Below are 245,802 nucleotides of genomic sequence, written 5' to 3'. Positions count from 1 at the left end.
ATACCTTGGTTTTCGAACAGAATGCGTTCCTGAAGTCCGTTCAACTTCTGAAACATTCAGAAACCAAGGCCTGACTTCTGTGGCTTCCAATTGGAAGCCGCAGAAGCCGCGCTGGACATTCAGCTTCCGAGGCAAAGTTCACAAACCGGAATACCTACTTCTGGGTTTGTGGCATTCAAGTTCCAAGTTGTTCATGAACTAAGCTGTTCGAAAACCAAGGTACGACTGTACAAATTCTACGAACACCCTCCATATCTCCTCAAAATCATTTTTCCTGCATATTCCCCGTCTTACTTTTATGGCACATGTTAATTTATCATTAATAGCTAAATCCCACACCTCTTTATACAATTCTTCCATTTTATATTCTGCTTGCCCCTTCTACTTCCTAGCTATAATAATTTGTGGAGCTGTCAATAAATTTGTGAGCAAGTTCTTCATAGCCCGCGAACCTTCCACCCCTTCATAAATAATGCTACCTCTGGACTTTTGGTCAGCTTTAACCAAGTGATTTCTGTTATCTCCTTAAACACATTTTGCCAGAAAAATTGTACATATTTACACTCCCACCACATGTGAACATAATTCCCGGTTTCCTGGTATCCCCTCCAACATAACACTGAATATTCCTTGTTTATTTGATTTAATCTGACTGGTGTTAAATACCACCTCCAAACTAATTTATAATAATTTTATTTTATTCTTATAGACAACATTTTCAACGTACAATTCTCCCATATTTCCCCCCAGTGTTGACTATCTATATGCCCTGCCAGAGTACTTTCTTAAAGGTAACTCATTATTATTATTATTATTATTATTAAAAATTTCAATGTGAAATTATAATAAAAATTACAAACATTGAATCCAAAATAATACTATATAAACAAGAAAGAAAAACAGAACACAAAAAAGAAACAAAAAACAAAAGAAAAAGCACACACCTACAGATAAAACCATATCTTCATTCAAATCTAGTCATTACATACATATACACATATTGACTTCCTTCCTTTGTTCTAAGACCTCAAAAATTTTACTCTTTTTAAATTGTTGTGTCTAATGTAGATTACTTCTATCTTTATACTTTTTTACACCATTTTTCTTTTTCTTTAACCCTGAAAAACATCATTCATTACATACCGATATGTTTACTCCAGAACAATGTTTTTTCATATACTCTTTAGCACATCCCCATTCTTTTAATAATTTCTGGTCCTATTGTCCCCTTATGAATGCTGTGAGTCTTGCCAGATTTATATATTCACAAAATTTAATTTGCCATTCTTTCATTGATGGAATTTTTCTCCCTTTCCAATTTTTTGCTATAAGCATCCTGGCAGCTGTTGTTGCATAAAGGAATACTTTCCTTTGATTGTCAGGAATAACGTTTGTGATTACAGTGGTGCCCCGCAAGACGAATGCCTCGCAAGACGGAAAACCCGCTAGACGAAATGGTTTTCCGTTTTTGAGCTGCTTCGCAAGACGATTTCCCCTATGGGCTTGCTTTGCAAGACGAAAACGTCTTGCAAGTGTTCCGATTTTTTTTCGCTTTCCCCCCCTTTTTCTAAGCCGCTAAGCCGCTAATAGGGTTGCTTCACAAGACGAAAAAACCGCTAGACGAAGAGACTCACGGAATGGATTAATTTCGTCTTGCGAGGCACCACTGTATACCTAAAAGGAATGCCTCCGTTTTTTTACTGAAAGATATTTTAAACTACTTTTTGATTCCTTCATATATTTCATTCCAAAATTGTTAAAGGTAACTCTTATCACCCACAGAAGGTAGTAACGCCTACCAATCTCTCCCACCCCACCCTGGCTCTTTCCTTTCTTGCCCATCTTCCAGCTATGGATATCAACCAAACTTTAAGGTGCAACCAGCATGTTAATTTGCGTTCTTCCTGTGGCTGGCTGGTGCAACAGCTGTGACAGGATGCCACCCGCTTCTTTCTGATCCTCCTCTCAACATGGATGGTCCTGCGCATGTTGCAGGATGGCTTTCAGTGCCAGCAAGTTCTCTTGCACTGTTGAGATGATCTGGCTGGCCAGCAAGAGGAATCCATAGTGGCTGGTTTCTCTTAGTTTGAGGTCCTGCCTTGGTCTTAAGTCAGGGGTGTGTGGTGTGTTAGGGTAGGGGTAGTACATTGTGGGTGGAACACATGGTGTTCCTTCTGCAGTAGTTTGTCCACCCCACCTTTGGTCCCCACCCTGCACTCAGCTCTCACCTCTGGCTCCTAGAAGCTGTCAGCATGCAACAGCAGCCACACCCTGGGAATGGCTTCTACTGGCTGGCTAAACCTGGTGAGGGTAGCTGATGGCTTTTAAACTCTTAGTGAGTTAGGAACTTCCCTTGCATGTGAAGAGTGGCTATGATCAATAGGCTGGCACTGTTTTGGTTTCTATGAATAGTTAACTTCACTGACACCATGTTTTTTATTGCCGACTTGCCCCTGACTCCAGATCCTGACAGCCAAGGAGGAGATAGTCCAAACAGAACAGGCCCTGATGTTGTTTCGCATCCTGGTTCTGACCCTCATTGGTGGATGGAGTACTCAAACACCCAACTTGGTTTTTGCCAAAGGTTGAAGCGATACATAATCCAGGCAGGGGGGTACCTATGGATTGGTTAGGTTGGCCCCTGCCAAGGGTGCAGGCCCATGGGGGCACAAAAATCGCACCTCTCCACTCTGGCTAGGAGTGGCTAGGAGCTTCCAAAAGGTAACAAAATGCAAACTCCTTGTGTTTCTTGTCCATGGTCTCTCCTGGCTTTGATACAGCTCCTTGCCAAGAGGGAAAGGGGGCACTCATACACCTCCTTGCCATGTATGCCTGGTGATAAGCATTCAAGTTAGCAGGTGTACCAGCAGTCTAAGTTCAGGGCTAGGCACAAGCTAAGACATTGTCCCAATACTTGCCATCCTCTACTGTCATACCCTTTGAGAACCACTGAGCTAAGACATTGTCCCAACACTTGACACCTTCCAAAGTTCTGCTCTTGAAAAGTAGGGCAGGCACAGTTATCCACAAGATTAGTGTCCCAAGCCACAGGGTTGGGCAAGCAGACAGGCACTCCTCTGAATCACCTGGGTGTGCTGAGTCTGTTCATGTAGGTGCAGTCAGCTCCATGTTCTTGGAAACAGGTGGAGTCAACAGGGCCAGCTCACTGTCCAATCAATTCCTATGCACCTCCTGGGGTGGTAAAGGGAGGCTCTTTGCTGTGGGGAGTTGTGTCTGTCTGCTATAATATGGCACTCAGGGTGTCCAGTGGCACAGAGGTGGGCTTCTAACCTTATAATCCACTCAGCCTCTCCCCTGGATCTGGATTGGCCCCCCTCACATGTGCTGCCCCCCAAAGATCCAGTTTCCCCAGTTCTATGTTACCATCCCACGCCTCTATGTTACCATACCACCCCTCTGACCAATCTTACCAAGATGTCTCCACAGGACTCATGACACTGCCCTCTCTCCCTCCCTTCTTCCTTCCCACAAAGCTGATGGTCTCATTCTCCCCACAGGCCCCAATGCTATCTTTGCCTCCTTTCTCACAATCCTTGCACACTGTAGGTTGGTCATTCTAAGTCCAAATAAATCCCAAAGTTGCCAGTGTTGCAGATAGCTCTAGAGGGGTCAGTCAGCTTAACCAAATCATATGAGAAACTGTTGGGTATGTTTACCTCAAAGAAGAGAATATGAAAGGGAGAGATGATAGCCATCTTCAAATATCTGAAGTACTGTCATTGTGTGTGTGTGTGTGTGTGTGTGCGCGCGCGCACACACACACACACACACACACACAGTGGTACCTCGGGTTACAGATGCTTCAGATTACAGACGCTTCAGGTTACAGACTCCGCTAACCCAGAAATAGTACCTCGAGTTAAGAACTTTGCTTCAGGATGAGAACAGAAATCGCGGTGCGGCAGCAGCGGGAGGCCCCATTAGCTAAAGTGGTACCTCAGGTTAAGAACAGTTTCAGGTTAAGAACGGACCTCTGGAACGAATTAAGTTCTTAACCCGAGGCACCACTGTGTGTGAGAACACCCTCCTCTAGGGCAACTGAGGGCAGCAATCTAGTTTAAGGAGAGCTTGACAGAACTGAGGCGCACATAACTGTGATCTCTTATGGAAAACAATGGTTGAGAGCTTCTGGGGGAACAGCTGAAGTACTGCATCTTCAGGCCCACCTCTTGAATTGGCTGCGTGAGGTATTCCTTTGCAGTAGTGAGAGGGGAAGAGTCAGAGAGGCTTCTTGGGTCCCCTTTAGCTGTAGACAAGAGCCGCCTGCACCCCTCGTCTCAGCCACTCAGAGCGAAAACATTCATCACTTCCTGTCTCGGCAACAACAGTGTCAAGAAAAAAACCAAGGCTGGATATCATTCCATGGCGCCAAGAATCGGAGGAAGAAGAAGAGGGAGGAGAAAGGGAGGCTTCCTCTCGGCCAGCCAGCCGCCATCCTGTGACATTGGACGGCCTTGGACTTCTGAAGCACACAGGGTGGGTTCCCACACCTTCCCACGCCCCCCACATCTTTTGCTCCATGTTGTTTGCCAGTGGCCAGTGTGTGTGCGAGAGCGCATAGTGTTATCTTTTCTTCCCTCTTCCTTTATTTCCCCTTCACAGACATTCCCCTTTGCTCCAGCCATGCGGAAGGATACGGCACAATAATTAAAGTACAGCCCTCACATGCATCATGATTTGGATCAAACGGTTGTTGGAGGGTATGCACCTGGAGGCATTATTCCCGCTTCCAGATAAGCCATTGTTTAGAACAGGAATGAGAAGCCTGTGGTTACAACTCCCATTTCCCTTGTCCTGACCATTGCCCATGTTGGCTGGGACTGAAAGGGCATTGGAGTCCAACAATGTATGGAGGGCTACAAGTTTCCCAGGCTTAGAGTCTGAATGGGAAACAAGATATGCAAAGTTAATAACCTAATAAGAGACATGTTGGATCAGAGCAAAGTGGGGCCCTCTAGTCCATCATCCTGTCCCCCCACTATGATGCCCATGGGAAACATACAAGCATGACCTTAATGCAACAGTGTTCTCCACACTTGGGAATCCCAGTGATTGTTATTTAGTGGCAATCCACCTCCAGCATTGCAAGCAGTAGGCAGGCATCATGGCTAGTTGCCCATGATAACCTTATCCTCCATTGATTTGTCTATATCTCCTTTAAAGACATACACATTGCAGGCCATCATCACCTCTTGTGGGAGCAAATACCACAGAATAACTATGCACTATGAAGAAGTACTTCTCTTTTTTCCATCCTGAAGCTTCCAACATTTAGCTTCACTGGATGGCCTTGTAGGCTTCTAGTTTTATGAGAGAGGAAGAAAAATATATCTCTGTATACTTTCTTCAAGCTACACATAATTTTGTACATTTCTATCATGCTCTGCCCCTTAACTCACCCTTATTCTAAACTATAAAGTCCCCAGCATTGTAACCATTTCTCACAGGGTCATTGTTCTAGCCCCTTGGTCATTTTTCTGCCTTTTCTGCACCTTCTGCAGTTCTGCAATACCCAAGTTGCTGAGTGGTAAGATGTATTGGGGTTTCAGCATGTCCCTTGGGTTTGATTTCCTTGGAATTAAGATAATTGGAAGGAGCATGAGATGGACGGCTCACAGCATTTAACACTTCAGTAGACCTAGATCCTCCAGTGGGTTTCTCCAACACTTCAGTGGGTTTCTCCAACTCAGAGATAACAAGTCAGGACTCTGGGTCTCTTTCATGCCCAGTTACAAAACTGACTTTTTGTTCTCTTGCACATAGAGACACTTTGATGACATCACCTTCAGCAAGGGCGGGGGAAGACATCTTCCTTCCACAAGAACTTTAGCTCCATACTTTCTGTGGCAACACATAACCTGTCCTTGGCTACCTTTATTTTAGTTTTGCAACACCTGGAGTCAGCCAGACTACGTTTGTCCACAGGTGAAGGACAAAGGATGCCCCACTTTTCTTGCCTATTCATAAAGGTAGCGACTGAGCCAATAACCATCACTTAACACAGGACATGACCTGGCAAGATTTTACTAAATTAGTTTCTATGCTCTTGCAAATTGTGGGTCAAAGGTCACATCCAAACCATATATTTAAAGCATTTGCTCCACCCCCACCCCCGGAATCCTGGTAACTGTGGTTTGTTAAGGATGAAGTTGTAGCTCTGTGAAGAGTAAACTACAGTTCCCAGGATTCTTTGGGAGAAAGCCATGTGCTTTAAATGTGTGCTAAGTGTGGTTTAAATGTATGGCACAGGTGTGAGAGCTCATTCAGACTCACCCCAAACTTCACCTGTCAAATCCTGTATTAGTATTCTGGGCTGTTCTGTAATGCTGTGTTGCAATTCATTCCTAGCTGCTCTCGGGGAAAAGACACTTGCTTAGAATGCAACATTCATCTGACTCAGCAAGGATGCTGTAATTATGTTTTAATTCAGCTGCCCTTTGTCCTTGCAATGAGTACCACTCAGGTTCTGATGACAAGCGTGCGACCAAAGCAGACTTTCCAATGTTCTTAACTCACTCTTCGCAGGGCCTTCACCTTTCTGAAACACACAAACACAGCATTCTGGCTCCTCTGCTACCACTAGAGAATGACTGGGAGATTGAAGATGCCTGCTTACTCAATTGCACTGGGAATACACCCCGTATTGTCAGCCTAGCTGAGTGGCAGAGATTTTAAAACATGACATGCATGTTCTTTTTGATTCCTAGAATGCTGCAAGGTAGTGGTGGGGTTTCATAGAACTGCCTTATATTTCTGGAAGTCAGTCACTTTCTCCATTAGATCTTAAAAGAAAAGAAAATATGTGGAGGCAGGCAGTTCACTTAGCAGTGAAGAGACAAAAGGGCCTGCCAAAATTCTCCTTCATTTTCATTCCTCCCCCCCTCCACACTGGTAAGCTGGAGAATATTTAGTCTGTAGGAGGAAATGGAGTTGTGGGTGTCAGAGACAGCTGGAACATGTATCGTGTGTGCTGTTCTTCCCTCTCCTCCCCCCTTCCCAAATATAGCACACTGTTGTTTTCCTTGCTGTGAGAATATTGCAGAAGCATGTTAGCATTTTGCTGAATAAATGTGGCACGTGGCCACTGCAGGAGCATGAAATCCCTGCTTTCCCATGGCTTGTCATCTTTTGCAGCTCCCTCGGCCTGTATCAAAGGATTCTATATATTTTTCCTTTGCTCCCTTTTTCTTTACTTTGCTTTTATTATTGTTGCATCACCCACAAAAAAACACACACTGTTGATGACAAAAATAGTCATTTTTTTTTATTTGTTTACTTTTGCTGATCGGCATTGAAAATTGTTTGAACCTACATGGCTTGCCTGAGTCATTTTTCCTGCCAAGAGGAAAGATTCAGATAGCATCACCCATTATAAGGCTGCCTGCACACCATACAGTGGAAACACATTTCTGTTCCCCAAATAATCATGGAAACCAGTTTGTTCATGTTATTGGGAACTGTGGCTCTGTGGGGAGGGTAAACTACAGTTCCCAGGATTCTTTTTGGGGGTATGCATGTGTACTTTAAATGTGCTTTAAGTTTATGATGCATACACAGTTTTATTTCAATACTGGTGGTGAGGCAGAATCCTTCACCATTCCTGAAAGCAGCAGAGCAGAACAGCGCAGAGCAGAACAGCATAGGGCAGTGGTTCTTCGAGGGTGTGATGCGCCACACTGATGTGGCAGGAGAGAATGGCAAGTGTGGCAGGAAGATTCTAGGACAATCAAATAAACATTTAAACATTTCAGTGTAGCATAGTATAGTACAGCACAGTACAGTATCAAAATATGTTTTTATTTTTGGAAAATGGATAGATAGCTTTTCAAAATGAGAAAAAGAACATCAACAGATAGTGAGGACAATCCTAGTTGTATTCCAGAATTCCCTTTCGAACGGAGTACTGGAGAAGACTCGTCTAACTCTACACTAGTAGCAGGCCCAAGCAAACCTTCCAAAAAGAAAAAGAAAATTTGGTGTGGCAAGATCAAGTTTTTATTCTGAGAGAAAAATGTTTGAGAACCACTGGATGAGGGAATTCAAGGGGAGTGGTAGAGCGGGGAAATGCTGCTACCCTCTGGCACCTGCCACCTGAGGCAGATGCCTTACTCTGATTAATGGTAGGGCTGGCCATGAAAATGTACTTTTATTGCATGTGTACACCTCAGCCGTGGACACCCCCATTCCAGTCAAATTCCTGGAGGAGGGCCAGTCACCCAGGATATCAGGCTTCCTTAGCCTCTCTTTCAAACTCTGAAATGCAAACCCTTGTGAGTTTCCCTGCACTTGTTAGTTCCAGATTACCCAGCAGCCCCAGTAAGAGGCTGCTGATAGGCTGGTCAATAGCTTATATCTGAAACATAGGAAGCTGTTTTATCCTGAGTCAAACCATTGGTCCATCTTGCTCAGTATTGTCTGCACTGACTGATAGATGCTCTCCGGTGCTTCAGGCAGGGGACCTTCCCAGTTCTACCTGTAGATGTCAGAGGTGGAACCCAGGACTTTCGCCTTGCAAAACAGGTGCTCTACCACTGAGCTATGGCTCCTTTCCCCAAACCATTTGGCTGCCCCTGTTTCTCAGAACAATTTTGTGTTTTCTTCCTTTGTTTCTACTTCTCACCACCTTGCCCCGTTTCCTTATCCTGGCCAGTCCTGCCTGTTTGTCTGCTTGCCTGTCCTGGATTCCCCTGGTTCTGAGCCTGCCCAAACCAACCTCCAACCTCTTAGGCTCCTGATCATGCTGTACTGTTCACAACCTAGCAAGCCCATGACACATAGGTCAACCTGCTTTAAAAAGCCAGGGGCAAGGGATGTGCCATTTTAAGGCAGGGCTGTCAAACACTAATGAGTTCAAGGATCACACTCCCTGCTGTCTGGGCTGGGCCATGGGCAGAGGTCCAAAGTGAGCCAGTAATCAGTACCTGAGTGTCAGAGCCACAGGACAGCTGAGGAAGCAGGGTCAAGAAGATGCTAGTTGGATATTAGGGCTGAAGAGAGCAAATCAAGACCTGTGGTTAATCCAGGAGGCAGGACTGAGGAGTGATCCAGACGTTAAGATGAAAGGTTAACCAAAGATACAGGGACATAGCAGAGCTCAGCAAGACTCTGCTACTCATGCAAGACTTAACTGGAACATAAATCCCTTTGTACTCCTTCCTTTCAAGGAGGATGAAGTAACCTGCCTAGATAGTTAGAGTACCGTAGTGGTGGTTGAGGCTGGTAGGGTGGATTTCAGGGAGACCAACAGTAGGTGGAGCCAGAGTCACTGATACACAGAACAGACTAACTCTAGTGCAAATGGCCCCTTGAAATTTACCACCCTGTTTGTGTGCAGAGATATTGTGGAGGCTATCTATTAGCAGTGGCTGTTTGGATAGCCTTCACAATATCTCTGCACACAAACGGGGTGGTGAATTTCAAGGGGCCATTTGTACACTAGATTTTGACTCCCCCACCAGCAATTGTTTGGTTTGGGTTGGCCGCTGTCATGACTGTGGAGGTGAATTTTCCTTTGTAAGGGGATGAGGCCAAGGACTTGCTCAGAAGAAGAATTCTACCCAAGGACTAACCTCAGAACCACTTTCACAAGACAAGCCCATGATGCAAGGGTACCTCTGGCCTGTGGATGTTAGACAGCTGTCCTCTGACTCAGAAAAACCTATTTTCAGAAGAATCAGTCTCCCCCAGTATTATCATCCCTGCTCAGGCTTTTTCTATGACAATGTCAGGTCGTTGTTGTGGGAGATCAGCAGCCAAACCTAACAAATGCATATTATTGCTAATTAGTGTGAGAAGGGGTTAACACTGCAGAGCTGTATTGCTGATAGGCAGATACTAAGACCATAGATGTTCAAGGCTCTTTGTTATATCATTTCCCCTTGTCTCCTGGAGAGTACTTCTGGTCCCTCCACTTCCTTTGACCATCATTGGATGTGGACAGGCCTCTACTTGCTCCAGCTTTAGGCACATATCTGAAGCTGGTAATACTGTAATAAGGATTTTGGGCAGGAATTAGAACACGATTGCCTAGGGTTGAACCACTGGTTTTGTTTAGTATCCTTCTAGAGAATTTAAATCAGGCATAGGCAGTCGGCCCTTCAGATGTTTTGGGACGACAACTCCCATCATCCCTGAGCACTGGTCCTATTCGCTAGTGATGATGAGAGTTGTAGTCCCAAAATATCTGGAGGGCCAAGTTTGCCGATACCTGATTTAGATGCTTGCTCACTGTTTTGTGACATTTTGGTCAGTCCTAATAAATGTACTGCCTCTCTTGTGATGTTTGGCTTCCCCACTCTTCTACCGCCCCATGATGAACATGGCTATCTACTATTTTTCTATTCTTGTGAGGGGTTTTTCAGGGTGTGTGTATATGTGTTGCTGGAGTCTAATGGAAGATCCCATTGTTGAATTAGCCAGGCAAGAGCCACTATGGCCCTAGGTATGAGTTGTTATTATAAGAAAGGAAGTTGTTCTGTGCCAGAGGGCAAATGGGTGGGCTTCCACCATACCTGGCTAGTAGTGAGAAGGACAACAGCCCGGGCAAGTGCTGAGAGTTTGTGTGTGTAAGCTGGGCTAGAAGCAGGCAGTTGGCAGAAGCCTGAGAGTGACAGCCATGCTTGATGTCTGCTTGAATCCAAGGCTGTGACTGTGGGAGAAGCAATACCTTCTGGGGTGTTAATGCTGTGAGTCTCTCCATCTTTGGCTTAGGTTGTATACATATTTGTAAATAAAACATCTATCATTTGATAAATGAGGAGTACATCAGCTCCTGGTCAAAAACTGTGGTGTATAAGGCCTCTTCAATAGGTCTTTCACCATATTTTCTTACCCACCTGGGGTATGATACTGCCCTCAAAACCGTGAAACAGAGGTTATGGGATATTGCCTTAGTGATTTAATCTCGCTCACATGTGACCTGTGGCCGATCTGTGTCAGGAATCCAAAACCTCATTCCAAGGAAACCAAACCCTGGGTAAACTCCTGGATCCCTTGGAAAATCATTCTGCTTGGAGATTGGGGTGGAGTACAACACAATGTTGCCCATTTCCAGTACCCTGTGCCAGAAGCAGGCAGGAGACAGATGGCATTTTGGGGGTCAGGTTTTGGTGGCTCACGCTTTTCCTGCTTGCAGAGATAATGGGACTAAGTGAATCTCAGTCTTACCAGTGTGCTACATTTTATAATCTTCAGCAAAAGGATTTCTTTAGGCAGATTTGCATAGATACGTTACAGACGATACCTGTCACATTTCAAGTCGGGGCCTTTGAAGCCACTGTAAAGTTTTCTAAATATGCACTTGGCAATTGAAGGTAGCAGTTCATGCATATAAAGGAGTGATTCTGCAATAAATTGGCTAGCCTTTAGGGCAGGGGTAGGCAACCTAAGGCCTGGGAGCCAGATGCGGCCCAATCGCCTAGACAATCTGGCCCGCAGACGGTCCGGGAATCAGCATGTTTTTACATAAGTAGAATGTGTCCTTTTATTCAAAATGCATCTCTGAGTTATTTGTGGGGCATAGGAATTCATTCATTTCTTTTTTCAAAATATAGCCTGGCCCACCACATGCTCTGAGGGACGGTGGACTGGCCCACAGCTGAAAAAGGTTGCTGACCCCTGCTTTAGGGTGCCATCAGCCTCTTTCTGTGTGTGCATGCAATGGCACAATTTGTTTTACCCTAACAGATAAAGAGACCTCCACAGTCCAATGCTAAGCAACACTGGTGACTGGTCCTCATTGCGACTGGTATGGTGGAAGGCAGGGAGCCCAACAGGAGGTGCAGCAGGAGCCAACAATGGAAGAGCCAACTATTTTAGCTTTGTTCCCTCTTATCTCTGTTGAGTTCTACAAGGGCAACACTGGCACCAAGGAGAAGGAAGCTGATAGCCAGTGCCACATTTGGACTGATTTTAGGTAGGAAAGTGGGCAGCTGGGGGTTAGCTGAGGGAAGACCAAAGTGAGTGGGGGCAGGGCCCCATTGGCCCTGATGAATCAGCCTCCAAAGTTAGCCATCACAACTCAATAAGATTTCAAAGGGGCTTACTCCCATGTAAACATGTTCCAGAGGGACAGTTCACCTCTGCTTCCTTAGGAGTAATGTCTGGCTGTTTGCGAACCCTGTGTTGTGAACGGTGGTCATTGTGACTATTTTCCATGCATTTTAAGCTTGAAAACAGTGATACCAGTGTTTCCCAAACTTGGGTCTTCAGCTGTTTTTGGACTACAGTTCCCATCATCACTGACCCCTGGTCCTGCTAGTTAGGAATGAAGAAACAACAGTTTGGGAAACCCCCACATCCCTCAGAGTACAGTACAACCGTGTAATATGCACCTGCCAACCTAAAACAACACTTAATGCATCTGAGAAAGTGCTGGATTCTAGTCCATGAAAGGTCACGCCAGAATATACCTGTTCATCTTGGAATAGTGTGGAATTCTAGACGTGTTTCCTTAGAAGTAAGTTGCCTCTAATGCAATGGGACAAACTCACAGGTGCTGGCAATATATTTTTGATTACAACTCCCATCAGTGGGAGCCAGTGTGGTGTAGTCTCCGCTCCTCCACATGCAGCTGCTGGGTGACCTTGGGATGGTCACACTTCTCTGAAGTCTCTCAGCCCCCTTCACTTCACAGAGTGTTTGTTGTGGGGGAGGAAGGGAAAGGAGAATGGTAGCTGCTTTGAGACTCCTTTGGGTAGTGATAAAGCGGCATAACAGATCCAAACTCCCCTTCTTCATCACCATCAGCCCCAGCCAGCACATCTGTATGATGCAGAGGCTGGTGGGAGTTGTAGTCTTAAACATCTGGAGGGCACCAGACTGGGGAAGGCATGGGTATACTATAAATTCCTATTATATTTTTATTACTACTGTATTTAAAAAGCCAAAGAGTAAAGATTTCAGGCTGCACATTTACATAGGCTTACAAAGGGGGTTTTTATCTATATTTTGATAATTTTATCTAAAGCTCGTCTAATACTCACCGCAGACCTGCTGAAATTAATGGGCCTACAGCTGTCTTCTGCCCTCAAAAGAACGCTGCATGCTGTAGATTACCCATCATAAGTGGTACTGATCCCAGCAACTATTAACAAATTACAGTGCCTATAATTTTTAGGGAGGGATGGAAGTGCTTCCAATGTGCATTAAAGACATAGTCTGTTTGCAGCTATTTGTTAATTTCAGTGGGTCTCCTCTGAGTAGGACTAGCATTGGATCCAACCCATTATGCCTCCACATTTTTAATTCTATTGATTTTATTGGTATTTTATGTATTGATTTTATTAAATTTGTGAAAAAATAAATTAGCATTTGATGCATATTTTATGTAAAAGGCTTAGAGTTTGTTCTTTAAGTTGGCAGTGGGGACAGATAAAGTGGCACAGAAATTTTGTTAAACAACCAGTACACTGTCCTTGCTTGGAGGTTTTTATGCAGAAATTGGATGGCCATCTGCTATAGAGGCTTTAGTTGAGATTCCTGCAGTGGACTAGATGACTCTTAAGGGTCCTTCGAATTTTATGATTTTATGAAATGATTTGCAGTGAGGATTTCTCACTCTCAGCTGTTTAACAAAATTCTAGCCCACCCACTCAACCCTAAATTATAATATTACAATGAAGAAAAGCTGTGGTTGGGATAATTTGGTATCTTTGGGGATAAATTGATATAGCTTTTGAAACTGATTTATTTTACTTTCCTGTGTAGTGGAAGGACAGTAAGCCCCCTTCTGCTCTGGTGTTCAAAAGGCAAATCCCCTGGCTCCGGATTTTCTTATGCGAAGCACTATCTTCTTTTGCAGTCGGACGCGGTTGGCGGACCCCGGGGTTCTAGAAACAGAAGTGGGTGGTGGGGAGGAGGGGCACAAAGTAGACCCTTTCCACGCTGCCGCAACTGCCTGCCCGCACGTGTGCTCCAAATTTATGCGAGCAAAGCAGAAGCTTGGGGGAATGAGGCAGGCAGACCCTTCTCTGGAGTGACAGAGAGGGAGCGATAAAGAAAGAAAATTAAGAGCCTGCAAAGCGGCTCCACTGGCTGGACTTGTCAGTTTGCACGGAAAAGCCAGGCAGTGCATTGCGGCGGAGAGCCAGAGAGAGGGAGCGAAGGCGGGGTGGGGGTTTGTAGCGGCCTCTTGCCCACCCTTTTTTGCACGTGCTTGTTTTTGTTGATGGGGCTCAGCCCGGCCCCGGCATCACGTGCCTCCTCGACGGCCCTCATTGTGTCGGGATCCGCCTGTGTGTATGTGTGTGTGTGTGTGTGTCACTGATCAATGTCATGACTTCCTCCTTGGGCTGAGCAAGCGGCTGCGTCGGGGAGGACCCGGTGGAAGGAAGCCGACTGCGTTGATCTCGTCGCCCCCAACTCCTCCACCTCCACATATACACGCTCTCTCGCTCCCTCTCTCTCTCATACACACACACAACTTGCCCGGCTGCACCAGCTTCCTCGGCATTCCTCTGCAGCCTCGCGTCGCCGCCGCCGCCACCACCCTCGTTGCTCCGCGCATCGCACCAAGCCTCCTGGGCTCCCCCCGGCGGGACGGCGGGGGGCGAAGAAGATGAGCGCAGGGCACGTCGTGTGCACGGGCTGGCTCATCAAATCGCCCCCTGAGAAGAAGCTCAAGAGATACGTGAGTAACAATAACAATAATAATGAAAATAAGCCCTGTTTCTGCACGCCCGCCCGCGCGTCCCCTGCTGCTCCTTTCCTTGCAAGGTTTTCTCTTTTGCTTTAACAGCGGAAAGCTAGGGTGGGCTCATCGTTCCTTTGCCGTGCAACTCCTGCCTGCTCGCTTTCCAACTGCGGCGAGCTGGTGCGGGGTGTAAACTCCTACGACTGGGGGGGGCAGCCCGATCCTAAAGCTGTGTCTGCTAGGAAGCAAGCCCTGCTTGAATTGAGCGGGGCTTGCTGCCAAGGTGAGTTAGGGTTAGGATTGCAGCCTTCAAGTGACAACGCCGAAATGCGCATCGGCGAAGCCGGGCTCTCGTTTAGGCTCCCATCGGCATTATGTTGCATGGGCTGATGGTGCTATTCGTAGACGTGTGTGTGTTTCTGTGTGTTTGATACAAATACAACTGTCGGCCCCCACCCCCTTCAGTGCTTGGGTGATGGTGGTTGTTATGCAACCTGTAGTTTGTTTTCAAACCCCAAAAACCTAACAAACCACATTTTCTGTTTCAGTTAATGTGTGTGCCTGTTTTGCAACCGACATTCAGATGCATCTTGTTTGACTTTGGGTGACTTGCAAATAACTTCTTGCTCTCCCTATTGGGGGACACGCACACATAGTTGCATCCCAAGAAGTGGCGTAAAGATGCGGCAGTCTTGCAGCTGCTTCGTGTGTGTGTGTGTGATCAGATCCTGATCGCAGCTGGACCGAATTCATTTGCATGAACCCTTAGTGTCTTTCGTAGTTGGTGTTACGAGGGCAGGGTGGAGGCGGCGGGGAGAAGGATGAAGGAGTTGCCTGCTTCGGCTAGAAAGTTCAGAAGGTTCCGGGGCTCAGGACCAACTCCGTGTGTTGCAAGGAACCGTTATTTTGCAACCCACCCAGAAACTTGCTCTCGCGGGGCCCCCCTCTGACAGTGTGCGTTGTTTTTAAAAGCCCATTGCAAGCTCTCAGCTCAGGATTTGAAAGAACGCCGTAACAGTTAAATAACATCATCAATTTTCAAATGTTTGTGTGTTGGCCTGCCTAAAACAGCTGCAGCCGTTTTGGTGGTCCGTGGACTCACCTCGCAGCCTCGGCCGCTTAGAATCCTCTCCCTTAACTACCCAGCCCAGCCGGTCTCGCTTTCCCTTCGTCTCAGCCCTGCCGCCTCCCTCCTCCTCCTCCCGGTTAGTCCGGTCTGTCTTCATTGACGCTATAAATCTGCTGGGCGGAGAGATCCCTCACACCCGCGCGGCTTCTTTTCCTTCTTAGTTTATACAGTGCCCTGCAAGTGCCCGGCGAGAGTACTTAGCAGACTTGGGACTGGAGGCACAGTGACTCCGGAATGCAACCAGCAAAACACATTTCCTGATCCTGTGCGTCCCCTTTGTTGCTGTCCGGTTTGTTGACTGATCGGGAATGAATGCACTTAAGCGCCCCATGCCTCCCGAGGAGGGAGAGATGCCACCTCTTAATGCAGTTCTGGCAGGCTGGCATCACTTCTTCTCTATTTCCTTACGTTTTCCTAAACTGCTGGTCCTCCTCGCCCTTGAAAGGCATCAGATCTCCCCTCCCTCTGCCCAAACCTGGAAAATGAAAGCAAAAATCATTGCATGGGTGGACTCTTAAAAGGTTTCTTTCTTTCTAAGCATCCTTTCCCCCCCACATGCACTGGGCTCTATTCTTTTTCTTTGCTAAATTCCCTTCCCCCCCTCCCATAACTTTAAATAACCATTGCAGCCAGTCTCCAGGGTGCTGCATATAAATAGCAAATTTGTAGTATCTTTGGATTTTATTTCATTGCTGACATTGACATCTGTGGGCCTGTTTTGGGATATGAAAAGCACAGACAGCTCTTATACAGCAGCATACAGATCTATATAGATATAGATAAGCATACCTATAATACATATAAATTTCCTAGCTGCTGTTGTTAGTAGCTCTTGAGAGCGGAACAGCCTGGGTCACTTGCACGCCTATGTAAGTTTGCAGTTAGGTTCCACTGGTTGCAACTACTGTACACCATACATTTAAAGCACCCTTAGGATTTCCCTCAGGGAATCCTAAGGAACTGCAGTTTACTCTTCACAGAGCAACAGTTCCCAGAACCCTTAAGGAACCATAGTTCTCACGGTTCTTTGAAGGAAGCCATGTGCTTGAAATGCGTTTTTAAATGTACTTAAAATGTATGGTATGAATATGGGCCTTACTGCCTGTACATCCAGATCTATCTTCTGCACCACACCACACAAGCTGCATCAAAAGTACAGCAGGTTTGTTGCCTTATCACACAATCTTACCCTTTGTGTATTCAATTCATGTGTCCCTAAACAGTCTGTAGGAGCATGTTGAACTGATTCATCAAGCTGATGGGAGTTGCCTGAAACATCTGCAGAGCTGCTTCTTCTTCTTTGGCGCTCACTCGTAGCCGAGTAAGATTGCCTTCCATAAACACGGTTTTAACAATGAGTCCCTAAGTGACTGTGGAGGACAATTCTGGATCCACACGTCCTTCCACAGTGGGGACATTGGATTCTGGGCGGTAGTTGATCACGGTATGGATTTGCCACACGTGCCTTCCTCTTAGCACGTTTCTACCTTGCGTCCTGAGTTTGAGTGTCTTCAAAGCCCATGACACCTTTGATAAAGGCTGTTATCCAACTGGAGCGCTCACAGGCCAGCGTTTCCCAGTTGTCAGTGTTTATACTACATTGGGGAACTCATAATTAATCTGTCCCTTTTGTGGGGAACTCATAATTAATCTGTCCCTTTTGTGTGGTTCAGGGGGATAGTTCACCTGAATACTGTAGTGCTCTGCCAAAATATTGCATGCCATTTCCCCACAACCTTTTCTTTTTTTTTTAGGTGTGGGGGGGGGAGGGAAAGTGAAGATGCCTCCGAAAAAGGGAAGGGAATTTCTAAGGATTTGTTGAGGTCGGTGGGTTGCAATTATCTTACAAGCTTAGGGCAGTGGCGAAGGGGATCTTGCCTTCTCTTCAGACAAACACTTTATAAATCACTGTTTTTTGCAGGTGGGTCTAAGCTTTGAAAGTTTGGCTGCACTTTGGGAACATTTCAGGTGCTCAAAAGGCATTCTCACTTCTCGCAGTGAGAGAACTGCCAGGAGGCCCTCAGAGCTGGACCTCAGTGTCTGGGCAGAACGATGCGGGTGGAGACTTCAGGCCTGAGGCTTTAAAGCTCAGCACCAACACAATTGACTCTGCCTGTTATTGGTTCTGGCATCACCTACTATTGACCACTCTGCCTTCTCCCCTACCATTCCTTATGGGCACCAGCCCCTACTGGTTAAGAGGCTAGTCTTTAAACAGGGGAATCTGATTCCTCCTCAGCCAGCGTGGAAACACGCAGTACTAGCCTCTTAGCAGACCAGTTTTTTTATTAAAAAAACCTTGTATCATGCAGGCTAGTGGAGGAGTGGCAGAACAATCCATCCTGCCAGTGTTCTGCATTTCTCCTTCGGTCATGGAAGTGGGGGAGCCTCTTACTCTACAGCCAACACGAGCCACAGGATGGTAGGGGAAGGATGGTGCAATCCCTCTTCTGACATCCTGCTTGTTCACCTGTATGAAATTCCTTGTCATTTATGGTGACCAGGCAAGCTACCTAAATTCAAGGCTCTTGGGTGGTATTATTTTCCAATGGTCTTTAGTTAGATTTCTCTAGGGCAAACAGAAGCTAGTCTAGGAATTGTGTATTTATTTCTTACGCATTTTTCATTGCATTTGTATCTCACATTTTTCACCAAGGACCTCAAGGTGGCACACATGGTTCTCCCCCTCCTCGTTTAATCCCTGCAACAGCCCTGTGAGGTAGGTTAGGTGGAGAGGGGTGACTGGTCAAAGGTCACCCAGTGAGCTTCATAGCCAAGAAGGGATTTGGCCTCTCAGGTCCTAGTCCACCACACAAACCACTACACCATGCGTATCCTCAATAAGTGATTGGTTGGCTATTTTGATACCTATTCCTGCATATATTTCATCTCATTCCTATGACTTTGAGCTTATACTTGTGGAATACATTTGACTCGAGCAGCATTTCTCCCAGCTCACTTTAGAATGTAAAAAGGGGCATATGGTTCATGTGCTGATGTATATGCACTTGTGGCTACCTTCTAGCAACAGTCATTGGAGGACATTCTCAGTGGCTTCCGTGAAAGCAGAAATGTTTCTGAGATAAGAGGATTACTAAATTATTACTCTGTAGCGAAAGTGAAGTCACTGCCTCGGACAGTACTTCTAGTCTGCAAGTTACAAACAGAAGCAGAATTTAGGTTCACATCCACGGTTATATCCAGCTAAGTACAACTTGGAGTAGACCCACTGAAATTAATGGGGCTAGGTGTGTCTTGCCCATTAATTTCCAGTGGGCCTTCTCAGACTAAGCTGGATACAACATCTATGCAAACAAGAATTTTGGTGCTAGAACATTTATTATTTCACTGAGGTTAAGGTTGTCAACAACTACCAGCCATGATGGCTATGCACTGCCTCCAAGACAGGAGACACCAGTGTTTCTGAATACTAGTTGCTGCAAACCAGAGGAGGGGAGAGTGATCTTGTGCCCAGGTCCTGCTTGTGCGTTTCCCACGGATATCTGTTTGGCCACAGTGAGATCAGGATGCTGGGCTAGAAAGGCCATCGGTCTGATCCATCAGGCCTTTACTTAGGTTCTTATTTTCAGTCGCTGCACATCCAAACAGGCTGATGGTTGTAGCAATTCGTTTCTAAGAATCTTTGCACAAAGACAGCTAGCTTGGAAAATGAAGGATGCACACACAGGATTGCTCACGTGTAACTCTTGATGAAACAGATCCTAGTCCAGCAGGCCAGTGTAGCTGGAGTGTCCCAGTGCTGATGTGAGTTGTGGTGATGACTGAAATGATGATTCACACATATCTTTTGGATGCAAAATTACTAGTAAGACAGTTGAGCTCGGTACAGGCTGGTTCACTTCTGTGCTATTAATATGTTAATGGTATTGCAGGTTTTGCTGATAATGAATGTGAAGGGCTTTGAACACTTAGGTAAAGTAATGTCACTCCTCCTAATAGTGAACTTGCTCAGTGTTTCTGTGCAGACAGGATTAGAGCCAAAACGGGGCTGTTGACAAACAGTATTCTCAAGGTATGCATGAATACAATACAAAAGAAAATAATTAAAAGGAGGCCAAACAAAGCCTCCAAACAAGTAATATGTACCGTATATACTCGTGTATAAGCCAACCCGAATATAAGCCAAGGCACCTAATTTTACCACAAAAAACTGGGAAAACTTATTGACACGAGTATAAGCCGGTTCACCACACCACAAACCTCCTGGTGGGCCAGAGTACGTGTGTGTGTGCGCATGTGCGCACACGGCAGAGAGGGGTTCTCTCTCCCCCCAGCAGAAAGGGCTGTTTTGGGCTGCTCGTTCCCTGATGACAGTGGCAGAGGTGGAGGAGGAAGGAGCAGCCCAAAAGGGCTTTTTTCAGGCTGCTTGTTCCTGCTCTTTTGACAGCGGCAAAGGCGGAGGAGGAGGAAGGAGCAGCCCGAAAAGGCTGCTTTCGGGCTGCTCGTTCCTCCTCGGCCGCCGGCAACAGCCTCTGCCGCTGGAAATGCGCTTGGGTGGGACCCTCACTCGAGCATAAGCCGAGGGGGCTTTTTCAGCATTAAAAATGTGCTGAAAAAGTCGGCTTATACATGAGTATATGCAGTACATAGTTTTCAGGAGCTATGAGATGTTGAGCGCTGGTTGAAAAAAAACCAAAAACTAGGAAATTGGCGAGGTGTATGCGGGGGAGAATGAATTGAGCCGCTACCAACAGGAGTATGGACCTGTGCCCTTCTAGATGTTGTTTGACTCCAATTCCCTTCAGCCTAGCAGGGCTGATGGTTGTTGTAGTCCAACAACATCTGGAGGGCTTCAAGTTTCACACTGCTTCTCTACAGCTGTATAGAGACCCGGAGGAAGGCATGGTGGCATGAACAGGAGCGCACATCCCTGTTAAGAGGTAAGACTATATTGTAATATGTTGGAGATCCCCCTTACTGTATTTTTCCGTGTATAAGACTAGGTTTTTTTCCTAAAAAATGATGTCAAAAATTAGGGGGCGTCTTATACACTGATACATCTCCCCCCCATTTTCTTAAATCTGAATCCCCCCAAATAGGGAGCGTCTTATACATGGGAGCGTCTTATAGACGGAAAAATACAGTATATAAATAAGCCTGTTAATGTTATTTACGTTGATGATGAAACAGTTCTTTCCCCTGCTTTTCTTGGAACTGAACTTAAGCGAGCCGAACTCTAGCTATTAGAAAAATAGAAAACACCTGAGAGAAATCTATGAATTTTGATTTCAGTGTGGGGTATTACTGATTCATATATGGGGTATCTAAGGATCAATTCCTCGCTGCAATAATACTATCAGATTCTTTACATGTATGTTGTTGTTTATTTCTTTCAATGGATTTGTAACCCGCCGTTCCTCCCAGGGCAGTTAACATACATATTATTTATGTGTCTTTGGTACTTGGTACACAAGAGTAGCATAATTTATTAACTGGACACACATGTACCAAATCGCGGCTATATGAAGGGTAAGTATTAGGCCCTGACCCGAAAATATTTTCCCCTCCCAGCAATATATGCCATTCATAAATCATACAGTTTTATAGCAATTCCCAAGTACAAAATGGAAGTCTACGAAGAGGTTTTATTGTGAAAGTTGTGATCTTTTCACTTCATTCATGGAGCTCTTTTGAGCGTTTGTGAAATCTTGTAAAATACTTTTTAAGTCATGCAAAATTGTTTATGCTTAAAAGGATGTTCCAGACATGAATTTATCTTTTGCTTGATTGAAGGAATTGGCCCATACTAGTTTTTCAGTTCTGGGGTGAGTGAAGTCTTATCTACTCCATTCAGGACTTTCCAGTCTTACAGTTACAAGACTTCCCCCACCCCTTCAAAAAGGCATGTATACACATTAAGCACACGGCGACACAACAATACTTCAGTTATAAAACAAATTGGCATGGCACTCATGAAACTGGACAAGATTTGTCTACTACCTTGTCAGTTTCATTGAGCAGTGATTCCCTAGTGAAAGAAAATAAATGAAACTTTTAAACAGTCAATGTTGCTTGTTTGTTCTCCACAAAAGCAACATATTCTTACTTGTCCATTGTGTATCTCTCAGGGAGTTTCTCTAATTCTGGGGGCTTGTGCTTGTAAACATACAACAGAGTAGCTGGCATCTCTCTGTACTGTCTTGATGACAGGCTCCTGTCACACCTTCAGATATAACAGCATTCACTGGGAGACAACAATAATGAATTGGTGGCAGGGCAGACTTTTCTTTGTAAAAGATGGTTGAATGAATCTGCTTCTCCGTACAGGAAGACCTGCGATCTGAAGTGCTGCTGTTGTCCATGCAACTTTCTCATCCCAGAATGCAAATGGGAGGTTGCCAGTTTGAAAGCACTCCCATTAAAATCTCCCTGAACATGTTAAAATTCCCATGCTCATAGAAAACTATCAGGTCACACTTTTGTATGCATGGGGGGGGAAATGAAATCAGGGAACTTTTTGACAAGCTGTCCCCACATGATTCTGAGGTGGTACTGAGAGTAGTATAGGAGGACTGTTCTATGTGCCAACATGCATATTTGAATCCACTGGAGTCCGCTGTATAGGTTACAGCAGCAGTTGCAAAAGCAGAAGTTCAGGTCACTTGATCCTCTTCTGCTTTCTGTGCTTCTGTAATGTGCTAATCGGTTCTCATTTCTAACTGGCCGCTAGAGAACATCTAGTCCTAAAAGTAAACAAGGAGGTCAGGAAAACACCCTCAAAACCTGCACCGGCTTGTGCTCTTCATGAGGAGGCTGGAGTACCATGAGCATTTAGGGAAATCAGGCCTGAAATCACCTTGAGGAATCTTCTCTTGTCTCAGTTTATGTGTATCGCCACATTCACAACTTAACTCTTCATTTGCTTTAAATGTCATGTCTCCCCTTTCAGCTAGTATAGGAGAAGACGTTTTCTCCTCCTAATTAGGAACATACAAAGGGACTATAGAAGCTGCCTCACGTGTGGGCCGGCCATTGGTCCATCTCACTCAGCATTGTCTACACTGATTGGATTTCAGTCGGAGTCTCTCCTAGCCCGGCCTGGAAATGCCAGTGATAGAACCTGGGACCTTCTGTATGGAAAGCAGATGCTTTCCATTAACAGCTTGAAACTCCCCTCAGCCCTAGCCAGTGGGAGCTATAGTACAGCAACATTCAGGCACCAGGTTGACTGTCTCTACGCTACCGTTTCCCTCACTAGTCTGCCTCTGTTCTCCAATGAAACTGATAAGCTGTTTGGGAAAAGCTTTGTCAGTTTTATTGATTCCCTTATCAGCTTTCTTGCTTACCGGTAGTTAAAAGTATTACCGCAGCTCCCCGTATTTAAGCTCTTACTTGGTAGGCATTGGCAATAAGGAATTCATTGCAGGAGAGTGGATGGTCTGGTGAAAGAGGGATGGGGGGGCTCTGCCCCTCCTCTACACCCATCTTAGAAATTAAGAGGGTTGACGAAGCCTTTTGGGACCCACAGAGAGCCCAAACAGTAGGTGGTTCTGGTTCTAGTGAGATGCAGAGCAAACTAATTCTGGTTTGTCTCCATTCTCTTCTCTGCTGAGTTATGCAAGGGGCACCACTGAGACCGAGGAGGAAACTGATAAGCAATGTTACCTGCCTGGACTGGTTGTAAGTAAGAAGGCAGGCCAGGTAGGAAGGCTCAGGGCAGACTGCGGTTGGTGGGGCAGTGCCCTGCCCCAAGTACCCTAACAGATCAGCCTCTACTGGCTGACAGAGGGAAGCCCCCTCCTCCTTGAGATCCAGCATACGTTGGGCGGCTGGAAGAAGGATGGTGCTCTCCTTCCTCTGCTTGTAATATTTATTTCCAGCCTAGTAACTCTTATGTACTTATTCACAAGGCTGCATTACTGTTTGCACAGGGGCTAAGTGTGCATACAAGCCTCCTTCTGAATGAGGAACAACAACAAAGGACCATCAGCTGAGCAGCAGTGGCGGGCAGCAGAGATAAGGGGTGGCTGGATCAAGTTTTACAGGGTTGGTGAAATATCCTTCATCCTAATGCTGAAGCTTAGATGTTATGGGAGAACCACACTTTCTTTGTGATGCTAGTGCTGGGGCAGAAGGAGTGTGTGTAAATGTGCTTAACCCTTCTCCTTTCCACAATTTCTTCCTTTCAAATGAAACCCAGGCAGTTAAAACCAAAAGAAACTGGTTTAAATCAAAATTATTTTAAATATTGTTTACCCAGAAAAAACTCTTCGCACTTTGCGCATATTTACATGCAGGAAAATACTGATGAGATCAAACTTTAAAAACAAGCAGTCATACAATATATATATATGTATGTATAAATATAAAATAAAATCAGGAGTTTTTAAACAAATATACATAATTGAAAATGAGCCTCTTAAGGGAAAATGGGTGTTGGGTCACTTTACAGGGGGAAATTAGCACCAAGAAGGGAAAACATACCTGCACCTGCACATTCCCCATCATCTCTGTATCTGCAGGGTTGGAACCATGCATTTTCCAACATAATGTCTCGTTCAGCCCTTCGGATGAGAGGAACTGTGGATTAGGCTCTCCTTTTGGCTACGTGCTGGCTCAGGCTAGTTGGAGAGTTAGTTGGGTTGAATGACCCAGATGCTACCTTTAGTTATTTTACATCTCAAGACGGTTCTGTAGTGTTTATTCATCTGAGATGACATTTCTTTCTTTTTTTAATGGGAAAAATATTTGTGTAAAGAACATTGCTGTTCTTGGCATCTTGAGTGCAAAAATGTTCAGCAAAGTCATTTCCCTTGGACAATTAATTTGGGTGGTGCTGCAACAGACCTGAAGCCCCTGTTTAATCTTTCACAATATGTTTTCTGCTTTCAGGAATACCAGATTAGTGGTCCCTGTTCGGGGGGTGGGGGTGGCTACTGGCTTTGAATATCTGACACCTTAGGAAGAACTATAGCTGCTACAGCCACTATACATAGAAGCTGAAACAAAGGGAGTGCATGTTGGCATATTAATAATCAGTCTAATAATGCTATCAAATATTAAAAGGAAAACTGTTGATGGGCTGCCAAAATGAAACTGATGGAAGAGTGTAATGCCACTTTAAATAGTTATTGCGGTCCACCTAAAATTAGGCACCTTCTGCTTGGGAACTTCAGATCTTGTAAAGTGATTTGTAAAAAGCAGACTAGCACTTGTTATATGATTACACAGCTAAGGTTAGGATTAAGTGTGGAGTGAGGAATCGCCTCTAGCCTCATCCCCTCTCAGGAAGCCCTGGAAATGCTCTGTTGTTTAGTTGTTCTGATGAAACGGGGTTCAAATCCTGACATGCTGAAACTCCAGCTTCCCATCTGTAGAAATAGGGTGGAAATAACTGACCACACAAGATTGTTAATGAGGAAAACTGTACAGTCCTTTGCTTATAAAAAGCGCCTTGAGAATCTCTGCTGTAAGGAAATTGCCTTTCATATCTTGTGATTCCTAAAGTAAACTCTATATGTGGCAAACAATATAAATTGTGTGAATGACCCATATTTCATTGCTCATGTCTTACATAAACTCCTCTGGATTAGATGAGGTTATAAACAAACCCAGTCTAGAATCACAATTAGTGTAAACTGTGGACTCTACGCTGCTCATAAGGCAGCTGTTTGGGCATTTGAAAGAAACTGTTGCAAATTCTAGAGTTTACAGATGGAGGAGTTTACAACTCTGAAAATCTGTTACCAGGATGACAGCAATGGTAAATGCTAATCAACAGTTCATGGGGTTGCAACCTCTTTTTCCCACAGTCACAAAATCTGCTGACAAATCTGATAAATAACCCTACTTCATCATCAGAAAAGCTCCTAAGAGCTTGGGACATCTCCAGGGTCCTTTGATAGTTCCTTCTAGGACTTAGAGCTGCCTCTCATCCAGGTGGTGGTGGAGGTGACTATTCCCAAGGATCTCTAGAAGACAGGTGATGATGATTAAATCAGTTTAAAGCTATAGTGAGGCATGGAGATGGAGAAGATGTGGCCCTCTAGATGTTGGTCAGCAACTCCCATTGTCCTTGAGCAATGGCCAGGAGTCCAACAACACCTGGAGGGCCACAGGTTCCACTTCCCTGGTGTAGTGGACTGTGCATTGTTTCCATGGAAATTAATGGTTTAAACCCTACAGCAAGGTTGTAAAGGATAGCTTTTATTTATCTATTTAAGAATTTATAAACCGCTTTACATTGGAACAACCAAGCGATGTATAAATATTTTGTATTTCCTTTAAATGGCATGACTCAGAACAGTTTTTATTTGAGTTTAGCAAAACCAGCACACACTCTTCACCATTTTGAACTGAAAGAGGATCCAGGACAAATTTGTCTTGCTTTGAAGGGGATTAATTTTACCCTTGACTTACAAAGGCACTTAAGGGAACAGCTGCTATTTCTCTTTCTTCTTTGAGAGAACTAGGTTATCACACCACACGTTCTGCACAACACCTCCCTCCAAATAATTGGCCACTTCCACATCCAACTTCTTTGAAATTCATTTATTATGAATTCCGAGCTGTAAATAGATAAAAGTGAACCAGCAGGGAGTTGTGGTTTTCTTTGCTTCTGGTTATGAATCCCCCCTTTTTTGCATTCAGTTGCATCCTAAATCTCCAAGATGAATTAGACAACCAGATAAGGTCTTTGCCAGATATAAGGAATATGAACTAATGACATCCTGCTTTTTGTTTACTCATCTCAGAGCACCAAAGTTAGTAGGACTGCACCAAGACAGCATCCTGAGTTGCATGGCTGTGTATCAGCTTCTGAACGTACCTAGGCCAGGACTGCATTCAGAAAGCACTCTCTTCTGCTTTCCTGACGTTTACTCTCCTGATATTTTTATTTTATTTTATGTGACCTTTCACATGACATAAAAAACCGCTTATGAAAAAAACTTGCAGAATCTAAAGGAAACTTAATACTGATTTCTGTGTTAATTGTTTCCAGAAAATAAATCTGTTTGCACGCCTATTCCGGAATATTGGGCAAAATTTGGGGCAGTGTCCTTGCATATACTTCCCCCCCTGCAGTTTTCATTGGTGAATCATGGGGGAACAGACACACACATTCTCATAGAGGGTGGGAGGGTATGGTGCATGTCCAATTATGTCTGCTGTTGTAACACACCACAGCCACTGGCATGTATGCAATTTAGTGCAACGTGACAGTAAAGCAATCAGGTAATGCAGTGTAAAAAGAACGTCAGAAACTGGGAACAGAAACACAAGCATTGTAACTATTTCTTTACTTACTTACTGCCCTTCATCATAAGATCTCAGCGAGGTTTTTCCTAAAATGGGTATTTTTGGATGTGGGGTGTCAAATCCTGCCCAACACTATCCATTGACCCTGAAAGCTGAGAAGATACTGTCAGTTCTACTTGGAGGGGATTTGTACAAATCCAGGGTTTCCTCAGGCCTATTGATACCTTCCTGTTGTGCATGGGTGATGCAGCTTCAGCTGCATTAGTATAATAGTGGAAAATAATACATGATTATTTTAAAATAAAAATGCTGCTTTGAAAAGCAGCAAGTGAACTGGTGTATCTTGAACGGGAAAGGGGTTGTTGTTGGGTTTTGTTTTGTTTTTTTGGTCCAGAGGGTAAGAATGCTGATTGAGGCATTGTACTTTCAGCTTCTGAGAACATATGATTGAGCGCTCCACTAATTAGTCAGCGAATACCAGAGATGAAATTTAGGGAATTTCTTCCAAAGTATGTTCACTGACCTGCCGGTTAATGATGGAGTTATTCAAGCCCAGTTGCTTAACTTTTCAGAGGAGAACTGTTGTGTCATCACAATGCTCTGGTTCCATTCTTTCCCCCCTTTTCCTTTTCAGGAATCAAAACTTGAGGATAGAGCAATAGGTGAATTAAAACAACAAACAACCGTGCATACAGTTTGATGGCACCTTTCAGCATCCTTGCTGGGTTTTCTGGAAACTCTTGTCACACAAATGGGAATAATGACTAAATACTGGGCTTGATCTAAGTTAGTTGAATTTGGGTACCATGGGACAAGTTAGTCATGATTTAAGTCCCATTGATTTCATGACTTAAGTCATGAAGAGCTTGTTTCAATGATTTCAGCGGGAACCACCTGAAACCGGTTTAGTCTGGATCCAGCTCCAGGATGGCCAATTGTGTATTTCCAAAATAAGAGAAAATGTGCCCCCACCACCTAAAACAAAGAGTACAACTTTGCATAAAATTTGTATGTACATATGCAAATTTAGAAATAGTTACTGCAGTTTGAACTGAAATACAATACCAGAGTAGGAAAGATTATGACAAGGGGATCTGTTTGCCTACTCCATCTGCTATCCAGATACTGTGCATTGCTAGTTTCAAGACTCCTGCTCTCCCTTGTTACAGTTCTTTTAACTTTAGACTACACAGGTCTTCACACAAGAGGACCTCTTCACATAGAGAACTGTCCTCTGTAAAGCAGGGCCCATGGCCACCCTATCTAACTCACAGAGACTTTCTGAACCCCACATTGTGATGGGGCTGTTTATTCCCATCTGTTTCCCTTATGCAGTAGCTATGCATGTAAACTGGGTCTTCGGCTGTGAGTTCAGATCTTACCTCAACCCATATCCTTGATGCCTTTCTATAGAATGGTGCCAATCAAAACAGCATTTGCAAGAGGTACCTACTTAGGGAGGAAAGGTGAGGTGAGGATTGTAAAGCACATTACACATTTATTTTTTTAGAGATGCTTGTTCAAAGATCAAAACAGAAGTCTCCAAAGTAAGTAGTTTCTATTCATGTTGTTTATCCTTCCCTCAAAACATAGTCTTAAGTTTAAGTGTAGATGCTTGGATTAAAACTTTAAATTCTTGTTTGGGCATTTGGACCTTTGTCATGACAACTGGAGTGCTGTTGTTTAGGATGCTAGCCATCTGTGCCCTATTACAAGTTACCATTCCAGTATTCCTCTCATTGTTTTTGTCCTGCAACAGTCAGCCAGAATGCTGAATCATTGTTGAACTGTTTTGCCCACTCCAGGTTTCCCCCGTTTCCCCCCTACTTATGCAGTATTTGGGGGTTTTATTGGCCCCGACTACTTTCCTCTGGAAGGTTGACCATGTCCAAATCTTGCCCTTGGGTTTTAGGATGTTTCTCATGCCTGACATACATATAGAAACCTGAAGACTGAACTAGAAAAATCTTGGATGAAATTAAGACATTCCTGTCCTCTTTTTCCTCAGGTCTGATCACGAAACTCTAGATTTTAGGAGCAGCATATTTAGCAACTGTAGTTTTAAAGATGCTTTCTTATAAAGTTACTATTTCATTCATGGATAATAAACAAATGCTGAATAATATTGCTGGAGCTATCCTTTGGTCCTGCAGTATGCTTATTGTTATTGTTACAAGGATTTAAATCTCTTATCTGAAAGTAAAATTATTTTGAAAATAGAAAGCACTTCATGTATAATGCAAGTATATTGACATGTGCATTATACACCCACTTTTGATATTTACTAGTTCATTTCTTTGTTTTGGCTATTAAGGCATGGATATTACTGGGAAATAAATCAATATGGTTTCTTTGTTTAGATGGCGGCAGAAAAGAAGTCATGCTGTTAATACGCACAGGTTGCCAGTTTATTTCTCTGTTGGATTTGTTCTCTGCATTAGTTCCCCAGGATTTGAGAAGGAAAAAGACTGTAGCTCAGAGGCAGGGCACCCTCTTTGCAAGCAGAAGGGACCAGGTTCAATCCGCTCCATCTACCGTTGGTGTGTGGGTATGTGGGTGTGTGCTAGTAAAATCTCTTGTCTGAAACCCTGGAGAACTACTGCTTGTATTTGTTGAGTAGCTGTGGAGAACCTTGAAGTTAAAAGGTCATTTCCCTGCTTTTATGGTAACGTTTTCAGGGTAGGATGAGTTATGGACTGGGCACTGCTTCCCATCTCTCCTCCTTGTTGTAAGTGAAGGAAAGAAGGTCTAACAAAGCATATTTGGAGAGAAAAAAAAATTCCCTGGCATACATCCACACTATACATTTAAAGCATTATGCCACTTTAAAGAGTCATGGCTTTCTCTAAAGAAGGGTGTAGTTAGTTAAGGGTGCTCAGAGTTGTTAGGAGACCCCCTCCCCAATACACAGAGCCACAGTCACCCAAATGGTTAACAATCAATTCTTCTTCCCAGAGAACCCCAGGCATTGCAGTTCTGTGAGGGGAATAGGGGTCTTCTAATAACTCGCAGCACTTTTTACAGTTCCCAGCATTCTTTGGGGCTGACCTGGCTCTTAAACCGTAGTTTAAGTAGTTATTTATGTGTATAGTGCGTATGTGGCCTATGTAAGGGTGTAAATACTTTACCTTCCGCTGTATAAATTTATATGTGTATATATGTACATATAATCTCATGCAACCCCCACCCCCCGGGGCGGGAAGCACTTGGATCAAAGTATCAGTAAGGCCAGACACTCTGAAAGCAGTCAAGTGAATAATAATCTCTAAACTATCTTGTGGCTTTTTATTTTCTAGTAAATCAGATAGAACGGGTGGAAACATTTCCAAGTATTTTGTGTTTGTGAGTTGTCTATCATGTCAGTCTATTAGCTGGCTAAAAAGTGAGGGACAAAAAACGGTCAAATCCCCATTTTGAAAGATGTGAGTGCCTCAGACTTTGAAATTAATGACTCACAAGTAGCTTTCCCTGTTTAACTTCCTATTTTTGAAAGAAACAACACAGCCACACACACAACCACAGTCTTTTAATATACCCTGACTATATTGTCACCAAAACTGGATGATGATCAAAGTGAAAACCTTTTATGTGGTAAAATTCAAAGCAGAAGACTGCGGTAGTGATTATTCCAGCGTGAAGCTTTATACTGTAAAACATTCTCAAAGTAGAATCACGAGGAATGCAGGAACGTAGTGCATCGTGTGGAGAAAGAGGTTAGAGATATTTTCTCTCTCTCTCCCTTTTTCTCATAACACTAGCACTTCTGGACCTTTAATGAAGCTGAATACTGAAAGGTTCAGTCCAGACAAAACCAAGTATTTCTTTATGCAGTACATAGCTAGATGTGTGGTATTAGCTGTCGCTGGATGGCCATCAGCTGTAAAAGACAATTACAATCCATTGAGGGATCAGACTTTTGACGGCTCCTATCCACTATAAGTTTGCTCTTCCTCCACTGTTTAAGGTAATGTGTCTCTGAATATCAGTTGCTGGGAGGAGTCAGAAGTGGGGACAATTGCTGTTGTACTCAGGCCTGCTTGCAGGATTCCCAGAGGCATTTGGGTCAGCCTTGTGGAAATCAAGATTCTGGACCAAATGAGCCTTTGACCTGATTCCACAGGGCTCTTCCTATGTCCCTAACAAGAGTTTGTTTCTGCCCAGTTCAGCTGTGATTGTCAATTTAAAGAGCAAGCTGGTTACAAAGTGTGGGGGGTGGGGGAGAATCTCAGGGGCTGATGCAGTTTTGGGGGTCCCTTAGGCTTGGGGGACGCTTAGGCATTTCCCTGCATAGGCTCACCTCCTGTCACTGCAGTCTGTTCACTTGTCCAATCTGTATTAGCTCTTGAATGTTCAGAGAGGACTGGTAAGCTAGTAGTAATGGTGCAAAGGAGAAGAGCAGGACCAGGGGGCTCTGGGGGTTGCAGTGCTCCCCCATGGGGGCCTCAACAGCTGCCCAACAATGCCTGCCCTGACATCAGCCCTGGGAATGCTCTCAATCAATACATTTAAAATAGATTTTTACCATATCCGGGTCATAAAAGTCTCTCATTCTGTTCCGTGCCACTGTACAGATCAGCTCTGTCATCTCTGACAATATTGATCATCCACTCAGAAAGTGAGTAGTTCAGCTTCCCTCCTCCAGTCCTCCCTCAGCCTGACATGATCAGCACTGTCAGAGAGCTGCTGTTATTGATCAGTGATCTGTGCATATTGCAGGTGCCCTACAGCTGAGACCCATCCCTCGGTGATTCAAGATACAAGGGGCCTTCCCTCAATTGCAGGCTGCTTGGAAAAATCATTGTGCAAATCCTTGTTTCTGTGCATGGATCCCTGTTCCTGGACCAGGGCCAAATAATAGTAGGCAACAATTACTTTACACTATGGGAGGCTCCAAAAGCATCTCAACCTTTGCTTAATCTTCTCTCAGGAGGAGCTAGAGTCATTTAAGATACTTACATTCAGATTTACTAAAAATATAACTAAATGAGTTGTTTCACTTTCTTATAACAGGTGAAATCTAGCCACATATTAAAACTGCTTTGAAAATGCTTTTTTGAAAAATGTTTTAAAAAATGCTTTGAATTTTCCATAAGACTCACCATCACTATCTAGTGTCACATTGTATATTGTACTTAAGACACACATAAAACATTTTATTTGCAGCTGTATAGCCGAGTCTGCTGTCTTTCCCCCAAGTTAATCTTCAAAACCATCCAAGTTAGGCTACAAGCTTCATTCATGGCCCTTGGTGTGTCTTTGGATCTGTGGCTGAACACAGGAAATGGCTCATCCATTATTAAGTATTCATATTGATTTTAACTGTATTTGTGTTGATTCATTTATTTCTTGTGTTGTTTGTGTTGTATTGCAATTTGAATTCCATAAGAAATTAAAGAAATAACAAAATACATTTAAAAATAATGCAGCATCAAGCACAGCACGTTACAATTGCTACAACAGGCACAAAAATCATTAAGTGGTCTGTCAAGACCCCCAGCAATTTTCAATTTTGCGGGGGAATCTCTGCTTTAAGAGAAATCTATAAGCACCATTAAAACAACTACAGGTTGTCTCCCCAAATCTGTTCACTTTTAAAACCCTTTTCTCCTATTGCCAGCTGGTCATTTTGTTTTCCAACCACAGGTGTTGAAAACTGCAGCCCATTTCCTTTTGATGGTTGTGGTTAGTTGCACACAACAAGTATCTTATTGTGGGTTTGGTGTATTTTTTTTAAACAAAGACCTGCTCTATTGCCATTCACTTTACAAAAGCAAAAATAAAATTGTAGAACAAGAAAGCCGTGTGTGTATGTGTATAAATTTTTTTAAGAGAACTTCATTGTTCTTATCTGAATTCATATCCTGTTTAGGATGCTGTGTGTGTGTGTGTGTGTGTGTGTGTGTGTGTGTGTGTGTGAGAAACCCAACAAAATAATTACTGGAGCATTGGGTGATATCCAGCTGAGTCATAGGTAGAACAGACCCATTGGGTATATTCTGAGCATGACTAATGTTGGATATCATCCATTGTTTCTCTCCCTCCACCCCCTTTGATAGTATCCAGAAACAAAGATTCTTGGATGGAAACTTCAATAACAGAAGTAACTGTTCACGGCCAAAGTGATGTCCACAGTAAAATTAGCTTCAGACATCCATTTTGAGAGTGTGTGGTTGCCCTCTCTTTTGCTGCTTGTTCTTTATTCTTTATTTCTAGGAACATTAAGAAACTACTCCATACCAAGTCACACCATTGGCCCATCTAGCCCAGTATTGTCAGCACTTCCTGGCAGTGGCTGTCCAGAGTTTGAGACAGGAATCTTTCCCAGCTGTGGCTGGAGAGATCTTCCTACGACCTATGCTTGAGTTGACACCCTTCTCCAGTGTTCAGTTCTGATAAGTACAAAATCCAGTAATGCTTTGTGCTTGGTTTGTTTAAACAAATAGGCTATGATGTCATTCATATATATATATATATGAATATATATATATTCCATTTTCTGCAGTCATCATTGTGTCCAGAAGGGAACTCTTTTAAGAGTTTCTGTAGCAACGTAATGCAGCCTATGCAGATGTAGAGAAAGAAGAAAAGTTCAGAGGGAGCTGAGTGAGACAGCAATTTTAAGAGTAAATTATTTGGAAGTATTGGCTTCTGAAGGAGGAGTTCCGAGGAAGCAACAACACCCCCCACCCCTTTCAGCATCATTTTATCAATTGTTACAGCAAAAGCACTTCCATGGAAGTCTGTACTAACGGTTCCAAGAAGTGCTTGTTGACGTGCCTGCATCCTGAGGCAAGGGCTGTTGGGAGGGTCCAAGGCAACGGGCCTATCACATCTCAGCTGGAGTCACTTTGAACAGAGTTCAAAGAATTTCAATTTCTTTCCCTTCAATCCTTTGCGTGTAAGACAAATTCAAGAGGCAAAGGTCTTTCTCAGATGTGGAAGTGTGAAAGAAAGCTTTTCCTATTGAATTTCTGCCTCCCTCAAATAAAGCCTATCAGATATAACAGTGGCAAATTTAGGGAGGAGCTGAGAACTGATATATACAGTATTGTATTACACAACCCTGTGAAAAACTAAAAAGAACACCCACAAAACCTAGGTAAATATACTTTAAAATATTCTGCAGTAAGCTTCAGAATAGCAAGTTTCTTAGCAGAAAGCTATTACATACCAAAACTCTCCACAGACCTGTGTATCTTTTTTTGCTTTAAAAAAGAAACAGCTTATTGGGGCTTTATTCCAGATACTTATGCTCTGTAATTAATGAGAGGGTTTGTTTTAACTCTTACCATTCTGTTCTGTTCTATTCTATACTTTATTTATTTATGCTGGGTAGCAAATTTACAGAAAGCAACAGGAGGTATTTTTCAAAGTAGCTGAATGTTGTTTCTATGTATGAATGTGTGGATAAATGTTCTCTTGGCAAGTCCTTGTGTGAGTAAGCAGAAATAAATATTTCTTTTTTTATTTCTATATCGCATTTGATACTGAAAGGCTCTAAACATGGGATGAGGAACCGTTGGTCTGCCAGATGTTGTTAAACCCCAATATCTATCAGCCCCGGCCAGCGTGGTCATTGGCCAAAGACTATGGGAGTTGTATTCCAGAAAGATCTGGAGGGCAAAAGATTTCCCATCTGTAGTCAAAATAATTGACTATACGTTTAAAACATGTTCAGTAATGCTTAGGTCTCGCTCAGTGTCCAGGCTATGAAAATTGTTACAGCATTTCCACAACAGATAGAACATTGAAATCACATCATTTTCCATATTTGAAAATGATGTGATTAATACAAATTTTGAAAATGGGACATTTTTGCCGCTCACCACAGTGTTTTGTTTTAATTGTTTCATTAAGAAAGGTTATAAACCACTTACTCAAATAATCCCTAAGTACATAGAATAATCCTAACAATTAATACTATATAAGTAAGGGCTTATATCTGAAGTAGCACCATGTTTCTTGTTAATACAAGGATTTAGCCTCGGGTTAGAATAATAGCACATGCAGAGCATATTAGTCTTCTTTTGTTTTTTAAAGCAGGTTACAAACATTGGTGCCTCTTGCATATTATTAACTCCAATTTGGTCCAAGAGGAGCAGGATGAAAGGAAAAATATTCCTGGTTATGGAATCTGAGGCTTGGGGGGGGCAGGGGGGTGTTGATTATTGACCAGATACACTGACCACACTTATTGCATGTTTTACATAGTACAGCCATGTTCCTTGTACCTGATATTATTGTGGGATTTTTCTCTTCCTCGTATCATTAATGCAATGAGGGGTATTTTCTTTTCTTTTTTTAAACAACTAGCTATTTCAAGCTTGTTATTTCCTTGACCCTCAAGACCAGCTTGCTGTTGTTTGTTGATGTGATTTCTATAGTTACACTGGCAGAAATATGCTGCCTTTCTCATTTGGGCCCCTCAATTCCAGAAATAGCTAGATAGAGCAAAGTGTTAATAGCTGGCGACTCTAGACATGAGTCATAACCATGGTGGCTGTGATAGCAGTGGAAAGATGGCATTGATAAGGTTCCAGAGTGTATCTTTAATCTTTAGATGTCAGTTACCTAACCTCCTTGTTAGGTACTGGGAGATCTGTGTCTTGGAGGAGACAGAGGCACAGGTATGGTAAGACAAGGACTCACATGACACCAGTAGGAGGATCAGGTAAGCTGAGGTGGGTGGGAGAAAGCAGAATCTAAACCAGAGGTGGAGGTATGAAGATAAGCCTCTGACCTGCTCTGAAAATATGCTAGCCTGCTTTCTCCAGATTTTTACCTCTTAAGTCATTTTACACTTGAATGTGTCTACAATTGCTAAATGTATGGCTGGTTTTGCAGAAAAGCCAGGGGGCCATATGCACTATACATTTAAAGCACAATTATATGACTTGAAACAGTCGTGACTTGCCCAGAGAGTTCTAGGAACCATAGTTTGTTGAGGGTGATTAGAGTTGTTTTAGAGACCACCCCTCACAGAGCTACAATTTCCAGAATGGTTTAGCAGTGAGTCTTGTCTTCCCAGAGAGCTGTGGGAATTGTAGCTCTGTGAGGGGAATAGGGGTCTTTCAAAATCCTTAACAAACTACAGCCCAGGACTCTTAAATCTTAGATTAACACCATGGCCATTTAAAGTGGTATAATGCTGCTTTAGGTATATAATGCATATGGGGCTCAGATTTGAACCGCAATAAAATGGCTGTGGATAAACAACAGCTCTGCGGACGTTCCCTCAACTATAAGTGGCCTTCTGGACCAATTTCAAAATGGCAACAGCTTATGAAGGAGCTAGGAGGTCACTGTGGACCTGTGATTAATATGCATACAATTTGACTTTACCTCAAATATCCTTTTTTTGCCAATCGTTCAGTGAAATAAGTACACACACCCCCAGCAAGCCGCCGTCTGAAAGTGGATGACAGATTTCAGTCTGCCTCACCTGCCTATTTGGAAAGCATGCTGGCCTTGGGCAGAGGAAATTTTTTTGTGAGGATTAGGCTTTGAAGCTTTTCTTTTAAGAAGCAAATTGTTGCTCAGAAATCTGAGGTTTTAATCCAGGAGACTTGTATGCATCTTTTGTTGTGGAATGTCTGCAGGTAGAGAGGGTCTAGATTAGAATGCTGTGAGAATTGTCTATGATAGGACAAATGATTGTGCGAACTCCAAAACGATGATTGCATTCTGTTTTGAAGAGGATAGCACACGTGTGAGACCAAAAGACACTGTGTGTTTCTCGCTGGTTGCAGCTAGACTTGCGACACATAATTGCAAAAGGTCGTGTTGTCCATAGATTGCTGGTAGATAGCAATTGCAGAGAAGCTTAGTCATCATCACATTAGTGTCATCAAAGGCCAACTAAATCAGAATCGTTCACCACTGTTTGGAGTAACTTGGTTTCTTATATAATGGTGAATAATACAATGAAACCCCTCACAAAGTACATTTCAGTTAGAAAGAAAATATTAATAGCAGGTAAGGTCGCAAATAGAAATTATGAAGATCAGGGTTAATGTATGGTCTTGTGGGCAGCAGCATTGTAATTTGCAAATCTTGGTTCACAAAAGGGGACTGAAAAAAGGCCTGTTAACTGAAACAAGAGAGAGAGAAAATTAAAGAGAAATATGATGATATTTTGTTGCGGAGCTGTTTCTTCATGGTTCCTGATTATTAGAATTTCTAAACAATTTTTTGGGGGGAATAAAATATTGGTGTTTATTTATTCATTTTAGTTGTTTACTAAAATACTTTAAAGTACTTTACCACCATATCTGAAAGTACCAGGGCAGTGCACACTGCTAAAACATAACTAAAAAAAAAAAGGGTTTGCAAATGCTACAAACAAAATATCCAACTTAAAATACTCAAACAGACAAGAGGAGAAGAAACCAAGATAATAAAATAACCATATTATTTTTTAAGGGTTTAAAAAGAATGAATAGCGTAAAATATATTCCATGGTGTACAAAACATATCAAGTAATCACAGATGTTGCCAAATAAAATCATACTTAGTAGGAATGTGCCAACCATGTGATTGGTTTGGTCATATAAATCACAAACAACCCCCAAACTCAGGCAAAGTCAGAGGGGTCTGCATTGCCCTTGGCCCCTGGTATCAGTTTTCAAAAATGGCAAAAAAATGACTTTTTAAAACAATAAATCCACAGAATAACAAGATACATCATTCTATCCTTGAGAGATCACTAAATAAGAGGCCAGCTAGAAGATAGAGAATTAATTGTTGGCAATTAATAATAAGAAGAAGAGAAGAAGAAGAGTTTGGATTTGATATCCCGCCTTTCACTCCCCTTCAGGAGTCTCAAAGCGGCTAACATTCTCCTTTCCCTTCCTCCCCCACAACAAACACTCTGTGAGGTGAGTGGGGCTGAGAGACTTCACAGAAGTGTGACTGGCCCAAGGTCACCCAGCAGCTGCATGTGGAGGAGCGGAGACACGAACCCGGTTTCCCAGATTACGTGACTACCGCTCTTAACCACTACACCACACTGGCTTGCCTCTGACTGGACCCACTTCTCCACACCCCCTTCATTACTGCCCATTTGTTTGATTTCTTTCTCTAGGCCAAACTGGTGCCCTTCAAATATTTTGGACTACAGTTTCCATCAGTATAGCCAATTGTCAAGGATGCTGGGAGTTGTACTCTAACAAAATTGGGGGACCCCAGGTTGGAGAAGACAGATATAAACCATACTGAACATAGATGGGCCTAAGATATATGGCCTGTGACTGTGAGTTGTCATCAGTATGAGTTAATCTGAATCAGGATGTTGGGAATTTGTAGTACGGCTCAAATAATAATTAAAAAAAAGCCTGCCCAAACACTTTAGTAAAAAAGTCACCTTGATCCTGAAGGAGAATTTCTTTTGTTGAAATGGAGCAGCTTCAATCTAGAGTTGTAGGTGGGCATTTAGCTGCATAATTTGTAATGTTCTTTTTAAAGAACTGAAACCTGCGCTAGCAGGCTCTGTTAAATGCCACTAACTGCTTTAAAGGTTAATGATCCAAATACTCTCTTGAGTTGTGCTCTTTACTCAGAATACCTCTTTGTTTACTTCCTTTTTTCTGTTGATTTAGTTATACGTACAAAACCAGCACTTGATTTGCTATTGCTTGTTTATAAAGTCTGTTCCTCTCTGAGGGCGGCTGCTGTGCCAGTTGCGTTGGTGTTGCTGTTTACCTCTGATGTTACAAAGAACACTAGTGTAGCACCCTGTATTATTCAGTGAAGGAATCCTCTGTTTTATGGGTGGCACTGAAAATGGGACTGCTGCATTGATATGGTGGTGTTGTGGTGAAATCACCATGAGTTGGCTGTTTGGGTGTGGTGTTCCGTCTTGTGAGGACTTCTGCCTGTTTCTGACACATGTCAAGTTCAGGGTTAAAAACCTCCTGGAAAATCTTTTTGAGCTGTGAGCTGAGACTACACAGGGTTGTGAGTCATTATTTAACCTTCATGGGATCAATCATCATGTACAGTCACCCGTTATTTAGCACCCAGGGCCTTGAGCTCTGTGGGGAAGCCCCGCTGGTGGTTCTGACATTTACAGAATGCTGTGGGGAACATGAGGCCCAGGGCACCCCTGAACCTTCCCCAGGCTACACCCTTTACTGGCCCTGCTTTGCACAGCAAGCCAATGGCAAAACGTGGTTTCATTTCATTTATAGAGGGTTCTGAAAGGGTGCAGAAGTGCCCTATGGCAGATAAACTTGGAATACCTCAAGCCACAGTGTGTGACTGTGCGTAAGTAAAAGTGACTTTGGGGAGAGGTAAGAAAGGATAATACAGAACAGTCCTTTTGGTTCATTCATAGAATTCTAATATGTCATAATAACAAACTCTTTTGAAAATAGCCTTCTCAGCTAGATTGGATATGCAAAAACTTAAAAGTGGTGAAAAATAAAAACATGTAAGCAATAGGATGTAAAGGAAGCATCTCTGCTTCTTTTTGTGTCCTGCAAATCATTCCTCGTGTTCACCTTTTTGTAATTTTGTTTCTTACTAAAATTCTTCCTTTCAAAAATTAGTGTGCATATATGTGATTGTTCTTCTGAAGTATTGAAGATAGTGATGCAACTTAGAGGACCATCTACCATGAGGAGGCCACTTTCACACTCACCACAATGTATCTCCAGTCACTGGAAGAGATATTATCATGGGCATTCTTCAGCTGCATAGAACAGTGACTTTTACCATGTCTCAAGAGGAACTGGAAATTGTGGCGTTAGCATGGTTGGGATAAAATATGCCCTACCACATAGCCATACAGGGGCTGTAACAGGGGCTCCCAACCTTCTGGGGTCTGTGGGTACATTTGGAATTCCGAAAAAGTGATGTGGGCACCGCCACAAAATGGCTGCCATTGGGAGCAGCCTTTCATAAAGTTGCTGCCTTGTCTTCTTTCTCAGAATCAAAATATTTCTCAGGATCACCTCCAAAACAATTCCCCCCCCCCCTCTCTCTGCAAGGATCAACCCCAAACTCTCTCTCTTTCAGAATCACCCTCTCCTAAACTCTTTGTCTGGATCACACACAGACCGCCCCCCCCCCGGCACATAGGGCCTATCTCCTCAGATAATGTAGCGTGGGCACTCAAACTACAGCATTTACAAAACACCCATCATGTACTAAAGTGGTGTCCGTATCCACTGTCCAGTAGAGTTGTTTTTAAAATGACAGTGATGGTGCTCTTGGGAAGAAATCATTCTCATGATTTGTTCTCTTGTATTCTCTTTTACCCTATGTTTTTAAAAGAACAATCTCTTTTAGGTCTGCTAGGAAACAGCCAAAAAAGAATCCAAGAAAAATGATTTACAGTCTCTAAATTCAGAACTTCAGTGTCAGACTGTGTACACACAGCCAAGGTTTCCCCCTCCCATATCTTGGGTGAATTACAAAAGTGGGCTGTAGTGGAGACCACCCCTTCCTTGCACAACTTTTATCAGCAGGCTTCTCTTTTATACATTTTGCCCTCCTGCGGGCCACCTAATGTTTCTTTCCAATTAGTCACCCAACAAGTAGTTTCTCCTCTCAAAAGCAGGCCTAACAGACACAGCTATCTATCAAGTCAGACCAGCCCTTGCTAACACAATTGCAGGAAGTTATTCCACGTCTCAGACAATTCCCATTTCTATCTCTAGAAGAGCAAAAGGTCAGAAAACAGCAGGCAGTTGCTTTGCCAGCAATAGCAACATGGGCAGTTACACAGAACTCAACAGGGAGAGTATGTGGTAAGCGACTCTCTGCCCTCCCTCTCCCTGTGCCCCCTCCCATCAACTTTCTCTTGCATCAACATGCCTTGAGTTCCAGCTTCCGTGTGCAGCAAAAGCACAATTCACACTAGGTTTTAGAATTGGATTATTTCAAGGGGTTTCAAAGTTAGGGGTGGGTGGCCCAGGCAGTTGCCCAGAGTACTGAGCTGGGAGAGGGTTTCAGAACATAAAAATGACCAGTCAGTTAATAGTCCTGTTTTCCATTCAGATATCTCTGGAAAGACTGCATGCAATCATGACCTCTTCCATCTTTGCTTCTCAGAAAATGGCATTCAGTGACTTATTGCCTCTAAGAAATCACCATCCATGATGAGCATAGGTAGGGAATCCTCACTCAGTGAGCCATAAAACTCAGATTCACCAGCTTTCCTTTCCTTTCCTTTTTTAAAGAGTATTTTAAATATTTCTAGCATTTGTAGAACCTGAGATATGAGGCAAAATTCACAGGCACTATTTATTTCAATTTTTGTGTGTGAGAAGCTACCCTGGTCCCCTCCTCTCAGTGGTTTACTGTGCCTGCCCACCCAGAAAAATTCCTGCAGACTCTTGTGCTCTGGGCTTCCGCATAATCATTGTTGCTTATAGCTGTTGATAGTCTTATCCTCAGTGAATTTAGAGTGTCTGCCTTAGGCTATCTACTAATCAGCTAAAGTAAATATACAAACAATTGATTTTCTCTTATAATGCTGGCACCACTGACCAGCATGACCCATGTTGCGTTGACATTCACTGTCATTATTTCCAGGAAAAATTACAACATAAGTGTCTGCTCAACAAACGGTACACATCTGAGTGGTTTGGGCCAGCTCTGCATCTGAAGATATTTTTTGCCTTGTAGGATACATCCGTCAATCAGCATGACAAAACTAGGAAGGTGATCACACCACCAGTTGCTCAGTTTATCTTTGATACCAGTCTTTGCCAATCTGATATGCACCAGATGTTTTCGACTGCACCTGCAGCCAGCTCCAACCACAGCAGTTCAGTGTGACTTACTTCTGAGTGGTCATGTACACAGTTGTTCTGTAAATCTGTTAATGATTCAAGTTGCCACAAGATTATCTGATGGTTTTGGCCCAAAGAGACTAGTATATCTAAAGAGACTATCATGACCTCTCTAGAATGAATGAGAGAACTGTTTTGGGACATTATCAAGCAAATAGAAAAATAGGTTGACATGCCTTTGGAGACATAGCTAGGCTTATGCTCATTGAGGTTATTGTTTAATGATTAATTATGGAATTCACTGTTGATGATGATAAAAGTTGGCTGCGTCGTCACCCCCAATGTCATTGAAATCCAGATGGGCATGTGGGATGCGCATTATTGTCTTGTCAAAATGCTTTAAACATCTTCCCCCTGCTGGATAGCTCTGCATTCTGCTTAGGTTAGAGGAAAAATTTAGAGGTCAGTGGTGAGAATAACAACCCTTTTTCATGTCCAGACTTTGCTGAAAGGTATGGTATGATCATTTTTAATATGGTGATTTTATACTTGCCTGGTGGTAGGGAGTGGAAGGATTTGTTTTTCTTCCTGTAAGTTTTTGTTTAATTTGTACTTTCCTCTAAACAATATCAGAGATAGCCATAACAAGACAACAAAATATTCACCTTTGTGCTGAAACTGAGGCATCAACTCCCACTGATTTACTTAACTCTCACTACCGCTGAAACTAAATGGGATTCCAGAGTGCTTAATTTTGCTTTGTCCCATACATTATTTATTTATTTATTTTATTTCTACCTTGCCTTTCTAGGATAGCTTTTAGGACAAGCCATTGAGGAGAACATTTTGTTGACTGCAATATAGAGGAGTAATTTTATTTGTAGGGGCAATTATGTTGTTCTCTTGTGGATGCATTTGTGGCATTCATGCTATTGTTGCAGCGACCATTGAAAACAAAGTAGATCTTGACTTGAAGAGGCACTTTGGAGAGTTTTTTGGTTTCGTAATGTTCAGAATCTGATTGCCATTTTAAACACTAAGAAGAAATTTGAGAATTATAGGTCAGGTTGACTTTTAAGGCATCCAGCATTTCTATTTCAGTGGAAGTATGGGCAGCTCTCTCCCCAAAACAAGAACAGGATGTGATGGGGGTGCCCCACACCAAGACAGGTCTGGGAGGGTAGGACAGGAGGAACCTATGCCTCCTAAGCTAGCTTAATGCCCTCAGGTGTAGAGGGCTTTGTCTCATTACCATTGTGGAATCTTGCTTGTGCTCACCATACATTCAAAGCTCTGTGATACCACTTCAGATAATCATGGTCTGGCTTCCCTCAAAGAATTCTGGGAGCTCTAGCTCAGTGAGGTGTATAGGGGTCTTCTAACAACCCTTTGTACTCTTAATGAAATACAGCTCACATAAATCTTTTGGGGGAAGCTACGGCTGTTTAAAGTGGAATCAAAGTTCTTTAAGTGCATGGTACAGTATTAATGTGGCCCAAGCCAGCTTAAGTTTTCTCCATGGAGTAGGGGAAGCTGGCACCATATTGTCTTGCACCTGGGCCGGTCCAGCAACCAGATGCGTTCACAAGGGCAGCTGTGGTCATTTCTTTGGTGGATGATTCAGTGTGGGAAAGGGCAGTTGGAAATAGTTACTTCCATCAGCTCCCACCAAAGTTCTTCCATGCTTTTCTGCATCTCAGTTCATTATTGTGTGGCGAAGATAAACTGCTAAAGTAAGTCAGCTCTTTGTACATTATCCATTAACAGATTTTGAGGGTTCATTCAAATAACTATCCAGTCCAACTGCATGCTATTTCATCTCTCTTACTCTGCAGCTCAGTAATGAAATTCTCACTTGCGTATCAGTTTATATTTTGCTGGTGCTGGAGCCTCAGTGGCAGAGGTTCTTCAGTAGTGCTCAACAATAGGTACCACTTAATGAAGCAGCCCAAAGAAACTGAATGCTGATGTGCTGCTTCTCATGCAAAACAGCAAGACTTTGCGGGGCACCCCAGTGAAACAAAGAACACTCACATCTATGGAATTCCACACGTGGCATATATTTTTCACAAAAGAGTAAGATATTTCACACAGACATTTTGTCTGAGCGTGCTCACACACACACATGTGTGTTGGTGAGTGCAATGGGTGGGGAGAGAGATTCCCATATTGGAAAAAAAATTAAAATGCCTGTCACAGATGGACAATCACATTGTATGTAGGGAGTTGGGCAGTGTATGTACAGTGGTACCCTGGGTTACAAACGCTTTGAGTTACAAACTCCGCTAACCTGGAAGTAGTACCTTGGGTTGAGGACTTTGACCCAGGATGAGAACGGAAATCGCACGGTGGCAACAGGAGGCCCCATTAGCAAAAGTGTGCCTCAGGTTAAGAATGGTTTCGGGTTAAGAACGGACCTCCAGAACAAATTAAATTCATAATCCAAAGTACCACTGTATATCCGTTGAATTCTGTTTTTATCGATTTAGGGTTGCATCCAACTCAGAGTAGACTCATTGAAATTAGCGGATGTAAGCAAGTTAAGTTCCTTGATATCACAGCGGTATACCCTGAGTATGGCGAGTGGTGGATATCATATCACCCTAAGTAATTTAGATTGTAACTCATAATGAGCACAGAATCATTTTTAAAAAATGAATATACAGCACAATAAACCATTTACACAGATGGTTTGTGGCCCAGATATGTTTTTGTTTTTTTAATGTTCTGGCTGCTCTGTTATAGACCTATTTGTTTTAGCATTACAGTGGTGCCGCAGGTTAAGTACTTAATTTGTTCCGGAGGTCCGTTCTTAACCTGAAACTGTTCTTAACCTGAAGCACCACTTTAGCTAATGGGGCCTTCTGCTGCTGCCGTGCTGCCGGAGCACGATTTCTGTTCTCATCCTGAAGCAAAGTTCTTAACCTGAAGCACTATTTCTGGGTTAGCGGAGTCAGTAACCTGAAGCGTATGTACCACTGTACTTGATTTAAAGCATTTGTTGGCATTACATGTATGGATCTACAAGGGCTGCTTTGCCCTGAAATAATAGTTATTAGTGTCCAGGTAATAATAATACACCTGTATCTCAGAGGCACACCCACCAGTGCAGGAGGTATAAATGCAGATGAAACAATAGAAGGGTGATCCCTTTAGAGACAAGTCAGAATGTACTTCACAGTTTATTGAAAGTGAGAGTGAGACAGAGAGAGAAAGAGATCCAGCGTCGCTAATTGATGACCAAACACATCAAAGTGACAGAATCCTTCAGGCGTTATAAAAAAGACCATCCAGTTATTTCCAACTCAAACACAGTAATAAAGGGGGTGGTCTCTTTTGCATTGTTTAAAATAGTAGAAATGCATGAATGTCCCCCTCCCCAGGAGGATACTTGGTTGCATAAAATTTGTGTGTTTGTTTCTGAATTTGCATTTTTACATATACATTGTTATTATAATTTAAGTAGAAATGTAATATATCTCACTATAGTGGGGAAACTGACCTTTGTGCTCATTCAGTCTGCTGTCCCGGTGCAAACTGTTGATGGGTAAATTTAAGGCCCCACCTGCTGTCTGCCTTTGTGGTTCTTGGTCTTTAAACTACTTTGTCCATCAAATACAAAACTGCTTTAAATATCCTCTTACTACAACCCTTAAAATTAGAGGATTGGCCTCTGAAAAGTAGACTATTATCAAAGCAGTTTACAGCAATAAAACATACAACTGTACAACAATACCATATTAAAAAGTTAAAAACAGACAACAATTAACCATTGAGGTAGGATGTATTCTTGATTGCCTGCATAGGCCTGGTGGAATAGAAAAGCTTTCAACAGGCATTCAAAAGTTTGCACAGAAGGTGCTTGCTGAATCTCTGTTGGCAGAGTATTCCGCAGGACTGGGCCAATGGCACTAAAGTTTCTCATTGTTGTCAAATGAGCCTCACCAACTCAGGAAACAACCAGTGGAAGCCCCTGCAGATGATCTTGGTGATTGAGCTGAAATGGTACTATGAACCTGAGTTGTTCAGGGCTTTGTAAATTCATACAAGAACCTTGAGTCTTGCTTGGTAGTATTGGACTTCCAACTTGCAGTTTCCCTGACCAATTGGATTTTCTGATGGGGCTGATGGGAGTTGGGAGTCTGTCAGACTTGAAGGGCTGTAAGTTCCCTATTCCTGTCATCACAGAAATGTTCAGATGGATTTGTTTACAGGCAGCCACTCCATAGGAGGCGAAAAGGTGACTTGTGCCAATCACACATTCTCTAATTAGCACCCATAGAGCAGAATTTAGAGGATCCTGGGAGGAAGGAGATGGCATGGAAAACCCATTTAGTGTTTGAGGAGGAGTTCCTTGAGCTTCATTAAGATAACAGTTCTACCGTTATTCTTTTTTAAGAACAGTATTTTGGGGGGGACTCTTGCAGACAGCCTCTTTGCCCAATTTCCTGTTTATGTTCCTTTTAGATCCGTGCTTTACCCTCATGTGAGATTAGACAGTTTAAGATGGGCTGTATAACTGTTGGCTGTTTTCCCCTGACAGTATGCTCAGTTAAGAAGACAAAACAGCAAATAAAGAGAGACTTGCAGGTATAGAGCGGCATACAAATTTAATAAATAATAATAGAAAAAGTACCCTGTTTGCTTAGAATGTAGCAAAGAGATAGCCAGAATGAAGTAAAGCCAGTTAACCAAAGGGATATGCCACCTGCATTGCTTCTCAAACTCTTAGTATCAATGCAACCAACATCTGTGTTTATGATCACACATAAACTGCAAGAAAAGGGATTAGTTGACATAAACTGTTTTGTTTTTGCAAAAGTATGTGTGGGGGTTCCGTTTGGAATCTTTCCATAAAAGCTATTAGTTTAATAAACCTTCTCAATACTTTTCAAAAAATTAACTGAAGCTGCAGTTATTTTGGTGTTGGTCATGTGCATTTGTACATAGCACACCTGGGATGAGATACATGTTTAGCCAGTCCGATATAGTAGTTAAGCCCAGTAATGTGGAAGATTTTGAACTGGGAACTTTTCATAGGGTAATTTTCTTGGGAAATAGCTTGATGCCCTAGAACATGATTTGATTTAGCGTGTTATTTTACTTGGATCTGGTAAAACTAAAAACTGTGAAACTGGCATCTTTGCCTAATACTGTATTTGCAATTGCAATTCATTTATTGTTTCTAGAGAACTTGCAAAACAGAAACATTTCTGTGGAACAATTAAGCTCCCATATTTTTTTACATGAATATTACTCCCAACCCTCTGGAGCAGATTTGGAGGGAACATTAAATTAATTTATTAAACAATAAATTAAAAGTGCTCATTCTAATCCTTAAAGCCAACAGCCTAGAACCAATATAGCTCTTTAGAGCAGAGGTGTTGAGCCTGTGCCCTCCTTATGTTACTAGTCTCCTATTCCCATGATCTCCAGATAACATGGCCACTGGTCAAGAATTATCAGAGCTGTAGTCCAGCAACAACTGGAGGGCCACAGGATCCCTTCCTCTTTCTTAGAGCAGTGGCTCCCAATTAGCTAAGTACTGCAGCAAGGAGGGGCAGAATTATGTGCCCTGGTCTCAACCCGCTGCTGAACTCACTTGCATGTTTAACTCGAGGCTGTGTCCATTAGGGCTCCCTATAGCTTGTGAATGCAGGTGGCGCTGTGGTCTAAACTACAGAGCCTAGGGCTTGCCGATCAGAAGGTCGGTGGTTCGAATCCCTGCAACGGGGTGAGCTCCCTTTGCTCAGTCCCTGCTCCTGCCAACCTAGCAGTTCGAAAGCACGTCAAAGTGCAAGTAGATAAATAGGTACTGCTCTGGCGGGAAGGTAAACAGTGTTTCCGTGCGCTGCTCTGGTTCGCCAGAAGCGACTTAGTCATGCTGGCCACATGACCCAGAAGCTGTATGCCGGCTCCCTTGGTCAGTAAAACAAGATGAGCACCGCAACCCCAGAGTCATTCGCAACTGGACCTAACGGCCAGGGGTCCCTTTACCCTTTACCTTTATAGCTTGTGGAAGGGGTTCCCTTTCCTAGGTTGTTCTAAATTTATATGCTTGGCTGGCTGCTCCCAGACATTGTTTAAGCCAATGAGGTCAGGGGCTGTGGCTCAAAACACCTGATAGCAGGAATTTGAAAAGGAGGAAGGAGCTATGTCAGTTAGCACCCTGGGAATAAGAAGTGAACAATGCTGATAAAGTTTCAAAGCCATTCCAGATGATGGTGGTTTATTTAGTTATTCTCACTGTTCAAAAGACTTCAAATCAGATTATTTTGTTGTAATCTTTTATTTACTTATTTATTCACTCACTCACTCACTCACTCAAAAGTGTTCCTTGGCTGCTCTTCAACGAAAATTATTCCAAGGAGCTGGTGTGCGAAGGTGTGAATAATACTATTCACGCAACATATAAACATGATATAGAAAACAACAGGTAAGCTTCACAACATCCAGACTAAAACCGGGGGGGGGGGGGGGGACAACAACAGAGGAGCAAAATACCAACCCAAGTATCATCTAAAATACAGTGGGCAAGCAGGAAGACTTTAACTTGGGTCCAAAAAGGGTTGCATTGTGCTCCATATGCCTCTTTCGGGGGACCCACATTGGGCAAAAGTTTCCTGCATTGCAGGGGGCTGGACAAGATGATCCTTGTGGTCCCTTCCAACTCTAAAGTTGCAGCAGCCTTCCAGGGTTTCAGGAAGGGGACATTGTCAGGCCTACATGGAGATACTGATGATAGAACCTGGGACCTATCGGTATCGGCAGTAGTGATTAAGATGGAACAGTGGAGTGATCCTTTATGTGTATGTTCCTATGTAATTTAGTTATTATTGCCCCCATATTGCAAACAGGGATAGGAAGGCACTGCTGAGCCAGGACTCCCAGTGGGTTCATAGCAGTGTGTCCTTTAGCTACTACAAGCGTGAGGTAAGGTGGATCCATGAGCCCACGAGATGCACAGAAGACTCTGGATGCAGTTATTTGGATCCTGACATTGTTAATCCCCTTTCCACAGAAGCTAAACTATCCTGCTTCACAATTGTGCTTCAATATTTCTTTTCTCATGTACAACAGCAAGTGAGACCACATTTTTCTAGGTTGTATAACTGAAATAAATTTATCAGTTCTTGATCAATATGGGAGACCATATTTATTTAGGGGAACGCAAAGATTTGTTACAAACACCGAGAGATAAAACAGGGTGGGAATTGTGATCTGGATAAAGACAATGGTTTAAAAAGGGTAGGGAACTCTTTCAAGACCATACATGGGTTTCCAGGATCAGGCAAACCTTCCAGTGGTGCATGTGGCCAAAGCAAAAGTGGGCAGAGCAACAGGTGTAAATGTTACCTTTGTACGGTAGGCTAGTTTCTACACACATCCATCCAGAGTTATTGTCAGAGTTCACAGACATTCCAGCTAGACCAAAATACTCAAGGCAGTTATAAAGCAGGAGCAATAAGGGGTACGACCTGTGGAAATTGCTGAGGGCCAGTCAGAGAGACCTGATGGGCCACATTAAGGTCCCAGGTGCAAGGCTTCCTGGTTTAAGAAATAACCTTGTTCTCATGCTATTTTCTGTATAAGTCATATTTACAGGCTCAAAAAATACGCCTTTTGTTATTTGATCATTCCAGCACCCTATTTTCCCCAGTAATAAACCATATCTATTTATCTAACCAATAGATTAACTGCTTCATATAAAGATAAACCTCTGAGTGGTTTACACAGTAAAATCCATGGCATCCACAAAACTAAAATACAAATAAGATGAAATACATACCGGTAACTGTCACTATCATAGTAGACAGCAGAATCAAAATACTGAAACAGAATACTAAGCAGCACAGTCTAAAAATTAACAGCCAGGAAATGCCTGAATAAACAAGCAAAAAGGCACCTAAAATAGGCTGATGCTTCTCAGACAGTGCAGGGGGAGGGTGTACCAGAGGGTTGGTGCCAGTGCGAAAAAGGACTACATCCACATTGTACCTAGATGGGTGGTGGGTACCACTCTTAGACTTCCTAGCTGTTTTCTGCTGCACCTGGAGAACAGCAGCCTGTTGGAACCAGAAGATTTGGCCAGCTAGCCCCACCCATGAAGAGCAAGAACTCTGCCATCGCTGTAACTGTTTTCCAAGGAGAAGCCTATTTATTTGGAGGCTGTTGTTGACTGTTGTTTTCTGACAGCTCTAGTGTGGAGATGGGGCGATATCTTGAGGGCAGGGGCACTCACCTTAGGCAATTGTCTGTGGGTGGGCTTGCTCTTAGGTCAGAGAATGGAGAAGCTGGGAATCAGGAGGTGGTAGATGTGAGTTAACTTGTCTTCCACGTGAGAGGTGGAGTGCTGAGGATCTATATCTATGTTGAAACCATTTGTGCAACAATGTGTATCCAGTGTCATTGATTTTCCCATTTAATATAATTTTGATTGAGCTATCACACTTTCCTTGCATCTTTTATCTGTATGAATATGCTGTTCTCCTTCAGCGTTAGAAATTTGCCAGGTGCATTTTGCTTCTGGCTACCAGCCACTTGCAATCAAATGAAGATGCCTAGGTGCCAGGATGGCATCTCCACCATCTGGACGTGCATGCATGGGGCTCCTTCGATCTTGACTATTTTCACACATTAGCAATACATCTTGTAGAATTCTATCCATAATATTTTATCTGCACAATCAGAATGAATTTCAGGAACCAAAAGGTCTTATTGAAAAATACAACTTTCAAGCTGTCTGGCCCCTAAATGGCAACTAGACATTGCGTTTTGGCGACTGTTACTCTGGTTAAAGGAGCCATTTGGCACATAGCACTGTTCACTACTATGGGTACCTTTGAACAAAAAAGCCATAAATCACTAAGCCATACATTGTTTTATGTAACAATCTGTCAGCCGCTGCATGCCCAACAGGACACCCTCCAATTATTGTAAAGGTAGACTGGGTCTGTACAGATGAAGGTGGTCTATCCGGTATGGTTGTTCAGGGCTTTACACGTTAATAATGGAACCTTGAATATGGCTCAGTAGCTCATAGGCAAGAGATGCAGTGCTTTTGGAAAGCTTTCATGTAGGGCATGAAGGCAATAGCCTTTTCCCATTAATGGTATTCACATGTTACATTCAATGGGTGTTAAGTCTGTGTATCTCTGCACACAAATTGTTGAGCTGTACAAATCAACAAAGGGCCACTCTTTCACAGAAACACTCGTACCTGTGTAGAGATGATTTGCTCAGAAAGCTTATCATTAGTCCCCAGCCCAGAGGTTGCATTCAACCATAGTGACTAGAAGCTGTTGATAAACTTATCTAAGAATCTGTCTGAATAGCAGCAAATTCCTTAAATGAACTGCATGATATATGTAAAAGTCATTCCTGTTGTTTGCCTTGAATCCCCTGCCAATCAGGAAGAGTGAAAGGAAGGCCTTTCCTCACACATTGTCCTAGCTCCAAGGCATTGGTGCTACTTGTGAATTGACCTATTGCAGCAGTGGCTAACCCTTTCGGGCTGAGTGCCACACTAATCCCTGGCAAACCCTCTGGCAGCCACATGTCAAAATGGCTGTGGAGTAAAAGTGGATGCGGTCCTTTTTTCTTTTTAAGGGACACATTTTCAGGTTCTGCAGGGGGTGACGGGTGACAGGCAGCAATCACAACTCCATCCCTGCCCCAGTGAGGACTACATATGCTCACTGGGTGCAGAATGACTGGCAAAGTGGGGAATGGGAAGAGAATGGAATGGAATGGAGGAAGCAAAGCTGACTGTCTTGGAACAGCAAAGAGGAGTAGGCGACTTCAACGATTTGTTGCCAGTCCCACTAGTATGTTAAAATCATAATCAGTTCATTAAGCAAATCTATCAGTGTTTTGAATATGTGTGGTTATGCGTATGTACACACACACACACACACACACACACACGTGTTTCCTTAACTGTCGCAGCCTGAAGTGTTGTTTTTCTCTTTCTTGCAAATAGTCCTTTCAAAAAACAAAAACTCCACAGCTTTCAAACCTATTTGACTTAGATATGCTCAAAGGAATCCATTCGCCTGACAGCAAATTTGCAAGTTTATTAAATAGCAGCAATGACTCATCCACTTGCAGCTGTTCCTGGGAGCGTAAATATACATAGACACTATAGATTAGGGTGTGCAATTTGGGATGGGAGCGTGGTTTGGGGGAAACAGATTTCTTTCGGCTCTGATTTTATTCTGAGCATGTGGCATTTTCACTTCTTCTCCCCACCCACAGATGAATGCTATCTTTCCCTTTTGTGTGTGTGCAAGGAGAAATGGGAGCTTCCCTGCTGTTTTTGAAAATTTCGGCCTCTGTATGCTTTTCTATAAAACATTCATCATACAACTAGAATAAGACAGTTTCAGGCCAATGCTCTTTGCTAGTAATGGATGGGTGTCAGTTGAGTGGGAAAGAGGGAGGTGTTTTCCCCAGTGATACTTTTTAATGCCAGAGAAAGGGAAGATTTTTATACCTCATGAAAAATAAATTGATGAAGGTTGGATCCAGCCATGCTTACAATAGACCCATCAAAACATGACTAACTTCATGATCCCAGGATGTGGTCTGGAGGCACATGAGGTTGCCACCTTGATGAAGGTCAGCAGGCCTTGATCTGGTCAATACCTGGATGGATGACCACCTGGGAAACACATGTACGCCAAGTGATCAGAGCAGTGAATGTTTTGCTTTCATATACAGTAGAGTGGTTTCTACATACACCCCTCTCAATCCTCCATTTAGGCATGCAAGAGTCATTATAAGAGTGCAATGACAATTTTCAGCCAGGCAAAAATATTCTAGGAGGGTATGACCCAAGGAGAGTCCCAACGGCCAGGTAGAGAGGCCTAGTGGGCAAGGTTTCCCACCCCAGCTATAGAACTTGAACTCTGGGGTTTTCTGTGCCCTTTAGCAAAATCCTGTTCCTTGTGGGCATCTTCATCCCAAAAGTTTTGTGCTTTAGAATCTTAAAACTTGGGGTAAGGTGAGTGACTTCTAATTATTATTATTTTAATAGGCCAGCACATCTGTTACTTTTAAATATGATGTAATTTTCAGCCTCGTTCTTTTTCAATCATTTGTCTGAAATGTTAAGAAGCCCCAACTCTACCCCAAGTACCCCACATCCTGTCAACAATAAGCCTTTCAGAAAAACAAAATGAAACAAACTACTCATGCCTTTTCTAGGCATTTTAAAATAGGCATCCTCGGATGCTGAAGCTGTCAGAGGTTAGACTGCGTTTCCAAGGCCAGGCATGAATGTGTTGAAAGACCATTCAAAATGCAACATGTACAAGATTCCTTGTGAAAGTCAGTTGCTGCTTGAGATTCCTGCATTGCAGGAGGTTGGACTAGATGCCCCTATGATAATATGATAACACAGGGTTGCTGTTTATCCTGGTTTGCTGTGTTGTCTGATTGCTTCTCCACAGCACAAAGAGCAGAATAAACATGCTCACTTTTCATTGGATACCAGGATTTGATACCCATGCTTCCTTCCACTGTAAACAGAGGAGATGGGCAAGGAGCTTCTCTTTGTGAACAAGTGTGGCAGTGGCTAATGTAGGCTCCTTTCCCCCATTGATTTGCGGCCAGGGTGCCTGACCATCTTGTGAACCTATCTCACTTTCTGCTTCTTTAGCTTTAATAGCCATTGTGAGTTATACCTTGCCCTCCAATGGCAGTCATTTTGTGACTGGTGTGCTCCCATTGCACCTTTTCCAAATTTGAAATGTGCCCAATGGCCCCAAAAGGTTGGCAGCCCCATCCTCACAACTGATCCTTATTCAGTGGATGCAGAGACTGCAAGCTGTTTGTGGGAGCATTTGGTGGTTTTAGTCAGAACTCTGTTGTTTGGCTAATAGTAGATGTCCCCATAAATGAAAAATGTGGGGATGATAAGCATAAAAAAGATATCTGGTTACACCCTGGGCATTGGACCAGGAATAAAATCACTGGTGCTTTTGCAATGGATTTCTTCATTTATGAAGGATGAATGCAAATTAATATAGATTTATGGAGACTCTTCAGCCAGGGTGCAATCATTTTGTGGAAGGCTACTCTCTCAAGCTAATAAAAGCAAGCGTCAGAAAGCATATAAACATAAAGTGTATATCAGAGCCTCTAAGCAATTAGGAGCTTGTTTCCAGGAATCCAAAAATAAATGTGATGCTTCTCCTCCCAGACAGCTAAAGAAAGCTTAGATTGATATGCCTATTTGGGCTGCTTTGACAATAATTCACCCTTATTTTTTGGAAAGAAAGAAGACATTTAGGACAAAACAGTCTAGGTCTCTCCCCCTACTTGCACTGAAGATAAAATTTGAAATTTTCCATTTGCCCAGTGGATTCCATTGTGCTGATGCCAATCAGATTAATCAAATCTCTCCCAATTCCTCTTTGTTATTCACATCTCTTACTTGTCAAGGACTCCTGAAGGGTTACATATAGTGGCTTCATTCTGTTGTTCAAAACACTGGTCAGTTGCTAACCATGTTTTCATGAAGGGTAAGGCTATCAGTTACTAGTTTTTCTCCCTTTCTCATAATGTGAGAACTTTGGGCCATCCAGTGAAGCTGAATGTTGGAAGATTCAGAACAGACAATAGGGCTTCTTCACATAACACGTAGTTAAACTGGAATTCACTAGTGATTGCCACCAACTTGTTTGGCTTTAAAAAGAGAAGTAGACAAATTCATGGAGGATAGGGCATGCATGGCTACTAGCCACAATGGCTATGTTCTGTCTTCACTGTCAGAGGCAGTATACCTCTAAAGACCAGTTGTTGGGTAGCACAAGATGCAAGACTGCAGTTGTATTCAGGTTTTGCTTGCAGGCTTCCCATAGACATCTGGTTGGCACTGAACATGACTATGAATTTGAGGGACCATCAGGGCTATCCTTAATGTTCGTATTAAACTGAACATTATTTAAAAAGAAAAAAATAATTTTGCAATAACTTAGATTTATTCATATTTTTACCTGCCCTTTACCACTAAATTGGAATCAGCTGTTGTAGCAGATAGTTGGCAGTAATAGAAGACAAACAGTTGTACTGGAGTAGATCTTTTCTCATTTTTTTAATTTCATGGAGGGTTGGTTTTTCCCCTTTTTTCTAATGTGGAAGAATATCAAAAGTGGCATAGGCTGCCCCTCAGTGTGAAGTGGTATAGTCTGTGCAACCACCTCCTCAATCAAGCAATTCATTTCTGCTGCGCATGTGTAGGCCTAGTCCAAGATGGCGATACATATAAGACGAAACATATAAACATAACAGACACAGGTCTGCTGTTGGTGCTTTTAATGGCAGTAGCTGGCATTAGGCCCTGAAACGGCATTGTTGGGGGGGGGGAGAGAGAAGGTGATATTCATCCCACTAAATTCAATACCCCTTCATGGTGTGGCAGTGGGAGAGCTGCCCCCTCACCTAGAGTCTGACGTTTCACAGCCCATTTTGATGCCTCATTCTGGAAGTAGAGACTTTGAAAAGGGAGGAGGGTGAACTAAATTTCACTTGACCTTCCCACTTCAAAATGTGCCTTGAAAGATTTGATGGTAGGAATAATATAACTGTATCTGCTTGCGTGTGTACCTCATAAATTACATTTATTCACCAGCTGGATCTATGGGACTTCTTACTAAGACAAAACGATTACAGAAGAAAATCCATTTTGAGGTGGTAATAGCAGGCTTCTGCTCCCGTCATTTACTGCAAAAGCACCATTAGAGCACATTATGAATTTAGTAATCTCTTTGACTGACAGGGTGGGGAGTAGCAGGAATTTGAAGCCTGATCATTACTTTGCTTAGTTTCACACCTACCCCTTTTCGCTTTCTTTCTCTCCCCCCCTTTTAGATACAATTTATTTTATGATAACAAAAAACCAAAAACATACACATTACAATCAAAAATTTAAACCATAAATCTTAATTGACTTCCCTCCACTCCCCCTTCTGGTTCCATTATTTTATACTTATTCATGCACGTCCATAAAATAGTATATTCTTAACAGTCCAGTTTTAAAACCTTATTCATCTTGTTACAAGTGCCTTTTAGAAGTTCAACTAATGTAGAAGCCTATACACAAAGCTTGCAAAGTATGCATTTCCCCTTTTAAAAAAATCAATGTCCTTTTTCTTTCTTGGGTTTCAAATTATCTAATATGTCCTGCATAGTTCACTAATTTGTTTTGCCAATCTTCTTTATCTTCTTTAGCGGTGGCTTCTTCCTTCTATAGGGATGGGCTGGTCTTGGTCTGACATCCACTCTCAGATGCAGGGACAAAGTCTTTCACTCAATAAATCCATTAAGTCCTGTACCTTTCAAAATCATAGCATCTGTTGTTGTTTTTAACAAAAATCATTTTCAACATTCTCTTCAAATCTTTATATGTCACTTCCCAGGCCTTCTTAATACAGTGGTGCCTCGCAAGACGAAATTAATTCGTTCCGCAAGTTCTTTCTTCTTGCGAGTTTTTCGTCTTGCGAAGCAAGGTTTCCCATAGGAATGCATTGAAAATCAATTAATGCGTTCCTAGGGAAACCGCTTGCCAGGCTGGCGGTGCGGAGAAGGGCTTTTCTCCGCACCGCAAGCCTTCAGGACAGGTACGGGAACAGAGGGGAAGGCGCGCAGCGCTTCTCCTCTGTTCCCGGGGCTTGCGTGGGAGGAGGGTTTTTCCTCCCCACCGCCAACATTCAGAACAGCATTCTGAATGTTGGCGGTGGGAAGGAAAACCCTCCTCCCACCCCAAGTCTTCAGGACAGCCATCCAATGCTGGGCTGCGGGAGGAGGCGTTCCCCCCCCCCGCCCGGCATTGGAGCTTCGTTCCGATGTCCGTTGGAGGGAGGAGACGTCCCCCCCCCCGCCGGACATCGGAGCTTCGTTCCGATGTCCCGCGGCGGGAGGAGACGTTCCCCCCCCCGCCGGACATCGGAGCTTCGTTCCGATGTCCCGCGGCGGGAGGAGACGTTCCCCCCCCCCCGCCGGACATCGGAGCTTCGTTCCGATGTCCCGCGGCGGGAGGAGACGTTCCCCCCCCCCCGCCGGACATCGGAGCTTCGATCCGATGTCCGGCGGCGGGAGGAGACGTTCCCCCCCCCCGCCGGAGCTTCGTTCCAATGTCCGGCGGCGGGAGGAGATGTTCCCCCCCCCCCGCCGGACATCGGAGCTTCGTTCCGATGTCCCGCGGCGGGAGGAGACGTTCCCCCCCCGCCGGACATCGGAGCTTCGTTCCGATGTCCGGCGGCGGGAGGAGGTCCGAGGACAGTGGGGAAGATGCGCTGCGCTTCCCCGCTGTCCCGGAGATTTCCCTATGGGCTGTCGTCTTGCGAAGCAAGCCCATAGGGAAATTCGTTTTGCGAAGCGCCTCCAAAACGGAAAACCCTTTCGTCTAGCGGGTTTTCCGTCTTGCGAGGCGTTCGTCTTGCAGGGTACCACTGTAACTTTACATTGCCACCACATATAGTAGCCTCTCATACCTTTTGCCCTCCCTTCCTGTTTTGTCTCCATCACAGTCAAAGCCTCCCAAATCAATTCACATGAGGTGCCATTTTTGTCGTGGACCACCCTTATTTTCCATTGCATTTTCCTTGAACCTCCCACCTCAACCTTTCCCACCTCGGTGGCTTGTACATTCACCTCTTTAAATTGTCCCATAGCCTCTGAAAGTAAATTAGTATTATCAACATTTTCCTTTATCTGATCGAACAGTTCTCTTTTAAATTCTAAAAACAAATCGTATAATTCATATTTTATGTTCTCTTGTCTTACAGCCCTGCTGGTTTGTTTCAACATTGAGATTTTTTCTTCTGCCATTTCTAATTTGGGATGAAGGGGGGCCAATTCTCTCCCCGTTTCCCAGCTTCCTCTCTAAGATTTAATTCCAAAACAAAAAGTCCTTTCCCACCAAGGAAGGTGTTATTTTGGCTTTATCAGTACTTTATTAGGCCATTTCACTAGACTCAGTAGAGAAAACCATTACTTCCAGCCTCTTTCCTACCCCCCTTCCACTTTACTCACAAAACCAGATTTTAACGGTTATATATTCCCATCAAAATGATTTTTAATTACCAATATGAATAAAACTATAATATTAATGTTATTTTAAAGTCTGATTTAGTTCAATATTAGCAATGAATATTATAGTCCTCTTTTTTTAATCATGATTTTAAACCAGCTGATACCTTTTAATAAAACAAGTCCACAATTATAATTCCATTAGGTTAGATGTCTTCAACACTCTGAAAGATCAAAAAATTCTTTCCTAAAAGTAGCGTAGATTCAGAGAGTCAGTCCAATCTTCCTTCCAGAGAGGAAATTTGTAGTATTCTTCCATTAAATAACATTGCAATCCTTCTCCTGTTTGACCTCCATTTTCAGTCAAGTTCAATCACAACATAGGATAGATTCAGGTACAAATTGAATTCAAGTCAATTTTGATGCTTTAAAAATTCTTGAGATTAGTATAAACAAAAGCTGTGTGGAATCTTTTAATCCTTATTGTTCATTAGTTAACTTATCTCCCAAAGTAAACTTCATCAACACTTCACTTGTATATATTTCGTGCTCGTGGCACCAGGAACGGGAGCGGACTTCCTTTTAACACTCCCGGTTTTTTGCCGAATTGATCAAATTAAACAGTCCTCACCTTTGCAGTCGGCTTCAATATGCTGGAATGGTAACCGCTTGTGGCTGGATCAGAGGCTTTGCCTCACAGAGCTTCGGTGGTGCCTAGTTCACCAGCACTTTCTTTCTTTTCCCCCCTTTTCTTTTTCTTTTCTTTCCTTTCCTTTTCCTTTTTCTTTTTTTTCAAATACTTTATTGAAATTCGTATATAACATAGATAATGTACACATGCTTGAATGAACAAAAATATAAACAGAACCGTATAAACAAAAACCATATACAAATAATCTTCTATATGTTTACAGAAATTAAACTTAACTTAGATTTATGCTGTTTCTCTCCCCTCCCCTTTTTCTTATCTTTTTACTAACATAAAATAAATGAGACTAGACTTCCTATCATTTCCTGGTGCGTCATCTTTCTGATGATGAATGCACCTATCATTATTAGCTTACTCATTCTATATTCTCTAATATTCTTACAACAATTTGTCTTATTTCTTATGGGCTACTTTAGACGAGGGTCAATCGAATGCTTCCATAGACATTATACCACTGTTATAATTTTGTAGATGCCTCTTATATTTATTCCATTTTTGAACAAACACTTGTCTTTTATTTCCGCTCAAACTGTTGGGCAATTGCGTCATTTCTGCAATTCCTGTAATTCCTGTAATTTACATTGCCAATCCGATAATGTTAGAACATTTTCCCCTTTCCAGTTAATTGCTACAAGTGTTCGAGCTGTGGCCGTGGCATATAGGAAAATTTACCTTAATTTTTTTAGGAATGTCATTGCTTAAAATGCCCAAAATGCCCCTGGCTTTTTAAAGAAATGTTAGCCCAAAGATTTTTGCCTCACAGAGCTGCGATGGTGCCTAGTTCACCGTCGCTTTCACTCGGCTCCCTCCCCCTCTCCGCACCTCTCTGGGACGGAGAGCAGAGACCAACAATGCCAAGGTGCCCTCTGTGAACAGCAGGACCCCGAGACACCCTAGTACTCCTCTTGGAGTTTTTTGGGGAAGTGCTCTTCCCAGAGGCTCCGTGAGGCCGAATCTGACAGAGCTGTCATATGCGTGGTCGGTCTGCCATGTCGCAGGAACCCGGAAGTGCCCTTTTTCACTTTCACCCTTTTCTTCACCAGACCCCTGAAAAGTGATCTGAAGGCAAGCACCAAGATTTTGGCAGGTTCTTCAACCCACCCAAGGATGAAATGGGGCTGTGTGCACAATGGCTGCATTCACATCACAGTTTATTCTGTTTTGATTACTTTTCCCAAACTGTTAAATTCCACGTTATATTTTAGCCTTCAAATGATGTAAAAGCCACTTCCGGGCATTTTGCACAGGTTTTGCATTCATTTCCGTATTTTCTTGCAAACAAATTTTTTTCTGGATGCAGATAACCCAGTAATTCCTGTACAGTATAGGGAAGTTTTTAATGTGTGATGTTTTACTGTGGTTTTATAATTTACCAGAAGTCGCCCAGAGTGGCTGAGGCACCCCATTCAGATTGGCTGCATATAAGTTGTTGTTGTTGTCGTCGTCATCACAAAGCTTGCAGTATATTCTACTGTAGTTCCAGAAGTGACTTGCTGCATAAATGCTGCCTGCTGCAAGGTAGCCAACATAGGACCAAGGCCACTGATATTGGGGGGGGGGCGCAAATTAGAGGGAGCTTTTGCTGAGAGCTTCATCAAACCTGGAGTTGGCTCTGTTCTGGGTTGTCCATAGTCCACCCTCTCCTGTGGTGAAGTTGAAGCACCCTTTCCAAATGTTTGGCCCATCACAGAGAACTTTGGGTTGATGAGAGAGATGATGCTCATTTGGGCTGGGCACAGCCCACAAAAGACATATCTCTCCCCTCTCTCTGAAAATCATGGTTCTCTTTGCTTGATGATCCCATACTAACCTCTGGACCATGGCACATAACAGCCATTTCCCGAAATCCTGTGACCTGAAGAGACTATTCAGCTGCCCAGACTTTGTTAGCTCAGAGATTGAAAGAAAACATTCTACCAAGGAAGAATGGTAGATAAAACTGATGGACTGTGCTGAAATGGCAAAACTGACTGGAAGAATTAGGAATCAGTGAGAAAATATTGGCATAAGGATCCACAAAAGAGGAGGAAGGAAGTCAAAGGGGATTTATTGATTATATCCTAATTGTTTTCTTTGTTATTGTTTGTAAACCTGGAAATCCAAAAATAAAATTAAACAAAACAAATCAGGCCTTTTCATTTGTTAGAATATGCTATATGTGATAGGAACCTGCATATTTACAGTTTGCACACATTTCTGAGGTAGGGTTACCAGACATCCCTGGTTCCTGGGGACTGTCCCTGGACAAATTCCTTCCCCAGAATGTCCCCAGATTTGCACATCTATCCCTCGGAAACGTGGCAGCGGCAGCCTCAGCAACCCGGAGCCAGCCTGGTAGCGCAGTTGGCTCTGGCTGGCTTCAGGAGCTGCTCGCTGCCATGACGCCCGCCATTTTTCCTCTCCAGAAGTCCCCATATGATGTGTCTTGTGCGGAGAGGAAAAATCAGTTCTGTGTGGATACCTATTTTGACATCTGGAGGTCTTATATTAACTTAAGATGGACAATACTGGTGGTTAGTGTGTCATTAATGCGAGTTAATAGGAGTATTATCATTATTATTCACATGTTCCTTTTTTCTTTCATTCCATCTTTGTTTTTATTTATAACTAAAAAGAAATTTCTGATGCAGCCTGAATCTTTTCTGATGTAAATGATGCAAATTATGCTCATCTGTATAGGGGGGAAATTCCAGAATATGTTCCTATTTAAATTATTTTGGCAGACACACATTGCCACCAACAATCCTTCTCGCTATTTTTTTCACAGGCTTGGCGAAAGCGCTGGTTCGTGTTGCGCCAGGGCCGAATGAGCGGAAACCCTGATGTCCTAGAGTATTACCGAAACAGCCATTCCAAGAAACCCATCCGGGTGATCGACCTGAATGAATGTGAGGTGGTGAAGCACTCGGGCTCGAGCTTCATCAAGAAAGAATTCCAAAACAACTTTGTCTTCATTGTGAAAACGACTTACCGCACCTTCTACCTGGTGGCCAAATCGGAGGAGGAGATGCAGGCTTGGGTGCACCACATCACCCAAATCTGCAACTTCGGACATTTGGAAGATGGAACAGGTAGGACTGGGAAGATGGATAAAACTCATGCAAAAGTGGTTCATTCACTGTTAATATCTTAAATGGATCACAGCTTGGTTGGAGAAAGTCTCTGACCATGTGGAAGCATTTTGCATACCTATGAAGGGGGCATTCCTCCCCGCCTCTCAAGTTTTTTGAATCTTGTATTTTGGAACATGTTTGTAAAAGTTTCCCTGACCAAAACCACTTTTAAATATATCTGCTTTTGTCTGAAATTTAGAGAAGCAAGCACCAAAATCTTGAAAGAGGCTTTCGCAACCTGGGGTCCTCCAAATATTTTGAACTACAAATCCCATCAGCCCCAGTTCAAAACCTCTGGAAGGCACCAGTTTTGGGGGAGAACTCCCTTTAAAGAGGCAGGTTTTCCAGTCACAATTCTCCAAGAGATTTGCAGCGTGCACTTTCATTTTTATGCCATATGCCCGGGAATGAATCATCTTGCAGATGGCTTGTTGATTACGAGAAATGTTTCAGTGTCCCTTAAAAGAAAAAAAGGGGAAACTAAAAGCCAGTTTTCTGATGTTATCACTGGAACATACCAAATCTATATAGCACTTTAATTTGCTTTTAGACTTGGAGGACGCAGCTTAACGTCAGATGCATTTAGCCCAGTGTATTTATTGATTGAGGGGATGGGTTGCTAGAATCCTCAGCTTATATTATCAGCCAACATAGCTGAAGCTCAGTATATTTGCAAGGCAAAAGAATTGCTGAGTAGCAGGCAAGCCACAGGGCAGAGATGGGGAACCCTCTGAATATTTTGCAGGACTACAATTCCCATCAGGCTTGACCATTGGCAGTGCTGGCTAAGCTGATGGGAGCTGAAGTCTAACAACCTTTTTGGAGGATCACAGTATCCCCATCTTTGCCTTAAGAAGCACTGGAACATATGAAACTGCCTCATACTATGTCGGACCAATGGTCCATGTGGCTCAGTATTGTCTACATTGATAATCAGTGGTTCAGGATTTCTGACAGGGACTCTCCCAGCCCTACCTGGAGATGCTGAGAATTGAACCAGGGACTTTATACATGCAAAGCAGAGTTACAGCCATTCCCACTGTGGTTGCAGGTATAACTGGCTGATATTGGGGAAGGGGCTCCCTTAAGTACTTTAGTCCCAAGCCATGCAGGACCTTGTGTGCTAGTGCTAATACCTTGAATTAGTTTATTGGCAGCCAGTGCAGTGCTCTGAGTGACACATGGTTCCATTGGGCTGTCCCACTTACCAACCTGGCAGCCATATTTTACACTAGCTGCAGTCTCTGGATGGTATTAAAGGGCAGCTTCACGTACAGTTCATTACAATAGTCCAGGCAGGATGGACCAGAGGTTTATGTACTCTCCTATCTTGCTCTGTAGTCATATGTGCAAGCTTCAGTGATTTTTCTTTTCCCAATTACTGCTTCAGCTTATCAAATAAAGCTTTATTCTGATGGTGAAAGCAGACTGCTGCCTTGATTGCAGAGCAGGGAGCAGGAGGAAGAGAAGGAGGAGGGGGGAGAATGAGAACAAACATAGAATCTCTTTGCTCCCTCCATAGAAAATGGACATACATAATTTATGGTCCGCAGATGCTGCCATGTGCCTTTAATGGACCTCAATTTTATTACTAGGCTCTTAGGAAAATGTGCAGAAGGCCACCGGCTTCTGTCCTTGGAGCCTGGCTTCAGATGTCGGCACAGCCCAAAGGGACACTTTCGTATTCTCACTTGCTCTCCCTGCAAAGAGCATTTGCTAATGGGCTGGAGAGAGTACTCAGAGGAATTAGTGCTTGCCAGTTCTGAGCCTTGGAGATCAACTTTCTGCCCCTTTACTCTGTGTGACTTTTGCTGTCTGTTTCTCAGAGACATTGTGCATTTGCTGTGGATTAGCTGCATGTAAGCTAGCCATGTTCATTAATTTCAGTGGGACTACTCTTGAATAGGGCTAACATTGGCTGAAGCCCATGGCTGCCAAGGAATGAACTGGAGCCCCTAAAAATGGCCTGTAGAGGGTCGGGGAGATCAGAATCCAATCTGCTGACAAGATCCTGATCCTTTTCCCTTGGGTATAATATTTGTTGGGAGGGGGAACTTTCAGACTCTAATTACTCTATGTGCTGCTTTCCTGCACCTTAGCGGCCCTCAAAGCAGCTTATAGTCAACAAAATACAAAACTGGAAACTGGAAAACATCAAATATCCATAAACAAACCCAGCAACCAGAGTACAAAAAGCAAACACGGTCATTAAAGTATTCGGAGGAGAAACGTGTAAAATAATTGGAAAAGGTGTTGTCTTAATATTTAGTAATCTTGTGTGGCACCAGAGAACTAGTTTGTTATCAAAAGCAAGGAAGTGAAGGAGACAGAGGACAGAAAGTGTTTGTGAGCCCACATTGCTCAGATCATGGTTTCAAGGTTGTGATTTCTGAACAAGGTACTTCTTCCTTGGGTATGTCCATGTTGACAGTTCAACTTCCTGCAAGACTTGGCTTCACCTCTGTCTCCAAAGTATCTAGCACTTACTCCACCAGCAAGTCATAGGCTCTCAAAGAGGAACTCCTTTGCCACTCATTTGAAAAGTGGGTTTGCTTGCACGTCATTATGCAGTGCAGCCCCTTAAGCCTTGGATACCCAACGTGATGCCTCAATACTTTATGGGACTACAACTCCTGTTATTTCTGACCATCAGCAATGCTGGCTGGGGCTGATGCAAGTTGGAAGTCCAACAGCATCTGGAGGGCTGTGTGTTGCCTTAAATTGTTCATGTCAAAATTTATTTACTGACAGGTGTAAGAATCTTTGAGATTCCTAATGAAATCACTGTAAACTCACCTCAGGGATGGATGATCAATGGTAGAGCATCTGCTTCACATGCAGAAGGTCCCAGTTTCTTTCCCCTTCCCCAGAATGTTGACCTTAGAGACTGAATGCATTTGCTAGTAGAAGCTTTTAAAAAGCAAGCAAGCAAACAAACAAACAAACCCAACTCTCTCATAATTTGAGTGCTCATTTGCATATAATACCCCTTCCAGAATACATTCAAAACACTTGCCCCAGATGTACATAAAGCCAAGACCAGACTTCCAGCCCATTAGCCGACCCTTGCTAGATGGGCTTGCTCGTTTCTTCAGACGGCCTCCCTCCCTTTACAGCCAACACTGATTTTCCTTCCCTGCTTCTGGTGGGTTGTCTGCCTTTTTTGTCTGTTTAAATATCTATGTTCACAATCGTATGGGTGCTGTTTTTATCTTCCTATATACATAAAATTTTAAGGCTGTCATCACGCAGCCACCATTGGAGGATTTGGAGTGCCACATCACAGCGTAGGGGATGTAGGGGGCGGGAGAGAGCCAGCTTTCAAAGTGGCAATTTTAAACAACAGCATCTTGTATGAAGGGAGGATGGAGGCACACAGAGGAGTTGCAAGGGGATGGGAAGTTCGAAAGAGCTGTGAGGGTTTTGGGTGAGGTGTAAAGGGACAGGGTGGGGAATTGACAAGAGGGTTGGGGGGTTGGTGAGCAATGTAAGTTGGGGGGCAGCCCCTGTTGATTATATACTTGAAGAATCATATATCATCGGTTTTAATTTTCATTTATTTGTTTATTCCAAGAACAACAGCAGATTGTGCAGGTGTTTAGGGATAGGGAGAACATCCTGAATGAGGACGTGCCACATTGGGGAAGGTGGACTTTGGCATGTTAAGGCAAGGGGTTTGTTGAAGGGAGGTGAAAGAGGGGAGGTGGGTGGAGAGGATTTGCTGGCTGGGAATGGTTTGGGAAGATAACTACTTCTCATTGCATTAATCCCAGACTCCAGTTTGCTGTGATTTTGTATACATTGGTCCTCAGATAAGCATAGTCATTTTCAGTGTCAGCTTCCGCAAATGTGCTCAGAGCATTTGCAGAAAATTGAATGGTCTGAATACAAGTATTGTAAAAAAACTCTCTCTCTCTCTCTCTCTCTCTCTCTCTCTCTCTCTCACACACACACACACACACACACACACACACACCCCCTCTCTGCTCAGCACGATACTGTCCAGGTGTTTTGGACTACAACTCCCATCATCACAGCTGATGGGAGTCGTAGTCCAAAACACCCGAAGGGTGCCAGGGTGGGAAAGGATGTTTTCTACCTGTTTCCCTGGGAGATGCAAAATGGCTTACAATAAATTATGCAAATCGAGGGATTCTTGTTTCTTCCCTTCAGTGGGCAGCTTCATTTGCCTGAGTCTGAGTTCTCTCCAGAGATTTGGATTCTAGCCTTGCCAGTTTTATCTGAATGTCACTGAGGTTTATCTTCAAGGATCACACAGCCCATTAGAAACCCTATCACTATTAACAAGGGCTCCAGGACAGTTGGAGCAGATGGATGAAATCCATCTTACCTCCGGCACTCCCCAAACGGGCCAGCGCCTGAAGAGAGAGCACAGTTTGGAGAGATTTTTAATTGATGTGCTGCCCCCTCCCTCCAGTAATTGCAAAAAGAGCTCACAATGCACAAAATGCCCAGCAATGATATGTCATTCAGAAGACATATTGCATCGTCCTCCCTGCTTCCCTGAGCAGTGTGATTTTCCAAGGGTGGTGCTTTGGGTTTCCTTTCAATGAAAGATCATTGGAGATTTAATGATTTTTGTTTTGCTTTGTTGTTACTATTTTGGTTTACTTACTAATTCCCATGTTGGAGCTTGGGAGGGCAGTGACAGGCAGCATTGCACTCTGAAAAGCAGCAGATCCACTCCCCCCACACCAGACCTCCCCCCCTCCACAGAAAGGTAGCTTAAACTCCCTTTTCCCTTCACTTTACCCTCTCTGCCCCCAGTAATCAGATAACAACCTTGATCCCCTTGAAGATGCTATTCTATCAGCCGGTTGGGAAGCACAATGAGCCTATTTATTTATATATAAACATATGTATACATTTTGCAATCAAGCAGTGCATCAATTCCATGAAATAAAATAAATAAATCCCCCCCCCCCCGGTTACCAATTTAGAGAATGCCTGTCCCCTCGCTGCTTTGGTATCCTTATTGGGTCCATCCCCCCACCCCCAAAATATGGTGTCTGATTGGCTGAGCCTGCTGTCACTCTCACCCTGGGGTGGAAATGATTCAGTTTAAAATGGTGAACAGTTGCAGCCTTGAGAACAGTGAGCAGCACTTCACTTCCTGGCATGGGCATAGCCAAAGGGGGGCAGTGGGGGCAGCTGCCCCCCCCCCTAGACCAAGTAAAACCATAGAAATACTTAACTAACTGACCAATGACATCACTTCTCCCCCCCCCCAAACAAAAGTCCTGGCTACGCCCATGCTTCCTGGTGCAGGACCATTTGGTGCTGCCAGCTCCCTAGCCTCTGGCTGCTTGGGGAGAAGGGCACCCAGGCTCTTTGGGTAAGGTGGGTACCTAGGCCTTCTAGTCTGGCTCTAACTGCACCGGTTTCTGGGTTCTTGTCCCAGAATATTTGACCTTTTATGCCAGATTTGGCCTGGGACATGTGCAGGAAGATTGATTTTGCAAAATAGAGGCCATTTTATCCAGTGGGTTATTAATTACACCGTAGTATAGTCTGCAAATTCTTTTACATACTTGTTCAAATGCCACTTTAAGGTGCAGCGAGGACTTCCAACACTTTCTAGTTAAGCTGATTCTGCTAGAATGGCAGTGCCATTGCCAGACAAGAAGGCACTTCCGGAGGACACAACACCCATCTCCCTTTAGCAGTAACCCCGATAGTTTAGAATATTGATCTTGCAGCCTTTTTGGAAGTATCATTGCTGGCAGCAGCACTGCCCATTTCTGTGCATCAGATGAACTCTGTATCTGAAAAGCTGTTTGTGTTCCAAATTGGTCCATGACTCATTTAACAGTAAGATTTAAGTGGCTTTTCTAAAATGTGTAGGCTTTCATTGTAGACATAATGTAAATGCATGCATGAGTTTTCCTTTGCTTTAATCAATAAGCGTGCACTTGAGTGTGTGGCTGTTTATAGAAATAGATGTAGATCTTGCAAAGGCTTTAGAATGACACCTTGCCGGGTAGTAAATACACAAAAGTGGTATCCTAAGAACAGATCAATCTTGATGGAACTGCTTGGCTCTAGAACAAAAATGCTGCCATCTGCTGGTCTTATGGAGAAAGGCAACCTGATTTTGCAACCTGAACAAATATTTTGTTCCCCTGCCCCTTTTATGGAAGATAGGAAGATGCCTTATAATGAGTCAGACCATTGATCCATCTAGCTTAGTATTGTCTACACTGATTGGCAGCAGCTCTCCAGGGTTTCAGTCAGGGAGTCTTTCCCAGCCCTTCCTGGAGATGCTGGCGATTGAAGCTGGAATCTTCTGCATGCAAAACAGGTGTTCTGTCACTGAGTAGTGGTCCCTCCCCATGAGTTGATACCAGTCCAGTCTGGCTCCACATTTTTTGTTTTCTGTACCCCTCCATCCTGCCCCATCCCTCTTTTAACTTGCAAATTCCACTTATCCACACAGAGGCTGGGAGGGGCTGGCTTGTCTTACCGCCTCTGTGTTTCTCAGGTGGTTTGAAAAGGACCATGCAGAACACCTGTCTGTGGGAAGTGTTTGGCTGTACATTTTGTAGACTACAGTTTGTCTTCCCGCAGTATAAACACTTTGCTTCTTGGAAATGTTGCGTTAGATAATATCTTGGCCTCGTTTCCCAGATACTGTTTATGGGTTAGGGAAGCTGAGCTTCTCTTTAATGTAAACACTTGGTGGCTATCCATAATGGAAAAATGTGACTTTAAATATCAATAATTGTTGTTATTGTTGTTGTTGTCGTCATCAAGATTGGGTTGCATACTGCTATTTAAGCAGTGGCGGTGGTATGGCCATATGAGGTGCTTGGAGGGGGCTGTCTCAAATATTCTTACCACCCTCCGCACAGGTTGGGGAAGCAGCCTTTTTGTAACTTTTTTTTAATTGTTAGAATACTACATAGTGCAAAAAAATACACAGTGTGAAATATTACTTTATTTATGAATTGCCTTTTACATATATGTCCAGGCAATTTACATGCATCTTGAAATTATTTAGAAATTAAATAATCAGTCAATCAGAATAATAAGAAAGCAGAAATAGTTTTTCAAGCAGTGCTTAAACAACCACCCCCCCAAAAAAAACACCTCTGAAGCTAAGTTTAAATACCATACAAAAAGACACCCAGCATTTTCATCCAGCTGGAAAAGCCTGTCAAAACCAAAATGTCTCCAGTTGTTTCAGAAAAATACAGATAATGGCTGTCTGTTGTATCTCAAAAGGGATGCTGTTCCACAGAATAGAGGCAACCACATTGAAAGCCCTTCCTTAAGTAGGCTTCTGATATTTGGGGGACTTTAAGGAGTCCTGCAGAATGCTACCCAAGTGGATAGCCAGGTTATCCTTTAACACCAGCCTAAAATAGTATAGCTGGCTTATCTTCCTTTTTTTTTTTTTTTTGCTGTAGTATCTTTTTGGCATTAATAAAATCCCCATCAACTCAAAGTTCATTTCATTAACACAATCCTTCAGGAAACATAATAGAGCTCTCAGTGATAATAACGAACACCCCAAACCTAGTATTCTCCAAGGCCCATCTCTCTCTCCCACCCCACTCCACCAAAATGTGTTGAAATTCTGCATGGGTTTCCAAATGTTGCAACTGTATGAGTCCACTGGTTGATTATAAATACAGCTGTGTGATACACACACACACACACACACACACTGCTTGATTGTAAAAGAAAAACCCTTTAAAAACTCAAAATGATTTACGTAAAGAAGAAAAGAATAACATTATCAGTAAAAAACTGTTTTAAAAAGCTATTGAAAACATTCCATTTTACCTATGTTGTGAACACGTCTCTTAAATTAAGTTTTCTTTTAAGTCGAGATTATTTATAACCTCCTTTTAAATGTTGGCCCTGAAGAAAACAGAAACCCAGGTATACACCAGTACTGATTGTTTCAGTCCAATTTGGCCACAGCACATAGGCTTTCTTCCAGTGCTGACCTCATCTTCCTCAGTACTGTAGATTTACTCTTTGTTCCAACAACCCTGGACGGACAGAAGGTAAACAATGAAGAAATTAGTATAGGCCACAAATCCTTCACTGCACTCCTTGGAAAGAATCAAGCCCCTTACAGGATCAAGGCCAAACTGACTTCCTGACAAGCACCGTCAACTTATAACCTTTTCTTTCCTTTGTCACAGATTCCGGAGACAGCCTCTCCCACACCACCACTTCCCCGCAACCTTCACCAGCCGCCTCTGCCCACGCCTTGAGGGTTGCAGACCCTTCCCTTTTGGCTGACCAGGCTGCTGCGGATGCTTCTGCTGCAGAGGAGACAGCAAGCGAGTCAGAGTCTGTCTTCCTTCCTGACTATCTGTTCTTATCGAATTGTGAGACCGGAAAACTCAGTCATGTCAGGTATCACCATAACTCTCTCTGATACAACCTTCCTCCAACCTTGTGGCCTTCCAGATGTTGCTCAAGTACAACTCCCATTAGCAACCGTGTCCTGGCTGGGGCTGCTGTGAGTTGTGGTCCAGAACATCTGGAGGCCAGTGGGGAAGGTTGAATGCCTTTCAGTTTTTGGGGGCAAAACAGGGTTATTCCCAAAGTAAGTTTGGAATCAAGGGAACTTAGCACATAGATGTAAGTTCATAAATTGTGGTCATATGTACACCTTATATTTAAAGCTCTATGGTGCCACTTTAAATAGTCACAACCTCCCCCAAAGAATTCTGGGAGCTGTACTTCATTAAGAGAGCTGAGTTCCCTATTCCCCTCACAGAGCTACAGCTCCCAAAATTCTTTGAGGCAAGCCATGGTTGTGTTATCATAGTGCTTTGATTGTATGATGAGAATGCCACCTAGCTTGGTGGCTGAAGTAAGATTCAACCATGGCAATGACACAGAGCCCTCCACACCTGAGGACATAAAGCTAGCTTAGGAGGCACAGGGTAAGCTATGTGGCACAAAGCTCTGACTGCTCTCTGCCTCTCAGCATCTGAGGCCTTAGGTAGCTGCCTCCCTTTGCATCGTAGGGCCAGCTCTGTCAAGTTGATGTTAATATTTCTCTACATGGTTGCATTGCTTAGTATTTTTCAGAATGTTTTTCATAGGCCGATGGACCAGACCCATTGTACGTGCAGTTCTTTCTACATTTTAGTAAGGGTGCGGGAAGTCCAGGGCTGCATACACACCATGCACTTCAAGCTCATTCTGCTTCTCTAGAAAAGATTCATAGGAAGCGTAGTTTACTCCTCCCAGGGCTACAATTCCCAGCACCTTTAACAAACTACAGGTACCAGGATTTTGTGGTGGGGGGAGTAATGTGATTTAAATGCATGGATATACACAGCCTAGATAGCCTCTTCTGCTTCTATAATTCTAGGAAATGGTCTTATACCAAGTCAGACCATTGGACCATGTAACTCAATACTTTCAACATGGCTGGCAACGGCTCTTAAGGTTTGCAGTCAGTCTTGCCCAATCCCTACTTGGGTATGCCAGTGGTGGGCATGGCCAGAGGCAAAAGTGGGAGTGGCCAACACTGAAGCAAGCAATAGATGTGACTTTGTACAACACACGCACAACATACACATCTCTCCATCCAGGCATGGGAAAGACATCTCAGAGGACATATTTCAACCAGTAAAAGTGCTCAAGAAGTGTGTAGGGGGGTGTGAGAATCCTAGGAACCAGCTAAAAGTGCCTGTAATGCCCCATTTCTTCTCTTACTTGTCTCCTAGGTTAGTGGTTGAAGTAAAATTCCACAATGGCAATGAGACAGAGCCCTCTACACCTGTGGGCATTAAGCTAGTTTAGGAGGCACAGGTTCCTTATTCCAGTTGTAAATTTTCCCAAAAGAAAGAACAGTCCTACCCTTTCAGCTCCCCCATCACATTCTGTTCTTGTTTTGGTGGGGGGAGAGCTACCCGTGTTTCCACTGAAAGAAAAATGCAGGAAGCCTTAAAAGTCAACCTGACCTATAATCCCCAAATTTCTTCTTTGCGCTTAAAACGGCAATCAGATGCTGAATATTTTGAAACCGTAAAAACCTTCCAGAGTGCCTCTTGAAGTCAATATCTATTTTGTTTTCAGCGATGGCTATAACAAAACATGAGTACCACAAATGCATCCACAAGAGAACAACATAATTGCCCCTACAAATAAAATTACTCCTCTATATTGTAGTCAACAAAATGTTCTCCTCGATGGCTTGTCCTAAAAGCTTTCCTGGAAAGGCAAGGTAGAAATGAATAGAACGGGGGGGGGGGGGGGAATAATTTAGGACACAAAGCAAAATTAAGCACTCTGGAATCACAATTATTTCAATGGTAGTGAGAGTTAAGTAAATCAATGAGAGTTGATGCCTCAGTTTTAGCACAAAGGCTAAAACAAAACTAAGTATTTTGTTGTCCTTTAACTCTGATACTGTTTAGAGGAAAGTAAAAATTAAACAAAAACTTGTGGGATGAAAAGCAATCCTTCCACTCCCCACCAGGCAAGTATGAAATCACCATATTAAAAATGTTCGTACCATGTTTTCCAGCAAATTCTGGAAATGAAATAGGGTTGTTATTCTCACAATTGACCTCATATTCCACCAATCACCTCAAACTAAGCAGAATGCAGAGCTATCCAGCAGTGGGAACGGGATGTTTAAAGCAGTATTTGGACATTTTGACAAGATAAGAATGTGCATCCCTCATGTCCATCTAGATTGCAATGACATTTGGGGTGGGGGTGGAGCAGAACCAACAAGGTCAACTATGCAACTTATTTTTTTTTATCAACATCAACAGTGAATTCCATAATCATTCATCAGACAAGAACCACAATTAGCATATATATCCAAAGGCATGTCAGAACCATAAATTTCAGATTGCTTGATGAAGTTCCAAAGCAGTTTTTCCCATTCATTCCCAAGAGAGGCTATTCTCTTTGGAGCAAAACCGCAATATGTGGTTTAACAATCAAATCCCTCTTCCCAGGGAACTCTTGAGAATTTTTGCTCTGAATAGGGGTCTCCTAAGAACTCTCAGCACCCTTAACATATGTCAGTTTCCATTAATCTTTGAGGGAATCAAGAATTGTTAAAGTGGTATCGCAGCACTTTCAATGTATGCTGTGAATATGGACTAAAATAGAATATTTAAAAAAACACAAAAAATGCACACTAACCAAAATAATTTAACCATAATTTGAAGTATTGGTTGGAAAAAAGAGGGAAGAGTGGAATGAAGATGTGCACAAGAAGATCAAATTGGGCTGCTCAAGCCCCATTTTACACTAAATATCCCGGGAAGAGTTAGGGCATGTGTCCTCTTTACATTTTTTGTATTTAAAAAACCCTCATCCTCCCTGCACAATTCAGGAAGAAGGAAAGCAAAAGCACATTTCCCCCCTTTCTCATATTCACTGATTTGCTTAGTTAAGGGATTTCTTACCTGCGCTTCACCACAAGGTCCCTGGGTGGGTTACAACCTGAAGGAGCATCTCCACTCCCATTATTCAGCCTGGACACTGAGGTCCAGCTCCAAGGGCCTTCTGGCGGTTCCCTCACTACGAGAAGTGAGGTTACAGGGAACCAGGCAGAGAGCCTTCTCAGTATTGGCACCTGCCCTGTGGAATGCCTTCTCATCAGATGTCAAGGAGACATAAGTGTATGACTTTTAGAAGCCATCTGAAGGCAGCCCTATATAGAGAAGTTTTAAATGTTTGATATCTTATTGTGTTTTTATATTTTTCTGGAAGCTGCCTAGAGTGGCTGGGCAACCCATGCAGATGGGTGGCATATAAATAATAAAAATAGTATTAGTATTCATATTAGTATCCTATAAAATCCAGTAAAACATTCAAACCAAACCAGATAAATGTACATCCAACAATACAAGCAGTCTCACAAACATCACACAAATTTAAAGGTATGTCTGCAGCAAACGATGGAAACTATATAATGAGGCAGTGTGGTGTAGTGGTTAAGAGCAGTAGTCTCGTAATCTGGGGAACCAGGTTCGCGTCTCCGCTCCTCCACATGCAGCTGCTGGGTGACCTTGGGCCAGTCACACTTCTCTGAAGTCTCTCAGCCCCACTCACCTCACAGAGTGTTTGTTGTGGGGGAGGAAGGGAAAGGAGAATGTTAGCCGCTTTGAGACTCCTTAAAGGGAGTGAAAAGCGGGATATCAAATCCAAACTCTTCTTCTTCTTCTTCATCTAGGTAAGGCAATTTCCTATCCCATGGTAGGGAAAATAGGGCACTGCCTCACCAATCTCAGTTTACCGTCACCCAACCTACACCCAGCTTACTTTCAACCAGTCATGGAGTGGCTTTGCTTTTTGTTGACTGTTGCTGCTCTTCCTTCCTTCCCCCTTACCAGTGGCCAATGGGCACTGGCCACCACTGTTCCTATGTTCTGCAACATAAGTAACACCTATACTAGTTTTGTTTTCTTTTCTTTTCCTTTCAGGTGCCACAGCTGGTCCAATTCTGACCGATCCCTGGAGCAGACTTCATCAGACGATGTCTTTGTTGACTTTGTGGCATCTCAGCCCTCACTTTATCTACAGCCTTCTGGCATCCTGCTGCAAGAGATGCCCCAGGCAATGGGTCATGGGGCTCTTCTCAAGAATGCAGATTCAAGCGGTCCCCCTTCTAGCGATTTCTCCTCTTCCTCACCGCTTTCAGGACCTCCCTTGACACCAACCTTATTGGTTGATAAAAGCCCGAGTGCTCTTTCCTATGGCATTACTGAACTTGATGTTCTGGGCAATACCCCACCACCAAGGCCTCCTAAGCCAACCCACTTCGCAGACAAACGGGTTGAAGAGCCATCCAGTGGGGCCCTTCAGAATGGACATGTTGGGATCTCGTGTGCTCAAGGGGCATTGGTGCCAAGGAGAATCTCCTTGTCTGGATTGGACAGCATGAGAAGTTGGAGAGGTAAGGATGTGAATGGTCTTGTCTGTTAAGAGTTTGCCTTCCTGAGCTCATTTGACCACCCCTGGTTTGTATAATTTCAGAGTTTGTTCCACCCTTACTCCATAGCTGGGAATGGAAGGAATTGTCAATTTGAGTTCTCTAGGTTTCTTGCTTTTCCCATCTTAAATTCAGTTCTCCACGTTTCTGTAGCAACTCATGAATTTTTGTTGTTGTTGCTGTCAAAAAAATCCTCCTGAAAATTCTTCAACGTTTAGGTACATATTTATCCTAAAAAACACATTTTTGTCTGCAATTTTGACTGATGTGCACATTTTTGGAAGTAATTTCTCTTTTGACTGATGTGCACATTTTTGGAAACAATTTCTCTTATCCTAATGCATTTTTGTATGTTATTTTGATGAATACTATCATTTTTACACACAGTTGCCCTTAACGTTGTTTGGTTGGAGAACTGCATCACATTGCAAACATGGGAGAAGTTCAGATTTTGAAGGGTGGCTTAGTTTTGGTTCTCCTATTGCTCTGGAAACTCTGAATTTGATAAATTCAGCTTTAAATGCAGATTGAACTAAATCCTCCCCACCCCAATCCCTATCCATAGCACTGGTCTTCAACTAGTGAGTTAGGACCTACTGCTGCTATAGTGCTTAGTGAAGGAAGACTTCTTAATTTTTCTGGTGCTGATTATTGTTTTGATGTCTTTCATCTTTGCTGGTTTTGAAGGGAGGGTTGTGTGTTTGTATTTTATGCTGCTCTTGGTGATGTTACTATTCTTTTTTTTAAATGATATTTATTAAAAGTTTAACAATTACAAAAAAGCGAAGAAAAAAAGAGACAATAAAGAGTTACAATACATCAAAAAAATAAAAAAACAGAATAACAAAAAAGGAATTCAACAATACAAGTCAATAAAAAGAAAAAAGGGAGAAAACAAAACACACAATACAACAAAACCAAAAACAAAAGCAGACAAAAAAATTAAAAACCAAATCCGATATTCCCAAATCTTTATCTTTCATTAACTTGTTTCATCGACCTCCTCATGCCTCCCTTTTTTGTATTCTAGTTATTAATTATCTCAGCAAATCCTTTCCATCTTTCACTATATTCTGTCATTAATTTACCTTAATTTATTTTAACCTTATCTTACCATAAAAAACTTAAAACTTATTTATACATAATTATTTAAAGCATTTCTACTAAAGCCAAATAATTTCATCCCAACGTTTTTCTAACACTCATTAATCTTACAAAAATTCTCTAAATGAATTTTTAAACTTTCTTCTAATCTTCATCCATCGTCTCTTCTTCCTGGTCTCGGGTTTTGTCAGTCCTTTCTATCCCTTCCATCTAGTCCATCAACCTGGTGACCTTCTATCCGAGGCTCTTAAGTCTTTTCCATGTCCCTTCTGCAGGTCTTCTTCATATTTATACCTGCACTTTACTTTGTCTTCTGCTGATCTTATTCTTAACTTCCTTCCTTTCTCACTGAGGTGTAGATCTCGGGGAGACTCCAACTTGACAGTATCTTTATCCCTTCTCGACAGGTCAGCCCATTCTCCAAAGTCAGCACTGAAATCCAAAAGATATTTGAAGGCATATTTCAAAGTCCCTCCAAGGTTAAGGGCCCCCACAACTCCAAACTCCCCTTGGCCCAAAACTAGATCCCAAAAGTCAAAACATCCCTGCATAGGCAGATCTATCCAGCTTCCCATCTCCAAACCAAACAGTACTCCATCTCTCCAAATCTGACCTTCTCCAGGTTCAGTCGTCAGAGACAACAACTTATGTTCCTGCAAGACCGCGACTCTCTCCATTTCTGTTACTTGAGCTTCAGCCACAACCTCCTCCTTTGTCTTCTGCACAACTTGCTCCATTTCTATTACTTGAGGTTCAACAACAACCTCCTCCTTTGTCTCCTGCACAACTTGCCCTGTCAAAGCAGATTCCTGGATTGGTTCCTGCGTGGTTTCTATATAGGTATTCACTGTTTGTCCAAAATTGCTAACTGCAACAGTCATCAAATCCATCTTCTCATGTAGCTGTTCCAGTAAAGCACTTGTCTTGCAAAAAGCAAGCACTAAAGCTTCTTCTGGGCACATTCTTATTCAAGGACAAATGTCTGGTTCTCACGATCTTAATCTCCACAACTGTAGAATTCCCCAGATCGACTCCAGCAACAGTTTCACAAGCTCCCTCTAGAGGAAATAATTTCTGTTTGTATCCGTCTTTTAAAAGCAGATCCGGCAACAAAATTCCTTTCGTTTTTCAGATATTTTGTTCCTTTTAAGTGCAAAAGGAAACATTGGAATCAATATGTTTCTCTTTTTTAACTATCTGTCAAAAAAGCGTTTCCTTCACAGTCGATGAACTTCCCCAAAGCGTCTGTCTCTGACACCCCGTTCCCAGGTTCAAGACGGTGGAAATTTATCCTTCTTTACTCTCTCTCCTGCAGGTTTAAACAGTCTAAGATTTCCCCCCTCTTCTCATTATTCCAAGGGGGGTTTGGTAGTTTTAACTGATGGAAATTTAGTCCTTTACAAGCGACTTTCCAGACTTTAGCTTGCAATGTCTTTGCTTCAATCTATTTACAAAAGCGGAAGGGGGACTTCCTGTTTAGACCTTCCCGCTTCGGTCCCAAATTAAGATGATTCATAATCCAATTTTCCGTTCTACTCACGGGTAGTTGTTTAAAGTCCAATTGTCCACAGGAAAAAGTCAGTGCTCTCCGGCAACAGCAATGCGGCTTCACTCCGTGAAAAGAGCAGTCGATTCGAAGCACTGCGCCGCTCACCCCACGTCGCTCCGGATCCCTGAAACCGGGTTCCCCCGCGAGTAGGGGAGGCGCTAAAGGTGCCAGCCGAATCCCACGTCCACAGGCTTCTCCCGCCAGTGGTTTTTAGTGGGTCTCCACCTCGCCGTGGCGGTCCAGACCCTAGTTTCACAAAGCGGATTCCTCCCGGTCAGAGGAAATCCGCCATTGCCGGAGGTCCCCAGAGGCGCTAACCTGGAAGTCCGGTGATGTTACTATTCTTATTCTGGTTGTTGTTGTTTTACATTGTTTGTACCTTTTCAAACTGCATTTACATTTCATAAGCTAACCTTGGAATTTTATTGAAGTGGTTGGGGGTACAAATGTCTCAGATAAATGAAATAAGCTTGTAGCTGTAACTGACCGTAAGCCATATTGATTGGTTTGCTCCCTGTGATGTCTGTTACAGGGCCACTCCAGAACAGTTTTTCAACTTAGGAAAAACTGGGATTGTGTGAGTGTTTTATTTTAAATAAGTGAGGAAATGAACATTCTGTTGAATGAACACACTCCTCGTGCTTAAGTTAAGAAGACTGATAACCAAGTTGAAACGGGCAGAATAAGGAGGCTGTGCTGGTTGCTATGAGTTATAATCTGAAACATCTGGAAAATATCAGGGAGGCAAAAACTGGACAAGACAATTGACCATAGGAACATTTTAATTAGTATGGCCATTCACATTTTGAAAGGAAGTCCTCCTCGTCCTCCTCCTCCTTGTCCTGTCCTTCACCAGCAGATCCAAGTGAGGGTTATAACAATTTAAAAATCAGTGTTGTTTGTTGTTTAGTCGTTTAGTCGTGTCCGACTCTTTGTGACCCCATGGACCAGAGCACGCCAGGCACTCCTGTCTTCCACTGCCTCCCGCAGCTTGGTCAAACGCATGCTGGTAGCTTTGAGAACACTATCCAAGCATCTCGTCCTCTGTCATCCCCTTCTCCTTGTGCCCTCCATCTTTCCCAGCATCAGGGTTTTTTCCAGGGAGTTTTCTCTTCTCATGAGGTGAGGTGGCCAAAGTATTGGAGCCTCAGTTTCAGGATCTGTCCTTCCAGTGAGCACTCAGAGCTGATCTCCTTCAGAATGGATGGGTTTGATCTTCTTGCAGTCCATGGGACTCTCAAGAGTCTCCTCCAGCACCATAATTCAAAAGCATCAATTATTCGGCGATCAGCCTTCTTTATGGTCCAGCTTTCACTTCCATACATCACTACTGGGAAAACCATAGCTTTAACTATACGGACCTTTGTTGGCAAGGTGATGTCTCTGCTTTTTAAGATGCTGTCTAGCTTTGTCATTGCTTTTCTCCCAAGAAGCAGGCGTCTTTTAATTTCGTGGCTGCTGTCAGTGTTAAAAGCTGTTAAAACAAATGACAGTCACAGGAATAGTCACAGGAATAGGGTGGCTCTTGAAAACATTCTTTTCTGGTGTCAAAGGCCAGGGTAAAGACGTGCGGCTTCTGCATTCGCCAACAGCTGTATAGTGAAGGTGCCAGAAACACCTATTTAAGGAGGGAATGCCACAAATTAGGGGCAGTCACAGACAATTTGCTCTCCTAAGCTGCTACCACCCTGAACTTCTGAGAATGGCACAACTACCCAGAGGGCCCCCTGGGCTGATCTCAACATCCTACAATGGCCTGTAGGAGAAGGAGGGGGTCTCTCAGATGTTTGGGGCCTAAGTTGTTTAGGGCTTTAAATACTAGTGTGAGGATCTTGAATTGGGCCCACAAACAAACTGGCAGCCACAAACTGCTGCTACTACTCCTGTTGCTTTTTAATATGCACATTGCATTGTATGGAACCTATTTTGTTTTAATTTATTAACAACTGTGTATCTCGTCTTTCTGCCTTGAAGAGAGGCCCTCTGCACACCTTCAGATAATTCTGAAGAATGTTTTTACCAGCTCATTTTATCAGTGTCCTGTGCAGTTCTTGGAAGCTTTTGAGAGAAACACCCATCACTGGAAGTGTTATTCTCACTAACAACCTTGAGTTGCTGGGGAAGCAGACTTTCTAAAAGCATGTGTGCTACTTTACACGTAAACACACAGACATTGCACACACAGAGCATATTCTTAAAGAGCTTTTCCAGATGGGAAACCCACAATTTTATTCTTTGTCTATTAGTTTACTTATTAATTGACTTGCAGTTTAACTCATTAGCTGAATACATTGCAGCTCTGATCTATGTTGGCTCCAGGATTTTGGCCACCCTAACCTGGAAGAGCTGGACATGCAATTCGAGAATTCTCTTTGGCTGATCTTCTTGGATACTTTGTGCAAAGTAGAATGGGTAACACTGTGTGGGCAGTGCGGCCCCATTTTGCTCTAGGGGGCCCTGGCAAATGCCTAACCTTGCCCCCCCTCTGGCCCCAGTTACTGCTGTTAATTTCTATACATCCACCAATGTCCAGGGCATATATTGTGTGTGGCATCAATGTCCCACCTCACAATGGAGAACCCACTATGCTCTCACTAGTATGCAAGTGGAACTCCTTCTGACGTAGTCTGAGTGCTAGAGACTGTGGCATGGAGCAGGGCCTGCCCATACAGCCTCACAGGCCCTTCCATATCACCTTTCAGCACAGAGAGGGGGCTGTGTGACACACTCCCCTCCAGAATAAGCCAAGAAAAAAAGGGATCTCTGCCCAGAGATGCTTTCGATCTGACTTTGTAAAAGACAGAACATCAGGAGAGAGTGGAAGTCAATGGATTTGTTCAATCTCTCCTCCTCTTTGATTTGTCTCATCTCGCTTTCTCCCTCCCTGCATGGTTTCTGCCTGGAAAAGGCTGTCACCAACCAGCTTAGCACAAACAGGTAATGAAATGGACAAACTCTGGATGTTTGGATATCTGAATCTGGTGTGTATAGTGAGGTTTGGGCACAATTCTTTATGTTTGGTTAAGTAAATTTTCACATAGCGAGCAGGTGAAAGCAGAACCTTCAAACTGCACACAACAGGCTAGGATTGTATCCTCCAAGACCTACCTTTTGTTGAACAGCTAATTAAATTGCTATGGGTTTTCTTTTTTCTTTTTTTGATTTGCAGCTGACTTGGAAGGAAATTCCCTAAGACGCAGGGATAAGAGGCTTAGCTTGAATCTGGTAAGTGCAGTACTGTCTTACACACATACACCCTTATTCAGCATGGTTTTAGAAGTGAACATTAACAAGAAATTAACTAGCCTATGCTGTCTGATCAATATATAATAAATCGTTACCCAATCCAATGTAATAAAATAACAGTTAGCATTTTTTCATATGTTTAGGCCAAGGTTTCCCAAACTTTGGTCTCCCAACTGTTTTTGGACTACAATTCTATGGTTGCCATATTTCTAAAAGTGAACATCTGGACACAAAAGTTGAGCTCCAAAAAAAGAATTAAGTTCTCCCTCCCTATTTTGGGGGGAAATCGCCAAAAAATCAACACTTCCTAGATAGGCTGCCATAATGCCTGGGTTTCCCCAGACATTTCAGCTGCTTTTCATAAATTTCACCCGAACACTATTTTCAATGGACAAATCTCGGCTATCTCGGCTATGTCCAGGAAATTCCAAACGTATGGCAGCCCTATAGAATTCCCATCATCCTTGACCAATGGTCTTGCTAGCTATGGATGATGGGAGTTGTAGACCAAAAGCTGGAGAACCAAGTTTGGGAAACACTGGTTTAGGCTGCAGCTCTGTGCCCACTTACCTGGGAGTAAGCCCCATTGGATCAAATGGGCCTTATTTCTCAGTATAGTGGCAGTGGCTCTCCAGGGTTTCATACAGAGGACTTTCTCAGTGATGTCTGGAGACCGAACCTGCTGCCTTTTGCATGCAAAGCAAGTGCTCTTCCACTGAGAATTTAATTAATTAATTAATTGATTAATTATCCCTTCATCTAAGGATCAGAGGGTGGTTTACAATTGAAAAATATGAAATAATGCTGAGGATATATCAAGGGCTCTGTCCTCCTTCCACTGTCTGTTTCTGCCAAGGATGGTGCAGTCAGAATGTTGCAAATTCAAATCAAAGATAATGAGAGAAAGAGAGAGAGAGAGAGAAGAAATTGCTCCATTACATACATACATATTGACATGGTAAAAGCTAAACCAAGGTTCTTCAGCCTTCGGACCCCAGATGTGGTTGGACTACAAGTCCCATCATGCCTGGCCATTAGCTAAACTGTCAGGATTATGGGAGTTGTAGTTCAACAAAAACATATGGTGGTGATGATTGATTGATTGATTGATTGATTGATTGACAGACATAGCCCCAATCTGAATTGGACTCACACAATGAGAGGACAGGAATGGAGTGTCCTGAAAGAAGGACTAGGCATAGAACACTAAACAAGAGCACTCCACGTTGCAACATTTTGTTGGAAGCCCCAACTGTCCATAATATTTATGTGTTAATTCATTTTCCGTTCCACGTTTCAAAAGAGGTCTTTGGGCAGTTTACAAATTCCAACAAAAAGGAATCGATGTAAGATATACAATGCCAATTCCACATTCAGAATGAAACAGTATTAATACCAAGTTTACTGTAATAATGATCACAATAATTCCACATTTTAAGTATGAACAGAAGGGATGTAGCTCGGTGCTTAAGCATCTGCTTTGCATGCAGGTTCAATCCCCGGCATCTGCAGGTGGAGTTGAGAGAGATCCTCGTCTGAAACCTTGGAGAGCTTCTGCCAGTCAGTGTAGAGGATACCAAGCAAGATGGACCAATAAGGCAGCTTCCTCTGTATGTTGTTCTAAAGTAACGTAATAAATTAAATATATTTAAACAATGTACCATATTTAATTGAATGTAATATACACCTTTTTTGGCCAAATTCCTTTGTGAAAATTAGATTTGATGGGGCCAGCAAATACTTTTCTGGTTTCAAGGTTTTGAAAACTGAGGTGCACATTAGATGCAATGGCATTTGCATAAATATGGTACATTAGTAAGGCAGCTAAAAACCACAAAAGCATATTATATACATGATTCAGGTAGGTAGCTGTGTTGGACTGACGCAGTCAAAAAAAAATTTAAAATAATTGTCCAGTAGCACCTTAGCGACCAACTAAGTTTGTTCTGGGTATAAGAAGTGTGCATGCAGACGAAAGCTTATACCCAGAACATACTTAGTTGGTCTCTAAGGTGCTATTGGACAATTTTTTTAATTATATACAAAACAACAAAAGACATCACAATAATAATACTAATACAGTTATTAGTGAGTCGTCTTCCTCCTGGTTAGCCCAAGAAATCCAAACTTCCAGTATGCCATTTTTCAGACTTGAAAAATTATTAGGGTGGAATTTAGCCCAGAGCTAAATGGGGTGTGGCACACAGGAAATGGGGTCTGTTCATGAGGGCCATACAAGAGAGGCATGGAAGGTTGCATTTAGCTCCCATGCTTCTCACTCCTGATGCAGGACTCCAAGCTAGTCAGGAGGCTGAACCTGAGAGAATCCTGGGGAGAGCGGATGGATAGGTCCAAGGTTTGGCCCTGATTTCTGATTTGGAACCCTTTTCTTAACCAACTTTCCCTTTCCCTTTCCCTGTGCTTATTTCTGAAGCCAAGTCGTTTTAGCCCTCTCTACTCCAGCACATCAAATAGTTCTGAGGACAGTTATGTGCCAATGCACCCCAGCATCTCCCCACCGATCCCAGGATCTGACTGCACACCTGACGGCTACATTCCCATGAGTCCAGGCTCAGCTACGTTTATCCGCTCTGCAGCCAGCATAGAAAAAATCTCCAGCCCTCTGCCTGAGCTCCCCACAGACCTGGAACCACCTCCGGTGAACCGGGATCTCAAGCCTCGTCGAAAATGTAAGCTTGTCTTTCTACAAGCTGTTTTTCGAGCACCTCTATGTGTTTATCTTGGGAGTTTCGGGAGTTGATTTGATGGGTCCAGCAAGTGGATATCGAGGACAGTGAACAAGTCCAGGACAAATTCAGCCTAGGGCCATGTCCTGAATACAGTGGCTAGGTCTGCAAGCTCCCATTTTAGTTTTCCACAGTGCCTTCACGGGCACTCTGCTTCCAGTTCTGCCATCAAGTAAGCCAGCGGTGGGCAACCTCTGGCCCACAGGCTGAATTAGGCCTGCCGGATCTTCCCATTGGTTTGTGAGACTTTTTCAGTCAAACCACACCCCCATTCCCTTCGTATGAGTGGTGTGAAGCAAGTAAAAGTTGGACTGGGCTGAATGGGGGTTTGCTTGTGCTGCCAATCAGATTTGATGACACCTGCAAACCCTTGTGGGGATTGATGAAGCTTTCCGGATTGTGGCTGTGCCCTCTTGGCTTGATTTCAAACTATCCACGTGAAAATGGGCTACCTGCTGTCATGGTGATGACAGGAGATTGGCAGGTGACTGGCCCACAGAGGAGTGGGGACGTGATCTGCTGCCCAGATCCAGTTTCACAACCCTGAGGTAAGCCCAGGGCTGAGGACCCACTAGTATATGAGGGACCCCCACCAGAGGCCCCTATGATTAATTTGATTTGCTCAAACTTGGAGCTGGCCTTGCAAAGGACAGAACAAACAGCTGACGTTTGAGCAAATACAACATTCATTGGGTGGGTCACTTGTTAACTACAGGCTTGAGGTGTGTTTTTTTCTATTCTTAGAAGTCACTCAAGAAGTAGGTGTCTTTGGGACTGCAGTCTTAGTAGTGGAGTTGGAAAGCCAGGAGGTTGGTCTGGCTTTCCAGAGGAACTAAACTGGTATCTGAACTGTACAAAATCTGGCCTGCGGGAGTGCAGGCCAGAGCAATGTTAAAAAAAATATGCAGAGGTAGATGAGATGGTTGAGGAAAAGGACTTAGAGGCAGGAGATGTGGTTGTGGGTGGGCTGTTGTCAGGTTGCAGACGGGAAGAGATGGAGGGGCTTCATTGCTATTTGGTGAACAAGATGCTCAGACCAAGCCTGGAGCAACAGTTATTTAGAGCCAGCCAGGTCCCCATTGGTCGCCTCAAATCACCAGACCTGGCTTGTGTTGATGAGATTGCAGTACCTTCCCTGGTCGTTAAAAAGGTGGTGCTGTTACCCTGGAAAGATCAGACCAGAAACTCCTGCAGCCTATGAGCTACTTTGGAGTAGCAAGAATATTTATTTTATTGCATTTATATCCCACCTTTTCTTTGAAGGAGAACATAGTTCTCACCCTCCTCAATCCCTACAACAATCATGTGGGGTAGGTTAGTCTTAGTGGCAGTGATTGGTCACCCAGTGAGCTTCATGGCAAGTGGAGATTTGAACCCTGGCCTCCAAGGTCCTGGTCCAACACTCTAACCACTACACCACTGTGGCTCTCTAAAGAAATTAAGGAAGCTCTGCTACCTGAGTCCACAGTACGAGCCCCCTGATGTCATAAACTTCCTTTCTTGGATCTGCTTCCATCCTGTTAAGTAACCAGCTACCCACACAGCAAGTTTACAACTGGATCTGCCCCTGTCTTTGGCCAGCTCTGTGGCAGTAAGAAGTCTTCTCTCTTTAAATCTTCAGTCCGACCACCTCCGCTGGACCTGCGAAACCTTTCCACCATCCGAGAACATGCTGCCTTAACCAGGACGTGGACTGTGCCTTAGTAAGTGGGTGTGAAACCTGTTCCAAAATTTTTTTTAGGAGATTGGCCTTGGCAGATGGTTGGAGGAACTATTAAAATAGTATCCCTGGATCTCAGTATGGGGGGCATTTACCTAGTATCTTGCTGAGCTGTATGGTTCATGAATGAACAACTTACTGCTCTTTCACCAACGAGGCCTCACACATACACTCATGCGTAATACGGACATCACAAAGCAGAGGTAAGTGTCAAAATAAGTACACTCAGAATACATTTTTTAATTATAATGTTATAATACATTTGGAGAGGCATACCAAATCAAAAGGCATATAGGGTTTTTTACACTTAACTTTTTTTCTGGTGGCATAGTTGTTCCCTTTGGTTTTCTGTTTTGTTTTGTTGCATACTGCCATATGACATTGTTATTATTCAGCTACTATTTCAGAATAATGTACTAAAAAAGAAAAGATTTTTTTTCCCTTCTTCTGCCACATCAAATCTGACATTCATTAAGTTTTGGCCTTGAGGCCAGAAAGGACATCACCACACCTGATTTATACCCAAACAACGTTAATATAATTCACTTAAGTTATGGTTTTACTTGCAGAGAAGGAGAGCAAGTTTAAACTGCCAATGTTGAATCTCCTTATACATACTGCCTCCACAAGCTTCCACAATATAACAAACACAGCAAGTATTACTTGCAACTAATTAGAGCCAGTATACAATCCTGGAGCATAAATTCCACCTAGGCTGGATCTAGACGCATCAAAGAAGCGTTTCAGTTAAACGAATTGCAAATTTTGTGAGAAATTGGGTTGGTAAAAATGGATCTCCACAGCGCCATCTGGTGTCACAGTGTTAGAATGCATAAACCACACCTAAAGCACTTCTTTGCCAATGTAGCCGAGTCCCTAGTCTGTGTGACTGGTTCACATATCTGCTTAGGGAAGCAACTGAAACAATCATTTCTGTTTCTAAACCCGTGTAAGGCATAGGTGTAAGATAATTCACTTGAAGATAAACTTTCTAGAAGGAAAGGATAGTGGTAGAGTTGGGAAGAAAGGTGTTTCCCTGTGACATGGAAAGTAATTTGCATGCTGTTTAATGGACAAACTCCAAATATTCATGATGTACACAGCAACATGCAATATATGGCCTATTGTGTCATTATAATGCTCAGTCTCAAGTCAAAAACTACATATTTTTGCTCTTGGTTCATAGAATGTTGTCTGAATTTTGAATACAGCATTTTTTGCATAGAAAAGCAGACTATGTTTGATGAAGGACCATCATGTGTGTAAATTTAATATGTTTGTATTATATTCAAATAACATTTTAAACCAGGTTTGTTTAAGTCTTAGTGGAACTTGATATTTAAAATCCTATACAGTGGTCCCCCGCAAGACGAATGCCTCGCAAGACGGAAAACTCGCTAGACGAAAGAGTTTTCCGTTTTGGAGGTGCTTCACAAAACGAATCTCCTATGGGCTTGCTTCGCAAAATGAAAATGTCTTGCGAGTTCCTGCGGGTTTTTTCCCCTCCCCCCCTTTTTCTAAGCCGCTAAGCCGCTTTTCAGCTGATCCGATAAGCCACTAAAAACCGCTAATAGCACTAGTCCGCTAATCCGTCAATGGGCTTGCTTCGCAAGACCAAAAAACCGCTAGACGAAGAGAATCACAGAACGGATTCTTTTCGTCTTGCGAGGCACTACTGTATAGATTCTTAAAATCTATTTTATAATTTCAGTTTTTTAGAAAAATCAATCCTTGCTCTGAAAATCTGCACTTTTTGCATTTTATGCTATAAGGATAGCGAAATAAAAAATAAATAGGAAGATGACTTGACTATTGCTTGAAGATGACAGTTCTAAGATCAAGTGTAGTGTAGCTGTGAATGTTGAACAAACATCAGCCCAAAGCAAACATCATTTGATACACTGATTCGGTTGCACTGTTTCTGTGAGTTATGGGCAAATAAATTGTGCTTCACATGTAGTGTTGATTCAACCTTGTTTAGTTTTAATGACGTTTCTTTTAAACATTAGCATTCCTTACAGGAAAATTATTTATATATTGTCTCATTCCACAGGGAGACTGTAAGCAAAGTTTCTAAACAAACTTTCAATACAAATTCTGTGGATCTCATCCTTGCTTTTTAAGAAGACAAGAAAATGTTTTTCTTTCCTCCCAAAATTAAATTGGCTTTAATTAAACAGAGAGATTTGCATCATTCTTGCTTTAAGACAGCACATGTCTCTGCTAACTCAATGGTGATCTTTGGAGCAGGGATAACCAACACAGTGCCCTCCAGATATTGTTGCACTGCAGCTCCCATCACCCTGGACCTTTGCCCATGCTGACTTGGACTAATGGGAGTTTGAATACAATAAAATCGGGGAAGGGCCATAGCTCAGTTTTAGAGCATCTGCTTTGCATGCAGAAGGTCTAAGTTCCAAAACCTGGAAGCTCCAGGTAGGACTAGGGCAGAATCCTGTCAGTCATTGTAAACAGTATTGAACTAGATGGACCAACAGTCAAATTTGGTATAAGGTAGTTTCCTATATTCCTAATATCTGGTGATCACTACATTGGCTATCCCTACCTTGAGGGGTTCCTGCCTTTCTCCTGGCACCCCAGGGAGTTTCCTTAGTAAACCAGATTACAGTGGTGCCCCGCAAGACGAATGCCTCGCAAGATGGAAAACCCGCTAGACGAAAGGGTTTTCCGTTTTTGAGCTGCTTCGCAAGACGATTTTCCCTATAGGCTTGCTTTGCAAGACAAAAACGTCTTGCGAGTGTTCCGATTTTTTTCTGCCCCCCCCCTTTCTAAGCCGCTAATAGCCTTTTAGCCGCTAAGCCTTTAATAGCCGCTAAACCGCTAATAGCCGCTAAACCGCTAATAGCGCTAAGCCGCTAATAGGGTTGCTTCGCAAGACGAAAAAAACGCTAGACAAAGAGACTCGCGGAACGGATTAATTTCGTCTTGCGAGGCACCACTGTAGGTGGATATGTAGTTATTCTGTCTTCACAACTGTTCTGCTCCAACTGATGACTCCAATGGAAAGAGCATTCTGGCTAAAGTAGGGGGTTTGTGGAAAAAGAGGTCAGGTTCCTGCAAGCAGGGTTAGTTGAGGCAATGCAAGATTGGAATGGATGGCTCCATGTGAAACTCCAGCTAGAGCAAATTGTATTACAGCGTACAAAGAGGTCAGGCCAGAGTTCAACATCCTGTTCTTACAGGATGTTATGGGAAGCCCATAAGCAGGACCTGAATGCAACAGCAGTAACCGGCATCCGTTGTGAATGTTGCTTCAGCAACAGATAACTCATAACTGAGTATTTAAGCAGAGGTTTATCTCAGCCAGGGTGGTTAGCTCTGCCCACAATGGGAGAAGCCTATTTAGTTAAAGAGGGCTTGCTTGTTTCAGCAGCCATTTGAGAATCTTGGTTGCAGCTACAGAGTTAATTCAGTATATTTCATTATTGTTGTAAGAAGCAGTAAGCTTGTTACCTGTTCCTTCCACTTCTTCTCCCCAGCCTATTTTCTTCATTCTCGCACATACATACATATACATAAATATATATGTGTGTGTTTATGTGTAAAACACAGGAATATATATTTCTATCAGTATTAACTGAGCCTAAATTTCTCAGATATTAGCTTTCTGAGAAATGTTCTGCTTTCATACCATGGAGCAAAACACTGGGGAGAGAAGTAATATCAGGAACATAATTCTAGATGGACAGAAGGTGAGAGGGGAAAGGGTTAAGAATCCCTTCCCCTCCGCCATACCTGTGCTCCAGCTGATTCTTCATGGCACCTGCTTTTCAGTTAAAAAAATCAAGTCCTCCATAGACTTTTCACCATCTCCTTTTGGGATGTTCAGCCTTCCCCAACCTGTTACCCTCCAGAAATGTTGGGCTACAGTTCTCATCATCTTTGACCATTGGCTGTTTGTGCAAGCGCTGATGGAAGTTGTAGTCTAGAATGTCTGGAGGGCTGGTCTTGTTTACCCTGAGATGACTTGTGCTCCAGTTCTGCTTGTGAGTATGCACTCTATCTCTCTTCACCCATTCTTTCTTGGCCATTTAGTAGCTAGCTGTAGATGATGGCAAATCATACTGATACTGTAACATCCTATCCACTGTGTTGATCTGTTCCTCAGTACAGTGATACCTCGAATTAAGTACTTAACCCGAGGTACCACTGTACCTACTACTGGTCTACCACAGTTCTATTAGCCTGTCCTCTTAAAGGAGGGGTAACCGGTGTGGTGCCTTTCAGATGTTGTAATACAATGTCCATCACCTCCAGCCACCATGGTCAGTTGTTAGGGATGACGGGAGTTGTAGTTCAGCAGCATCACATGTCCTAGAGATTTCAGAGAGGACCAGGCTGTTGGTTATGTGTGAATGTTGTAGTCCAAACTAGGAAAGTGTTGTTGTTGTTTCTATACAGTGGTACCTCGGGTTAAGAACTTAATTCGTTCTGGAAGTCTGTTCTTAACCTGAAACTGTCCTTAAACTGAAGCACCACTTTAGTTAATGGGGCCTCCTGCTGCCGCTGTACAATTTCTGTTCTCATCCTGAAGCAAATTTCTTAATCTGAGGTAATATTTCTGGGTTAGCGGAGTATGTAACCTGAAGCGTATGTAACCTGAGGATATCACTACTGTTATTTCTATCTGAGGATGAGAGGGCAGTTTGTAATATAAAAACACAAAAATACATACCATAGTAATAAACAATAATAATACCCCACCCACCCAGTTTAAAAGGCCATAGTTTGTTTAATGAAAGGCATGGGAGAAGATGTTTTTCTTGGATGCCTTAAGATACGTAACAAAGCACTACTTTTGCACACTTGAAGATCTGTGCTAGAGCCCTGAACCAGCTTTGTAAGATGCTTCCATTTGCATTTACCTGATAAAACCAGGGGGTGCTTGCCCCTGAAGTTGGTAAAAAGATGGGACAGTGAATAAAAGGATAAAGTTCATTGATGAACACTGGAAATATCTAGCTTGCCAGCTTTCCTCTTAAGATGATGTCTTGAGAACTTGTGGTTGGTTTGAAAAACATTACACAGACATATCTGGCAATGGATTTGGCAGCATTTTTTACTTTGTAAGAGGACTGAGTAGCAGACATTTCCCATGTGCAAATAACATATCTTTTTGCAGATGATTCACGGTGGTTGCAGTTCCTCTGCATATAGTTGCAGTAGCTAATTAATTTGTTTCTGTCTCCAAAACTGTTGCTAGCCATACAGCAAGACAAGTGCTTAGGCCCCTGATGTGATAGATATTTGCCTCTGTTTATGCTCCTTCCTTGACCATTCTTTGATGTCTGCAGCTTTCCCATAATGCCATGGCGGCCATTTTTACTGTCAGATTGGTTTGCAGAAATGACTAATTTCCCAAGAGGACACTGATGAGATTGTAACCTCCTTTGTTAGCTAACTTAACCTCTGTAGTGTTGCTGGGTTTTGGGCGGGCTTATTCCCCACACTGGGCAACGTCAGGTTTTGGCTTGGTTTCAGAGCATCTGTGAAAACTCTTCTTTGACTTCTCTTTTGTTTGTGTTTTGGGTTTCCCCCACCCTCCTCCTCCTCCTGCACTAGCAATCGAACAAGCTTTATCTCTCCAGAAAGAGACTGCATTAATTCAGCGAGAGTATTTGCCAGTTCAGTTTCCGGAGAGGAAGAAGAAAGTTACATTCAAATGGTAATCATTTTCATGCAACTCTCCTTTGACAAATCATGTGAGCGGAAAGGCTCAGAGAAGTCAAATTTTTCAGCCAAACATGTGGCAGGGGCTCCCCTTTGCCCTACTGAAGAAATTTAGTGCAGGCACACAAGGGCCAATTGACGCAGTGATAAGGGAAGCCTTTTTCCCATTCCTACAGATCTCCGTTGTTCCCACAAGTGTTGGTGGCACATCTCCAAGCAATCTCAAACATATACATGGTGATTTGCTGGAGGCAAAGAGAGACCCTCAAAATTTTCCCTACCATTTTTAGACAAGAGCCTTTATGGAACCCCTTAAGAGCGCACAAAACTCCAGGGAGATATGTTGGGGAAAGATTGTAGCTTGATGGTTGAGCTAGCGTTTTATGTACAAAAGACCCCATGTCTTATTCCTGTATTTCCAGCTAGGGCTGGAAAGGAGACGCTGCCTGAAACCCTGGAAAGTCATTGCCAGTAAGTGTAGTAGATAACCTTTCCCCAACCTGGTGCCACCCAGATGATTTGGACTATGGCTCCTGCATGGCCAATCATAAAGTATGTTGGGAGCTGTAGTATGACAAGCGGACCAGGTTGGGGAATAGTGGTTCAGACGTACTAAACTAGATAGACCAGTGGTCTGTCTCTGTATATGGTATGTTCCGAGCCCAAACACTACAAGGAAGGATTGTAGCACAGTAATAAAAGTAACTGCTTTACATGCTGTGGGGCTACATTCAGTCCTTAACATCTCCAAGCACTGTTGGGAAAGACTACCAGAAACCCTGGATAGCCACTGCCAGTGAGGGCAAAACAGGGGGAGCCAATGTAATGCCCTTCAGATGTTGCTGGACTACAACTCCCATTATCCCTGGCAATTGACCATGCTGGCTGTGGCTGATTGGAGTTGCATCCTGACAGTATCTGGAGGACAGCACATTGGCTACCCTTAATGTAGGAAACACTGAGCTACAAGGGCCAGTGATCTGACTCGGTATAAGGCAGCTTCCTATGTTCCTAACATTTTGTTGTCTTTTTGCATTGTACAAGGTTAGCCTTCCCCAGCCTGGCACCCTCCAGATCATTTGCAGGGGGCATACCTCCTAGCAGAACCCCATAGTCCAGAACTTCTGGGGAGCACCAGGTTGGCCAAGACTGCAGTCTATGCAAATGTTTCCCTTGAACAACAGAGGTGCCTTAAATGGCCTGGTGAGAGCCGGGACGAGAAGGATTGGGAGCCGTAGAGATGTTGAAATAATATGGAAATATGGAAATAATATGGAAGCTGCCTCTCTTGCTAAAGCATGATCATGTGCAGGGGTGGAGAACCTTTTTCGTCCAATGGGCCAGTTCTTTAACAAGATACCTGTGACAAGTGGATGGAACAACCCACCTGTCAAAGTTGGCCACTGGGGGTGGCGGGAGGTAGAGGCTAAGCAGGACTGAACAACTTGTGCATCAGCTGATGGGTTGAGGGTTCAGTCCTTTCTTCAGTGATCAACCCTTCAAGGAATTTGGCATGGACAGCCAAACTGAGCAAGCTTGAATCCCCTCCTCACCCATCAGTTAGTGGGTAATCGACTTTCTGCAGCAATCAAGCCTGCCCATCAGCCCTAGTAAACCAAATTGGAAAACCTGGTGAGCCAATATGATTTGTGGGCTGAAGGCTTCCTGCCTCTGCTGTAGAACATGAGGGAAAGGAGGAGAGTCTATAGGCAACACACACACACACACACACACACACACACACCCCAACAACAACAACAACAACAACCTTTTAAATTTGTTTTGAACATGCCTATTTCTTCATTTTCTTATGGTCATGGTTCATTCTCAACAGGAGCAAGCAACATCTCCATGCAATGGAGCATTCCAATGGCCAAAGAACTTCAGCCTTGATTATTTAGCACTGGATTTTAATTCCGCTTCTCCGTCTCCTGTACAAAAGGTAGGCCTTGCTCACAACAACTTCTGCTGCCGCTCCCTGACATCAGTAATAAAAATTAAATGGTGGCATGTAATATCCAATACCTGCTTCCTTTTTTTCACAAGTGAGCAGAGTATTGTTAGTGCTTCTTCAAATCAAGGGTGGGGAATCTTGGGCCCAGGAGCTGAGTGTGGCCCTCCAGGCCTTTGTATCTAGCCCTTGGAACTCTCCCCAGAACATACTCCTCACTGGCTCTGTTTCACACCCTAAATGTTTTTGCCTGGCTGCCTCTTGCTTGCCTCCATGGAAGTTGAAGAGGGGTGCGAATATGAAGATAAAATTCACATCCCTTGCTCTACCAACTTTTGCCTCTGACCCTGCTTGCCACTGGCATGTGGTCCCCAGAAAGTCACCAATAGGGTATGCTCCCCTTGAGCTGAAAAACATTCCCCACTCTTACATCAGAGGCAATTCTCTGGGTTCGAAACCCACTCCAGTCTTGCCTGATCAAGAGCTTTAACTCAGAGGAAAACCATTTTCCCTTCATCTCAAGGTGAACATATCACTGTACTGCACTTTCCTGTGTCTGCCAGGCCTGTTCTGGGCTGTGTGACAAGGTAGCAGATGGGGAATTATGTCTGAAACCAGTAGCAAGACAACAGGCATGCTTGCTTGCTGATGTCACCCCTGGCTTCAAGGTGAAAGAAGAAATGCCAGCTAAGGTTGGAGAGGAGGGGGGAATTGACAGAAGCCCAGCTGTAGCTGTGTTCATGTTTTGCACGTCCTCACATATGTTTGTTTGTTTGTTTGTTTGTTTCATTTCCTTCACCTTGGCAGAAACCTTTCCTCTCTGAAGAACAAAGAGTGGATTATGTCCAAGTAGATGAGCAAAGAACTCAAGCTCTCCAGAACACTAAGCAGGAATGGACAGATGAAAGGCAATCCAAAGTTTGAAGAGAGAAGCGTTGACTAGCTTGAATTTGCACATTAAAATCCAGGAAGTTTGGATGATTCAGCAGTGGCAGTGCAAAGCAGAAGTCTCTGGCATTGTGAAATAGAGTGATGGTCAGCCTCTTTCTTTAGAAGCCACATCTTTTGGGGGTGGAAGGAGCACATCAGTGAGAGAGGATTGAGTTGTACTATGTCCAGATCACATAGTCACTGTCATCTTCTCGATCCCTCCTTCCAGTAAGGACCTGTGGTACCATTTTAACACCTGAATTTGGTCCTCTCTAAACACTTAATGGGAACAAAAGTCTTGCAATGTCACATGAAACACTGCAGTTACTTATTTCTGTTTTAGATATATGTATATAAATGTATATATTCCTGCCTATTTAACAGATGCTGCATCTACTGTAGTGTCTGGTACTGACAGGTGTTTGAGAATAAGGGCTAAACATTGGAAACAATTTAAAAACAAACTTTTTTTTTTTTGCAGGGGTGGGGGGAGTGGGAGTTGAGGATTTCCCTTAGTATAATATGTTTAACTGTCATTCATTTATTGAAGAATGTAAATAGAACTTTGCACTGTTGACAATGGAAATAATTGTTCCCCTCTTGTGCTCATCATGCATCATGGAAAACTCACATCCACCACAGTTAATCTTGCCCTACTTTCGTGGCCACCTTTCCATCTGATGAGCTCACAATACATTTGGGGTTTTCCTTTTCCTTCTGTTATGACCTGTGCTGCAAGGTGTTGCTTCCAACGTAGCACAAGCCCTACTGTGCATCCTCTCACTTAACTGAACCTTTCCGAAAGAAATCGATGGAAGCAGCAAAGCTATTTCTTCTTTCATTAAAACAAAGCCTTGACACAGTCGGTCAAGCACCAGAAAGCATTATCTACACAGTAAAGGAAGAAAATGGCATTGAGATACACAGGGATAGTCATCTGGCTTATGGATCTCAACCAGGGCATTCGTCCCAGATGGCAGAGCAAGGATTTTGCTCCCACCGTTGATGCTAGGAAATGTCTGGAACAGACTTGCTAAAGCCTTTTAGCAGTAATATATTTCACTTCACATTTAGCCTTCTTTTAATAAAAATAAATGAGGATATAGCAACTCCGGTCTTCTGTTGGGGGCAGTGGTTTGCTAAATTGGGACTGTTTTAATGTTTCAAAGGGCTTCCACTCCCCCAGTTACCACCTCTCCCTCCCCATCCCTGCTGACAGGGCTCCTTTGTTTATAACAGCTTAGTAGCAGGCTGAAATTGAACCAATGAAGCTTTCACTAATCACTGCTCCTACATACACTGCTGGTTGGATATCTCTTGGGGCCAGCTACAACACTGCTGCCTGTACAGACACTGCCAGTAAAGAAAAAGGGTAACTGCCAATAATTAGGTCTTGCAAACAGGTTCATTTCAATGAGTTGCTTGGTAGGGGTGGGCAACATGTCACCCTCTAGATAGTCATGAACCAGAACTCCCAGCATTCTTGACCATTGACCATGCTGGTTGAGGTGGATGGGAGCTGGGGGTCCAGCAACATCTGGATGGTCCCAGATTCCCCATCTCTGATTTTAGCACTGTGCAAGCTCCCTGTCCCTCTTTCAGTTCAAGACACAATTCAGTTTGGATCAATTCACACCCAACATCCAAATCAAAATTTGGAGATCCGAATCTTCAGTCCTCAGAGAGGCATGCATTGGGAAGCCAAAATGACCACAATCCTCCCCCTAGATGCATGACATTTGAATACATGGTAGCTCCTCCAGAGAGGGTTTCAGATAGGTAGATCCAGGGGTTTATGTGCTAGCCACTTTTAAAGCTTGTCCCCCCTCCACACACAAATAAAGTGTTTCAAAAGTAAAATGGCTGTAACTTGTTTGTTTTTGCATATAACTGCCTTCAGCTTGAAGACACCTGGTATGAGGTTGCCTTGTTAATAATTGGATTTGAACGTTACTTTCCCCTTGTTCATTGCCCATCTGCAGCAATGGCAGAGAGCAGTGGCGGGATCCAGCCCCACGTCAGAATAGTACCACAGATTGCCTTCAGTCTGAAGGTGTCAACACCAGCACAGGAACAGTGAGGGCGTCAGAGGAAGCATTTCCTGATGGCACTGGAGAGCATACCTGTTGCTGCTCCCCACCCTCATCATTCCAAACGGAAGAACTCTTCCTCAATCCACCTGAGAACCTCAGACACAGACACCGCCTCAGAGATGCTGATGTCTACCAGTGGGCTGGACTCAGTCCCTTCTGTTACCAAAGGGGAAGCCCCTGCCAGGCTGTTGCTGTCAGTGCCTACTCCATCCTCAAATGATTGCATGGCTATGGGACCAGGCTTGCACCTGCTACCAAAAACCCCCCTCAAGACAGGCAAGAAACCACACAGGCTGCTGCTACTGCCCACCACCCCAGCAAGCAGTCCTAGGATGGACCAGGCTGACTGGTGGCAAACTAATCTAGCCAGTGGTGGTGCTGTTGCTGCCAGCATCTCTGGCCCCTCTGTCTCTGGCGGCACCACAGCTGCCCTGTGGAAGTGTGCTGCTTTTTTACTGTAGGTGTATGGTGTATTCAGAAGACGGACACCTACAAATGCAGAAAACAACACATCTGTAATGCAAACCCAACTAAAAAACTAGGGTCATTTTGGGGGAGGGCATAAGGGAAGTGACACTGCCTAAGCAACAAACACTAAAGATACAGACAGTAAACAGGGTTTTCATTTTTTTAGAATAAGATTAGGATTGGGAAAGCATTGTAAAACAAACAGGTATGTAAGAAAGAATGCTGGTATCAACTAAAGGTTAACAAAAGACAAGCTGAACAAAACCCACCAAATTTGTGCTGACATTCAAGAGAACTTGCAAAACAGTAAATGTCTCCGAGAGAGACGCCTGTAACAGTTCACCACCCTCCAACACTGTGATTGGCTATTAATGAGCAAAGTTCAAATTCCCCTTTCCCCACCCTGGTAGTCCCCTTACATGGCATTGATTTGCAACACTTTGAAGACAAGCTGTCTGTTTAGGGAGTGTTTTGCTGTGACTGGCTTGAGAGATGTCTTGACATGTTTCAGGCCTGCTTCAGGTTGGTATCTGTCCAGAGCAGTCACACAGCCCTACATGACATAGGTGGTTGACAAGTTTTGTCATTTCAAGCCATGAAATTATTATATACATGAGTGTTGGAATGTTGATCAACATAATATCCAGCTGATCAACTGGATATTTCTGTACCGTTAGGTAGAATATGTTGCAGAGCTGCAATTGTAGGGACATAGGAAGCTGCCTTATACTGAGACTATTTAGTTCAGTATTATTGACACAGATTTAGCAGCAGCTCTACAGGATTTCAGACAGGACATATGCCCAAACCTACATAGAAATTCTGAGGGTTGAACCTGGGACCTTTCGCATGCCAAGCAACTGCTTCCCTACTGAGCTCTGGTCCTTCTAATGCATTGACCAACTAGATCAGGGAAGGAAAACTGTGTCCCTCCATATTTTGTTGGATTCAACTCCCACTGGACCTGACAGTTGGCCATAGTCTCGGGCTGACGGGAACTGAAGTCTCAAAAATACCTGAGTGCAAAAGTTTTCCCATACCTGGACTAGATGGATCATTTATTCCAGCAAGAGTTGTATGTTCCGTTTCTTTCTATATAGACCACCTAGTTCAGATGCAGCATGTCACTTAGTGGTGGCTGGTGCTCATTGGGACTGGCAGGGTGGAAAGCAGTGAGTCCAACTGTAGATGGAGCCAGAGCCAATGACAAACAGAGTCAACTAATTCCAGTTTCTTCTTCATCCTCCATGCTTCTGACTACAATGGTTATGTTTTACCTCCAATTTCAGAGGCAGCATGCCTCTTCATACCAATTGCTGGGAATCGCAGGTGAGCAGAGTGCTGTTGTGCTTCTGTCCTGTTTGCTGGCTCCGCACAGGCATCTGGTCACCTAGTATGAGAACAGGATGCTGGAGTAGATAAGGCACTGGCCTGATCCAGTAGGCTGTTCTTAATGTTCTTGCATCCTGCCAAGTTCTACAAAGGCAGAACAGAAACTAATGAGGCGGAGGCAGCTGATCACCAGGGTCACCACCTGGACTGGTGCTAAGTTTGAGGGAAGGCAGGTAGGGACTGATTGGGGAAAAATGGTGGGAAAAGGCTGTCGTCTTCATGTCTTGTCTGTGGACTTCCAAGAGGCATCTGTCAAACTGTCCACTGCTGGACAAGGTGGAGCCTTGGTCTAGTCCAGCAGGGTTGCTCTTGTGTTCTTACAAGTGGGGCATATGAACAAAAATTGCAGTGTGGGGTGCTCCTGTCCAGAGTTCCAGCCAGCCAACCAACCAACAAACAAACTGTGTCTTCTTTCAGTGGACTCCATTACATTTTCCTCCCTGTGGGTTGATGCACATGCACCCAAAAGAGCAAGAGACAACTTTTTGGGACCAAAACCATACATTTTGATCAATAAGCCCAGACAAAACATTTCAATAAATATTTACTGTAACATTTTCTAACTGAAAGCCTTATATAGATATTTAGCCTTATAAGTGGGACTTGTGGTGGAATGGTGCAGTGTGGAGAGCTCCAGTACAGTGTGCCAGCCATCTAGTCATAACCATTTCCCAGGACACTCCATTACATTTCCCCTCCACTAGTTTCCAATCCCAAGCAGACATTTAAGTTCCAATCCCAAGCAGACATTTTGTAGGTGCTAAAGCATGCACAGTCCTCGTTGGGCTGCATGGGAGATTTCCATGCCCCCTTAAATCCCCACCCCCAAGTAATTGTTTCTATTTCTGCAAACCTTGTAGTTCCTGCTAGCATGCCAATTCCTCTTTTGTTTCTCAGGATCCCTGAGATGTAGCCATGATGTTTGTGCATATACAGTAACACACACATCCACAAAATGAACTGCTAACTCAGTTATATTCATCATTATTAGTATATATTCTGATGGCTTTGGTGATACATATGCTACAATCAGAAGGATGCAAATCAGTGGTGGAGATTGGCATGAATGATGCCTACCCTGCTCTTCAGCTATGAAGGGTCTCATAATCACTTAGTGACTGACATACAATCAATTTAAACAAGACAGTCCCTTTAAAAAAAATGACACACAAGGGGACCGGGAGGGAAATGGGGAGTAGAAGCAAACTCAGGCACCTTTTCTCAAATGGTACTTCTTATAGCTTTCTAGCTGGTATAGAAACAGTTCAGGTGAAGGAGGCTCCTGATGGAGCTCGTCTTCCAGCAAAGTTAAGGAAATAACTCTAATGAAGTTGTCACAAGGTGCAGAAAGTCAATGATCTCTCTGAAGATAAGAGGAGAAAGTGCTGATAAAAGGAAGTGAGGAAATGCTACGGGGGCTAGTGTGGAAATGTGGAGAACTTCAGACTGAAAAAATTAAAACCAGAGAAACTGAAATTGACAGATTCGCCCATCTCTAATCTTCAGGTCAACTGGCTTTGTGCTCTGTTTTGTTGCGTGGGCAGGGAAAATAGGACATTTTAAGAACTTAATTTCCCTGTACATTACAAAACAAAGCCTGTTTGACTTCATTCCTAAAGATGTTTCTGCTGTGAGCAAATATACAGTGGAGCTGTTTCTAACAAAATCAGGCTGGTCTAAGCCAGGAGATAATCACAAATGACTTTACAACTCCTCTGGTCTTTCTGCCCACAATGCCTGATTAACAAATCAGATCCCAGAACAGGTAAACTGAACATAATAGCATCATTTTTTTCCCCTATTTACAATGCTCAGGTTGTGAGTGCCTTCATTTACATTACCATGGGACCATCCACGGACAAGAAGACTGCTATTAGTAGTATTCATTTTGTTTCTATTCCACTTTGTATTTTTAAGAAAAAATCTCAAAGCGGTTTACAACACATTAAAAAACCAAATAATCCAGAATAAAACATTACTGAAGAAAGTCCAATATAAACTATGCATTCAAAGCAACATAATTAGTAAAATATTATCTTAAAGATTTCAAAAGGAAACATTATGAAGGAGGTCAGTTCCAGAATGCACATTTAGCACAGTAAAGTAAACAAAAATAACACATTTCAAAAGAAAACATTTAATAAAGGGAGTCAAATATAAAATGCACATTTAAAACAACATAATTAACAAGAGAATGAAGTATTATCATAAGCATAGAAGATACCTGCTGCTGTTCCTGCCAATGGTGGTTCATGTTGGGTGATGGCTGTGGAAGCTCAGGGCTTCAGTCCTATACCTCCTGTGCTATAACAAGTCTGTGCATGTGACTGTTAACCAGAAGGCTGGTGGTTTGTGCCCACCAAGGGATTGGCTGAGGGCAGGATTCCTGCATTCCAGGAGCTTGGACGAGATGACCCTCTTTCAACTATACAATTCTATGAGTCTATGTGGAAGCCTTATTGAGCTCAGTGGAACTTTCTTCGGGCTAGAAATGTATGTGCTTATGCCATAAGTCATATAAATCTAGGCTAAGGAATTTATGTGCTTGCCCTTTCAGAAGCGTTTTGCTATGCTCTCCAAGTTTAACTCTCACGGACATGCCAAATAGTTAAGCTGCTTTGTTTTTTGTTTTGTTTTTTATGTAGCAGGAAAAAGGAAGTGAATATCAGATCAGGAAGTGGTGGAGCAATTGTATTACTAAATGTGTAACTGGAGCAGAAGTCAGCTGAAAACATCTTGGTTTGGCTGATGTATTGGCTCCTGTCCTGAAACACTGTTTGCATGAACCGGTTTTGCTTTGCTTTTTTGTCCCAAGCTGAGACATATTTTGCTGCTAACCTGCCTCTCTGGGCTTTGATAGCAGCAAATGCAGATATAAATGAGTTCCAAAACCCTCTATTCTGAGTTCAAAAGCTCGTCACATTTACATCATACATTTGAAGCACCTGTCATCCCCCAGAGAATCCTGGGAACTGTAGTCTATCCCTCACAAAGCTACAATTCCCAGCACCATTCTTCATACTTGGGTGTAGGAATATGCATTGATTTTCAAAGAAAGCTTTACAGCAGCCTTCACTAACCTCTGACTGGGGCTGATGGGAGTACTAGTCTGAAACATCTGAAAGGCACCAGGTTGTCAAAGGCTGCCTTACAGCAATGTGATTTTCATTTCTTTCTTTCTTTCTTAGTGCTGCTGGCTGTCCATATAAACTGCTGATTTATTTCCTGTTTTCTTTTTCCATATGCTGCGTCTGCAGAAGCTGGAGAGAGAGAGAAAGCGTTTTAAGTGTAGCATTTCAATGTAAAATGTAGAGTGGAGATGGGGATATTTCACACCTGCTTATGAGAAAAGAAATGCATTTTGCTTTGTGGGTGCTAATTAGGTACAGCAAAAGGATGAGGAATCCCACCTGCAAATGACTTGAACTGCTCACAGGGGACAAAAAGAACTCTTGCAGCCATTTTTGGTAGCTGATGTTTAGGCAAAAAGATCTTAAGCAACCTCCAAAGAGCTCAAAACAGTACATATAGCTCAATGGCAGAGCATTTGCTCTGCATACAGAGGATCCCAGGTTCAATCCCTGGCATCTCCAAGTGCAGCTGGGAGACACTCCTTCCTAGATCCCTGAAGAGCCGCTGTCAGTCAGTGTTGACAGTTCTAAGCTAGATGCACTAATGGTCTGACTCAGTATAAGTCAGCTTTTTTCAGATGTGTTGGGCTGTAGCTTCGTGCTTTGCACACAAAACATCCCAGGTTCAATCTGCAGCACTTCTACCTAGGGCTGGGAATATCCCCTTCCTACAACCATAGAGCACCACTGCCAATCAGTGTAGACATCACTGAGCTGGAGAGACCGGTGTTCTGACTTGGTATATAAGACAAGGAACTTGGCACCTCCAGACCTGCTTTGCTTTAGCAGCTGCTGCATCATGTGCCTTAAGACAATTGCTTTTAAACCTGTTATATGCTAGGCAACACATTGCTTAAGGGGTTTGCAGAACTTTTGTACTATCGCCTTTTAATGTGTTGCTGTGGCAGCAAACTTCAGGGTCTGCTTTGTAGTGGTGGTGTTTTTTGTGTTGTTTTTTTTTTACTAGAACTCCAAGATCCACCATCCAGAACCAGGTGCAAAAGACATTCATGTAGAATGCAAATATTCTTCGACTAGATATGTGTGTCATTCAATATTATGCAATTGGCATCAGGGGACATCCTGAAGCTAAATATTGTGTGTCTCTATCTGTGCATGAGAGAGAGAGCTTTCTTTATTTTAGCAGCATCATTCACAAGAAGAGGGGAAGGAGAGTGGTTTTGTTGCTGCCATTCCTAAAACAACTGGGAGACAGAAACCTTTGCCAATCTACCTTCTGCGCATGCTGTACCGTAACCTTCAACAAGAGTGTTATGTACTGAGTTGAATAGGCTCCAAACTGAAGCAGCCTGATTGGTCCTAGAACAATAGGATCCAAATTGCAGCAGTCTGATTAGTCCTAGAACAATAGGATTCAGAATGCAGCAGTCTGATTGGTCCTAGAACAATGCAGCAGTATGATTGGTTGGCAGGAACCACCCAATCCTGCTCCAGATAGAAGTGAATCCACAACCTGATTGGCTTACAGTAGAATTCTGGAATTAGCCAATCATGTGCAGCCCATTGTGTAAATATTGTATATAAGCAGATACTGTGAGGGGACTTTCATTCATTCCTCCTCACCACTATGAGCTGAATAAAGAGCATGAAATCACTTTGCGACTCTGAGTATATTTCACTGGCGACGAAGGTGGGATCCCACTGAGCTGACTGCCACACACAGCACCGCAGCACCGCCACCTGCCGCACCGCTGCCTCGCACCGTGTATCCAGGCTTCAGCTCCGGGACACAAGGAACTCAGAATGGCAGCCAACAGCAGCTTCTCGCCATTCAACCCAGCATCTGGAGACTGGGAAGCGTACGCCTCCCGTTTCACCTTCCTCCTAGAAGCCAAAGGGGTCACCGACGAAGAAGACGCCAAGAAGAGGGCGATATTCTTCAGCGTCTGCGGAGAGGAGACGTTTGAAATCGCCCGGGCTCTCCTTGCGCCTGAAGACGTCGCTACTGTTCCATACAAAACAATAATGGAACAGCTAAAGGGGCACTTTTCGCCGCAGCCCTCAGTGGTGGCTCGTCGAAATGCCTTCTATGCAAAGCGACAAGCCCCTGGGGAAACCATAACTGGGTTTGTGACCTCTCTCCGCCAAGCCGCCCGGTTCTGCAACTTCTCAGAGCTGGAGAACATGCTTCGTGACCGCCTCGTCGGTGGCCTGAAGGATGAGAAGCTGCAACGACGCCTCTACGCTAAGAAGGACCTAACGTTCCAGGTCGCTCTAGAGGAGGCCCTGGCAACGGAAGCTGCCGAGAGGTCGACGCAAGAGGCTCGGCCGAGCCTGCCATCCCAACCGAGGGTCCACCACAAAGACCTCACTGACGACTCAGGATCCGACAGGGAGGAGGTGCACCGAGTACAGCAGCGCACTCAAGCAGCGCACAGACCACAGCTGCCTCGACGAGAAGGAGGAAACTGCGCAAGCTGCGGGGAAAGTCACGAGAGGAGGACCTGCCGTTTCCGCAACGCAGAGTGCAGGCAGTGCAGAAAATCGGGACACATCGCCCAGGTGTGTCGGGCTCGGCCCACCCGACACCAGGCATCAAATGACCAACCCAAGAGCCCCAGGTCCCGGGGCCCAACGCACCAAGGCAACTCGACGGAGCTCACGGACTGCCAGGTATACCAGTTGCCCCACCCCAACGTAGAGAAAATTTATGTAGAGGTACAGATAGAGGGGGCCCCATGCCGCATGGAGCTTGACACGGGTTCAACTCTATCCATAATCTCGGCAAAGACCTTAAGGAAACTGTGTCCTACTGGGGGTCCCAAACTCAGGCCGGCCCCATTCACCCTACGGGACTTCCAGAAACGTAAGGTCCCCACAATGGGGGTGGGGACCTTCAGGGTGCAATACCGAGGGCGGACGCGGCAACTGGACTTGCTTGTGGTCAAGGGCCCCTACATTAGCTTACTGGGATTGGCATGGTTTGGACCACTGGGGCTAGCTGTCACCGGGGTGAACCACACTAGCTTACAAGTGGACGTGGACGCCATATGCAAGGAATTTCCAGGGGTTTTCGACGGGAAATTGGGACAGTATACGGGCCCCCCCATTGCGCTACAGCTTGACCCCGCAGTACGACCGGTCAGGCTCAAGGCCCGCCGGGTCCCGTTCGCCTTGAAACCCCGTATAGACGAGGAATTGGACCGACTCGTGGAGCAAGGAGTGCTGGAGCCAGTGCCTAATGCCCCCTGGGAAACTCCAATCGTCACACCCGTCAAGCCTAATGGTTCGGTCCGCATCTGCGCAGACTACAAATGTACCATAAACAAGGCCCTCACGGCCCACGCATACCCAGTGCCAGTGGTCAGCCATGTCCTTGCCACCCTGGCTGGGTCGAAAATTTTTGGCAAGCTGGACCTGGCCCAAGCATATCAACAGCTGCCAGTAGATGAGGCCACAGCAGAGGCACAGACGATTGTGACGCACAGAGGAGCGTTCAGGGTAAAGCGGCTGCAATTCGGGGTCAGCGTGGCACCAGGCATATTCCAGAATCTAATGGACTCTCTCCTTAAAGGGATTCCTGGTGTCACCCCCTTCTTCGATGATGTGTTGATTGCCGGGCCCACACCAGAGGAGTTTGAGGACCGCCTCCGCACCGTTCTGCACCGTTTCCAGACGGCGGGTCTCAAGGTGAAGCGGGAAAAATGTCTACTAGGAGTGCCTCAGGTGGACTTTCTGGGATTTATGGTGGACGCAGAAGGGGTCCACCCAACTGGGGACAAGGTACGGGCCATTTGTGATGCCCCAGCGCCCAAGAGCAAGACTGAACTTCAGGCCTTCTTGGGACTATTGAACTTTTACCATTCCTTCCTTCCCCACAAGGCGGCAGTAGCGGAGCCCCTACACAGACTCCTGGACAAGCGGGCCCCTTGGGTGTGGGGCCAGCGCCAGGAGGCCGCATTCCAGGCAGTCAAGGACTTGCTTGTCTCAAACTCTGTCTTGGCACACTTCGACGAGAGGCTGCCGGTGGTGCTAGCATGCGACGCCTCACCCTATGGCATTGGCGCTGTCCTGGGGCACCAACTCCCAGATGGAAGAGAGGTACCGGTGGCGTACTTTTCCCAGACACTCAACGCAACCGAGCGGAACTACTCGCAAATTGACAAGGAGGGTCTGGCAATCGTGAAAGGAGTAAAAAAATTCCATGATTTCTTGTACGGGCGGCCCTTCACCGTGGTGACTGACCACAAGCCGTTGCTTGGCTTGTTTGCCCCCGAAAAGCAGACCCCCCAAGTGCTGTCTCCTCGCGTCCTCAGGTGGTCAATTTTCCTTGCCAGCTACCAGTATGCACTGATTCACCGACCTGGGAAGGCGATGGGCCATGCGGACGCCCTCAGCAGGCTACCACTACCAGAAACAGGCCCTGACCCAGCACCTGCACAAGAGGTTATGAGCCTGGAGCTGCTTCCCGACCGCCCCATTCAGGCACAAGAAGTTGCACACCATTCCAAGAAAGATAGGGTCATCTCCCGGGTCCTGGACTGGGTGTGGAGGGGATGGCCCAGCAGCAGCCCCGGGCCAGAATTCGCCGGCTACACAACCCGCAAACATGAACTGTCGGCCCACAAGGGGTGCCTGTTATGGGGAAGCAGAGTCGTTGTTCCCCAGCCCCTCCGCAAAAGGGTCCTCACAGCCCTACATGAGACACATCCAGGGGTAGTAAGAATGAAGGCCCTTGCCAGGAGTTATGTGTGGTGGCCGGGGATCGATGGCGAGATAGAGGCCTGGGTCAAACACTGCCAGGCCTGCCAAGAATCCCGCCCAGATCCCCCAAGGGCCCCAGTCCAGTCCTGGGAGTCCGCCCGAGCACCATGGTCACGCCTGCATGTGGATTTCGCTGGCCCCTTTCAGGGGAAAACATTCTTCATAGTGGTGGACTCCTACACCAAATGGCTGGAAGTCGCACTGGTACCATCCACTTCCACGTCCGCAGCCATCCGAGTACTACGCAGGCTGTTTGCAACCCACGGGCTCCCTGACACTCTCGTCTCAGACAACGGGACTGCATTTACGTCAGGAGAATTCCAAACCTTCACAGCACAGAACGCCATCCGCCACATCCGTTCGGCGCCGTTCCACCCTGCCACCAATGGCCAAGCAGAACGCATGGTGCGGACCACCAAGGACACCCTTCGCCGCATGACGCAAGGGGACTGGGAGTACCGCCTTGCCACATTCCTTCTAGCACAGCACAGCACCCCCAGCTCAACGACTGGCCGGAGCCCCGCTGAACTACTAATGGGTCGGCGCCTTGCAATCAGATTGGACCGCCTTCACCCCGATAGAGCTCAGGATGAGGTAGTGGTGGGGGAAGGCAGGAACCCCCGGACCTTCAAGGCCCAGGACCCAGTGTACGCAAAGAATTTTGGGGCAGGCCCAGCATGGGTACCCGCCACAGTCACCAGGGTCACTGGCCCAATGTCGTATGAGGTGCTAACGGATGGGGGGCAATGCTGGCGCCGCCACTGCGACCAGATACGGCGACGATTCCCGGGAGAAACCCAGGAGGAGGACAGGTCAGAGGAGTCCCAAGGGAACAGCGGGGCAGTGAGGCCCATAGAGCAGGAGGGGCCAGCAGGAGAGGCAGAATCAGTAAATACAGAGAGGACCCGCGAGGCCGAAAGGACACCGGAACCAGAACCACGACTGAGCGAGCCGGTTGCGCCAGACCAAACAGCCCCATCACAGCCAGCATCCTTGGAACACGAGCCAGAACCTGGAGCCCGGACCAGGGAACACCCCAGGCCGCAACGCACACGTAGGCCGCCGGCATACCTTGAGGACTATGAATGCGACCTCCCGGGCAGGACTGGAACTTAGAGGGGAGGGGTGTTATGTACTGAGTTGAATAGGCTCCAAACTGAAGCAGCCTGATTGGTCCTAGAACAATAGGATCCAAATTGCAGCAGTCTGATTAGTCCTAGAACAATAGGATTCAGAATGCAGCAGTCTGATTGGTCCTAGAACAATGCAGCAGTATGATTGGTTGGCAGGAACCACCCAATCCTGCTCCAGATAGAAGTGAATCCACAACCTGATTGGCTTACAGTAGAATTCTGGAATTAGCCAATCATGTGCAGCCCATTGTGTAAATATTGTATATAAGCAGATACTGTGAGGGGACTTTCATTCATTCCTCCTCACCACTATGAGCTGAATAAAGAGCATGAAATCACTTTGCGACTCTGAGTATATTTCAAAGAGGCACTTTGAACTGCTTTTTACTATTGGGCCTGTAATGCTTTGGACTCAGAAGGAAAGGAATAACAAATGTTCCTTCCTGAGAGATACCATAGAGCATAATCAGAAGAATCTGGGGTGGCTGGACCAGTTTGAATGAAATAACTCCAGCTGAGAGCAACATTAACACACGTTTCAGTTTTGCAAATTTGGAAAAGGCAATAAGCCCAAGGAAGGAAGCATTATACACCTATTTACTGTAACTTGGCCTTTGACACCTGAGATCTGCATACACACCATACATTTAAGGCACATGATTTCCTCCAATGACTCCTGGAAACTTTCCCCAAAGACTCCTGATAAACATGCAGAGAATTGTAGTTGCGTGGCGAGTTCCCGCCCCCCCACCATGATAAATAAACACACAAGACACCATAATTAAGGTTAACTGGGCGAATTAGGCCACAACTTTATTGAATTAAGGAATGAGAGGCATTGGCTTAGGCATTGGTCCTATCGACTATCCGGCTCCAGCCCATTTGCTGGAGACACGGTGAAGGGTTAACACTAATCGGGGGAGTCTCCCGCCGAGGCACGTCGACTAGGAGCTCCCCCGGGTCACCGCTCTGGGGCGTGCCTTTGGCCCACACCTCCATAGGCTTCGGCCAGGGCATGCCCCCCGGAGTCCTTTAACGGACCACCCTTCGTTCACTGGGGGAGGTGATGGCGTTCCTCCCCCCCACATCCTCTTAACCCCTTCTTACCAATGCCTACCGCCAATGCCGAAGAGTTGTGACGAGTTGCTATGAGGTAGGCGAAAAACCAAAAGGCTGTAAATTGCCAATTGCGAAAAATTCCTACCATGCCCCTTGCGGCGACAGACCGAAGCCCATAGCAAAGTCAGACCTACCTAAAGCCCAACTAAAGGGAGGGAGGGTGGGGAAACGTGGGGCTAGCCGGAGAAGAGAGGGCGGGCCCCCTCCGCTCCAGACCTAAATAGGGTAAGCCACGCCCCCTCCAGCCAGCCGATTGGCTGGCCGGGAGGCGTGGCCGGACGGGGTTCCCCTGTTCGCGCGGGGGCTGAGACCAGCCCCCCGCTCACATGGGGAAGGGCGTGATGCCCGCAACCCCACCTCCTGGGGCAGGCCCGGAAGTGTCTTTCTATGAGGGATAAACTACAGTACCCAGGATTCTTGTAAAGGGGGAACTGCTTTAAACGTATGGTATGTATGCATATCTATATTATTATTATTAATTTCATTTCTATATCACTTTATACTTTTAAGAAAAATCTCAAAGTGGTTTACAGCATATTAAACATCAATAAAGCAATCCAGAATCAAACATTTCTGAAGAAAGTCAAATATAAAGTATACAGTCAAAGCAACATAATTAACAGGAAACTAAAATATTATCTTAAAGATTTCAAAACAAAACATTACAAAGGAGGGTAAATACATATTTAACACAAAGTAAACAAACAAATTTAAACATTTCAAAAGAAAACATTGCTAAACTAAACTTCTGGTTGTAATTTTTAAAAACTGGTTTTAATATTGTATTTTTATATAGTTGCAACCCACCTTGGGACCTTATGTCAAAGGGCAGGTAAGAATGAGTGCAGATTTCAGAATCTATATCTATCTATCAAGAACCAGTGTGGTGTAGTGACTGCCTCTCAGCCTAACCTACCTCACAGGGTTGTTAAGGGGATTAAATGAGAAAGGGGAGAACCATGTACAGCACTTTGAGCTCCTATGAGAAAAAGGTGGGATATAAATGCATTGAATAAATAAATATTTTATTTTCAACTCAAATGAGGCTGCTTCCCAGCATTCCATAATAATTTTGAGTCTGTAACAGATGAAATAAGTGCAGACTTTTTTCTTCAGAGCTGTCACTACCAATGAGATTTTTAAAGAAGAAAATAAATGGGAGCCAGACTCTACTAGCTTCTGTGTAGATCTCTAAATGGAAATAGGCTGGCATCCATCCATCATATGAGCAGTACATTTAGATTTGCAATGATGCTTTTGCTTCTAAATCTATGGTTTAATTACATGCTCCCTGCTGTAAAGATCTGTATTTCAAGCAGTGCATTTTTATTTATTTATTTTGTGTAACATGGCCGTTGGATTATCTCCAGCATTTGGGGCTGTGTTCTTTCTTTCTTTGTTTTAATGCTAAGGAGCCTAATGAGCCCAACAAGGAGAAAGATCCTGTTTTCACTGTAATGATGCTCTGCCAAGCAACCCATTCCAGATGCAATGTGACTTTGGAAACCTTTTCAAAGCCTCCATTGTCATCTCAATACAAGTGTGTGTGTGTGTGTGTGTGTGTGTGTGTGTGTGTGTGTTTACAGCTGTCACCAATTGCACATCTTTGGAAACAGAGTCAAAGCAACTGGGTAGTGAATTGCACTGGTTTCCCTGCAGTGAAACACACCCCACCCCTGCAATTACTACTACAAGATATAGTGATGGCCCCCAACTTGGACAACTTTAAAGGGGGTTTAGATAAATTTGTGGATAGGGTTATCAGTTGCTACTAGTCAGGACCTACTGTATAAATTGCCTCTGGTATGACAGGCAACATGCACCTGAAGACTAGTTGCTGGAAATCATGAGTGAGCCAGTGGCGTGCAGCAAAATTTTTAACAGGGGAACAGTTAGGGCCAGAGGCGCCAACTTGCAAGAAGGATGGGGGGATGTCATGCATGTGACATTGCAATGTCCTGACATCGCGCACATGAGCATCACACCTCCCTAAGCCAGCCAGAAGCTTCCTGGGCTTTGCAAAGGAAGTGCCAGGGCTCTGACAGGATGCTGGAGTACTTCTGCTTCCTTCCAAAAGCTGGGTGGTCTTTGGGAAGATGGCAGGACAGATCTTGGACCCATCAAAGCCTCACGCCTACCTCCCTAATCTGGGCAGAAGATTCCTGGGCTTTGGGGAGGAGGCACCAGCAGAAAATTTAGGGGACTAGCCTATTCCCCTTATGACAAAACGCCACTGGAGTGAGCAGAGTGCTGTTGCGCTCAGGTCCTTCTTGTGGGCTTCCCATGGGCATCTGGTTGGTCACTCTAAGAACAGGATTAAGGACTAGATGAGTCTGAACCAGCTAGTCTTGCCGTGTGCTCTTATCCATGTCACAAATGAGGATACTCCTGAGAAGTGGAGGCTGGTCCATCAGGATAACTGAGAATACCCCACCAACCTTAGCCAGCCCTACACCTGCCTACCTCCTTATTTACATGCATCCCAGGGGGTGGCACTGGCTGTCAAGGTCTTCCTCCTTAGTTGCAGTGTTGCCTCTGTTGAACTGCAGAAGGATGGGAACAAAACTAGGATAAGCTGTCTCTGCTCCACCAGCCATTTGTTCTGGCTCTATATATTGTTGGTCTCCCTGCCTTTTGATCTTCCAGTTCCAAAGGGTACCAACCTTCTCTGCTCCTGAGCATATGTGAGAGAGGCGAAGGGGCAGAACCTAGGAGTCCAACAGAGTGGCACAGCAGACAGTGGAAAAGTCAGCAGAATCAGATGTGCTACAAGCAGGAAGTGGAAGCTGGAGCTGATGGGAGTTGTAGTTGAAAACATCTGGAGGGCAGCAGATTGGTAGAGCATCTGCTTAGCTTCAGAAGTTCCTGGCATCTCCAGGCAGAGCTGTGAGAGGCTCCAGTGTGAAAACCTGGAGAGCTATTCCTCAGCTAGATGGACCAAAGGTTTGACTCAATATGAATCAATTTTCTGTACATCTTTCTAGGTTCCCAAAGCCTGAAGTAAACAAAATGGGATGCCTCTGGTTGATGAACTCAGTGTCAGTAAAGGGTGGAGGTTAAAACTTGCTAGAACACCCATGGTAGAGTTTGAGTGTTTAAAGGAGATAACAGTTGGGAGTGGCTTCTCGTTCAGAAGAATGCCTCTTAGTTGTACTGGCATTCCAGCTCTACAATTCTACGATTCTTTGATTCTATGATAAAGTCTTGGTGTCCCACAAGAGCAGCCTCACAATGATACACAACGGTGGAGCTGAAAGCACAGCACCTAGGAATAAGCTGCATCAAATAGCGTGCCACGTACTTCTGGCTAAATATGCATAGGCTCACACTGCACAAAATGTTATCTTTTTCATTATTGAATAGCATCAGGTTTGACTTTGAGATGCAGTGATGGACTTTGTGCAAAGTGAATCTTGAGTTGTGAACAACATCGGATTCCTCCACATCCATATGCTGAATTGTAAGATACTAAGCACTGAGATACACTTTAAAGGATTCATTCAGGACCTTAACATCGCTGAACTGAATGGAGGGGCTAATAGCATTAATACCCCAAAACAGTATTGCTTCTGTTGTAAAGGGAACTTGGATGTAATGGTTCTATACTTAGGGCAAACAATGTCAATGTGGTGCTCTCCAGATGTCATTGGAATCCAGCTCCTATTAGCCCCAGGCAATATGGCCTGTGGTCCAATCAGATCTGCAGAGCACTGTACTGTATTGGCTATCTCTGACTTAAGGAAAGGTGGGCTAAGAGAAGGATGAGAAAAAGGGGGGAAGGGGGATGAAAAAGATGCCATTTGCAAGTTGCATTCTTCACATTCCCAATGAATTGCAGTAGGAAGGATATAATTTTATATGTTGCTATGCAGGCTATTATGTCTACAATAGAAACTGATAATGTGTGACAGCAGCTTATTTCTAGACCAATCATGCACTGGAGAGCTTATCATTTCTAGACAGACTGCTAAGATCCAGTTTTGTTGCCGCCAAATATCGTTTCCATCTGATTTGTAATTGTTTGATGGCCTGTTGTTGGTCACAGTCCAGGTGCTAATGGACAGATGTCCCTATCACAAGACCACCATCACGCTTGATTGCAGCTGTTCCTTCTCTCAGGGCAACTCAGCATTTATTTATTTAGCTACTGAATGTATTACGTGCATTCAACTGCTTTCTTTCCATAGTGAATTACAGAACTGGTTATCTTCATATCAAAGCTATACTCATAGTGAAGAATGGCAGAACAGTGCTAGAAGACCTAAAGGTGTGATATCACATTAGCAAACTAAATTATTGTGGCCATGCCCCTTGGTTCAGCAGGACTCTTCTTCACCTGCCTCTGACAATCACTTTCTTCTCAACTTTAAGATTGCCACCCATGTGGCCACTTTTGGCCATGTCCAGAGTGCATTAGATAATAGTTCAGGACCAGGTCACAAGGCCACACCAGATGAGTCAGGGCAAAGCTGTCACCACATGACTTGCCACAGCCTCTTCCTCACTCCCTGTTGGCCTTGAAAGAGACTATCCATCTGATTTCAGCAGCCCCCCTGCTATCTATCTATCTATCTATCTATCTATCTATCTATCTATCTATCTATTTATTATACTAAAACCAAACTCATTATCCAAGAACAGAACCTTATATAGCTCAAATGGCACCAGACATGTTCATGGAAGTTCAAAGGAACCCCCCTGCAGAAATCATTTCCAAAACTACCCAATAAGGACTGAGGGATCCTCCAGATGACCTATTTATTGAGCATTCATCCTGATTAGCTTGCATAAAGCTTACATGGAATGTGGATGATATCCATTATTTATTGAGCATTGGTACTGGTTTGTTAAAGGGGTATCTATAAGACATTGAGCATTTGTTCTACACTCATTCCAATTTGTCTGTGGGGCACTTAGATGTTTTCCTGTTAATCATTTGTTAATTCCACATTTTCCATTGCATTTTTCTGCCACTTTCTGGACCGCAAAAAGTCCAGTTCTTTTTTTAAAGTGGATTTCTGGTGCTTTAATCCATTTTAATTGCATAAACCAGGGGTCTGCAACCCGCGGCTCCGGAGCCGCATGTGGCTCTTTTACACCTTTGCCGCGGCTCCGGGGCGGATACTAGTGAGGGGAGGAGGCGCATTGTGCGCCCCGAGACTCCCCACTGTGGCGGGCGCTGTACTGGCTGTGACGTCGCATGGGGGCGGTGCATGCGTTAGTCACGCACCGTCCCGACGTCACCTTCCCGCCCGCTGTCAGATCGCGGCTCCGGAGACATATTTGTTTTAAATGTCACAATGGTTTTGCGGCTCCCAGGTTTTTTTTCCTTCGGAAATGGGTCCAAGTGGCTCTTTTTGTCTTAAAGGTTGCAGACCCCTGACCTGGGACATGTGCAGGGAGGAAAAGTCATTGATAAGCTACCGGTAACCAAGGAGGGGGGTTTAAAATACATTATCAAGTAACCACACCCACCTTTGCAGACTCAATCTAGATTGAAGGCAGCATGTCGAGGATGAGCATGGATAATTCTGGATTGAGAAAAACTGTGCTTTTGCTCTGCAAATGGATTAGTGTGTACAGTCTCTGAACAGGAACAATACAATATTTTGTTGCGGGTCCTTTTACTTTATTTATTTACAACATTTCATTCATTAGAGTAGTAACAATGGAAACCACTAGGGTTTTCAATTTTTCATGTTTTAACATACAAATTTTCATTTTCATAGTGTACTGTTGTTATAGGGTATGTGCTATGAGCTATGATTTTAACACTCTCAGAGAAGTGCAGTTGCTAAATTTATGCCACTCCTCTAGTTGAGAAGAATTCTGAATTCAGCATGCTTACATTTACATTAGCTAGTAATTACAACAAACATGGTTAAATGGGAGCAAAACCCGTCTTTGGCAACAGTCTCAATTTCAAGGCTATGTTTTGTGAAAATTACAAAATTTCCTGTCAAAAAGGGAACTGAAGTGTGCAAATGGTTGCTCTGAATGAATGTCATGCAGATGAACTCCTATAGGAGAATTGCATAATTTGGCACTTTAATGCTTCTTTTGTGCCTCTCAGTCCTCCTCCTCCAATATTTTATCTGCTAGTAACGCAGTTAGGGACTGAATTAAACCTTCTGCCCAGTTACCCATGAGACCTCAAACAGGGTACAGAATTTTACAGCGACCGAGGACACCTGTAGATTCACAACCCGATTTCATGATTGAACATATCCTACCCCTTTCCCAGTGACTTTTCAACCCATGTGGGATTTAGTCTTTTTTTAAACAACAACAACAACAACAACAACAACAACAACAACGCACTTTCAGCTTCTGGGGGCACTGCTTTGGAGAAGGGCATACTGAAGGTAGTGTCACTTTGTACATTGAAAATGATCAAGGAGCCCTCCAGAACAGTGGGAGGATTTCCGCAGGTGTATTCTTCAACATGCCATTGATGCAATAATAGCTTATTAATAGTGGATTTGTACTGGACCATTCAAACATCACTCTGCTTTATTAGTTGTTCTGCAATGCTTCTCCAGTGCTGCTGCATTACTGCCATCTGAAGGGACACTCTTGCCAGAAGCTGAGTTGGAATATACCCCAGTTCAGCAAAGGTACCACCAAGGCCAAGAAGCTGCCAGCATGGTTAACACACATAGTTAATTTATTGGAGGCAAAAAAGCATATTGCCCCCCCCAAAAAAAACAATTTAAAATCATCATAATCAATGACTTATTAAAATAGATTATAAGCAGGAAACAGGCTAGGGTAGTGGTAGGACCTTTGGAGGAAAGGGAGGCTGCATACAGGAGGAAAAGGAGATTTCAGACACGCTGAATGAATTATTTGCATCTATATTTACTACAGAAGACATAGGTTAGATCTTTGTGCCTAAACTTTCTAAAGAAAGGAGTCAGAGGAATGAAGACAAATAATGGTAATACCTCTAGGACATATGGGCAAATAAAATGAAATCAAGCCACTGGATCTAGAAAATATCCAGTTAAGAATTCTTAAAGAACTCAAATAGGAAATTGTTGATCTTCTAACAAAATTATGTAACATCCCCAAGAATGGCTTCTGTACCCAAGAACTGGAAAGTGGCCCATGTAATGACAATTTTTTTAACACTTTCTGAAGAGATCCAGGAAACTACAGGCTGGTTAGCTTAATGTTTGTTCAGTCAAATCCTCCATGTTTAGAGGTATTATGAATAGCAGTTGCTTGGTTGGGGAGAGGAAAAAAATTACTATTGCCCTCATGAGTCCCAATGAGAGGGGAAGCAATATATCAGTAATTATGATGATGTGCTTGTGAGCTTCTCAGAGACATCTGGCTTGCCACTGTGGGAAACAGGATTCTGAAGTATGCTAGGCACAGGATCTTTGGCCTGACCCATCAGGGATATGTGTATGTGTGTGAGATGGAGGGTTGGAGTGTGAGAGAGATGGATAAAATGAGTATGTGAGACAGAGAGATGTAATGACTGTATGTCTGTTAGAGAGACGGTATGTGCACATGTCTACGTGTGTGAGAGAGAAACAGTATGTATGTGAGCATGAATGAGATACGGAGGGCATGCATGTGAGAGAGATGGGAGTGTTTGTGTTTGTTTGTGTGCGAGAGAGAGGTGGGCGGACAGTGAGAGATGTATAGAGAATGTTTTCGTGTGTGAGATAGAGTGAGCAGGGAGCCTGTGTGAGAGAGAGATGCAAGTGTGTGTGTGGGAGATAGTGATGGGGTGTGTGTATTAAGAGAGATCAATAGAATGATGATGATGATTTATTAAATTTGTAGACTGCCCTTCATCCAACTATCACAGGGAAGTTCACAGCATAAAATGCAAAATGAGAACACAAAATGCATAATAAAACAAAGAGACCAATAACTCTACCCCCAACACATTGAAAAGGCCATAGAATGTTAATCAGCCAAATGCCTGGTTGAAGAGAAACCTTTTCGCATGGTAAAAAAGAAGAAGTGTATAACAAAGGCACCAAGACAGCCTACCTGGGGAGAGCATTCCACAAATGGAGCCACTGCGGAAAAGGCCCGTTTTCATGTTGTCACCCTCCAGACCTCTCATGGAGGAAGCACACAATGATGGGTCTCACATGACGATGGCAGGATCCAGGTTGGTTCATATGGGATGAGGTGATCCTTGAGGTATTGCAGTCCTGAGCTGTTTAAGGCTTTATAGGTTGAAGCCAGCACTTCAAATTGGGTCTGGAAACTAATTGGCAGCCAGTGTAATTGGGCCAGGATCGGTGTAATATGCTCAAACTCTTGCCCCAGTGTACAACCAGCTAGCCAAATCCTGCACCAGCTGAAGTTTCTGAACTATCTTCACAGGCAGCCCCACCTACAACATATTGCAGTAATTGACCTGGAGGTTACCAGAGCATAAGATGACAGAAGTCCAAATAGGTGTACAACTGGGCCACCAGCCAAAGTGGATGGGAGGCACTCAGGGCTGCTGAGGCCACCTGAGCCTCAAGAAAGGATCTAGAAGAAACCCCAAGTGACATACCTGTTCCTTCAGAGGGAATGTAACCCAATCGAGAGCAGGCAACCTCCCATCCATCCAGTCTAGGGAATGTGTGCTATATGTGTTATGTGTGTGAGAGAAATGAGCTTGGGTGAGAGTTGGAGTGAATGTGTGTGAGAGAGAGTGATGGAGCCAATGTGTACGAGAGAGACAGAAAAAGAGGGCTGGAGTGAGCTTCTGTTAGGAGGGAGAAATGGACCGAATGTGTGCAGGTGTGTGTGAGAGAGATGCAGCGACAGTGAGGGATGGGACGAGTGAGTGTGTATGACAGGGTGAGGCATGGATGGTGAACCGAGCCTGGCGCGTGTGTGCACTTGCGAGTGTACGTGCTTGTGCTTGTAAGACAAGGAGCGTGTGTGTGCACCACCAGCTCGCCTGCCCGCCCGCCGGCACACATTCTGGCGGGCGGAATCCCCCCAGGGCCAGCGAGAGGGCTGAGGCGTGGAGGGAATCGCGACAGGCGGGCGAACCATGGTGGCCGTCACCTGACGCCGCCGCAGCTCCGCCGCCATTTTGTCTGGGAGTGGGAACGCGAAAGGGGGAAAGAGATCGGCGAGGAGGAGGAGGAGGAGGGAGGCGTGGTGTAGGAGGAGAAGGTAGAAAGGGGACGGGGTCCCAGCTGAGAGGGCGGACAAGCAGGCAGGAAGGCAGGCGGAAGGAAGGGCGAGAAGGAGAGGATCTGTCTGAGGCAGAGGCGCCCGCCAGAGCGAGCCGGAGTCCTCTGAGGGAAGGAAGGAGCCTCCGTCCGCCTGGCCTCGGTTGAACCCCTCAGCGGCAGCAGGAGGAGGAGGCTCCAACAAGGCCGGTGCACTGGGCTGGGCTTCTCCTTGGTGGGGCGGTGGCCGGCCCTCCTCCTCCTCCTCCCTGCCGCCCCGTTGCCCTCTCGGCCCTCCTCCTTCTGCCGCCGCTGCTGCTGAGGGGATTTGGGCGCCGGGGAATTCCTCGCCCTGTCGCCGCCGCCGCTTTATTTTGGGGTCCACAGGGGAGCTGGAAGAAAAGAGCCTCAAGGCCGCGCGACCACCACCACCTTCCTCCTCCTCCTCCTTGTCGTCGACATGTCGGGCCAGTCGATCACGGACCGGATCACGGCGGCGCAGCACAGTGTCACCGGCTCGGCTGTCGCCAAAGCCGTCTGCAAGGCCACGACCCACGAAGTCATGGGCCCCAAGAAGAAGCACCTCGACTGTGAGTAGCGCAGCCGTCGCGGGCCCGCCAGGAGAAGGGCTTGACGGAGCCTTGGTGGGTGGGCTGGTCGTGATGGTGGCGGCTAGTCCCAGCTGGGGAACCCCTCGGATGGGGCTCTCCCTGCCGGCCTTTCCAGCCCCCGGGGGAATGACCTGCCGAGGAGGGAAGGGTCGCCGCCGCCGCGGGGATTGACAGCGCAGCCCTGAGCATGGCTGTTCAGATGTCAAGCCCCGCTACGCGTTCAAAGGGGAAACGCTCTCTGCTAGTTGGGGTGTGTGTATATGTGTGTGCGTGTGTTTTAGGATTTCAATGCAAAAATCACACGAGGAGTGAGTGGGGCTGGCTGACTTTCCAACCTCGCCCCGTTTGCGGGTCAGAGCGAAACCGTCAGACTTGGTGGGTATAGGTTTAGTTTTGAAAGGGCTGAGCGCAATGCCACTCCTGGCAAGGAAAGCAAGCAAAGCAGTTGGGCGGGGGGGGGGGGAGGAGGTTGCAGCACGACTAACAAACTAGGTTTGATAGGGTTTGTTTCTGGAGGTTAAGGTTGCAGTTTTGTGCTTGCATACCTGGAAGGAAACCCCGTTTAACTTTATTTTTGAGGAGGTGGGGTTTTAGGATTGGGCTGTTCAAACACAAATGGCTTGCTGAGTGCAATGTATGTTTAACTTTCGGTGTTAAAACATAACTCTCAAATTGGCCGTGATGGGTGTGTTAAAATACTAGTACTAGTTCAGGGTTGTCAAGACAGACAGGAGAAATTCATTTAGGAGGCTTGACAGAGACATTACCAGCTGGGCAGAATAGGGTTGTTTTGTGGTTGAAATTGGACAAAATAGATTCTTGGCAGGGTGCAGGGGAAGGATATTAAAGCAGGAAAGTTTTGTTTTTTCTTAGTTTTATTTCCCCCTCTCCCTTAATCCCAGGACTTGATAATGATGGCAGTTCATTTCCAGTGACACATTGACTCCTTGATTGTTGAGCTAGTTACCAATTGTATTCTTGGGGGTATGTGGTCTTCTCCATTACTCCATCACTTGATATTACAGTACCAGACTTTCTGGTTGTGCTTACTTTGATAGTTGGTCGTGTATGCAACATTTGCAGTAGGAATGAGATCCTGCCAGTATTGCAACAGTTGTCAAAAATTAGTGGGGGTGGGGACTCGGAGTGAAATGTTGACAGCCCCTTTCTTTTGCAGACTGAAGACTTGCTTTTTCAGAGCCTCTTACTAGACCGAAGACCCACTTTTTAATTTCAGCCTGTACCCAGGTCTTGTATATATGTCTGTGACTTGGGCTTGGGGAGAGATCCAAAGTTCAGTAGTATTTGCTCATAGAAGGTCCTAGGTTCAATTACCAGCATTTCTTGTTAAAATAGAAAGGTGGTGCTGGGTGGAATCAGTTATCAATTCGACCCTAAAAGATCATTGCTAGCCAGAGTAGAAATTATGTGGTATAAGTCAGCTTCTAGTGCTTTGATTTTTTCCTTTCTAGGAAGAGCAGGTGCAGAGGATGACAGCGGGGCTTCTTACAGTTGGGTAGAAGAGAGAATTTCAGGTGATGTGGGGTAATTGAAGCTGGGCCTGCAGAAACCACCTTTGGTGTAAAACGTGAGAGTCCTGTCCTTTTCTGCACTTTTTCTCTCCTGCTGATCAAACAAAGTCAGGTTTTCACCCACTTGTGAGTCCTGGCAAAGTGGGAAGTTTAAAGCAGACGTTTTAAAATGGGCTAAAAGGAAAGGTGGTGTGGATGTAAAATGCTTTTATCAAACAGTATCAGTATACCTGGCTATCCTTGAATAGGATTTACCTGTTGCTGTGCCCACCTGCCCCCCAAAAGCAAAGTAATGCTGTTGCTTTCATTAGTAAGGTCATTAGCTTTTAGATTCCCCCCCCCCCAATCTTGTGAATTTACATTGCAACTTCCAAATAACTGAAATTAAAATATCTGTTCCCTAAGAGGTCAGTGAATGAATATTGTCAAATGACTCTCATCATAATGGAATCTGCCTCCAAATAAAGAACATTCTTAACCTGATGCCTCAAAGGTCTGAAGTCTTCTGTTAACACTTTGACCAGATAAGATATTGTACTCTGCTTACTTGGAGTTTAGCAGTCTTGTTTTACATGTATGGTTAAAAACTGCAGTCCTGGAAGATGAAAGTTTTCATCCTGAAGTTAGAGTAGCAAGCCAGTTGAGAAATTGCCCAGTTTGTCTCACCTCAGTCATAAGTTTGCTGGGAAAAGTCACTATCTCTTGGCCTCAATCTTTATCTGCAGTATGGGACTAATACTAGGCTATCTTATGTGGATGTTGCAAGGATTTCTGAGATAATGTATCTGAAGTACTTTGAACACTCTAAAGTGTTTTATACATGTTCAGTAATGCTGTTTCATTAGTGCTGTATGTTTCATAATGTATTCAACAGCATGCATAAAACACTGTCTACCTAGAAATCTACTTGTTACCCTTTGATGTGGAGAAACTGTGTTGACATGAAATGTAGTTACTCTGCTGCATATTGCAAAACATATATTGAATCTGATTGTTGCTTGGTGTGAGTGTGTTTCCTATTACTTTCAGGGACAACTCCCTCTGACTTACCGGGGCTCCAGCTACTATGTGGTGCAGTAACAATGTGCATTTCCCATGTCTTACTCTGTGATTAAATATTTCTTTGTGAATACTGATTTGTTTATGATGTACTCTTCGATCCTGTTTCTGCAAATATATAAACTGTTTTGCAGGGCAAAAGCCACCCCCTTTTGAGCCCTTCTTGTATTTTCATTTTTTATTTTTTTTAAAAAGCCAGTATCTAGACACTCTTTACAAAGCAATACATAAGAGGCAGGCACTATTTTACTTAGTTCAATAAGAAACATTAGTTGCTTACAGTGTTCTGACTAGTGATTGCAAAGGCACTGTGGTGACTGATAAGAATTTAAGCGTTTATTTTAATGTTTAACTTGACTTGTGATAGCCCCCATCAGGTATCTTTGGTGTCGTCCACCTCCTGCAGCAGTATTTCTGGCTACAAGCCCATTGTGTGTTTAATTCCAAAAGATTATTGGGACTTCTTGTGCTCAAAAGCTGAATCTTTCAAAAGCAATCATATTCTGAAGTCTGAATAATTATGTAGTCCCTGTTGTCATCATTGGTATGCTAGCATCTTAGAGTCTTTTAAGTATAACACAACATTTTGTTGTCTGGATCATTTCTCTACTGCGGTTGTGAAGTCACCCAAGGCCTAGGTCATAATGTAACCTTCATATGTGCTTTTGAAGAATGATAGTCTTCAGAATGAAAGGAAGTATAAATTAATTGTAACATCCGAAGTTCTTGATCCCAGAAGGTTAGTATGTGCAGCTGTTGCAGCAAACAACAAAGAGTGCTTTGGCACTTTAAGGACTAAACTTATTTATTGATGCTTGTGTATTTAAGAGTAGTTTACAAAGAGTGTTTTGGCAGTTTAAACTTACTTATTGATGCTTGTGTATTTAAGCATCAAATCTTAGTAACCATAGCTCCAATATACTGTCTATAAAATCAGAAGAATATTTTCTTGTGGTTTCTGTTTCCTGTGAAAGGTTGAAGTTCAGATGCAAAGTTGAAATCAATAATTGAGGAATAATTGATATTGATTTATATATATTAGTAACATTGTATTAATGTAATATTTTATTTTTATATGTAACTATGTATTTTTGTACTATTTTGCATCAGGAAATTAAGAGGTGTTGACATTATGTTATTGAAGAGTTTTAAAAGCAATATCTATCTATCTATCTATATCTGTACTTTTTGCCCATTTGTTAAAATGAGTCTATAATGCGAATCTCACTCCACTGGAATAATTAAGTGCTAATAATTCTTTATACAACATGCCATTATCATGAAGTTCAAGAAGAGCTGTGAAGTGCTTATGTGATTTCTTGTACATGAAGCATTGTTTTTTTAGGTTGTGGAAAAAATGGTTCTGCTTAATCCACTAGTTTCCTTTGTTTGAAAAATGGCTTTTATTTAATGCTGACTGTGTAAGGAAAGGTTGGTGGTTTGGAATTATCTGAAGCTGGGAGCCATTGGGGTGTTTGTATTGAAGAGGTTATCAAGCACTGCTGTGCTGGTTTTCTTTATAGAAGCGGAATAATCTTGTTTTTTAGGATTGTTAATACAGGGTGGATGTGGGTAAGAAAAGATATGTAAGGTAGATAAATGGTATGCACTTACTCAAAGCTTTCCTCTTGTCTTCCTTCTTCACATAGCACTTACAAGAATGTATGATCATCTCTTTAACACTTTCAAAGAAGAAGTATACCAGTTGCAGTAAAAATGAAACTAGAACGGTATCTTAGGCAATAAGTGAAAATTTGGGTCCAGAGAGAGGGTTGATCAGAAGCCCAGCAAAACTGATGTGGTCTTTCACAAACTGTGAATGCTCTCCAGCTTAGACTGCCATTTGGCATATCATAAAACTTTCACACCATGCATCATAATTGATACTTCAAACATGCCAAGATTCCTGCACTTCATGTTTTTAAAGGATTGTTTTTGTAAGTTACTCTACACAGAAGGAGAGATGATCCATTGACAATCATAGCCTCTGGTTACAAAATTTGTACATCAGAACAGATCACCTGCGTATCAAATAATATAAAATATGCTTTTGTTTGTTTATTCATGAATCCCCTTTTTGTGGCAGCTTGGTATACTTTGTTTCCCAACTGTTTATCCCTTCATAGTTGAATGGATATTTGTTTTGGTTTTGAAAACTTTGAAATATGGATGGGAAGCCTATGGCCCTCCAGATATTGTTGGAATCCATCCTACATCAGTCCTAGCTAGCATGGCCAGTAGTCAGGGATAATGTAGTCCAACAGCATCCCTATCCCTGCTTTAGGATAACTATAGTAATCTTTCTCTCAGTCTGCCCTCTGTCCAAACATGGTATCTGATAGCAATCTGGTTTCTGATTGTGAGTGGGTTATCCTGGCACTGTGGTTTATTTATTTTTCCAACTGCTGGACACACTTGAGAGAATAATTCATTCTGATACAATCTTGTATTTGTATCTTGCTGAGCAAAGAGCACTGGCAGTGGTGGTACTTTGCAGATGTAGTAGAGAGATAGTAAGGACACCAAGGTATTGTTTGCCAATGCAATGGATAGAACATTGAACCTGAATTAAAGGCAATTTTGGGAGTTTGGGCCCAGTCACTGAGCTGGTTTGCACACTTAATCTTAACTATGGTTTAAAGGTGAAAGTGCATTGTGCTGATGCATGGGACCAACAAACCTTGGTTATTGTTTGTGATTTGTTTGGAGCCAGGTTTAGTTGTAACTCTAAAACAAATCATAGCTTAGATCTTGCTGGCATGGCAGAGAAGAAGCAAAGCAGCCGTGATTTAGCCCTGTTTACCAGCACAAATCATAGTTAACCTTAATTGTGGCTTAAAGTGGCAGGCAAATGAGGCCACTTTGTCTCAGCCTAAGGTTGTTATAAGAATTAAATAATAGCATGCATGCTGCCTTGAGTGTTTTGGAGGAACCAGTCGAGGGATGCAGATGTAGTTTAAAAACGTGTGCCCTTATAATAGGCATTTCAGTGTGAAGATAAGGAGAATTAACTTAAAACTGGGTGATCTGAGGGGCCCTACTAGCCATATGTCTGCAAGAAATTATATCCTGCAAAGATATAATAGTGTATTTAACACTTATAAAGTGCATAACATGTTCTAAGCGCTGCACAGATATTAAAGGTAAGGCAGTTTGTATACATTCACATTTATACACTTTACACCTGAATCTTTAGCTTGTTTATGTGTTTTCATCTTCATTGTCCAGAGATGGCCACTGTACTGATATTAGAGAAACTTCTTTTTTGTTATCTTTTGAGGAGGGAGGTTTTTATGCATTGACTTGTACTGCCATTTTAGTGTATCCTTTCATGATAATTCTACTAGGAGAGCTCCAGTTTTTCTACTGACTTAGCTAAAGGAAGCTATAAATGGCAACCAACAACGAAATATTGCAATGTTGCCTCAGAACCTAAATTCTGGAAAATTATTGTAAATATGTTAGCACACTATCAGGTTTGGAGTAAATCAGCACTAAAAGTTACTTTGAGAATAAAGCTGAGGAAAAGAGGTATAGATTAGTTACAGTATGCAGCAGCAAAAGATAATCGTGAGAAAACCATGGAAGAGTGGGAGGGAAGTCAACTTTTTAAGTGAATGTATACTGGAAAATGTTTGATCAATTGTATTTTATTTGTGAAAATTTATAAATAAAAATAAAACCAACCTAAATTCTAGGCTCCACCCAGCATGGAACTGGAGCCTTGGATTGCTGCTTGGGGCTCATAGAAAACACCTCTTTTCTTTCCCATTATTTTGTATACCAGTGATTCCCAACTGGTGGTCAGAATTTTCAGAAGTAGAGGGCTTGGCTTTTGAAAAACAGGGGTTCCATAGTACTTAGCTATGGAAACCACTGGTATATACCAAGGGTTCAGAACTGGAACTAGCTGTCAGCCTGAACCAGTTTTATTACTGCAGGGAGGTGGGGATGAGGTGGAGTGTTGCTTAGGGATAACGGTTTGTGGTTTTCTTCAACTTTATGGCATAAATATTCTTTCTCTCCCCTCCTCCTAATGCTTATTTCCAGATTACTATAAACTGTTAAGGGCTCAACAGGTCACTTCCTGTCTCTTGCTTTCTTAAGTTAACACATTCAATATTTCATTGCTCAGCTGCCCATAACCATGGACTTCAGGGTTGTTCACAATTCCACTTGTCCTGTGCCTAGAAAACACGGGCCTGAGAGGTTTTCCACTTGCCCCGTGTTTTCTAGACATGGATCCAAGCGGTATTTCATTTATCCCACCCATTTCCCCAGGAAAACCCACTGTTTACCACTGAATCGGAACAAATGTCAATCCACAGAAAAACTGATAGAGGTTGATGTTTGCTCCAATTTAGGGGTTTCTGAGAGAAAACGGGGGGCGGGCGGGGCGGGCGGACTATCAAATCCCAGGCAAACCAGGGGTTGGGGATGACATAGGCAGTCAGCTGTAGAACACCCATCAGACTTCTGCAGCTAGTTGGCACAGCTGCAGCACTTCCCAGCCATTGTGGATCGGGCTCAGGGGAGTTGTAGCTTCTTAGTAGGTACTGTTCTGAGGATTAGTTACAATAACACCTCTTTGGCTGCTGCACAGCAGCTGAACCATGCAGTCTGAACACAAGATATGCCTGGGGTTTGCCAGGGTAAAGAATGCCAGGGATTTAGAATACAGTAGCCTACAGCACTGCATGGCACAACAGAGTTCTGAATTGGATCCTTGTATGGTAATGGAGGAAATCAGAACTTGTTAGTCTCAGAGGCATGCTGTGACAAGAAACACCCTAAGGAGCTCCTTTTTTTTGGAAATGCAGAAAACAGTTGTAAGTTTATGATGATCTCTAGCAGATACTGTAATACAAAGTTCTTTTGTAAGGAAGATGTAGGCTAGAAGAAGTACAGTACTCCTTGTAGTAATTATGCAGAATTATTATGGAGAATAATTATGCAGAGCTCATGAGTGCAATACAATAGAAACCAAATTGGGTTAGCTTCCAGTGGTTTCATGTAAATGTTAAAAAGACTGGGGGCCTCTATAACCATGAGTCCTCATGTTTGCTTCTTGTTACCTGCACCTTTCCCTTTTCTCCTCTGTGTTGGTCTCCCAACTGTGGAAATTTATAGACCATAAGATCTTCAAGGCAGGGATCTGTACTTTGGTTAAGTTACTCTTAAAACCCCATGCACAGTGATGATGGTATTGTTGTAGTAGTAATAATTATAATAGAACTCAGATGAATAAAATTTCCAAAACAAGCATATGAACTAGCAGCTTTTCAGATAATCATTTGCTGGCATTAGTGGGGATGGATCTGGTTTTTTGTACCTCATCCTGTGAGCCATCACCTATAGTCTCCATTTATTTCTAGTGTAATGTAAAGGCTTATTCCTCTTCAGAGCAGCCCTGCCCCATTTCTGAGGATCGAGGCCACTTAGCTTCAATGATCTTCAATCTTCAATGAGCTTCAGTCTTCCTTGATCCACAGAAATGGAACAGGGCTGCTATTTCCATCCTTTTTCTCCTGGTCATTTCTGTGAAGCAGCAACAGCAGAGCTTTTTAAACAGCTGCAAGTGAAAGAGGGAAGCATCAAGGAAGAGTTGAATGTTGCCTCCATAGTTGCCGTTGGGTATAAATGTTGGTAAACAATTCCTGTGCTGCTTTCTGTGCACATGGTCTTCATATATGCAAAGAGAAGAGTAGGAACATGTCAGGAGAAGAAAAGGCAGTATTCAGTATCATAATGCTTTCTCCCCATGGAAGATGTGTGTCACTGAAATTCTGAAGTTTTGTTATAAAAGACCAATACACAACTCTATCTTGGTCATTGTTTCAGAATTCTCAGAATCGGTAAATTAACCTTCATTAAGCCAGATGTTCATATGTGTAGTGAATTGTTATCTTGGATTTTGTTACTATTGAATTTTAATGAGATTTCATCATAATGTGTGATATTGAAACACAAATTTTCCTTCACTTCATTCACTAAAACTCTGTGTTGTGTTAATGTCCACTAGCTTCAGTCTATGTGGTCTCATGTAGATCTGAAGGTTTGATCAGATCATCCATCTACACAGTTTATAGCAATAATTTCTATGTAGTAGAGGTGGTAGACATTTTTGTTTACCTGGGTTCCACCATAACCAACAACCTTTCCATTGATGCTGAGCTGGACAAGTGTATTGGCAAAACATCTATGGCAATGGCTTGCCTCTCCAAAAGGATATGGGAGAATGTGATGCTAACGTCCAATACCAAGATGAGCACACTGCTTTGTGATAGTGAGACATGGGCAACTTGCACCTGCCAGGAGCTTGGTCATGCCCACACAATGGAAGATAACAGGACCCCCAAGGACATGCTCTGTGAGGAGCCTGGCTTCAGGCACTAGGCCTGTTGGCAGACTAATTCTGGTTTGCAAAGATGTCTGCGAACATAAAGGCTGGCAACATTAACCCTGCCATGTGGAAAACCCTTGCAGACAACCACAGTGCCTAGAGACGGACAGTCAGGTTGTGTATCCACAGCAGTTACCAGAGGAGGAATGACCACCGGGAAGAGCACAGAAAGAAGAAACGCCTTGGTACATCTGTAGTAGCACAATTGGATGCTTTAATCTGACCCAGCTGTAACAAAACATCTCTCTAATATTGGTCAAACTTCCAGCAGTTTGGCTTCACCCCCAAGTGTGCACTCCTCCATTGTCTCTTGAGGCAGATGAATTTCAACAACAATATGTAGTTAACCAGCACTGATGGGGAAATGATGCATTTGAAATTGCGAATGTTACAGGTGCCCATTGTGGTTTTAGTAGTTCATAATCTTTATTTCTGTTGGCTTATAACACCTTGCTTTCAGGATTTGCACTGACTGCCAGTTTGCTACTGGGCGAAATTCAAAGTGTTATTAAAAAGGTAAAGGTAAAGGACTCCTGACAGTTAAGTCCAGTTGCAGCGCTCATCTCTCTTTCCAGGCCGAGAGAGCCGGTGTTTGTCCACAGACAGTTTTTCCGGGTCATGTGGCCAGCATGGCGAAACCAAAGCAGCGCATGGAAACACCGTTTACCTTCCCACCGAAGCAGTACCTAATTATCTACTTGCACTTTCTGGTGTGCTTTCGAACTGCTAGGCTGGCAGCTGGGACCGAGCAACGGGACCTCACTCCGTTGCGGGGATTCGAACTGCCGAGCCCAAGAGGCTCAGTGGTTTAGACCACAGCGCTACCCGCACCCCCAAAATGTTATTACTGACATATAAATCTCTATGAAGCTTAGGACCAAGTTATAAGAGACTGCCTTACCCTTTATACACCCAGTAGATTGTTGCAGTCTGTGGGAGAGTTTCTGATGCAAGTTACAAAGATCTCAGAAGCCCACTCTGTGGAAAAGCATTCCTGTTGAGATGTGACAGGTGCCCACTATCTGCACTTTTCGAAAACAATTTAATATACTTTTGATCTGACAGATTTTCCCCAGCTGGATAATGGGTCTTCACCTGCTTCATACATGCACCTTCCTTGGTGCTTTTCTCCACATAATTGCTCTTGGGTATTCTCTTGTGCATATGATCGTATGGAGAAACACAACCTCTGAATAAGCAAGCAGTGGTGGGGGCGCCATAAGGTACTGCCACAATCATTTAAATTGCTTGCTGAAGGGATTGATGCACATCTCATATTGCATTTTATACCCAGGGGTGTTTGGAAATGGCCAGGAAGAGAAAATCTTTATCTGAACTGGCCCAAGAGGTGGCTTATGTGATCTATTAGTGGAAGGGATGCTGACATTAACTTCTGATACAGATTTATATATACACCATATTGCAATTATATTAATGTCACTGCCCAGCAATAGGTCTATGTATGCATTTGTTTGTTCAAGAGATTTATAACCTACCCTTCCAGTACATTTGCATTCCTCAGAGCAGCTTGTCAGAGTAATGAAATGTGAAAATATATTTGTTCATTTTTATTGAGAGTCATCCAGCAAGCACATTTACAGATCACAATACACAGATCTCATTCTTCACTAAACATGCACTGTTGCATCTTGCCTTAGCTAGTAGTAAAGAAGGTTGCTTTCATTTTAGTCCAAAATGTGGATTCTTTTTATTGTGAGCCTTCCCAAGACTAGAGATTATGTGGTTGCAGGAGGTTTGTGTGTGGGAAGCATGCAGGGAAACCAAACTAGAAATTAAGGCATACTCCTCACAAGCAGCAGTAGTCTGCTTTCTAAGAAAACTTGGGGTTCCTTTTCAGTGTGTTTAAAACTGTTAGCAATAGACATTTCTTGGAGAATAATGTTTTTATGCAACTTGCATGAGGCTGGATATGATCATTGTGATCCTGGGAAAAAACTATGATGATTAGAATCTGAGGCAAACACACTGAATTGTTCTGGTCAGTATTACAATAGAAACACTATATTTTCTTCTGAACTGCAACTTGCACTGTTTATATCTCTTGATAAATTCAAGAAGCTTGTGTACAAATCAATGTGATTTACTAGGAAATCCATAAATAGGTAAAGGGACCCCTGACCATTAGGTCCAGTCGTGACCGACTCTGGGGTTGCGGCGCTCATCTCACTTTATCGGCCGAGGGAGCCGGCGTACAGCTTCCGGGTCATGTGGCCAGCATGACTAAGCCGCTTCTGGCGAACCAGAGCAGCTCACGGAAACGCCATTTACCTTCCTGCCGGAGCGGTAGCTATTTATCTACTTGCACTTTGATGCGCTTTCGAAATGCTAGGTTGGCAGGAGCAGGGACCGAGCAACAGGAGTTCACTCCGTCGTGGGGATTCGAACCTCCAACCTTCTGATCGGCAAGTCCTAGGCTCTGTGGTTTAACCCACAGCGCCACCCACGTCCCTGATAGGAAATCCATAGATACCTTTAAATAACTGGATCTTTCGCATATTCATATAGTGGATGGTTGGTTCCATAATTCAAGGGAAAATTTGAAGAAAAATAGGACTGTAAGTCTTCATAACATTTAACCTATTTTTCCTTGTCCCCCCCGCCCCCCACCCACTGCTTAATGTAACAAGTTTCCTGATTAAGAGTTCTGAAAAACTTTAAAGTTTGCCACAATTTTGTTACATTTTGGGTTGGTTCCAGTTATTTGCTCAACTCTGGATTTGGAAGTATTTTTCTTACAGGCCAGCATTACTATCTTTGGTTTTCATAAATTGAAAAAGTATTTGCAGTTAAGGTTGTATAGCTTTGTCCTCCAATTTGGGGTGTCCATTTTAAATAAATCCTTAGTTCTCAAGCTATGGGGCAGCTCTTCCGCCTTTGGGGGGGCACCTGGTGGAGGGCTCAGAATTCTCGGAAATGACAAGCAATAGATGCCTTTTTCATCCCCCTCACCAGGAGCTGGTTCTTTCTTTCTTTCTTTCTTTCTTTCTTTCTTTCTTTCTTTCTTTCTTTCTTTCTTTCTCCTTATATTATTTACATTCATTTCTCTCCTTTCCCTCCAATATTGTTCAAGGCTACTAACAATAATAATCCTACTACATTTTTTGAAAAGAATATGTAGAATATAGCAATCGGGTTTACACCTGGTACAAAATGCAATTGTAGCAGTACAAACAGACCTCAGATGTGGATCATTATGTGCGCACAATTGGAATAATGGGTGTGGCAGAAAGCATTTCCCTGACAACAGAGATCCAGTAGTTGTGAGAAACAAGGTATTGGTGGAGTAAATTAGATATTATTCCCTGAGGTTGGTTCTTAGTCTTCCAGGTCTAATGCTTTTCTTCTAATTGTCAAGACGAGCAGCAGTTAATTGATCTTGTGTATCCCCTCATTAAAGGCTCAGCTCTTCTAGACAGCAGCACCTGCCACACAGTGGTGGAAAGCTAATGCACAGCATCTTCAGTTTTTTATGGAAATAGTCATATCTCAGTAGGAATGTTGTTCCATGAAATAGGAGCATCCACACTGAAAGCCCAGTTGCTGTGAACAGGCGTCTGATATTTTAGGGGCTTCTGTCTGTAGCTACTAACCTTTATCCTTTACCTTTAGTAGTGGTAGTAACTGCATACCACTGCATGCGAAGATCACTGCAGATTCACAGACTATTTGTGCTGGGCTAGAGGCCCCAGAAGGGTAAAATAGGTTTTTAAAAGGGGCCTGAGTTCAAAAAAATGCGAAGAACACTGGGCGGGGGAGCATTGCAGGATTTTTTGGCACATGTTCACATTTATAAATTGATCCCTGCTGTTTGGAATGCATGAGTTAAAAGAAGGCAAGCAAAAGGAGAGCCTGATACTGTGGCAAGCTGTAGCAGTCCTTGGGGAATTGCCCTTTGCCCTTCTAAGTCCATAGTTGCCTTGCAAGTTCTGAAGATAGTTCAGTACTTTGTGTGAGCTGTGGCCAGGATGACGGTCATCTTTGGGGACTTAGCCCTTTTGAAAAACTACTCTAAAAGAGCAAGAATACTGTAGTTGTAAGAAGTTTCCTTCCACCTACCCGTGGAGGTTTACTCACATTTCGTAACTCTTAACGTAATCACGTATTTCATGATTACAGTTTTACTTGTGCTGCTAGCTGCTCTGGGACTAAGTAGAAAACAGGCTAGATATACAGTAGTAGCTATTTACCATTATTGCCACCCTGCTACAAGTTCCCTTCCTTGCTTTGTTGGTTGATATTTGCAGGGTGGGGATCCCTGTAGTGCAGCACCAGTGTAGCCTGGCCCTGGGAATTGCCCTTAACTCATTTTCTATGGTTTTTCTCAGTTGGCCACCCGGTGCTTGCAGAGACTCTTTCCCCTACTTGTTCTCTGTTGGAGGACTTAAACCAGCCGTCTCCTGTTTTGCTGTAAGGTACTCTACTGAAGGAAGTTTGGATTACTCCAGAGTAAATGATTAATTGCATCATAAATGGAGATGTGGAGCCCCCCCCCCAATGGGGGGCTTCAGTTTTTCCCAGGCCTTCACATTTCTAAGCATAAATGTTCCATTGTAAAGTGAAAATAATCTCAGTGAATATAGACAGTTTAGCTTTGCTTATTGCCAAAGCATTGGGGTAGTGCCATTTCACTGTACAATTCTTTCCAGCCTGTGCAAATGCTTCCCACATCTGACCCTCCCCTTGCCCACTGTGTGTGGTAAGGTCTCCAGAGAAACTATAAAGCTTTTATCCTTGCTTTGAAATGTTGGAAGGGGCAAACCTCTTTTGCACTGGCTCTTTGCCAGATGTATTGGTCTTAGATTCCTGCTTTGGTTTAGATGGCTTCTTCTAATAGAAATGTAATAAATAATAATAATAATACAGTGGTACCTGGGTTTTCAAATGTAATCCGTTCCAGAAGACTGTTCGAGTTCTGAAATGTTCAAAAACCGAAAACTCAAAACAGAAGCCTCAGTATGGAAAACTCAGTACGGAAGCCGCGTGGCATGTTCAATTTCCAAGGCTTGTCCGAAAACCAAACCATTTACTTCTGGGTTTACGGTGTTTGAAAACCGAAATGTTCATCAATGGAGACGTTCAAAAACCAAGGTACCACTGTAATGTGGGGAGCTACTATTTTTGTTTGTTGCAATGTTGTGTATTTTTGTATTTTTATATTGTAAACTACCCTGTAGAATGGGAGTGGGTGGCGCTGTGGTCTAAATCACCGAGGCTCTTGGGCTCGCTGATCGGAAGGTCGTGGTTTGAATCCACGCGATGGGGTGTGCGCCCATTCCTCTGTCCCAGCTTCTGCCAACCTAGCAGTTCGAAAGCACATCAGTGCAAGTACATTGGTACTTCTGGTTACGATCTTAATTCGTTCCGGAGGTCCGTTCCTAACCTGAGGTACCACTTTAGTTAATGTGGCCTACCACTGCCGCTGTGCCACTAGCACACGATTTCTGTTCTCATCCTGGGGCAGGCACAGTTCTGAACCTGAGGTACTACTTCCGGGTTAGCAGAGTCTGTAACCCGAAGTGTTTGTAACCTGAGATGTTTGTAACCCAAGGTACCACTGTAGATAAATAGGTACCGCTGTGGAGGGAAGGTAAACAGCGTTTCTGTGAACTCTGGCTTCTGTCACGGTGCTTTGTTGCACCAGAAGCAGTTTAGTCACGCTGGGCACATGACCCAGAAAGCTGTCCGTGGACAAACAGCTGATCCCTCGGCCTGAAGCAAAATGAGCACCGTACCCCATAGTTACCTTTGACTGGACTTAACCATCCAGGGGTCATTTGCCATTTTCCTAAAATACCCTGTGATCTTCAGATGAATGATAGTATAGAAATTTAATAATAATAATAATAATAATAATAATAATAATATAATTGCCTATAGTCAATGCTCACATCTCTTATTCCTCCTCTTGGGAAGAGAGAACACTTATTTATTTCAAGATAATACACTTTATTTTTCTTTATTGAGTTGGTAGCACACTCTTTTCAGCACCTGCTTGCATGCTGTGGCTCTGTGAGACTATTTTTAACCAAAGGTTGGGTGTCAGAAAGGCACAGAGCTTAATTTAGAGACTGGTTTTGGAAAGCTTGAAGTATTGTCTTTACCAGTGCAAGGAATTAATGAAAAAGAGAAAAGAGAGCAACTTGATACTGAAAGATATGCAAAAGGAAAGCAGCATTTGGGATTTGTTTAAGGCTGTTTCTCCCCCCCCCCCCTGTACCCCTGGAGTGCATAGTTATTGTTAAAGAAGAAATGGCAGAAACCTGGAGAATGTGAGGTTAGGGAATGAGGAAAGAATGGACTGGCAACCAGATTGCTTGCAGGCCAGATTCCTAATGTGAGGCTTCATAAGCGTACAGTGGTGCCTCGCAAGACGAAATTAATTCATTCCGCCAGTTTTTTCGTCTAGCGAATTTTTCGTCTTGCGAAGCACGCTGTCGGGAAAGTTTTGGAAAAGCTTCAAAAATCACCAAAGTCTTCAAAAACCTCAAAAAAGGCTACCACACCGCGTTCTATGAGTTGCTCCTCGAAGTCAAGTTGCAACTGTATTAACGGTGTTAAGAAAAATGAAACAAACTTGCAAGACGTTTTTGTCTTGCGAAGCAAGCCATTAGGGAAATTCGTCTTGCGAAGCAGCTCAAAAAACGGAAAACCCTTTCGTCTAGCGAGTTTTTCGTCTTGCGAGGCATTCGTCTTGCGGGGCACCACTGTATTTCCCACTTACGTATAACACCTGCAAAATATTTAAGGCACTAAATAAAAACATTTGCCCTGCTGTTTTTGTCACATTTTCCTATATTTGTTTTAAGTAAATTATCTTGTTTTCTTATATTTTAGATCTTATTCAGTGCACAAATGAGATGAATGTGAATATTCCACAGCTGGCAGACACACTTTTTGAGAGGACAGCAAACAGTAGCTGGGTAGTAGTGTTCAAAGCTCTAATTACAACACACCACCTCATGATGTATGGAAATGAGGTAAGACAGTAGTCAATTTGCCATAGAACATTGTGTTTAATGGTAGGAAAACATTCAGATGTGAAGTGCTGGTGATCTCTGAAATGATGGTGAGAGAGAACAATTAAAAAATACCAGTCTGAATTGTCTATCCTGTTGCCTCACCTATTAGTAAGCAAGTACGAAAGCCTGAGCTTAGCAATACCCCCCCCCCCCGCCGCCTTTAAAATACTCAGATTGCTAAATTAGTGATTGTATTAAATGAATGAATTGTCAGCATTGCACTGCTGGTATAGCTTTTCATTTCTGTAGGAGAAATTTATACATATACTGAAAGGTGCAGGAACTCTGTTCTGTATCTAGCAGTTGTGGAAACTATGTCAGGTTGCATTTGGCTAGATTAGAAATATTCCTACGGAAGTCTGAATCGGAAATGAATTTAATACACATCTCATTATAACACATATATACCTACACACATTGGGGTGAATTTGAACAATAAGCTTTTCTACAACCATCTCACTCTTCACAGAATTGTATAGGAACTGTTTTTGGAGAATAAGCTTGGAGCTTTTTCATTCATTACTTAGCCCTTGAAATTCTATTCATGGTGGAATCAGGAGCAGGCCTTGGTCTCATTTGCCCCAATCAACTCCCCTAAATTTCTTCTCACAATAAAATAAGAAGTGCTTGAGTAGATCCCACTTCAATTTGAAAAACTGAATTTCCTTGAAATTACAGGGTATAACTTGCTTTCTAGTGGATTCAGTCTCATGGGATTGGGGAGATGCAGCAATCAAATAAGCACAGACCTCCCAAGTATGGTTGATAACTCCTGTCAGTGGTAAGAGGGAGCAGGGTGCATTCTCTATCTCACGGCTGGAACAATCCCAAGGGACAATGAGTGAATGAGTGAATAGTTCCTTAGTCATGCCATCTTGCTGTAAATGTGATGAGCGTTGAAGGTGTTGGCAATGGGGGAGGAGGAGAATGTATTTGTCTGTAGTTTATACTAGCTTCATTTCCCTATCCCATGTAGATGGAGAGTTTGCATGTGCGTCACTAAAGAATAGCCTCGGAACCATGTTTGTATCTTTTCATAACCCTGCTGTGATGTGGGCCACATATAAATGAATTTTATGCAAAGGTGTAATGTGTAACAAGTTCTGCTGCCGTTATCCTTTCTTCACATCAGAGTTTGCACAACATGGTGGCTGTCAATTGTGTTACACATTGGCCCTTGTTGCATAACTCAGTTCCAATTCTGGCTCTCCTGAGCAGTGATTGAAAAAATCAGGCTTGATAGTAGATCTAATTTGCTTGTCTTAGTATTAGATTCCCCTCCTGCTTTTAGATATGCCTTATACAGCTGCGTAGAAACTAGTTTCTCTTAACACGGTTATGTCTATGGGGAAAAAATAAATGAAGTAATCTGGAATCTAATTCTTTCTCAAACAGCGTTTTATCCAATACTTGGCATCTCGAAATACCCTGTTTAATCTCAACAACTATCTGGATAAAAGTGCCATGCAGGGTAAGAATTTTTTACTTTTCTATTCTGAGGCAGATTGCAATTTTCAGAATAACTTCTATGGGCTAAAGGAATGTTAGAAATTCAGTCATCTTAAATAAACCCATTAATGTATCCAAATTGTATTGGAGAGGCATGCTCTTTTATTTATTGAAGTTTGCATCCAGGTGTATTCTGCAGTTTCATTCATTGGCTCTAGTAGACCAGTAGTCCAGTCCAGGATTTGTAAGTATGGAAGTCCCACTGACTTTAGTAAACTTCACAACAAAGTAAGTATCTAGGAGTGTAGCCTTAGAATATTTGTGATATGTTTTGTATTGGGAAACAAATAAATCAAGTTAATATGAGCATTTATACTAGCTATAATTGCATAAAATTTCATAATGAACCTGACATTCACCTCAGAATTATATCTGCTTAGGGATAAGATGCATATTTCTGACTGGCTCTCTGTACATCTTCATGGTTCCTAAGTAAGATAACTTACCTGAAGGCTGAGGCTATTATCCAAGTATATTTATTTATCTGTAAGTCTTGTTAGAGGAAAGTTGGACTTACTTCCAAGTAAACATGGATAGGATCAGTTTTGTAAGCATCCAGGATTTTCCAGAAAGCAAGGGTTGATACTTACTTACTGGGTAAAATATTGGCCTTGTTTGCATGTACCACTAAACCATGGTTTGTTGCATTAGCCAGGATTTGTATTGCAGCCAACACAGCTTGATATCCCACATGACTCTATGGTGCTATAAAGTGTTACAGCCTCACTATATCACTAACCAACATCAGCAGCAGGACAGAGGAACTCTCCTCTGAGTTCTTTGATTGCTCTCAGTGCACCATGAAGTTTACCTCCCTTCCACAATGCATTCAGTGCTTGCCTGGATTGGATCTTTTCTTAACCCTGCAAGCCCTCTCCTTTATTATTATTTTATTAAGCTCCAGGAAATGTGCCTTATGAGAGAAGGGACATGTGAATACTTATCCCATGGCCCAATGAACTGCTCTAGGGAATTTATCCTCAAACACCTTTTACTCTTGTCTCCATGAATTTCCAAACCTTTATGGAAGAAAGGAGGCAGAAGGAGACATTCACCATTGATGTGTGTTAGCTGCCAATTCTAAGCTGTGTTTTTAACACGTGCTCAAGGAGAAGGATGTGAAATTGAAATTACTTCAAAGCAAAATAGGCAGGCATGAAAGGGGGAACTTGTTGGGAAGGAATAGGACAGGGAGGAAACCTCCTGCCATTGCAAAGTGTTTGGATAGAGGGTAAGATTCGGAAAGTGGCAGCTGAGAGTTGCTTAATCTTGGAAGCAGTTTCTTTTTACAGCCACCCTTGCCTTGCACCTCTGTTGCCAAGTAAGTGACCAGAATTCAACACTAAAACAAACTGGGAGTTAGTCAGGATGCCAGGTTTTGAAACAACAAGAAACTAAAGTTAGCACACATTGGCATTCAAACCCTAGTTTGTCAGAAACAAGCAAAACATCATTAGTTCTCAGGATGGGTTTGAATATTCAAACAGACCACAATTAGTTAAACACCTGTAGCTCTCCAGGTGTTGTTGGATTGCACATCCAATTACCCCTGACTATTGGTCATATTGCTTGGGGCTTTTGGGACATGGAAACTAAGCACACATGGATGGTCATAGCTGAAATAGTCATGGTTTAGTGTTGCATGCAGATATCACTGTTCTTTCTCCATTAAATGTAAATCTACAATCTTTTTGGTTGCTTAGTAGAGTTCTAAATATTCAAAACCTGAGAAATACACACTGCAGAACTTGTGTTGTTTGTTGTTTGACTCCGGGGTTACTTATGGGGGATTCTGTAATCCTTATGATACATAGAATTGTCCACTCCCGGATCATGGCGGCTCTGATGACTTGTTTGTCCCAGGGGCAGAATACCCACTGGGATATAGCAACCTGGTCTAGACAGTTGAGGCTTCATAAACCATGGCTTATGATCTCAACTTTGTTTTCAAACCAACATGTGGCCAGAATTCCCTAGTTTGAATGTAATGGGACTTGATGCAAGCCCAGCAGATCCTTTGCATCTTGACCCTGGCACCCACTTCTGGCACCATACCCATGAATTTTGAAGCTTCTAAACTGAATCAGGGCAGTATGTGATTTATGTGTCTCTGGAAGAGAGAGCCAAAGGAAAATAATGGTTACCCCCAGATGCTAGATAACATTCCCCCCGGTTCTCTTACATGAATTATGTTTCTATTTGATAGATGTTCATTCTATTTTGAAGAGATAAGTGTAGACTTTAACATGTATATAATTTAGATTTCCTTTTAAACCGGTTTGTTGTTGTTGTTGTTTCAATTATAGTGTACCTCAGAAATAAAGAATCTAAATTTAAAAATCATTTTTATCAACCCTGGTAAAATGGCTTTCTGATGGTGCAGATTGTTAAAATATTAGTTTATTGGTGAAATACAAAACTTTTATAAAATCTTGTGTGAACCACATAAACATGTGTTAACCACACATAAACTTATTTTTCAATTAAGACTGTTAGAGAGTCTCACTGGTTCAAAAAGTGTTGGTTTTTATTAATTTCATGAGGCAACATTCAGAGAAACTATACCAACTTATCAGTGCTTGAAGCATGATCATTATACTACTAGTTTCAAATGTGTTTAATAATGGCAAAGGTGTGGAGAAGGTGCCCAAGGAACTTTTGGAGCATAAGTCACACTGAGTAAAAAGTGATAAGAATACTAGAAGAATGAAAAGTCTAATTGAATAGCATTTCATTTCCAGGCTATGATATGTCTACTTTCATCAGACGATACAGCAGATACTTGAATGAAAAAGCACTTTCTTACAGACTTGTAGCAGTTGATTTCACCAAAATGAAAAGAGGGTAAGAATTCCATTTATTTTTATGCTCTTCTAGTGACTGGATGGGCATCAAAGTGTTTGAGAAAACAAAATTGTCAAAACAGAGTTTGGAAATTTGTGCAAAAAAACATGTTCTGATGTGAAATTTGAAGTATGCAGTGATAGAAAAATGCAACTTTTGGAGCATTGAATCTGACAGTACATAAAATGTTCAGTGGCACTGTTGCAACAGCTTGCATAAACTTTTAGGTATAAGTTTGAACCTTTTGGGAGATCAGAATATTCTTTAAAGTATTTTATATGGAATAATTTGATGCAGAACTTTGGAAAATACTATTCTATATATGTTATTCAAAAGTCCCACTGATTTCAATGGGCAGCAGTAGAGTCCTCTTTGTTTGATATAATCTGTAGTGCTGACATCAGATACCATAATAGTGTGTTCAATGATTGTATTTGTTTGGTTTATTTTCTATTTTATTTTGAAGGATTGATGGTGTGATGAGAACAATGAATACTGAAAAACTTCTGAAAACACTCCCAATTATTCAGAATCAACTAGATGCACTTCTCGATTTTGATGTAAGCACTGTAGCTGTTATTTATTACTACAATCCATGATAAGCTTTATGGAGGGTGAAAAATGTGTTGTGATTTCACTTTCTAGTGATTTGACTTAAAAAATCTCTTTGCTTTTTACGCAGGCAAACCCAAATGAACTAACGAATGGTGTAATAAATGCTGCTTTCATGCTCCTCTTTAAAGATTCCATTAGACTTTTTGCAGCCTATAATGAGGGGATCATTAACTTGTTAGGTATGTGAAACAAAACACAACAATTGTTTAAACATTTACCAGTGGAGACCTGTATAAATATGCAGATGTGGTTTTGTTTGTAATATCTTCCATGTTCATTTCTCCCTTCACTCCCTTGTGTTCTTTCCCATGTGTTTCTCTCTCCCTTTTCTCCCTCTTTCCTTCCCCCTTCATTGAACTTGCACATAATAATCCTAAATTTTGCTGATTCACACATCATAGTAAGCCAAGTCTCCTCGTTTGTTTCTCCTGGCTCCAGGCAGGGCAGAGTGAAGTGGGAGCAGTTGAGCAATGTTGCTCATTTGCAACAATCCACGGTTATTTTCTTGCTTTGGCTTACCAAGACATGCAAGCCAGCCCATTCACTACTTTTATACTTACACCATGTTCAAATAGTTTCTCTTAAATATGTGCACATAGCTAACGGATGGCCAACACCTTAATAGTCCTGCCTATTATCTCTTCTGTTGCACTCCTTCTCATAACAGTACACATAATTCTAGTGTGCCAGAAATTTATTTTATATTTAAACTACTAGGCAGCTGAAGTGTTCATAGACATAGCTTAACACTTCAGTGCTAAGCCAATGTCTAGGGAAGACTCATTTCACCCTGCAGAATTCAATAGCTGGTTTCTATTGTCTTTTCTTTTGTTGTGTTTATCTGATTTTAAAGGGTAGTGGTGGCTGGAGTAACTTGGCAAAAACACTTAAAGCTTTTGTGTGTGTGTGCTCTCATTTTATGCTCCAGTGATGGCCATGGTAATATGTAAAAGTTCTTGGGTGTGATGACAGCAAGAGTGCATGCTTATGCTCAGAAAGTGCTTTATATATATATATATTATTATTTTCAGTGTAGTTAAGGCTTTGATTGATGTTCTGATTGTTTGGAAGATATGGAAGCTTGTTTGTCAGTGTTTGAATATGATTGGCTTACTAATTAAGTTCCTACAGTATTCTAAACTCAAACAAATTTAATGTGTGTGCAGTAAACCAGAAGATTGTAGGCCCCTTCTGAGACTCACACTAGCAATAGCAATAGATTTTGATCAGTGTATTCATCCTCAGCTGCAGATATATCTTTTCAGCTGACCTTCAGTTCTTCTTCAGGCTTTGCAATCCCTGCTTCTGTCAGTGAAGTTCCTGTGAAGGGCACTTGTTGAATAAACTTAACTGTTATTGGTGGATTTATTTTATGGTCTTGGCTAAAACTGCTGTTAAATAAAGTTGAAATCAGTTAGTGAAATCTTCAAATAGTAAAGCATCAAACCTAGCCTTTTTAAGTTTAACATACCACTTTATTATTAATAATAATAATATTATGTTACTGTTCTTTTATTTACACACAATTTTTTCTTTGAATTTCATGCTTCAGAAAAGTATTTTGATATGAAGAAGAACCAGTGCAAAGAAGGTCTGGATATTTACAAAAAGTTCTTAGCCAGAATGACCAAATTGTCAGAATTCCTCAAAGTGGCAGAGGTAAATAAATCCAGTAGCATTAGTAGTATTTCATTTAGCTCTCTGGACTGGTACAGTAATAAGTGCTTATGATCACAATTTCATGCAAGTTATGTATGTTGCTGAATGTAAACATCACTTAAACTATGTACATTTAAGGGTATATTTTGAAAGCTCTGTTTCTATTCATTTTTATCAACTAAGAAATGCCTGTTGAACAAAGGTTGTGGTTTTTTAAAAACTTATCTATTGAATATTTTTTTTCTCCAAAGTTCTGACAAGCTATTTATTACTATTTCTTGTAACTGAAATACATAAAATCTTAAGAAATACCTTTCAGGATCTCCATATGAAATTTAGCTTAGAAGTTGCATTTAGAGTTGTACCAGTTCAGAAAGCTCTCCATGTCCTCCCTGTTCCCTTAGCTTTTATGTAGACATTCAGATCCACAGTTCTTTCTTTTCATTGCCACTGCATGTAGTAATGTACATTTTTTTCCCTTTTTTGTGATCCCAGCAAGTTGGAATTGATCAGGGTGACATTCCAGATCTTACTCAGGTCAGTGTACATTTCATATTAATTTAACCCCCAAGTCCTGTGTCCTTTTGTGATTTTAATAGTTAGTGTTCCATTCTATACATTCTGAGAAATCATTTTCTTCCATATATACTATATATGGAAATACATGCCATTTTCCTGTAACCTGTTTTGCTTCATATAGGTAATGTGCTCAGTAACAATTAATGCTTTTGTTTTTCCTGTGCTGTTTTGGAGAATATTATTACTAGAAATTTTTGGTGTTTATTTAAAACCAACACCAACACCCTTAAAACACATGGGGTAGGATACCTAAACCTGGTGCTTTGTTTTAATCAGCAATTTACACAAACTGAGCAAGCGGGGCAGTACAACTACTTCACTTGCTGAACAGCTTTCCCCTCCCCTTGCTCAGGAGGGGACCATAGCACAATGGAAGAGCATATGCTTGGCTCAACATCCTTTAAAAAAATAAATCAGTAAAATCTCTCTGCCTGGGAACCTGGAGAGCCTGTGCTCATCAGAGTAGACATTATTGGGCAAATAGTCTGACTTGGTATAAAGCAGCTTCCAATGTTCCTGTGTGTTTCAGAGATTAAAAAAAAAAATGTAATTGAAAGCCAGGGAGGGAGTTGGCTGCTCAAATAAAAAAAGTAGAAAATGGAGGCCTCTAAAGTTGTCCTTTGGGTGCTGACATAGGTATAAACTCCTGGTTATGGAAACTATATAGTTTCTTCTATGAGGTTTGCTGGTGAATAATACACCAGGCATATTATTCAGAAGTTGCAGCCACAGCTACAAAGACTTGATGAGGCCTATAGCTCAGTGGCAGAGCAAACTTTATCTGAAAATGGCCCAAGATTCAATCTCCAGGATCTCTAGTTATAGGATACAGTTAGCAAAGCTAGGCAAGAATTTAACTTAAAGCGTTTAGAGAGCTAAACACTGGGCTAAACAAAACAACAGTCTGATTCAATGTAAAATAGCCCCACGTGTTCACACAATGGGGGATGTACAGAATTAATTCCTGTAGGACAGCTCTACAAAGTGAAAAATTCTTGCTAGCCAGCTCAGAATCTTGATACAGTAGTTCACATGCTGCCGATGTTACAACATTGCATCAAATGGTTCCCTAGATCCCTCTTAATCTTCGTGGATCTTTCCATTTGCTGGCACCATGCCATGCTCTTCTGTTTCTTTTCTTGTCCCAAATAGGCATTGCCTTTTGTACCTACTTGCGCATGTCATCCCTCTGTCCCCCTTTTTTTATTGTTGCCTCTACAGTTGCTTAACTCCTGTCTGTTTCTGTCTTACCAATCCAATGAGACAGCCCCCACAATGTGTCAATTGCTTTGTCAGCCCTTCTGGCTTCTTGACTGTTCTTATGACTTGGGTGCCTAGTAAAGGCAAGGTACTCCTTTTGACTGCATGCCCCTGAAGTGGGTCCCTTCTTTAAAATGTTGTGTGTGTCCCCCCACATTTTTTGGGGTCACACCATTAATACCCCACTGAATGGCTTCAGACTTCTGTACATGTTGAATCTTAATCTGACAAACTGGGAGCAAAACTAGGACTATCGTGTTTGTGTGGAGCCCTGCTGAATAATGCAGGCTATAGAAGCGTGGGGAGGTTTTTGTTTTCTGTTTTTAATGCAAACATAGGCAAAGAAAAACAATAGGTGATATCCAATGTTAAGAGCAGACACCGTGAAATCAATGCAGATCACCCCAGTCTTTGGGTAAGCTTCAGTGGTTTATTTCAGTGGGAATGAAGTGCAACTACCTTAGTGTGCATCCAGCCTTAGTATGCATCCAGAAGATGTTGAATTGATTTACCTACTCTCTTTCAAGCAGTTCATATGCCACCCCTTGTGAATCAAAGCTACAGTGATGCACAATACAGGAATCTTCATTAATACATTGTCTAATGCCTTTGGAACAACTTTTGCAAGTTAGCTCTTTAGAACTATTACCTTGGCATAATAGTTGTTTTCTTTTACTTTGGGAGGCTTAGTTTGAGCCCTTGCAGAACAGCCAATTTTTTTCTGTAAATACTATATGTGCCATGTTTTGGAGAAATGCAATCCACTCCATTTACCTGTGTGTGAGCATCTAGTAAAAATGACACTCAGGTAGCTTATGGAGCTGAGCCGTTTTAAAATGAATTCAGCATTCTTCAGTTGTGCATATCATGTGCTCTTGTTTCTGATCATTTTGTCTACTGTAGAAGTTAATGAGCTGTGTGCTGATGAATCTTTTTTACAAGTAAATGTAAGGAACGTTTCACTCCAGTGTAGACTCTAGCATACCAACATAATAAACTGAAAACTTCACTGTGGAATTGTCAGGGCTAACTGATTTCACTTCAAGAACTGGTATTGCTGGGGTGCTCCTATGGTTCTCTGGAATAGTTCCTGAAAACAACTCATCTGGAAGATGGTGACAGAAATGTTATAACAAGCCTCCTGCCTAAATTTAAAAAAACAACAACCTTGCTCACAGAGAGAGCAATGTTTTGCCTGCAAAAGGACCCAGATTTAGTCCCTGGAAGCTCAAAATAAAAAGGACCATGTAGGAGATAATGGAAAAGATTGCTGCCTTTGGTCCTGGCAAGCTGTTGCCAGTCAGAATCAGAATGCTGGGTCTTATTGGCAAGTTGTCTGACCTGATGTAAGGCAGCCACTGTTCATTTCACTCAGTTATGAGATTATGGTGGAAAGTAGATGTGGAGGCTTTGAGGCCATTGTCTTGAATGTACCTTACATATAAGTGATTTCTTTTGTATTTGGAGTGGAAAAATGTAAAGAAGAAGAAGAAGTAGTAGTTTGCAATCCTGCATACATTTGATAAGAATTTTCACTTTAGGCTCCCAGCAGTCTTCTTGAAGCTTTGGAGCAGCATCTGGCTTCACTGGAAGGGAAGAAGACAAAGGAGGTTTCAGCTGCTAGCAGGTAATAAATAGGCAGGTAGACTGCAACCAGAGCATTGATTATTGGCATACTGGAGTGTTGAAGTATAGGATGTTCCCATCTCTTTTATAGTCTTATTTTTTATGACTTCAGTGTAATGTAGCAGAATTGTTTCTTCTCAAATAGTAAGGGCAAAAGTGGGTGATAACACCAAAGCAATAATGCAAAGCAGGCTGTTAAAGTTGCACAGAAGATTTACTGAATTGTATAATTAGCCCAAAGCATCTGCTGCTATCATCTGCCTTTAAGAGTGGGTGGGTGGAATTATGGGCTGAAATGGGAAAAATAATTCTTTCCCCCCCACACTCCCTGAAAAAAAACACAAAAAGAACCCGGTGAATTCCTCAGTTCTCCACCTAAATGACATAATAATAATAATAATAATAATAATAATAATAATAATAATAATAATTTATTTATACCCCGCCCTACCCAGCCAAGGCCGGGCTCAGAGCGGCTTACAAGCAATAATAAAAACAAGATGAATGATTACAACTTAAAAACAAAAATAAAATACAACATTAAAATAATGGAACATTAGAATATTAAAATGTAGCCTCATCACAGGAGGAGAAGGAAAAGAAAAAAGAAAGAGAGGGAGGGAGGGAATCAAATTGGCTCTAAGCCAAAGGCCAGGCGGAACAACTCTGTCTTACAGGCCCTGCGGAAAGAAATCAGATCCTGCAGGGCCCTGGTCTCATGAGGCAGAGCGTTCCACCAGGCCGGAGCCAGATTTGAAAAGGCCCTGGCTCTGGTTGAGGCTAATCTAACTTCCTTAGGGCCCGGGACCACTAGGGTGTTGCCATTTATGGACCTTGAGGCTCTCTGTGGGGCATACTGGGAGAGGCGGTCCCGTAGGCCGTGAAAGGCTTTAAAGGTCAAAAGACTTAGTACTGTCTACATGCATATGGCCATCTTGGTAGCTGCCTCATACGTGTGGAATTACCCTCCCTTTGAGATCTGTCTTATCTCTTGTAAGCACTCTAAAAATCTTTATTTGTTTTTACTTTGGATTTCCAGACAAACCAGATCATTTTTCATCGCGAAGTATACTCTAAACCAGTGGTTCCCAAACGACCATGGACCTCAGTGGATTATCTAATAACTTTTCTGCCTGTTGTAACAACTGTAATATGTTGTGCTTGTTTTATTGTAATTTGTTGTATTTTGTAATCCAGTTTAAGTGCATAAAAAAGCATGGTAAACATGGATACTTTGAAATATCATGTTTCCCACTCATTTACAGTGGTACCTCGGGTTTAGTATTTAATTTGTTCTGGAAGTCCGTACTTAACCTGAAACTGTTCTTAACCTGAAGCACCACTTTAGCTAATGGGGTCTCCTGCTGCTGCCGCGCCGCTGGAGCATGATTTCTGTTCTCATCCCGAAGCAAAGTTCTTAACCTGAATCACTATTTCTGGGTTAGCAGAGTCTGTAACCTGAAGCATATATAACCTGAAGCGTATATAACCCGAGGTACCACTGTACTTGGATTTAAGTCCCTCTCAGTTCAGTGAGCTTTCTTCCCAGGTAAGTGTACATAGGATCCCAGATGCTATGCCCTTCTATCATTCTTTGCCAGGTTAATTTGGAAAAAACTAACGTTGTAGGGATCTGAATTCTGTCCTGCTTCCCCCTTACTCATGAACTATCTAGGTGATGCTTGAAGCTTCCTTTGAGTTCAAAGATCTTAAATATGTGGTCCTTTTCCTTTAAAATTTCAGAGCAAGCACCCTATCCAGTGCAGTTTCTACACTTGCCAACACAGGAATGTCCTTCACTAAAATGGACGAAAGAGAGAAACAGCAGGCATTGGAGGAGGAGCAAGCTAGACTTCAAGCACTGAAGGTACTGCTTCTGGTTTTGTTGGACATGCAGAGTCAGAAAATGTGTAAGCTAGTTTGGCAGCTGCACTTCATATACCCCTGTAAAAAGTAACTAGGCTCTGTGTCTTGTTAAAGTGAGAGGGGTGTGGGTGTGTAAGTGAGAAAGAGTGCTTTGAGTGTTTGGGAATTGACCATATGCTGCGGCCTTAGTTTTCATTTTGATCACAGCATCAAATCTCTGACCTATTTTTAAAATCTTGGATTCACAGATCAAGCCAAAGTTGAGCATTTCCACATCTCACTGAGCTTGGTGTGGAAAGAGCCAACCAAATTCTTCATGAAATCAATGTGACTTGAATGTGATTAGCTCTGGCTGGATCATGGCCTTAACTCATGAACAGGACAGTCTCACTGATTTTCATGACAGTGGAATATGGCTGGATTACATCATAACACTGTAGAATGGAGATGTGGGTTAACTTCGCAAGATAGTTAAGTTTCATTGGTGTACTTGCATTCTGAAAAACTCACATAATGTAAAATTTGAATTATCTTGCACAACTCTTTTAGGAACAGCGATTGAGAGAGATTTCTGTGGTGTCAAATTCAACTTCTACTTCTGCCTCTCCAAGCACTTTATCAGGGAAGAGTGTAAACACCAATGCTGCAGCTGTTGACCTATTTGCAACACCTGCTCCAACCACCAATAGGTGAGGAATATTTCAATATCGGGTACAAATAATCTAGAGTCAGAACTTCTTCATATTATGGTATTGGAAAGCATTCCCAAGTGGAAACTCAAAATGCTTTGTGGGAATTGACGAGAACAGGCACTTCATTTGCATAAAGGTTTTAGACTCTCATTCATTGTTTTACTGAAGAGAAACTTGACTAAGTTCCTTTGTTAAAAAAGCAATTGTAACCTTTCTCCTTCCCTTTTACAATAATCTTTGTAATCAATTAATTGAAAAATTAGGATTGAATACTGAACGTCAAGACATATACAGTCATTTTTACATAAAGCATATAACATAGAAGTGATACCAGCAAGAAAAAAATGTAAAAGAAGTTGCTCAAATCTGACTTTGCAATGAGAAATGAATGTATGAGATCAGGCACCAAAGGTTGTACATAGTACTGTCCAAACTTCCAGCCTTAAATTAATATGGCATTCCTCCATGCATTAATAATGACCTCACCCAGTCAACAACTGGATTGTAGACTTTTTCCAATTTAGCAGTTATATCCTGCTTATCCTGCAGTTGAAAATCAACAGCCACAAGAACAATAAATAAAACCAATATAAAAGCCGCATAAAAATTCCACCTTAAAATGTTACAAACCACCAGCAGCAGAACAAATATTAAAACCAATTTAAGATTAAAACGGTCAAATAAAACCAGTTACTAAAAAGGTCAGATGCTGAAAGCCTTCCTTCAACATTTATTGGAAGGCCTATAAAGAGGAGTCCAAACAAGGCTACAGAATCTTCTGCAGCACAAGCCTGGCATTGACAGTATTGTTGGGGTGACAGTGGGTTAATACTTGCTTTATTGTTGTGAACAAAATCTACCCTGGAGAGGAGGATTCTTGGAGGATCTCATCAAATCAAATTTGTGTTGTAAAGTGAAATTTCAAGTTATTTCTCTCATGTCAGTGGATGAATATGCAGGCATTTCTTGAAGTTGTCTAATGTTCAGATGTTCAAACAGCATAATAAACTTCCTCTTGCTTAAGTATGCCATTTATAGCTGACAACCTTCTTGGAACTTTCAGCATGCCCAACCTTTCTACTGATCTCTTTGATCTCCAACCTGCATTTGTTCCAACGGTACAGAGTACTCCAGCCATAGCAACATCAGCAGGCAGTGCCTGGGGAGGTAAGTTTACTGTTGTGGTTAAACAAAACATTTACAGTCCTTGGAATTAATTGTCTTTACCCTTTCAGACTGTCATACATTCCTGAATGCACAGCTAATCTTATGTTGTCATGTAATCCAGTTGCCTTTATTAATAGCTGTGGCAGAGAAACATGTATTGCTGTTTTTCTTCCTAGTTTTATTAGATACATAAACATCTGCAAATTTTGTCTGCTGAGGGTACGTTACGTAGGGTGTAACACAGGCCTTGTTAGAATAAAGTTTTAAAGTAAAAAAAAAAAGCAGCTAGTCCCTGGCGGAGCCCCCCGAGGCCTAGGGCAGGTGCACCTGGCTGCCCCCCCCCCGCTGCCACATGGCCCTGGTGTAACATCTTCTCTGCATCTCCTGGTGTGTGTTCTGAACTGTTAGGTCAGTTTTCCATAGTAAATGAAACATGTAACAGGAGCAGAGAACATAACAGAATGTTTGTGGTTTGTGGGTATTTGTAACTGTCCCATTTTGCATTTCTGAGTTCTACATCCAAATGCTTAGCTGCTATCAGAACAACTTGAGGTAGGAAGTTTGGTCTACACGGAGTTGCCTCTGCCCATAATTATAACTTGAATGTCTTCCTCTCATTAGGATTCTAGTTAGTGATTGAATTAAATAAGGCTGCTATATAGAACAGATATGTACAGGAGTAAAAATAGTTATGTCCTCAACACATAGAAAATTCGGCTATAGTACAGATATAGTCCAAACCGGTTGTTGAGATGCTGCTTCCCAGCTTCAACTATAGGCACAGTAAGATCATGTCACAAACTCATACTTACAGATATCCTCTCTTGTGCATCATACACTTCTGAGTCAGAGTTTTGGGGAAGGAAAATGTAGTGCCAGAAAATCCTACAGGTCACTCTACTTATGAGAAAAGTTAACAAGTGGATAGCTTAACTACCTGCCCCCAGAAGTTAGAAATATGTCTACCAGGAAACAGTGGCTAGCATTCCAGTGCAGAGCAAGCAAAGGTTCAGATGTAATGCAGAGACAGGTTATGAGAATTCCATCTCTACTTTATACCTAAAGCAGACTTAGATTGACAGCCAAGGATGAATCTGTGTTGGTAGAATGCAAGGTGTATTTTGTGAGCAAGTCGGTGAGGCTCAAGTAGAAATAGCAACTGCTTGGTCTTAAGACCTGGAAGTGTGTTCTGGTGTAATATATGTTTCCCGGTCCCAAAGGGTTGTGCATTTTTGCATGAAAGACAAAACTGGTATGAATTTCATTCAGTAGTGTTTGGGTGAGCAGACCAATGAGAAACAGCCTTACACAAAACCATGTTAAGTCCTTACCATCCTGCTTCTGTGAACTCCCCATGTTGTTCAGTGTGTCTTCTCTCTTGAGTACTACTTGTGTTCTAGTTTTACTTCTTTCCCTTTCTTTCAACCTAATGCTGTATCTGAAAGGAACTTTCTCATCCACAAATGGTTGTGTTGGGTCTCCACCCCACCTGGACCTCTTTGATATGAAGCCAGTTGAAGAAGCTGTAAAAAGTACCACCCCTTTTGTGACATCCACCTTTACCTCCAAACAAACAGTGGAACTGTTTAGTGGTAAAACATCCTCTAATTTCTTTCCAAATATACATTATTATAGTGATTCTAATATTTCTAATTGTATTAATTCTCAGTTTCTGCATTAATTTTCTTGGTTTCAACTCAAAACCACATTACAACTGCTAATTGTTGGTCAGATAACTGTGACAGTTTTAATTAAGAATCAAAATTGTGTACTTTAAATATGCAAAATTGCATGTGTTACTTTTGACATGTTCATGACCAGAACTTTTTTTTAAAAAAGTGTGTGTGTGTGTGTGTGTGTGTGTGTGTGTGTGCCCTTCTTAAATCGGGCATCTGCTTTGTTCCTTTCTTTCTCTACACTACCCTGTACTTTTCTTATAAATGTTTACATAACATCAGCCTCTTAGAATTGCAGAACTATTTAATGACAACAGTACCAATAATTTTTATTATCATTTGTAGGGTATCCCCTTAATTCGGTACCACAGAATACTGCCTCTTCAACAGTCAATGTGGATTTTGATGCTGTATTTGGTGGCAAATCAGCAGTACAAGAATTTAGAACTGCAACAGGTAAAGCTATTTAATGTGTTTCAAATTTCTGCATTTTATAAAGCCAGCAGCTACTTTTATTTGTCTAGTTATATAGGTCATTGGATTCAGTATTTTCCTTTTTATCAGATAATTATTTTATATAATGTCAATCTGTAAAACACTGCTTTCCAGAATGCATGGAAGACAGAGCACCAATACTTCACATGTATGGACAGCTAGTGGCTAAGGAGTGGGAAGCAAATGAATAAACCTATCTGGCAAATTTCCTTCTTGTCATTTATTGCGCAGCCATAACTTTTCTCTGTATGTTTCCTTTCCTTGAACATGCATGAATAGCCTTTCCTCAGAGTCCCGGGCTGCTAAATGTTGTTCTTGGCATTTCCATTAGGTTGGGGAGACCTGTGGCCCTCAAGATATTGCTGATCTACATCTTCCATCATCCCTGACCGTTGGCCATTCTGGCTGGGGTTGATGGGCATTGGAATCTCAAAACAGTTGGAGGGCAGCAGGAATGCCCACTGTTTTATTAGAGATTAAAGCTCAGCCACAAGAGGAGGGGAGAATAGTCCTTGCTCTTTTCTACTTGCTAGTTAGTTACTTGCTGACTCACCATGCTGCCTAATCATGGGGATGAAGTCATACTTTAATTTTGCTTAAATGGTGTATCAAATGGTTTTATTCGCTGGAGGGTGCCTGTCTTTTTAAACTGATGGACTTAAATAATTTAAATTTAGAAATTCTAAGCTCCTTAGAATGTTTCTGATTAAATTGTCTTTTAGAAAAAAGTTACCTGCCCCAAAGTACAAGTGCTTAGTTCTGTTTCCTGCTAATCTAATACCCATTGTGATTGTCCTTTTCTTTATTTTTGGTATATTTCAATGTGGCGTTCCGGATCATGGATTTCAATGGGTAAGTTGATAAAGTGATTGTAAGCTTAAGGCTGCAATCCTATGCATGCTTAACCTGGGAGTGAGCCCCACTGAATAGCACAGAATTCTGTTCTCTGTAAACATAAATAAGTTTGTGCTACCTGTGGTCTCTGCCCTTAAGTGTATCCCAGGAAGTAAAATCAAGGGCTTTAAGGTTCTCCTCTGAAAGGCAGCATTCTTCTTACTCATAGCAATGATTTTACATAGAAAGGCCACCTGGGCATTTATAGGTTGTGAGCAGGAAACTGCTCCTCAATGAGCACTTGTAAAGGTGTTTGTGCAGAGATTAGTCTGATTGGTGTACAGACCAAAAATGCTTCTCTTACCCTCCTCAAATGCACATGCTTCCAGAGTTTCCTGGGCACTCAATATTGTGTTCAACTGCAAGGGAGGGAATGAATATGATTGTAAAAGAATACATGCCCAGATCAGAGTCCTCAACTGAAATGAATGTGGAACTATCTTAGATTGCAGAGGACAAAACTCAACTCCTGTGACCATAGGAATGCATTGTCTTAAAACATACTGGAACATAAGATGAGCCCTGTTTGATCAGCGCCTATTTAGAGACCCAGATCAGAAAACCGAGGCAGGCATCCAGGATGGGGTTGCACTTCCTCGGAAGAAGCACATCCACAGCTTGGGCCTGTTCCTGGATTCAACACTGTCACTGGAAGCTCAGGTGACTTCTGTGACCAGAACCCCTTTTTCCAGCTCTGGGTGTTCTGCCAGCAATGGCCCCGTTTGGACAGAAATGACTTGGCCACTGCACTTTATGCTCTTGTAACTTCCAGATTCAATTACTGTGATGTGGTCCATGTGGGGCTGGACTTGAAGGCAACTCTGAAACTTCAACTGGCCCCAAATGCAGCAGCCAGATTCTGTTTAGATCTCATATAACTCCTGTTTTAAAACAGCTGCACTGGTTACTAGTTTGTTCCCAGTTGCTCACAATTAGTGAGTAAAGCCCTAAAACACCCAGGCCCTGAATAATTGAAAGACTGCATTCTTCACTACAAGCCCTGTCAGGTGTTAAGATTGGCAGAGGGCACCCTGTTGATTATTCCACTGCCCCCAGAAGCTTGGGGTGGGGTGCTGGGAGAGTGCATTCTCTGCGACAGACCCTAAATTGTGGAACTCTCTCCCCATAGAGATGTGTCTGGTATCTTCATTATACAGCTTTCAGAAAATGTTGAAGGCATACATCTCTTTAACCTGGCTTTTGACACCTGAGTTAAATATATATTTAGTTCCCAACTTATTTCTGTTATTTTAAGTTGCTTGTTTTTAACATTGTGCTTTAATTGTTGAAATCTACCTTGAGGGTAAAGGATGGGTAATAATAATAGTCTAGCATCCTGTTCTCACAGTGGCTGACCAAAGTGCAAGTACACTCTCCCCATTCTCACTCCCCAGCAACTGCCTCCAACACTGAATGCTTCTCTATAGGAACCACCACTTCCAAGACAAACATTGCCAGGGGAAGGCAAACAGCCGGTCTCTAAGGACCATTACATCATGGTGTTTTAACATGCCTGCAGTTCTTAGCTGTTATATTTGCCTAACGCTAAGAACATGATCCTTGCATTAAAAAACTTTTATTGATCTTTATCATTCCCCTCTTCTGGAGAACTCAGGCCAATGTACATGACACTCCCCCCTTTTCTTCACACCAACCCTTTGAGGTTGGCTAGTCTGAGAGATGATGAGTGGCTTAAGATCACCCAGGAAGCATAGTGGCCGCTTAGGTTGCTGTACCTAATTCCAGCATTCAAACTACCACACACGCTGGCTTTAAAGTACTTAAGACACCTGAAGGCTATAATTGAAACATTGCTATCTAATTTCTTTTAACTGATTATTCTGATAAAATAAACATTATGACCTCCCCATCTACGCCCACCCCAGTTTTGTAAATTTCCTCTTTTTGGTGCTGCTTGGGCAAGTCCATTTCCTGCACTGATGGTTTTGTGTGGGTTTTGGTTTGTGCTTTCTAATTTTACATCTCCAAGAAAGTGCAATTGTCAAACCACCATATACATAGGAGAAACTGCGGTTATCTTTGTGTGCATTAAAATATTTTGTACACTTTCAAGACTGCTTGAAAATCCAGAGTTTAAGAATTCCTTTTTAAATCTTTGAAGTGTAAATCTTACATTCCAGCAGCTTATTAGAATTTTGTCTAGAATCATTTTTTCCGGGAATAATGTGGGGTTTAACCTATATCTTGTCTAATCCTTAAGCTCTTTTGAAATGGAAACTGTACATAAAAGCTAATACTGGCTAGAATTCAGTTTCCATTGCTCTCGGTAAATAGTGTGCTTAGGTGGGTTTGCACATCCCAGCTTCGCCAAAATATACATTCTGACATTTCAGTGAGTATCACAGTATAGATGTAACTCTTATTCCTACATCTGTGGATGTAAGCAGACTATCACATATACAACTAATTTAACTAGGCGAAAAGGGTTGTGGCATTTTATTGGGAGAAGGGGATTTCTGGGTGGTGGTACCCTTTTTTGCCTTCTGTTACCAGTTGAAATGATAGCTGCAAACCAATAATACTCTTTTTTAAAAAAGGTTATCTCCTTTGTACCCAGTCTTTAATTTACAGATGATGTATTGCAACCAACAGTACAAGCTCAAAATCAGAGAGTAGCTTTAATTGGTCAGCACAGTGGGAAGATTTTGGCCAATGACCTTGATTCTTCACTTGCTAATCTGGTTGGAAGTAAGTTTAACACTTTCATTTTTAAAGAAAGGTTTCCCTATGTTTATTATGAAAGGAATTCTAAATCTTAATTAAATGTTTTTTTTGGTGTTTTATTACAGATCTTGGCTTTGGAGGAACACCATCGAAAAAGTGAGACATATATTCCTTAATTTCATAATTTCTAATTATATATTGATAAAAATGTCCTTGACTTGTGTTTGCATTGCTGAGCTATCTCAGAATTTTCTAATATTCAGTGTTGTGCCAATACAATCATTCTGTGAGAGCAAATATTGCCTAATGGAACAGACCTTAACCTTCAAAAGGAGACATTCAGCATTAGCTTTTTTAGATTGTTTTGAGTTATTAAGAAGATTTATATCCTGCCTTCGTACAAGCCCAGGGGTTCAAGGTATTGCATTTTTTTTTGTTTTTTTTGGTTACATATTACAAATACACATACATACAGAAAAATAGAAAAAGAATTTTAAAAAAATAGAGAAGAAGAAGAAATAAAAAACATAAGAAGAAAAAGAAAGAAAGTTTAAAAAAACCTGAACATTTTCAGTTATACATCTTTGTATTTACAAGCCATCTTTTTACAACTTCTGGCTCATCTCCCAATGACTTCCCGCCTCCCTTAAACGATTCCTAATAATTCATTATTTCTTATTATCTGTATTCAGTTGATAAGTCTGTGGAGAGCATTCTAATTGCCAGTGGGAGTTTAATCTACACTAAGCCAAGCGAAGTCTTGGGAACCTCTTTTTTCCATATAATTTATGAAAACATCCAGTTTTAACATCCAGCTAAAAATACAAAACTAAGCAAATATTAAAAACAAACCCAATCTCCCCATGTAACAAACACCTGGCTGTTCTGGTAGTCATTTCCGGGCCAGGGTTGGGGCACAAATCCCACTCCAAAAACATGTGACACAACTGATTTCATGAATAGCACTATTGTTCAAGTATTGGAAAAGAAAGGTTTGTAAAACTTTCACCATCCTGCCAGTCTCTTCTGACTAGAGGGGAAAAAATCCAAATGTTTTAATTCTAAACATTCAAAAATTAACATATATATCTTGCTATAATCAGTAACTAAAACAGGTAAAGAAGAAGTCCCAGAGTAAAAGATGTTAAAAGTCTAATTTAATTGACTATAAAACAAATCACAAATAGAATTTGCCTGTAAGTGCAGTGACATCAAACTTGCCACCATGTGCTCTGAGTCGTGCTTCACACCTTGGGTGTAGGGATGCCATCAATAAGGCACAGGGTGTGGGATGTTCCTGGCGCAGGTGAATTGTTAACATTGCTAATAAAAATATTGTTTTGACCAGGTGGTGGGCTGGTTGGTATGATTTAAAATTTGCCTAAACCTCTGGGAACTGCTTGGTGAGAGCAGTTTCCGGTGTATAAAGCCAGCTGAGTTATCTGCTACCTTAGCAGTAACCGTAGCACCAGTGTAACTCACAAAGTTTTATGGAAATTTGGCTCTCTTACTTGCCAGGCTCTTTCTGAAGTAAGCACACCTTGAAACAAACGGAGGAAGTAATTTATTTTGCAGTTATGAATTTAATAAAAAGTAGATGTGGTGTTTAAAAAGTTACATATACCAAATGCTAGGATCCAGGGGCTGTGAGGTGTAATTATAGTGGCAGGTAAAAGAAATTAGTGATTAACAGAACAGTTCCGTATATTGCAGTATCATTTCAGCTGTTCTCCATATGTAACTGCTCAGCTTTCAATTCGTTTTTAGATCTGATATGCAGTGGAATCAGCCTACAGAGAAGAAACTTACTGGTGGAACCAACTGGCAAGCGAAAACAAGCACCTCAACTACATGGAATACTGTCCCTATTCCTCCTGCTCCACAGATGGTAATACTTACAGTATTTTCAGCCTTTAAATTGTTTGTGTGTTTGCCTTTCCCCTGTATTTCACAAAGCATTCTTGTCAAAATTTTGAGAGGAATTTACCAATAAGGCTTTGGCATGAAATTTTAGAATCCCAAGGGAGAGGATTTGGACATAAAATAAATTGGAGGTTACAGTGCATCTTGTACAACATGTAAATACTTTAGTACCTTCTAGATGTGATTCTCTGTATTTTTTTAAGTATTTTTGTGATAAAAATATTGGCCAGAATCCAAAGAACTACTTAATTGCACACTAGGGGCTGGTGCTACCCTAGTGGAATTGTTGCCTTGTTTTTCTCTGAGCACTTTACAGCCATCATAAATTGGCTTTGAGACTCCCCTTCAAGATGTTTATATTTTATTACTTTAAATGATTTTAATGTTGTAAGCTGCAGAAGGAAAATACTGTATTCTGAAGGTAGCTATACTGAAAATACTGTATTCTGAAGGGCTTTGGAGAAGCAGCTGAAGAGAAACAGCCCTATAAACCCTGGTACATGTACACTTCTGGTCTCCAGTTCTTTGTGGATTGGTGTTTTATTTTTGATAGGATCCTGGCAGATATGACAAAAATTCATAGCCTTGTATTCCAGCTCCCAGTAACAGGTGCTTGATGCCTTCTAACTTGTTTGTAGTAGCACAGATTGCAGCTTTACTGTTTCGGTGTGAATTGCTCTTATGTGTATAAATGGTAGCTCTTTCTTAGATATCTATTATGCTTCCTGGTTGCTTCAAATCTGAGCTGAAAAGCATGAATCAAATTAATGAAAATATTCTCCTTAGCTATTCCTTCCTTATATGGAAAGAGAACTTTCTCTGTACAAAAGAGCAGTCAAATAATATAGCTGCCCTGTAATTTCATTCAGCCACATTGCTTTAATTCTTTTTGAATGTACAGTTACGTGGTGTGCAAGACTGAGGATAATTAACTTCATAACTAGCTTGTCTTGTTTCCAGCTAAAGTCATTCTAGTTTTGGTATCCTGCTACTCCCAATAATTTTCTGTCCCTCCTCCTTTTTGCTATGTTAGAATGGAGTACCTTATCTTGGATATGCGAGTTCCTATCCTGCAAAATAAGATGCATTTTATACAATTTCTTCAGTGTTAGCAGTGGAATTTGTAGCCAAATTTTATATGCAATCTCTCCCCCCCCCCACTGTCAAAGGTACCTGCTCCAGTAACCTACCCACTGAATACACCTCAAGTGCCTGTGTATGGAATGGTAAGAATATTCACTCTTTATATTTATATAATACATTGAGAAGATGTTCTATTTTGAATGTCATACATCGTAATTTGCAGCAGTCTAATGAGCCTGAAATCTCAAGTACTAATTCTTTTGTTATTCTGTTGCATTGTAAAGTAGTCTGAAAAGCTTCTGCATGCACAAGGGAAGTCAATGAAGTATTTTTTATCTTGCTTCCCAGTACTTACCAACATTTTAATCAAAGTGTGGTATAAAGTTTTTCCCACTGCTTTACTTGGATGTCCTAAGAAATGTCTTTTATATTATCCCCAGACCGCGTTTTAAGATTTGCCAGTATGGTCTTAACATCTTTTAATGGATTCAATTTTAGCATCCCCTTAGAGCAAGACCTTTTCACTAGTTTGTCCCTCCCCAAGGAAGTTATCTTAGCCTCCTCATCTCTTTCTTGAAACAGACACAAATATTCTGTCTCCACCATGTTTTTATAATGATGTCTACAATAGCTTAGGTATGGAAATCTGAGGCTAAAACAGAATTTTAGTCATATTTTATGTAACTAATTCCATTTGTTTGGTGGTGTTTATTATTTGGTGCCCATTCGTTTGGTGGTGTTTGAAAGTGCATTCAAGTTGTAACTTAATCCACCCCCACCATTTATGTACAAATTCCAAAGAGGTGAAATACCTTGGCTGTATCTGAACTTCTGCATTTATAATTATGCTCATGTTGCTCTATGACAATTTATTATAGAAGCTGGCCATTACAGGTGGGTGGAATTATCTGGTCAACACACTTCTGAGGCATTTCAGTTCCTTGCAAGCAAATTCAATCCTCCATCTCTCTCAGATTTCAGGCAGGGAAAATTATCTTCTCTGCCAGACTCATTGGAAAGCTGCTTCCCGTAAGAATAGATGTCACTGGGCTAGATGGATTAGTGGTCTGACTCTGTTGAAGACCACATGAAACCACTGTCTGAAGAATGCAGAAACTGGCCACTTCAGCAGTGGGAGTACCGTGTTCATGCATAAGCGGCTTCTGCACCTAGCCTCGAGCGCTTTGGCGTTAAGTTGCTGAAAGGGAACTAGAATTTGTTTAGCTTTCAAAATATATAGATAGAGCAACCATGTTCAAGCTCAGCGGATCAGTAAATGACTTTATACATTCCTGTTTCTGTCTGACATTTAGGTACCTGCTCAGATTGGAGCTACTCCTATTATGGCACCCCAGCCTATGATATATACCCAAACCAGCCTAAGGCCAACAAATCCTTTTGCACCTATCTCTGGAACACAGGTTAGTGTATTCCTTAGCATAAAGATGAAACTCTTCATGATTCCTGTAGACTGTTAACAGCACTTGCCACTTTAAAATATTTATATACTGCCCCTGATTGGTCAAATCTGCTCCTTAGGCTGCAAAATATCATCACCATCACTATTTATATTCAACTGTCCATGAGCTTGAAAGGATACTGGTATGTTCTTTTACCGTCTCAGATCCTAAAGTACTTGCCTCACAGCACTGAGACCCCCTCCTGATGAAAGTTAGGCAGGCTAAGACTTTCAGATAGAGCTTGATCAGCTCCACTCAAAGAGTTACAGAATGAATCAAATATACATATATTTAAAATGTTCTTTTTAAAAAAAGCAGTTATGGGCCCTTCAGCAATGGGTCTGTCAGCAACTGATTGTGCCTGGATGTTGCTAGCAGGAAACAAACCAGTTCTTTGTTTCTTATTTTGTTTTTTAGTTGAAAACAGACCAAAAAAAATGTTTGCCTAATTTGCAATTAAGTTCTATCTTATTGTAGTTAGTAGAGTAGTGGAACTTTTATTGTGATGAAAGTTCAAAACTTAAGACTTGATACCTTGTAGTTCAACTTTAAGAAGCAGGGCTTCAACCAAGCCTCTGATTGATCAGCACAACTTTTTAGAGATATTCCTGGGATATTATTAAGCAGATGGAAGGTGATCTGTGATTTTAAATTTTACATGGTTTTAGTCTGTGTATGTTGAATGCAGGTGGCGCTGTGGGTTAAACCACTGAGCCTCTTGGGCTTGCCAATCAGAAGGTTGGCGGTTTGAATCCCCGTGACAGGGTGAGCTCCCGTTGCTCGGTCCCAGCTCCTGCCAACCTAGCAGTTCGAAAGCACGTCAACGTGCAAGTAGATAAATAGGTACCACTCCAGTGGGAAGGTAAATGGCGTTTCCATGTGCTGCTGTTGTTCGCCAGAAGTGGCTTAGTCATGCTGGCCACATGACCCGGAAGCTGTACGCCGGCTCCCTCAGCTGATAAAGCAAGATGAACGCTGCAACCCCAGAGTTGGTCATGACTGGACCTAATGGTCAGGGGTCCCTTTACCTTTACTAGTGTGTGTATGTACAAAAGAATTGTTGTGCACCAGAATTTTGTTTTAAAAAATATATGAAAAAGCAGTTTACAAGTATTTTGTGAATAAAAATATGTAACCTTAATGACTTTCATTCAGCTTGTTTTTCTTTATATATGTTGCAGATACAATTTATGTAGACCCGCCAAAGCAGCAAGACACTTTGACAACCAAATATTGGTAGAAAGAAGACAGAACTTTTGAACTGCGGTCCTCACTAGGGCACATACCTGCTTCCCATACAATATCAATTACTTTGAATTGCTGTGCTTTAGAGATTATTGTTATAACAGTCACTATGGTATGAAATCATGTTTGGTTTTGGATAGCATAAGACTGTTTTCAGTGGAAAGCTGAAGTATTCTGAAGCTGAAGGTCAGCAAAGTATGTAAGGAGAATCCTGACTTTCCCTTTTTAAATAAGAGCTTACTTGGAAACTCTTTGCAGCATTTCCATGCAACAGCTAGCCTCTAGTAAGCTAGTGGAGGGTATAATTATTCTATTTATTTTCTCCCAGAATTCTGTGGCCGTTGTTACCATGGCACCACTTAATGAAGCTGAGCAATAAACCTTTCAGATACTCTTAAGCAGTACCTGATACAATAAGACTCTGAGAAGAATCCTGCATTATCAGAAATGCCAATATTGACTGCTTTTTCTCATGCTAGACTAGCTTCTTCTAATTCACAAATTTTGTACTGTGAGTTTTAAATGCTGTGAATCAACTTTTAACTAAATGTAGGCCATTAACAGAAAACTATAGTCAATTGGCATTTCAGCAGAGCGTTGCCTTGCCAAGTGATAGAGCTATGCTTTGGCAGAGACTGGGGCACCTGACCTATTCTGAAGAAAATAGTATGTTACAAAGTAGAGTGTGTGCAGTCCTGGCATGGATGGCAATAGCTGCACTTCCTTATGCAGCCTCTTATGTACAGATAGCAGCATCATTTCAGACTTTAGCTAGAGTTGCCTTCATGTCCCAGAAAAAAGTCTGCAGGTGGCCAGCAGCAGTGAGTCTGGGAAGCTTTTTGCCCTTAATTTAAGATGTAGGGCACCAGCATTTTCTTAGTCATTCATCATTTACAGTGCTGCACTTTAAGAACTGGAAAATTGTGTTCCTGAGCTCCTCTATCCCTCTATAGCTTGCGACCCATGTTGTGGGTAAAGGAGCAAAAGAAAATTTTAAAAGGGCCAGTCACTACATAAAACAAACTTTTTTTGGGGGGGGAGGGAGTGTAAATATTTGTAAACCCTGAAATACAAAAAAATCTAGTGCTGTATAATCTTTTCTTCTTCTTTGTAACACATTCAAAATGCAGATATCGTACTGCTTTAAGACATTTAGCTCAAATTTCTTTTGTATTGAAAAGTTCAGACCATTATCCTTCAAGATATTTAAGATATTATTGCAGTGTAGGAGAATGTAAGATGGTCCATGATTTTCAAACACAATGCCCCCAAATAATGAAAGGATTACCTTAAACATTATTTTTAAATTTGTCAGATGGAGTCCAGGGCATACCTATGAGGGGAGATGGGAAGCAAAAAATGATGATGATTATTTATTTTTTAAAGAACATTTTAACTGAAGAAAGCGTGCAAACTGGTTCTTTCCTTTCTATCACTGCTGTGATGATTTTCTTGTCTTGAGCTCATTGCGGTAGCAATAACAGCAAAAAGCCTCTCTCTTAAATGTCAATGTGGCTTTCTTTCATTAAGCTGGCCCCTTTTTATCATTTAAAACTTTTTGCAGCACTTGAGCTTGATCTCCCAAGTGTTTTTGCCAAGTTATTGGCCCTTGTTCCGTGGGAAGGGATTTGCAGAAACAAAAAGTACTTTTGTGGCTCAGGCTGTGTCAAATTCTAGAAAACCAGTCTTTTCCCTGTAAGTGTCTTTTGTGTTTGTTAATATTGTGCCAAGAATGTAAATATATATATATATGCTTGCTTCAAGAAAGATATACTTGTTTTGTCAAACTAAACATGATTTTTTAAAAAAATCAAATCGTTTTTTTACATATGTGTTTGCAATTTGTAACCACTAACTTTGTATGGATTAAATGTTGCAAGTTGGAAAAAACATTTCAGACCAAATCTTGGACATGTACTGGCAAAGACATAAACTGGATGCATGTACAGTAATTAAATGTGGAAAGTGAATTTTCAAGGGCTTTGGGCTTTAATGTACTTTCCTGGTTTGTCCAAAACCAATATTTATTGTAGCCCTATACAAGCTGGAGCAGCTTACTTAAAGGCCTTGTTTTAGTTTATATTCTAGTGAGTTAATTCAATTGATCCTCATTTAGGATTTTAAATCATGCTTCTAACCAATTTTCTGTCTTTTAATCCAGTTTGGATAAGTACATGTATTTAAATTACACAGATTTTATAATAACTAGCTAAAATGTTTGATCTCAGAGGCTGTGACCATGTAAAGTTTGGGGTTGTAAAATAGGCAGCAACCTTTTTTATCCCCCAGATATTATTTTCTAATAATTCAGTTTAACTGTGCTTAATTTATTGCATTTACTGGCTGCAATCTTACAGCAGGGAACTTCATGCAATACCCACCTCCTCAGAGAGAGGGCAGCTTCAACTCTCCAAATGAATGGGTTTATGTATGTTGTTTATGTGCTTTCTACAGCATTATACAGTAATCATTGATGTATCCATTAAAATCAGATTCAAAGCATAATAATAATCACAATAGTCCCACGGTAGCATAAGCCCCCAATACTTACACATTCTTGCTTCTATTCATATGCAATTTAATTCATTAAGGAAGACTGGATTTTGTAATTTCTCTTTTCGTATCTAACTCTCCAGCTCAGTGACCAGAATTCAAAATGTTACTGAGTATGTGCATCTTCTCATGCTTGCAATCTTTGTAAGCAGTGTGATACTTGCACAACCTAATTTAACCTTTTCCCTACAGCAAATGTGTGGGGATTCCCCCATGCTCATACATGAAGGTAACCTGTAAACCCTAGTAATGGCATTACTCTTAACCAGTAATGGTTATTTGAGGAATTCTTTTTAAGAATTGTTGCCCACTATACTGGTGTAATTTTTGTCAGATTCAGTTTTACATTCTGTCTCCAATAACCCTAAACTTGGAGGTTGTGCTTTTATCCTATAACCAAGGACTTTGATTTTATAATAAATGAGCTTTCTAGACAATAAGTGATTATCTATTTGTTCAATAAACCAATGGCATCTTGTCCCAAAAAGTAATAAATGTCAGTAGCTGTATTTTGGCTGTCAATATTAGCATTGAACCTTTGTAGGTAATACTTAGTCTGTAGTTCTTTAACTTATATATAAAAATCTCCCTCCTTTATCAGATCTTTAATGTGCAATTGGTGGGGTGGTTCTTGAGTATGATTAGAGTGCTGTCTTTGCTTCATATTTAGGTTGCCGCAATTGAGAACAGTGGCAAGGTGTGAGATCAAAATAAATTGGGGGAAGAGCAGAATACAGTCATGGCTAATCCAGTGGTGGAGGAAGCCTTTCAGGCACGTGGGGTGGGGTGAACCGCCCATAGGGGCGGGGCAAACTGCTCATAGGGGTGGGGCGCTCATAGGGACAGAACAGGGTGCTCAGCATCCCGTGCCGTCACTATGGGCACTGCCACACGCTGCGTCCCTGTGGGCACTGCCGCGCACCCTGTGCCATTCCTATGGGCACCAAGCGCCATGGGACGCGCAGTGCCAATAGGGACAAGACCGTGCCCTTAGGGATGAGACGGGGCGCGCAGTGCCCATAGGGACGGGCCGCACACTGGGGCCTCAGCCACCCTACAGCTGGTGGGGGGAGGCAGGCAGACAGTACAGAGCCTGTGGGCGCTGAGATATGTGGCTTGTGCATGCTGCAAGCCCCGCGGTGACGAGTGCTGCCTGCCATTTTGTCACCCCATGTCAGGGTGGCACCCAGGGCAGACCGCCCTCTCCCCCCCTCGTACCTGGGCTAGTCATTCCTACAGCCACACTGGGTCTTTAGGGAATTGTCTGTCCTTATGGAAAACCAAAATAACAGTTTGGTCACAACTGCTAGCACCACTTTCTGTGCCAAATCTGGAGAATTTGAACTCTCCTATCTCTGTGGAGGTGGGTTTATCACTCATTTCCTTGCTGAAATATTGCATCTTTTTTATAGCTGACCCTAGCAGTTAGATGGTGGTCACTGTTAACATTATTGAAACTGCATTTGGGGTTGCTGTTGCCAGAATTACACTTTTATTCGTCTTGCCAGAAATGCTAAAAGTACAGGTAGCTGTACTATTTTCAACTTCCAGTTGGCGAAAGGTTGTTTACAGTGGTATTAGTGGTGTTTATAATTGAACTGTCTGAATAATGTTAGATTATATGTATTTAAAGGTTTTTAAAAGCCAATAAGATGTCCATCATACATACTTGACATTTGCTGCTTCCCTATTAGATATATTAGCAGGTTAAAGCTAACTATAAAAATAGCAACTCAACTAAACTCAGGACAGGATTGCACTGCATATGACATTGTTTTGTAAATTTATTGTGAGAGTAAGATGCTGACCAACCTACTGTCTTCTCAAAGATACTGACTTTAGAGAACAACTCCTTCCTTATGAATATATTGGTATCATTTCTATTATTCATTATTTTAGGGCAACCTTCCCATGCTGACGGGGCTGATGGTAGTTGTAGTCCAAAACATCTGGAGGGCGCCAAGCTGTGGAAGGTTGCCATAGTGATTTGGCCATTAACGGGTTGACTGCAAATATGTGTTTGTGGTCCTGAAATATTTGCAGGTGAAGCAATGTGGTGGTGGTCTTGTCACAAGATTATCCTTAAGGCAGTGCTACCCTTAAGGCAGTGCTACAAGGCTGCCATTTTAAAAGCTACAAAACGAAGGCAGATTTATTTCATCTGTTTTTGTTTCATTGTTTCCATTGTATTTAGGGTCACAGTCTAAATCTTAAGATTGGTGTGTCCTGGCTTTAGTTGTGTTTGATACTTTTATAGTTTGATCATTAGACTGGCAGGTCAGGGTTGTAATTCCCACAGGTATTCAGAGAAAAAATGCATGAAGCTGAGGAGAAAGAAATACACACACTCACACTCCCCCCCCCCCAAAAAAAAAACACGTGGATTTCTGTGTCAACACCATTTTCTGCATTTCCCATATTCAACTCTGATTAGAGATTTATTTTTGCTTTTAAAAAGACATATTATTAAAATGGCAAGAATTCTGTCTTAAAAGCTTTGGGAAGCATGGACAGTTCGATTATAATGTTATGATTTCGTACATTCTTAAAACAGGATGAGAGCGATGGCAGTTTCATCATGTGGCTTCTAGGAGAGTGTGTGAGAATCTGAAGGGTGATAGGTGCCCTTGTACAGAGAGTGCTCTCTCTAAGGGTCAGATTAGACATGATGATAGTGGCTGTGCTTTTTTTGTTCACATCTCTGCCTCGTTTTCATATAGAATGGAAGGTGGCATCTGAGCTTAATATTAGAAAGCATGGACAGGCATGGAAACCAGAGCCCGTTCCCTTCCGTAGTCCATTGCCCACATGTGTCCCTCCAGCTCTGCTTCTACACTGGAAATGAAATGAGCTGGGAGTAAATAATGGGCAATGAGCCCCATGTAGTTAATGCCATGGACTGGGAAGAGTCAGTCCCCTTTATTGTTGCAAACCTGTTGCAGTTAAAGCCAGCCTCCACCTTACCCCACTTTATATGAAACCCAGGAATAAATAAACATGGCTGCTATGGTCACATTAGTTGGCCATAAGAATAGAAATGTGATATTAATGGGTAATATTGTCATACTTGAAAATGTCTCTTCTAAAGCTGTTGCTCCTTTTCCTAGATATACATTCATTTTTTAAAAATGTAATAAAGACATTTTCAGTCTCTGATAAGAATGTGTAGAGCTTAAAAAGAAAGCAAGTATACTTTTGGGTTTTTTTTTTGTAAAATGTTGTCTTTGACTTTAAAATTAAATACAGGGTGTACCTGGATCTGTTTGGGGTTTATTGATGTGTGGTAAGGGTGGACTACAATTTTAGAGTAGAATGCACTGTGGATCAGTGCTTTTATTTGTACATAAAAGGGAAAACTTCTTTTCTTTTTAAGTAGCCTGCATTTTGAGAATAATATTGACATGCGCTGTGTACCAGTCACTTATTTCCATTTTAAAGATTATATTTTTGAGTAATGGGGAACTGTACATGCTATCTCTACAGTTTCTAGAAATTACTTAGAAATGTTGCTTTTGAATATGTAATTTGACTTCTTGGCTGTCCCATGTACTGCTTTAGTATGTATTGTGTACCTCATACCCCCAGCTTTCTGATGATAGCATTTATTTTAAAATATTGTAATAACCAATGCAGTCTTTATTCTTCTTCTCCCCCTACCCTACCAGTTTGGTAAATAATTTGATGCAATTGTATTCCTTTATAAAACACTTGGCTGGAATTTTCTTGAAATATTGGAAGCAGGGGGAAAAGGTGTTAAATGTGTATGTTGTTCTGGGTTTGGTTTTCTAATTGATAATTTCAATTTATTGTTCCCAATATTCTCTTCCTTGCCCCACCCCAATGCAATAGGTATGTGCCTTTATATATATATTAATTTGACAGGTGCTTCCTGTTTGCAGGATGACTCTTTAAAATTCTTGTATAATTTTTGTCACAGCAGGGCAGTATTGATAATCCATATATTTGTATTTCAAATATGATTTAAATTGCATATTGTATCTGATATAGAAAATGTATTGGGGTTTTTTTCCGTAGTATTTGATCCTTTTCTATTCTGTAGGTAGAACAAGCAAGGAAAACCTCATTGCTGGAGAAGGTTGGAAGTTTAGTTGGGTTTTCAAGCAGATTTTAGGTCCCATGTGCTCACTAAACAACATGCAGCATTGGATCCAGATACCTAGTAGCACATAGCTCCCATTGTAATTAATGGGACAAGTTAGTAGTAACTTGATTACTGCCTTAGTCTGATATAACTGCCTTAGTCTAGGATCAACCTATGGTGTTGAGTTGGTTGAACAAGCCTCCTTGCAATCAAGAGAATATGCCACTAACTCAAGTAACTATTTCCTTCACAGAACGAATAGCAGATTGGGGGTGAGTGGGTGTCAAGATTACTAGAGTGTGGGGAAAAGGCTTAAACCCTTCTTCTTGCATATTATAACCCAGACACCTGATTCTCACTATTTCCTCTCTTTTCCTTTTTAAGACACATGAAATCAGGTTACTCATTTATTGCATTGTCTAACACGGTCCCAAGAGGTCAGTTGAAGGGAAGGAGCTGCTTAGTGAGTCTTACAGTCTTTGCAGTTCGGAAAGCAACTGCTTACATCAATAGTGCTAGTGCAGGCAAGAGAGTCTCAGCAAACATGGGGAGTTCATGACACACTAGTGCTATTTACCAGCTATTGGTGGAAGCAACAGGATAAAAGTTTCTGAGACAAAGCATTTGATTGTCACTGTGGTATTTACAATATTTTCCCCTGTGAGTCAGTTTTTAAAAGTCTACTACACCTTACTCTCTGAGAAATGGTATTGGTGAGCATTATGAGCCGAATCCTTAATTCGGTGACCTCTTTGCTTCCTCCATCTCTTATCACAGCTAGGCAGCAGGAACCACAGCTTAAAGGCTAGATGTGAAGCTGTGGTCCCTGTTGCCTGGCTGTGATAGAGACAGACTATATTCAGAAAAATAATGTTGAATGCAGCTGCAGAGTTGACTTCTTATTTTAGAAAAAGAGGAAGTCTTGTGAATTTTGTTTTAAGAACACATTATAGTAATACCTGCCACATTAATTGAATGACAAACAGCAAAATGTCTGAATGATGCATGAATACCTAGCAACCCAAATTTTGTTCAGCTAATAAAATACAAGTTTATAGCCATTTGCACCTGCAGGAAATTTCTTTTAAAGTACCATTATGATTAATCAACCAATAGTTCTGTTGTGGTGAAGGCCACTAAACACCAAAATGATTCTAGACTTCAGTTTATCAAAGCAGATTCAATAATTTCCCCTTGACTGATATAACAAATAGCATATTTAATTATCTGTAAAACAATTAAAACCCTAGTACAATTAAAAATTGCAGGTTGTACAAGCATTGGTAAAACATTACTGAATAAATGCATTTAGCAATTTATTTTGAGAACAGGGTTTCTGCAAATGTTCTCATATTTTGTATTTCAAACGTTTCTCAGTTTATTTCATATTTGAAATATAGCTTAATGGAGTGTATTGTGTTTTTTATTTAAACTACTCAAAAAATGTATTTTGCCCAGCTCTGCTTGTTCTTACTTAGATTGATTTTGATATGCTTTCCCTTTACAAAGTTGCAGTGTGAGAACATGGTGCATCTAGCCATCAAAAAAAGTAAATAAATTCCTGCCTCTTCTCCCCGCCCCCAGCACTTACTTTGCTGAAGCACAGGGCTTGCTATGTTAACATTTTAATGATCCTTGACAGTATGTAAAACAGGAGGTGGTTGAGAGTCCTCCATTTTGTTAATGAAACAGGTTTTGGAAAATAAACTGGCACAAAGTGTCTTGGGTGTGTGTTTTAATATTTTTCTTAAAAGGAGTGTTTCATTTCAGCCAATGGTGCAGGTCAACCAGCAACACTGAAAAGCATTTATTGTTTTATTTGATGCCATTGGCATTGGGTGTTTAAGGATGATCAGCTATGGCTAATGAACCAAAGGGCTTTTCCAAAAGGGATACACATTTTCATTAATGGTTCAGGTAGCCAATGTCAAACCAGTAGAATAAAACGTTCCCCAAAATCAGTAGATTTAATCCTTTTGAGTAGGACCAGCTAAGAAGCTACCAAGAAGTGAATGGGCTGAAAGTCTGTGTGACCTTTCAGTTGAACCTATCAAATCTATTATTGTACTGTCACTTTTGGAATTAAGTAGTTGTGTCAATGTTTATGGTTGGCAATTCTGGTAAATTACTTACATTTTTCTTCAACTTAAGAACTGCCTTACCCTTTTTATTATTATTTATATAGCTCCACCAGTGACTAGTGCCTTACAGATCACAATAAGACAGGTCCCTGACCCAATTCAAAATTTGTTACAACAGAAATAGCATAAGCAGTAAAAAAGGATGCACTACATGGTTGTTTCAGGTATATGTGCATATTTACAGGCTGTTACAGAATGACATGAAAGCTAGGAAGTTGTCTTCAAGTTTTGCATACATATAATGAACCTAGCTATCAAAAACAAAGTACATCATCTCTCAATGCAAGCAGGTGAGTGTACACACCTTCCCCACCACATTGCCTAACTTCTTATTTTCTTGGCCTATAACACCTTGGTTGTGTATTCTAATTTTATGTTAAAGTAAAATTTAGAGCTTATACCTGCATTGTTTGCCTTGGAACCAACTGTAAATTTGTACTATATTAGAGTTGCTTTCTAAGTTTAGCTTTGTCTACTGGAAGCTATTCCCATGTACAAAATACATTCATTCTCATACCACATATCCATATATGAAATGAGGGCCTTAGGCAGAAAAATGCATATAAACAAAGACCTACGGTTTTAACTATCTCATCACTCATTTATTTTGCCATTAAAAGCCTCAAATTATGCCCCATTCATAATTGCATTCCTACTGGAATCGGTTTCACAGTACAGAAACTATTTTTATTGTGTTTGTGTGTGGCCCAACAACATAGTTCTCTGGGCAACTTAACAATAAATGTCAAAAAACAATTGAAATAGTACTCTCATTTTGACTCAAGAAAATCACCATTTTATAGTTCAAATCAGGAAAAATAAATACATTACATGGACAAAAGTACAAAGATTCACAAAACGTTTAGGGGTATGTGTACCCCTGCGTATCCCCAGGAAAAAAAGGTGTGTGTGTGTGTGTAATATGCCATGATTACCTAGGGCTTTTAGATAATTTGGGCTATCGGAAAGATCTTCACCTGAATCTGAAAAGACCACAGTGATGGTGTCAAATAAATTTCTCTGTGAAGACTAGTCCATAACTAGGGTGCTGTCACTGCTGAAAATGCCACCTCTCACTTCACTTGGTTTCGTGAAACCCAAAGCAGGGCCCAAGCTGTGAAGTTAGTAAAAGTTACTAGTATGTATTAGCATCAATGATATGGAAAGCAAATTGTGTACATCAAATGTATATAGACTTGAAATTCCTATGGAACAAGAATGGATGTGTGAGAGAAGAGAGGTAGCAAGCTTGCAAACCACATATCTGAGTGGGTAGCTGGTTATGAATGGTACATGTTCTTGAACATGATACAATCCCCATCTTCTACTTCCTCCTTGTCTTATTTATTTAGTCAGTATACTGCCTTTCATCCAAAGGTCAAGGGCGGTTCACAACATAAAAATACAAAATTAGAATTCAAGATACATAATACATGAAAAACAAACTAACAGCCCCCCCCCCCAAAAAAAAACCATTTAAAAAGCCATGGTTGAAGAGAAAATACCTAGTTGAGATATACGTTCCTGGCATCTAAGGATATGTAATGAAGGTGCCAGGTGATACTCTGTATAGAGAGCATTCACAAATGGGGAGCAAATCGCCTTGGCATGGATGCTGAAGTTGCCCAGAAATAGCAGTCGCCCGAGCTCAGAGCTGGCATTGAGGTGCTAAACAGAGGAAGTGGACTCTGGTGCAAACTCTGGCTGATCTTAGCAGGGCTGGTTCTAGATTTGAGGGAGGCCTTCAATGAAATAACCTCATGGCCCTATTTCCGTGTTCATGAGAGCTCTGGCAGGCTTACATCAGAGTAGCAGGGCACTTACCAGTCCTGGGCAGCTGGGCTGGGAGATATATTCTCACAGTGACCCAGAGTATTCCAAGGGGACATCATAAACAATAGAGTTGAGTGCAAGAGTTCTATGAGCATCACTCAGGTGGTCCACAGCATGGCTGTGAAGAACAGTGGGTGCAGCAGCTGCTCATTCTGAGAACCCAGCAATCCTCTGGCAAGGGGAGGGGACTTGAAAGAAATGAAGAGGATTAGGATCTTAAACAAGAGGAAGTGATTTAAAAGGAGTGGGGAGGATTAAGAATACAGAAGAGCAGGAGGGAGAGATTTAAAAGGAGTGGAGAAGATTAGGAGCCAGGAAAACAAGTGAAAGGAAGCAAACATATCAAAATAGAAGCAATAAAATTAAAATTAAAATGCATATGGCATCTAACACAAATGCGTTACAATTGCTGCAATGGGCAGAAAAACTATTTTAAGTGGTCCACCAACACACTCATTAATTTTCAAGTTTGGGAATCACTGACACAGGACTATTTTACATACTTGTTACACTATAAGCTTTTGTTGGCCAGAGACCACTCTCTGAGTCTCTGAGGAGTCTTCAGACCAATGCTCCATCTAAGCCTGGAGTTGGCAGTGGCTTATGATCTCAGGCTAAGGTTTGCTTGCTGGAATTTGTATAATATGTCACTAAACCACCTAACAATTGTGTATCACATTGTTTGATACTATTTTTCCTTTCATTTATATAGTAAATCATGTAGAATGAGACAACTGATATTATTCTTTATTGAATTTATATACAGTGGTACCTCGGGTTAAGTCAGGGGTCGTCAACCCGCGGCTCCAGAGCCGCATGTGGCTCTTTTACACCTTTGCCGCAGCTCCGGGGTGGATACTAGCGAGGGGAGGAGGCGCAATGTGCACCCCGACACTCCCCACTGTGGTGCGTGCTGTACTGGCTGTGATGTCGCATGGGGGCGGTGTGTGCGTTAGTCACACACCGTCCCGACGTCACCTTCCCGCCCGCCCGCCCGCTACATTGTAAGGGGCATGTACGCTGGTCACTGCATTGAAGGGGGGCATGTACGCTGGTCACTGTTTTGAAGGGGAGTGAAGAACACACCCACAGAAAAAGGTAACTTGTTAATTTAACGTTTATTTCTATGAGGAGGAGTAATTCTGAGGGGTCAAACAAAGAAATAATAAAAAAGTGACAAAAAAGTTATTTTTATAATGACGAGTTTTGCGGCTCCCAGTTTTTTTTTCTTCGGAAACGGGTCCAAGTGGCTCTTTTTGTCTTAAAGGTTGCAGACCCCTGGGTTAAGTACTTAATTCGTTCGGGAGGTCCATTCTTAACCTGAAACTGTTCTTAACCTGAAGCACCACTTTAGCTAATGGGGCCTCCCGCTGCTGCTCCACCGCCGCCGCACGATTTCTGTTTTCATCCTGAAGCAAAGTTCTTAACCCGAGGTACTATTTCTGGGTTAGCGGAGTCTGTAACCTGAAGTGTATGTAACCTGAAGCTTATGTAACCCGAGGTACCACTGTACAGTTCTATACCCAGTGGTCTCAGGGCAGTTCACAGAATAAAATCAAAATATAATCCACAAAATACATAATCAAAATAAAAACAACAACCCAATAACCCCCAACCCATATTTTAAAAGGGCATAGGATGTCATATGATAACACATGATAAAAAGTAACTAAGTAACTTCAATGTAACAAAGGGGACACATGATAAAGAGTTAAACCAGGCATAGGCAAACTCTGCCCTCCAGACGTTTTGGGACTACAGTACAATTCCCATCATCCCTGACCACCTGTCCTGTTAGCTAGGGATGATGGGAGTTGTAGTGTGGTGTAGTGGTTAAGAGCGGTAGTCTTGTAATCTGGTAAACCGGGTTCGCGTCTCTGCTCCTCCGCATGCAGCTGCTGGGTGACCTTGGGCCAGTCACACTTCTTTGAAGTCTCTCAGCCCCACTCACCTCACAGAGTGTTTGTTGTGGGGGAGGAAGGGAAAGGAGAATGTTAGCTGCTTTGAGACTCCTTAAAGGGAGTGAAAGGCGGGATATCAAATCCAAACTCCTCTTCTTCTTCTATGCCTGAGTTAAACGCACAGCAGAGGATGAAGGATAAGAAGCCTTAGGTTGAAACTCCATATGCACTTACCTGAACCTAAGTCCCATTGAACTCAATCAAGCTTACTTCTGACTAGACATATCTATTAAAAATAGAGTTGAGATCTGTTTATCAAAATGCTCCCCCTCTTGTAGCTTGTATTTGCTATTTTTACATTTATAGTTTAATATTACTATGTGAGAGTCACCAGAAAAGCCGTTTAAAAAGATCTTCTACATCTGTGTGTAAAGGGGAAGGGCCATGGTTCAGTGGTAGAGCACCAGGTTCTCAGGTTCAAATCATGGCATCTCCAGGCAGGGCTAGCAATGTCACCAGCTGGAAACTTGGAGAGCTGCTGCCAGTCAGTGTGGACAATATTGAGCTAAATGCATAGCTGTCAACCTTCCCTTTTTTGGTGGAAAATTCCCTTATTCCAGCGCCGTTTCCCGCTGCTTCCCGCTGCTATCCTGGATTGTTAGATATCCTGTAGACTGTCCCTGGGACAGGTGAGGCTGCTGATCCCTTATTTTCGAGGCTGCTGATCCCTTATTTTCAAATCTGAAAGTTGACAGCTATGTAAACGGACCAATGGTCTGACTTGGTATAAGGAACAGGGGCGCCGACTTATAAAAAATATTGGGGGGGCCCATACCAGGGTCTTGCCGCTGGTTCGCTCGGGTAGCCGGGAGAACGCAGTTTGAGGTGGCGGTGTTGGGGAGAGACCCTCGCTCAGGGCGCCACGAGACTTGGCGGCCGGCAGCCTATCTGGGGGGTTTTGGAGCGTATTACGGCGGAGCGATTGGGGAGGAGAGGGCTTGTTGCCGGATTCTTCAGCTGGGCCGGAGATCCGCTGCTGGGGGGTCCCTGGGCCGAGTTGTGAGCACGGCCTGCTGAAGGGAGATCCAGCCGATTGCGCGACGGGGACGGCCGGGGCTCTCTGGCTAGGGCGCGCGGCTGGCTGGCTGGCTGGCTGGCTGGTGAGGGAGCAGGTGGGGAGGAGGCGGGGAATGATTTCTTCACGTTGCAGTCGAGACGGCTTGGCGATCCTTCAGCGTCCCCCTTCGGATCTGCGCAAGGAGACAGTGTGGTTTGGGGAGCCCGGGCGAGGTAAGGTCTCCCGTGAAGAAGGCTGAACCTCAGGCGACCAGAGATCTCTCTCGGGCTCCTTGCTAGTTTAGCACCAAGTAAAAATCGTTTTATTTTTGTTTATTTTTAACAGAAAAAAGCGTGGCCAGCTTCCCTTGCTTTCCGTTTCGGCAAGTGGGATGCTGACGTCCTCCGGGCTCTGCGGGCAGAAGCTGACAACGCCCCGTGACGAAAACACGGCTGGGGAGGCCGGCTTCCAACGGAAAGCTAGACAAGCCCAGCTTGGCAAGCACCTCCGCAGCTCCTGCTCTCCACACCCACCACCAAAGGAGCCAACTTCTAGGGGCCGAAGTCCTGTTGCACCCCCATAACATATTTGAGGTGGCGAGGCTCTCCCAAAGTTGATGAGCATTGCCATTCAAATGGCGTACATGCGCTGCATCTTGTGATCGGTTATGTGGAGCGGGACTTTCCTGCTCCCCCCCCCCGTTTAATTCAAGTTGGCACCCCTGCCCCCCACCCCAAGAGAAGATCTCACTCTTATCCGACCCGGGGAAGTGAAAGGGGGGCTGTTGCGCCGCGTCTGCCGCTCGCCTGACAGCAGCAACGTCTCCCTTCCAAGCGCCGCCCTCAACGCGGAAATGCGCGCAGCGGATACGCGCAAGCGAGCTCTCCAGTTCAGGCTGCCTGCTACTCGCAGCCTTGCCCCGATAGGGCCGCTCTCGGCCCGCCTCCCTTCCCTCCCCTTCACCGGCGGAGACCGGTTTGGGCCGAAAAGAAGCCACCCGCTCCCTCTGCACCACGCGCGCCTGTTCCCCGGCAGCGCAGCGGGCCGAAAGCGAAGTGGCTTCAGCTGCAGCCCCGTTTAAAACAAACAAAAACGCTGAGCGGCTTCCTGATTGGCTGCACGGTCGGGTCAGATGGTGGTGCGTGTTTTCCACCTAGCAATTTCTTCTTTGACGTTTCGAATGGAAACAGAAGGGGAGGAGAGACAGTGGCTGGAGGAGGAGAAAAGGGGATGGCCGTGGGGTGTGATGATGATGATGATGATGATGGGGGGGGGGAGAGTGCAGAGCGATCTCCTTCTAAAGCTCTTTTTTTCCTCTTCCTCCTCCCCTTCACTGAAACATGGTGTGGTCCAAACCGGCGGCGGCGCTCTGCTGGAGGGGCGCCCGAGATTATTGGGGGGGCAGAGCCCCCCCAAACGAATTTTTGAGGGGGCTCGGGCCCCCTCAGGCCCCATGGAGTCGGCACCTATGCTTTCATATGCTTGATGGTACCTTTTTGAGTAGGTCCTTCCTTCCTTCCTTCCTTCCTTCCTTCCTTCCTTCCTTCCTTCCTTCCTTCCTTCCTTCTATCTCTCTCGCTCTCTTTCTTTGTGTGTGCATATGAGAGAGAGAGAGAGAGAGAGAGAGAGAGAGAGAGGGAGTGCACAGATGGAAATATGTCAGAGGGAGGGGGTATTGTTTGAAGTTTCTTGATTATTTCACTCAAGCGAATGACCACATTTGCCTCTGTTTTAACTGCAGCTCCTGATATTATTTTGGTTTTTAACCAGGGCCACATTCCCTTTCAGGCAATCTTCAAACAGCCACCAAACAAACAAACAAACAAACAAACAAACAAATTTGTGTACCTGTATTCATCTGTAGTTCTCAGGGTGGTTCATAGCATATAAATAAGAGATAAAAACACAAAATAAATGCCTGTACAGTAGTGGGTGGGGCCGAGGCAAAAGGGGGTGGAACTACTAACATAGATCTTAATGTGTATTGGAGGCTAATTTCTGCACATGCTTACTCACCCTTCTCTGTCCTCCATCCAGACAAGTAAGAGGCCTAAATCAGACTTCCAGGACACCTTTCAGTCAGGCAAACATACTCAGGAACATATATTCCTTTAATAATGGAATCGCTCCCACAGAACTTACAAGTGCACCTCCACAACTTTGCTTTAGGTACAGTAAGGGGGTGATTTTAGTAACAATTTTAACATACTGTGGAGGAGTCATATGTAGTGGCTACATTGAAATGAGCACTATTGTGCGCATGCCCAACTTGTGGGCTTCCCAGAGGCATCTAGGTGGCCGTTGTTGAAACAGAACACTGAACCAGATTGGTCTCTAGTCTGATCAGGCAGGGATCTTTTCTTATGTTTTGTAAATCTTCATATTATTGCTGTCAAAATGTAACCAACAATGCGCAACGCAACCCTGTTATGGAGAAGCATCATTTGAACTCTTTGGGCCTCTTTTCTTCATGAGAATAGGGAAACTGTTGTTGGAACTCACTCTAAAGTGTGCATTATGTCAGTGTAAAGCAGCCTAACTGGCTTCAGTGCCAGCCCATTGCCTTACTTTGAGCCATGTCTTACCAACAATCTCTTTCCAGTAATTGTGCTTGTCCCCATAAAGTCAAAGAATTCAAGAGAAGCAGAGAAGGGGGTGCTGGATACTGACCCCCCCTTGCCGCCTCTGTTGGAAAAGGGGTGTGGTTTAAACAGCCTGGTCACCACGCCCCTTCCCATTGCCCCCTGCTCCTTTCCCTGCAAGGGTTCAGGTGAGTGCAAAACGCCTTGGGGTGCAGCAAGCTTTGGGGAGGGGCTGGGGGGGGATGCAATGCTAGGGATGTAATTCCTAGGGAAAGAAAGTGCCCACGTGTTCAGTTATGGAAAACTTAATAAATATTTCATACAAAAATAAATAAATAAATAAATAAAATACTCAATGACCTGCCTTTCAAGTAAGTAGAAATGAAGCAGCTGGTTGCCATGGTGAAATTATGATGACACTGTTACTCTGTAGTGGCAGTGCTGAAATCCTAAGTCAGATTCAAGGGGGGGATTTCCCCCCAAGGCCAAGCCTACCAGCTAACAGTGACCTTAAGTTTTCCAGTAAAACATGAAATGGTGCACACGCTACATCTTGTTTGTGCGCTTATCAGGCTTGTCCAAGGTCCATTTTGGGGGCCTAATCCAGCCCACCAGTCAGTTTAATCTGGCCCCTGTGGCAGTTTATTTCCTGGGGTAAAACCCTAAAAAAGGGGCTGTTTTGGTGGCCCTCAGGGCCCTTCACTTCATCAAATCTGGCCCTCTTTGAAAAAAGATTTTTTTAAAAAAAAAAATTTATTGGGTTTTCAAATTTTATACAAAACACAACACAGACACAAAGACACAGACACAAACATGCATAATTTCAGAATCTTACTTTCTTAACCACTTTCCCTGACTTCCCCACACCTCCCCCTCATACATCCCAATTCCAATAGTTAACTCAGCAAGTTCTTATTAACCAGATTTAGCTTAAACCTCAATTAATTGGTAATACTAATCTTTTACGTCTTTTCCTAAAGTCGACCCAAGTTCCCTTACACAGATTTCCCACTTTTATAGTAATTACTAAACATACTTAGAAATAAGAGAACAACATAAAATTGTACACCCTTTGGATTCAAAAACTCTCCCTCCCCCCTCCCCGGTTTCAATCCCCAAAATATGTCCATAATATCAGTTCTTAGCCTGGATTCCTCACGCCCGAGGCCTTCAAATCTCTCTCAATCCCTCTCTGCCGGTTTTGTTGATAGCCCTTTATATTGGTCATCAAGTCTCGGAGGAGCTCTATCCCAGCAAACTCCATGTTACTTCCAACCAGTCCTCCATTTTCAAAAGCGGAGCCCAAATCATGTTTCTTGCTTCTTTTGAGTCCAAATGTCCCAAAAGCTCCAACTTTTATCTTGGTCAAATTTGTAATCCATATTTCTTCCGATCTCCCCATGAAGAGATCACTCCATTCTTCATTCTTAATTTCAGTCCAAATTCTCAATGTCCAAATCTTGTTTTCCTTGTAATTCTTTTTTGTAGGCCTCTGGTTGTCCCTTTCCACCTGCAACACTTCAGATCCTCCTTCCCACTCCTCTAAATTTGCAGGTGTCCTCTTTGAAAAAAGATTGGACAGGGTTACAGTCAGAGTTTGAGAGAAGCAGAGAAGCGGGTGCTGGATGTCCAGAGTTTCATTCTCTCCCGTGCTGCAGAGTGTGTGTGACTACTGGATCACATACTCTGTGTGTTGACGTTCCATTCTTTGGAAGAGAGGGAACAGAAGGAACTGTGCGCCACTTCCGTCTTCTTTGTTCTGTGTTCTGTTGTTCTCTCTCGGACGGCCCACCCCCATGGTGCTTCCCTTGGAAAAGGGGGTGTGGTTTAAGCAGCTCGGTTGCCCCACCCTTTCCCATTGTGCCCTGTCCCTTTCCCTGCAAGGGTTCAGGTGAGTGCAAAATGCCTACTATAAACGCATGCAGAAAGACAAACGCATTTTACCACCCTCCTCCCATGTTAATCACAACACTATACAACACGATACAATAAAAATACGTTTATTGGCATTTCAAGTTAAGACCTTCCAAAATGGCTTGAGATACAAAGTCTTTCTTCTTTCTGTTTCCTGTTTCCGAGAGATTTGAATTGGGAAATCGTTTCGATTCTTCATTAATAAGAGGCAGTGGGGTGAGGGAGGCCATGGCCACATCCACACCATTTAATGCGCTATGAAGCCGCTTTAAACACTCATGGCTTAAACACCCCCAAAGACTCTGGGAGCTATAGTTGGAAAAGGGTGCCAAGAGTTGTTAGGGGGCCCCGTTCCCTGCCAAGAAGGGAACCCTACCTCTACCCCTACCCCCACCCCCACCCCTGACGCTAACCCTAACCCTAACGCTAAAGCCTTAACTAGAGCTACAATTCCCAGAGTTCCCTGGCATGAAGGGAACCCTAACCCTGCCCCCTAACTACAGCTACAATTCCCAGAGTTCCCTGGCAAAAAGGGAACCCTAACCCTGCCCCCTAACTAGAGCTACAATTCCCAGAGTTCCCTGGCATGAAGGGAACCCTACCCCCACCCCCACCCCACCCTACCCCTAATCCTAATCCTTAACCACCGTAACAAGTCTCCGTCCCCTTAACCACCTACAGTTCCCAGAATCCCTGAGGGGAAGCCATGCCTGTTTAAAGTGACTTCATAGCAGTTCAGTGGTGCACCTAATGTGGCCTAATGTTCCCTCCCTCATTTTCTTCTCTCTCCCCACTGCCCCATCACTTGCAATGCAGCAGATGTCCGCCTGCAGTCTCCCTTCAAGGCTCCTTCTCTCAAGTTTGGCCACAGCCTTGTCCATTCCATTTCTGTTTCCTGTTTCCGAGAGATTTGAATTGGGAAATCCTTTCGATTCTTCATTAATAAGAGGCAGTGGGGTGAGGGAGGCCATGGCCACATCCACACCATTTAATGCGCTATGAAGCTGCTTTAAACACTCATGGCTTAAACACCCCCAAAGACTCTGGGAGCTATAGTTGGAAAAGGGTGCCAAGAGTTGTTAGGGGACCCCGTTCCCTGCCAAGAAGGGAACCCTACCTCTACCCCTACCCCCACCCCCACCCCTACCCCTGACGCTAACCCTAACTCTAACGCTAACGCTAAAGCCTTAACTAGTGCTACAATTCCCAGAGTTCCCTGGCAAGAAGGGAACCCTAACCCTGCCCCCTAACTAGAGCTACAATTCCCAGAGTTCCCTGGCAAAAAGGGAACCCTAACCCTGCCCCCTAACTAGAGCTACAATTCCCAGAGTTCCCTGCCAAGGGAACCCCAACCCTACCCCTGCCCCTGACGCTAACCCTAACTCTAACCCTTAACTAGAGCTACAAGAAGGGAACCCTATCCCCCACCACCACCACCCCTACCCCTAATCCTAATCCTAATACTTAACCACTGTAACAAGTCTCCGTCCCCTTAACCACCTACAGTTCCCAGAATCCCTGAGGGGAAGCCATGCCTGTTTAAAGTGACTTCATAGCAGTTCAGTGGTGCACCTAATGTGGCCTAATGTTCCCTCCCTCATTTTCTTCTCTCTCCCCACTGCCCCATCACTTGCAATGCAGCAGATGTCCGCCTGCAGTCTCCCTTCAAAGCTCCTTCTCTCAAGTATGGCCACGGCCTTGTCCATTCCTCACTGCCAGTATTTCACGTTAACTTCTCCGATGTAAATAGGGATGTCCTGCGGTTCTCTTGATGACTTTGAGGACTGGACTTGGGGAAAACCTCACCGGCTCCAGACATCCCTGTAAGGCAAAGGCAAACAGGTGAGTGGGATGGCCAACACCCGACAGCGTCCCCCCAGATTCCTCCTCTGTTTGGCTGCCTGTTAACAAACAAGGCTTCCAAACCAGTTTGCACCCATCTCAGCCAGCGTAGCCTTGCAACATCCACTAGCCTGAATGCAAATTCTTCCGACAACCATCCACCAGCTGCGACCTCATCAGGTCCATTGCCAGACATCAACCAGCTTCAGAGCTGAGTGTCAGTCACCTTCAAGTAGCGATCCCACCATCAAGTAATCTTTGTACTTGCCTTCTCCTTGCTCCACAGCATCCCAGCACCGGGCAATTGCCTCCTTCCGCTTGCCAGCTTGCCACCACGGGACAGGAGACCACCTGGGCTGAGTGCCACCGAGCTGCCCATTTCTCTCTGGGGAGGGCAACTGCTGAGACTTGCGCCTTGGCCCACATTTATACCCGCTCAGCAGGCAAATGTTTTTGTCACATCACAATCAACCCACGGACAATGGCAGCAGCTGGGGAGGCATCACCATCACTCCCTCAGCCCTCACAATGGTGAGCACAGCTCAGCAGCCAACACACACACACACACAAAAGTTGTGCCAATATCTGTGAAGGCCACACCGGAAACCCAAAGGGGCAGGAGGGGGACATTTTTCGGCCCAGTGGTTACATTTCCCTCCACACAACACTAGTTCAATACACAAATGAACAGAGCAATGAAAGCAAGCCTTATCTTTGCACAGGAAGCTGTTCAAGGAATGACATGCAGAGAGAAAGTTAGCATCTCAGGAAAAAAATCACTTTTTCATCAGTCAATCAATCAATCATTTATTGTATTTGACTAAAACCCATTATAAATCCAGTTACAAAAGCACCAAACCCAATGACCCAAACTATGGCTCCAACATTCTGGGGGGGGGGGGGGAGCCAGGCGGATGCCATGTGAAATGAGCGATATGTCAAGTGATGGATACATACTACCTCCAGGTTCAGAGGCGGCATATTTCTGCATATCAGTTCCTGAGAATCATGAGGGCTGCTGTGGTCAGATTCTGCTTGCAGTTTTTGCACAGGCATCTGTGAGAATGGGATGCTGAACTTGGGCCACTGGCCTGATCCAGTAGTAGATAGGTAGCCGTGTTGGTCTGCCATAGTCAAAATAAAAAATTCCTTCCAGTAGCACCTTAAAGACCAACTAAGTTAGTTCTTGGTATGAGCTTTCGTGTGCATGCACACTTCTTCAGATACACACATGTATCTGAAGAAGTGTGCATGCACACGAAAGCTCATACCAAGAACTAACTTAGTTGGTCTTTAAGGTGCTACTGGAAGGAATTTTTTATTTTGGCCTGATCCAGGCAGCTTTCTTAGGTTACAAAGGAAGACTTCCAAGAGAATACTTTTAATGTAGCACTCCAAGAAATGCTGCAAGTTTCAGAAAGTCAAATAATGCACTCCAAAATCAGAAATTTTGAAACCATTTCAGCACTGTGTCATTTTACTTTCCCCCTGCATCTTTTGCCCAGTAGAACCCCAGACCATGTTTTAATCTTTAATCAATAGTGTATCTTGCCTTCTGGGAGTGTGAATCAGATGTGCAAACTGCAAATGCAGCAAGAACAGCTGCTGGGAGGCTTGGCTAGTTTTGGATAAGAGCAGCGAAGAAGTCTTTGCTTCCTGGGAGAAGTTATTTCTCCATTAACTGAATGTTACTCAGAGTTTTCATATGCTCGATGGTACCTTTCTGAGTAGGTCCTTCCTTCCTTCCTTCCTTCCTTCCTTCCTTCCTTCCTTCCTTCCTTCCTCTCTCTCGCTCTCTTTCTTTGTGTGTGCATATGAGAGAGAGAGAGAGAGAGAGAGAGAGAGAGCGCACAGATGGAAATATGTCAGAGGGAGGGGGTATTGTTTGAAGTTTCTTGATTATTTCACTCAAGCGAATGACCACATTTGCCTCTGTTTTAACTGCAGCTCCTGATATTATTTTGGTTTTTAACCAGGGCCACATTCCCTTTCAGGCAATCTTCAAACAGCCACCAAACAAACAAACAAACAAACAAACAAATTTGTGTACCTGTATTCATCTGTAGTTCTCAGGGTGGTTCATAGCATATAAATAAGAGATAAAAACACAAAATAAATGCCTGTACAGTAGTGGGTGGGGCCGAGGCAAAAGGGGGTGGAACTACTAACATAGATCTTAATGTGTATTGGAGGCTAATTTCTGCACATGCTTATTCACCCTTCTCTGTCCTCCATCCAGACAAGTAAGAGGCCTAAATCAGACTTCCAGGACACCTTTCAGTCAGGCAAACATACTCAGGAACATATATTCCTTTAATAATGGAATCGCTCCCACAGAACTTACAAGTGCACCTCCACAACTTTGCTTTAGGTACAGTAAGGGGGTGATTTTAGTAACAATTTTAACATACTGTGGAGGAGTCATATGTAGTGGCTGCATTGAAATGAGCACTATTGTGCGCATGCCCAACTTGTGGGCTTCCCAGAGGCATCTAGGTGGCCGTTGTTGAAACAGAACACTGAACCAGATTGGTCTCTAGTCTGATCAGGCAGGGATCTTTTCTTATGTTTTGTAAATCTTCATATTATTGCTGTCAAAATGTAACCAACAATGCGCAACGCAACCCTGTTATGGAGAAGCATCATTTGAACTCTTTGGGCCTCTTTTCTTCATGAGAATAGGGAAACTGTTGTTGGAACTCACTCTAAAGTGTGCATTATGTCAGTGTAAAGCAGCCTAACTGGCTTCAGTGCCAGCCCATTGCCTTACTTTGAGCCATGTCTTACCAACAATCTCTTTCCAGTAATTGTGCTTGTCCCCATAAAGTCAAAGAATTCAAGAGAAGCAGAGAAGGGGGTGCTGGATACTGACCCCCCCCTTGCCGCTTCTGTTGGAAAAGGGGTGTGGTTTAAAGAGCCTGGTCACCACTCCCCTTCCCATTGCCCCCTGCTCCTTTCCCTGCAAGGGTTCAGGGATGCAGCAAGCTTTGGGGAGGGGCTGGGGGGAGGATGCAATGCTAGGGATGTAATTCCTAGGGAAAGAAAGTGCCCACGTGTTCAGTTATGGAAAACTTAATAAATATTTCATACAAAAATAAATAAATAAATAAATAAATAAAATACACAATGACCTGCCTTTCAAGTAAGTAGAAATGAAGCAGCTGGTTGCCATGGTGAAATTATGATGACACTGTTACTCTGTAGTGGCAGTGCTGAAATCCTAAGTCAGATTCAAGGGGGGGATTTCCCCCCAAGGCCAAGCCTACCAGCTAACAGTGACCTTAAGTTTTCCAGTAAAACATGAAATGGTGCACACGCTACATCTTGTTTGTGCGCTTATCAGGCATGTCCAAGGTCCATTTTGGGGGCCTAATCCAGCCCACCCCGTCAGTTTAATCTGGCCCCTGTGGCAGTTTATTTCCTGGGGTAAAACCCTAAAAAAGGGGCTGTTTTGGCGGCCCTCACGGCCCTTCACTTCATCAAATCTGGCCCTCTTTGAAAAAAGATTTTTTTAAAAAAAAATTTATTGGGTTTTCAAATTTTATACAAAACACAACACAGACACAAAGACACAGACACAAACATGCATAATTTCAGAATCTTACTTTCTTAACCACTTTCCCTGACTTCCCCACACCTCCCCCTCATACATCCCAATTCCAATAGTTAACTCAGCAAGTTCTTATTAACCAGATTTAGCTTAAACCTCAATTAATTCGTAATACTAATCTTTTACGTCTTTTCCTAAAGTCGACCCAAGTTCCCTTCCACAGATTTCCCACTTTTATAGTAATTACTAAACATACTTAGAAATAAGAGAACAACATAAAATTGTACACCCTTTGGATTCAAAAACTCTCCCTCCCCCCTCCCCGGTTTCAATCCCCAAAATATGTCCATAATATCAGTTCTTAGCCTGGATTCCTCACGTCCGAGGCCTTCAAATCTCTCTCAATCCCTCTCTGCCGGTTTTGTTGATAGCCCTTTATATTGGTCATCAAGTCTCGGAGGAGCTCTATCCCAGCAAACTCCATGTTACTTCCAACCAGTCCTCCATTTTCAAAAGCAGAGCCCAAATCATGTTTCTTGCTTCTTTTGAGTCCAAATGTCCCAAAAGCTCCAACTTTTATCTTGGTCAGATTTGTAATCCATATTTCTTCCGATCTCCCCATGAAGAGATCACTCCATTCTTCATTCTTAATTTCAGTCCAAATTCTCAATGTCCAAATCTTGTTTTCCTTGTAATTCTTTTTTGTAGGCCTCTGGTTGTCCCTTTCCACCTGCAACACTTCAGCTCCTCCTTCCCACTCCTCTAAATTTGCAGGTGTCCTCTTTGAAAAAAGATTGGACAGGGTTACAGTCAAAGAGTTCGAGAGAAGCAGAGAAGCGGGTGCTGGATGTCCAGAGTTTCATTCTCTCCCGTGCTGCAGAGTGTGTGTGACTACTGGATCACATACTCTGTGTGTTGACGTTCCATTCTTTGGAAGAGAGGGAACAGAAGGAACTGTGCGCCACTTCCGTCTTCTTTGTTCTGTGTTCTGTTGTTCTCTCTCGGACGGCCCACCCCCATGGTGCTTCCCTTGGAAAAGGGGTGTGGTTTAAGCAGCCCGGTTGCCCCACCCTTTCCCATTGTGCCCTGTCCCTTTCCCTGCAAGGGTTCAGGTGAGTGCAAAATGCCTACTATAAACGCATGCAGAAAGACAAACGCATTTTACCACCCTCCTCCCATGTTAATCACAACACTATACAACACGATACAATAAAAATACGTTTATTGGCATTTCAAGTTAAGACCTTCCAAAATGGCTTAAGATACAAAGTCTTTCTTCTTTCTGTTTCCTGTTTCCGAGAGATCTGAATTGGGAAATCCTTTCGATTCTTCATTAATAAGAGGCAGTGGGGTGAGGGAGGCCATGGCCACATCCACACCATTTAATGCGCTATGAAGCCGCTTTAAACACTCATGGCTTAAACACCCCCAAAGACTCTGGGAGCTATAGTTGGAAAAGGGTGCCAAGAGTTGTTAGGGGGCCCCGTTCCCTGCCAAGAAGGGAACCCTACCTCTACCCCTACCCCCACCCCCACCCCTACCCCTGACGCTAACCCTAACCCTAACGCTAACCCTTAAGCCTTAACTAGAGCTACAATTCCCAGCGTTCCCTGGCAAGAAGGGAACCCTAACCCTGTCCCCTAACTACAGCTACAATTCCCAGAGTTCCCTGGCATGAAGGGAACCCTAACCCTGCCCCCTAACTACAGCTACAATTCCCAGAGTTCCCTGGCAAAAAGGGAACCCTAACCCTGCCCCCTAACTAGAGCTACAATTCCCAGAGTTCCCTGGCATGAAGGGAACCCTACCCCCACCCCCACCCTACCCCTAATCCTAATCCTAATACTTAACCACCGTAACAAGTCTCCGTCCCCTTAACCACCTACAGTTCCCAGAATCCCTGAGGGGAAGCCATGCCTGTTTAAAGTGACTTCATAGCAGTTCAGTGGTGCACCTAATGTGGCCTAATGTTCCCTCCCTCATTTTCTTCTCTCTCCCCACTGCCCCATCACTTGCAATGCAGCAGATGTCCGCCTGCAGTCTCCCTTCAAGGCTCCTTCTCTCAAGTTTGGCCACAGCCTTGTCCATTCCATTACGGTTTCCTGTTTCCGAGAGATCTGAATTGGGAAATCCTTTCGATTCTTCATTAATAAGAGGCAGTGGGGTGAGGGAGGCCAGGGCCACATCCACACCATTTAACGCGCTATGAAGCTGCTTTAAACACTCATGGCTTAAACACCCCCAAAGACTCTGGGAGCTATAGTTGGAAAAGGGTGCCAAGAGTTGTTAGGGGACCCCGTTCCCTGCCAAGAAGGGAACCCTACCTCTACCCCTACCCCCACCCCCACCCCCACCCCTACCCCGACGCTAACCCTAACTCTAATGCTAACGCTAAAGCCTTAACTAGTGCTACAATTCCCAGAGTTCCCTGGCAAAAAGGGAACCCTAACCCTAACCCTGCCCCCTAACTAGAGCTACAATTCCCAGAGTTCCCTGGCAAGAAGGGAACCCTAACCCTGCCCCCTAACTAGAGCTACAATTCCCAGAGTTCCCTGGTAAAAAGGGAACCCTAACCCTAACCCTGCCCCCTAACTAGAGCTACAATTCCCAGAGTTCCCTGGCATGAAGGGAACCCTACCCCCACCCCCACCCTACCCCTAATCCTAATCCTAATCCTAATACTTAACCACCGTAACAAGTCTCCGTCCCCTTAACCACCTACAGTTCCCAGAATCCCTGAGGGGAAGCCATGCCTGTTTAAAGTGACTTCATAGCAGTTCAGTGGTGCACCTAATGTGGCCTAATGTTCCCTCCCTCATTTTCTTCTCTCTCCCCACTGCCCCATCACTTGCAATGCAGATGTCCGCCTGCAGTCTCCCTTCAAGGCTCCTTCTCTCAAGTTTGGCCACAGCCTTGTCCATTCCTCACTGCCAGTATTTCACGTTAACTTCTCCGATGTAAATAGGGATGTCCTGCGGTTCTCTTGATGACTTTGAGGACTGGACTTGGGGAAAACCTCACCGGCTCCAGACATCCCTGTAAGGCAAAGGCAAACAGGTGAGTGGGGTGGCCAACACCCGACAGCGTCCCCCCAGATTCCTCCTCTGTTTGGCTGCCTGTTAACAAACAAGGCTTCCAAACCAGTTTGCACCCATCTCAGCCAGCGTAGCCTCGCAACATCCACTAGCCTGAATGCAAATTCTTCCGACAACCATCCACCAGCTGCAACCTCATCAGGTCCATTGCCAGACATCAACCAGCTTCAGAGCTGAGTGTCAGTCACCTTCAAATAGCGATCCCACCATCAAGTAATCTTTGTACTTGCCTTCTCCTTGCTCCACAGCATCCCAGCACCGGGCAATTGCCTCCTTCCGCTTGCCAGCTTGCCACCACGGGACAGGAGACCACCTGGGCTGAGTGCCACCGAGCTGCCCATTTCTCTCTGGGGAGGGCAACTGCTGAGACTTGCGCCTTGGCCCACATTTATACCCGCTCAGCAGGCAAATGTTTTTGTCACATCACAATCAACCCACGGACAATGGCAGCAGCTGGGGAGGCATCACCATCACTCCCTCAGCCCTCACAATGGTGAGCACAGCTCAGCAGCCAAAACACACACACACACACATACAAGTTGTGCCAATATCTGTGAAGGCCACACCAGAAACCCAAAGGGGCAGGAGGGGGACATTTTTCGGCCCAGTGGTTACATTTCCCTCCACACAACACTAGTCCAATACACAAATGAACAGAGCAATGAAAGCAAGCCTTATCTTTGCACAGGAAGCTGTTCAAGGAATGACATGCAGAGAGAAAGTTAGCATCTCAGGAAAAAATCACTTTTTCATCAGTCAATCAATCAATCATTTATTGTATTTGACTAAAACCCATTATAAATCCAGTTACAAAAGCACCAAACCCAATGACCCAAACTATGGCTCCAACATTCTGGGGGGGGGGGGGGGAGCCAGGCGGATGCCATGTGAAATGAGCGATATGTCAAGTGATGGATACATACTACCTCCAGGTTCAGAGGCGGCATATTTCTGCATATCAGTTCCTGAGAATCACGAGGGCTGCTGTGGTCAGATTCTGTTTGCAGTTTTTGCACAGGCATCTGTGAGAATGGGATGCTGAACTTGGGCCACTGGCCTGATCCAGGCAGCTTTCTTAGGTTACAAAGGAAGACTTCCAAGAGAATACTTTTAATGTAGCACTCCAAGAAATGCTGCAAGTTTCAGAAAGTCAAATAATGCACTCCAAAATCAGAAATTTTGAAACTATTTCAGCACTGTGTCATTTTACTTTCCCCCTGCATCTTTTGCCCAGTAGAACCCCAGACCATGTTTTAATCTTTAATCAATAGTGTATCTTGCCTTCTGGGAGTGTGAATCAGATGTGCAAACTGCAAATGCAGCAAGAACAGCTGCTGGGAGGCTTGGCTAGTTTTGGATAAGAGCAGCGAAGAAGTCTTTGCTTCCTGGGAGAAGTTATTTCTCCATTAACTGAATGTTACTCAGAGTTTTCATATGCTCGATGGTACCTTTCTGAGTAGGTCCTTCCTTCCTTCCTTCCTTCCTTCCTTCCTTCCTTCCTTCCTTCCTTCCTTCCTCTCTCTCGCTCTCTTTCTTTGTGTGTGCATATGAGAGAGAGAGAGAGAGAGAGAGAGAGAGAGAGAGAGAGAGCGCACAGATGGAAATATGTCAGAGGGAGGGGGTATTGTTTGAAGTTTCTTGATTATTTCACTCAAGCGAATGTCCACATTTGCCTCTGTTTTAACTGCAGCTCCTGATATTATTTTGGTTTTTAACCAGGGCCACATTCCCTTTCAGGCAATCTTCAAACAGCCACCAAACAAACAAACAAACAAACAAACAAATTTGTGTACCTGTATTCATCTGTAGTTCTCAGGGTGGTTCATAGCATATAAATAAGAGATAAAAACACAAAATAAATGCCTGTACAGTAGTGGGTGGGGCCGAGGCAAAAGGGGGTGGAACTACTAACATAGATCTTAATGTGTATTGGAGGCTAATTTCTGCACATGCTTACTCACCCTTCTCTGTCCTCCATCCAGACAAGTAAGAGGCCTAAATCAGACTTCCAGGACACCTTTCAGTCAGGCAAACATACTCAGGAACACATATTCCTTTAATAATGGAATCGCTCCCACAGAACTTACAAGTGCACCTCCACAACTTTGCTTTAGGTACAGTAAGGGGGTGATTTTAGTAACAATTTTAACATACTGTGGAGGAGTCATATGTAGTGGCTGCATTGAAATGAGCACTATTGTGCGCATGCCCAACTTGTGGGCTTCCCAGAGGCATCTAGGTGGCCGTTGTTGAAACAGAACACTGAACCAGATCGGTCTCTAGTCTGATCAGGCAGGGATCTTTTCTTATGTTTTGTAAATCTTCATATTATTGCTGTCAAAATGTAACCAACAATGCGCAACCCTGTTATGGAGAAGCATCATTTGAACTCTTTGGGCATCTTTTCTTCATGAGAATAGGGAAACTGTTGTTGGAACTCACTCTAAAGTGTGCATTATGTCAGTGTAAAGCAGCCTAACTGGCTTCAGTGCCAGCCCATTGCCTTACTTTGAGCCATGTCTTACCAACAATCTCTTTCCAGTAATTGTGCTTGTCCCCATAAAGTCAAAGAATTCAAGAGAAGCAGAGAAGGGGGTGCTGGATACTGACCCCCCCTTGCCGCCTCTGTTGGAAAAGGGGTGTGGTTTAAACAGCCTGGTCACCACGCCCCTTCCCATTGCCCCCTGCTCCTTTCCCTGCAAGGGTTCAGGTGAGTGCAAAACGCCTTGGGGTGCAGCAAGCTTTGGGGAGGGGCTGGGGGGAGGATGCAATGCTAGGGATGTAATTCCTAGGGAAAGAAAGTGCCCACGTGTTCAGTTATGGAAAACTTAATAAATATTTCATACAAAAATAAATAAATAAATAAATAAATAAAATACACAATGACCTGCCTTTCAAGTAAGTAGAAATGAAGCAGCTGGTTGCCATGGTGAAATTATGATGACACTGTTACTCTGTAGTGGCAGTGCTGAAATCCTAAGTCAGATTCAAGGGGGGGATTTCCCCCCAAGGCCAAGCCTACCAGCTAACAGTGACCTTAAGTTTTCCAGTAAAACATGAAATGGTGCACACGCTACATCTTGTTTGTGCGCTTATCAGGCATGTCCAAGGTCCATTTTGGGGGCCTAATCCAGCCCACCCCGTCAGTTTAATCTGGCCCCTGTGGCAGTTTATTTCCTGGGGTAAAACCCTAAAAAAGGGGCTGTTTTGGCGGCCCTCACGGCCCTTCACTTCATCAAATCTGGCCCTCTTTGAAAAAAGATTTTTTAAAAAAAAAATTTATTGGGTTTTCAAATTTTATACAAAACACAACACAGACACAAAGACACAGACACAAACATGCATAATTTCAGAATCTTACTTTCTTAACCACTTTCCCTGACTTCCCCACACCTCCCCCTCATACATCCCAATTCCAATAGTTAACTCAGCAAGTTCTTATTAACCAGATTTAGCTTAAACCTCAATTAATTCGTAATACTAATCTTTTACGTCTTTTCCTAAAGTCGACCCAAGTTCCCTTCCACAGATTTCCCACTTTTATAGTAATTACTAAACATACTTAGAAATAAGAGAACAACATAAAATTGTACACCCTTTGGATTCAAAAACTCTCCCTCCCCCCTCCCCGGTTTCAATCCCCAAAATATGTCCATAATATCAGTTCTTAGCCTGGATTCCTCACGTCCGAGGCCTTCAAATCTCTCTCAATCCCTCTCTGCCGGTTTTGTTGATAGCCCTTTATATTGGTCATCAAGTCTCGGAGGAGCTCTATCCCAGCAAACTCCATGTTACTTCCAACCAGTCCTCCATTTTCAAAAGCAGAGCCCAAATCATGTTTCTTGCTTCTTTTGAGTCCAAATGTCCCAAAAGCTCCAACTTTTATCTTGGTCAGATTTGTAATCCATATTTCTTCCGATCTCCCCATGAAGAGATCACTCCATTCTTCATTCTTAATTTCAGTCCAAATTCTCAATGTCCAAATCTTGTTTTCCTTGTAATTCTTTTTTGTAGGCCTCTGGTTGTCCCTTTCCACCTGCAACACTTCAGCTCCTCCTTCCCACTCCTCTAAATTTGCAGGTGTCCTCTTTGAAAAAAGATTGGACAGGGTTACAGTCAAAGAGTTCGAGAGAAGCAGAGAAGCGGGTGCTGGATGTCCAGAGTTTCATTCTCTCCCGTGCTGCAGAGTGTGTGTGACTACTGGATCACATACTCTGTGTGTTGACGTTCCATTCTTTGGAAGAGAGGGAACAGAAGGAACTGTGCGCCACTTCCGTCTTCTTTGTTCTGTGTTCTGTTGTTCTCTCTCGGACGGCCCACCCCCATGGTGCTTCCCTTGGAAAAGGGGTGTGGTTTAAGCAGCCCGGTTGCCCCACCCTTTCCCATTGTGCCCTGTCCCTTTCCCTGCAAGGGTTCAGGTGAGTGCAAAATGCCTACTATAAACGCATGCAGAAAGACAAACGCATTTTACCACCCTCCTCCCATGTTAATCACAACACTATACAACACGATACAATAAAAATACGTTTATTGGCATTTCAAGTTAAGACCTTCCAAAATGGCTTAAGATACAAAGTCTTTCTTCTTTCTGTTTCCTGTTTCCGAGAGATCTGAATTGGGAAATCCTTTCGATTCTTCATTAATAAGAGGCAGTGGGGTGAGGGAGGCCATGGCCACATCCACACCATTTAATGCGCTATGAAGCCGCTTTAAACACTCATGGCTTAAACACCCCCAAAGACTCTGGGAGCTATAGTTGGAAAAGGGTGCCAAGAGTTGTTAGGGGGCCCCGTTCCCTGCCAAGAAGGGAACCCTACCTCTACCCCTACCCCCACCCCCACCCCTGACGCTAACCCTAACCCTAACGCTAACCCTTAAGCCTTAACTAGAGCTACAATTCCCAGCGTTCCCTGGCAAGAAGGGAACCCTAACCCTGTCCCCTAACTACAGCTACAATTCCCAGAGTTCCCTGGCATGAAGGGAACCCTAACCCTGCCCCCTAACTACAGCTACAATTCCCAGAGTTCCCTGGCAAAAAGGGAACCCTAACCCTGCCCCCTAACTAGAGCTACAATTCCCAGAGTTCCCTGGCATGAAGGGAACCCTACCCCCACCCCCACCCTACCCCTAATCCTAATCCTAATACTTAACCACCGTAACAAGTCTCCGTCCCCTTAACCACCTACAGTTCCCAGAATCCCTGAGGGGAAGCCATGCCTGTTTAAAGTGACTTCATAGCAGTTCAGTGGTGCACCTAATGTGGCCTAATGTTCCCTCCCTCATTTTCTTCTCTCTCCCCACTGCCCCATCACTTGCAATGCAGCAGATGTCCGCCTGCAGTCTCCCTTCAAGGCTCCTTCTCTCAAGTTTGGCCACAGCCTTGTCCATTCCATTACGGTTTCCTGTTTCCGAGAGATCTGAATTGGGAAATCCTTTCGATTCTTCATTAATAAGAGGCAGTGGGGTGAGGGAGGCCAGGGCCACATCCACACCATTTAACGCGCTATGAAGCCGCTTTAAACACTCATGGCTTAAACACCCCCAAAGACTCTGGGAGCTATAGTTGGAAAAGGGTGCCAAGAGTTGTTAGGGGACCCCGTTCCCTGCCAAGAAGGGAACCCTACCTCTACCCCTACCCCCACCCCCACCCCACCCCTACCCCGACGCTAACCCTAACTCTAATGCTAACGCTAAAGCCTTAACTAGTGCTACAATTCCCAGAGTTCCCTGGCAAAAAGGGAACCCTAACCCTAACCCTGCCCCCTAACTAGAGCTACAATTCCCAGAGTTCCCTGGCAAGAAGGGAACCCTAACCCTGCCCCCTAACTAGAGCTACAATTCCCAGAGTTCCCTGGTAAAAAGGGAACCCTAACCCTAACCCTGCCCCCTAACTAGAGCTACAATTCCCAGAGTTCCCTGGCATGAAGGGAACCCTACCCCCACCCCCACCCTACCCCTAATCCTAATCCTAATCCTAATACTTAACCACCGTAACAAGTCTCCGTCCCCTTAACCACCTACAGTTCCCAGAATCCCTGAGGGGAAGCCATGCCTGTTTAAAGTGACTTCATAGCAGTTCAGTGGTGCACCTAATGTGGCCTAATGTTCCCTCCCTCATTTTCTTCTCTCTCCCCACTGCCCCATCACTTGCAATGCAGATGTCCGCCTGCAGTCTCCCTTCAAGGCTCCTTCTCTCAAGTTTGGCCACAGCCTTGTCCATTCCTCACTGCCAGTATTTCACGTTAACTTCTCCGATGTAAATAGGGATGTCCTGCGGTTCTCTTGATGACTTTGAGGACTGGACTTGGGGAAAACCTCACCGGCTCCAGACATCCCTGTAAGGCAAAGGCAAGCAGGTGAGTGGGGTGGCCAACACCCGACAGCGTCCCCCCAGATTCCTCCTCTGTTTGGCTGCCTGTTAACAAACAAGGCTTCCAAACCAGTTTGCACCCATCTCAGCCAGCGTAGCCTCGCAACATCCACTAGCCTGAATGCAAATTCTTCCGACAACCATCCACCAGCTGCAACCTCATCAGGTCCATTGCCAGACATCAACCAGCTTCAGAGCTGAGTGTCAGTCACCTTCAAATAGCGATCCCACCATCAAGTAATCTTTGTACTTGCCTTCTCCTTGCTCCACAGCATCCCAGCACCAGGCAATTGCCTCCTTCCGCTTGCCAGCTTGCCACCACGGGACAGGAGACCACCTGGGCTGAGTGCCACCGAGCTGCCCATTTCTCTCTGGGGAGGGCAACTGCTGAGACTTGCGCCTTGGCCCACATTTATACCCGCTCAGCAGGCAAATGTTTTTGTCACATCACAATCAACCCACGGACAATGGCAGCAGCTGGGGAGGCATCACCATCACTCCCTCAGCCCTCACAATGGTGAGCACAGCTCAGCAGCCAAAACACACACACACACACACACACACACACACAAGTTGTGCCAATATCTGTGAAGGCCACACCAGAAACCCAAAGGGGCAGGAGGGGGACATTTTTCGGCCCAGTGGTTACATTTCCCTCCACACAACACTAGTCCAATACACAAATGAACAGAGCAATGAAAGCAAGCCTTATCTTTGCACAGGAAGCTGTTCAAGGAATGACATGCAGAGAGAAAGTTAGCATCTCAGGAAAAAATCACTTTTTCATCTGTCAATCAATCAATCATTTATTGTATTTGACTAAAACCCATTATAAATCCAGTTACAAAAGCACCAAACCCAATGACCCAAACTATGGCTCCAACATTCGGGGGGGGGGGGGGAGCCAGGCGGATGCCATGTGAAATGAGCGATATGTCAAGTGATGGATACATACTACCTCCAGGTTCAGAGGCGGCATATTTCTGCATATCAGTTCCTGAGAATCATGAGGGCTGCTGTGGTCAGATTCTGCTTGCCGTTTTTGCACAGGCATCTGTGAGAATGGGATGCTGAACTTGGGCCACTGGCCTGATCCAGGCAGCTTTCTTAGGTTACAAAGGAAGACTTCCAAGAGAATACTTTTAATGTAGCACTCCAAGAAATGCTGCAAGTTTCAGAAAGTCAAATAATGCACTCCAAAATCAGAAATTTTGAAACTATTTCAGCACTGTGTCATTTTACTTCCCCCCTGCATCTTTTGCCCAGTAGAACCCCAGACCATGTTTTAATCTTTAATCAATAGTGTATCTTGCCTTCTGGGAGTGTGAATCAGATGTGCAAACTGCAAATGCAGCAAGAACAGCTGCTGGGAGGCTTGGCTAGTTTTGGATAAGAGCAGCGAAGAAGTCTTTGCTTCCTGGGAGAAGTTATTTCTCCATTAACTGAATGTTACTCAGAGTTTTCATATGCTCGATGGTACCTTTCTGAGTAGGTCCTTCCTTCCTTCCTTCCTTCCTTCCTTCCTTCCTTCCTTCCTTCCTTCCTTCCTCTCTCTCGCTCTCTTTCTTTGTGTGTGCATATGAGAGAGAGAGAGAGAGAGAGAGAGAGAGAGGGAGTGCACAGATGGAAATATGTCAGAGGGAGGGGGTATTGTTTGAAGTTTCTTGATTATTTCACTCAAGCGAATGTCCACATTTGCCTCTGTTTTAACTGCAGCTCCTGATATTATTTTGGTTTTTAACCAGGGCCACATTCCCTTTCAGGCAATCTTCAAACAGCCACCAAACAAACAAACAAACAAACAAACAAATTTGTGTACCTGTATTCATCTGTAGTTCTCAGGGTGGTTCATAGCATATAAATAAGAGATAAAAACACAAAATAAATGCCTGTACAGTAGTGGGTGGGGCCGAGGCAAAAGGGGGTGGAACTACTAACATAGATCTTAATGTGTATTGGAGGCTAATTTCTGCACATGCTTACTCACCCTTCTCTGTCCTCCATCCAGACAAGTAAGAGGCCTAAATCAGACTTCCAGGACACCTTTCAGTCAGGCAAACATACTCAGGAACACATATTCCTTTAATAATGGAATCGCTCCCACAGAACTTACAAGTGCACCTCCACAACTTTGCTTTAGGTACAGTAAGGGGGTGATTTTAGTAACAATTTTAACATACTGTGGAGGAGTCATATGTAGTGGCTGCATTGAAATGAGCACTATTGTGCGCATGCCCAACTTGTGGGCTTCCCAGAGGCATCTAGGTGGCCGTTGTTGAAACAGAACACTGAACCAGATCGGTCTCTAGTCTGATCAGGCAGGGATCTTTTCTTATGTTTTGTAAATCTTCATATTATTGCTGTCAAAATGTAACCAACAATGTGCAACCCTGTTATGGAGAAGCATCATTTGAACTCTTTGGGCATCTTTTCTTCATGAGAATAGGGAAACTGTTGTTGGAACTCACTCTAAAGTGTGCATTATGTCAGTGTAAAGCAGCCTAACTGGCTTCAGTGCCAGCCCATTGCCTTACTTTGAGCCATGTCTTACCAACAATCTCTTTCCAGTAAGTGTGCTTGTCCCCATAAAGTCAAAGAATTCAATAGAAGCAGAGAAGGGGGTGCTGGATACTGACCCCCCCTTGCCGCTTCTGTTGGAAAAGGGGTGTGGTTTAAACAGCCTGGTCACCACGCCCCTTCCCATTGCCCCCTGCTCCTTTCCCTGCAAGGGTTCAGGTGAGTGCAAAACGCCTTGGGGTGCAGCAAGCTTTGGGGAGGGGCTGGGGGAGGATGCAATGCTAGGGATGTAATTCCTAGGGAAAGAAAGTGCCCACGTGTTCAGTTATGGAAAACTTAATAAATATTTCATACAAAAATAAATAAATAAATAAATAAATAAAATACTCAATGACCTGCCTTTCAAGTAAGTAGAAATGAAGCAGCTGGTTGCCATGGTGAAATTATGATGACACTGTTACTCTGTAGTGGCAGTGCTGAAATCCTAAATCAGATTCAAGGGGGGGATTTCCCCCCAAGGCCAAGCCTACCAGCTAACAGTGACCTTAAGTTTTCCAGTAAAACATGAAATGGTGCACACGCTACATCTTGTTTGTGCGCTTATCAGGCATGTCCAAGGTCCATTTTGGGGGCCTAATCCAGCCCACCAGTCAGTTTAATCTGGCCCCTGTGGCAGTTTATTTCCTGGGGTAAAACCCTAAAAAAGGGGCTGTTTTGGCGGCCCTCACGGCCCTTCACTTCATCAAATCTGGCCCTCTTTGAAAAAAGATTTTTTTAAAAAAAATTTATTGGGTTTTCAAATTTTATACAAAACACAACACAGACACAAAGACACAGACACAAACATGCATAATTTCAGAAACTTACTTTCTTAACCACTTTCCCTGACTTCCCCACACCTCCCCCTCATACATCCCAATTCCAATAGTTAACTCAGCAAGTTCTTATTAACCAGATTTAGCTTAAACCTCAATTAATTCGTAATACTAATCTTTTACGTCTTTTCCTAAAGTCGACCCAAGTTCCCTTCCACAGATTTCCCACTTTTATAGTAATTACTAAACATACTTAGAAATAAGAGAACAACATAAAATTGTACACCCTTTGGATTCAAAAACTCTCCCTCCCCCCTCCCCGGTTTCAATCCCCAAAATATGTCCATAATATCAGTTCTTAGCCTGGATTCCTCACGTCCGAGGCCTTCAAATCTCTCTCAATCCCTCTCTGCCGGTTTTGTTGATAGCCCTTTATATTGGTCATCAAGTCTCGGAGGAGCTCTATCCCAGCAAACTCCATGTTACTTCCAACCAGTCCTCCATTTTCAAAAGCGGAGCCCAAATCATGTTTCTTGCTTCTTTTGAGTCCAAATGTCCCAAAAGCTCCAACTTTTATCTTGGTCAGATTTGTAATCCATATTTCTTCCGATCTCCCCATGAAGAGATCACTCCATTCTTCATTCTTAATTTCAGTCCAAATTCTCAATGTCCAAATCTTGTTTTCCTTGTAATTCTTTTTTGTAGGCCTCTGGTTGTCCCTTTCCACCTGCAACACTTCAGCTCCTCCTTCCCACTCCTCTAAATTTGCAGATATCCTCTTTGAAAAAAGATTGGACAGGGTTACAGTCAAAGAGTTCGAGAGAAGCAGAGAAGCGGGTGCTGGATGTCCAGAGTTTCATTCTCTCCCGTGCTGCAGTGTGTGTGTGACTACTGGATCACATACTCTGTGTGTTGACGTTCCATTCTTTGGAAGAGAGGGAACAGAAGGAACTGTGCGCCACTTCCGTCTTCTTTGTTCTGTGTTCTGTTGTTCTCTCTCGGACGGCCCACCCCCCATGGTGCTTCCCTTGGAAAAGGGGTGTGGTTTAAGCAGCCCGGTTGCCCCACCCTTTCCCATTGTGCCCTGTCCCTTTCCCTGCAAGGGTTCAGGTGAGTGCAAAATGCCTACTATAAACGCATGCAGAAAGACAAACGCATTTTACCACCCTCCTCCCATGTTAATCACAACACTATACAACACGATACAATAAAAATACGTTTATTGGCATTTCAAGTTAAGACCTTCCAAAATGGCTTGAGATACAAAGTCTTTCTTCTTTCTGTTTCCTGTTTCCGAGAGATCTGAATTGGGAAATCCTTTCGATTCTTCATTAATAAGAGGCAGTGGGGTGAGGGAGGCCATGGCCACATCCACACCATTTAATGCGCTATGAAGCCGCTTTAAACACTCATGGCTTAAACACCCCCAAAGACTCTGGGAGCTATAGTTGGAAAAGGGTGCCAAGAGTTGTTAGGGGGCCCCGTTCCCTGCCAAGAAGGGAACCCTACCTCTACCCCTACCCCCACCCCTACCCCTGACGCTAACCCTAACGCTAACCCTTAAGCCTTAACTACAGCTACAATTCCCAGAGTTCCCTGGCAAGAAGGGAACCCTAACCCTGTCCCCTAACTACAGCTACAATTCCCAGAGTTCCCTGGCATGAAGGGAACCCTAACCCTGCCCCCTAACTACAGCTACAATTCCCAGAGTTCCCTGGCAAAAAGGGAACCCTAACCCTGCCCCCTAACTAGAGCTACAATTCCCAGAGTTCCCTGGCATGAAGGGAACCCTACCCCCACCCCCACCCTACCCCTAATCCTAATCCTAATACTTAACCACCGTAACAAGTCTCCGTCCCCTTAACCACCTACAGTTCCCAGAATCCCTGAGGGGAAGCCATGCCTGTTTAAAGTGACTTCATAGCAGTTCAGTGGTGCACCTAATGTGGCCTAATGTTCCCTCCCTCATTTTCTTCTCTCTCCCCACTGCCCCATCACTTGCAATGCAGCAGATGTCCGCCTGCAGTCTCCCTTCAAGGCTCCTTCTCTCAAGTTTGGCCACAGCCTTGTCCATTCCATTACGGTTTCCTGTTTCCGAGAGATCTGAATTGGGAAATCCTTTCGATTCTTCATTAATAAGAGGCAGTGGGGTGAGGGAGGCCAGGGCCACATCCACACCATTTAACGCGCTATGAAGCCGCTTTAAACACTCATGGCTTAAACACCCCCAAAGACTCTGGGAACTATAGTTGGAAAAGGGTGCCAAGAGTTGTTAGGGGACCCCGTTCCCTGCCAAGAAGGGAACCCTACCTCTACCCCTACCCCCACCCCCACCCCCACCCCTACCCCGACGCTAACCCTAACTCTAATGCTAACGCTAAAGCCTTAACTAGTGCTACAATTCCCAGAGTTCCCTGGCAAAAAGGGAACCCTAACCCTAACCCTGCCCCCTAACTAGAGCTACAATTCCCAGAGTTCCCTGGCAAGAAGGGAACCCTAACCCTGCCCCCTAACTAGAGCTACAATTCCCAGAGTTCCCTGGTAAAAAGGGAACCCTAACCCTAACCCTGCCCCCTAACTAGAGCTACAATTCCCAGAGTTCCCTGGCATGAAGGGAACCCTACCCCCACCCCCACCCTACCCCTAATCCTAATCCTAATCCTAATACTTAACCACCGTAACAAGTCTCCGTCCCCTTAACCACCTACAGTTCCCAGAATCCCTGAGGGGAAGCCATGCCTGTTTAAAGTGACTTCATAGCAGTTCAGTGGTGCACCTAATGTGGCCTAATGTTCCCTCCCTCATTTTCTTCTCTCTCCCCACTGCCCCATCACTTGCAATGCAGATGTCCGCCTGCAGTCTCCCTTCAAGGCTCCTTCTCTCAAGTTTGGCCACAGCCTTGTCCATTCCTCACTGCCAGTATTTCACGTTAACTTCTCCGATGTAAATAGGGATGTCCTGCGGTTCTCTTGATGACTTTGAGGACTGGACTTGGGGAAAACCTCACCGGCTCCAGACATCCCTGTAAGGCAAAGGCAAGCAGGTGAGTGGGGTGGCCAACACCCGACAGCGTCCCCCCAGATTCCTCCTCTGTTTGGCTGCCTGTTAACAAACAAGGCTTCCAAACCAGTTTGCACCCATCTCAGCCAGCGTAGCCTCGCAACATCCACTAGCCTGAATGCAAATTCTTCCGACAACCATCCACCAGCTGCAACCTCATCAGGTCCATTGCCAGACATCAACCAGCTTCAGAGCTGAGTGTCAGTCACCTTCAAATAGCGATCCCACCATCAAGTAATCTTTGTACTTGCCTTCTCCTTGCTCCACAGCATCCCAGCACCGGGCAATTGCCTCCTTCCGCTTGCCAGCTTGCCACCACGGGACAGGAGACCACCTGGGCTGAGTGCCACCGAGCTGCCCATTTCTCTCTGGGGAGGGCAACTGCTGAGACTTGCGCCTTGGCCCACATTTATACCCGCTCAGCAGGCAAATGTTTTTGTCACATCACAATCAACCCACGGACAATGGCAGCACCTGGGGAGGCATCACCATCACTCCCTCAGCCCTCACAATGGTGAGCACAGCTCAGCAGCCAAAACACACACACACACACACACACACAAGTTGTGCCAATATCTGTGAAGGCCACACCAGAAACCCAAAGGGGCAGGAGGGGGACATTTTTTGGCCCAGTGGTTACATTTCCCTCCACACAACACTAGTCCAATACACAAATGAACAGAGCAATGAAAGCAAGCCTTATCTTTGCACAGGAAGCTGTTCAAGGAATGACATGCAGAGAGAAAGTTAGCATCTCAGGAAAAAATCACTTTTTCATCAGTCAATCAATCAATCATTTATTGTATTTGACTAAAACCCATTATAAATCCAGTTACAAAAGCACCAAACCCAATGACCCAAACTATGGCTCCAACATTCGGGGGGGGGGGGGAGCCAGGCGGATGCCATGTGAAATGAGCGATATGTCAAGTGATGGATACATACTACCTCCAGGTTCAGAGGCGGCATATTTCTGCATATCAGTTCCTGAGAATCATGAGGGCTGCTGTGGTCAGATTCTGCTTGCCGTTTTTGCACAGGCATCTGTGAGAATGGGATGCTGAACTTGGGCCACTGGCCTGATCCAGGCAGCTTTCTTAGGTTACAAAGGAAGACTTCCAAGAGAATACTTTTAATGTAGCACTCCAAGAAATGCTGCAAGTTTCAGAAAGTCAAATAATGCACTCCAAAATCAGAAATTTTGAAACTATTTCAGCACTGTGTCATTTTACTTTCCCCCTGCATCTTTTGCCCAGTAGAACCCCAGACCATGTTTTAATCTTTAATCAATAGTGTATCTTGCCTTCTGGGAGTGTGAATCAGATGTGCAAACTGCAAATGCAGCAAGAACAGCTGCTGGGAGGCTTGGCTAGTTTTGGATAAGAGCAGCGAAGAAGTCTTTGCTTCCTGGGAGAAGTTATTTCTCCATTAACTGAATGTTACTCAGAGTTTTCATATGCTCGATGGTACCTTTCTGAGTAGGTCCTTCCTTCCTTCCTTCCTTCCTTCCTTCCTTCCTTCCTTCCTTCCTTCCTTCCTTCCTCTCTCTCGCTCTCTTTCTTTGTGTGTGCATATGAGAGAGAGAGAGGGAGTGCACAGATGGAAATATGTCAGAGGGAGGGGGTATTGTTTGAAGTTTCTTGATTATTTCACTCAAGCGAATGTCCACATTTGCCTCTGTTTTAACTGCAGCTCCTGATATTATTTTGGTTTTTAACCAGGGCCACATTCCCTTTCAGGCAATCTTCAAACAGCCACCAAACAAACAAACAAACAAACAAACAAATTTGTGTACCTGTATTCATCTGTAGTTCTCAGGGTGGTTCATAGCATATAAATAAGAGATAAAAACACAAAATAAATGCCTGTACAGTAGTGGGTGGGGCCGAGGCAAAAGGGGGTGGAACTACTAACATAGATCTTAATGTGTATTGGAGGCTAATTTCTGCACATGCTTACTCACCCTTCTCTGTCCTCCATCCAGACAAGTAAGAGGCCTAAATCAGACTTCCAGGACACCTTTCAGTCAGGCAAACATACTCAGGAACACATATTCCTTTAATAATGGAATCGCTCCCACAGAACTTACAAGTGCACCTCCACAACTTTGCTTTAGGTACAGTAAGGGGGTGATTTTAGTAACAATTTTAACATACTGTGGAGGAGTCATATGTAGTGGCTGCATTGAAATGAGCACTATTGTGCGCATGCCCAACTTGTGGGCTTCCCAGAGGCATCTAGGTGGCCGTTGTTGAAACAGAACACTGAACCAGATCGGTCTCTAGTCTGATCAGGCAGGGATCTTTTCTTATGTTTTGTAAATCTTCATATTATTGCTGTCAAAATGTAACCAACAATGTGCAACCCTGTTATGGAGAAGCATCATTTGAACTCTTTGGGCATCTTTTCTTCATGAGAATAGGGAAACTGTTGTTGGAACTCACTCTAAAGTGTGCATTATGTCAGTGTAAAGCAGCCTAACTGGCTTCAGTGCCAGCCCATTGCCTTACTTTGAGCCATGTCTTACCAACAATCTCTTTCCAGTAATTGTGCTTGTCCCCATAAAGTGAAAGAATTCAATAGAAGCAGAGAAGGGGGTGCTGGATACTGACCCCCCCTTGCCGCTTCTGTTGGAAAAGGGGTGTGGTTTAAACAGCCTGGTCACCACGCCCCTTCCCATTGCCCCCTGCTCCTTTCCCTGCAAGGGTTCAGGTGAGTGCAAAACGCCTTGGTGTGCAGCAAGCTTTGGGGAGGGGCTGGGGGAGGATGCAATGCTAGGGATGTAATTCCTAGGGAAAGAAAGTGCCCACGTGTTCAGTTATGGAAAACTTAATAAATATTTCATACAAAAATAAATAAATAAATAAATAAAATACTCAATGACCTGCCTTTCAAGTAAGTAGAAATGAAGCAGCTGGTTGCCATGGTGAAATTATGATGACACTGTTACTCTGTAGTGGCAGTGCTGAAATCCTAAATCAGATTCAAGGGGGGGATTTCCCCCCAAGGCCAAGCCTACCAGCTAACAGTGACCTTAAGTTTTCCAGTAAAACATGAAATGGTGCACACGCTACATCTTGTTTGTGCGCTTATCAGGCATGTCCAAGGTCCATTTTGGGGGCCTAATCCAGCCCACCAGTCAGTTTAATCTGGCCCCTGTGGCAGTTTATTTCCTGGGGTAAAACCCTAAAAAAGGGGCTGTTTTGGCGGCCCTCACGGCCCTTCACTTCATCAAATCTGGCCCTCTTTGAAAAAAGATTTTTTTAAAAAAAATTTATTGGGTTTTCAAATTTTATACAAAACACAACACAGACACAAAGACACAGACACAAACATGCATAATTTCAGAATCTTACTTTCTTAACCACTTTCCCTGACTTCCCCACACCTCCCCCTCATACATCCCAATTCCAATAGTTAACTCAGCAAGTTCTTATTAACCAGATTTAGCTTAAACCTCAATTAATTCGTAATACTAATCTTTTACGTCTTTTCCTAAAGTCGACCCAAGTTCCCTTCCACAGATTTCCCACTTTTATAGTAATTACTAAACATACTTAGAAATAAGAGAACAACATAAAATTGTACACCCTTTGGATTCAAAAACTCTCCCTCCCCCCTCCCCGGTTTCAATCCCCAAAATATGTCCATAATATCAGTTCTTAGCCTGGATTCCTCACGTCCGAGGCCTTCAAATCTCTCTCAATCCCTCTCTGCCGGTTTTGTTGATAGCCCTTTATATTGGTCATCAAGTCTCGGAGGAGCTCTATCCCAGCAAACTCCATGTTACTTCCAACCAGTCCTCCATTTTCAAAAGCGGAGCCCAAATCATGTTTCTTGCTTCTTTTGAGTCCAAATGTCCCAAAAGCTCCAACTTTTATCTTGGTCAAATTTGTAATCCATATTTCTTCCGATCTCCCCATGAAGAGATCACTCCATTCTTCATTCTTAATTTCAGTCCAAATTCTCAATGTCCAAATCTTGTTTTCCTTGTAATTCTTTTTTGTAGGCCTCTGGTTGTCCCTTTCCACCTGCAACACTTCAGCTCCTCCTTCCCACTCCTCTAAATTTGCAGATATCCTCTTTGAAAAAAGATTGGACAGGGTTACAGTCAAAGAGTTCGAGAGAAGCAGAGAAGCGGGTGCTGGATGTCCAGAGTTTCATTCTCTCCCGTGCTGCAGTGTGTGTGTGACTACTGGATCACATACTCTGTGTGTTGACGTTCCATTCTTTGGAAGAGAGGGAACAGAAGGAACTGTGCGCCACTTCCGTCTTCTTTGTTCTGTGTTCTGTTGTTCTCTCTCGGACGGCCCACCCCCCATGGTGCTTCCCTTGGAAAAGGGGTGTGGTTTAAGCAGCCCGGTTGCCCCACCCTTTCCCATTGTGCCCTGTCCCTTTCCCTGCAAGGGTTCAGGTGAGTGCAAAATGCCTACTATAAACGCATGCAGAAAGACAAACGCATTTTACCACCCTCCTCCCATGTTAATCACAACACTATACAACACGATACAATAAAAATACGTTTATTGGCATTTCAAGTTAAGACCTTCCAAAATGGCTTGAGATACAAAGTCTTTCTTCTTTCTGTTTCCTGTTTCCGAGAGATCTGAATTGGGAAATCCTTTCGATTCTTCATTAATAAGAGGCAGTGGGGTGAGGGAGGCCATGGCCACATCCACACCATTTAATGCGCTATGAAGCCGCTTTAAACACTCATGGCTTAAACACCCCCAAAGACTCTGGGAGCTATAGTTGGAAAAGGGTGCCAAGAGTTGTTAGGGGGCCCCGTTCCCTGCCAAGAAGGGAACCCTACCTCTACCCCTACCCCCACCCCTACCCCTGACGCTAACCCTAACGCTAACCCTTAAGCCTTAACTACAGCTACAATTCCCAGAGTTCCCTGGCAAGAAGGGAACCCTAACCCTGTCCCCTAACTACAGCTACAATTCCCAGAGTTCCCTGGCATGAAGGGAACCCTAACCCTGCCCCCTAACTACAGCTACAATTCCCAGAGTTCCCTGGCAAAAAGGGAACCCTAACCCTGCCCCCTAACTAGAGCTACAATTCCCAGAGTTCCCTGGCATGAAGGGAACCCTACCCCCACCCCCACCCTACCCCTAATCCTAATCCTTAACCACCGTAACAAGTCTCCGTCCCCTTAACCACCTACAGTTCCCAGAATCCCTGAGGGGAAGCCATGCCTGTTTAAAGTGACTTCATAGCAGTTCAGTGGTGCACCTAATGTGGCCTAATGTTCCCTCCCTCATTTTCTTCTCTCTCCCCACTGCCCCATCACTTGCAATGCAGCAGATGTCCGCCTGCAGTCTCCCTTCAAGGCTCCTTCTCTCAAGTTTGGCCACAGCCTTGTCCATTCCATTACGGTTTCCTGTTTCCGAGAGATCTGAATTGGGAAATCCTTTCGATTCTTCATTAATAAGAGGCAGTGGGGTGAGGGAGGCCAGGGCCACATCCACACCATTTAACGCGCTATGAAGCCGCTTTAAACACTCATGGCTTAAACACCCCCAAAGACTCTGGGAGCTATAGTTGGAAAAGAGTGCCAAGAGTTGTTAGGGGACCCCGTTCCCTGCCAAGAAGGGAACCCTACCTCTACCCCTACCCCCACCCCTACCCCTGACGCTAACCCTAACTCTAACGCTAACGCTAAAGCCTTAACTAGTGCTACAATTCCCAGAGTTCCCTGGCAAAAAGGGAACCCTAACCCTAACCCTGCCCCCTAACTAGAGCTACAATTCCCAGAGTTCCCTGGCAAGAAGGGAACCCTAATCCTGCCCCCTAACTAGAGCTACAATTCCCAGAGTTCCCTGGTAAAAAGGGAACCCTAACCCTAACCCTGCCCCCTAACTAGAGCTACAATTCCCAGAGTTCCCTGCCAAGGGAACCCCAACCCTACCCCTGCCCCTGACGCTAACCCTAACTCTAACCCTTAACTAGAGGTACAAGAAGGGAACACTACCCCCACCACCACCACCCCTACCCCTAATCCTAATCCTAATACTTAACCACTGTAACAAGTCTCCGTCCCCTTAACCACCTACAGTTCCCAGAATCCCTGAGGGGAAGCCATGCCTGTTTAAAGTGACTTCATAGCAGTTCAGTGGTGCACCTAATGTGGCCTAATGTTCCCTCCCTCATTTTCTTCTCTCTCCCCACTGCCCCATCACTTGCAATGCAGCAGATGTCCGCCTGCAGTCTCCCTTCAAGGCTCCTTCTCTCAAGTTTGGCCACAGCCTTGTCCATTCCTCACTGCCAGTATTTCACGTTAACTTCTCCGATGTAAATAGGGATGTCCTGCGGTTCTCTTGATGACTTTGAGGACTGGACTTGGGGAAAACCTCACCGGCTCCAGACATCCCTGTAAGGCAAAGGCAAACAGGTGAGTGGGATGGCCAACACCCGACAGCGTCCCCCCAGATTCCTCCTCTGTTTGGCTGCCTGTTAACAAACAAGGCTTCCAAACCAGTTTGCACCCATCTCAGCCAGCGTAGCCTCGCAACATCCACTAGCCTGAATGCAAATTCTTCCGACAACCATCCACCAGCTGCAACCTCATCAGGTCCATTGCCAGACATCAACCAGCTTCAGAGCTGAGTGTCAGTCACCTTCAAGTAGCGATCCCACCATCAAGTAATCTTTGTACTTGCCTTCTCCTTGCTCCACAGCATCCCAGCACCGGGCAATTGCCTCCTTCCGCTTGCCAGCTTGCCACCACGGGACAGGAGACCACCTGGGCTGAGTGCCACCGAGCTGCCCATTTCTCTCTGGGGAGGGCAACTGCTGAGACTTGCGCCTTGGCCCACATTTATACCCGCTCAGCAGGCAAATGTTTTTGTCACATCACAATCAACCCACGGACAATGGCAGCAGCTGGGGAGGCATCACCATCACTCCCTCAGCCCTCACAATGGTGAGCACAGCTCAGCAGCCAAAACACACACACACACACACACACACACAAGTTGTGCCAATATCTGTGAAGGCCACACCAGAAACCCAAAGGGGCAGGAGGGGGACATTTTTCGGCCCAGTGGTTACATTTCCCTCCACACAACACTAGTCCAATACACAAATGAACAGAGCAATGAAAGCAAGCCTTATCTTTGCATAGGAAGCTGTTCAAGGAATGACATGCAGAGAGAAAGTTAGCATCTCAGGAAAAAATCACTTTTTCATCAGTCAATCAATCAATCAATCATTTATTGTATTTGACTAAAACCCATTATAAATCCAGTTACAAAAGCACCAAACCCAATGACCCAAACTATGGCTCCAACATTCGGGGGGGGGGGGGGAGCCAGGCCGATGCCATGTGAAATGAGCGATATGTCAAGTGATGGATACATACTACCTCCAGGTTCAGAGGCGGCATATTTCTGCATATCAGTTCCTGAGAATCACGAGGGCTGCTGTGGTCAGATTCTGTTTGCAGTTTTTGCACAGGCATCTGTGAGAATGGGATGCTGAACTTGGGCCACTGGCCTGATCCAGGCAGCTTTCTTAGGTTACAAAGGAAGACTTCCAAGAGAATACTTTTAATGTAGCACTCCAAGAAATGCTGCAAGTTTCAGAAAGTCAAATAATGCACTCCAAAATCAGAAATTTTGAAACCATTTCAGCACTGTGCCATTTTACTTTCCCCCTGCATCTTTTGCCCAGTAGAACCCCCCTCTCTCCCCCCTCCACATTTAATAGTTGGCACCCCTGCCCCCCACCCCAAGAGAAGATCTCACTCTTATCCGACCCGGGGAAGCGAAAGGGGGGCTGTTGCGCCGTGTCTGCCGCTCGCCTGACAGCAGCAAGGTCTCCCTTCCAAGCGCTGCCCTCAACGCGGAAATGCGCGCAGCGGATACGCGCAAGCGAGCTCTCCAGTTCAGGCTGCCCGCTACTCGCAGCCTTGCCCCGATAGGGCCGCTCTCGGCCCGCCTCCCTTCCCTCCCCTTCACCGGCAGAGACCGGTTTGGGCCGAAAAGAAGCCGCCCGCTCCCTCTGCACCACGCGCGCCTGTTCCCCGGCAGCGCAGCGGGCCGAAAGCGAAGTGGCTTCAGCTGCAGCCCCGTTTAAAACAAACAAAAACGCCGAGCGGCTTCCTGATTGGCTGCATGGTCGGGTCAGATGGTGGTGCGTGTTTTCCACCTAGCAATTTCTTCTTTGACGTTTCGAATGGAAACAGAAGGGGAGGAGAGACAGTGGCTGGAGGAGGAGAAAAGGGGATGGCCGTGGGGTGTGATGATGATGATGATGATGATGGGGGGGGGAAGAGTGCAGAGCGATCTCCTTCTAAAGCTCTTTTTTTCCTCTTCCTCCTCCCCTTCACTGAAACATGGTGTGGTCCAAACCAGCGGCGGCACTCTGCTGGAGGGGCGCCCGAGATTATTGGGGGGGCAGAGCCCCCCCAAACGAATTTTTGAGGGGGCTCGGGCCCCCTCAGGCCCCATGGAGTCGGCGCCTATGATAAGGAAGTTTTTCTATGAAAGCCACCATTGTGATATATCAGAGGTAGGTTCATAAGGGCTAAGGTGGCACTGCTGCGCCAATCTCAGTTCCTTTCCTTCTTACAACCAACCCAGGAGGTAGTGGAACTACGTAGTTGTTACCTTCCTCTTTTTCAGTCTCAGCGCTGCCCTTGTAGAATTCAGCAGGGAGGTGGATGGGACAAAAACAGAATCAATCGGCTCTACCTGTCTTTGACTCTGGCTCCACCTCTTGTTGCCCTGCCTCCCTTTCCTCCCTACCATGATCAAGGGGCATTTGCCACCGCTAATGTGATGTAGTGGAAACTAGGATTCAAATCCCCACCGGCTCACTGTGTTGCGCCTCTGACAGTCAACCTAACCTACCACACAGGGTTATCGCGCGGATAAAACGGGGAGTGGGAAAACCGAAGAGCATGAGACCCTTAGTCTTGGGGCCGTGGGTTTAAACCCCCCTTTGGGCGAAAGATTCCTGCAGAGGCAGCGCAGGGGAAGAGATTGTTTGATCCTCGTGGTCCCTTCCAACCATTCTAGGACTCTATAATGATACATACATCATACTGAGCTCATGGAAGGAAACGTCTGATATAAAAGTAACAAATATTCGGGCATCCTTCATGGCGATCCTGTAACTGCAGTTCCCAGGATTCTTTGAGGGGTGAAGCAATGTGCTTTAATGACCCAGTGTGTACACAGCCTTGCTTCTATGCAATAATAATAATAATAATAATAATAATAATAATAATAATAATATCCAATCCTATTTATATGGTAAATCACGAAGGGGCTTTCGCTTTCTTAGGGGGGTAGCTGCACATTATCACCACCATCTAACACCAACAATACAAGCTTCACACCAAAAACGAGAATGGCAGTGCACGCTCCTCCCTTACCCTCGGGCAGTCAATCAAGACCTATCAGGCAACAGGGAGACCCTCCACTCCCCCTCCTCAGAACCCGCGCGCGCGACGTCTGGGCTACGGTTAGCTCAGTTTCGATGCCAATCCGCATGCGCGAGGGAGGAAAAGCACGTCGGGCTCTATTCCCCCCTCCCTCCCTCCCCATTCTTTTACTCCCTTCATGAAGATGGCGGCGGTCACCGTCGGCGAGGCAGTTTGCGGCGACGGACCAACGGGCGGGAAACGGGCGCACCTGGGCATCCCCGAGGCCATCTTCGTAGTAAGCAAAAATGTGGGCGCGGGGTGGGTGGGAAATGGGGAGCCAGAGGGGAGGGGCCAGAGTGGACCTCGAGTACTGAGGTGAACGTGGGGTGTGTGGGGGGGTGTTCTGCGTGGTGTGCTTGTTGCGCATGCGCTTCACTTTTGACAGGGAGCGGGGAGTGGGGGGGTCTCCTCAATAATGATGTCCGGGAGGCTGTCAGCCCCAAAGACCCTCTTTTCCGACCGGCGCCCTCGCCGCGGGGCAGGAGCGCGGAGGCTCTGCGGCACCTGGCATTTAGGAGTAGACTGCCTGTTAGTAAGGAGGCCCTGATCCCTTCACGTGGCGGCGGCGGCGGCCTTCCCTGCAGTAACTGGCGTTTTAAGGTAGCCTACTATTGTTATTATTATTTTATTATTATAAGGAACGGGCAGGAAGCCCTGCCAGGTCAGCCGAAGACAAGCAGCCTGTTTTTTGTTTGGGAAAAGACTGCCAGCAGACGAGGCAGGAATGCGAGGGCTCCGCTGGTATTCAGAGGCAGGTTGGGTGTCACGCCTCTGGGGAAATAAATCCAGCAGGGAAGATGGGGGCAAGAATGGGGGGGGGCAGCCTCTTCTGCTTTTTGCGCCCCACCCACTTCGGATTTCAAGAGTGATTGCCTTTTAATGCGAAGGTTCCGTGGTCTGTAATTTACCGGTACTTACTGCATCCGGCCTTTCCTCCCAGAGAGCCTAAGACACTGCCCATTGCCCTTCCCCCCTCATCCCTATTCTTATAAGCAACACTGCCAGGGAAGCTAGCTGAAGAGATACTGTCAGGTCCCATCAAGCTTCACGGTTGTGCTAGTCTTGCGAACTATAACTGCTATAATGTCATGGTTTAATAGGTTGTGTACCATGGATTTGTCTTCTGTAAGAAGAGCCGAGCTGGCTCAGATCAAGTAAGAATTGCTTCCAAGTGACCAGGAAGGGGGGCTTTTATACTGTAAACTAGGAGAGGGAATAAAATAGTGTAGTCAGTTCTGAGCTCCATGGACTAATGGTCTGGCTCAGTGTAAGGCAGTTCCTTATGCTTCTATGAGTGCCAGTGTGATGCAACAGAGACTGGTTTATTAGGCCATATGCTAACATTTTGCTACCAGTAGTTGAGTAGCCAATTATACACGGAAAGCAGTAATATTTCCTTGCTATTGGCTGCCCCCCCAAAACCCTTATTTTCATCCTATCTTATGAATCTAATTCATTATGAAGAATAAGAGTCCTCCTGGATCATATTGAACATCTCTCTAGACAGGCATTTGTTTGCTTTGAGTGGCCAGCTAGATGTCTGCATATTCCCAGGGGGGAGGGGGCTGGCTGCATAGCTGCCATTCCTTTCAGGCAACCTGTTTATGTGGGATTGATACTAAAAGGAGAAACTAACCTTGGACTTGCTTCCCAAATATTTTACTGCTTGACTATGCTGTTTATGCTTTTGAACGTAGAAGAGAAAGCAGAATTATTGTTATTTGTTCAATTTTAGTAGCCAGCTAACATATAAGAAGTCTCTAAATGACTTAGGAAATTAAAAAGCAAAAAAGGGTAGGCAAGCAAGTGGTTAGAAATGGTGAGGAGGGCCAGGGGACTCTCAGTAGTGGGTCTCATACTGGAGCAGGGTCTTTGGCTGGTGCTTGGCCATTCCTGTCCCCAATGCCAACCCTGGAAGATGTCAGAACAGGCCAGGCTTTGACCAACCAACTCTTCACATGGTTGTATGAATTGAAGCTTTGGGAGTTACTTATATATAATGTGTTTCTACTCGAAGGAAGATGTAGATTCCTTTATGAAACAGCCAGGAAATGAGACGGCAGACACCGTACTCAAGAAATTGGATGAACAGTATCAGAAATATAAATTTATGGAGCTTAACCTTGCCCAGAAGAAAAGAAGGTAGGTATTTTCTGTGGTCTCCTTTATAAGGCTTATTCTAAAGTTATAATGCTACTCCCCATGTCATCATGCAGACTGTTCTTTGGCTAAAATTTAATAAGCTACTACCCTTTAAGAAGCTAGACAGTTGTTGCTACAAGCTGATGCACTGGTAGGATACTAAAACAACTTGCAATGCTAGGACTGTGGTCCAACTTGTGAGGAATGTCTGAAAGGCACATAAGAGTATTTGACATGTTTGCAGTTAATATTTTTCTGCTTTATATCATGACGTAAATGAGCTGGTTTTTACAGTAGTGATGGGGCCACAGTATTAAATAATTAGGTATCTGCACCCACTGTTGCTTTTTGTCATGCATTATTTTTCTTGACTAGGAGTTAAAGTAAATCCAGGTGAAAAATTAGACAATGAGCCTGGCCATTCCATCAAACAAATTTTGATGGCAATAATTATTACTGGAATAGAAAAAAGCAATCATAGGTTTGCATTAATCAACAGAAGTGTTCATTCAAAAGAACAGGGTCAAGTTTCCATATGCTATTGCATGTACAATCACATTGTATAATTCCGGGTTTCACCGCACATGCGCAGAAACGGTGCCTCAAGTTGTGGACTTTTTGGGGTACGTAAGGACCCTCGGAACAAGTTAAGTATTAAGTGTACTGGTGTCCACCTAATTCCATTGCCTGCGGTCACACCTAAGTTTGCATTAGAGATAAATTGAGTTTTGGGGGAAGAATTGTTAAATACTGGGGCTACTAGTACCATTGTTAGAGGTAAATGATTGCTTTCAATATTATTGCCCAGCTTTAACTCCATGACAAACTTATATGCAAATCATGAGATCACCAATATAATCTGTCACACTGCCTCCATGCTTTGTAAAGTGGGTATATTTCTCCGGATTGATCTCCCTCTATCATGCTGTTCAATATTAGCAAGTCCCTCCACCTTACAACTTGGGCTAAACAAAGCTCTGAATAATTACATCTATGATGTAATTAGACAGGCGGGATGTACCTCTGGCTAAGTAAATATCTGGTTTCAGAATCTGATCGTATACAAATTTACATCGTTAACTCCCATATGTACATTAAAATCCCCTGCAATGATAAACACTGCGGTAGGATATAGGGATTCCATGGATTCTATATAATTCTCTACGTCTGTCCAGATAGTATTTACAGTAGTTTTTTTGTTTGTTTTACTTTTTGACAAGGTGGTATGTAGACATTAATCAGCATTAAACATACTTTCAAAACTACAACCAAGACAGCAGTTGCAAATGGGTTACATGGAATCATGGCTGTTGTAGTTGCATTCAACTTTATGGAGATGAAACATGCTAGACACCCACTGACCCTACCACCTTTCATTGAGGGAGTGGTTGTCAATGAGTGACATTTGTTTCCGTTAATCATTATAGAGTCATTGTGCTATGTTTCTTGAAGCAGAATAATATCAAATTGCACAAAATAGTTCATCAGCTGTCTATTAATCTGCCTTGAATGACAGCCTGCTATGTTCCATGACATCAGTTTTAGCCCCAACTCCTTTAAGGCTCTGGCCTTTTGGTTCAACTTTGTCCAAGTACCCAATTTCATCTTTAAAAATGCTTCCATGTTTTAATTGTTTTAATTGCTTCCATGTTTCCATGTTTTAATTGCTTTTAATTTGCAGCACAATTGTTTTAATGCTTCCATGTTTCCATGTTTTAATTGCTTTTAATTTGTAGCACCTTAAATGGTGGTTGTTGTTTTTTATAATATTATATTATTTCATTATTTTATTTTTGCTTGGGGTGGGATAAGCATTTAGTCAGCGCTATTGTTTCTTGCTTTGTTTTGTTTTGTTTTGTTTTGTTCTGTTTTGTTTTATTATTATTATTATTATTATTATTATTATTCTGTTAAATTATTATATAGTTTGTGTTTTGCTTTTTAAGGGGAAGGGTCATGGCTGCCTGGGAGTGGGCCTCGGCCAATAGATTGGGTGGGGCAGGTTCCACAGGGGGGGATGTATTGGGACACCCGATCCCAGTGATCACAGGCAGGAGGAGGAGTTATGCTAAGACCAGACCATGCCATTACCGAGGAGGCAGGTTTAGTCGTTGTTTGAGGACTATCCCTGCCTCCAGGTCTGGTCCTGACCAGAAGGATACAGTAATCAGCAAGGGAAACCCACATGACCTGAAAGTGTTGCTGTGCAATGCCAGGTCAATGATTAATAAAACCACTGCCATCCACGACCTGATTGTGGATGGAGGATTTGACCTGGCATGTGTGACAGAGACCTGGTTGGATGAAGCAGATGGGCCTGTGCTTGCCGCTGCTTGCCCACCAGGTTTCTCTTACGCACAGTAACCCAGGTCATGTGGGCGGGGAGGGGGGGTTGCAGTGATTTTTAGGAAGTCATTAGTCTGCACCAGGCGTCCTATTGGGAAGACCCAGTTTTCTGAGTGCATGTCCTGGAAGTTGGGCAATAGGGGCAGTACAGGATTCCTACTGGTGTACCGACCTCCCTGCTGCACCAAGGATTCCCTGCCCAAGCTGCTTCAGGCCGTGGCGCATATGCTCCTGGAGACACCTAGCTTGGTTGTCCTGGGGGATTTTAATATCCATGCCGACACGACCTTACAAGGGGCCGCTCGAGACTTCGTGGAAAGCATGGCCTCCATGGGGCTGTCCCTGAATAAGTTTGGCCCAACTCATAACCGTGGACATGCCTTAGACTTGGTGTTCACCTCTATGGATGTTGGTGATCTGACACTAACTAAAAGCGAAACAAAAGAAGTGCCATGGTCAGATCACTTCCTGGTGCAACTGGACTTCTCCGCAACCCTTCCCCTCTGCAGGGAGGTGGGACCGATTCGGATAGTCCGCCCCCGCCACTTAATGGATCCAATTGGCTTCCAGAGAGTGGTAGGGGATGCTTTATCCCAAGTTGATGGCCTTTCAGCTGATTCCCTGGTGGCATGCTGGAATGCGGAGTTAACCAGGGCTATTGACTGTCTGGCTCCGAAGCGCCCTCTCCGATTGCATGGAGCCCGGACAGCCCCGTGGTTTTCCCCGGAGCTGAGGGTGATGAAACAATCATTGAGACAGCTAGAGCGCCGGTGGAGGAAAACTCATTCTGAATCAGACCGGACACGGGTTAGAGCTCAACGTCGAGCCTACCAAGTGGCAATGGCGACGGTGAAGAGGGCCTTCTTCGCCGCCTCCATTGCATCTGCAGAAAACAGCAGCAGGAGACTTTTTCAGGTGGTTCGCAATCTATCGGAACCACCTGTACCACCGGGGCCTGGTAGGGACCCCAAGATCTCCTGCAATGCTTTTGCAAAGTTTTTTTGCAGATAAAATCGCTCAGATTCAGAAGGAGGTAGACTCCACCGTGGGAGCAGGACCAGGGCGGGAGAGTGCTAGAGTTCTGTCTGGTCCTGTTACATGGGATCAATTCCAATCTGTTACCTCCGAGGATGTGGACAGGCTGCTTGGACAAGTGAAACCGACCACCTGTCTCCTTGATCCTTGCCCATCCTGGCTGATAAAAGCGAGCTGGGAAGGGCTCAGCGATGGGCTCTGCGGGGTGGTGAATGCTTCCCTCTGTGAGGGAGCCTTCCCAGACCCGCTGAAAGAGGCGGTCATTAAACCGCTTCTTAAAAAAACATCTTTAGACCCGGCCAATTTGGCCAACTAACCCCCAGTCTCAAATCTGCCATTCTTGGGCAAGGTGATTGAGCGGGTGGTTGCTGAACAACTCCAAGCACGCCTGGAGGAAACGGACCATTTGGATCCCTTCCAATCGGGATTCAGGCCTCACCATGGGACTGAAACTGCCTTGGTCACACTGGTTGATGATCTCCGGCGGGCTAGGGACAAAGGTGAGAGCTGTTTCCTAGTTCTGTTGGATCTCTCAGCGGCCTTTGACACCATCGACCATAACATCCTTCTGGACCGTCTAGAGGGGCTGGGAGCTGGGGGCACTGTCATACAGTGGTTTCGCTCCTTCCTCCTGGGCCGTGTCCAGAAAGTGGTGGTGGGGGATGAGTGTTCAGACCCCTGGGCTCTCACTTGTGGGGTGCCTCAGGGTTCTGTCCTCTCCCCCATGCTTTTTAATATCTATATGAAGCCGCTGGGAGAGATCATCAGGGGGTTTGGACTGGGTGTTCATCAGCATGCAGATGACACCCAGCTCTACCTCTCCTTTAAATCAGAACCAGTGAAGGCGGTGAAGGTCCTGTGTGAGTGCCTGGAGGCGGTTGGAGGTTGGATGGCGGCTGACAGATTGAGGTTGAATCCTGACAAGACAGAAGTACTGTTTTTGGGGGACAGGGAGCGGGTTGGTGTGGGGGATTCCCTGGTCTTGAATGGGGTAACTGTGCCCCTGAAGGACCAGGTGCGCAGCCTGGGAGTCATTTTGGACTCACAGCTGTCCATGGAGGTGCAGGTTAACTCTGTGTCCAGGGCAGCTGTCTACCAGCTCCACCTGGTACGCAGGCTAAGACCCTATCTGCCCGCGAACTGTCTCGCCAGAGTGGTGCATGCTCTAGTTATCTCACGCTTGGACTACTGCAACGCGCTCTACGTGGGGCTACCTTTGAAGGTGAGCCGGAAACTGCAATTAATCCAGAATGCGGCAGCTAGACTGGTGACTGGGAGTGGCTGCCGGGACCACATAACACCGGTTCTGAGAGATCTGCATTGGCTCCCAGTACGTTTCCGAGCATGATTCAAAGTGTTGGTGCTGACCTTTAAAGCCCTAAACGGCCTCGGCCCTATATACCTGAAGGAGCGTCTCCACCCCCATCGTTCAGCCCGGACACTGAGATCCAGCACCGAGGGCCTTCTGGCGGTTCCCTCATTGCGAGAAGTGAGGCTACAGGGAACCAGGCAGAGGGCCTTCTTGGTAGTGGTGCCCGCCCTGTGGAAACCCTCCTATCAGATGTCAAAGAGATAAATAATTACCTGACATTCAGAAGACATCTTAAGGGAAGTTTTTAATATGTAACGCTGTACTGTTTTTAACACTGATTGGGAGCCGCCCAGAGTGGCTGGGGAAACTCAGCCAGATGGGCGGGGTATAAATAATATATTATTATTATTATTATTATTATTATTATTATTATTATTATTATTCATTCCTCTTATCAGTGGGAACCCATTCAGTGGTGTTGGTATACTTTTTGATTCTCGGGAGAGGACTACCTTTTTTCATTTGGAACTAATTTCCAGTAGCTCAGCCAGGAATTTGTAGTCACACCATCAGGATTGTCCTTAACCATATCATATTCCAAGGGGGGGTTGAGTTTGCAGTTTGCATCTATACATTTAAAAGTTTCTCTGGTAGTTCTCTTTTTAACTATACATTTTGGAGAAACAGTCTGTGGGCAAAAGGTTTGATTGTCAGTTGTTTCACCAACGTTTTGTTGTCCATGCTGTTGTATTTGGGTCAATCTGGACTGAAACTTAGCTAGTTTGATGAGAATGCCACTTTGCTCATTATCTGGTAGGTTAATAAAATTACTTAGCAAATCCTCTTTTTCTGGGACTATCCAGTCTGCTAAATCTGGAGGGTAATTTTTATTCAGGACTGCTGTAGATTGATTAGACTTCTTGAATTTTCCTTGTATAATCTCTGGAGTTTCTGATGATAATTCTTCACATTGACTGTGATCTTCAGCAATAGGACAAATGTCAATGTCAGCTTTAGTTGAAGTGACTTTGTTCCTCCTGATTGCCCTTTTAGGTACAAACAGTAGCTTAAGTGATGTGTCTTCAAAATGCTGATAAGGGAAGACTCCTTTTCTGGCTAAATGAGCCTTCTTTTTCATGATTATAGCTGGAATTCTACGGGTGCTGAAAGTTAGAAGAGTTATCTTGCAACATCCATCGTTAAAGAACCCCTTGGTTGATTTTAATTCAATATTTCCAGCATCACAACTGAGGTGTAAGTTCAAATGTAGGCTGACTTCCAATAAGGCAAGGGTCCCTTATATGGAAATATCTGTAGAACAACCTCACATGCTGAACTGAGTGTTTCTGCCCTACCTCAAAACCCTAATTATATATAAAGCAGATTAGATTGGTTAGTAAGTGTAGCAGAAATAATATTTTATATCTGTTTTATTCACAGGTTAAAAAATCAAATTCCTGAAATTAAGCAGACATTAGAAATCTTAAAACACATGCAGAAGAAAAAGGTAAATACCTTTTACAGTGTGGTGGGTATTTTTCTTATCTACAATGCTACATCAATAGTTATCACAAATCAATCTTTATTTGGCTGTAGAAAATTATTGATAATGACTAATTTTAACACAAGTGCTCTAGCCATGTTCATTTGTCATTCCTTTCGGTAGGAATCCACAAAACTGATGGAAACCAGATTTTTATTGGCAGATAACCTCTACTGTAAAGCTTCTGTTCCTCCTACAGATAAAGTTTGTCTTTGGTTGGGGGTAAGTAAAAACATATTCACACTTACTAAGCATCTATTTTCAGCCACAAACATGGCTGAAAGGCAACATGAGTTCTGAATATTACGTTAACATTTCATGATGTTATTTGGCCACGCAGCTTGGTATGAACCTCCCCCCCCCCCATGGAAATCATTACCCATTTCCAATCTCTGGAATTTTTTGGAACAGCAGGGACAAAAGCCTCATAGCAACATTGCAAAAGAATACATTTCAGCCCAGATCTTGAAAGGGGCAACAATGGGCACAGTTCAGCTGATCATTCAGACAATGGAAATGAACTGGGTTCTCCTCTTCCTTTGCCCTAATGATCCATTTTATCTTTTCTGTTCATTATTAGCCATCATTTGCTGTGCTGTCCAAATATAGGCTTTGGCTTATACTTGCATGAATTGGAGGCTCCTCTGAATTTAGTCATTGTGCATTGTTTCAGGTGGTGCTTTAAGTTGCATGTGCTTAAAGTTAGCATATGAGCCTAAGGCTCCACATGAGTTATTCTCAATAACCCAAACTGGGTCTGGAAAACCGGTTATTGGACTACAGTGTTCCCAGTATCTCTAACCATTGACCATGTTGGTTGGGTCTGATGGGAGTCCCAACAACATCTGCAGAGCCAGAGGCTCCTCATTTCTGACCTAACCAAACATTTAAATGGTTTTCTGAACTGTACTTAACAGTAAAATAACAAGTGATAAATTGCTTGCCTGGATTAAATAAGAAACATGGAGTCTGCTAAACACCTTGCTTTACCCCAAATCTGAAAAATCCAACAAAGGAGCACATAATCCCAGATGAAACTGGCAGGGAATGTCTGGCACTCCTGCAGCAGAATATTTACAAAATATGTTTAAATTGCAACAGTTTCGGATTGGTTAATTTTATCTGCTTTTTGTAAAATTGAGTTCCCACAATGATCTTTTCCCAGACCAGTACTATTTAAGTTGTTTTAAATTATCTGCAGTTGGAGGTGAGCAGCGAGTGAGCAAAATTTTTGAATGACACCAGGCTTTTCAGGAGATCCAAAAGTGTGTCTCCAAACCTCTTAAATGGGCAACAAATGCAGCAGATAGCTACGGTGTAAATAAGTGTAAAAAATGGCACGAGCTTCACATACTATTTTTGAACTGGTTGCAAAGAGTACCACCTGCAATATTTATAACCACATATGTCTGCCTGCCTGCCTGCCTGCATATCTATCTATCTATCTATCTATCTATCTATCTATCTATCTATCTATCTATCATCTTGCTATGCTATGCTTATGCTATTGCTTCTGTATTCAACTTCCATATTCAATGTCCAAGATCAGTCTTTTAACTATAATGTGTCAAGGGTTCTGCTTAATTTGCTGTTTTAAATGTGTTTTAAGATAATGGTCTCTATCAGAAAGGGTAAAACCAACTTAGGCTCTTGAAGGTGAATTTGTAGTCATTCATTCATTCATTTTAACATTACTTAATTTCAAAAGCCATTGAAGGTTCCTCAACATAAATGTTGTTCTTAGGCCAACGTAATGCTGGAATATGACATTGATGAAGCCCAGGCATTGCTAGAAAAGAATCTCTTCACAGCCACAAGAAACCTTGAGTCTCTCGAGGAAGATCTGGATTTTCTTAGGGATCAGTTCACTACTACAGAAGTCAGTATCCTTTTAAAAAGAGAATTGAATTCCTGTTTCACAATGTTTCACAATGTTATGTCCTCTATTTCTTAGTATTCATCCACTTTCTTTGAATGAATCTGCTTGTGGAAACAATTCAGGTCAAGGAATAGTGAATCCAGTAGCGGATGCAGGTGTTTATTGCATTTCCCCAGTTTGTTCAGTCTAGATACCACTTGCTGTGAAAATATACAATATCCTCAGTTATCACTGATATACAACAGTTGCTGTGAGCAGTGACTCCAGGACAGTTGATGAGGTTCAAGGTTCTTCCCTCCAGTACAAAACTTTTCATGCTGAGGGCCACATTGACCCCTCTGGTGTCCAAAGTGTAAAAGTGGACTTTTTTAAAGGACAAAGTGGGGCAGTTAAGGTCATAAAAGACTTTTAGGATCACAGGAACCACCCATGGCAGTGGTCAATAAATAAGAAAATACTTTTTTTTAAAAAAAAAAACAATCATCACTTTCTTCAAAAGAAGGTGATCTTGGAGGGTCACAAAAGAAAATCATTTAGCATCACAGTGAGGAACCGGTTAGAGCAAAATATACCGTATTTTTCTTTCTATAAGACGCACCCGACCATAAGACACACCTAGTTTTAGAGGAGGAGAACAAGGAAAAAAATTTCTTTCCCTATCTGCTCAGCGCCTCTCTAGCAAAGTGGGAGGAGAAATGGAAGGGGCTCCATTTCTCCTCCCGCTTCGCTGAAGGGGCGCTGCGCAGAGAGGGAAAGCTGCGCAGTGCCTATCCAGCAAAGCGAAGCCAGGAGAGCAAGAGGGATCGGTGCGCACCGATCCCTCTTGCTCTCCTGGCTTCAGCGAAAGCTGCACAGCCTGCATTCGTTCCATAAGACGCACACACATTTCCCCTTACTTTTTAGGAGGGGAAAAGTGCGTCCTATAGAGCAAATAATACAGTAAACATTTGTGAGGAGACTTTGGAGGGCTCAAAAACATCACAGTGGGAGACATATAGAGTAGCAGAAAAAAGATTTGCACTGTCTACAAAATGTTTTGGAGGGAAAATAAATCAAATTTTGGGGTGTGGCTTTGGGGGCTGAATTTTGACTCAAGGCTCCTTCTCCAGAGGAAGAGCAGAGAAGGAGCTAGAGGTGAGCAATACTCCTGAGTAATCAAGTTCATTTAGGCTCTTCTTTGGAAAAGAAAACCTCAAAAAAGAACAAACTTTCTTACGATTTTTATTCAAAGGTTTTTATAGATGATTTCTGGAAGTCTAAAATGCACTGGACTATTCAGTACACTTGTTAGCACCTTTTCCTGCCTTTGTTCTCCCTTAATCTTGTCGCACAGTTGTTAAAACCAAAGGTTTATCTAGCTTCGAACTGAGGACAGGATAGTTCTCATTCAAATTGTGATAAGCTGGTTGTCTACCATGCAGCAGAGAGAGTTTTAACCGCACATCTGCATCCAGTCAGAAAAACCAGAGAAGCAGAGAGTAAGATTTTTTTTAACCACTTCTAAAAACATAGGCAAGTGGTTATTTGCCAGCCTTTCCAAAATTACAAGTTGATAAGTGTTCTGGTTATCTGCAGGTAAAAACAGTCTAGTCATTGAGAGCCATCTTATTCTTTCCACAAGCATGTGCTCAGGTGCTTTACCAAGTGAAGATGTGCTGTTAATGAGCTGGCTGCAGTCATTTCCCATGGTTTGAAAATGGAGTTGTGATCATGGAAAATGCTGCCTGTTGTCCAGCCAGGTGTCACAAGAGTGTGTGCAGGGCAAGTTATTGGCAAAGCTAGTATTGTTGCAGGTATTCGGGAATAAAAACCTTTATGATCAAGCTCATGCTAAGGAAATTGTAGGGCTTTTTCCTGCTGGCCCTGCACAGTGTTATTTGTGATCTGTTTTCAGAGCACAGACTTACATATTTCAGATGAACAGATTAGAAATTGGTTATGAGAACAGCACTGTCGAGTATTCAGGAATCAAACTGCTTGTGCTAATTATGGGAAGCAGATAAAATCCAGGGAGAGGAGCATCTGCTTTCACCTTACAGCACAATAATTTCCTTAACTGTGTTTTCAGATATGGCTAGAGTTTATAATTGGGACGTAAAGCGAAGAAACAAGGATGACCCTTCCAAAAGCAAAGCATAGTTATTAATAGGATTCATTAGTTCTGTTTATATTAAATGTGTTCTCAAATTTAATCTTAGTTAGCAGACATCTTTTTAAAAATTGGTTTGCAAGCCCAGTTTGGTTTTGTGCATGTTCTATTATTGCTGCTTTGGAACATGACCCATAAAGGATTTTGGTTCTTTCAACATAATCTGTCATAGGAAAATGCTGGCTACAAGACTTGACTGAAAATCTGAAGTGCATTATAGGAATTGTCTTTTGCAAAGGGTTGTTTGTATATATGAGTATTGAGGTATATCAAAATTTGATGTGGGGAAGGTATGGCAGCAATATGGGGAACAGTCCGTTGTAATCCTGCCTCTAGCTGCTTAACTATCCTCTAAACACTTCACACACACGAGCTCATGTTTAGCTCTTTAGGAAACAAATAATTTAATGCACAATGCAATCTGTATGTGATCTTACTCAGTACTGTATTCACATAAATATCTCATCCCAAGTCTGTAAAACTGGAGGGATCCAGGAGCAAATGGCCTACTATACACAATCAGTGCATTTGTCATCTGTTTTAATTCAGATGATTGCAAAGATACTTGGTGGAACCTGCATTTAAACATGGGTGGTGTATTTGAGCCCAGCTTCAGTTGGTTAACAGGCTTAGTGGTATTCCCTTTTTACTTCATATGAAGCTTTGCTAAAGTCTTGTCTTGGCATCTTCCTTTTTATTTGAAACCATGATGCACATTTTGAGGTCAAAAAAGTGCTGTACTTACACTGCCGAATAGGTGGCAGTGCAGGTTTTATTTTAAAATGAAAAGCAAATGTTAACTGTGTTTTAATTTCTTCTAATAAACAACACTTCTAAAGTTTTTGTACTTTTATTTCATTATATGTATTATTATATTTTTGGGAAGCCACCCAACACCACTACTACTACTACTACTACTTCTTCTTCTTCTTCTTCTTCTTCACTGAAACTTGAAAGTTTGCCTACCCATGTGCTATATACCTTAAGATCCCAAAGCATATTTTTGAACCTGTAGAAAATAAATGCATGTTTAAAAGACAAATCTAAGATACTATGGTAAAATAAAAGGACATTATTTTATTTAGATTTAGAAGAAACAGAAGACAGCAATATTTCTGGTGAATAAGAATACAGAACTTAACATCCAAATAATGCAAAAAACATTGATTATGAAACAAAATGTTTCTTTCTCATTTTTCCTTTTGGATTACAGAATTTTTGTATATAGTTTCATCTCTTCAAGCTATAGATTTCCCCCTCCTCCAAGAAGTTAGTTTTTGCCTTACTAAGAGACAAGATGGTGCTCTTGTGAGAGTTTGAGTTGATGGTTGAATAAAATTATATGTGTTCAAGCTGTAGTGTTTATTATACATGCTGAGTAAGGCTAATAGTGCTTCACCTAAAAGTTCCATATGGACATTGGATCTCCTAGATATGTAAGGCACGTCTAGCCTGAGCTGTTAGGGTGGATGTAGGTTGGCATCTTAAAACTTTAGGGATGAGCATGTTTCTCTTGTGTTTGTTGCTCACCTATCTTAACTTAGAGAATTGCTACAGTTCATGAGTTAGCACATTCACACTTTTCATTTAGTCTTGCCTTGTTGCACTGTGCTTTAATCAGTGTGTCCATATCTGCTAGTGTACATGGCAACATAAATGAAAAAGGCATGATCAAACACCAAAACTTCTTATGGAACTGTCTGAACACAGTGCAGAAATAATAACAAAGGATAGTGGAGCCTGAAATGGTTCTACTGCTGCACAAATGAGGTCAGCTAATCTTGCAGCCCTAAAATCCTAAAATCATGTTTTGCATGCCTCCCACACTTCTAAAAGATGGGTGAAATGGCTATCCAAGCATCCAAAATAATGTCACGTTGCCACAGAGCCTTTGTGCCTCTTGGTTACAATGGGAACAATCAAAAGAATTACAAGGGCACTTCTATACATCCAAAGGGTGTTTGGACTTGCTTGAGCAGTCACTGTCCTCTTGTTTTGTGGCACACTTTCATTGGAGGCTTTTAAACAGGCCAGGTGGCCGTCTGTCAGATTGTTTTAGCTTTGCACTGCAGATGATTGGGCTAGATGACCACTGAAACCCCTTCCAAATACAATTCTATGATTCTAGGAGAGTTTTAAAAGTGCTTCCTAAGCATGTGCACAACTTGGGGATGACTTAAAGTAATTCTATGGATCTCTGCCTGTGAGTGTCTCCCTTTATTTCCCGAAAGCTGCAGCTTCTGGTTATTCCACAGTGGCCTAACACTGCTACTCAGTGTACCCAATAACTCTTGATTGTGTCTAGCCATGATGCAGCATGAGGGACTGAGAAGAGCTGTGGTGCCTTTGAAAGAGCTGAGAGCCCTTTACTATCCTAGGCATGATTGGTAGCCAGAACTGCTGTATGGTAGCAGCAATCCCACCTCACTATACAGCTCAGCCAGTTGAAAGCCCACTGTTAAAATGCTTCAGAATGGGTCTGAGTAAAGACAGTCTGAGAACTGGTCAATTTCTGGATGGGAAATCTCACATGCCCTATCTTGAGCTCCACAAAATAAAGTTGGGATATACAGTATATTTGCGTGTGTGTGTGTGTGTGTGTGTGTGTGTGGCAAGCACCCTCTTAGGCGATGATAGTCCAGAGAAGAAATTTCTTTTCTAAGACTGTGCTTCAGCAAGTTGCTGTAACACCAAACTTCCAGTGCATTGCCCCAGGACTGCAATAATTCTAGGATTCAAATCCCTCCAGTTTAAAGGAAGAGGTAGGTGCTTACAGATTCAGTCGTTCACACATGGTCATCTCAGCACAAAATCTTGAGGCAAATGATGTGACATCCTTTCTGAAGTTTCATCATAAGAGAAGAGTTGCTTATACCATAGCTGGAAGTTTGAGTCAAGCAACATCTGAAGAGCACCATAGTTGACTCCTGTTTTAAACCCATGATCTTGCAGGGATATATCCGGCTAAGACTGGAACATGTCCAATGTCCGTCCACCATCCATCATCCAGTTGGTAGCATTGCTGCACAGATGGACACTTTTTTGGTTCCTAAGAACACCACGCTACAGAACGTTATCTTTAATCCTCACCTTCACCAGCTGTGACCAGGGCCAGGATTAAAAGGTCTGTGTGCAAAGTGCCTTCTGGTTCCTTTTATCCAATTGTGCTTCTGCTCTGAGCTGTACCAGGCCTACTGAGTCTAACCACCACTTGTCTGTCCTGCGGTTCTCCCAATACAGAATTGCTCTGAGACATTGTGGAAAGCTAGGGGGATCCTGCCACTGCATACCCTAGCTTTATTTCCCACAAGGCCCATTAGTGTTCCTGTGTCAGTTGGGCGTTAAAAGCAAGAAGCCTTTTTTTAATGGGGGGGGGGCAGCTAGAGTGTGGCAAGAGGCACTGCAAAGATGCACTGCAAGGATGTTGACTCCCAACATTATTTCTGACAGGATGTACCCTACATTTGTCAGCAAATGTTTTCCACGTCTGGATTTTCAAAAGTTTAACTGCAGCTTGCACAAATGACATTGCAGAAGTGCAGCAGTCTAATCCACCAGCAATTCCTAGGTCATAATTTGCTTGATTTCAGTTAAAATGTCAGCTGTGTGCAATACAGGAATTAGCGACTTTCCTGTAGTTCACAATGCATTGCCTTGGCAGTGATTCAAATGGACTATTTCCCATCCTGGCTCTATAGAATAATTTATTCACTGTGGATTTGCACAAGAATACCAGTTTGAAAATGCCCAGAATAGTGGGAGACAGACCTTGTTCATATCTGCACCTTAAAAACACCAGTGGATTCTGTTAAAACAGTGCATATGTTTATTATTAATCTACTCTGTACTGGGTTTTTACCACCATGGTTGCTGTATACAGATGTTTGATGGGGTGGGGTGGGGAACAGCAGAGGAAATAAAAACACGGATTTTCCTTTACATGTTTTGAATGTCACATAATCACATTAACCATTTTGCTAGATACAAGCATAGTTTTCATTCACACACAGCTAAATACAGCGGGGGGTTTTTTGTCACATTTCATTACAGTGCATATAACAGAAAGCTAGGAAAAGTGTACAGTATAATTTTAATCTGGAGGTACTGAGAGATTTTTTTTAATCCAGCATGCAGACTGAGATTGTGAGTTTACCAACAGGCTTGTTTTTATTTTGTCTGTCTTTGCCAGAGAGTGAAAAATGAAAGAAAATGCCTTTTTAAAAAGTATTAGCCTCCAGTGTATCTTTCAGTAGTCAAAATGCTAAAACAAGTCAAGAAAAAGATGAGGCTTTTCATTTTACAAAGTCAAACCCCACTTCTATTTGTACAGGAGGAAGTCCCCCTCCCCAGATGATCATTTATATAAGTTGCCTAAAAATTTAAGGCATTAGAAAGAGATTACATCATGAGTTTCGATCAGTATTATTGTACGTTTAAAGGTCTTCAATCAAATTTCCTATACATTTTACTTTCTTTTGTAACTCTAATGCAGTATACATTATAAATCAAAGAGTCCAAACATGACCAAACTTTATTCCCTCTATGTGTTTAAAATGTATTTATTGAGGCAGGCAGCAGTTGAACTATATCTAATATGGTTAAAAACAGCAACTGCACTGGCGGGAAATGAAATTTGCCAGTATGCTAGTCTATGGATCCTGACGTAAAACGATGCTGGAATTCTTCATGCTAGTTGCTTTCTTTTGGATTCAACAATATTTTTGCAGCTAAGAGGGCAGTCCAAAAAAAAAAATAGAGCCAAAAATCAGCATATAAATGTTATATAAATAGAGAATTGTAGCAAATGTTGGTCCTACTCAGAGCAGGTCCCTTAATTTACATGGGTCCATTGTGAGTAATATTGGTTATTATGCAAAATGTTTAATTCTGAATTCATTTTTAAAGCCAACTTGAAACATACAAACATCTAGGGTAAAAATCAATGCTTGGCAAATTAATGACAATGCAGAAATAAATCTATAGCTTTTCCTGGGGTATTTATTTGCTGTTAAAAATGTTTTCTCACTACACTAGAATGACTTTGGATAAAAAAAGAGTAAGATTAATTAGAAGATTAATTAATGAGTAAGATTTTTTATCATGACCCTTACAGAGAAAAAAAATGTCTTAAAAGGTTTGAAGCCATGAAGGGAAATAGTATTTGAGTGCTTTTTGAGGGTTGGGTAGAACTGAAATGTATCCAATGCTGATTTGCTTATGAAACCTAAATTTTAATACATTAAGGTTGCAGTTCTAAACACACCAGGGAGAGAGTCCCGAAGAATGCAATTGGCCTTGCTTCTTAGTAGCCACACTTAGGTTTGTACCATCAGTACATGAAGGAGGGAGGTCACTCTTGGCATACAGAAGCCCTTATGCTCTTACTGTCTCTGGTTAAAGGGATTTTAGGAGAGCCCCCTTTCTGCAACTTCAGAAAGCTGGTACCAATCCAAATAAACATGTTGTCATCATAATGGATTCAATGGAATGACCCAAATCCAGTGAAAGTTAAATGTGCTGCTCTGAACTCAATAGGACGATAAGTTTCTGAAGAGGCTCTCCTGTGAGCCTCAGCAAAGGGAGTAGGAGCTTTTAAAAAATAATAAGGGGAAAAGACACACTCCCGGAAAACAAGCTTATATCCCAGCCAGATAAGGACTCCGGGAGTCGCCGGACAGCATTTTAAACATCCTCCCTTCCTTTGAGGCTCTTCTAAAGCCCCTTTGAAATCTTGCTGAAGCCATCCAAAACTCATTGAGGTTATCTAAAACTATTTAAGGCTAATTACAGCGCTCCAAGTTTCCTTCTCAATCTACAGATATTCCATTCTCTCGCCAAAACTTTAACATCATCACCCTTCAAGAGACATGGGGGGCAGAAACTCCAGTTCTGGAAGGTTTTATGCTTATGCAATTAGGGCTATCCTGGGCAGAGGCCCAGGAAGGCTAAAGGGGGGGCTTTGCATCTTGATTTCTCAATGTCTAAATGCCATCTGTAAAGAGCTGCCCTCCCTAGACCAACGAGCAATGGCCTTACTTATATCATGGGGAAGATCTAAAGTGTTATTTATAAATGTTTATATTCCTCCAACTAGCTTAAATAATGACATCGATAGCAAGTGGAAAAGATTAGAAACCTTTGTTAAGTTGCTGATTTTGGATTATCCAGGGGCAAAGGTCCTGCCAGTGGGTGATCTAAATGCAAGGCTAGGGCCAGATGACTCCAGTTTAGCAACTAAATCCAGGTGCAAAATCGGGTTTCCTGAGACATCTAGCCCAGAAGCCCACCAGACCCCTAAGGACCAATAGTCAAACTACGCTGGCGCCTGCCTTTTCAAATTTTTGAGGACAAGTGCCGTTGTGACTTATTTATGCCTTGTTAATTTATACTGGTCCTTGAGTATAATGGCTAACTTTCTTTGGATTTGAGCCAATATATTTGCATTATGTTGTGTAGAATTTACATAAGAATGTAAGGGGAGCCCTGTTGGATCAGGCCAAAGGCCCAATCTAGTCATTGATTGCCTTATCCTCCATTGATAGTCTTCTCCCCTTTAGAAGCCATCCAAAGAGTGGCCACTACAATGTCTTGTGAGAACGAATTCCATAGTTTTAACTATGCGCCGGGTTGAAGATGTACTATCTTTTCCCTTTCCTGATTCTTCCAAGATTTTAACAGCTAGCATATGAATTAGTTCTGTGCAGCATATTTATGAAGTTAAAAAGGATAAATTATTTTGCTGTATTAAAAATAATAATCACAAAGATAAAGTCAAGGTAAGTGATAAAAGTTGCAAGGAGCTGCACACTTAAGATGCTAGGCATGGGTTTTTTAGAATTGAAAATAGGAACCACCAAGACTTTGGTTAAAGAAGAAGAAACAGCAACAGCATATTATTTGGGTTATAAATAGTATGAAAGACCACAATATTATCATACAAAAAAGGGAAACTTGTGTTCTAAGATGAAAAGTTTGAAAATGAACCTGCCTGGAATGAAATGAACATGTCAATTTAGCAATCTAAAATAAATTATATATTCAATTCAATTCAGATATAGTAGGACAGAAAATGGGAAGTTTTAAATTAGACTTGGTTACAATGTTTATGATATAACTTCAGTATTAACTGATACTGTTTTTTTCTAGAGGGCTGCAACATAAGTCAATTGCTTAGATTAATTGATTATAAAAGCTTTTTGATCAACTAAAAAGGAGCCCCTAATTAATTGGGTAGTCATTTAATCTTACAATAATTTCTAATGCAAGCTCTTCTATAGATGGAAAGTGCCATTTCAGAAGAACCATGCTGCCTGCTGTCCATTCTCTAAAACCGCTGTGCATTGTATCTAAAACAAGGATATGGGCATCTTTGGGCTTCCAGATGTTGTTGGACCACAACTCCCATCATCCCTGACCAACATATGGAGGGCCACAGGTTCCTTATCCCTGCTCTAGTCTAAAGCATTTATGGCATATTCACTGAGCTCAGTTTCTCCCATTCACTATCAGGGTCAGTTCTAAGTTTAGATCATCATCCGTGATCATTGGCCATGCTGGCTGATCTAATAAAATTTGGGGTCCAACAGCATGTGGAGAGCCACAGGTTACCCCACTCCGAACTAAAAAGAATGTATGCCTTTTTCTTTAGAAAACTTTAGAAATTTGTAATTGAAACAGCACAGAGTTCTGTTGACACTTTAAAAATTGACATTCTTTCATTCATTCTTTAAGGTGTCACAAGATACACAGCTGTTTTTGCAGTAACAGCATTTAAGCAAGGCATCTCTAGAAATCCATGCAATAAAAATTCATAAAATTGACTAAAACAACTTTATTTGGGTGACAACCCCAGTTTTCTTCCACCCTAGAGTTTGCTAGGGTGTTAACTTCAAAACTCTTTTGATACCTGGGTTCAACCCTAATGTCAAGCCCAGAAAAATATAATAATTTTCCTTTGATTTTGTCTGTGGCTCCCTTCCCTCACTGATTGCATTCTTGCTTTGTAATATCTATGGGTTGGGCAAAACATTTCTCCTTAACTCCAATGAAAGTGGAAGTTAGGATGGACTAGATTAATTGGGGATAGTTTTTAGCTATTTTTTTGACTCAAGATGAAATGCTGTTCATATCCCATTGCTGTTGCAAGTCTGCAAAAGCCTGGCTGGCAGTGAATGTCATGTGACTATTTGTGTAATTATTATCATCACATGACGAGAAGCAAAATATTATATGGGCCAATGCATATAAAAGTAGATGAGGGCTAGTTTGAAAAACGTCACCCCTCCAAAAACCTGTGTGTGTGTGTGTGTGTGTGTGTGTGTGTGTGTGTGTGCAGGCGCGTGCGCACACACACACACACACACTTGATGGGGAGGGCTTTTTAAAACTGCCCCTGGTCCACTTTTTCTCCCTGTCTCAAGGTGGATATTAGTGGTGTTTATTACAAAGCTAGTTACCCAATTAATTATTGAAAATAAAGACATCAGTATTAGCATTACCCCTAATATGACCTTTGTTGTGCCAAACTTAAAATTTTGTTTCCAGTTCAAACTCACCTGCATCTTTACAAAGTAATGATGTGGGCGGTTCTCTTAAAAGGATCTTCTGTAAGTATAAAGTGTGGAAGCGCATGTGAAGGTATAGATTAATTTCATTCAAAATAATTATACCACATTCTTCCCCAACCTGGTGCTCTCCGGGTGTTCTCTCTCTCTCTCTCTCTCTCTCTCTCTCTCTCTCTCTCTCTCTCTCTCTCTCCTCCCCCTTCCTGCTTCCAGGCTTGTTCCATCTTAATATCTAGACCATTACACACACTAAGCTTCCTTTCTTTGCACATATGTATATCACTGAGTATCCTGCCAACACATTAGTTTCTTCCTAGGTATTCAGGGTGGCTATTATTGCTTACCTTAATTCATTTGGACTGCTTGCTTTCTTAATTCAGAACTCAACAAGTTTACCCTGAAACAAAGGCCCACTTGAAGCTTTGTAGGCCAGCATTTTATCCAGTTCTGCTTTCAAAGTAAAAGCGTTCCTTCTTGCGCTCCTGACCGCTTTCCTGTGAGTTTCCCAACCACACACCCTCTTCCTTAGTTCTCTCTCTCCTGCTGTTCAGCTCCACCTTCAGATAGTCCTTTTGAACTTGTTTTCCAAAAAAATTCACCCCACAAAACAAAACGAAGAACACCCCCACTTCCCGCTCTTTGGGAAAAGTCTGTGCTCCCCATTTTGATGAGTCCTGCTTCCCTCCCCAGCCTTATTTTCAAGAAGTTTGTATTTTAAGAGACCCAAAATTGGCCACTGCAGCTTGCTACTGGTGGGAAAGCTGCATCCCTCTCTGAATTAGGATAAAATAATTTCCCATTTAAGAAATACTGTATGACTGCATATGGCTGAGAATTTCACCATTGCTGATAACAGATTTTACAGCAAATTCAGGAGTGGGGAGCATTTCCAGTTCAATAACTGAAGAAGTAGCACAAACGTTTGGTCTGTCAAATTACTGGAATTGGAACCACCAAGTCTGGCTTGATCAGGAAAACACCAGTCTGTGTTCTATTCATTGCACCACATTTTAACAGTTCTATTCATTGCACTGCATTTTAACAAGAGTGATCTAACACTTCCCCCTTTCCTTTTAAAGAGAGTTGGATTATACTGCAGCAATATTGTAGGCATGAAAGCCTTCGCCCCTTCTGCAAAATATGCTTTCCTCTTTGTGTTAACCATCAAGTTCTCATAAAAAGAATGACAACCATGTTATGTTTTAATCTTCCTAAAAATATATAATAATAAGCCAAGATTTCTGTATCTCCTCCTCCTCTGAATATGTTTCATATTAATAGGCTTCAACACAAAGCACTGAATGACAGATTTATTTAAAACAGGGTTTGTAAAATTCCCTGATATTTACTACCCCTATCGGATCTTTTCTGCTCTTAACGTTACCCCATCTCCTACAATATAAGCATGCATCTGGGTTCATTCCTACATAACAGGGGGTTACAGCCCTTCACGATTCTATTCTTCAGAGGTTCAAAGCACCAGGCATTGGTACTTGCCATACTACTGTCACATTCTCTTCTGTCACACGACAAGTTTGTATAGCAGGGTATGTTTTGGTTAGTAAAGTTCAGCAATAATCTCTCCTTGCTTTCGTTAAGCAATCAGCACAGACATCTCCTGTCTGATTTCACCACCTCTTCTGAGGAGTGGACTACGTTTGGGACAAACCCACTCTTCACCCCTTCCCAGCCCTCCTGGATAGTAATTTCGCCTCTCTTAACAAGCTCATATATGTCTCGAGTCAGGTCGGTGAAAGCTTTCTCCACATTAATGGCATCCCGGGCGGAGGTTTCAATGTACTTCATGCCATAAGCAAGGGCCAGTTTTTCAGCCTCGTGCCGGGTGACTTGCCGCTGAGTGTCTAGGTCGCATTTGTGGCCCACCAAAACGAACACGATCTGGTAAGGCTGGACGTGCACTTTGGTCTCCTCTAGCCACTCGTGAACATTCTGGAAGGACCTGCGGTTTGTAATGTCAAAGAGGAGCAGACCGCCAACTGAGTTCCTGTAGTAGGCTCTGGTAATTGATCTGGAAGAGAGCAGCAGCCCAAGGAAGGAAATGAGAATCATTTTCAAGAGGAAAACGCTGGTGGCAATGGCTGGTTTCGTGCATCTGAAATAGCCAGTTAGGTGCTAATCCACCCAGAACACAGCCCTTTTGTGCTACACAGCAAAATAAAAGGGGTTTCTACCAGACAACACAAAGATTCTCTGCCCCACCATCTTTTTCTGTTGTTTGTCTGTGCATTATGAATATGTACACCTCTTAAGATATTATGTCCAAAAGTTGCATGGTGGTTGCTAAGACCAAGGAGCAGCTTTTCTATGTTTGAATACAATATAGAATCAAGAAGACATACTGAACCTTTCAGAACTGTACTGATTTAAAAAAATAATAATTCAAGAGCAACACAGGGTTTGCGGTGGCTAGTACTTTTATCTTTCAATGGACAGTCTAGAAATTGATTCTAGAAAGTGGCTGGATTCCACTCCAATGTCACTGTTGCCACAAGACATTGGAAAATGCGTCTGTTTCATTCCCTCCATAACCACTTTTTTTGCTTTACTTTTCATCTGTCCCAAGCCTGCTCTGCACAGGCCACATCTACTATTTTGCAAAGTAAAAAATATCCCAGATTTTCCTAAGTAGCAGTTTCCTCATTTATAAAATCTCAGCTGAACAGGTGATGAGAAAGAGGACCAGTAATCGCTGATCAATTTCAAACCAGCAATGCCCCAAATAAGGTGTACAATTGCGGGGGGGGGGGGGTAATACCCTCACTACAGAAATTGGACCATTTGCTTGGGTAACATGTGGGCTGTAACATACAATGTATGTATTGGGCTGGAGGAAAGAGAAGGAATGGATGTATGGATGCAATTTATATGTGTTTGCAGAATCACACGGTAACTCTGTCTGGGCTGTACCGCTCCAAGTTGCAGGTATGAAGCTGTACATCTTAATGCTGCTCTGTTGTTGTTGTTGTTTTATTATTAATTGAATTTCTATACCTCCCTTCATCCAAGGTTCACAGGGTGGTTTACACAAATATTCACACCATAGTAACAAACAATAAACCCCCTGTTGTGGTTTAAAAGGCCACAGATTGTTTAACTAGCGAAAGGTCTAATTACTCAATGCCCACCCCATATACCGTAATATTTCCCTTTTCCCTGATATACTAGATTCCTACATGTGAGGGAACTTCTTGCTTTTATTTACTTGTGTTGGGGGAGCAAAATTGTTAACTACATTTACATTCCACCCACCCTCCAAGGAGTAGAAAAAAATGAAAATGAATCTTCCCCTCTGCTTTATCCTCATTAACAACCTTGTGAGGTAAGTTAGGCTAGGAGACTGTGACAGACTCAAGGTGACCCAGGGAATGGAGATGCGAAGCCTGGTGCTCCAAAGCCTAAGCCCACTACCTCATGTTGCCCCACGTTCAAACATGCCAACCCCCACATGCAATCTGAAATGGTGCAGCCCAGCAAAAATTTAGGGACATAAGAAGCTGCTGCCTTATATCATGGCTGACCACCGGTCCACCTGCCTCAGTATAGTTCACATTGAGTTGCAGTGCCTCTTCAAGGTTTCAAGCAAGAGTCTTTCTCCAGCCCTAGCTAGACATTGAACCAGGGACCTTCTGCATGAGATGCAGATAGCTTTTTCACTAGATTCCGCCATAGGCCTAAACAGGGCAATAAAGTCTTGGTGTTTCTCCCAGCAGGCTCTGCTTCCACTAAACTGATGGGTCAAGAGTCTGCTAGTTCAAGTCATCCTCAAAATATATGGAGAGACTAGAGTCACTTGGAGGTATTTGTAAACAAAACTCTTGACAATGCATACCACTCCACCCCCCTCACTGCATGTGGTATACAGAGGTTGGCTAGGTTTTAGGAATTGGCAAGTGAATGGTGTATACAGAACACTCAATAGACTCCTAGGTTCCACACATCTCTATGAACCTAAGGAGATGTCCAAAGGTGCCCTTTTGCATGCAGAAATTGTATTCTGGTCAAGGAAGCATTGCTTTTCATGAGCCTTCCATAACTTAGAGCTCTCTGGATGTTACTGCACTTCAGCTCCCAATAGCCCCAGCCATCATGGCCAATGGTGAGTGATGATGGGAGCTGTAGTCCCAACAGTGCTTGAAGGGCACCAGGGGTGGGGGGGAATGGAGCAGAAAGCTCCTTATGTTCTTATTTTTTCATTTAGTACACAAATAGTTTGTGAAACCTGCTGCTGAATGATGGCTTTAAGCAAGGCAATGGTTTTCAACCAGTGTGCCGTGGGGTGCCTTGAATGATGGTCAGGGATGCCCCAGGCAAAACTGGCCTCAGACCCTCTTTCCTTCCCTCTGATGCCTAACTAACTACCAGTCAGTTGCTAATCTCCCTTTCCTAGGCAAGGTTCTGGAGTGAGTGATCACAGACCAGATCCAGAAGCTTTTGGAAGAAGCTGATTTTCTGGATCCATTTCAATCAGGGTTTAGGCCTGGTTTTGGCACAGAAACTGCTTTGGTCGCCCTGTATGATGACCTCTGTTGAGAGAGAGAGAAGGGAAACATGTCTCTTCTTGATTTCTCAGTGGCTTTCGATACCATTGACCATGGTATCCTTCTGGAGTGACTATCTGAACTAGGGGTGGGTGGCACCGCTTTGTGGTGGTTCCAGTCCTACTTGGATGGTCGTTCCCAGAGGGTGTTGCTTGGGGGATGCTTTTCAACCCAGTGGAACCATCGATGTGGGGTTCCGCAGGGCTCAATCCTATCCCCAACATTGTTTAACATCTATATGAAACTGCTGGGTGGGGTTATCTGGAGGTTCGGAGTACGTTGTCAGCAGTATGCTGATGACACTCAGCTCTGAATCTTCTTTACATCTGCAGGTGAGGCAGCAGAAGTGTCTTGCCTCAGTAATGGACTGGATGAGAGCCAACAAACTGAAGCTCAATCCAGATAAGACTGAGGCAGTTAGTGGGTGGTTCCCTAGACCAGATAGGTGGGAAGTTGCCTGCTCTTGATGGGGTTACACTTCCTCTGAAGGAACAGGTTCATAGCTTGGGGGTCCTCCTAGATCCTTTGCTGTCACTCAAGGCTCAAGTGGCTCGATGGCCCGGAGTGCCTTCCATCAGCTTCAGCTGGTGGCTTAGCTACACCCCTATCTGGGCAGGGATAGCCTAACTACTGTTGTCTATGCTCTGGTAACCTCAGGGTTAGATTATTGCAATGTGTTATATGTAGGGCTGCCTCTGAAGATAGTTTGGAAACTTCAGCTAGTGCAGAATTCAGCAGCCAGGTTGCTCACTGGAGCAAAATGGTTTGAACATATTACGCTGATTCTGGTCCAACTGCACTGGCTACCAATTAGTTTCATGGGCCCAATTAAAAGTGCTGGTTTTGACCTATAAAGCCTTAAATGACTCAGGACCGCAATACCTCTAGAACTGCCTCTTTTCATATGAACCTACCTGGACCCTGAGATCATATTCTGAGGCCCTCCTTTGTGTGCCCCCACCTCGAGAGGTCCGGAGGGTGGCAACATGAGAACAGGCCTTTTCTGCAGTGTCTTCCCATCTGTGCAATGCTCTCCCCTGGGAAGTTCACCTTCATTATATACCTTTAGGTGCCAGGCAAAAACATTCCTTTTTAACCAGGCCTTTGGTTGATCTGATTGACATCCTATGCCCTTTTAAAATGTGGCTCTTTTTTTGGGGGGGTGTTATTGGGTTGTTGGTTTTATTTTGATTATATATATTATGCATTTTATGTTGATCTTGTTCTGTTAACCACCCTGAGACCTCTGGGTATAGGGCGGTGTATAAATTCAAATTCAAATAATAATAATAATAATAATAATAATAATAATAATAATAATAATAATAATAATACCCTCTCGTGTCTCTGCCTTCCCAAGGCTTGCACAGCCGTTTGTTGCAGCAGCTACAAGCTCCCCAGGTGAATGGTGCCTCTGGGGCTGGCCAGGGGGTGCTGGTTGCCAGGAGCTGAGGCAGCCTCGGAGTAAGGAAGCAAGTGGGTGAGGGAGCCCAGCCAGCCAGTCCACCAACCCTTGCTGTTGGGAATGGACAGGCATGTCCCAGGCCCCTGTGGGGCAGTGTGAGGAGCCACCTCTCTTTGGGACAGGGAGGGGCAGCAGAAGCTTCCCGGGGGACTCCCAAGGAGATGGGAGATGAGAGGAGGCTGAGGGGACACTCTACAATGGAGGGTGTTCCAAAAAGCGTGAGAAGCTGCCAGCTCTGCAGGCAAGGGGTGACATTACTGGGCTCCTGAGCCCCACAGGGGTGCCGCAGAAAGAATGTCGTTGGTCAAGGGAGCCATGCACCCAAAAAGGTTGAAAACCTCTGCATTAAGGGGGTTAGATAAATTGATGAAGGATAAGTATAGCCAAGATGGCTCTTTGCAACTTCCAGGTTCCCAGCACTATGGCACTTAGTGTTGTCTACTGGGGATAGTGGGTGCTTGCCTTTAGTCTGTGCTTGAAGGCTTCCCAGATGCATCTGATTGGCTACCATAGGAACCAGGTAGCTGGACTGGATAGGCCTTTGATATGATCCAGACTAAGTACACCAGAGAGCTGTGCACTGCAAGTGGAAACCATGAGATTTAAATCAAATAATAATGGGACAGCCCAAGACTAGAAATCAGGGTCCAAGAGGAAGGTGACTCAAGAGAGCATCTGTTAAGACCAGCAGCACAGCTGAAATGTCATGTGATTTCTGGGGGAGTAGGGGAACAACATTTTTCTTCTTTATTCTTTATGTTTTTCAGCATTCAGTTCAATTGCATTCCTTTTCTGCTTTTCCATTCCTCCCCTGGTTTATTTCCATGGGAGACCCAGTTGGTCTTCTGCTGCTTCTAACTTCTGCGTTTTTCATCCTAATGTCATGCAATTTTCAGGCAATCTGCCACCTCTTCACCTCACCCACCTAAGCATCAGACTTGCTAATTTTCAGACAGATTGGGCAGGTTATCTATTTTAGAGATTTTTAAAAAAATTAATATATCTGTCAGTTTCCCCGCTTTCTGTCCCCATTCTTCTCTATAACCTTTTTCTGACCTGTACTATTTCTACCCCAGGCTGTTTTCTATATTTCATCCCAACCGGGGGGGGGGGTCAACTTGAATAAAATATGGGGGGCAGGTAAGTGCCACCCCACATAATTGATCACATGACACTGCACCCCCCATTTGAATGGCAATACCCATCATCTTTGGGAAGTGCCAGCACCCTTAAATATTTCATTGGGTGGGTGTGTGAAGGGCCCTTGGCCCCTAGGAGTTGGCTCCTATGATCCCAACAGAAATGAATGACGAATGAACGAAACAAAATAAATAAAAATATATTTCTGAACTCATTTTCTTGAATTTCCATCTGTTTCCATAACTAAAGTGAATTGGAAGAATGGAACTTGTTTTTTCATTTTAAAAAATGAATTCAATCCTTGGTGATTCTAAATGGAAACAGTCTAATCAAGCATCCTGCAGCAGAATCGCTGGTGAAACAAAACCTTTCTTTCTCATGTAGCAACTGGAGATTGGCTTCATCCTTGTCCAAATGTAGCTCATGTGTAGAGGGCAAGCAAAATTCCTAAATTCCTCCTCTAGGCCATGCCAGAAATGGAGGGGAAGCATGCAAGCCTGTGAGAGGCTTGTTCCCAGCATAATAAATAGCTTATCACAATGTCTGAATGCAGCAGCGTTACAAAGTCACAAGATATATTAAGCTGAAGGTTTATTAGTTTTGTGGGCACTAAAAACCTGACACTGGAGGCCAATGTGCTGTTCAAATCCCCACACAGCCATGAAACTCATTGCGTAACTTTGGGCTAATCATTCTCTCAGGCTAGGCTACCTTGTTGGGTTGTTGGGTGGATAAAATGGATGAGCGGACAGAACTGGCTTAGAACTCCTTGGAGGAAATGTGGGATACAAATGTAATAAAGAAATGTAATAAACTTTTCTGTGTATAAGACTAGGTTTTTTTTTATTAAAAAACTAATGTTAAAAGGAGGGGGGAGTCCTAGACACAAGGGCAATCTCCCCCCATTTTCTTAATTTTGTGTCCCCCAAAATAGGGGGCATCTTATACACGGGGGCATGTTATACACGGAAAAATACAGTAGCTTGCTTTTACCTAAGATAATGGAGACACTACGTATACAGAAGCAATTATACATCCACACCCAGGTTTATTGGGGAGAGGGCGTGGAAAAATGAGATGGTGCACAGTTTCCTTCCTTCCTTTATGTAGGGTCAGAAATGGGTGGAGAAGTGCTATTTTAGTGAGAGAGGGTTGCTTTGTCCCTCATAAACACATTTTTTCAATCATGGGGCAGGAAAAAGGACAGGAGGGGCATCTGCTGACTGGGCAACATTTAGTCTGCAAATCACATGTTGCTCCCTCAAGCCAGTTTGGTGTTTGGCTGCCTGCTCTTGACATAGCTCTGAGATTCAGCATCCAGGAACATAGCTTAACATTTTATAGTTCTTGTGGTTAGTTATGGAGAAAGATTTGGAAATGTGTTGGCCAAATAGTTTAGCAAGGGGGTTGTGGGGAGGAAAGCGACCATAATCCACAAAGTCCTCATGGTGACACAATTTCAGAAGTCGTTATATCCTCAAGGCCTTGTTCAATGAGTAGCTCATGTATGTGCATATCAGGTCGGGAAACCTTTGGCCCTCCAGAACTTGCTGAACGACAAGTCCCATCACCCCCATCCACTGGCTGATGGGAGCTTTAGTTCAGTGACAGCTGGAAAGCCAAATGTTCCTCACACCTGGTGTCTATTAAGAATGGACCTAGATGTTTTTACAGGCATGTGGTACAGTACTCTCAAGGGAGGGGGCTGTACCACTTGGGAAGATACGGAGAAGGAAATCTTCTGTTTGAAGGCACCACTGCATCAAAGCTCCTTGACGCATGTGGAAAGCCTGCATATGAGATCCCCAGTGGCCTGGTTTTCTTCTCTCTTTACATTAGGAGACCCTTACTTGGGCAGCCAGACCCTGAGAAATTGTTAAGGCCAGAGTCTCTTTCTTCCTGTCCAAGATGGTTGCTTGTGGCCTACAAATCTGCACTGTGGGAAAGTTTTCTTGAATAAATCTAGTACAAAATCTCTGCAGTATCAGCCCAGACATGGAGGATGGAGAGGGAAGGGAAGGGCTGGAGTTCAGCAGCAGAGCTACCAGAAGACCCTAGGCTCTGCAAGTAGGGCTGGGGAGACCCCTGCCTGAAACCTTGGAGAATCACTGCCAGTCAGTGTGGACAACATGGAGCCAAATGGACCAATATTCTGGCTCGGTAGAAGGCTGCTGCTTATGTTTCTTTGAGAGGAGGGGCGCTCCTCAGCAGCCTTTGTTGTGCTTCTGGCTCCCTTCAGGATTCAATGAACAGCTGTTAGGAGGATAGGGGTGAGGAGGGGAGGAAGCTGGGTGTTGTTGTGTGACCTGCTGTGAGATCCCACTTGAAACCCGGACCCCACCCACCCCAAGGCCCCCCACCCGCAGCAAGGTGTCTCTTCTTCCCTCCTACTCTGGCTCCTCCATCTTCAACGACAAAGCAAAATCAAACCGCCACCCAGCCGTCCGGGTCTTCCACCATCCTTCACAATGAAGGCTGTTCTGCAGAAGAGCAAAGATGTTTATGATGGTGGCGGCGGGTAAAAGGGACAGAACTCGGGGCGCAGTTGCAGCCTCCGCCGCGCCGACCTGCCACTCGCCCTCCATCCGCACACGACATCCCTCCCCCCCCCGGCCCCCAAGCCCCATCCTCAAAAGTGGCTCCTCCTCACCTGAATCTCTCCTGTCCGGCGGTGTCCCAGATCTGCAGCTTGATCCTTTTGCCTGGTTCGATCTCCACCAAGCGGGAGAAGAAATCCACACCCACGGTGGGGTCGGAGACTTGGGCGAAGCGCCCTTCGGTGAAGCGGCGGATGAGGCACGATTTGCCCACGGTGGAGTCCCCGATGACGATCAGGCGGAACTGGTAGAGCCAAATGGCCTCCATGCTCCACCTTCCCCAGGCGGGGTAGCTCCGGAGCCGGCGCTTGGTGGTGGTGGTGTCGGTACCGCCGCCGCTGCGTCTTCGCCCCCGGAGAGACCAACCACGCGGATGCCGGAGGCGCAGCGTCTTCCGTCGCGGCGCACAAGCCTGGCGCAGGGAAGCAGGAGCGAGCCTAATGCAAGCCTTTCATACCCGACCCAGGAGGGTCCCCCGCCACCTCTAGCAACTCGAGGCTGCGCTCCCGGCGGCCCGCAAGGCGGATGGGGCGCCGCGTTGGAGAGTGAGGTTGAGGAGCGCGCCGGCGCGCACGCACCGGCCACTGGGCGGCGTTCCTCTTCCGTCCCCTTTTGCGGCTTCTTCTCGTCTCCTGGGAGAGCGAGCGAGCAGGGGAGAAAAAGGGGGAAGCGACGCGGTCCTTGTCGCAGGAGGTCTTCTCTGGAGGAGGGAGGAGGAGGAGGAGGAAGAGGAAGAGGAAGAGGGGCAGGTCCTACAGAACGTGGCCGCGTGGGAGTAGACTCCTAGGCTGGTGCTGCCGGTGTTCTACACACACACACACACACACACTTCACAAATGTTCCCGCTGAAAGTGGACGGAAAGGTCAGGGGATCCGAGACTCCTCACCTAAGCGCCTTCTCTCCCCTTCCCTCGAGCCAAAGCAGCACATTTCTTTTTAAAACAAGACAATAACAACGCATCCTTTCTGACCGTCAGCCCGTCACACCGCTCAGCCGAAGAGCCGCCCCTCTCATTTTTGCCAAGGAAAGGGTCTTGCCGTTTGCAATGACGGAAAACGCACGCGCCCCCCTCCTCTCCTCTTTCTCAAGCCCTTGGCTTCGGTGGTGGTGGGTTGCTGTTCTTGTTTAGTTCTTGGTTTTTTTGTTTTTACCCCAAGCCCTCACAAAAGGCTCTCAGCAAGACGACCTCCCGGCTGCTGTCTCAGCGTTCCCCCAGGGATCCGCCAGGCAACCGGTCCTCGGAGAGCTGCAGGAGGAAGGCTCTTAGGAATATTGTCCTCAAACGAGGCTCCATCCTCCACCTAAGGCAGGCCGGATGCTCCAAGCCCGTCCGGGCCTTCTTACGAGGCAGAGGGGAGCGAAGGACCTGGCAAGGCAGTTACCTTGAAGCTTTCCGTCGGAAATATGTCAGGAGGAAGGAGGGATGCTTCTCAAGGACATCTGGTTAGCACCAGGTGGGTTTCGTTTGCCTCCAAGAGAGTAGAGAACATCCACCTTCCTGTTTGCGTTCTGCCCCCCCCCCCGGAAAAAAAGATACCCAGCGCTTCAAAGATGGAGGGGCAGCGAAGGGGAGAGATGCAGGCGAGATCACAGAACTGATGAAATGGCAGCAGCATCAGCACCAAACAGTCTGACTCATCATTGGCATCAGCAGCTTACTGTACTGCCCAGAAGAGAGGAGCCTGCAGGATATTGTTGGTTTTGCCGTTACCACATTGTTTAGAAGTGAAGCGCCCTTAAAATAACAAAACTCAGACCTCTCCCAACAAAGAATAAGATCTCTATAAAAACAAAAACAACCCCCCGCCACCAATTTGCTAACAGATCAGCTCCGGAGAATCAAGAGTCAAGGAGAGCAAAGCAGAGGTTGAGACTGGCAACTATGCCCGGTGTAGAATTAATAATAATCGAGTGACTAAACCACGCACTGCCCGCTCAAGATAGGAATAGTATGCAGTTCAATGGCGCTGGGCTGTAAGACACAAACCATTCTGCCGGCCACTTTTATGGCTGATTTTACTTGAGAGGGCTGTGCTGCACGTTGCACTGCGAGATAGGTAAGAATAATACTAAAAAAAAAATCATACTAGATACAAATAAAACAACAAAAACCAATGTCCACTACAAATTAGCAAGACGAGCAATAAGCCTTCAACAGCACAGCCTCTGTACCTCCCCACCCCCAATAAATTGGTCCCATTCAATTCACTCCCAAGTAAATGGGCATAGGATTGCAGACTAGAACTTTAATGCAGATTAAACATAGCCATTAAAAATGGCTGGTAAATAAAAATGTAGATTGTAATCCTGTAGGCAAAGGACTGTGTTACCATTTTGTTTGGAAACCTTTATCCAGTATTAAGCAATGCTGAGATAGATGGACCAGTGGTCAGATTCCCTACAAGGCTCCTTATAAGCCATATTTCGACTCATGCTTGAAACATTAGTGTTGGTTTAATTAATTAAATTAAATTAACTTGGTTTTAAAATTAAATTGATTTTACTTTTACTCTTTTTAATACTTGTTTTTAAATTTTAATTCTGACATTTTTATCTCCTTAGAGATGTTTTATCTGCTTGGAGATTTGCTGCTTGTTTGTTTTTGAAATCAAGCAATATTATATATATCGTCTACCTCCTGGTGCATCTGTAGGCACTGAATGCAGCCTTTGATCTAATGAAACATAGGAACCTGCCTTGAACACAGACCACTGGCCAACCTAGATCAGGAAGGCTGTGTGTTAAATTCCTGGCTGGCAGTAGATGCCCGAGATGACACCTGTGTGCAAAGCAAGATCTACGCCCCTTCAACCCCCTTTGCTTCCTTTTGAGAAGCCTGAGTGTTCTTGATTCTAAGCACTGCCCTCCCCCCTTTTTTGTGACACCATAATATCAACATATTTTTGCCAAATGCCCCAAAGTGAGCATGTCCTGGTGCTGATGCAGGCTGGGATTGCCAGCATTTTTACGGTCACAGGCAGAAATGAAAAATAAAATAAAATGCTCATTTCCCCCATCATCACATCCCCATGGTGGAATAATGTTCACCTGTTGATTTATACTTCTGTCCACTTAAAGAAGCAGCAGCTGATGCTACAGGGTAATTATAACAGTGGTTTGGCCCAATGAAAGCTGCAAGGAAGAAAGAGTAAACACACCAACCCGCCCCACACCCAAAGCTGCTTAGGTCTTCTGTGGCCATTTGGGAACACAAACAAGCATTTCATTTTAAATTCAAGAACCTAGTCCTTAAGAACTATTAGGAATTCGACTTTCTTTAAATCGTAAGCCACTTGTTGTTGTTGTTTCTACATATGATCCCGAGAACACTTATACATAAGAAATTATCATTTTAAAACACTACACATTTTAAAACATTTACACAAAGGTAAAAAGTACCCTCTGAACTATATCCAGGAAGGTTCATTCAGTGCCATGCCCTGTAAATTTATGCCTCAGCATTTAACCATGATTATAGAATTGATAAGACAGAGTTCAGCAGCTCACTCTTACATGATCCAAAGATTAAGCGGCAATAGTTAAATCTCATTACATGATCTCATTATGGATTTTGCTATCTAAGGCACTGGGAGATTTAGCAGTTACCTCTTCTGGGCTGGGCAGAAGGATTTTTGCATAATGGGGGGAAAACCAGGATATATTACATTTCTGCATACTTCAATCAATCAATCAATCAATCAATCAGTCAGTCAGTCAGTCAGTATGTCAAATGTGGATTACATTCAACTAACCATTAAGCAAAGTACAAACTATGAAGCAGGCAGAAATCATGGCCTGAATAGAACCAATCATTATATTAAAGTTGACAAGCTAAGGAGTCATAGCAGGTCTAAAAGATATTACAGCATTTAGATATCTTGCCACCTGGTTGGTCACAAATATATTAAGCCCCTCAAAGAAGATACTCATAGGGGCTTTAAGGCTTGACTAGGACAACACCTCATAAAGGAATAAAAAATGCATTATCTTCCCCTTGATAAGATCTACAGTAAAAGACAATTACAGATAGGTAGCCGTGTTGGTCTACCATAGTCAAAATAAAAAAAATTCCTTCCAGTAGCACCTTAAAGACCAACTAAGTTAGTTCTTGGTATGAGCTTTCGTGTGCATGCACACTTCTTCAGATACACAGATACACACGAAAGCTCATACCAAGAACTAACTTAGTTGGTCTTTAAGGTGCTACTGGAAGGAATTTTTTTATTTTGAGTAAAAGACAATGTAAGAGATGATTTGAGCTGAGTATTATAGGCCAACAGGATTTGAGATGAGTATTTACAGGCCAACAATGACCCTGGAAAGTTCTACATACTTGGATATGGCATTGACTCAAATCCTCATGCGTGACCCTGTTTTTCCTTCAATTCTCCCCTCTGTCAGGTCCCTCTGATTAAATAAAATTGCCAATTTCAAAATGAATGCAGATCCAGCAGTACTATCCCCATAGCTGCATTCTCAGCTGCCTGAATAAGAAGACCTTCCATGTGGTAAAGTGGTAAAGACAGTGGTAACCCACATGGTATGTTGCTGCACTCCAGCTCCCATCAGCCAGCATGGTCAAGGATGATGGGATTTGTGGTCTAGTATTCACCTGAAGGGCACCATATTGTCTATTCCTGGGTTAGAGTACCATGGCGGGACTGAGCCTTAGAGTCCATTGGGTGAGCTTGGGCCACCCATTATCTCTCAGTGGCAAAATGTCCCAGGCCGGCCCTGCCTAGTGGGCAACCTGGCTTTTAGCAGGGTTTAGCTTTTGACCAGGAACTCTATAATGCAGCAGATCCCAGTAAGGCTTGCTATGTGCCTCCCTTGCCAAGGACTATACAGAGGTGTTTTTTAACTGTGGTATCCAACTAATGATAATCTTTGTACGTACTTGCATAGTATAACTTTCTCTCCCTCTCATCCTTTTGCCCCCATGCTGTCCCCAGATCTGCTCTGGAGGGCTGTGGGGGGAAACCTAGCACAGATTTAGGAAGGCATGGGTTGTGCAGGCAGAGGAAAGAGGGGGCAAGTTCCATTGCACAATCAAAAGTCCCTGTGCTGGTGGAGCTGCTTCACTGGATCTTGCCCAGAGGCTCCCAGTCATGGCTTTGTGGCTGTATTTGCACCTCCTCCATATCTGATGTCATGTGATGTCAGGAGTGGGCAGGTGGTGAATTCCTTCAATATATACACCAATTGTGATGTCTGAGTTGACTTTATTTGGTCAGAACAGCAGCCGCTCCTAGGGAACCCAAGAAAATGGGAGTCCATAGGTTTATAAATTACACAGGCTTATATAGAGGCGAAGGGACGTGGGTGGCACTGTGGGTTAAACCACAGAGCCTAGGACTTGCCGATCAGAAGGTTGGCGATTCGAATCCCCGCGACAGGGTGAGCTCCCGTTGATTGGTCCCTGCTCCTGCCAACCTAGCAGTTTGAAAGCATGTCAAAGTGCAAGTAGATAAATAGGTACCACTCTGGCGGGAAGGTAAACGCTGTTTCCATGCACTGCTCTGGTTCACCAGAAGTGGCTTAGTCATGCTGACCACATGACCCGGAAGCTGTAGGCCGGCTCCCTTGGCCAGTAAAGTGAGATGAGCGCCGCAACCTCAGAGTCGGTCATGACTGGACCCAATGGTCAGGGGTCCCTTTACCTTTATATAGAGGCAAAACTTTGGGGTCTGAATTCAGTGTGTGCATCCTAACACTTTGCTAATTGTATTACAAATAAGTTGTTTCCGATTTAAATAATACTTTGCATTTATTTCACGTACTGAAACACTATGCATCCTCCCATGTTTTCTGATCACTTAGAAACTGCAGTTCCCACCCCACCCCCCACCCCAGCCTTCCTTTGTTCTATGAGTGCCAGAAATTTAATTAAGAAGCAAGCAATCGTGAAAGCTGATCCTTGGCATTTTATGAAAACCACCACATGGTGTAATAAAAGCTATGATCAGCTCAAGTGGGCATGTCTGTACGCATTAGAAGCTTAAAACACAGGGAGGTTGTTTCCCACCCCCCTTCATGATTCAAGTCTCATATATACTTTGCTGTACACACCAGAGAGGAGGTGAAGATGTCTTCAGTCAATGCATATCACCAGTTTGATTCCCCTGTGCCTGCAACCTCCTAAACTACTATTCAGGGCTTATCTGCATTTATCTTTCCTCTGCGATTTCCAGGCATGGTCCACATTTTAGAGCTCTGTGTCTGAGCACTCTCTCTCTCTCTCTCTCTGCTCTGGAGCTTTCTCTGTGAAAACCTGCTCTTTACCCCTGAATCTGCAGAAAACCCGAATTGCCATTTGTTGCACTTCAGCTTTTAAGACCAGGTTTCTGCTGGGAAAGCTCTGTGGCGAAAAGCCCTTAATGAAGCTGTCGTTTGCACATGTGCAACGACTGTCTCAAATGCACACCACCTCAGCTGAACCACAGTCAACACTTTCAAATCACTTGACAGCTGGCCTGTGGAAAAAACACACCTAACAGCAGTATTTGCCAAGAAACCAAAGGGTGCATGTGGATGGTTGCTAACGTCATGTGCAATTGTCTCCACACACCTGTGGTGGGAGCACATTAGAGTCAGAGTAAATGGTAATGTGCACACAGCTTGAAACCCTAGTTTCTTGGAACTCTTTGTCATACATCTTTATAAACAACCCTTGTTTCAAAGGCATACCTGTTGTATTAAAGTATTTATCATTTGAGAGAGGAACTGCCAGCTGGAAAGGAACCGGGCACTTTGGGTCTAATTCTGTTAACAAATTGTAACCATACAGCTAAGCAACATCACCTTAAGTAGAAAAAGCTGTTTCTTAGAACAACCAGCTTGAGTCATGCTGGGCTATGAGCTACACAAAGTTTCCCATTTCAGTGTGATTGATGGTGATCTCTATGGTGATTTCTGTGCAATTTATGAGACATGGAAAGCATACAGTAACTGGGTGGCAGGGGTGCTTTGAAAGTTAATTTGCTGCATTTTGCTCAGAAGCAATTATTTCACTTCTCAAGCTTGAGCTCAGGCAAAAAAAAAAAGTTTGAGTTTGCAGCAGGAGCAAACTATGTACAGTACAGATTGGCTAGCATTGGTGCCATCAAAAACCCCTCTCTCCTTTATCCCTGAATAATCATTATAAAAATCTAGGGAATGAATGAATGTTGAAATGAATAAATGGACTTGCTAAAATAACAAACTAAAAAGCAGACAACACATAGAAGCGTTGGAGTGCGGGCACAGGAAGAGAGAGAAGGAGGGCAGAGAATCAGCCTTTGGATTGTCAATGCCTGCGTTTGGAAAATTCCAGTCTATCACTACTTTCAAGATTCAATCACATGCTATCAATTCAATTGTAGTTGATTGGGAGACCTTGTGTAACAATACTGCTTCCCTAAAAGTTAAGGCTTTTTTGCGATAAGGAAAGTGATGGGAAAATTCACTGGGAAGTGTGGGTAGCAATTGCTTTGATGCAGTATCATTTGTAAACAAATAAGAATGAATACTCATTAAACAACCAGAAATATCTAATCTTACCCTGCATAAAGATAAAGGTGATTGCTGAAGAAACAGGCTGTCTGCAAACCCCCTTTGAATCATTGACATCTAGAATAATATTTGAACAGTTGATATGTTCACTTGCCATGATTCTGAGTGATGAAGGAAGCTAGCTTTACCTGATG

General features: G+C 43.5%; 4 protein-coding genes and 4 long non-coding RNA genes across 18 annotated transcripts; 3 read left to right on the top strand and 5 right to left on the bottom strand.

Moving 5' to 3' along the window:
• Nucleotides 1–7,319: 7,319 nt before the first annotated feature.
• LOC310698361 lies at nucleotides 7,320–14,549 on the bottom strand. Its single transcript, XR_014521453.1, has 3 exons — nucleotides 14,449–14,549; nucleotides 9,591–9,779; nucleotides 7,320–7,738 (listed from the first exon to the last, which is right to left on the bottom strand). It is a non-coding gene; the product is annotated as an uncharacterized lncRNA (long non-coding RNA).
• GAB3 (GRB2 associated binding protein 3) lies at nucleotides 13,654–95,347 on the top strand. Of its 6 annotated transcripts, none has more exons than XM_083485153.1 (11): nucleotides 13,654–14,650; nucleotides 61,252–61,555; nucleotides 69,775–69,991; nucleotides 74,041–74,513; nucleotides 80,372–80,427; nucleotides 81,939–82,058; nucleotides 82,883–83,138; nucleotides 84,817–84,898; nucleotides 90,499–90,601; nucleotides 92,441–92,548; nucleotides 93,365–95,347. In XM_083485153.1, exons 1-11 carry the CDS (start codon nucleotides 14,579–14,581, stop codon nucleotides 93,479–93,481), a joined length of 1,908 nt encoding a protein of 635 aa, XP_083341279.1. In that variant the 5' UTR covers nucleotides 13,654–14,578; the 3' UTR covers nucleotides 93,482–95,347. The 6 variants fall into 6 exon arrangements, with proteins under 6 accessions (XP_083341279.1, XP_083341283.1, XP_083341284.1 ...); XM_083485154.1 differs by lacking the exon at nucleotides 13,654–14,650 and adding an exon at nucleotides 38,399–38,957; XM_083485155.1 differs by lacking the exon at nucleotides 13,654–14,650 and adding an exon at nucleotides 41,096–41,114.
• Nucleotides 30,725–40,750, bottom strand: LOC310698385. Its single transcript, XR_014521485.1, has 3 exons — nucleotides 39,643–40,750; nucleotides 32,102–32,270; nucleotides 30,725–30,879 (listed from the first exon to the last, which is right to left on the bottom strand). It is a non-coding gene; the product is annotated as an uncharacterized lncRNA (long non-coding RNA).
• Nucleotides 95,348–113,940: 18,593 nt separating the features above from the next.
• On the top strand, nucleotides 113,941–166,992 carry LOC310698205 (phosphatidylinositol-binding clathrin assembly protein-like). Of its 5 annotated transcripts, XR_014521382.1 has the most exons (22): nucleotides 113,944–116,787; nucleotides 117,018–117,284; nucleotides 133,155–133,297; nucleotides 134,735–134,810; nucleotides 137,590–137,692; nucleotides 138,159–138,252; nucleotides 138,375–138,486; nucleotides 139,860–139,966; nucleotides 140,462–140,503; nucleotides 143,347–143,432; nucleotides 145,175–145,298; nucleotides 145,847–145,986; nucleotides 147,053–147,156; nucleotides 148,602–148,748; nucleotides 149,178–149,288; nucleotides 152,814–152,930; nucleotides 153,032–153,062; nucleotides 154,674–154,794; nucleotides 155,999–156,055; nucleotides 157,226–157,333; nucleotides 158,554–161,867; nucleotides 161,908–166,992. XR_014521382.1 is itself a non-coding variant. In XM_083485143.1 (21 exons), the coding sequence occupies exons 2-21, from the start codon at nucleotides 117,155–117,157 to the stop codon at nucleotides 158,566–158,568; spliced, it is 1,968 nt and encodes a 655-aa protein (XP_083341269.1). In that variant the 5' UTR covers nucleotides 113,944–116,787; nucleotides 117,018–117,154; the 3' UTR covers nucleotides 158,569–166,992. The 5 variants fall into 5 exon arrangements, 3 of the variants coding, with proteins under 3 accessions (XP_083341270.1, XP_083341269.1, XP_083341268.1); XR_014521383.1 differs by having other exon boundaries at nucleotides 113,944–117,284; XM_083485143.1 differs by having other exon boundaries at nucleotides 158,554–166,992.
• Nucleotides 166,993–167,568: 576 nt separating this feature from the next.
• LOC310698409 lies at nucleotides 167,569–170,018 on the bottom strand. Its single transcript, XR_014521510.1, has 2 exons — nucleotides 169,216–170,018; nucleotides 167,569–168,527 (listed from the first exon to the last, which is right to left on the bottom strand). It is a non-coding gene; the product is annotated as an uncharacterized lncRNA (long non-coding RNA).
• Nucleotides 170,019–170,345: 327 nt separating this feature from the next.
• LOC310698417 lies at nucleotides 170,346–207,387 on the bottom strand. The gene is made up of 2 exons (XR_014521517.1): nucleotides 207,299–207,387; nucleotides 170,346–171,433 (listed from the first exon to the last, which is right to left on the bottom strand). It is a non-coding gene; the product is annotated as an uncharacterized lncRNA (long non-coding RNA).
• A 49-nt stretch (nucleotides 207,388–207,436) lies between these two features.
• On the top strand, nucleotides 207,437–220,629 carry VBP1 (VHL binding protein 1). Of its 2 annotated transcripts, none has more exons than XM_083485412.1 (6): nucleotides 207,437–207,620; nucleotides 209,403–209,527; nucleotides 215,661–215,727; nucleotides 215,887–215,985; nucleotides 217,508–217,646; nucleotides 219,711–220,629. In XM_083485412.1, exons 1-6 carry the CDS (start codon nucleotides 207,522–207,524, stop codon nucleotides 219,779–219,781), a joined length of 600 nt encoding a protein of 199 aa, XP_083341538.1. In that variant the 5' UTR covers nucleotides 207,437–207,521; the 3' UTR covers nucleotides 219,782–220,629. The 2 variants fall into 2 exon arrangements, with proteins under 2 accessions (XP_083341538.1, XP_083341539.1); XM_083485413.1 differs by lacking the exon at nucleotides 207,437–207,620 and adding an exon at nucleotides 207,759–207,985.
• A 2,965-nt stretch (nucleotides 220,630–223,594) lies between these two features.
• On the bottom strand, nucleotides 223,595–239,767 carry RAB39B (RAB39B, member RAS oncogene family). Its single transcript, XM_083485410.1, has 2 exons — nucleotides 238,170–239,767; nucleotides 223,595–230,384 (listed from the first exon to the last, which is right to left on the bottom strand). The coding sequence occupies exons 1-2, from the start codon at nucleotides 238,382–238,384 to the stop codon at nucleotides 229,958–229,960; spliced, it is 642 nt and encodes a 213-aa protein (XP_083341536.1). The 5' UTR covers nucleotides 238,385–239,767; the 3' UTR covers nucleotides 223,595–229,957.
• Between the last annotated feature and the right edge of the window lie 6,035 nt (nucleotides 239,768–245,802).

Source organism: Podarcis liolepis, assembly GCF_965112155.1.
Source record: "Podarcis liolepis genome assembly, chromosome: Z".
Taxonomy (NCBI): domain Eukaryota; kingdom Metazoa; phylum Chordata; class Lepidosauria; order Squamata; family Lacertidae; genus Podarcis; species Podarcis liolepis.
This window is presented reverse-complemented; position numbering and strand designations above follow the sequence as displayed.

Bases quoted from the DNA above. Each gene is read 5' to 3' on its own strand.
- GAB3 (XM_083485153.1), top strand. From the start codon at position 14,579: ATGAGCGCAGGGCACGTCGTGTGCACGGGCTGGCTCATCAAATCGCCC. The intron at 74,514-80,371 runs GTAAGGATGTGA...TTTGATTTGCAG, and splicing joins CAGCATGAGAAGTTGGAGAG to CTGACTTGGAAGGAAATTCC. The intron at 82,059-82,882 runs GTATGTTGTTCT...TTATTTCTGAAG, and splicing joins CCAATAAGGCAGCTTCCTCT to CCAAGTCGTTTTAGCCCTCT.
- LOC310698205 (XM_083485143.1), top strand. From the start codon at position 117,155: ATGTCGGGCCAGTCGATCACGGACCGGATCACGGCGGCGCAGCACAGT. The intron at 145,299-145,846 runs GTACTGCTTCTG...CAACTCTTTTAG, and splicing joins CTAGACTTCAAGCACTGAAG to GAACAGCGATTGAGAGAGAT. The intron at 154,795-155,998 runs GTAATACTTACA...CCACTGTCAAAG, and splicing joins TTCCTCCTGCTCCACAGATG to GTACCTGCTCCAGTAACCTA.
- VBP1 (XM_083485412.1), top strand. From the start codon at position 207,522: ATGAAGATGGCGGCGGTCACCGTCGGCGAGGCAGTTTGCGGCGACGGA. The intron at 209,528-215,660 runs GTAGGTATTTTC...TTTTATTCACAG, and splicing joins CTTGCCCAGAAGAAAAGAAG to GTTAAAAAATCAAATTCCTG. The intron at 215,728-215,886 runs GTAAATACCTTT...TCCTTTCGGTAG, and splicing joins AACACATGCAGAAGAAAAAG to GAATCCACAAAACTGATGGA.
- RAB39B (XM_083485410.1), bottom strand. From the start codon at position 238,384: ATGGAGGCCATTTGGCTCTACCAGTTCCGCCTGATCGTCATCGGGGAC. The intron at 230,385-238,169 runs GTGAGGAGGAGC...GCTCTCTTCCAG, and splicing joins GCCGGACAGGAGAGATTCAG to ATCAATTACCAGAGCCTACT.